This window comes from Cuculus canorus, chromosome 5 (assembly GCF_017976375.1).
Source record: "Cuculus canorus isolate bCucCan1 chromosome 5, bCucCan1.pri, whole genome shotgun sequence".
NCBI classification, from domain to species: Eukaryota; Metazoa; Chordata; class Aves; order Cuculiformes; family Cuculidae; genus Cuculus; species Cuculus canorus.
Window position 1 is genome coordinate 50,677,013 of NC_071405.1, and position 288,358 is coordinate 50,965,370.

A 288,358-nucleotide genomic window follows, 5' to 3' on the forward strand; every position below is an offset into this window, starting at 1 on the left:
TCCAGAAAGACACACTTAGAAGGTTCATCTCACCAGAGCAGCCTTGGAATGTGTTAACCGGATATAATCTTTTTGGATGAAACTAAATTGGCAAGCCTTATTCCAGGTGCACAGTGGTTACAGTCATAAATGGACTTCTAGTCTAAAGTATTAGACCTTGTTCAAAGCAATCACCTTCTGAAATGTGTATAAGGACCTAGCGTCCTCAGCACCAACTTTTTCACCCTGTGAACTGCACTATCTGCTACTGTGTACATAGCCCGTGTTATGTAATTTTTTATTAGGGAATGTTTTCGGTAACTGCTGAGATAGTTTCAGGAATAAAGGGCTTTCTGTGCCTAGCACAAAATAAAAAAGCTTACTATTTCCCATTATTTTGTTTCCCCCCTGAATTTGTCTATCATCCAGAATATTCTGATTTTTCAGCTAGAACGTTCTTTGAATGTTCTACAGGCATTGCAAGCACAACCTAATGCTAACTTGTTTGAGAGGTTGCACATATTTTATTTTAGGGGCTAAGGAACTTCCTGAGAAACCATGTTATGTTTGTCTGAAATTTTGAATTTTAAACATAGAAAGCTGCATTGTTTTGACCTTTACTAGAATGACTCATTTTACCTCGATGAAAGAAAAGATCGGTTACTTTTTAATCCTTTAAAATCTAGGCAGTATTTTTTTGTTGGAACTCGGGCTATAATTTACATATTAAACTCAAAACAACCATGATATGAACATCTTTCTACTCGCCATCTGACTAGAACATAAATATGGATTTCTACTATGCAATTAAAAATCTAATACAATCTAATGCTTCTAATACTATTGACGGGATTATTTGATATAAATTTTGTTATAGATGTTGTTGAGGATTTCCATTTTGGCTATGTTATTACAGTTAGTATTATACATAAAATACATAGGGTAATATCTCACACACACACAGTAGTTATGCCTATATATGCACTTATCTGTAGAAATTAGTGTGGTCAGTGAAACCTTCATTTAATTCACTGGCTTCCACTTCTGGTCTTCTGAGAAGATTGACAAGCTGGAAGCGAAGTATGCGTATATAGGCAGAACAAATTGTAAATTCTGCGATGACAGTCTCTGCCAGGAAAGGGTTGCAGCATACTTTATTTGAGAAATGATCCAGAAAATTATTTAACGCAGGGATGTGTTGTGAGAAGCAAAGGAAAGGGGTCTCTGGAGGTGTCAGCCCATGTGGAGCGAGAGAATTGCTTTGCTTGGTGTCTTTCAACAGTTTCCTATTTAAGTGAAAAACGAAAACTAGTCTTAGGGTACCACTCTACCTCTGCTCTCCAAGGAGGTTCTGAGAATTACAAAAGACAGTCCGAAACAAAAGAAACTCACTGCTTTTCATCCACTTTGCATGGAGAGAAGCTATTTCCAGCTTTTAAGCTGGAATATGTTTCCCTTTGTGGTTTCTAACTAAACAGGTCCACTGCAGTGAAGAACAATTTAGAAGATGTGCACGGCTGACAGGGGCATACTCTTCAGAGAAGAAATTGTGAAGTTTCTCCGTCAAGGAGTAAGCATCCTTTGCTCTTTTGGATTCATGCACTTGAAAATTTGTAGGTATGTTCTCCACGTAACATATTGTTATAAATACACAATCAATCGTAATTTCTGCAAAAGATTGCTTTATTATGTTTATATGGGAAAGCACAGAAGCAAACAGCGCTGAGTGCGCTGGGGAGTCTCCGCTCCACCAACAACGCACACCGAAGTCCAAGCTTTTAGTTACGTTTATATTATTCTGCAGGTCGATATTGTCCATGTGACGATTTCTCAAGAGTAGGTTTAAGCTGGTTTTAGGTTTGTTAGTTCTTTTTAAGGCGATTTCCTTTTCATCTTCCTTATCTTCACTTCTGTACTTTGAGCTCGGTTGCTTGCACAACGTATCTTTCAGATCGTTATCAAGTTAACCCGCAGTCTCCTGCTATTGTTTCATGCCTCCCTAGGAGGTCCTTCACTCAGGCTCCGAATCATCCCAGCAGGCCTTTTCCCCTATTGTCTGTAATGCTAATTTGCAGGTCGTGCACCAACAGGCATTACACTGCATTTTCTGGCACGAATTATATCTACACTTCACAGTATCAACTTAATATTTGTGGGCATAAAAGATTCCATTGCTGCGTGTATGCTAACGCAAGCGGACGATGCCTTAGCACACCTGTGGTATCGCCAGCAAGGACAGAGCCAACGGCCGAGGCCCTGAAGCTTGCTAGAAGACCTTGGAATTGCCAAAAGAATGCTCAACTTCAAGTAGAAAACCAAAACATGAAGATAAGGACCACAGCTGCAGCATAAGTCATTGCTCGGTGGAAATTCACTGGGGTAGATGTTAGCTGGATACAGAGGGACTATATATGCCTATAAGCCTTTGCCTTTTTACATTAAAGCGATTTCATTTGTCACTCCCAAACAGAAACCTTGCCTTTATCCGGTACAAATGACGCCCAACGTGTAGGAGACCCACACCCCTAAGGGGCAAACGCCTGATATTAGTCAGGGGAAGAATCGTTGAGAAGTAGCAACGGTAGCGAAGCTCGGTTGAACGTATAAAGACCCAGCGAGGAATGCTGAAGCAGTCTGTACCACAACGCCTGAGAGATGGCGAGCAACCGAGAATGGGACTGGGAAAAGGCCCGTCGATGCTCGGCTGAACGTGTAAAGCCAGTGAGAAGCACTGAAGCAGGAACACCCCTGAAAGAAAGGTGAGCCGGCGAGGAGCGCGGAAGCCTGTAAGAAGTACTGAAGTTGTGTAACGCTTGAAAGAAAGGCGAGCAGCTGAGAACGGGACTGGGATGGGGTCTTCAATGTCCGCAGAAGAGCAGTCTACGCTTAATATCCTTACATCCATATTGAAGAAACAGGGGGCTAAGTATGATGAGCAGCGACTTAGGACTTCGTTAAAATGGGTACAGAGTCACGAGCGAGGTTTAGATGTGACGCGAACATATGATACAGAAGTCTGGAATGCTGCAGGAGTTAAATTGTGGGATGCAGCTACCAGGGATGACCCTGTGGCGCTAAGCCTATTATCTACCTGGCGGTTAATGTTCGAATCGTTAAAGCACTTAAGGTCGGACAAAGACTTAAACTAACTACGAAAAGCGCAGGCGGATACAGATTTTGGCGCTTTGTTAACACCATAAGCGCCTCCTGCACCTCTAAATGACATTCCTTTCCTGGAGGACGGAGGGGCTTTGCGAGGCCGGGGCTTTGGACACCCCCCACCCCCCGCGAGACAGAAGGTTAAACATCCCAGAAAAGGGAGGCAGCGGTTCGAACGGAAGAAAGAGCAAAGGCAGAGACAGCGGAAAATGGGAAATCGGAACGCACAGATTCACTTTCTGTAATTCAGGCAGTCTCCACGTTACGGAACGGACTGTAACAGATCACAATAAGAAATGACTCGATGAAACGACGCTGGCAGCAATTCAAGAACCAGGCGACTCCCGAAGGGGAACACGCTAATGACGAACGTAGAAAAATATTGCGTGGTTTGAAAAATCCTACAATTGTTGATATGATTCAGGCATGCCAGCAGGTGGGATCATTTCCCTATCAGGCACAGGTAATGGCTGCCGCTCTGACTACAAACCGAGACAGAAAGACGTTCTGTTATAGATGTGGCAAGGAGGGACATTTTAAACGAGACTGCCACATTCCATGCCAGGATAGAGAGCCTGGAATCTGCCCTCTGTGTGGAAAGGGTGAACATTTTGCCAGTTGGTGTAGAACAAAATGGGATAAGAACGGGGGACTGTTGTCAGGAAACCAGCAGCAGAGCGCGGTTCGGAGGTGCGTGCGGGCACAAACGCCTCCGCGGCAAGCAGCGGCTCTCACCTCAGAGCAAGAACCAGCGGCAGCGCCGGGATGGACGTGGCCACCACCATTGCAGTAGTGCTACAATCGTCCGCAGTCCACATAATACCGCTGAGTACAAAAGGACCGTTGGGCGGTGGATTTAGTGCCTTGTTATTAGGACGGTCATCAATAAGTCGGATGGGAATCTTTGTTTTACCCGGGGTCATAAATGCAGACTTTACTGGAACAATTCAAGCAATGGCATGGACACCGCCCCCACCAGTGTTCATACCAAAGGATAGCTGGATAGCACAATTAGTTTTGTTCAAGGCAGCTGTGTTCCAAGCTGACTTTAGAGACCATGGATGGCTCACAAGGTTTTGGGTCCACAGGAGTCCCTGAAATACATTGGGTTCAGTCCTTACAAACTCAGCGTGCTGTGCTGAAGTGCACATTAAGTTTAAAAGGGGGAAAGCCAGAACGTATTATCTTTTAGCTTCATCTCTCCTTATCTCTCTAGGGGAATAACAATTTGTGAAGAACACTCTGCATTCCAGTGCCCCTTACCAGATCAGCAACTGCTGGGTCCTAGCACAACAACCGTAAATGGGATTTTAGCCAGATACTAATGAAAGTACAGTTTAAGAGCCAAAAAGGAGTACCCTCTGAGATTAAAAAACTGCAAAGAAAAAGAAAGGTCAATGCATTTGCAGCTCTAGGAATACCATATAAAATTAAAACAGACAATGGCCCATGCTTGAAAAACAAAAAGGAGGAATGGTAGGAGATCCCCCACAGAACAGGTTAAATAAGAAATTATATGTCCCTAACGTTTTTTCTCTTACAGATGCAAACACTTCTATAATTTTTTCAATTTTTTTTCACATTTTGCTTATGCTAACATGGACAGCAGTAATGCTGGGGATAAGTAAAGTCATCGGAGAAGGGGACGATCTTTGCATGCATTCGCCTATGACTGTAATGATGGCATGCAGTTGTGGAATCACAGGGAGACACGACATCGGACATTCTGGCACGGTTGATGGGTACATCGATTCTGCAGGACATGCAACACTGCAGGGTCGTGCAACAGTTGACTTTTTGTCACCAGCGAATGGACATCGATGTGAGGATTTTGAGGGACTGTGTTACGTGATCTTGAAGGAGTGTGTTATGTGAATTGGAAGGAGTATGTTAAGTGAATTTGGGTGACCTTTCTCGGTCAGTTTATGGGTCTGCATTGGCACTTATGGATGGGACAGAGGGTTTTGAAGATGGATGATGGGTTTTTTAGGTTGGAAAACTTGTTAAATGGATAGGGATTTTTAGGTTGGAAAACTATTTAAATGGATAGGGATTGATGGGCTGGCTAAAAACTTAATCAAAGTCTTGCTAACACAAGAGGCCGATTCCTTAGCATACCTGTGGTATCGCCAGCAAGCATAGAGCCAAACGGAGTCCTTACCTTTATTCGCTACAAATATTCACCTGTGGAATAATACTAAACCAGAAATAACTGAACTCTTGCCACCATAATTTGCTTAACGTTTGATCTCCCAGTCCCAGGAATCACTACTTTGAACCACCCTTGTTTGGCTTTGTCTGGCTTTGCTCATTGTAGCCATTCATCCATGAGCAGTAGCCACCCTTCTGTCCATGTGTGTTATGTGCCCGATCATATCGAAAATGCTGGTAAACTCTCATTTTGGACTCATTTTGGAATTTTAGAAAGCACACCCCCTTTAATCATGTCTGGGCAACACAAGGGAGCGATCTCCATCAATCATGTGCAGCAAGACAAGAGCTGGTTGCAGAATATGTTTCCCACTTACATGTATATGAACAAATGTCCCCAGAAATCTTATGCATGTTCTATTACTTTCCAAGGACTAATTTCAATGTTATTATGAACTTCATAACAGTCAAAACTCTTGTTAATTTAGAACTTTAGAACCAACTCTCTGTCTGACCTTGTATTTCAGATAGAGAAAGACTGTAAACAGAGGTGGGTCCCTCATTACAAGAAAGACATAGAGGTTCTGGAGTGTGTCCAGAGAAGAGCAACGAAAATGGTGAAGGGGCTGGAGAACAAGTCTTATGAGGAGGAGTGGCTGAGGGACCTGAGGTTGGTTACCCTAGATAAAAGGAGGCTGAGGGGAGACCTTATCACTGTCTACAACTGCCTGAAAGGAGTTTGTAGAGAGGTGGGTGTGGATTTATTCTCCCAAGTGATAGGTGATAGGATGAGAGGGAACAGCCTCAAGCTGTGCCAGAGGAGGTTCAGGTTGGACATTAGGAAAAAATCCTTCACTGAAAGGGTTATTGGGCACTCGCAGAAGCTGCCCAGGGATGTGGTTGAGTCCCCATCCCTGGAGGTATTTAAAAGATGGGTGCATGAACTGCTTAGGTATATGATTTAGTAGTGGACAGGTACGGTTGGGCTTGATGATCTCAAAGGTCTTTTCCAGCCTAGTGATTCTATGATTCTATAGAAAAACGCATATCTGCCAAGCACAGATCACACTTAACACAAGGTGTAACAGTGTCTGGAAAAACACTGTTAAAAAAAAATACCATGCTATAAAAAACACTGTCAGAGGTACGTTCTATCTAACTTTCAACAAATACAGTTATTTGGGTGATCCTAAGTGTACTTTTGCTTAAATGAAAATATTCTACATTTTTTAATAGTAATGGTGCTGTGAAAAGCCAAACCCAATAATCAATGCCAATTAAGTAGGTATTCCTTATTATGCAGCGCCGGCACTAGGGGGGGTAGTTCCATCTAATGGGTGTGCCATTATTGAGGCTGGTTACACAATTCTTTATACTGGTTAAATATACATATTAAATATATGTATAAATATTATCTATATGTATATTAAATATGCATATAGATTCTGGGAAACATGTTACATATTCATTATTCTTCCTGGAATGGGTGTGTCTATTATAGTCAGTTCTAGCATTTATTTACATAAATCTCCTCCGCTTGGTGCATGCGCTCTGCCTTCTGGGGGTCTTCTTCAGGGGTCTCTGGATGAAGGCCATAGGTCTCCCTCACAGCTGAACTTCTCAACTCCCCCGTCTTGCACATGCTTTTAGACTCCTTGGGCTGCTCTTCAAAGTTGCATCTGGTCCTAGCTGGTCCTTTTTTCTCTTATCATTGCACTAGTCCCTGTTATCTGGCTTAATTAGATACAGTCACATCCTTTTCATTCTTTCTAGCTGCAGCCTTGCTAAAAGTCCTTACTTAAGCATAAGTATCCAGGCACAGGGTAGCTAAAAGTTATTATTCAAGCTAATCCTGCATTTTAGTTCTAAAATCACAAAGTCTATACATAAATTCAAATATATAATAGGTTAGCAACTTATAACAAATCCTATTCAAATAAGCTGCAGAAGTGGGCCTGTATGAACAGGTTCAACAAGGCCAAGTGCAAGGTCCTACACCTGGGTTGGGGCAATCTGCAGTTTCAATACAGGATGGGGGATGATGTGATTAAGAGCAGCCCTGTGGAAAAGGACTCCGTGTAGCTGGTTGATGAGAAGCTCGACATGAGCTGGCAATGTGTGCTCACAGCCCAGAAGGCCAGCCACAGCCTGGGCTGCATCGAAAGAAGTGTGACCAGCAGGTCGAGGGGAGTGATTTTGCCCCTCTGTTCCTCTCTCATGAGACTTCATCTGGAGTACTGTGATAGGTAAACATATAAGATATAGGGAAAGAAACTGAGAAGAAGCTTAGTTTATTGTAAACTGCACCATATAAGGGAAAAAGCTTAGTTCATTGCAATTCACAATGCCTGTTAGTAGGGGCCTTGAAAGCTGGTAAGCGGGCTTTTGCTGATAAGAAGCTGGTATGTGGACTTCTGCTGATAAGAAGAAGCTGGAAGGTGAACATCAGCAGTCACCAGCGAAAAAATGGTTTTATCCTACCTTGTGATTTGGAAGGTAACCAGAAGGGGACTGCGCCTGCCCACAGACTGAGTTCAGGGCAAGTTCACTTGAGGAAGAGGAATTACTCCAGCCCTAAGACCCTGGCCCAAGACCACCAGGAGGTGCTGCGCAGGCACAAGACTGAAGAGATCATTCCAGAACGAATTATAATATGAAGCAGGGAATATGTAGTAGGCACTTATAAATATGCATGTCTTTACACTATAAGTAGCTGTTTGTTAAGCTATACAGTGTGTGAGTTGGGCGGAGCTTATTCCCCCTCGTACCTGCCAGCGAATAAACACATACCTGCTTTATAACTCATATAGGGTTATAGAGTTTGATTACGCAAAACAATTGTGTCCAGTTCTGGAATCCTCAACACAAGAAGGATATGGAGCTGTTGGAACAGGTCCAGAGGACGGCTGCAAGGATGAGGGCTGGAGCACCTCCCATAGGAGGACAGGCTGAGAGTTCGGTTGTTCCTCCTGGAGAAGAGAAAGCTCCAAGGAGACCTTACAGCGACCTTCCAGTACCTGAAGGGGCTACAAGGAAGCTGGGGAGGGGCTGCTCACAAAGGCTTGTGGTGATAGGATGAGGGGGAATGGGTATAAACTGGAGCGGGGTAGATTTAGGCTAAAGATTAGGAGGAATTTCTTCACCATGGGAGTGGTGAGGCCCTGGCACAGCTTGCCCAGGGAAGCTGTGGATGCCCCATCCCTGGAGGTGTTCAAGGCCAGGTTGGATGGTCCCTTGGGCAGCCTGATCTAGTGGGATGTCCCTGCCCATGGCAGGGGGGTTGGAACTGGATGATCTTTAAGGCCCCTTCCAACCCAAACCATTCTATGATAATATTCAAAGATAAGAGTAGTTTAGCATCTTATAACGTTTCTTCCTTCAGTAACTGCTTTTTAAGGTTTGAAGCGGCAGGGGAGAAAGAAGGCTCTTTATTTCTGTCTCTGAATCCCCGCCTCGGGCCGCTGACAGCTCGCCGAGCCCCAACCGCCTCATCGCCGCGCAAGTGGCCGCCCCGCGCAGCCCCAACCCTCCCCCCCAACATGGCGGCGCTGACCCCCGCGCTTCCTCTTCCGGGCGGGGTTGCCATGGCGCTGCCCCCTCCCCCGCCATTCCCTTCCCCTGCCGGTTGGTGTTTACAGCGGGCGGGAGCATCCGCAGCCCCAGCGCCGGTGGAGACGGGGACTCAGCCCACGGGCGGCGCTGCGGGGGACGCGGCATGAAGGTGATGCTTTAGTGGGGGGAAGGAAGGAGGGGGGTGTCCGCTCGGTCTCTGAACAAACCCCAACTTCCAGAAGCTTCGGGCTCTCCGTGGGCTGCGCTGCTCCTGGGAGGAAAAGAGAAAGATCCACGCACCCCGTGCAAGCCCCGGGTCCGCGCTGCCCCATGTCCCTCGTGTTCTGACCTGTCTGTTTAATTTGCAGGTGTGTGACCTTTCCAAGCGCTCCCTCTCGTTAATCGGTCTGAAATGCCAGGCGCTCCCCTTCTCTTTGTGAGAAACACTGATTCACTGGTGAAATATGACAAAGTCTTCGAAGCAGAGGCAATATATTTTTATTTTGCAGTTCAGCGCTGAATCGGATGCCCTTCTAAACAAGGCATCGCATCTTACAGAAGCAGTGGGTATATAGACTAGTTTTAGACAAAGAACCGTGTAATTCCTCAAAGAATGTTTTTATTATTTCTTTTTAGGTTATCCAACCATGTCTGGAGACTCCCGTCAGGTTATCTCCTGACCTAAACCAGCTATATCTAACAAGACAACTAAGCGTATCAATAAATTCTTGCAGCCCTAAGACAGGTTGTCTCTTGACCTAAACCAGCTACATCTTACAAGACGACTAAGCATATCAATGAATTCTCACAACTCTAAGAGAGCGTTTAGTCTTTCAGGTTATTTGTCTGTCTGGAGATTGTCTGCGTATTATCTCTTGATACAAGACAGGTTTCTATTACAAGATAATTAAACATACAAACCATTTGCAGCCAAACTTATCAATTAATTCTCACATCCTGAATTTACCTTGCAATAAAAATATGTATTGATGAGCTGGGTTGTAAGCTCTTTGTGGCAGAAACTGTACGTAGCCATGGTCTGTGCCTTTAATGATGGAGAGATTTGGCACGGGCCTTCCTCAAGCCTCTGAGACGAGTCAGTGTGTGTTATGAGTTCTGCAGCTTAGAGAGGTTTGGGTTCTGGGCAGCATGCTGGTGTCGGTCACTCAGGTTAACATCATCACTATGCACAAGGGACTCTCCGCTATCAGTGTCTGCACAGCTGACAGAGGAAATAAAAGGGTCAGTTTCCAAGTACATGAAATAAAAGTATACAAAAAGAAAGTTTCCTTCTATGCAGTGGTATTTATTTGTTTTGCTTTTGTTTGAAGCCTGATAGTAAAGAGTAATTTTTTTTTTCTTTCTCTCTGAATGCTTTGTAGTTCAAGTAGTATGGGATAACATATATCTATATGTAAAGAAGTTATTGGTAAGCAGTGCTATGTCCCTGGATGACTTTTTGACTTATACTTCAAAACAAAAACCTCAAAGAATGCTGGCTGAACTGTACATTCAGCTTACAGCCAGAAATGAAAAGATTTCCTTTAGCTTCTGTTGTCTTGCACACAGAGTAAATGGTTGATTATTCTTGCTAAGCCCATTACTTCTGCTGAATTCCTCTTTTGCCCCACTAGAGTGGGGAAAGCTCCTGGCTATTTTGGGTGGTCTGTTAAAATATAGCAAGATGTGAGTAGAGTTGTGTTATGAATGTAAGGAAAATATGTGTGTAGTTGATGGGAGAGTGTTTTTTATTTTTTTAACCAATCTAAGCGCTGTTTAGAACTTTTCATTATAAAAGGGCTCACAGATTTCTCTCTTGAGAAGGCAATTTATTTCAGTGTGTATTCCATATGTACCGCCTTTTGCTGTAGCAGTTGCCTCAGTTTCCTCTGTGTAAAATTGTTGTAGATGCATGATTTAAAATCTTAAGCTAAGGGGGGATAATTATATTTTCTATGCAACACAGTGGAATGCATCACAGTGTCTGCACACAGTTTTTTTTACCTCTTAAAATGGAGAGGAAAGGAGAAGTGGGATTGGGGAGTGTCTGTGAGGTGTGGGAATTGGATTAGGATTCCTTTTCTGGACCTGCTCACAAATAACCTGGCGTGACTTAAAAAAACCAACTTAAGTTGTTACTCATTGCAGGACTTACACCAAACCCAAGCTTTTCGAAAAGTCATCTTGCGTATTTCTCCGCTAATTCTTGTTACATCTGGGGAAATACATCTGAGTTTGTGCATTTTTAGCAGTGTTGGTTTTGAGTCTTTCTAGTTGATGCTGGTTAGCAGGTTGCTGAGAAGGCAGCGCTGTCAAAGTGAGACAAATTAATGCTAGTGTATATAAAGATGGTCTGCCTACTTACAGGAGGGAAGAAGCAGCTGAAGAGAAGTAACTGGTAACGTCGGGGGAATTCTGCTCTGGAAGTGATCCTTTCAGAATCCATCACTAACGTCTGATTGTTGCTGAGGAAACTGAAGCTTCATGTATTCTGTTTTTAAATAAATCAAATAGTATAAGTATCCTCCTAAAAAGGTAGTGTGAAATAAAGTAGCATGGCAAAGTCGTACTTAAAGCTTGCCATGTTGTAGCTGGATTGGATTCAAGATAGTCTCTTGTGTACTTTGCTTCTTTTCCCATATCTTTCAAGAAATGGCAGTGCTGAAGTTTGTGGGCTCTTTCAGGCTATGCAAAATATAAAAGCGGTTGAAGCCCCTATTTCCTGCACCACAGGACAGGAATGAGAGGCAATCAGCTCGGAAGTGGACTGTTCCTATATGTGGGAATATTTAAGTGGTATGTGATGAATACGCCAAGAGTGCTTTCCTTAAAGAGCAGATCATGTCAATGGCAAGGAAATACACCTTTTCAGGCTGTGTTAGGAGCCTGGGTAGCGAGTCTGTCAGGTGGGGAGAGCAGTTTCAGTGTTCAGGGAAGTGGAGAATTGTGGGGAGATGACCAAATCCCCACCTGTCCATCATGCTGTCAGTCACCAATTACTGCCCCACAATACAGTACATTTCTAGTATTCTGTTGTGGCTAGGCACTGGATTTCTCTGTTCTTAGGCAAGCACTGGAGAATTTGGTTGTGTTCTTGGTAACAAAACCTCTTTGTGCCTTATCTTCAACCAGTGAATGAATTGAGGGGTTAGGATAGTCCCTCGTGCCTACCTTGTATGGTTGCTGCTGCAGGCACTGCAGCTAACACTGCTCCTGTCACTGCTCTGACTTAAATACGGAGTCAGAGGAATGAAAGGCATTGAGAATGTCAGATCTTGGTGAAGATCTTGTTTGGAAAAGCAAGCAAAAGATGTGATCTCAGTTAAGTAGCTGCTTCTCTTTTTGTTGAATTGAAGTGATTTGCCAAAGCAGAATGAGAGCTCATAACGCTTTCACATGTGCTCACATTCAAGTTATGTATTTTGGGATAAGAGAGGTGTCATAAATGTGACATTTTCCTTTGAGAAATTTTATAGCTGTAAGAGGACGAATGTGAATTTACTGTCTGTAGTTGTTCTGTTCTTCTACTTGTCTGTGATATGTGATGTTGGCAGGCAAGGTAGTTTGAAGGTGAAGCATCAAGTTATGGAAAGCCTGAGTAAATATTTCTATTGCTTGTATTTATAGACTGCTCTGTACCTGAAGGGTGTCATGGATTGTCCTGTCAAGACTTGATGTATATGTAACTTTTTTTTTTTTTTACACGTCTGTGATCCTGTTTAGCAGGGCTCTCAACAATTGAACTGGAAAGTTCTTGGGAAAGGAACAGTTTATAAAAAGAAGAGAGAAAAGGTATTACTTTCTACGGACTACGTAGTAATCTTTTTTCCTGGCACGTAGTCCTAAAGTTGTTATAGGAAGCAGGAGGAGAGTGAATGTAAGCTATGTGAAGGGAACATGAATTGTATATTCTGTAGATAATTCTGACGTAAATATTTTTGTATGATTGGTCACATTCAGTTTTCTTTACCGGGGAACTATCCTACAAACTTTTTGGTGGCTTTCGTTTCCCAGTGTTTCAGCTGAATTTCAGGAAGACCGGAAGGGGTTACATGCCTTCGAAGTTTTGAGCAAGGTACATGCCTGTATTGGTGAGGGCAGTAGTAGAGCTGTTAAGCAGTTTCATCAAAAGAGGTGGTGTTGCTTGAACTTACTGGAAGTCATAAAAGTGACTTGTGTTAGCAGATCTTACAGTCTTAATGTTTCTGCAGAGCTAACTAAAGCCTGGTAGAATTGCTCTGCTTCCTTTCAAACTAAGAAATAATTTTGGAGAGAGAGTCTGGGCACCTTGCAGGTCATCGAAAGTAAAAGGCAACTGCTACCAAAAGCTATTGCTGCCAGAATGAATTTTTTCTTTTAAATTGTGTGGCTTGCGATCATAGTGATAAGTGTTTTCTCTATTCGATGTCTGTTTAGTTGATGAGTGAAGTAACTCTGGTTGGAGTCTTGTATACAGCAAGTTGTGATCTTACACTCCTTGCAGTAAGTTTGGAAGAAAATAACATCTATATGAAGCCTGAAATAAAAGGGGCATTACTGCTGGCAGTCAAGTTTAAGATGTGTGGGCTTGGTGTGATATTGGGGAGCTTGATCATATCAAAAGGTGAAGTGTTTTTTCTGTAAAGTAAGTAATTATTTTATCTGAAATGTAAAACACTAAACACTAAACATTAAAACACTACAGCAATAAATGTATAGAGCAACAAGCAATGTTGTACCAAAAGAGCCCCGAACTGAGTTCAGAACTTGTTCGTAAGGGAGAAAATAGACTTAACTACCTAGCCATCAACAAAATCAGTTTAAAATTTGTTCAATAAATACATCATTTTACAATCTCCCAGGTAATTAAGAAATGTTTCATGTTTTGCAGAATATGCATTTTAAAATTCCTGATGAAATAAGGAAACAAATAAGTTCTGGACTGCACAAAATATTTCATTTTTAACCTCAATTTCTGCTGTTTAAAATGACTTTCAGTGCTTTTGGAACAACTTTTTACCTTCAAATGGATTTGCAGCATTTTTATGTTTTTGTCTAATTTAAAAAACAAAATAAAGGTTTTGACAAGATGACTTGTTTCAGATTGTTCCAGCGATGCCTCTTGTGACTGTCTTTTGGGGAGGAGTGCTCCTGTTTTTGAAGCTGGATATGTGCTTATGCACTTCGAATTCAGGTTTTATTATAGAAATTACTATGTTCTAGGTGTAAGAGGCCTTGAAAAATAGTAGTTATGCACTTTGAAGGAAATAAATGCATGGAAATCAGGTAGTTCAACTTGGCCATGTGAAACCCCTGTTACAGAATACTGCTTAAATGCATCCTTCCATGACCATTGGGGGTTTTGCTTGTGTGGGTTTGTGTGTGTGTGTTTGTATTTTGTTTTGTTTGGGTTTATTTTTTGTGGTTTTTTTTTTTTTCTGTTTCTTTTAAATAGTGACTCTACTAAGGATAATAGGAAGGCTTTCAAGTCTTGCATGGTTAAGAAAATCTTGAAGACAATACAGGCCTCTAGTATTAAACAAAGGACATCTTTTTATTTCAGACAAATTTCACACGCTGTCTGTAGCTTTCTGGAGTGATATTTCCATACCTTGTTAGGAAAATGGAAAATATTCTTTCTGCAGTGTACATTTACTTTCGTCTGAGTAAAACTGGCATTAACCATTAAATCAACCTGTCAAGGACCAGACTGCAGAAAATATATTTATACTGCTTTTGCTAATTGTAGTTATGTAGAAAGTGTAATAAAACCACAGGTCATTAAGTCTTGTTAGTGCTTGTTTTTAACTCACCAATTCAGCTATCTGAGTGATTTTTTTTTTTTTCCCTAAAATCTTTGTGAACAGACATTAAATTACAGGATGTAGGAATGCTCAGTTATCAATATGAGTTAATTGATATTTTTCAGATGATGTTGTCGGTAATTATTTAATTGCTTTCAGATTCGTTTGCTGTGATGCAGCGTTGTGCTTTGGGTCTGCATCATTTTGTGTTTTACTGCTCACTGTTTCAGAGCCCACTAGGTGTTACTGTAATGACTTTTTTTCCCTATGCATGAGCCCGCTCCCAATTTTAAAAATTGCTAATGTTTTGAGTGACACTGTGAAATGACACTTTGTCTTCATCTAACTTCTTTTTTTCAAACAAATGCAATACAGCATGGTCAGTTTTTTAGCATAAACGTTGTTCTGGACAAAGCAATAACTTTCCTTGTTGTAGTAGTAGTTTAAACTAGAATTGGCAGCAAATTCTGCAGTCTCTTTCAGGGTAACTTTTCAGCCTTTGCACTGCTACATGATATCCTTTGATAATTGAGCTGGTTAACCTGCTTGGAGTGAGGAGTGTTTGTTTTGGGTCAGGTCAATACAGGATTGAATGTAGTGTGGCATGTTTGGTTTGTTTTCTGAAAAATGTGTTCTGTGCTTACATTGATTTAGTAGGTAAAATTCAGATGGAAAATATATGGTCGATCAAAACAAAATTCAATACAATAACTAGTTCAAAGTCCACAACCACCACTGGGCAGACTGTATTGGCTCTTGCTGTGTAAATGGTGTTAACTGCCCCATATAAAGTGCGAATCTAAAAGTGTAAGCCAGGCTATTTACTGGCTTGCTGGATGGAGAATAAGTTATGGTGTCATTTGTGCTGTTGATAAGTTATTTATGCCAAGTAAACCCTAATTAGGATTACCCTCAGTACAAAGTTGTTTTATCACTATAGAAATAGGACTCGACTCTTCTGCTGTGAATAACAGAACTCAATCCCAGTTTGGAATTTGCAGCATTAAAACTCTCTCATTGCCTCTCTCCTCCAGTCCTGTTGTCAAGACAGAATTAAGTGTTGTTAAAATTGTGGCCTCCCTAATGTGTTTGTCCAAATGCAGAAAAGGGCAAGTAATCTAAGCAACTTTTCTAATGCTTTCTTACAGCGTATTTTGAACAAAGGGCTGTAATTTTACACTGTTGTCCTCAGCATTTCTATTTCTGTACTTTCCTTTAGAGTTCATGAGGATTTATTAGTGCAACTCAAATTCTCCTTGGGCTCAAACCTGGTGCAGAAGCTCTCATTGTGAGCAAACCTTGTTTTTCAAAATTAAAAGCAAAGTATCCATCAAGAGGCTTTCTTAAAGCTATAGGAAAGAAAAAAAAAACTGTTTGTGATTGCAGATCAATTTTTTTCCTGCTGCAGCTGACTCTGGAAACCCCTAATGTATGGGTGTTCAATCACTGGTGATGGCAGATTCAGTGGAATGTTCCTATTACATTTAGAAAACTTTAATTTAAAATCTTAGTTCCCCAATGTGCTGAAAATTCATTGCTGGTGCCTGACTAACGAAGGAACAGCAAAACTTGTTTCCACTGTCTGGTTATTTCCACTGAGTGGTTGTCTAAGCATTAGTGTTTAAGGAGGTGGTTGAATAGTTATGTGCTTCAGCTGAAGTTAAGTGCTCAGATCCCTCAGTTTTTTTTTTTTTTTTTTAAAAAAAACCCTTGTTTTCTGTCAGTATTGAGTCTTCATGCAGCCCTCGAATACTGTGTTCTGTTTTGGGCGCCTCACTACAAGAAAGACATTGAGATCCTGAAGCGTGTCCAGAGAAGAGCAGCAAAACTAGTGAAGGGGCTGGAGAACAAGTCTTATGAGGAGCGGCTGAGGAACCTGGGGTTGTTTAGCCTTGAGAAGAGGAGACTGAGAGGAGACCTTATCACTGTCTACAACTGCCTAAAAGGAGGTTGTGGAGAGGTGGGTGCTGGCCTCTTCTCCCAAATGACAGGTGATAGGATGAGAGGGAATGGCCTCAATCTGAGCCAGGGGAGGTTCAGATTGGACATTAGGAAAAATTCTTCACCAAAAGGGTTATTGGGCACTGACAGAGGCTGCCCAGGCAGGTGGTTGAATCCCTGTCCCCGGAGGTATCTGAAAGGCAGGTAGATGAAGTGCTTAGGGATATGATGGGTATGGTTGGGCTTGATGATCTCAAAGGTCTTTTCCAACCTAGTGATTCTATTATTCTATGCAATTGTGTTGAAGCAGAAAGGGCATTCTGAGCCACAAGTCACTTTCAAATATTGAAAATGCAATAATTTAATTTCATTAAACATGAGATATCAAAGATAAGTTCTGAGGAACTTCATAACAGTAATTGGATAGAAAAGAGATTTCAAAGTTACTGTCCTTGACAGTAACAATGCTCTTTGGCATCTGCATACATGCAGCCCTATGACTATGCATCATCTCTCACCCAGTTGGAGGAATCTAACTTGCAATGAGAAGAACTGGGGTTTATGTGGTGTTAAGAATGGGCAAAGTATGCAAATATGCACAGGAAACTCTGTTTTTTAGTTTTACCAGCAAGCAATAAGCATTCCTTAAACATAATGCAAACCCAGTAATGCTTTCACTAAGATACTTCAAAAATATCATGGAAGTTTCCCAAAATGCTTAACAAACTGACCTGTGTTTGGGGATTACTTCACTTGTTTCTTCCTACACACCCACTGAGTCTTGCAAGACTTTAGGAGTGTGTATATCCTTTGTTTTCAGCAGTGGAGTTGTATTTGATGAAGTATAAAAGAGGTGTTGGACCTGTGCTGGGAAAGTTTATGAACGAAGTCACAGGTGTGGAGTGTGAATCCTGTGCTGCCACTGATTTTCGTCTGCTAAATTGCTTTATTGGAATTGTGCCTGTGGAGAATACCAGATTTGAAAGTCAGTGTTGAGCAGGACAGAGGACGTGTGATTTAGGCTGACGGTTGAAGATTTGCATAGAATGAAGTAAGTCTGACTTTGTGGGTTCTTGAGGGGCTTTACAAGGAATTAGGCAGTTTTGAACAGTGAAAGAAGTGAGATTCTAGGCTCAAGTCCAGAATAGAAAAAAATGCAAAGATGAATGTCAGAAAGGGAAAAACTGGAGTAAAGTGTTCAGAAGCAAGAATGGAAATATGAAGGTCTAGGTTAGGATATAAATACTGTTTGCGCTTGAGATGCACAGAGAAAGTAGTAGCTAAAGCTGCAGATTTTAGAATAATTTTCAAAGGGTGGTCTTGGAACCGAGGCACTAAACAGCTACTGAAGTCATGACTGGGCTTTACATCTGTTCCTCCAGCTTCTGTTCTGCAAGGGGGAAATGATTACTAGTAAAATTCAGCATAATGGAGAAGAGTATTCATGTTGTGGGTTTTCTTTTGGTTTGCTTTTTTGTGAGTTGTCCAGTTTGTTTTAAGAATACTGTTCTCCTAGGGGTTGAGTAGAAATGGCAAAAAGGAACAGAATTGTAAGATATGTGCTTCTCTCTCCTTGATTGGGAACAGCTGTAGAGTGTCCTTATTAGTAATTAAAAACTGAAGGAAACTTGAGGTTATTTGCCCTAAACTCATTTAATTTCAGTAATAATTTTTCAGAGGATGTAATCTTTTTTTTTGTCTTTGATTCCCCTCCTGTCCATCAGCCTTTGTTTTGTGGTTTTATTTTTTGCTATCGGTTAGCCTAATCCTGGCTCAGTGAACTGTTAATGGATAGACTCTACTTTGGTTTAAGATTATATACTGTAACTAATGTAGTGCTAAGTACGAAAGTACAGTCCTTTTAGACTAAAAGGTGTCTAAGAGCAGTGGTGGTAGTTGAAGGTAGGGATTTTTTGTTGTTTCAAGATGGTCTGTAGGGACTTTTTATAAAGTTTATCCATTTCCAGTGTTGACTTACCTGCTTGGGTATTTGCAGTGACAGTCTCATGTCGCTGTTGACTTAGGTGCAAAATGGGCTGATAATGGTCACCTGTAGTTGGTATTGCTCCTGAACTATGCAGGGTTCTTGAGTACTTAATACTCTGCTGAGACTGAGATAGTATAGGTTGTTTATGACTGACAATGCTGAAATAATTTGTTAATACAAATGTGGTGATAAATGCAGCTCTTGGTTTCAGTGTCATAAACATAATTCAGTACTATGTGGAAAATACTGACTTTCATTGGACAAGAACTTTCTGTCATGCATGGATTTATCACAGCACTTGTAAAATGTATAGTCTTCAAATTATACTGAAAATACAAGCATATAACTGAAGTTCTGGTCAGAATTATTCTCAAAAGTGTTGTATCCCATGAAAAAGGGTGAGGTGTAATCTGAAATTCTTGTAGGTGATTTGTCACACTTGTTTAATTCAGTGCTGGAAGTTCACTCCATCCGTAAATACATACTGTGTTTCATAGAAGACTGTAAAACAGTAAATGAACATATAATTTACTCGGTCATAGCAGCCCATAATTTTGAGTTAAAACTGCACTGTAAGTTCAGTACTCATACAGTGTGATCAGAGCATAGGATATGTTTCTTGTGCAGATTCTGTGAGAATCCCTGTAGGATTTTTCTCTTGATCTTTATAATTTACTGTGTTTATACAAAGATTTTCAGCTTCCTTGTAGTTCATTGAAACTGTTGGGAGGGGCAGAGCAAGCTTGAAATTGGCACATCCTTAACTTCAGTTTGGAAGGGTTAATGTTGCATCTTCTTGAGTTGACTTGTTTCTGGTCAGCTTAGATATTGTTTTAAAATATGATGTATAAAAATTGCCACTAAATCTTAATAGTGTTCATAGGCAGAAACTCATCAGTTGCTAAAAGGAATTGTATGATATGCTTGCTTGTGAGAGCAGGAACTGTCTCTGGAGAGCCAAGAGGTTCTTTTTAGATGTTCCTAGGCTCCATGCCATAACCTAACTATTCCTGTAATAATACCTCTTTAAATCTGTGCTTTCCCAATGGCTCTGGTGAGGAATGGAAACACATTCTCAATTAAAAAGGCTATATATAAACCCTAAATAATTGAAAGCATATTGTGTAGTTAATAATGTCTGAACTGTTGATACATCTTCCTGCGTTCTAGAGGGAGCCTCAGAGCAAAAGCAACATCTGTGTGTATTACTTCTGTTATGGCTGGTGCTCAAGAGGATTGTTATGGAATTGTTGGATGCTGCATGGCTGCTTATCTGCAAGCCATTAACTTCATACAGTTGTGTGCATCCTATTCTCCTGTTAGTCTGTCAGGGATCCTTTAGAATGAAAAGCCAAATGTAACTCATGCCTCATTCTTGAAATAAGTGTGAAAAAACAAACCAAACCCAATCCCCTCCCCCTTACTTCCCCGCTCCCCCCTCCCCCCCCAGAAAAAAGCAAACCCAAAATCAACCCAAAGAAAACACACAAACTCTTGAGACCAACAACTTTACGTATAGCTTAGTTATAAATCTTCTTAGAGGATGGCTTCCTGGAATTTCTGATTGCTGTAGGTCACTGTGCTGCCAGGACTGCAAATACCTTAGGTATTGATTATCAAGCTTGCAGCAGACTTGGTGAATGGAACTCAACAGATATAACTGGGGAAAAAGCAATGGACATGCTAATATAAGATACAAAGCCATTGTAAAGAGACTTTGTACTCTTGTTAATTACATCTGCCAGTTTTTGAGCCTTAAGTATTACTTCTAGATGAGTATGAGAACCTAGGATCTCATCTGCTCTTGTACATTTTAATTATTATACGTGGTGAAATTCAGTGCCAACACTGTGCACACTTATTCACTGATCTTGATGATTAAACCGACATGCTGAAGTCTGATAAACACCGAAGTCTAAGACTACTTCACCTAAGGGTTCTGTGTATTATAGGTGTTTATGTATAGTGATAAGATGTTGATGAGATGAGAACTTGGGATACTCTATAGAAAACATATATAACTTCATTGTAAGAACTAGGAAATCTCAAGGTTTCTTGCAAAGTAACTCTTGTAAAAATTAAGTTTGTGGTTTCTTGACATGCTGTGTTTCAGTCTAGATGGTGTTTCAATTTTTAGCATTCAATTTTGAAATAAAGATGTAAATATTTTTTCTGGTGTTTATTTTGGGAAGATTCTAGAGAAATACAGGAAATTTGTACAAACTATAGTTCAAAATGTCCTGTGTCTTGATTGGTTTTGAGTGGTAAAAAAAACCCTCAAAAATTCTGGCCACTTATGTTAAATATTAAGAATGTTCTATAGAAGTAGTAATTTTGGATTGTGTATTTTTCTTCAGTGGGATTCCAATAGCAAGTGTTCAGGTTTTGAACTGGAGGGAAGTAGGTGATGATAAACAGCATCAGAGCCATGGACTCGTCTCTGGTGGGCTCTGTTTTCCTCACAGCTGGATTTGTTAATGCTAGTTTAGGACTAAAGCTGACTTCCTGCTAAGATAAACCTTAATTTCAGGGTATGTATTGTCAATGGTAACCACCATAGTGGAGAACTATATTGCTAGTGAACGCTGGGGAGTAGTTCATGCATAAGGGAAAAAACTATAATGTCACTGCTCACTTTTGATAGCATTTTACATCCTTTTTGTAAAATTTACATAGATGGCAACAACTGTAAGCCAAAGGAGAATCACTCTTGTGAGTTGTTGTTGGGAGAAGCTTCTGAGCATGTTTGGTAGCAAAGTGAGACTTCTGCCTATTTTGAAGAAGGAAAGATAATGTTTTTCTTACTGGCTTTTTCTTAGTATCTGGAAGTCGGATTGTCTCTTTGGGCATCAAGTAATTAGTAAGGACTTAGCTTTGCCTTGTGCAGAGAGTGTTGTTAATTTTTAAAAATTAAAATAATTTTGGTGTTGCAGACTGGAACGTACAGGCAAAGGATCCAAGACCATTTCTAGTTTGAGTTCTTACAATTGTGGTTCAGAATGTTTGCAAGGCAAACATTGTCTCCTCGTGCCCTACCCGTCTACATCTTTTATATGAAAATAAACATTCTAATTTGGTATACTAATGTAGCCTTGTTTTCTTTCTCTCTGTAGCCTTAATGGGTGGGAAATAAATGTATGCAAATATATTGCCTGTGATTGATGTGGAAAGTTATTCAAGTCCATACCGTATATTCAATTCGTTGCTCCTATCCAGAATTCTTTACGCATTCTGGAAAGCTAATTCAGAGTGTTCTGGTGAAGTGAGGAGATGGTTTGATTTTTAATTTGACTAAGTCAGGCAGCTTATTACTTTCTCATTTGTGATAAAAATATTTTTTTCTCCTTTTTATGCTACTACAAGACATTACTTAACGTTTGAATTGTTCATTGACCAAAGCTGGATGGTATTGATACCAGGTGTTTTTAAATGAGGTGAATAGCTTAGATAAAGCTTGTATAGTCATGGATGGCAGAAATCAAGATTGCGATGGTGGCACTAACACAATGGACTTATACGCTTCGCCTGGGTTGTCTCACTTTCCCTGCTATCAGATCCTTGATAACAATGTGGCGGCACTTGTTGTTTCCATGTCCATTTTATTGAAAAAATGAGGAGTGGATGCAAAAGTAAGCTACTTGTGTGAAGGAAGGAATTTTAGAAGTATGAGTCTTTATAATGTGCAAAATGAGGGGGAAAAAAAAAGAGAGCCTTATTTCCTAATGGCTGCTAAGTGTCCAATTACAGTCTTGATTGTACTAGCATTCAGTTCCAAAGGAAGAAAACTGCTTAGTGTTTTTTTATAAGGAGCTCTGTATCTATGCCTAGTGTTTACTCTGCCATTACTTGTAAAAATGAAAAGGTAGTGCTGGGAGGAGCAGACAGTGTTGTTTTGTTTGTGGGTTTTTTTTTTTCCTTTTGTCGGTTGAAGCCGAAAAAGCAACTACACTTTATAGCTCCACAAGTCATGAAAATATTGCCTGTGCAAGGTGGGGTCAAGCAGTCTTAAATAAAAGTGAATGCTCTTCAAGTCTACAAATCTAGTAACTGCTCACATCCTTCCATCAGCAACACTGCAGGCTCTTTCCAAGACCTGTCTTTTTTTCCTCTCCTCTCTCTTTTTTCCTCCTCTGCTTTATTTTTTCTCTCCCCTTTTTATTCCCCCCCTTTTTTTTTTGCCATCCTCTGTTTTTCCTTTTTATTTTCCCCCCTTTTTGCTGCCTCTCAATTTTCCCTGCCTCTCGATTTTCCCTGCCTCTCGATTTTCTTCTTTATTTCCCTGCCTCTCTGATTTTCCCCAACTCACTTTTTCCCTCTGTATTTTCCTGCCTCTCTTTTTTCCACATCTTCTTTTTTTCCTCCCTCCTTCCTGCAAGTAATTTGACTGCAAACAAATCTCCCAGCAGCTTCCTTTATTTAATCAGCTTCTTTTCACCAGGTTCTTCGTGCCTGTACTCTCTGCCATATGATCAAGTCCTGTAATTATTTCTGTGGCTCCTCTCTGATTGTTCTCCAGTTTACACTCTTGCTGTTCTATTCTGCAGGGGCCCAGCTTAGAAACACCAATGGTGGAAGACGAAGCTGAGACAACAAGTGAAGAACTGCCGCCTCATCTGCAGGAAGAGCCTCCTGAAGGTGCAGTACTAGCAGTCAATATAAACTCTACATTAAGCTGGGGAAAACGTTCTGGCCAAGGAAGTCTGTCTTTATTTATCCATCTGTCTGTCTAACTTGAGCCTACCTCTGCATGTTTTCCGAGAGGGTTAAAGTTTTGCCGATGCCAGTCTCCCAGCTAGAAGTCCTGCCTTTTGCATTCAAAGAAAGCTGCACCCACTGAAGTGCAGGCGTTGTTCTGTGTTCCCTTTAGCAGTACGGTTTCTGATTAAAATTATCCTGCTTGATCATCCCATCTGTAGGCTTAGGAATAAAAAGTGTCCTCTACTGTGTCATTTGTGATGTTTTGAGCTTTCATCAGGGAAACTTCCTAAGTAGTCATCTGTTCTGTCCTCACCTCTCTCTGCAGCATCCTGCTATTGAATTTGCCCCCAGCAGAGACTTACCCGAGTTGGAGATTCTAGTGATTTTGTTTCTTTCTGCCATCTCTCTCGCAAGCCATTTTAGCCATCTGAGGAGGAGGCAGTGAGACACTCAGTCAGTAGGAGGCTCAAAAATGCTGATTTTAATTAAAACCTTGTTGGTAATGACATGTCCTGGATTTTTGCAGGGAATAGATTTTTCCCCACTGTGTAAATGTTGCAGGCATTGTATATATGTAACTCAAAGGATGGAGCTCTCAAACCTCCTTGCGTTCTAGCACTCCTCACAAAAGTCGGAGGCTAGGTGCAGCTGGGTAAGAATTCCAAGGTAGTGACTCAGTAACAACTGGATGGTCGTTATTAAGCAGGTACCCGTTATTTGTAGCATTGGGTGTGTGAGGGATCTCTCCTCCGAACACACATACCAAGCAAGAAAACCACGTGTCTTTTATGTTACAGATCTATCCATATTAATTTCATCTCCTGAAAATATTTTACATATTCATTCTTTTTCGAGACATCCTTAACATATCTCCATGCTTTGTTCACATGCACGGTTGGCCTTTTGAGTGGTCATGAGGACCCCTCCTTGGGGTCCAAAGATGAAGGCTCGAAGTCCTCCTTGTTGGTAAACTTTCAACCTTAGGAGGGAGTGCAGCCCAATCTTCTAAAAAAATGATCCTTTTCTGCCAGCGCAGAAATATGGCTTCCCTACTTCCTTATCTTACAGGATGTCTGTTCCTTCTACAACTGGTCCTTCTTTAGGAAGACATTTACCTTAGCTCAAAGCATATATCACTATAAGATACACAAGCTTAGACAGTTGCCATTTATCATATGCCACAAAATAGGTGTTGCTGTCTTTTGGATAGAAGCTGCTAACGTTGCTGCAAGTGATGATATGCTTTGAACGTTTTCTCCATTTCAGTGACTTTTAAAACTCAATTGCTCATAATTATTGTGGAAAGCTTAAACAACTTGACAAGATTCTCATTAGCAACTTGCTGCTAAAATACCGTGACATGTTTTTGGGAAACATAAATGTGTGTGTTATTTTTCCTTTAAGAGAACAAGATGCTGATACAGCACTTATACTGGCAGCCATTCTTAAAGGGAATATGGACCAAGTAGATGATTTCAGGAGTTTGCAGTCCATCCCTTCTTGTTCTCTCACTGAGTTGCGGTTTCTTTTTCTGACATTTCATATACACTCTGTTAGCAATTACAGTATATAAAGTGTGAAAGACAGGTTTCTTTTTGCATCTCCTATATACTCAGAAGGAAATAAATGTGGAAGATGTTGTAATTACTATATATATACACAGAGGATATAATCTTGATATTTTTTCCCTCCCTCCATAAGTAATGTCAAGTCAGCATGTAATGCCATTGTGTTGGTGAAGTAAGAATTCTGGTCAGGAGACTGAGCCGATGATATTGTGAGCCTATTTGCCATATTCTCTAAAATGTAAAACACAGGAGGTCATCTTGTCTCATCAGTTTATCATGAGTAGCCTTAGATTTTAGACTATGACTTTGAATTATGTAATTAGAAGGTTGGGTTTTTTTAATGCGCCTATGTGTTTTTACAGACTGAGTTTTTGTGATTGGAAGTGTTTGCTTCTGCCCGCAACCCTGCTGGTTTGAATGATGTTGAAAAATGCCAGTATTAATTTTCCACTTCTGTGACTTGTTTGGTGGTCTGAGAGAAATACATGCTCTAAATGTGCCGACTTTGCTAGGGTGAAGAAAAAGAATGGTAAAAGTTGAGCTATTCTGGTTAAGCAGTGGTACAGTACTGTGCTTTTTGGATTTACATTACATTTACATTTACATTAAGAGTAGCAAAATAAGAGGGGTATTGAGAACACAGCTGAAACTAGAGGCTGCTTGGGAGAAGAGGTGAGGTGGAAAAATTGATCCTAAAAGAGAACTATTATGATTATACTGAAATTACAGCTGACTCTGCCTATTAGTGAAGCTGAACAACAGGATTCTTGCTTACAAGCTGCTGTCTACCAACATAGACCAACTGGAATTGCTACTGATGACGATCACGTTGTTGCAGGAGTTATTCCAAATACCCTATGAAAGAAATAGATCTCTGAAGTTCTTTTGATATTAAAAGCCATTAAGCATTATCTTCTTATTGTTGTTCTACTGATTTCTTGTTTCTTCTGATAGCACCTTCTTAGATGAATCAAATGCTTTGTTATAAATAAACCATGTTGTCATGACTGCTGCACTCTTGTTTCCTCGGATCTATGAATTGGAGACTCTACTTACCTTCTGATAATGAGCATGTAAGGGATGGAAAGCTTTCCAGAGTCTGTGTCCTTCTAGTACAATCCATTGTTTCACCGGATTGTATCATAGTGACACTGCATATTTACACAATGAGAATTTCTTCACTATGACAGTGGTGAGGCTGGAACAGGCTGCCCAGGGAGGCTGTAGATGCCCCATCCCTGGGGGTGTTCAAGGCCAAGTTGGATGGGACCTTGGGCTGCCTGGTCTAGTGGGGTGTGTCCCTGCCCATGGCAGGGGGTTGGAACTGGATGATCTTTAAGATCGCTTCCATCCCAGACTATTCTATGATTATATGATTCTGTGATGCTATTCATCTCCTGGAAGGATGGGATCTGGAAGCATGGTGATGTATAAATATTACAGTAAAATAAAAGGTTACCCTTCAGGTACATGATTCTGAACAGTGTTGCAGTATGGCCTTTCACAAATAAAGGGACGATTTTACAAGTCTATTGGGTATGCAAGTGTCTCAAGTAAGTGTACCTGTGGGTAACAGGCAGGGTAGCACAGCGAGGGCTGCATTCTGTGTGGCAGTAGTTGAGATGGGAGGAAGTTCTGTGGGTTAAAAAGGGAATTAACCAGGAAATCCTTGCGGTCAGAGGTCAGTATTTGGGTGTAACCTGGATCCATTTTCATCATCTGGTTGATAGGAAGCTTGATGTGAGCTGGCAACGTGCGCTTGCCGCCCAGAAGGCCAATCGTATCCTGAGCTGCATCAAAAGAAGCGTGGCCAGCAGGTCCAGGGAGGTGGTTCTGCCCCTCTATTGCTCTCTTGTGAGACCCCACCTGGAGTATTGTGTCCAGTTCTGGAATCCTTAACACAAGAAGTATATGGAGCTGTTGGAACGGGTCCAGAGAAGGGCTACAAAGATTATCAGAGGGCTGGAGCACCTTCCCTACGAGGACAGGCTGAGAGAGTTGGAGTTGTTCAGCTTGGAGAAGAGAAGGCTCCGAGGAGATCTTATAGCGACCTTCCAGTACCTGAAAGGGGCTACAAGAAAGCTGGGGAGGGATTTTTTTACAAAGGCTTGTAGTAGTAGGACGAGGGCCAGTTGGAGAGGGACAGTTTTAGACTAGACATAAGGAGGAATTTCTTCATGATGAGAGTGGTGAGGCACTGGCACAGGTTGCCCAGGGAAGTTGTGGATGCCCCATCCCTGGAGGTGTTCAAGGCCAGGTTGGGTCTTGGGCAGCCTGGTCTAGTGGGAGGTGTCCCTGCCCGTGGTGGAGGGGGGTTGGAACTGGATAGGCTTCAAGGTCCTTTCCAACCCAAACTATTCTATGATCCTGTGATTCTATGCTATGATCTTCTCTCAAAGTTAACTTTTTTTGCTACTAAAACAATTCAGAGGCGTAAAATGTGTAAAAAGCGCAGCTGGCTCGAGATGCTGTAAGTGATATTGGATATCAACAAGGGCTCTTTTTATTTTATCAGTCGTGGGGATGCGTTATCATCGTTGGCCTCGGTGCCCCGCGCCCTGCAGCCGGCGGTGCCGCGGGGGCGCAGTTGCGGGCGGCGGCCGCGGGAGGGCACTGCAGGCTCGGCAGTAACCGCAGCCCGGGCTCGAGCATCACAACCCAGGGAAAGCCACGAAGCATTTAAACCTATTAACGCCTTTCCCATAAGCTACTTTGCGGTATTACAAGCGTTGCTTTCCACGCTTTCTGCCCCCAGGAAGGCTGTTTATCCCCTCGTGATGCGTCACCTCTTGACTTCACGATCCGTCTGCCCGATTCACATTTTTATTCTCTCCTTCATCTTTCCTTCCTCTTCGATCTTGTTAACATACTTTTTTTCCCCTCCTCAGTTAAAAGGCAAGTGCAGAGGAGCAGTAGGAATTAGCATTTGGAGCGCCGCTCAGGCTAGCATGCTCAAAGGCTTCCCAGGGGAGGCTGCGTGTGTGGCAGAGTTGCTGTTGCCAAACAGTGCAGGCAGCGAGCTCTGGAGAGGAGGGAGTCTCCTCTAAATGGTAAGAAGTACTTTCCTCTTTGCAAGGATTCAGCACTGAATCCATGTTGCCAATCCATGTTTGAGCACTGAGCTATTTTCAGGCTGGTTCTATGTGATCTCGAATCATAGAATAGTTTGGGCTGGAAGGGACCTTGGAGATCATCCAATTCCAACCCCGCTGCCATGGGCAGGGACACCTCCCACTAGATCAGGCTGCCCAAGGCCCCATCCAACCTGGCCTTGAACACCTCCAGGGATGGGGCATCCACAGCTTCCCTGGGCAACCTGTGCCAGCATCTCACCACTCTCATAGTGAAGAAATTCTTCCTTATGTCTAGTCTAAATCTTCCCCATTCCAGTTTATACCCATTGCCCTTAGTCCTGTCAGTATATGGCTTTATAAAAAATCCCTTCCTGGCTTTCCTGAAGGTCCCTTCAGGTATTGGATGGTCACTATAAGGTCTCCTCGGAGCCCTCTCTTCTCCAGGCTGAACAATCCCAACTCTCTCTACGAGCCTGTCCTCATAGGGAAGGTGGTCCAGCCCTCTGATTATCCCTGTAATCCTCCTCTGTACCCCTTCCAACAGCTCCATATCCTTCTTATGTTGAGGATTCCAGAACTGGACACAATACTCCAGGTGGGGAGAGCAGTAGAGAGCAGTAGAGGGGCAGAATCGCCTCCCTGTGTTTGCTGTTAAATGGCATCGTGAGAGAAAGAGATGCCGTTACCCAAGTAGAGCAACACTTTGCTATATCTATTGCTTTTTTACCTGCTATTTCAGAGTTCTGTTGCTGATCATTTAATACACTGTTAATTATTGTTATTGCCTTGCTTTTCTGTCCTTTTCCATTAAATTACCCAAGGGACGTGATGGCAATGAAATGTGATGGTGATTAAATCTTCTTTAACATAACCAATTGTGAAACAGCAGTGTCTCCTTTGTTGAACTTCTCACATCTTGATCTCTTTTATTTGATGAATCAGTGACCCAACTTTATTCCTGCTTCTCCATCCTGTTGCCACTAGATAGAGGGAAGTGATCCTTCCCTTTTATTCAGCACTGGTGTGGCTGCACTGCGAGTTATGTGTCCAGTTCTGGGCTCCACAGTGTGAGAGAGAAGTGACCATACTGAAAAGAGTCCAGCAAAAGGCAACAAAGATGATTAAGGGACTGGAGCATCTTTTCTATGAGAAAGGCTGAGAGATTTGGGACTGTTCAGCCTGGAGAAGGATCAAAGGGGAATTTATCAACATGTACAAATACCTGAAGGGAGGATGTAAAGAAGATAGAACCAGGCTCTTTTCAGTGATGCCCACTGACAACATGATGCAGTGGACACAAACTTAAACATGATTGAACATAAGGAAAAACTTCTTAATTGTGAGCCCAGAGAGGTTGTGGAGTCTTCCACCTTGGAGATACTGATTTTGGAGACGTGATTTTGTGCAACCTGTTTTAAGTGACCTTGGTTGAGCAGGGGAGTTGGAACAGATGATATCCAAAGGACACTCCTAACTTCAACCGTTCTGTGATGCTGTACCTCATATGTACTGTTTCTGTGTGTTTAATGTCCCTTTCTGAAGTTCCTGCATATATCCCTGGTCTGTTACACTAATTCTTATGGGAAAAGTACCTTTACTCTGTCAGACTGCTAGAAGTTATGCATTTCGAGCATGCATCCTTGGTAGATACTGGGGTATGACTGCAGTCCCTTTTGGCCTACATTGTTATCTAGTACTGCTTATGCTAAAGCTTAGTGCAAGGTGGTGTGGTCTGATTGAAAAGCTGTGCCATTAGTTAACACCAGTAGCTGCTTTTGGGAGTATACAGACCATTTTTTTCTTCCATGATCTTTAAATATTAAGCATTAAAATTTTATCAGCCAACCTACTATGACCAATTTGGCAATGAGTGCAAGTCTTGTGTCTGAGCCATCTGCTATCTTTTCCGCAGTTTTCAGACCTAACAGAGATGTTTCTTCTTTGTTCCAGACAGATTGGGCCTCGTGGAGTAAAGCTTTATTAAAAGCAATGGGTCTTAGCAGCTCTGCAGTATATAACAAATTGTGGGAAATTTACTTTCCAAATAACTGTGGTGTTCCTAATTCAAATTGTTTTACACTTGCTGTGGGTAAAGAGCACACACAGATAGTTACTGTAAATCAGATGATTTGCACCAATTTAGAACACAGTATCTTGTGTGAGCCTTATAATCTGTCTCCATGGAGGCATATAGCCTTTTCTGCTGTTTTATACCTTCTGGAAGATAAAAGTATATTGCATACTTCTGTGGGAAGCTTTAGGACTCCTTATCCACAGTTTGGGAATCTCTAACCCAAAGTATCTTGGAGTTTTGTGGATCACTCATTCGGGATTGTTCTTGGATGCAAGTATATTACCTAGATGTGTTATCTGTACAAATCTAACTCAGAAAAAAAATTACGGTTGTGTTTCAGTTGAGGTACTACTATGCATTCAAAATTTCTGAAATTAATTAGACTTTTAACTTCATATAGGGTTAATGTTGGGGTATTCTCTTATGAGAACACAGTGATTTCTTGAAGCCAGAAGAACACAGCTATTTAGGCATCTCATCTGAGATGTAAGTCATGGAGTTCGAGTCCGTGATAGAGGTACTTTTAAAATGTATATTCCTATAAGCAGATCCATTTTTAATGAATGTTTGGCACTTTCAATTAGTTTGCTTAAAGAGGGAATGAATTAGTTTGCTCTTTAGAGGGAATGATCTCCATCAGAGATGAAGTTTTATTGTTGTCTAAATGTTTTCTGCAGTAAGCACCATGCCAAGATTTAAATGCTGCACACTTGAGCTACACTGTGTTTTGTGTCCTCTTCTTGCAAGTAATGGTTAGTATGTTTGTCTCCAGACTGACTATATCCAAATAACCAAAAAGAAATAACCTTGGAAAATGGTGTGTTTAGTAGCAAATCTGTTTCCTCTCAGTGTTAAGCTCTGTACTGAAAACCCTTGCTATTTCTGGTATAAGTAACTGTTAAAGTTTCCTGTGGCACTGGGCATCTTCTGTTACCTACGTACCTGTGTGTGCATAGATAGTCTACCAGACTAATATCTTCAGGAAGTTCTGTGAGGCTGGCAGTGCAAAACTGTGCTGTCTGGTAAACGCTCTTCTCTTTCCCAAGTCAAATCACTCTCTTCAGTGAGGCCTTGTGAGGCCCAACAGTCAAATCCTTCCACAGATTGCTCTTTAAATGGTCTAATTTTTTTTCTTTAATGCCCAGTTCTCAGCCTGGATTCACCTCTACGGTTCTGTGGTCTTGCAGCTAAAGCAAAAGACTGGGAACCGGAACAGCTATAATCTATTCCTAGCTCTACTGTTGACCTATTCTGTGTCAATGAGTTTGGCCTTCCTTGAACTGTAATAGTCTGTGTGTATGAAAAGGAAATAACTGTTCTTATTTATAAATTAGGATGGTGAAAAAGAAAATTGTAACTTTTTAAGCTTCTCGTGTAGAAGATAATTCAAAATTGAAACAATGTGACCATAGTGTATAAATAATCCAGAACTGCCTGATGTATAACTTGTCAGGCTTTTTTTTTTTCCTTTTGAGTCCTTGAAGAGGTGATTGGATTTGTCAGATAACTTCAAATAGAAGGACAGGTTTCTTACAAAGCAGAGAAAGAAATTAGCAGTGAGGCTGTCTGTTCTTTGGAGCTGGGACTTTATGTACCTGGCATGTCCTCTCATCTGTAAAAACATTTCCTGAGCTACTTTTGTAAATGGCCTGAGGCTGAAAAGCAGCATTTCAGTATCATCTGCCTCTTTTTAAGGCATAGATTCTGTGCAGCCATACTGTTCTGTTGGCCAGGAGAGTTCTTATTTCTGCAAAAAAATCCCAAACCTGGAGTATCAGCTCACTCTTTTGTGCAAAGTCTACTGTAAGACCTCTAGTTGAGTTGTAAACCACTTTACATCTATCCAAATTCTAGTACTGTGTTTCTGTTTAATTTATAGTCATCATTGTTGTAGTAAAAGTTAAGATTCTTCTTTGTTTAAATTTTCCAGGGGATATATTGGCTTCCTCACGTTTTATTGAATTTTGTTCTCTGGGGGAGATCAGCAGTGATAAATGGGAATAATACTCAACCAGTGTCTGAATGTGTGTGCTGCTGTTTTCTCCCTTCTATTCCCCTATTCTATTCCCCCTCCTTCCCCATTTTTGTGTGGCTGCTACAGTATGCCTGCTACTGGCAACAGGCATCTTCCATTCGATAGTTATCTTACATGGTCTCCTAGAAACAGCATGAAAGGTATTTAAATTGTTTTTATTCCACTTCTCCCTCTGCCCTATTCTTTCCTCTCACTATTTTCATATGATATAATGAGATGTTACTTTGACAGCTCAGCATCTCTAGCCTACTCCAAGCCCTGCAAATCATTCTGTCACGAAGTGTTGTATGTGTGCACAGCATATGCTGTTAATGGCAGCATCAATAGCCTCCAAGTGTCTGACGAATTGCAGAAGAAAGGTTCTCATAACTTAAGTGTGGGAAACCTTTTATCAGTGGATCTTGCTAATACAATAACATTATAAAGTGCGTCAATAGCCACCTGGTTTTCTCTGAGGGCGTTTGCATATATGATGGGGCAACTATAGTTTTACCATTTTCCTTGGCACAGTAAGTAATGTGCATCATCCAAAGGTAAAGACATTTCAGGGTGAAGGAGGGCCAGTGGGAAGCCTCTGTCAGAAGATACATCTTTATCAATTGCTAGTGAATGTGTTTTAGTCTAGCAATAGGGATTTGATCTGCAGGAGTGACATAAATGTGTTTTATGAGTGAAAACAATGTATCTTATTACCAGGCTGAAATGTCAGATGTTTGTCTGCTGATTAGAGATATATGAAATTAAGAATGTAGGAGTATATTCTTTTACAATGTATTTTTCATTTTGTGGGGTTAAGATATTAATGTAGAGATGCAGCCAGTTGTTTTTCAATAAATCTTTTGGACTTGTATTTATCAGTCCTATTCTAAAGGTAAACAGGAAAGCAGTTCTTTTTGTTCCTAATGGACAAAAAAAGAGGCAAACAAGTCTCGCTTACAGCTGCCATCTGAAGTACTAAATAAGAATGAGCAATGCAGTAAATCTGAGTCAGGAGCGAAATTGAATCAGTATATCAGTGTGTTAACAATGTTGATATTTTGAACTGCTAAACTATCAGAATGTTATAGCAGGCAATTAAATCAAAAGGTCGGTACATGAGGCTGTTAATTCTGCCTCAGAACTGAGTGAAATGCCCAGTTAACATTTCATAAACATCTGTAGTCTCAACCTCGCTGCCTGTTTTGACTTAAGCTATTTGTGAACAATTTGAGCCACTACTTTTATTACCAGTATGATTTCATGATTGCACAAATCCTGGTGACTGATCATTTTGGATCACAAAGTCAATCTTACTCTGAAGAGTAGGTTATTTTCAAAGCTGTTTATGAACTTAAGGATGAGCTGTAGAAGTGAGGGGGTTTATGTCAGTTTTCTTGCCTTCTGGGGTAGTATTGTAGAAAAACAAAATCTTCGTCCACTTTGGAATTGGGTAGAACTCTGGAGTAATTTGTATAGAGAACAGTCTTGCACCACTATATACGTGTGGAATTCTCCGTGTCTCTTCTACTCACAGGGAAGACCAATGTATGTTTGTTATTAATATGGAGGATTCTCAGTCCATTCTAATACACTTCTTTGGCTTATTATGGGGGATCTGTACTCTTTTCTGTCTCACACTTGCCTGTCAGAAAGAGTTTAACTAAGGCAAAATTTTAGATGGCTTTCTATTTTTGTGTTATGAAAAATTAATACCTTTTTCCAGATCATATAAAAAAAGAACTAATGTAAATATTCCTCATGTAAAATATTAAATCCAGTTTGCAAGTAAAACTAAAACTTTGGCCATGATATTTCTGTGAATTGTGAGAGGATGTATTAGAATCCTCTTACATTAGAAAGAGCAGATTTGGAGCCTTGAACTATAAAAAAACTTATTTTGTAGCACCTGAGACCTGATCTTCCCAATAAGTGAATGGTGTTCAAGAGGTTGGCAGGAGATGAACAGTTTACAATGTAGCTGTGTGAGCTGTTAACCAAAATACCTGTTCATCCATTTAAGATTCTAAAAAAGAAACTGGTGACATTATTGACTTCTACTGTTTTTACCCTCCTGTAATGTTAATTTTGTTGTAAAGGTATAATAATAGTAGTAGTAGTAATAATAATAATTAATAATAATAATGGTTCTGCCCTGTGCAGAAGTTCAAAGTCCAAGATTGTGTTTTGTTTCCTTTCGTGCTGCCTCTCCAAAGAGATTAGTGTGTGATGGAGGTGGGATGCTCTGGTGTTTATCTTTTATTAGTTTGTTTTCCCCTGGAAAATTCACATATCTGTTGAATACTACATTGAAATAATTCTAGCTAATTATGTGAACTCAGCCTCTTTGGTTAAGCCAGCCATTTGTTTCTATTCAGTATTGGAAAGTGCGATTATATGAAGTGACCAGTACCTCTCAATCATCCCTCCAAAAGCCAAAGAACAAAACTCTAGCATTTAATACAATGTTATTGCAATATGTTAAAGTTAGGGCTTGCTCTGGGGAACACAAATTGTGGTTGCACATTTGGTTTAGTGTTTTTATAGCTTGAGAATGTTATTGTTACCATCATTGCAGTATTTTGTTCCTAGCATCTGTTTTTTGCTTGAAATATTTGACTTATTTAAGCAGAGAAGTGAGTAAATGCATCCAGTCTATGGATCTTGTATCTTTATGGTTAAAAAGAAAAACCACATTTACCGAGTCTGAATATTGCCTAAAAATCTCCTTTATATAAAGAGATCTGTTTCCTTCGAGATCTGCAGACACTTAAAAACTGATTAGCTGAACCCACCTGTAATTAAAATACAGTTTAGGTTTAACATGTGCCTGCAGAGCTACTGAGAGAGATGTCCCTATGTTCATCCCTGGCTGCCCAGTTTTACCCCAGTGCATGGCTGCGTGTTTGGTTCCTAGCAAAAAGGGAGCAGAACACCAAAAACAGAGAGTGAGGACCTCTTTCTGCAGAAAGTGTGTGTGTCGCCACAGTGAATTAACACTCACATCATTCCCATGGACCATAGACTGAAAGATGGACTGTGTAGCTGAGTAGAGCTTGTAGCATGCAAGCCTGTATGGAACTTAAGGACAGGTTTTGGGTCCAGTGTGTGCTATGGGGCTCTCCTAGCTTCCTCATTATTCCAGCGAGGAAGAGATCTGCAGCTACAGGCATCATTAAAAACCTCTTTTGTGATGGCATACAGGAGGTCATCTTTTGATGTCCGTGTTTCTAGCAGCTTCAGTGTAGCACAGTAATTAAGATAGTGAAGAAAGCAGAGGGATCTTGGCTTTCAAACTTACTCTTCCTGGCTCTGATCCAAGTATCATTAATATGACATGAGACGTTTTGTTGGTATTTGATTAACTGGGAGGCTTGTTCTTGTTTTGTGTGACACATTGTAAGTTAACCACCTGGCATGCTGACATGTGTGATTAAAAACAAACACTTAAAACTAAATTGAGAAGCCGACTGCCAAGTGCACTGCAGGGAGGAGCCCGAGCAGCTGCCCTGAGGGACCAGCTGGGATAGGCCTTACCAACTTTCGTACTGGTCTGGCCTCCACAACTTTTGTGCTCAGTACTGTATTCATGATTATTTATTTTTAAACATTTTCTTCAGCTGTCTCATGCAGTTAAAGCACAAAATCAGGGAACAGCAAATGGCAAATTAGAGTTGCACTGTTAAAGCAGACTGCTCTGTGGTGGGAGCTGCTATTCTTCGTTGGTTCTTGGCAACTTTTGGCAGCGTGGTGTTCTTGCTATCCAGAATGAAGACACTGTTCAGTCAGGAGGGTTTTCCATTCTCCTACTTCCTGGGCGCTGTGACCTGTGTGTGGTGTAGGAGCCTGGCAGAGGGTGGCTTCAGCCTGTAGTGGCAGATGGGGTTAGAGCGATAGAGCTGTCTCCATGAGTTTAATTCCAGGACATCAAGAGTGTGTCTGGACTTTCTTATTTTGTAATTCATTAGTTTGAAAAAAAACTTTGAAGAGTTAGCAAAGCTTCTTTCCTCTCTAGTTCCCTTCTTGTTCTCCTCTTTATTGTAACATTTTTAACCTTCCCTCTCTTGTTTGGAATCTTGGTGTGGAAACCGTTCCACATTTCTCAGTCAGTGGAAAGGTGTCTTTAAAGGAAGTGTTGCCCAGACAGGGAGCTAGGTTTACAGTACTAAATATCCAAAGAAGTGAAAATTGTAGCACGCACAGTAGCCATTGTTGAAGTTTTGGTAACCCTTAGCTTTGTTTTCAGACCTGAAACGTGCTTCACAGTATAATGAGAAACCTTCTGCTGATTCAGTGGGCACTTTCCATTCCACTTAAAGCAAAATGCGCTCTCTGACCTGTTTCCAGACAGATGTGCAATGCTTGTAAAAATACATAAATCCCTTTGTCCAGAACTGCTGATCTACATCATATGGTGCATCCTGGAGTTGGGTGGTTTTTGGAAGGCCCCGTTTGCCCCTCTTGGAAGGGAAAGCCATGAGAAGAGGTGCAGGACGTTGGTACTCCTCAGCCTCCTGACTGGGCCAGCTGAGGTTGCTCCAATGTACGGTGTCTGAGGCTGTGGTGGGGCTGTTCTTACCTTGGCTCCACAGCTGAATGCTTTCCTAACATTTTGCCTGCTGATTTATTCCTGAAGCAGAGTAGTTCCTTGACTGATTATTGACTTTGTGAGAATCCGTTAGAAAATATTCCGGGGAAGGGGGAAGATGGCCTTGTATAAAGCTATCTTGTTCTTGAACACCAATATTGGCTTTCTTTTCCACAGAGGCAGGTGCAGGACAAAAAAACCTCCAAAAAATCTTTAAATATATCTGCTAATTCCCAAGTTGATATGTTAGTCCTTTCATTTGAAATTGTTTTTTTCCCAGAGGAACAAATTTTATGCTTGCAGATCATGGCCTGTGACTGGAGCAGAGGGAAAACAGCAGCAGCAGCAGCCGCAAGTGAGCTGACAGGAGGGGACAAACACATTTGCCTGCTGCTGCCATGAATTACAGCCAGAAAGAGAAATCTGTAAAGACACTTAAAGTGTGGAACAAATAAGAGTGTTTCTAAATAGTTGGAGTTTCCGTGACATATCAGCACTTCTTTTAAATGACCTGTGAATTTATGGTAGCTTCTGGCTAAAAAGTGCTTTCAGACTAAAAGAACAGAGTGTTTTTTCACCTGACTTCTTTTCTTCCTGTAGCACAAAAAAAAAAAAAAGAGAAAAAATCAGGACTTCAGATAGAGATAAGGAGGGTCCTGTGAGGACAGTCTGGAAAAAAATATTCTGACAGCCTTTTCAGAAGGACCTAGTTGGAGTCCATTAGTAGTTGTAGGTTTGATTTGAGATCATAAGAAAGCTGTTACTTCAGAGAAGCAAACCAGCCACTGCCCTCAGTTTGTCCTGACCAGAATCTTGTTCTCATGTGGTCTCTGCATCTCAGATGCATCTCTCTGCCACTCTGGAAAACAGATCTGTGAGTAATGAGTTGATAGGAAAGCAATCTTCAACCCTGCTTGGAGTACCTACGATATATTTGGGTCGTTACAACTGACAAATAGAGGAAGGATAGTCTTTGAACTACGCAACAACTTTTAGCTGCAGATTTAGCTCTTGGTTTTAAAAATTGTGGTCAGATTTTTCCTTTCAGACATCCAGCCTTTCAAATGTTGGAATCAATCTCTTGTCGGAGTTTCACACTCTTTAAATGGTGGGTTGTAAGGGTGAGCCTCACACCATTTATCTTTCCATTTCTAGTGCTAAGTTTGAAATGGATCCTGTTTGAACTTAATGCTGTCTTCATTGTAACATCGCAAGATGTGCTACATTGCTAGTGAAAACAATGTGATGTTCAAAAATAAAGCAGTAAATGGTGCAAAGCTGAGTGACTTTAGGAAGAAAAAATATGAAATACAGAAAGGAAAGGGAAGGAGGGAGTAGGTAAACTGACTCTTTAAGATTTTGACAAGAATGTAATAACCTTGAAGGAGTTTTGTCCCCAACAGACACTGAAGACATCCTGACCTTTTTTAACTTTGATTTATTCATCATGGGAATGGATTTCGTACCTCATCCATTCTGTGAGTGATGGGCAGGAGTAATTTCTCTCTCAATACAGATGAGTACACTGTGGTAGACTCCATTTGCCACACTGACAGGAGCAGAGTGCTGTCAGCCACAGAGTTCGCTGAAGAAACTCTAACATGTGCATGATGTATGTGTAACAGTAGGGTGGAGGGAAGGTTACTGAGTTGTATGAAACGTGAAGCATGCATTTCCTTTATTGTCTGAAATCTCAGATCACAAGGAAAAGGAGTAACTGTAGTTCTGCTTGAAGGAATTCAAAGAAGGGGAGAGGGGAAAGCAGCGAAGAGCATTCTCTTACTCCTGCCCCCAGTCCCACTCATACTCTTTTTCCTATAACAGAATGTTATGGATCTTTTGTTTGCAGATACATTCTTTATGTCTATAGCTTCTTCAACTGTTATGATCCTTTTATGCTGGATTTTTGTATGACTGTCTTGTCACATGGATGTCCTTGAAAGTAGTAACAGCCAGTCCTTTAGAAAGCGCGATTGTATTCAGCTTTTGTTTCAAAATATTGCAGACAGATCAGTTTTCACAACTACTTTTTCCTGATGGATGGCTTTGGGGCAGGAGTGGGAAATGCAGGAAAGGAAGATAAAATAATTGAACTGATGCTAAAGAGTATAACTAATATTGTCAGCTTATTGTATTGCAAAATATGCAAACAGTGAACATCTTATGTCAATGAACATAGGAGATTTTAAAAAAGTCAGACACAAAAAGATAGAATTTTGATGATGAGTAAGAGGTGGAGAGTATCTGTAGTGAAAAATTGTAATGAAGGGGTTTATAAACCCTAGTTTTTTTTCCAGCACAAATGAGCTACTTGCTGGCTCTGGTCACTAAGCAATTGCCATATTAGCAGACTATTCCAGGGTCATCCACTAGAAGTAGTGCTGTCTGTTGGAGGAACGAAGCTGGTGAAGGGTCTGGAGCACAGGTCTTATGAGGAGCGGCTGAGGAACTGGAGTTGTTTAGTGTGAAGAAAAGGAGGCTGAAAGGAGACCTTATTGTGCTCTCCAGCTACCTGAAAGGAGGTTGTAGCAAGGCGGATGTTGGTCTCCTCTTCCAAGTAACAAGCAATAGAACAAGAGGAAACGACCTGAAGTGAAGTTGCAGCAGGGGAGGTTTAAACTGGATAATTAGGAAATATTGTTCCACCAAAGAGCTGTCAAGCATTGAAACAGGCTACACAGGGAAGTGGTTGAGTCACCATTCCTGGAAGTATTTTAAAAGATGCTTAGACGTAGCGCTTAGGGGCATGGCTTAGTGGTGGACTTGGTAGTGTTAGATGTACAATTGGACTCAATGATCTTAAAGGTCTTCTCTAACCTAAACGATTCGATGATTCTGTGATACAGGCAGGTTTCGTGTCAGGATAGATAGTAACAGTGGTTCTATTCTGCAGTTCTTTGCTACTGACCAAAACTGTTCAGGAAATAATGAAATCATGTGTTAGATATCAGGATGGCAGAGCATCCATTAATAAAATAGGAGAGAGAGGTGAGAAAGGCAAGTGTTAGGATACTGGCCCCAGTGGGGCAATGTAATTTTCTGTTCTAATCTTATCAGGTTGTGTGCTGAACTGCAGTTCCAGCACATAAATGCTTTGAAAACTGTCCCACAAAATATTTCTGCGGGTGCAGTCTTGCTGTTCAAGCATATCTTTCTGCTAGTAGAGGAAACCCACATAAAGGTGGGTAGCCACTATAGCATGCTGTAGGTTTCTTGAGAGGATCCTTTTGAGATTCAGTATAATCAATTCCCAGTGAATGAAAAGAATCTCTAAGACATGGTTTCATATGCTGGGTTAATGTTCTTGTGGGCTTTCCAGAGTTGCTCAGCTGAGGTAGACTCTGCATCTTTGTGTTGGTTTTCCTCAGCTTTATTTAGTAAAAGCTTAAACTCCACTACTAAGTCTCTTTCTCAGTCTTGGTCTGCTCTAATTGGTCGACATTAATTGATATTAGCTATTGGTACACTGGAGACCGAAGCGTGAAATGACATAGTCTGTGATGCCTATTTACTTTGAGAGGCAGGAGCCCTGCTGGGATGTCTTTCAGGTACATACCGCGGGGCAGAGATCTTCAAGAGTTGAGAGTTTTTTATGAGGCTTGCGTAGCTGGGCAGCAAGTGATTGCTTCAGTGATACATTTGGGGTTCTGTTGCTAGCAGCATTTAGGATTTGCTTGGTATCTCAGCCTCTTCATTCAGGTGTCTATAAAATGTAAGTGGAAACCTGTTACACCAAACCTGTGGTATTTGCCAAAGTTTGCCTGCTTTTTCTGAAAGGTTGATGAAGTAGAAGTGTGCTGATGGGTTCAAGAAGCCAAAATGAATGAATAATATGTTGATTTTTTTTCCTTGCCTCTTTTCCAAGGTGGCAAATGGTGATCTTGCAGGATTGTGGCCTGGTTGGTTGCAGAGGTGACCTCAATGAGCATAAGTCCTTATGGGCAAAGTGATCGAGTTCTCAGCTTGAAACAAAATCTCTTGTGTTGCCTTTCTCACGTCTAGGGGCTTTTCTCTAATGACGTATATCTTTAAGTGTAATTAGTAATTGCTTTGATAAAGGCCCATCTTATGGCTGTATTTATTTCACCAAATCAAAACTGATATTATGTTAATTTCACAGGACCTCTGAAATCTGAAATGCATCTTCTGAGACTGACTGCTCCCTGTCAACATCATCTGTGCTGTTATCAAAAATAGAAAACTTTGGCATACTAGGAAATGAATATGAGAATGACATCAAATATACTGGACGTCATATCAAGATTGATGGGGGTCCTGTATGATTTCTTTTGTAATTTGTGTTTAATTATAAGAGAGCTTCCCTTTATTTGTGTAAATGCACCATTACCAAATATGAAAATCCTACCACTGAATTTTGCACTTGCCTCTTCCATGATAAACAATGTCTTGGCATTTGGTGCATGATGATAAAGCTTTGGTATATGCAGGAGGATGCTTGGCAGAGTAGGATGGTTTGTTTCCTTAGCACCACTTGCTGCTGCTGGAATTTGAACTTCTCCCCTCCGTTTATCTTTAGTGATTCTTCCCTTCTTTCACTTTCAAAAGGTAATCTACCACTGCCTCTTTGCTTTTTGTTGCTGACCTTTAACAAGCCCTGTAAACGTAACACAAGGTTGTAGGATTTGTACATTTTTTAACAAATGAGAAAGCTACAGAGCTGGTAGGTGTTCTGATATCAGTGAAAGGTTTTTTTAATTGTGTAGAGCCACCCTTCCTGGGTTTTAAAGGGTCAAAAGGGATAACTGTTACAGAAATGTGTTTTCCTGAAGGGCTGTTGCCTTTTAAATAGAGTTTCTCTATAATACCAGTTCTACTTCTCCTTTCCCTTTTCCCCCTTAAAGCTGACATGCTTCGTGGACTAGAAGAACAACTGTGCCACTCTGAATTGTTTCCACCAGCTGTAGTCTCTAGACCAGGATTGTTTATCCAGTTCACGTTGATTGCTCTCCCCATCCTTTTGTCTTCTCACTTTTGTCTATATAGAACTCATGATAAAGCTGACGTATTGTGAGATGCTATGACGTATTGTGAGATGCTAAAGTAGTGTGGTTTTTTTTTTTTTTAGTTTAATACATTTGGGCATTTAATTTCAAGCCTGACATTAAATTTATTAAGTTCAATAATTCTTTAAAAAATGGTCCTTAATTAAACAGTTTCATGCTGCTATTCAAACAAAGCTTTCCAGTCTCTCTCTGAAATGTAGCAATGCTGCTGCTTCGTTAGCATGTTAAAACTGTTATGGCCTGTGTGACAGTGTTCAACATGTTGTGATGTTCCCAAAGCTTAAAATTCATTTCGGTTTGGAGGGTGAAAATCTGTCTGTAATCATGTGAGTGATTCTGATATTAACAAGATGCCAAGTGCTGTAGTATGTCCAGCTGATGGTGGTTAATAACTGCATTGTTAATGGAATTCTGACGCCCGTTCCATGCTTTTACTTCTCAGAGGGTTTAAATAATCTTTTGAAATCACCTTGGGAATTTTAATCCTTACTAAACACAGCATTTTTACTTTGTTTTGCCTCTTTCTGCTAACCCTACAGTATTTCTTTGGCGTTGCTACATCAGAGATCAGGACATCTAGGTGCCCGAAAGTAATAAGCTCATGTTGTTTCTCATTAAAAGAGAAAAGAAAATCCTGGTTGTGGGGTTCTACCCAAAAACCCACTAAGCACTGGCATGGCACTGCCTAAGCGTACATAGGGCTTCCAGCTCCCAAGATTTTTCTTTTCTTTTTTTTTTTCTTACAGTGCATGTGCATAATCTGCTGTCTTCTGTAGCCTAAATGCTTTGAGAGTCACTTCTGTCACAATGGCTAAAAGTTTAGCCTTTTAAGAACTGCTTTTCTATGTAGTATTGTTTTCCAACATACCTCCTATGTAGCATTGAAAGAAATGCCAAACATATTTTATTGTGAAACACCTATATGTTTTATAGGATTGCTGAAGAGCAATCTCAGTGAATTGAAGGCTTCCCTTTTGCAGTTGATCAGTTAGTATTTTTAACTAGGATATAAACAGCTGGGTCACAGTTGCAATTTTTAGTGTGAGCGTGTTTGTGTCACTGGGCAGACAGCTTAATTTCAAGTTCTGCCATTCATTCTTACTGAGCCAAGCTTCCTCTCTAGGTCTGAATGACCAACTCCTTACAGTCCTGGGCCTGATGTTCTCGAACTGGAGCACCTCCCATAGGACAGGGTGAGAGAGTTGGGCTTGTTCAGCCTGGAGAAGAGAAGGCTCCGAGGAGACCTTATAGCAACCTTCCAGTACCTGAAGGGGCTACAAGAAAGCTGGGAAGGACTGTTCACAAAGGCTTGTAGTGATAGGACGAGGCAGAATGGGTATAAACTGGAGAGGGGCAGATTTAGGCTAGACATTAGGAGGAATTTCTTCACGATGAGAGTGGTGAGGCACTGGAGCAGATTGCCCAGGGAAGTTGTGGCTGCCCCATCCCTGGAGATGTTCAAGGCCAGGCTGGATGGGACCTTGGGCAGCGTGATCCAGTGGGAGGTGTCTCTGCCCATGGCAGGGAGTTTGGAACTAGATGATCTTTAAAGTCCCTTCCAACCCAAACTATTCTATGAAACTGCCATATGCTACAAAAGAATTATCTAGTCTAATTTGTAACTTGTCAAAGAAATAATTTGGGTTTGGTTTTTTTTTTTTTTTTTTCCTTTTGTTGTTGTTTTAAATGTCTCATTTGTTCCCATCAAGCTGTTAGGATTAAAGGAGGGGTATATTTGTGTAGACTGTTATCTAAAAAATCATGTCTAACATGGGTATCTTCTAACATGTACAGCCCACCCAGTCCTAGAGGTAGCAATGGGATAGTTTATGATTTAAAAACTAAACAAGCCCCCTATAATTTCTTCTTTTTTTTTTTAGTAGTCACTATGCAGTGCAAGTATGTCATAAATTTTGTATCTTGTATTATAAAATTTTATAGAAGGCAAAACTAGTCTGAGAATGCATTAGTCAATAATGAACTCAAAAAGATAGATCTAGATAAGGAAATTTGGACCTTCCTACTAATGTGTCTGGGCACAGTGTCTGCGACAGGTATTTAACTGCTGTTCATGAACTTCTGTTGCACTTGTAACTTAAGGGGACTATTTTAATGCAATCTTTTCATTTTACCATAAATCATGAGAGGTGGAAAAGTGACTTGACAAGTTTTGCTGAGCATATGGTCTCTGCTGCTGCATTCATACAGCCTTTCTGATCCCCTTCAAGAACTCTTGGTATTTCTTCTTGGTTTTGAAAGACAATGTGGATTCTTATTCTTTGGTGGCAATAAGCAGATTTAAATGCAAACTGGTCTCATTTCTCCTATGACAGTTGTGAAATTGTCCTGAGAGGGTTTTACAACTGATGTTGGAAAGAGGAGGGAATTTCTACTTGAGCAATGCTGTTTTTCTGGTGGAATGCAGGAAATGTGAATTCTATAGTCAAGCTTGTACGTACAGTTAGAAGGTAGTGAATTGGAAGCTTAAGATGCCTGACTGCTATCTGATCTGAATTTGATACTTGGATTTGATCCATGTTCTACTGTTTATGCTCTTTCAGTGTCTGCAACTTTTGATTTAGCAAAGGTAACCTAGTGCATATAAAAAAACCCCAAACCACAAACCAAACAACTGCGTTGCTACTGACTTATATTTTAATTGGACTATTGTATAGCTCAGAGGATGGACCACAAGGGAACAACCAATTACTCCGTGTATCTGTCTAAAAGCCTTTTCGTTATAGAATACTGATTAAGATTGTATAGCTTCATATTGTTTCATGTTATTGATTTCCATCAGCCCGAAGTCGATGGTCTCATTAATTGACAATTACATTTTTCCCCATGTTTCAGAAAATTGACATGAGCAACCTGAGATGTTAAGTTCAATTTGAACTAGATATCAGTGTGCCTGTTTAATCTTTAACAAGACCCATTATGCTCCCTGTTTTAATTTTACACAGGCCATAACGGCATCTCCACAGGGGAGTTCTGACCCTCTTGGTATAAGGAAAGCAAATACAGTCTTTACAGAAATAATAGGGAATATCTGTGATAGGGCTTTTTGCCCATCTGTTCTGACAGGAGGAAATCGATACTTTACCTGCCACAGATGCCACAGTAAGGTCTGGGGCCATCGACATATACCAGCTTACTTGAGTTGTACCTTTAATTTGTTTCATTCTATGTGTCTTGCTGGAGTTGGATACAAGAAGTGAAATCTTTTGTCTTCTGTGAGAGATGGGAATATTAGAAACCTCAAGTGGAAAACAAAGGGAGGAACCTCGTGTATAAAACATAAAGCAGGGGGTTTGTTTTGTTAGATAAAGATTGCCTTTGTTCAAGACTCTAACTTCCCCCAAATACTTGCTCATGTATCTTATGTAAAGCAGTCAGCCTTTGATCAATGGTACATTTCATCTACCCTTCTGGCAGCTTCCTCTGATATTGCTGTGGCCCCATTTCTTTGTGAACTTCCCCAACAGTCCTCAACCCCAATGAGCAATAAGGTGCTTTATATATTCAGAAGAGATGCTTGAAGGCAAAGAAACAAATGGTGCAACAACCCTTTGTGTTTAATCAGACAGGCAAAAAAGGAGCTACTCCAGAGCAAACCTACCTAGCCAAGCTAAGCTATGTTAGTAGGGCTTTATTATAATCAGTAACATCAAAGGTTTTCTTATTGTGCATACTGTTTGTTCAAGTAAAGAACAAAAATTAACAATGCTATGGTGCTTGATTTTAGTTGATGTTTCTTGGTCTCATGCAGTGTCTCAGTGCTATGAAGTTAATTATATGCAAGGCTTATAAATTTGCAGATCCTCAAAAGAATTGTTGTTTTTCACTACCGCTGTCCTCTTGTGCTCCTCTGTGTCCAACTGTACTGCACTTGCATGCTCTCCAGGGAAGCATAATGAATTGCATTTGTCTTTGAAAGGTTTGTCTTCTGGCTGTTGTCTGGCACTGCTGCTCCCGTGACTGACATACGCTGGTGAAAGTAAGTGGGTCCTGCAACTGCTCGTCACTGTCAGGGGAAAGGAAACTATGTATGAATGGACTCTTGTTTGGAGCATGCAGTGCCGTATGCCTGCCAGTGCTTTGAAACCTCTTACTTGTTACTGGACTAATTCAGAAGGCAAAGAGTAACTTACACTTACTTTTGCAAGGCCAAAAGTCAGGTACTTGATTCCAACTGTAGAAAGAGGTGAAAATTTTCATATTATTATTTTCAAAGATTTAGTTCAGTTTCTTTGAAACGATTGGTTAGAGACAGTCTGCCAGGGCCTACCTACCCTGACCATTACTGCTGTGTATTGTTTCACAGAACTCATCTTTCTGTCTTCTCATTGTAGTTCTGTTTCACTGGGTAACCTCTGTGACTCAAAATTACATGATCTTGAGAGGGTTTCTTAGGAAGCTTGTGTTAATTTAGATTAAAGCACTCTTCCGAATGTCTTGGATACTTTCCAAGTAGGGACTATAATCCCTCTTTCCCAAAGGTTATTAATTCATTGATTATTAATTGCATCTATGTCATCCTTAAGAAGTTGTGACTGGGACCCAAGGGCTTCTAACTTTTAGAGCCGTTCCTCTTTGTGTTCCCCGTACTTTCTCTCTGGTTTTGTCCTGATGTGGATTTTAATGCAAGATCATTATAATTTGACTTTGAAATCATAATTTGTTTTGCTACTGCTAACTATATCACTGTAAATATCTACTTTTTTTTTAATTTAGTCAGTCTCTCTAAAAACAAAGCAGATTTATGGTTCAATTACAGATACTTCGATCTTTAATGAGTTGTGATAGAAGAGATGGTAGCAATCTTCAGTGAGCCAGAATTTGTTACCACAGTTTTCCAGAGAAACAGATACAATGTTTATTATGCTGATCAGTTTAAATATTCATTGTATCTTTTCTTCAGGTTAAATAGCAGATCTATTTGAAGTTGATTTCAAAACTTCTGGTGACTTGAAAAGCATGAAAATTTTACCCTCTGTTTTCTCTTTTCCCATCTTATAAAAGCATTACTTTCCTTTTAGTTATTGCATCAGGCAAATGTATGTTTTTTAAAGACATTACTGTACATCCATTACATACATGCAGCAATATACCCACATTCGTTTCTCACAGCCTCACTTTTATTTCTTGTCTTGATTTGTTTTAGAGTTGAATCACTCAAATGTTTCATTTCAGATAATAATAATAAGGAAAAGGTGGCTGTTCTCTTCGGGATTTTTTTGTTTGAGAGTTCTAGGTTTTTTTTTTTTCTTTTCAGGGGAGAAGGATCTCTTTTTAATACCCTCCTCTGCTTTATTTGGGCTCAGCTTTCTTAGTGAGTTTAGAGGGGTAAAAGGTGCAATAAACTTGAAGCTTTTTTTGAGATTTTCACTGAAAGTATTTGAAGCTTGGTAGGTTTACTTTTTTTTTTTTCTTTAAGCCATTGACACAAGCTGAATTGATGTGAAGCCTCAGGCTTTCCACTGCAGAATTTGTCTAGAGCATGAAGAATCTCATTATTACAGAGTGCACTTGAAGCTTGAAGTCTAGAGAGCACGATGACTACATTGATGGTTAACTTCTGCACCCTATGAGTCAGTGTCATCAGTGCATTTAATGTGTAGATTTGTGCCAGCATTCGCTTTCGTGTGCCTGAGTGATGGCAGATGATAATGACTCATGCTTCATTTACTGGTGTCCTATCACTTTTTCTCTGGCTTCATGGACTTTTTGTTGAATCTCAAAGAGCAATTACTGGGAAAGAATGAAGTCTCTATGCGTGAATAAAGGTCAGAGAATTCAAAGGGACTGTGAACATATTTTACCAGAGAAAACAGGATGTTTTTCTTTCTTTGGTTTTCCTGAAATACTGGTTTATGTCATGTCTTCTGCTTTTATCAGTGTAGTTTAAGATCCTCTGTTGCAGGTTTAGCCACAGAAATTCATAAGTTAAGGTGGCTGTGCTCATCTTTCCATTTCTTGGTTGATGAATAAACTAAACGTGGTTGCTCTGGTTTAAAAATTGAAATAAATAGAAGCTGTGATGTTTAAATACATCGCACCAAAAGTAGTCCCACAATTTCCATCTATATTAAGAAAATACAATATTTTGCTAGTACAGATCTGGAGTGTTTTTAAGCTCATTACTAGTTAAATAAATAGTGCTTTAATAAATTAAATTTATCTTAGGAATTATTTATTATTTAAATTCAGCACCTAAAAAATACTAGACAAAATACATCTGTCAGGTGTCTGGAACTCACCGTCTTACTTTCTCTCTCTTCCTTTTTGTCTTCCCTGGCAGAAACAATGCAGAAAGTTGTGGTTGGTGGCATAACCACGTGAATCTTTTGGGCCCAAAGAGTTGTGGTAAATGGAGTTAAATCCAGTTGGAGGCTGGTCACAAGTGGTGTCCCCCAGGGCTCAGTGCTGGGTCCAGCCCTGCTCAGCATCTTTATCAGTTACCTGGATGAGGGGACCAAATGCACCCTTAGTAAGATTGTGGATGACACTAAGCTGGGAGGAAGAGTTGATGTGCTGGAGGATAGGGAGGCTCTTCAAAGGGAATGGCCTGAAGCTCCACCAGGGGAGGTTCAGGTTGGATATCAGAAAAAAATTCTTCACAGAAAGAGTCATTGGGCACTGGAACAGGCTGCCCAGGGAGGTGGTTGAGTCACCTTCCCTGGAGGTGTTTAAGGAACGGGTGGATGAAGTGCTTGGGGACATGGTTTAGGGAGTGTTAGGAATGGTTGGACTCGATGATCCAGTGGGTCCTTTCCAACCTGGTGATTCTGTGATTCTGTGATCTGAACAGGCTGGGTCGATGGGCTGAGGCCAATGGGCTGAGGTTTAACAAGGCCAAGTGCAGAGTCCTGCACTTCAGACACAACAGCCCTATGCGGCACTACAGGCTTGGGGAAGAGTGTCTAGAAACCTACCTGGCAGAGAAGGACCTGGGGTCTTGGTTGACAGCTGACTGAACATGAGCCAACAGTGTGCCCAGGTGGCCAAAAAGACCAATGGCATCTTGGCTTGTATTAGAAACAACATGGCCAGACAGACTAGGGAAGTGATTCTGCCCTTGTAATTAGCACTGGTGAGGCCACACCTTGAATACTGTGTTTAGTTTTGGGCCCCTCAGTACAAGAAAGACATTGAGGTCCTGGAGCGTGTCCAGAGAAGAGCAATGAAACTGGTGAAGGGGCTGGAGAAAAGTTCTTACGAGGAACAGCAGGGAAGTGAGGGAACTGGGGTTGTTCAGCCCAGATAAAAGAAGGCTGAGGGGAGACCTTATCACTGTCTGCAACTGCCTGAAAGAGAGTGGGTGTAGGCCTCTTCTCCCAAATGATAGGTGGTAGGACGAGAGGGAATGGCCTCCGGTTGCATCAGGGGAGGTTCAGATTGGACATTAGGAAAAACTACTTCACTGAAAGCATCATTGGGCACTGGCAGAGGCTGCCCAAGGAGGTGGTTGAGTCACCATCCCTGGGGGTATTTAAAAGACAGGTAGATGAAGTGCTTAGGAGCATGATTTAGTAGTGGACAGGTACGATTGGTCTCCATGATCTCAAAGGTCTTTTCCAACCTAAGATTTCTATGATTCTATGAAAGTAAAGCAACAGAACCAGAGACCGTTCTAAAGCTGCTTCTTGCAACATCACATGGTTGGAAAGTCCTAAAAAAGTAGACTACCTTGATGTATTTCTCAAAGAGATGTAAGGTGGGAGGGATTCAGAGCAGTTGAATATGGCAGATGGCAAAAAAATGAAGATTTAGATCAGATCCAGAGATCAGAAATTTTTTTCTGGCATGACCAGTTAAACATCTATGAGAGATCAGGGATTTTTGTTTTACTTAAGTCAGATGAGCAGTGTTTTGCAAATTCTGTTGTGTGTATGAACAACTGAAATTGTTTTCCCATTTGTGAGACTGAGAACTATAAACACAGTTATCTGCACGTGGAAGTAAAAAGACATATGAGAAAGCATTATGTCAGCAGCAGATTTTCAAGGCAGCCTAGAGATGTTTGTGTTGCATGCAGGTCTCTTTCTTCCTTGAGCTGAGAAAGAAACAAGAGACCAAAGCAACTTAGAAGGTCTAATGCATTCACTGTAAGGCAGCCTTGCGTGTAGTCTCAAAAGGCTTGCAGAGTGATTTCTGTGGTTCTTTAAAAATAAGGAAGTTGTATAAATACTGGTTGTCAAACAGCTCTTTGGTCTGCAGAGGTACTGAAAATGAAAGCTTTGGAAACAGCTCACTGCCACAGCAGCTGAGAACTCTTGGTCTTACTTAGGGAACAAGAATGAAGCCATTATGAGGTGGTTGGATGGCATTCTGACCATGAAACTGTTGATATTCGTCATCTGAGGGGCTGAAATCTGTTCTGGATGTTGTGCCATATGCTATATACATTTGCAGAACTCCTGGGGGAATTGTGTGTGTTTATCACTGATGCAAAAATCCTGAATAAGTACATATGTGCATTAGCTGGCATCTCCTGCTCAAGGCAGTTTGCTGATATGGACTGGTGCTTCTAAGGTGGTGCAGCATTTGAGGCATCAGCAGTCCTCTGACAACTGATAATATACTAGTGGCTTCTGTACCTTGTTGCATTTTAGGGGGCAGTAGTTCGAAATCTGTCCTTTTTAAAATGCAATTTTGGATCAGACCTTAATTTTAACCTAGCAGGTAACAATAGGCAACTGGTACTGGAAGACAGTAGCATGCATTTACACAAGCCTTGGAGATAAAATTACGTATTTCCTGAAGAAGAGAAACAGATAACTAAACCCTAAGCTGAGTATGCAGTCTTAAATCTGCAACAAAATCATTTTGTGTTTTTCAGTATCTAGGGTACTCATCTGCGCTGGGAAGTTAGGAGCTCTGCTCACCACCATTACAGTTGTGTCCTGGCTGAATGCACACAGGTGTGCTGGGCTCTTTGAGGCAGTATTTCCAATTGTGTGTGTTGCTTTTGGAACAAGATAGACTTTTTTTTTCTGACTTTGTTCCTTTTAGTCATCAATCTTTTTTTCGACTGATTGGAAAAATTAAAAGCAATTATAAAGTTATATTAAATGAATGAACATCAGATAAATTTGCTATCCATTAAAAAACTCACCAGAAGACGGTGCTTCCTATAGGGAGTTTTAGTTAGAGGGGATGCAAAGAGCAGGTTTGGAGTTTCTTCTCTGAGTTATCGTTATGCTGTGTAACGAAGCAGAAGCTTACACAGCCATGAACTAATTTGTTATGGCTCCTCATGAGGTCTGCAGTCCAGCTGGAGCGAGGTAAAGAGATGACAGTAGTTAGGAAAGGGAAAGGAAGACGCTTTCTTTAATAACTTATTTGAAATTTTGGATTTTCTAATGCCATCTTTGTTCAAAAACCATTTGAATTAAATTAGTTGTGTCTGGTGTATAAATTGCTGGTGCTTCCCTCCTCTTTTTTTTTTTTTTTCTTTCTCTCTTTTTTTTTGAACATCATGAGTGCAAAAGAGAAGGTGTCTAAATACCGACAAGTGATGCTGTTCACACATGGTAGCAATCTGTTGCCAGCTTTAATGGTGGGATGCTGCTTCAGATCTGTTTAAATGAGAAATACGTTTATCACAAGGGTGCTGAGCTGTGCTTCCTTTTTGATTCCTTAATATTTAATGTGTAGTGATTCTGTTGAAAGCACTTCTCTTCCCATTTTTCTTAAGGCACTGCAATGTTCATTAATAAGAGCAGCACTGTTGCAAGGTGCATTGTGTTGTTGCTGTATTAAATAATATATATTTGAAAACTGCATTTAAAATGATGTTTTGAAGGTACATTTCCCATGAGCAAAACGGAGGAACTGCTACTTTGTCCCTAATTTGCCTTACTGTATTACAGATTGCAAGAAATAGGAGAATAGAAACATTTGGAGGAAACTGTTTCCTGATTGTGTTTTTTATCAGGGACCTGCTGCTTTTAACATAGTTGTAGAGAATTTCCTAGCGTTTTTTTTTATTAATTATTTTGCAATGAGAAACCTGACAATACATGTTTAGAGAAGAATTTCATTCCATAGCTCAGACACTCCTATGGCTTTTTTCAGCAAATGTGAGTGTTTTGTCTTTGAAACTAACAGCCTGGGTGTGAAATACAGGTCTTTTAAACCCTCTACACAAGCTTAATGCACCAGGTACTTGCAGTTAGGATTCTTATTTCATGGCTTGCCATTCTGATGGATGATGTCTGTGTATGTATCCCTTTAACAAATGTGGTGTTTAGCTTTTTCAGATGAAAAGGGTATCTTCATTTTATTGTTTGTGTTACTCTTTCTTTTAGAGTTCCTTTTTTAGGATTATGGAGTCCTTGACTGAGATTTCAAGACCAAAACAAGCATATGAGCTAGCATGAATCACAGTTGCTACCAGCTTTGTTTGCAAGTGGTCCCAGAGTGCAGCTCTGTCTCTTACAATCTGGCTTTTCTGGCATGGAGCTCATCTGCTTTCCCTTGGTATGGAACAGGGATTTTTTCTGAAGGCCTTCATCACTCAACACCTTTCCCTCCCCTGCAGGAAGAGTAGCAAATCCAAGAGCACAGAGCCAAAGTCTGTCATTTTTCCTTAGCTTCCCAAGGACTTTTTGGTTGACAAAAGTACCCAATCCCTGTGTCGCAGCAAAGAGGACAATACCAGCTTGTCACTGCCAACCATTCTAGCTCTTTTTGCTGGCTCTTTTATAGTGCTGGTGGTACTTAAAACCAGCACTGGATTACTCCCAACCTTTAGGCATTTTTTACATACCTGGAGAGTGCCAACAAGTTCCTCTGGTTGTTTTTAGACAACCAGTGTCCTCTTGCTGGAAGTAAATATGCAGAACATCTGTACTTCCATTTTGATTTTGAATTTGTCAGGATGAGCTAGGACAAATTGGCAGCTAGGGGATATTTAAAAAGTGGAGCTCTCAACAGCACACACTTGTGAGAAACCATATTATGTTTGTATTATTTGAATTTGCTGGTGTTGCTTTCCTGTTGCTTTTGTATGGGAAATGATGATGAAGAGCTCTTCTATTTATCGGTGTTTATGAGGTGTATTTGCCTGCCTGGCTCCAGCAACTTTGTCTATTGAAGTTCAAGACAAATTATCAGTAACTGGTCATCAGGTTCCTAATTTATTCTGTGCAGACTGCTTAACTCCCTGATTGCTGAAGTCTACAAAAATCAGTAGAAGGGAAAAATTAGAGCAGATATTCCCTAGTGAATAAAATGCCTCAGCAAAGGTATTGAGTGTTGCCTTGCAGCTGAGTTCTGATACTGTCTGGCAGGTGTTCATTACTTTGAGTATGCTAACCAGAGGTACAAAAAAAAAAAAAAAAAAAGAAAGTTTGGGTCATGACCAAAAAAGAAGCATTCATGTCTCTTCAAGTAGAAAGACAGTCTCCTGACTGCTGAAGCTGGACACTGACAGGAAGAGTCTGAATTGATAATTAAAAGAGAAATGTAACTAACTTGTGAGGTCTGTCCTTGTGGTGGGTATCCCTTCTTGATTTTTATGAATTTGGTTGTTCTGAAAGATTGTATTGAGGACTAGCAGGAAAGAAATGTAATTTGTGAATAAATGTCTACTGAGAATTGCCTTTCTGCTTTGCTGGTCCTGGATAAGTGTGTAGACCTTGTACAAGAACAATCTGTATGCACTTCTAACTACAAATATATGTATTTAAAAAAAGTGCACGTACAGAGTGGTGGAAAGAAAAGCTTTGTTAGACTGAAGGAAAAAATGATTTCATAAGCAAACACGTTTTACTGAATGTACACACAAATAAAGGGTAATGACCGTTGCACAGGCAAAAGGAAGTGATCTATTTCATTGCATAAAACTATAATATATCTGGCTGGCAACAAGGAGAAGGGAAAACCTTTTCATTCTCTTGCGCAATAGCAGTCCAGAACAATGATTCTTTTCTGTGATTAACTCTGTGAATGTTGATGCCAAATTCCAAAAGTGAATCCACATGATTCCAAGTTGGTAGATACTGCACCTACTTGTGGTGCTGCTTAAATGAAACTACCCCTGGGAGAACTTGCTTGATAGCTGCTTCAATCATTCCATATAACAAGAGGATTCATCTCACAATGTCTGTTTGGTGTTAACATAACATTTTGATTTTAGAATACTAAAACAATATGCTACTGCAATAGGTCAAGCGTTGCTGGACCATTAATGTGTATGTTGGACATGTGAGGAAGTATCTTTCCTTAATTTAAAACTATAACTTCTTCTTAATTTAAAAGTGTAACTTCACTTCAGATGTGTTGTGGTTCGGATGTGTTGTAGGGTAACTGAAGCAGGGAATGTTTTAGTGGTGTGCTTCTGAAGATCATCTTGAGTTATTTTGTTTACTGTGTATAAAGTACAGCTTAAATATATAACTTCGATTTCCTCCCTTCCCATCAGCCTTCCCAATGGGCCTTATAGAGCAACTCCCTTTAAAATCTACATAGGCAGCTCTTAAACTGCCTATTTTAGGGCTTGTGTTTAAACAACAACAAGAGGTTAAGATCTGATGCGTTTAAGAACAACAGCTTAAGGTGTTACCAGCTACAGCCATCTGTTTTGCTGTAAGCAACTATTCCTATACTAGATGATAGTGGGAAGTGCGTCCTTGGCTTAGCTGCTTCAGACCAGTCTGCTTTGCCATCGTAACCTGCTGGAAAAGGTGCATTTGAGCTGGACTGTGAATTAAAGTACAGGCACAAACACACTGGCTGTAATAGAGTTTTTGACCTCTAAAAGTGATAACATTCCTACATCTATTTTCCTGGAGATTTTTTTTTTGAGGTACAGCATTGCTTTCATAGGTCACCTCACTTGTAGTGTGTCTTTGGGTCATAGTGTGCAGAGGTCAGTTTTAGTGGCCTGAAGACAAAGGGATATTGGCACTCTAACGTGTTCTCTAAATAATACTCTTGAAGGTATATAGCTGAATGAACGTGGTATACCAAAATCCTTGCTTTTCGTCACTGTTTTGCTAACACATTTGAAACCTAGATTGGAGCCGTTCAGATGATGATGCTCTTTCTTTAGTGTTAAGGCTTCTATTTATGTAGATGAGCAGGCTCATTGCTTGGCCTCAATAAGCTGCCACATGTATGTATGTGGGTTGTTCTGTACACCCAGAGAATGTTCATCTTTGCAATCCTCAAAACATTACAGTGTAGTAACAGAGTTGTATGTTACACTTCAGTTTGGCACCTTTCTCTTTCATAAGATTTCTTTCTTGAAAGCAAACGATAACAAATTAATTACTTCAAAATTTTGTTTCTTTATATAAATGATATAGTCAGATTCCCTTGCTTCAGTTTTGTTTGCAGCTTGTCCCTGGCCAGCGGTCATGCTAGGACTCTGCTATTTTGACTGCTGTACTAACTTTTAAACTTTAAATAACATGAAAATAACTACAGCCTGCTGACCCTACATTTAAAGCCCACCATGCAAACAAGAAACACTTGTTATATGGGAGCGTGAGCCTGAGTGATTTTCTTGTTTTCTACGTTTTTTCCTAATGTCTGTCACTTGGCAGTTTCTGTAAATTTAAAGTTTTCCTAAGTTGAAGCTAATACTGTAAGACTTTGTTATAATGAATTTTGTTTGACTTTAAATAGGCTGAAGTAGTGCCTCTTTTCACTGTGCCCTGTTGCTTTTTCCTCAGAAGACTATGGATAATACAGTCTTGCCCCACTGTGAAAGCAGGAGCAGGGGCTTTGACTCCTTTTCTGCATTAGAAGGCAGCTAAGCTGAAATTCCTGCTCTGATAGAGTACTTTATCCTAACTCATGCCAGTTCAGCAGTGCAGATGCTGAAGCTGTGCTCCCTGCTTTGTGGGCCGACATTCTAATTGTTTTCTTTCTCTAGCCTCAATCCCCTTTCCAATTTTGAGAAATTCTGAGAGAGCAGGAACAGCACTTTTCTTCACAGTTCTTGATTGTCTTTAACGCTGATGACATGGGTACACCCTAGATCTACCTAGCAGAAAGGCAGATCATGCTGTATGGTACGCTATGGCCATGAAATGAATCATAGAGTAGCAGGTTGGAAGGGACATTGAGAATCATCTGGTCCAACCTTTCCTGGCAAAAAGAATGATATAGGCAAAATGACCCAGTGCCCTGTCCAGCTGAATCTTAAAAGTCTCCAGTGTTGGGGAATGAATCCACCACTTCTCTGGGGAGATTATTCCAATGAGTATTCTCAAACTGACTTTCTAGATGAAAAGCCTCCAAAGGGGTAGCAGTTTTTGCTGTTGCTTGCACCACAGCAAGAAGCATGGGTCGTTTGGTTTGGGTCTTCTTTCCAGAGACCATTTGTCATGCTAGTGAACCTGTATGACTGTCTGCAAGATATATCATCTTGGAGTTCAATAGCTCTAAACAACCCTGTTCTCTACTAATTTTCCTCTAGGCTGTGTTGTTAGATACCATAGGCAGCATGTAATTTTACAAAGTTGCTTGTTTTCATTTCCATTATTGAGCCAATTAATACCTGAACTCTTTCATGCTGATTTTCAAGATCTGGGGACCACCTCAGATTCTTTATATATAAAAACAGTGTGTCTGTGATGTTAAGCCATTCGCTTGTAGGCAACTATACAGCTGTAGTTGAAGAATTTAGGAGTTATGTTACTTTTCTACTTCTTTTACAAGTTGCCTATGTCTCTGGAGAAGGATACTATTGACCACACTTCAAGGAACATAGCAGCACAGATAGAATAATTAAGATTAGTACTGTTTAAATGGAAGCTAAAAGTGAGGAGTAAAGTGGGATACTTTATGCGAGAACAACTGAAAATAATCTTAGGAGAGGAAAAGTTTGATCAGTAACGGAAGCTGATTGTACTTTTATTCATTCAGGTTATCATGAGGTCAAGTTCTAGGAGAATTCTGGGGCAGGAAGGCAGTGGCTGTAGTCTGTACTAGGAAGTGGGGATTCTTTCTGTTTTACTCTCATTAATTTTCCTGCACTCCACAGAATTTGAGTTATCTGTGAACCTGAAACTCTCTTGGGGGAATTTAACCCTAGGCTGGAAGCTGCCGAACAAAGTGGTGGTGGGACTCCTTCCTTCCTTCTTTTTCAAGACAGGGAAGCCCGTTACATTGGTACGATTCTCTCATGCATTTTTCAGTACAGAAAACAGATGCATATTATGAGAGTGTACTAGTATTGACTCCTAATGTTTTGGATATCGTTTGGTCGTGTGTATATGCAGAGTGGCAATATGCTTGTTGGCTGTCTCTGGTTAGTCAAAAGGTTGAAATGGTGCAACTCCAGTCTTGCATGGAGTGAAATCGTGGCTGCCTGGTGGTAATTCACTGTACATCTTCCAGTCCTGAATCTTAAATGTCCCAGTGTCTTTTTGATAAAGACTGGTTGGACCAGTTCTCAGGTTTATGTGTTTCCCATATTGCTTTGTGAGAAATACTTTTATTTTGAGGGGCCAGACATGACATTTCAGGAAATTTAGGATGAGGTCAAATTTGACTTAAACAGAGTTGCACCAAGGATGTGGTGGTATGATTTGATGAGCTCTGCTCATTGTATTTTAATTTTGTGAAAGAAATTTTTAAATCTGATTATACAATAGTGAAGCATAACCAATGTATTTTACTTCCCACCTCACCCCATGACATCTTTTCTCTCTGTGACTGTTTCTGACCATTTGTCTCTGTGACCGTGACTCAGTATATGCTTTGTAAGGCAAACTGTTCCCATGTTAAGGGAATATAAATCTCTCAGACAGGTTCAATGCAAGCGGTAACCTCACAGAGTTAGTTTGCAAGTCCAAGGCTACTGCAACTTTAATAAAAGAGGGTTAAAGGTGGAAAAGACCTAGAAGTCATGCTGTCCATCCCTCAGCTGATGCTTGAGTCATGAAGCATTAGACCCCTGTAGCATTCGTCAATGCTGCAGCATGAAATTGTCCAGACTGATTTGTTCATCCACCTATCATCATCTTGGCTTGGAAAACAGTGTCAGATATGATCCTCATTTTTGTGCTTTGTGTTTGCAGATTATTGTTGCTGGTTTCAGCTACTATTGCATCAGGCAAAGAAAACAGACCTTTTCCTCCCCCCTCAAATTCAATTACAGCTTTGGTTGTTGATACCAAATACATTCGTGATACTTCATAGCATCAAAGAACAAAAATAGTCTAAAGATGTTTGTCATAGCCATAGGCTGCAATATTATACTGACTCATTTCTGTGTGCAGTAAAGTATTAGGGAGAGATTAAAAAGGGGAGATGAAGCAGTGTGCAGATGCTGCGCAAGGCTGTCTATGCGTAGAAATAGATGAGTAATTTCTGTGGGGCCAGGCTTTTGCTCATAGGAAACCTTGAATTTACAGATTTGTTCGAAGTGATTTGATCTGTACCATTTCCTGTCACACAATGTGCTGTGTTCAGATATTGCAATGCATCTGTTATGACAGATATGGTAGATTTGGGGAGTCATATGAATAGAGAAGTGGGGAAGCTTGAGCTATTCATAATTCTCTTTCAGGATGGCTACCAGAACACAGCCACTTAATTTTAGGCTTGATGTTTATTCACTCAGTTTATCTCTTAAGGAGAAAAAAAAATTGTACTCTGGCACTCTGTATATTAACCTTTGCTGAAAACTTGCTTAGTATTGTTGCTGCTGCTCTCTTTCTGTCTGCGTCCTTATTGCTTTTTTCTTGTATCATATCTGTAAATGTTTTCTCTGTTCCTTGAGATAGGAAACATGGCTGTCTATTTTGCTCAACTTTTAGCAACTTTTTGAGTGGTTCTTCAGGGAGAAAAGGCGAAATAAAAATGTGCCTACCGACTAGCAGAGAGGTTGCTTCCTCCCTGTTCAGAGCTTCCCTGTTTGGTGATACCCTGTACAAACAGGAATGGATCTGGGGAGAACTCTACCAAATTGTTCCTCGCCATACCTCCTTTGTTTTGTGTTTCTGCTGTATAGACCTTGTTAGAGTAAGCCATTACTGAATTAGCATTTCAGAGATGGTGCAGCGCCTCAGATGTTTCTGGCTTTTTATTTTGTACGTAGGTTTTTTTTCCCTCCTACTTTTCCCCTATTAATTAGTGCTGTGTAGAAAATCTGATCTGCTTGCTGATCATTGTCTTCATTATTGAGGTGTAGCACTGAAGCAGTGTGATTATCCTATGAACCTACTTTTATGTCTTTATTAAATTCATTCTTACTACTTTACACAGGATGTTAGATGGATGGATGGAAGAAGCTCAAGATGAGAGACATTTCCTTACTGTGTTGTGGTAATGTTCTGTCTCCTTTGAGCTGCTGGTCCTTGAGCCATAGGTGTAAGGAGCACAATCATTTATGTTGATGCTTTTCAGTGAAGAATGGGAGTGTGTTACAGTGGGTACCACCATTGTAAAGTGGAATGAATGTGTTCATTTGAATCATAAAACTTGATGAATACACAGATGGATGTGTTCCCAGGATCAGAAATAAAATGGGAGAGTTCCTTGCCCAAAGACAGGCTGGCTTTTCTCTTTCTCTTTAGTTTCCAGTTGTCATACAATCTGATTATACATTTGTGCATTGAATGACTTCTGCCACTAGGAGAAAATAAATAAAGGCCTTGGAAGACTTTCTTTAATAGTCTAGAAAGTTGAAGCTGAAGTCCTGTATATTAATTCTCTCTTTTTTTCTTTAACCTTGTTTCTCAGCACAGGCTTAAACTGAATTGCAGCTTGTCCGATACAGCAAGATTAGTGAGTGAGATGAGACTTCTTTCCAGTTCTCCAGACTGCGCATAGTAGTAATTTATTCCCTGAGTAGCTGGGCTCTAAGGCAAATCTTCTGTACGTGCTCACAGTAGGAATGACCACTCAATCTAGAATGACAGAGCAGCAAAGCTAGCGGGAAGCGTGTAAGGTTGTGGTATCAGAAGAAAGAGCTGTGTGCCTGTTCTGACAGAACAGGGATATGGGGAATGTATTAATTTTACCCATGTGCTGAACATTAAACCTGTGTAACTCCGGGTACATCAGAGCTCACTGATATTATATGATAGAGTTCAGGGCCCCATCTTCATGTTTATCATTATTTCAGCATGGACATAAGCAGAACAATGGCAGACGATCTGGCATAGTTGTATTAAATTCTCTTAGAGCATTGCATTGTTTATTGGGATTAGCAGACTGTTTTCTTTTGTAGCTGTACTGTTCTATTACCTCTCTCCTTCTTGAGACCATTTCCTCCTCAGTGAAAGATGGCTATATTTTTCTAAGTAACACTGATAAATGGTTATTACTCACATCGAGGATGAACTTGTGTGAGAGAAACTTGTAAAATCCTTTGCTCAGATGAAATTATTGTGATTCTTCCTTGTGTCAAGTACCTTCATCTTTTCAAGTATGCAATGCCTAAGAAAGGGCATTCCCTTCAAAGTCTACCTTTCTTCTCCTTTTCAAACCAGAATTAATTTCTGGCATGTCAGTCACCTCCATGGATTGAGTCATTGTCACTAACAGAATTACACTGGATTATTCATTTATTAATCTTTCTAAAGTAACATTTGGAAATATATCCAGAATTGATATAGCTTTAGAAATCTGGAGTAGAAAAGTAGTTGCATGTAGGTAGAAGCAGCTGCCTTATTTTGCTTAAAGCTGTTTGGAACAGCAAAATCTCTAGTGACATAAGCAAAGTGAAGACATGAACAAGTTGGTTGACTACTTCTTATGCAATTGTCTAATTTCCTTCCTTTGGCATCCGCTCTGAACTTTCCAGACTGCATGGAGATCTTATGATACAAAGGAAGTGTTTGCATTATAAAGAAGAACCTGTGTCAGCGATAAGGTACCCTGCAGATTGTCTTATCAGCCACAGCAGATTGGAAAGGAAGTTGCCTTGGCATTTGCATATTAATTGTTTGTTTTTAATAAACTCTCAATTTATGGACTCTTAAGGGTAGAGTTAAATTTGTTCTCTGTCCTGGTAATAAAATTCTGGAAACACTCTGGGTATAGTTATCCTGGCAAATCGGATGAAAAGAAGCCAAGGCGTTAGCTTCTCCCTGTGTGCAGTAGAGCTACGCAGGATATGGCTGTCACAATGCTTTTTGTCCCACCTCCGCTTTCTTCCTTCTTAGTCTAAAGCACACAAACTGAAGGAGGAAGTTTCTTTAGAAGAAGAAGGATATTACCGTTTCTGTATGTGCTTTACTAAAGCATTATTTGCAAGTCTTTACTTAGTGTTGATTCTCATGACTTTCAAGAAGGGAAGTGCAGTTAATCTTACTTCATGGGTGAGGAAAATGAATGAAAAAGCAGCTTATTGAGTTTTCCAAAACTACACAGCAAGAGAGTGATGAAGGCAGGGAATCCCTAAAATACTCTGCTCCCCTTCTCTGACAGCTTACTCTCTCACTGGCCATAGCAGCACTTATAACCTTTAAATTGTGACACAGTCTGATATGTTCCAGAAGCATGCATTCTGCTCTTGCATGAGGCATGGCTTCACTCAGCTCCCTAGGTTAGGCTAAGTAAAGGTTGTAGCCCTTTTTTTTGGTAATGGCCTTGTTTATTGCCCAGTGCCCTGTCAGCTGCCTAAAAGCAGCTGAGGTGCTTCCAGTACACACTCAAGAGTCCTGTTGGATGCTTATGCTGCATGGTACCACTCTGCCTCCTGCAGAGAGTAGCCTTTCTGTAGCAGTGAAATTCTGAAGGAGAAGGTGTGGGATTGTGGGGTAAGGCAGCACTTTAAAAGCAGCACAGTGCAGTTGTGGTGGGATCTGTATTCTTGGGTTTATCATAGTTGCTCTTAGCTGCATCTTCCCACTGTTTTTCAGAATAAACAGTAGTTCTGCTTTACTGTTGAAAATAGGTTTTGTTTTGGAGATTGTTCCCGTGCAAAGCTCTCTTTAATGGTTTTTTGTACACAGGAGTAGCTCTTCTGTCTAATGAAAGAGAACTCTTTATTGAATGGTAAATTAATGCAGGATGTTCAAAGCTCTGAAGTGACTCTGGCTGTGGTGAAAGTACTTTTTTTCTTAGGACTTTACTGTGGGCATTGCACCTTTTCTCTAAACTTTAGTAATGATCCTTGCAAGCCAAGTTGTTCATCCCATCCCAGGTGTTGCTTTTTCAAGAAAGCTGAGCCTTGTATAGTTTCACATACATCCTGAATGTAACTTACTGTGTCTTCTCTTTACAGTCTTCATAGAAGACTTTGTCTGAAGATGGTAGTATCAACCAGCAGGACTGCTACGTAGTACTTTCAGCTCAGCCTTTTCATTAGAGGTCTCCCCTGTGAGTGGCTTATCCTCTAGCTCAGATGTTTGAAGTGCTTTCAAGCTGAAACTAAATGCATGAGTTATCTGCCTAGAAGCAATCCCCACCCTAATATTCCCTTAAAAGCAAGTTAGCTGCAGAGAGTGTAATGTAATCCTGTATGCTTTCAGCATTTTCCAACTGGAAGTGTTTAAACACTTTCCAAACATTAAATTAATACTTGCAGCACTTCTGTCACATCAGTGGCATGATGCTAAGTTTAAGTAGATCAATTTTACACATATGAAAACAGAAGCAAAGAGCAGAGTGGTGTACAGATGATCACAATTGCAGACCTAGGAATACAGGAGACCAGTGTTATGGATACAAGCCTGTTTTAAGAATGTGAGTCCTTTAAACAATTTGATGAGTTGTTTAGTTTTTGTATTTCTTCCAAAGCAAGTTTCTTGCTTTAGTTTCTGCCCTTTCCCCCCTTTCTCTGTTTTAGTTCTGGGAGATATGAAAATGGAAAAGTATTAATTTAATTTGGTCCTTGGATGTCATATGAGTTGTGTCTGTCTTCTTAGTGCACATGCCCTCATGACATGTCTTAGCCTCGGTGATTTCCCCAGGCTGTTGTTCTTATTCACTTGCCTCTGGACAGTTGTTGCCTCTTCCTCATTTGAATGCTCTTCCAAAAATGTCTTCCTGTAAGCAACTGGTCATTACATGTCTGTCTAGCTATTTCCCAGTCTAATGATCTAGTCAAAAACTAGCAACTGTGAAGTCAGCTGATTGGCATGGATATTTGGAGAACTGTAGGAGGCTTGGGTATACAGAAGCCTTGGCAGATGCTAGAGGCCATCAGTTTGCTTGTCTAACCTGAAATCTCTCCCCTGGGAAAGGAGATCTATTACAACATGAAACAAACAATTTTCAAAAGTGTTTAAATGAATAACAGAAGAAAATGGTGAATTTAGACTTCCACGGAGTGTTTGACTCAGCATCTTCTGTCTACCAGTTAAACAAGTCTTCACTATGCAGCAACACAAATAACTGAGTTTCTCTGCTGTCATCGCTTTAGGACCAAATGGCAGCATTTATATATTTGTGTTTAATAATATAGAATTGAGTGCAGGTCTTTAGTTCCCTGCAGAGACAGCAGTTGAAACCTGTGAAGTCTACACAAATAAATCAAGAATTTGAAGATTGACTTACTTTATGAATTCCAATAGGTCTCTGTTTGCTATTGCATGCTAATAGGAAGATGAAGGAGGAAAGCGATAAAGACACAGCGTGTGTGAAAACAGAGATTCCATTAATCTGAGATCCTGTGGCTCAGCTTGAGCATCACTTAGGATGCATCTGCTCTTGAGACCTAGTTACTTCAGGACACAACTTTATGTATACTGACTGAGGAATAGAAGGGTAATTTTCCAGGTTTGTGTAGGGATGAATGATTGCAGTGACTTGAACAATTCCTAGGCTTGTTGCTGTGACTTAAATAGGGACATTACCAGAAGCTGAAGGACATCTGAAATAAAAAGGTTAAAGGATACAGTATAGTTGAAGATGGTACTTCCGACAACTGGGGAGAGTGCAGAGAGGGAGAAAGAAAAAAGGTCCAACAACAACCGTTTCAAGTTTAAAATGCACTGGGAAAAGTAACCAATAGGATTTTGACTTCATATGCTGTATTTTAATTTTTCTTCCTCCACGAACAGGCAAATTATGGACAGCTTTCATAGGAAAGTGTGCTATTTTTTCTCCTCTGATCTGTAGTTCTTTTTCTCTTGTAGAATTATCTGCATTCGTGTGGCATCCAGATTGTTGCTGTTAGCTGTAGAAACTCACATTAAAAAAATCAATATACTGGATGCAGCACTCTTCTTCACACCTGTTTGTAGCAGTGATTACCAGTTGTGACCCGAACTGGACTGTCCAGAGGTCTCCAGGTTTAGTTTAAGACATATCATTTCCGTTGCACAAGTCATCTCTTATATTACCCAGAAGCAAAGGCAGCACACAGGTGACGCTGTGCTCTGTTGCTCTGGCTTGCCCATGAAGTACTCGAGAGCTTCAGGTGATACTTGGGTCCTATGGAACATACACTGCAACCAAACCTGCTGCATTTGCTGTGTTGCAGTTTTTCAGTCAGTAGAATGAACTCAAACAACCTTTCCTCCACCCCCTCCTTTTTTTTTTAACTTCTGTAAAGATAAATGCTGCTCCTCAAAGTAAAAAATATGTGATTTTGATGATTTTGCTGAACAGCCTTGTTGGGTCTCTCAAAGTCTCTGGCTCATATTGGGGCATATAACGATCAGCACGCATAAATTTTAATTTGCATCCTTTTAAAAAAAATCCCTTGACATAGAATGTCCTGTGAGCTGATCTAGAGCAAGTGAGCTTCCCGTGCCCCAGCTCTCTGTGGGGTCAAGGCTGCAGCCGCCTGGCAGGCATCTATTAAAATGAGATCGTGTGCATGTGAGTACCTACGGCAAGGCTTCCTGCAGTTGTCTTGAAGAGTAGAGAGTTATAGCAATATCTAGCAGAATAGGTGGCACTGGCTTTTGTACTGTGTATGGGCTTACAGATCTGCTTCAGTGAATTGCTAGAAGAACTTGCAGAAGTTCTTCAACTTCAGCAATAGTTAAAGTTCCTGGTCGTATTTGTAACGGGTTTTTTGTAAACTGAAATGAGTTCTTTTCTTATGTATCTTTCTTGTTTCCCTTACTGATATTGATGATAACAGCTTTAGCAAATATTCATGATTCTGCCTCTGTCTTTGCTTCCTATCATGATGTGCATCCTCCTTTGCTTATCCAGCTGTACTCATATGACCACTGAAATTTTTTTTTTTTTGAGTAGCTGGACTTAAACACATCATGCTACCATTTTAAAGAGATACTGTAGTTTTGAGAGAGCTGTGAACAGGGGCAAGGAAAATGTATTATAATCAGTCATTTGATGATATTCATTCTGACTTTTATGCAGAGAATTGCTCATTAATTTTTCAAATTATCCCCCAAAAGAGTTAGCCTCCAATTACGATACTGAGCACTGGTTCACGAGTCAGATTCAAGTTACTGCTTCTGGCAGCCAGACCACAAAAAGGGGTAGTATGTTTGCAGTCAAGTATGAAGGACCTTTCACACAAGAGGTGGTCCAAGCTCCCCCCATAGGAGAAAAATCAGATGCAATGGTAAACTTTAATTCTGAAAATCACAGCAAATTACCGAACCCTGAGAACACAGCCAAGTACACGATGACTTTTCACAGCTGCTATATGCTCCTATGTGTCATGCTGTTCTCTGGGGACTTGTGACAGCATGGTCTCTGGCTGCCAAAATATAAGGGTATCATTCCTGCCAAGGAAAGTCTGCGTGTTCTGAGCACCTGTGATGCAAATAAAACCTAAAAAAATTAATCAGAGATGGGAAAACAAAAGTTTATTTTATCTTAGTTTTACCCAGCTCCTCTGGCTATGGACACCTCTATGTGTGCTGCCACACAGGTGCAGGTCTCTCTTAAATGCTACCAGTGTATGGCTGTCCTGATGTTTTGGAGTTCGACAAGAAAGAGATTTTAAGATAACTTTATTGTCTTAAGTAACAAATTAATTTTCTGGTATTTGCGCTGCTTTATTTCCCTTGACACTGTACAATCAGTGGAAGGAAAGTGGAAGGTTTTCCTCGGGGAGACAATAAAGCAAGAGCCTAATGTGACTCTTCTGGACTGTCTCCTGGAAGACTTTTAGAATCATCAAATCATAGAATAGTTTGGGTTGGAAGGGACCTTAAAAATCATCTAGTTCCAACCCCCCGGCAATGGGCAGGGACACATCCCACTAGATCAGACTGCCCACTCTTCATCTCCTTGTGTTGGCTGCGTACGAATGTTGTACAGCTGCAGATCGATGACCTGCAATTATGCATTAGAAGCAGTCCCTGGTATTTTTAACCAGTCTTCTTGGTTTGATTTAGAAACACAGAATGCTGGTTTCATAATGATAGCGCTTTTAAACTAAATGCTCTCATTAAGGGTTAACTGTTGATGATTACATCAGAAGCAGATTTGATCTTGTCTTCCTTTGCTCAAAGGCCACACTCCACACTTGTGAGGTTTTGGTCTTCTATTAGACTGAAGTTCGTAAGAACTATTTTGCCATCTTCTTTTCTGGAATGCATTTTCCCCCCATTCTGTCACTATTGCATAGGACCTCTTGATGTTCAATTATACATAGATTCTAAACTCCTTCAATTTATGTCTTATCTGAAAATCAACCTTACCAACAATGGTACTACACTATCAAAGTTAAGTCTTGCAGAAGCAGTGATTAAATTACCTAATTTAAAATAAAAGCAGTGGTTTTGAGGGCAACGAATCTTTCTTACCTTTTCTGAGAGTTCAACTGCATGCAAGTGTTGAGTGACAACCTCATCTTTGGTCACATAATGCTGTTTCTGTAATGATGAGTAGCAATACAAAGCAAGAATGTGATTATATTGTCACTCTACAGGTAGGTTATAAATAGAGTCTTAACAGATTCCATATCAGTTGCAAGGCTCCTGCTGCTCACTGGTGGTGGTGATGCCTTGCGATGTTCGTTAAAATGACTTGAAGTGTTGTTTAAGCAGTGTGTCTCGCACAGTCAGCTAAGTTGGCTGCTGTTTTCAATTCAGTGTATCAATCAAGACTTCAAGTCTCTACATTTTAATTTCTTTTGCGTCAGAGTCAACTTTGTTGGCTCGTTTGTGCACCGCAGTTGCATAAATTGCCACCTCAGCTGTCAAAAGTAGGTAATGGACCGCTTTGTAAAGAGCCCATACGCTGAGGACTCTGGGAAGCTTTTTCAGAGCCTGAACTTATGAAAAACAGTTTTAGCTTTCCCTTCTGAAGTTTGTATATTACAACTTAGGCACTACATAGTATTTTTAATAGCCGATGGTAAAGGGACAGACATAGATCCACAAAGAAGCAGAGAACTGAAGAGCTGAAGGGGGTTTTGTTTGTTTGTTTTATTAAACTTGAAAAGGTGAAAATCTAGGCTTTCACTTTCCAGATTAATTCTCTCTTTGCCTTAAGAAAGCAATAGGAAAGAGAATGTTGAAAGCAATGGTGCTGGCCTACTGTCCCTATTAACTTTCACTTCAGTTGTTCTAGTGTTTGATACAGACACTTTGATTTAACTCATCTGTAATATTCCCATTATAATATCATAAATTTGATAAATGACTTGGTATTTTTATGATCTGAAACCTGTGAACAGCCTTCAGAAGAAGCCTGGCTTCTACTATCTCTTCCTAAAAATTAATATGCATTATTTTTCTTCCTGTATCTTCATCCTGTGTCATAAAGTGGAGGTCTGGTACCTTGTTTGTATCAGGCCAGGCCATATAAACTTCTGTGTAAATAATGAGAGGGCCTCTTGAGGCTGTTTAAATTATTGGTCCTCGGAGTAAGTATTTCCTCTTGCAGTTAGAAATCTCTTAACCCCTTGTCTGAAAGGGCAATAGAATAGGTCAGCAGTTTTAATCCCTGAGGCTGTAAAAAGATTAGTCACAACTTTCTTCTCAAGCTTCAGGACTGACAGGTTTTTTTTTTTCAAATGCAGTCTCTGGCTTATGTGCCAGAAATTAAAACATTGTATGTTTTGTTTGCATATGCTCCTTCTCCTTTTCCTCCATGACTAGTGCATTTCTACAGCAATCAAAATCCTACTGCTCTTCTCTTCCTCAGTAGTGATTGCACCAAGCACGGAGTATATTTTGTGATTTCAATATTCAGTTTTCTTCTTAGGAAATACTCTGGTTCTGTCATTTCTGCCACAACCTTTATAAAGGCAAATTGTCAGGATAACTTTTTGAGGACAGTTAGTTCTGTATCTGCTTTCCTTTAAGATGAGACTGCAGTGAGCTTGGCAGTGTTTGGAATTTGACTTTCTAATGACTGTCAGAAGAAAAAGGTCTCCGCATTAATGACTATTCATGATACTTTTAAAATACCCATAAACATTCAGTGGCTATATCCAAGCTTAAAGGGTAACATTTGTGGACAGTGACACACTAATAGTAGGTGATAATTTGAAATTTGTTTGCAGAAAACCTTTTTTTTAGTATTTTAGATGATGATGATGATGATGATAATAGTAGATAGTAGATAATAATCTTTAAATAGTTGAAATATGTGCTAATATGAGGCCAGGTAGATTGATGTTGTGTGGAAGCCAGTGGTGATACCTTTTCTGACATTTGATCCTGCAGAAGTGCGACTGGAATAGCTCATTGTATTTAATTATCTTATTTCATTGTATTCAACTGTCCATCCAGCTTATTTGGAGCAGCAAATGGTGTAGTGTTATAGAAAGAATGCTTTACCCAAACCCTGCAGGATCTGTTGCGTGTAAGGAAAAGGGCCACAGATTTCACAAGATCAGTGCAGTTGACCATGAGTTTACAGAACAAGGAAGTTCACACCTGTGCTATTACTTTGCAGTTTTCCTGAAATCCCATTCCTCTAGTAACAGCAGAAATGCAAACCCCAAACTATGAATTTAGGTTCAGTTTATGCATGCTTCCACCCACACCCTGAAATTTTCACTTTGTCGAAGGCGTTTTCTTGGTAATGTGTTGGAAGTGCAGCATCCAATATCAAATGCTGTTTTTGCAACTGAAATTAGTTTGGTGATTCTAGATGAGATCTTAATTGCTTTTGGTTCACAACATACTCTGTGTTGCTAGGTAGTACACAGCTCAGCGCTACATCAGTCTGCTGAAATGAGTCTCAGGAGAGGAATAACAGAATTGGGGAGCTTGCAAATTAGGTGTGATGTACAGTGTCAAAGAAGTGGTGGAGGAGTGAACTAGAATTGGCCTTCAACAGCTCTTTTTAGTCCAAGAATAAGAGAAATTGGCACAGAGATCAGTTCAACCCATGGTGTCAGAACTGCAGTAGCTGTCTGGGCTGCAGGTCAGAGCTGAAGTATGCCGTCAGACCTCTGTCTGAAGGGTCTAATGGCATCTGCCTTCTCTCTGCTTGACATGTAATGTATTAGCTTGCTTTCATCAGTGCTAAAATATGCTTGTATGAAAATATCCATCATATACTATGTGTAAAGGCTGTCTATAGATTACTCGATAAGAAATGAGGAGGATATAGACTCTTCTTGCTGTGTTTATTTGGAGATGGCAAGTCAGCTTTGTCAGCTCTGGTATTTCCTTGAAAGGGCATTCTCTAAAGGCACAATGAAGAGCAAAGCACTGGTAAGAGAAGGTTATAAAAATGGCACATACTAGATGAATTACTTGCTGACAGCCCCATTGTATTCCTAATAATCCATCTCACAAGAAGAAAAACTTCTAGTGCACAGCCTTGAATTTATTTTACATCTGTCATGTTTTGCAGTCCTGGCACTGTCTCAGATTCAGATTTTTTCATACTCTTCATCTCTAAGGTAAATTAAATACTATTGAAACAGCTGTGTGTTGCCTCTGAGAGTATTGCTTCTATCTGAAAGACAGCAGTTTTCCATAGGACAGAAATTAGACAGGCTCCTCTGGGGAGTAATATTTGTAAGTCTAAATGCCAGCCAGTTGAGTGCAGCACCCATAGTCTTCTGTGTCTTTCAGCGTTAATCTCTACTATTATTCCTGAAAAGTTGTGTCTGACACAAGGTAGGCAAATGAGAATGAAATATCTGCTAAGTATAAGAGACAAAAAGTTGTACTTCAGATGTTGCTAATTGAGAGTATTGCATGCATTGATCCACAGCTGTTGAAAAGGGCATCTGTTGGACCACTTTCATTCTCTTACAGCAGTAATTGTACCAAAAGAAGGTAGGCAATGCTTTTTGACAGTCCCTATGAAAAACATGTTGCTTTTTGCTCAGTTTTATCCTCTAGCTATTTAAATGTTCATTTGATGAATATTCTTCTACTAAAGTCTCTATACAATAAAGAATGAAGAGATTGGTTTGTGTAGGACCCGTGCTATCTCCTCAACTTTCTTCTCCCTTTTCTTATTCTTTCCTTTCTCTACAGCACTCAAAGAAAAAAAATTGTCATGCACTTAACTGTGCCAGCCAATATTTTGACGTTTTAAGATGAGTATTATTTTGTCCCACTGGTATTTGTTTTAAATTCTGCATATACATAGACTACATTGAAACAATCTGAAGTGATGCACTCATTTTTTTAAAAAATGCTTTAAGACAACCTTTAGCCAATTGTCTTTTCTTGTATGTTATGATACCATTTAGTGACATGTTCACATAATACTGCAATGTCCCACAGAGCATCTGCTTTATTGCATTTTTTTTTTATCATTCTTGCTGTGACCATGTCTTAAGAACTACATACAATGCAAGTCTTACGGTAAGGTCAGAAATAATTTCTTCTCGTAAGTAGTTCTGTAATATTACTGTGATATCAGCATTTGCCAAGTATGTACATAGTTGCATTGTGGCACTGAAATGAAGTATTTTCACCCTGATAGAAACTGAAGTACAGAATCTTTGACTCAGTTGTGCCCTGGGTTTAGCATTACGGCATGTGGTTGGGGCACCTTTTCATGTTTGCAGAAAGGTGGGGTAGAAGCAGAGTTATTCCTGCTGCTGCTTCAGTACCTTGAACTTAAACCTTGTGCTATTCCTGATGAGATATGCAAAACGGAGTTTTTCAAAAGCTTGTGAACAAATTAAAACTCGGTGTTTGGGGTTTCTTAGAGTGAGAAGATCAGGGTTCACAAATGTTATATGATTGTCACATTTTGTCTCCCCCTCACTGATAATCTTTAGAAGTTAACGAGTGGTGGTTTATACTGCGCTTTGATTGTATCTTGATTTAAAGTAACTCATATGTTGACAGCCCTTGATAACTAATTGGTAACAGACCAAATGTTTCTGTGTGAATCATTCTCAATTGTATTTTCTAATTCCACCTCCCACCCAAAACCTTTAGTTTCAGTAAGTCACAATACAAAAGCATCTGGATAATCAAATTACAGCAGTTTTCAACATCTCTGGTAACATGTGTGGGTACTATTGTTTGCTCATATGAGTGTGCTTCTGTTAGGGGACTACACAGACACTGTGTCAATGACACTGCTACGGCTGCCTCTGAGCCTATAGAAATGTATGCAAACATTTCTTCATAAAATGGATATTCTGTGGCAGAACACAGGAAGGTAATGATAAACCCCTTGTGCAGGGTTTCTTTTCTCATTTCTATTGACCAGTATAACAGATAATGAGGTAGTTCCTATGTACTCCAGATTTGTTCTTGGTTTTGTTCTTCTTCTGTAAAGGGAGTCTCTCCTGGTTATTGCATTGATAGTTTTGGTAGCACATAATGAGTAGCAATTGTAATGTAGAAGTCTGAAATGCTTTGTTTAGTTATCCTCAGGTTAAATTAATTTTCTTTGAAGTAATAGAAAAGCTTTGTCTTTACATCTTGGATAAAATTGTTAGAAGGAGTTAGATTTTATGTTCTGATGTGTTAAGAGTATCTTTTCTACCAAATAGAATTGTTACTCTGGACTGTGTCTGCAAACAAATATAAACCTCCTTTTTTTTCTATGGTTAACCCCCCTTGTGTCACTAGCTCCCAATGGAGTTTATTCAAACACTTGACATTGTAAAAGACATAATCAAATGGGTACTCAAGTGTTGCAGGCAGGCAACTGTAACTTTAAAAATTCATGAGGTGTCAAAAAAAAAGGCAGAGGAACAAGCGTAGAAGAAGCTTTGGCATCAAAATGCTCTGTCCAAGATTAAATGAGGGCTGCATAAACAAATGGGACTTGACAGTCCTCACTTCCCATTCAGCAGGAGCCAGAAAAGAAGGTGAAGTCGGCTGGGAGTTGTGTAGTTGACTTTATGGTGTGATCTATAAGGCCGAGACCTAAACGCGTGGAGCCAATCTTGCATGCTTTTAACAAGAGAATTAGCTTATAAGTCTGCATCTGCTGTGTGCTGAAGCACAAGATGTGTGAGTTTACTTGCCAAGCTTTAAATTTATAGCTGGGGGCTTACCTGAACTGGGAAATCAAGGTCTTATGGAAAAACAGCCTGATTGGCAAGAACAGACATGAAAAGTATTGAGTTGGAACAGTCCCATCTACACAGCTGAACGCTACTGATAAGAGAGCTTTGGGTTAACTGATTATGACCAGTATATAACATTGTGAAATGCATTAGGAGCCCTTTTGCCCTAGGTATCCACAGTGTTTTAAAGGTGCCTTGTCTCCACCGACACAAAGTTTACAATACTGCGTTCAGCAGTGCATGCGGCCTCTCGGTAACCTTGGTGAAATGTACCTTTGCCAACTTAAAGCTGAGGTGAATCACTGAGAAACTGTTCTCAATTCTTCTCAATTTTCTTATGTTTCATTAGAGCTCAAAGCTCCTTATAGATACCATGTATAATCCTCTCTAGAAGAAAGGCAGTGCCACCAAGGAACAGACTATAGCTACAGACAGTTGCTTCTGTAGTGCCTGTTTTAATGTAATAAGTTGATGCTAGCTAAGAATTTCCAGAGAGATGCCCAGACTCTTGGTGTTGGGGTCAGGGAGATGTGGGTTGTGAAGGAATATGAAAGGGAGGGTGTGAAAGACTCTTCATGGTAGGATGAAAGAAAAGCTAAGTCATAACCTATGAAGAGAGGCTGAGAGAGTTGGCGTTGTTCAACTTGGAGAAGTTCCAAGGAGACCTTGCTGTGGCCTTTCAGTACTTAAAGAGGGCTTATATAAAAAGATAGGGAAATTTTTTTTAGCAGGGCCTGTAGCAATAGAACAAGGAGTAATGGTTTTAAACTAAAAAAGAAGTTTAGATTAGATAGTAGGAATAAATTTTTTTAGATTAAGGGTGGTGAAACACTGGAACAGGTTGCCCAGAGAGGTGGTAGACGCCCCATCCCTGGAAACATTCAGGGTCAGGTTGGATGGGGCTCTGAGCAATCTGATCTAGTTGAAGATGTCCCTGCTCACTGCAGGAGGTTGGACTAAATGGTCCCTTCCACTCCAAACCATTCTATGATAACCTAAATGTTAAACAAATGGACAAGTTCGTAATCGGATTAATTGAGTATCTGGGACACTGGATGCTGTTTACATTGACGAGATAACATTTGATTTGTCCAATGTCTCTTGGGAAATGTGGAGAGCAAGGTCTGCAATAGAAGGTTTTTGTGCTCCTGAGAGTGACATCCTCTGAACCAGCCTTTCCCAGATCTCATTACCAGAGTCACACAGCATTAGTCATCCAGCTTGTTAACTGTGCCGCCTGCAGCAGGGCTTTGTGAGAAAGTGAGCTGAATTTCTAGTCCTGAAGTACTGTTCTTTGTCCACAAGCTAAGGTTTGCATAGCCCATGTCCATATTGCATCTCTTCTGTAGATAAAAGGAAGGCATGTTTTAGACCATCCAGCCTGCAAATCAGCTGCAATGACCTCTTACTGCTCCAAGAAGGTTTCTTTTGTGTTGCTGCTGGAATAATTCCATAGATGTCCCTACTCCAGCCCTTGCTAGATTTTCAGACTAAGTTAGTGCCAGATAGAAGAGGTAGTAAAGAGACGACCACCCATGAACTCTTACCCGAGTCCTTGTGGTGTGTGAGATTGTCCCTACTGAATATTTATGAAGGCATATCTGTTTGGGTTTTTTTTCCTGAATATATATACGAGAGTAGAGGCTTGCACTCTTGCCTTGAAGAGATACCGTATTCTCATTCTCATATTTTACTGCTTCTCCAAAGGCATTTTGACAGTATTGGTGGGCTATTGTCTTGGCATCTAGTATCTTTTACCTTCAAAACTAAATATTTTTCTGCCTATGTCTGCTTCTGTGTGGTTTTTATGTTATTTGTGGCTGCCTCTTTTCATTTTGCTTCCTTTTGTCTGAAGGCTCATGACTTTGGGGAAAGGATTCTTTAGACCACTGCATATGGAGCCAGCAAATACTTTAATGGAACAGGTTGAGGAGCCTGTATGCCTGCAGCACTGATTTTACCCTCTTGCTCCCCTTCAGCAGACTAAATTGATTTCCACCTGGTGAGGTCTCCAAAGTATCATTTAAACCCTGAGCAAATTGATTAAATTCAGACACATTTTGGTGTGGTTGTGTTTTTGTTGTTGGTTTCTTTCTTGTTTGTTCATTTATTTGTTTGGTTTTTCTTAAGTTTTCATGCTAACCAAGCACTGCCATGCAAGTGGCCAGCACCGAGCCTCTGTACCTTTTCATTGTGCAGGCCACACATATTGTAGAGACAGTGGATTTGATGATAGAGTACAAGCAAGAGTATAGAAATGTTCGTGTCTCCAGTGGGGTGGTTGTGATTTGAGCACCCGAGTGAGGTCTGGGGACTTGTTCTCAAAACCCCTCTCTGTCCTTAGGTTTTGTACAAGTTATGTCCATGCGTATTCCTTATCTCTGCTGTTCCACCTTGCAATCTAAAGAAAACCAAAGCAAACAAAAAACTCTCCACCAACACAACCCCCCCCCCAGTTGTGTAATCCTCACAAGACATTGCAGTTGTCCCGTGCCTTAATAAATGTTAGTAAGTTGCACCAAATTTGAAAATGCTGTACATTATTAGTTGTAGCTTCAGAGCATGTGCTTTCCTTTTCCTGACAAAGGATTGGCTTTGACTATTCAATGGGTCTGTTTTCTCTAAGGTCTTTGAAAAGATGTACCAGCAAGTACAGCTTCTATCCTAGAGAGGTATTTGCGTGCTTTCCTTGCATGAGTGCTGTTTTTCAAAGAAACCCAGGCTTTCTCCTAAATTACTGATCTTGGCCACAGACTTTGCCTGCTGTTCATGTGGAAGGATGGAGATGTCTTCTAGCTACCTACAGAAAGAGTTGATCCCAGTGGTTCCCAGGCAGCAGTACCAACCACATAGTTCAGTTCTCAGAAGAGTGTAAGACTCACTCAGGCAATGCTTTTGTAAAGCAGAGCTGGAAGAAGAGGAAAGAGGAGGAGTGATCCAGAAGTCTTCCTCAGAAGTGTGCTGTGCAGTGTAATGACCCATGGTCCATTAAAGCCAGGCTGTCCCTGTTGTGTAAGTCAGAAATGGCTGGTTGGAAACACCATGTTTAAGTGAAAGCTGAGAAGAGAAGTGAATACGAAATTAAATGTCTTTTCTGTAGCTTATTTCTTAACTTAATTCTCCAGTGCTTCCTGTAAAATTGTTCCAATTTCAGTTATTGTAGTGGATATTCAGTTCCCATTTGGACAACACAGGGACATGGTCAGCTGCCATCTGCTAACAGAAGTACCAGCCCTCCCTGCAGTGTACACAGATGTGGCTGGAAGATCCCACTAAACAGCCAGATAGTGTGAACTTGAAATAAAATTGGCGAGTGCTCTGGGAGCGTTGCTTTCTGGGAGTCATGCCCATCACAAAGCTGATTGCATCCATGTGTTTCATTGCTGTACAGCCTTTAAAAGAAACCTGAAGAATTGCTTTTGAATATCTCTAACAGAGGAAGGTGTGATTTGAAAGGCACTTCTAAAACTATCTGGGTAAAAATAAGTGAGATATGCTAGATAATGAAAAGCCTTTGAACTGCAGTGATGCCTCTAGAGTGGTAATGTTCACTGCTTGTTTTTATCTTATTAAATGTATAGTAGCACTTAAATTACTTTGCTTTAACACCTCCACATAGCACACACTGTTAAAAAGGAGAGTTTACTTCGTAGTAACTGTTAGCAAGGGACTCTCGAGTCACACAGCATTATCGCGGTTCTTCTATATTCTTACGAGTACGTGGATAGGAGGTGCTGTTGGGTCATTGAGTGTGCTTCTCTATAACAGCGACAACTGTGTTATGCCTAGTAGTATTCACAGAATATAAACTCCATGCATTATGGGTGATAGTGTGCTTCTTAACAATTTAGTATGAATTGATAACCTGTAATAAAAGATCAGATGTTGCAGCTGTAATGTGCCATTAAGCAAAGCAGGCGAGTTTGAGGATATTGCTGGAGTTTTAGGCCAATGCATTTACACAGTATTTATTAGATAAAATTTTTAGATTAACCTAGGAATGAGACTGTATACCTCGTTATAGAGGATGGCAAAAACAAAAGCAAAAAAAACCTCCTAGCATTTTGACGGGGCTGTGAGGCAGTGGCCCAGTGTAGAGTTTCCTTCCACTCCAAATTTTTGTAAATGCTTTAACATCAAACAGTCCGTTTAACTGCACTAAGAACAGCAACACATCCTACCAAACTTTCTGCCCAACTAGGGCAACTCTCTAGGGCTTTGAAAAAGAGGAAAGCATGGACTGGGAGGGGGAAGATTTCTGTTTTGAATCCTTCAAATGACTCATGAATATCTGAATCTGGTATTTGTAGAAAATAAAAACAGTGGAAACAAAATGATCCTATCCTGTTTAAAGCCTTCTTCAGAGAGCCAGTCTCTTCTGCATCAGCTTCTCACGATGTCTTCAAACATCATGAGTGTTTCTTGATCCCTCTTTACCTCTTAAATACGGGAAAAGCATTGTAGAGCTTCATTCTAGATTCTTCATTCATTTTGACTTCCAGTCTGAACTTGGATGCAACCATTTTATAACTACTTGGCCCGTAGCTGAAACATTGTCCATTGACTGAATAGTTTGTAGTTCTTCTTTGTGCCTCCTTCTCCCATCTACCTTCCCATATTTGAAAAGGATAATTGTGATTTCTTGTCATTTCTGTCTTTTGAAGAGACTTCATTACTCCAATCATTCTTGCAACCTTTCTTTGCAACTTTCCCACTTTAAGCTCCTCTTCTTTGAATATAAGTGACCAGAGTGATAGTACAGTATTTCACATGAGACTTTACGAGTGCCTGGAACAATATTCAGAAATTATTTACTGTAATATATAAAGCATTTGAGAGCTAGGACGTGAGAAGCTAGTAGTTCCCCTAGACCACTTGCCTAAGCTCATGCTCAAACTCTTGCCCTCCCTCCTGTGGGGGGGAAAACGTGGAGGCCAGAGGGTTAAGCAGAATTTTATCTTGCTCACAACAGGTTTACTTTCAAAAACAAGAGAGGAGATTTGGAAAAATGTGTGGCAATGGTCATTCCTCAGCCCCAGGTTTGACAGGATCAACAAGGTTAGACTGGACTCCTCTGTCCTCTCTCCTCCCACAGTTTCTGAACTCTTACAGCTGGCCAGTTTCTGTCTCTGCAGCTTTTCGAGTAAGCTTTCCTAACTAATTTGCTCATACCTTTTTGCTGGTTTCGTACTGTATATCTGTCCTGAAAACAGGCTGATGTCTCCCCATCTCCTTGCTTGAGCAATCAGCACGTAATCTCTAGTGAGGAGAGAATGAGAATCTGGAGTGGGAGGCTTGTGATGACAGCAAATCAAGTCCTCTCACACACAGGAGTAAATACAGAGTAGTTTTTGCTTGGGCTCTGCATAGGTGCTACCAAGGTCAAAACACTGTTCATTTTCAAATCTGTCCTCAAGCACACACCGATGCCTACTGAGCACCCAAATCATATGGAGATGAAATGGAAACAAATCTGCTTCATAGCTTCTCAAACTTAAAGTTGGCAGATGTGTGTTTGTTTCTTCTCATGCTGCAAAATCCCTTATGTCAGTGCTTGGGCAGAGTTACAGATATTTGCTGCCTATTGAAATCGTTCTTTGTTTTCTCCTTGCTTTTGAAACTTTCTGTATTGGTATTTTTCAACTACTGGATGAGAAAGTGACAAGAAAAGATATTTTCCTCATCTTTGCCTTAGAAGCGTGACAGATGGAGCTCTTTGAACCTATATACCAGCTGCACCATTGCTAAATTATGATACATTAGTGGCTTCCATTTCTTTGCTTTCTCATTCTGCCACCAGAAGGATATGGGGGTTAGGAGAAAACAAAGGAGCAGGCTGCTTTCAGAGGTGGGAAACCTGAGGAAAGAAGACCATCACAACCAGCAGTAAGAAAAAGGACACATTGCTCAGTAAAAGGAAAAGGTACTTAGCAGAGGTTGGGTGTGGGGGTCTGCAGCAGCAGTTGAAGCAGTGGAAATAAAAACACTGAAGCAGTGCAGGAAGGAAGGTTGGTATATGTTTGGAGCTTATCATGGAGGCACAGACAAGTCTGCAAATCCTGTTGAACTGGGCGTGCAACAGAGACGAATTTAACTGTGGCATATACTGAAGCATTTTCTTAAAGCATTCAGATTACAAATTGTGTCCATTTACTGCATAGAAGACTGCGTGTGTACAATAAATATTTTCTAAGATAGAAAGCTAACATGCAAATATTTTGTTCTTTTCCTTTTGGTGGGATGGAGGCATTTGTCATGACTTCCATAAAACTGTGACCTAGTTATTGGTGCCCCCATGTGGAGCTTCTCAGCACCAGGTACCCATGGAAGCTGGGCAGTTGTGCTGCACTCCCCCAGCTCAAGGTCTTGGGCATGACTGAAACAATTGTTTGGATGTCTTGCTAATACACATGCTCCTTCTGGGCTCTGAAATTTAAATGAAATTAATGGTAAAGCCTTAGTATGACAGAGAAATAAATAACAAGTGATAAGCTTGTGTGTGTGTATACACAAGTTTTAAAAAGTCTTCTTTTATGTATGGATTTAGAGAAAGAGAAAAAGAGAAAGAAGAGAAAGAGAAAGAGAAAGAGAAAGGTTTGTCTTCATGCACAGCTGGAGGAAGGAAAGTATGAAAGAACACATTGAAGAACTAGAGGATGTGGAGGAGAGGCAGTCAAAATGTACTTCTTTTTTTTCCTGCTGGAAATTAAGCTAAGAATTTTGCTGTAACTTTTTTGAGCAAGAGCAGCAGTTGATTGATTGTTTTTCTAATTAGGCACAGTAACACGCACATGCTGTGGATGCACGTCTCTGAATATTTTGCCCTAAATGAACTCGGTAGTAGAAAGACTTATTTTTAGTGCAGTTAACAATACAAACAAAACCCCGAACAGAAAAATGCCCGTAATCCTCATTCATCTGCGGACGATTTAATTCTTAATTTAGCAATGTTAGTTGAATTCCAATCTCATCTTCTGGTGTGGTATATGAGCACCTTTTAATTGTTGGGTCACTTCAGTGATGATTTAAGAAAGAACGCCTGCTAAGTGCATGCTTCAAACAACATATAAATCCGTTTAAAGGTGGGGTGTGTTGTGTACATGTTGGTTGTAAAACATGAATTTGACTGCTTTGCTGAATAAGAGTTGAGCATGGGCTTTCCAAGCTCCTATGTTTTAGAGTACCCATTATTCCCATATTAGAGAAACAACAAAGGCAACAAAACACACTTTAGTTGAATAGGGTATTAAATTGTTTACTGAACTTTTGGGAAAACATTTTTACCCTCTTCGACACTGGAAAAAAAAATGAGACTACATATTTTCGGTTTCGAGGGATTTATAGTTTTAATAATGCAGCAGTCCCCAATAATGCTGCCATCCTATATTGTTCCCTTTAAAGGTGATTTGGAAATTAAAACATAAATATCTATATTTTTTAAAATAAATCTGATCATACTAAATTGAATGTCAGTAGTTTTAACAGGAGCTGTAGTCTAGTGCGTTAAAGCAGACATGAAGAGGTTTTTCGAGTTTTCTTTCTTTCTGTATCTAGAAATCATTTAAGACATGAAGAAGTTAAAACTTGTCAAGCTGTGAAATTCCTGTCTGAATTTTAAGAAGTAGGCTAAAATTTTGAGGATGTTCTGTGAAAGAAATTTTAAATGTAAATAATTATTTCAAGATTTTACATCAAAATTACACTGAAGAACAGAAGCTTTGAGCTCTTGGCACAGCCATAGCTATGCTCAGGCTGTCAACTCATATATTCCTTGCCTTTCTTCTGGTAATAAGTGGCTGTTGAGGTAGGGATGATCTCTTCTGGTAATAAGTGGCTGTTGAGGTAGGGATGATCTTGCAGGATGGCAGGTAAGTTTCTGATTTGAACCTGTCTAGCCAGCCAGCCTGGAAGCTTGCATGGGGTTTGTCAAATGGTGTGTTAGTATTGGTAATGTTTTGCTTGTGATGAATCAACTTCAAATTTAGACAGTCCTAAAATATAGTCCTTGATACGTGTATTCCGTGTGTGTTGTGTGTAAACAGTGGAGCAAGGGATGAGTTGGTCATGGAGAGAGAACAGCTTTCAGTGACTCCTCAGTGGTATGAGAACATGATATCTGCTTACCCCTGGGGTGTTTAATGGTGGTATGGAAGGACTCTTCCAGAATTTGTGTATTTCTTTAGTTAGGAAAACAATAAACCAGTTTGTTTTCTAATCTCTGCTTCTATGACATATGAGTAAAATGGAAAGGTAAAGTCCTGCTCCCTTCTCCTGACCCTGCCCTCTGACAGAAAGGCTGATGTATGTTTGTGATCTGCTATGTCGTTTGTGATCTGCTATGTCATTTGTATCTAAATTCAGCTGGCATGCTCCATTGACTTGTCAATTTGTAATGCATCACAAGTTCATAAATAACAACAGCAACATAACAAGGGGCAGAGATCTAAATGCAAAGGGATTTTGCAGTGTCAGCTTTATTGCCACGTAAGCTTCTTTGTTATATTTGTGGTAGCTTATATTGCATCTCTTCCCAAATTTTTGATTCTCATTGACAGGAAATGTAGCTTGTGACTTTTGTCTTGAGTATTTGACTATAAATAATGAAGCAATTTCTAGTGGGTGTTACAGGAGGAAGTCATGTTTCCAGTATATTGGCCCTTGAAAGCGAAGGCTTCCTTAAGGATTCCAGTTCCATTAGCCAGTTAAAAACAAGCTTTTACAGTAGAAAATTCTCCTCTAGAAAAGTTATTATTCACCCAAATGTAGCTTGTGGAGGTAGACAGGTGGCTTTGAGATGGAGGATGAAAGATTGTTTAGAGACCTTACTAGATGTATTCTAACATTCTGAGATGTAAAACTCTTTCAAGGATAGAAAATAAAGACTTTTCAGAGATTGGATGGGAACTAATTCCATATGTTGCTCTGGGTGGTAAGCATTGATTTCCTCTTTGATTCAAGAAGCTTAGAATTTGTGAAATCCTCTTTAAGGTGAAGACCTCCCAGTGCATCAGTAGGGCCAGTTTCTACTGCACTTGCTGCAGTTTACTGCGCTGCTTACACTGTTGTGAATTTAGCAAGGACTTTCTTTTAGCTTTTCTCAGTACATAAATTTGCAGAGGTTAAATTGCGAAGCCAAAAGGTCTTTTTTGTGATACCCTTTTGGAGGGTGTTCTGCATGTGGCTCTCTTCCAGTTTTATTCTTAATTTTAAAATCAATAGAAGCTTATGGCTGTAAGCCTCTCTTGTAGAAAGATTAATTCATGGTCAGTTATTGAGAGCAAATTACAGCAATACCGTATTGGGTTTCTAAGGGAGACAGATAGGTGTCTGTCTGACATTTTTATTGCCATTCTGTTTTAGTAGATCTCTTTTCTTTGTCTGTACGTCACCATACTGGAAAATATATGAGGTTAGTAATTCTAATGAGCTAGATGCATTCCTGACTTTTTTTTTTTAAAAAAAAGTTAAGATAAATTTTGGGATGCCATGACAAATAGAATGACTTTTTTGTAACAGTGTGATCTAAATTCTTACCTTTAACAGCAGTTGGTATTCCAAGTTCTGTGCCTGGTTCTGCCTTAGGTGGTCACCAAGCATTTATTTTAGCAGACTTTACCAAGAAATTGTCTCAGTAAAGCACTATGATTAGTTAATTTACTTCATCATATCCTGAAGAAGTGACATTTTTTTCCTCGATTTCTTTAAATTCAGGTTATATCAAAACAAGAGCTGTAGTAATGCATATATAATATTTGTCTGACATCTCCTTGATGAAGGCTGTCAAAATACTTAATTTCTGTGGACATAATCAAATGCCTGGACTCACTTGAGGTATAGTAAAACCAAAGCCAAGCCTGTCCTCATCTTTCTGAAGGAATAGAAAAGTTAATGTACAATGAACATAGTGCGATTGTATTTGTAATCCCTGGTTTTGCAGGTTATAGAAAGATTAAAGCACTGGATTTTTTTGGTGCCTGTCAAAATATTCAACAATTCTATTTGTTACCAGTGTTTTTAACTTGCCGGCCTTGCATTTGAGCATACATCTGCCCATATGTAAACATACATTCTCAAGATGAAGCCAGAGACAGAGGTCTTCTGGTGAGGAGCTGGAAAATTGCTCCGTTTGTCTCTGCAAATGTAAATTTCAATAACATGTTTAATAATATCTGAGTATTACTTTGGGAGCTGTTTGAGTGTCTGTTATAGATCTCTTTGGGGGGAAAAAAAGTGGAAGATTCCTATCATAGCATTTATATGTGTAAAAGAGCTGAGTCTCCAGTATGAAGAGTGCAAAAGCAGTCTGCTTGCTGTAGCTGTTGATTCACTCTCAGGTGGGAGGAGATAGCAACGCGCAGGGGCAGTTTTGGACCAGTAATGGTGCTTTCATTAGTGCTCTCCATTTTCTCATCTGGTATATAATTACAAAATTTGTAAATGATATGAAACTTGGAGGTACTGAAGACATGTTGAAGGACACAGTGAGAATTGAGTATGAACTTCATAGGCTGGAGAAGTATTTTGGGAGGAGGCTGGAATGACACTGTGTAAGGAAGTGTGCAGTTTCCTAGACTTCAGAATAATGAAGTGCATAAAATGTGTGAAAACAGTGTGGAGAATAATTGGGTAGTGAGTAGTTTTGTAGAAAAGAGATCTGACATTAACATTTAGTCTGTGATCCAACTAAACTGAAGTGTTAGACTTGCAAAAGAAAAAAAAGGATGTCAGAGGAGCCTGTATAGAAGGCTCATAAAATAATCCCTAAGACCTCAACTGGAGTGTGGTGTTTGGTTCTAGGCATGCTCCAGGGAAGAAGTGAAGCAGTGGAAAAGAGCGCAGAGGACAGCAATAAGGATAATCTGTACTAGATAACTTGGTGTTTGAAGGAGAACTGAAAGATATGTCCTGGTTAATCTGAGGAGGAGATGGGAGGGAGGATCTCAAGAACAATGTTTAAACATTTAAAAGGCTTGCTGAAGAAAGGAAAAGAACTCTAAACACGGAGTGCCTAGAAGAAGTGGTAAAGCTCTAAACTGCTCTAGTAAGGTAGATTCAAGTTGGGAAACTACTTCTAACAGGAAGAAATCTGTCAGGTTGTGGAGCTGGTTGGGATATCATGGAGTCTTGCTCAACGCATGTCTTTTTTCAAGAAAACCATAACCTTTGATTCTTCTGTGGACAATGGGTGAACTAGATGACTTCTTAAGATTCCTTGTAGCCCTATACTGGTTTTGGGCTTTTTTTAACTCTTTCTGCAATTTGTATTGAACTACAGATCTGTCTCAAGTGCTTTTAAGGATGAGAAATATTGTACACAACGTATGTCTTTTTGAGTATAGAGTACCCTGCTGGTTCCAGATTTCTGTTTAAAATTCTGTACAAGATCTAGTAGCAAAAGTACTCTTATAAAGAATACCAACTTTTAAAGACTATTAATTTTCACGTGTAGAAGGGTGACTTCTGAATTACGGCTTGGGTCACGTCAAATACTGCAAGCAAATTTGAAAGTAAAATTATTTCATTGTCCCTCATCCTTTCGCTTTTATCAAATTGACAATAGTGGAGAGATGTTTTAATTTTTCATATTTCACTTCTTAATTTGATCTGTTATATGAATTTTAAATATAAACTAGCTTCTTGCACTTACTTAAGACCCTTTTACAATCTGAATATGTTGACACATTTAATGTAAGTGGAAAATTGTATAGAAATTACCTTAACATCTATTCTGTATTGCTTTTACTGCCGACCTAATCATTCAAATACACATGCCCAACTGGTATAACTTAATTATGTTCGATTTATGTAACTTAATTATTTAAGATCAGTTTTTAGAAAGCTGATTTCTGTGCTTCATCCAGCATTGTTGCTGGCTTAAAGGAGCAGCTGTATAGAAAACACATTTTCAAGAAGACATGCTTTAGAAATTACATGTCTGTTTTTACTTTCTTTTCCTCCCTTTTCTTTCTGGGATCCTTTTCCAGTTTCAATTTGATCCCTAAACCACTACTTTAACACAGAACAGTCTAATTTATGCAGTAAATAATAGAAGATGATGGTGTTGTTTGTCTAAAACTAATTTAAAATAGTCTCAGAAATTAGACCTTGAAGTGGTTAGGAAATCTGACAGTATAATAGCAGGACAAACTTTTTTCCCCTGCTTCTCAGCAGAAACTATGTTCAATGGTTGTCTAAAAACAGCGCTGCGAGTATCGGGCTGCAAAGTTTGCTGCTAGCACTGGAAGATCACAGATCACCTGTTGCATGTCTGAATATGCAAGAAGTTTTGTAGGATGGAATTAGATTGCCTGGGAAGAGAAAGGAAACTGGAGAGCTGAGTGGTGTTTACATCTAGACATCAGTCTCATACAAATGTACATCACTCTGATTGTTCTGCAGCGGATAAGGCACTTCACAAGGGTGATTGAGAACTTCAGGTGAATCATCTTCTGGAGGTCTTGTTTCTGTAGGAAGATTAGGAAAATTTGGCGTTTCATTTAGGGCTTCGATCAACTGCATAAAACTAGGCTGGTTAGATCCAAGCCAAGGTAAAAATTTTAAGAACAAATAAGATGTCATGGCGTGCGTGTCATGGCCAAGTTGCAGGCTTTAGATGGGAATACCGAGTTTGCACATGAGAACCTAAAATGGTTTGTGGGATCAGAAGTCTCAAGTGGAAAATCAATTCACAATTACCTTTACTATAATAAAATAAATAAATATGTGCACACACACTCCCTGCCCCGCCATTTCTGTAATTTTTACTGGGGAGAAGAGAATGGTTCTCCTGCGCATGGAGCAGGAGAACAGTTCTGGTCACCACTGTGAAGGTGTTATGAGCCCATTGGTTTTGCACCATGTTGACAGACTTGCTTTGGACCAAATAAATATCCCTAAAACTCTTATGGTGTGAGCCTCTTTGAGTTCACTGAACTCCTTAATGTAGACAGTAGTACTGTACATATATTAATACATATATTATACATATATATATAATACATATATAGTACATATATTAAATTCAGTGATTGAGCTGGAAGAAAATAGAATTAACCATTTCATTTGGCATAGAAAATGCTTTTGAACCAGTATTTTGAATATTAATTTCTGGAACGTGTGCTATTTTAAATCAAAAAGTCCATAGTGAAAATTTTGATATTTTTTATTAATAGGTTTTGCTTAAGAGTTGGTTTTGTTCTAGAAGGAAAGATCGTTTTAGGTGTTTCGCTTCTTCACTGTTTTTTTTTTTTTTCCTATCTGTTTGCTAACTACAGCAAAAATATTTGCCCTGCTCTGTTAGGTGTGTCCTTTTGGACAGCATCTTACAGGCTGTGTATGGACTAAATATAGAGGGAGCTTCACCATTCATTGCAGCCCTCTAATTATAACTGCAATAGCCACAAAATTGATCCAAACTAAATTAAAAACCAAATTAGTGCTGCTGATCGCACTGTTCAGATCAGCTGAATATTTATTCAACTAGCAATACTTCTGAAATTGGAGAAACGTTTGGTTTTGAAGGAGGAGAAAAATAGCCCAGCTGAGCTTTGACATTAGAAACCAGTCTTGGTCCACATGGCAAAGTGCAGTAGCCCTACTGGTGAGAAGACGTCAGTAATTCAGATCATATTATGCTGGCAATTCAATCAAATACAAAGTTACCTGTGTTTCAGAAGCATTTAAAATTCCTAATTATATAGGAAGTTAATTTGAAAGAGCAGCTGAATGCCTCCTGGAAATGCTGAGAGTTTCTCTTTAGTACCCATACTGCTTGCTTGCTCTTATCGTATATTTTCTGCATTTCTCTAACCTTGTTCTTGATGACAAAAGGCATTTGCATGAAAACAGGATCTTTGTTTCTTAAGTGTTCATCTGTTCCTGCTGTTTATTTCCCACCTAAAGTCATAATCCTCTGTTTGTGGCATCACAATTGGTTGCAGTGGAAATTATTATGTCGTCACAAATGGAGGATTATGACTTCAGGTGGGGGGATAAGCAGCAGGAACAGATGAACTCTTAAAAGCAAAAATGCTGTTTCATATAAATGTCCCTGATAATAAAGAAGAAAGGGAGGCAAAATACTGAGAAACAGACAATCGGTATGAGCAGACTTGTGCTTGAACAGTAGGCAATAGATTTACCTTCAGGCGGGAGCAGCTATTTTAAATTAGGGATACATCTATGTAGAATTTATTCTTTTAAATATTTTTCCCTCAGTTGAAAAAACATATAAATACTGATGTTGCTACTCAAATACGGAAATGACTGTTTGGTTTGGGGAGGGATTTTTCATCTTTGTCAAGTATTTTTTTATTCCTTTGTGTTTGTCAAGCCACTTTTAATCTTAAGGGAGTTTCCCCTTCTGGTGCCTGCTGATAGGTTTTTCGAGCCCAAACCCCACCATTTGGAATGGAGCATCTGCCCTGTGTGAAGCAGGATGACCATGCTGGAAGCTCATCTAAACCACACTGCTGAGCCAATCAGCCAAATGCTTTTCACGGACTGCTTCCATTTAAAACCACAAGCAGCAAGCTGACATTTCTCTTCAGCATCACAAGATGGAAAGCTCTGAAATACCCAGTAGCAATCTCAGCTTGTGCCTTATTTGGGATTTATCCGAGCTTCCCCACACCACCACCTCCACGTGGCAGCTGCTCTGTTCTTTAGTAACAGGAGGTTAAAAAAATTATTGGTGCAAACTGAAGGGTTTATAAGGACAGAAACTAAAATACCAAATAGAAATGAGGGTAGGGAAAGATTAATAGCAAAGCCTATTGTGTGCCTCCTGTGGTAGCAGCCAATTTGACTCGCTTTCATTAAAATTCTCCTTGTTAGCTTGGATGATATGTTGGGGTGATGGACTATTTGATGTCTGAGAAGTGGTGAGAAGATAGCTGTCTAATGATGGACTAATTAGAAAGCCCATCCTAGCAGGATCCATGGAAATTGATTTGCGCAGTGCCATTTTTGCTAATGAGAATCATGAATACATGTTTGCAGTCCTTTACTTTTCCTACCCACAGCTAATGAAAGAGAAGCAATCATTAACAGCTCAGCTACAATCTACCCAGAGTTTCCTTTGCCTTGTAGGAATACCCATATTTTTGAGAACTGCAGTTCTAAATAATATTCTTCATAGAGAAGCAAGCTCCACGTGTCTTCTCCTACAAAATGAGTGTGTTTTCTAATGCATCTCTTCTCAAGAGTTATCTTCATTGAACAGGGAGTAAATATTTTCTCCGTGCAATTTACAGAAAATTACCATTACAGCATAGGACTGGAAGAAACCATAAATATGTAATCTGAGTAAAATTAATTTAGATTATTTTTCCTTCAAAAGCATAACGTGCCCATCCCCAACTAGGTCAAACATTATTAATATTTATATGTCTAAGGCAAATAAAAAAACTATTACTTTTAGTATTTCAACCTATAATTTTATTTTAATTCACATTTAACTAGTTGCTTTCAGATGCATTTAATCTGTCCTGAGGGAATATGCGCAGCCAGGCCCATGTGGCCCAGAGCAAAATATCCACAAAATAGATTTTTTTGCAAAAAGGTCTCCTGAATAAAAAATGGTGTTAATCCATGCAGTGTGGCTACCCGTGAGCACATTTGTTGTCCATAATACTCCAGCCTCCTACCGCCTTCCAGGCTTCTTGAGGCCTTCTTTGACCAATATCAACTGGCATTGCATTGCTTTCTCCTTTCATCTGCGTATGTTCTTGTAAAGTCTACCATAATAGGTTTATAGTTTTTAGATTTTAGGTTTATAGCTATTTTAGATGCTTTTTGACTGATGTTAAACAATAGCTGGCGATACAGCATGGAGTTCACTAGCTGGAGTGAAGTATTAATATATTTTCAGTGAAATGGACGTTCCATAAATGCTGTTGGGCAAAGGTGGAGTTGAAGACATAGAGGCTAAAAGAGTAAGCTGACAAGCAGCTTGGGGTTGAAAGTAAGAGGGCAATCAAGGAAATGGTGAAATGTCTTTGTAGGCAGCATCGAAAGATTCTGAGCTTGAGGTTGCATATTGAAGACTAGAAACAAGGGGAATGGGTAGATGGAAGCTATTGCTGCCTGGATGGGTCAGAAGAAGGGATCACAGGAAAATCAGAGTGAGTTATCAAAAGGGAAAATAAGAATGGGAAAGGAGGAGGAAGGTTCAAGTGACTATATCTGAATTTCTTGGATTACTTCTTAGTTAAAAGAGAAAAGAAAAAGGAATTCTTAAGGAGCCATAGACAGCAAGTAGATGGGGAAACTTGCAAACCTTCTTGAGAGATTCTAGTAAGAGGACAGTAATTTGGTCTGGAGCAGGGAGATTATGTGCAGACAGTACCACAAAACAACATGATATTGGTGTCTGATATTGGTCAATGTCTTAATCTTGCACCTGCATTCACTGTTGTACTTTAAGGAGATTCCTATGCATTAGTTCCCTGAAGCAAAAGCCTTATCTGATTTTAGCAGTGAAAACAACTGTAAGTGTATTCATCTAATGCTTTGCTTTTTCCCCTGAAAGAAGGAATTTTGTCATTTAAAAATTTACTTGTATCTCCTCCATTCATATTTTGTGATGTAGCATCTGTAAAACATACATGCATGTGTATATTCTGTGTATACATATGTATATAAAAAGCCTGTAGATATGGTAGGTGTCAGATTTTTAATTTCTTTGCTTGTTCTGTGTTATCTCCCAGCATTAGCTATTCATTAGTTTTATAATATTAAATTATTAAAAAAAATAATATTTATTCCTTTTTGTTCCTGTAGTGGAACCTATGTAAGAGATTAAGAAGAAGTGCCCTTATGTGTTTTCAGCACTGTTATTTGAGTGGCTTTTCAGTCGTCTTATAATGCATACTATTCAACATCTAAATGTGCTAGTACATAAAAAGAAATAAAAAAACTTAACACTTTCTTTAAATTAGCCTTTTTGGACGTTTTTGTGTGCAAATCTTGTTTAAAATGGAAAACAAACCTGCAGAAGCAATTGGATGGATACATAGCTCAGTCAGAGATTTTCTAAAATGGCAATCAAGGAAATTTATCCAGTATAGCAGACTAGAGATGATTTATTTGTAGACTATGTTAGGACTTTCAGAACTAATATTCCTTTATATGAAAGGTGTGGGTATACAATAATGTGATCCAATAGCACATGGAAGTGTTGCTATTTACAGGCTGAAACATTTGGCTTTAATTTAAAGTTCAGGTCATACAGCTGTTTACTTCTAAAGAAATAGTCAAGGTGAATGACTTGCTGGTCTGCTTGAAACAAAAAAAAAAAGATGTTGATACGGGCAACTGCTTTGTAGTGTCATTTACTCTTGTACAATCCTCATAAACATGTTAGTTAAATGTAGCATATGGTATAAAGCAAATATCAAAACATATTGAGTGATAGGATTTTGCAAAGATGTTATTAATGTTAGTATCTATGCACTGCACTGAGGTTTGCTGTGTTCCTTCTGTATAGATAACATCCATGCATCTGAAGAGCTGCTGTTTTCTAGAGGAGTTGATAGCTGTTAAAAATAAATGTGATGGGGAGTAGACAGCCACTGGACAGTGAATTTGCTGTAATAACGTTTTTGAATGCTCTGTGAACAAAACTCTTATCCTTAGAGCTTCCAGTCATATGCATAGTCTTCATAGGCACAGAACTACTTGTCTGCAACGAACCAAAACAGTGAAGGAAAGGCCACTTTATTGAAAAAGCAATGAGTGATGTTAGAAACCTAAGACACTCTGTAAGAAAAACAGTAGTGGTCTACTTAGCTGGTATCTAGTGCCCTGCCATGTAAAAAGAAATCACCTACATAGTTCTGTTCTCACCTAAATGCAACCTTTGTTCTACTTTACAGTTGCTCCCCTTCATGATGCTTCTCATCTTTCTTCCGTTAACGTGCTCTTTCCATTTTGTTTTCCCAGTAGAGCTGCACTACCTCCTATGCAGGCTCCTTTTCCCACTGCTGAGAACCTTGAATCCTCTCTTCTCTTTCTTCCTCGATATATTGTATTCACTTACCACTAAAATTTCCTTTTATGAACTGTGGTGTGTTCTTGCTTTTCCTCAATTGTATCTTAAGATAGGAAGAATTTGATTTTGTTTTATTGTGGTCAGACTTTTAAAGTGGTTCTGTACTGTGGGACTTGTGTAGTTCTCCAGTGGGAGTTTTCTTGAAGCAGAGCCAGTGGCCTTGTGAAGTGCAATGGTTAGATGCTCACTGTCACTTCTTTTTGCTTTAATTGGAGGTCAGTGCAGTAGGTCTGCTGTAATATCTAAAGATAACTAGATTTTTGTATCAAGCTTTACTGGGCAACTGTTTTTAATAAGGTGTTTGAATTTACATTTAAAAATGCAAAAATATTTTTGTTGTCTATGCAGGGGGATTGGAACTGGATGATCTTTAAGGTCCTTTCCAACTCAAACCATTCTATGATTTTATGATTCTGTTCACTGGAGTTTACAGCAGTAGAGAGTAATGGCAAAACCCAGACAATAAGCTAGCTTTGTGTAATATTAATACCAGAGATCTCCCTAGGATGCCATAGCTTACACTAATGAATCTTTTCCTACTTTTTACTCCAGGGTTTACTTTCCTTTTTATGATGGTGTTAAAATGTAGCCCTTTACAACCAGGGAATTCACCTACTTGAGCAGTTGGTAAAGTAGCCATTCATATTTTGGAGAGTCTGTCCTGGATTTCATCATTTAGTTAAGGTTGGTGAAGTACTGGAATTGTGTTCATCATTTGCTGAAGTGTAATGGGAGGAAGCAGTTACAGAAAGCCTTTTGTGCATTTTCAGTGGGTTGGTTAGGAGTCCTAGTCAAGGGACAGAGATAGTCTTTGGAATTCAGGTGATGAATCAATGTTAAAGTTCAGCAGCAATGATTATTAGAATAATTTTTGAGGAACTCATTGACTGAAATATGTTTTTAATAGTCATACCTAATGTTACACACTTAAAAAATGGAAACCTTCAGGATTTTTTTTAATGTCAGGGTGTATATTATATAAATAATAGATACATTATCTTGGTTTATGGACTGTAGTCACCTATTTAGAAGACAGATATGTAGAATAGTCTTGATTTACCTGCTCATCAGTCATGTAAATTTGCTGTACTCAGAATCGGAGAGAAGTTTGTTTATACCTGGGGAATCGGAACAATGAGCTTGTGAATCATCCGGCACTTGGGTAGCCCTCCTAATCTACCCTCTCCCAACAACCTGTCCTAGCAAACCAAAAAAACTAATCTGCTTCGCACTTCCCACTGCCCATGTACCCTTGACTAAGTGAAGTCCATTGTCTCTGGGGTTTAATAAAACAGGTGAAGTAAGGAAGAGGAGGACCCCACTGGATTTTGTTGCTTGCCATTTTGGGGACCAGCTTACCTTATATGCACTGCCTACCCATGGCTGTGGTTTGAGTTTTCACTTTTATTCCCTTTACAGTTGGGTACCATCATTTAAAAGAACACCACCAACAAAATCCTCACAACTTCAAAAATCTGCAGTGAAGAACAGGATCCACAGACAGGATCCATAGCTTTATGCAATACTTCAGAAGGATTTAAAAAAGCATGTTTATAGTTTTTTCTACGGACATCTTTCGGTCCATGCTAAAAAGAAATGAAGACACCAGCGTAGGGTAACATCTACAGGAGAAAACAGTTAGAAATAAATAGTTTAATTAACTAAATAATTGATTTGTTTCTTAGTTTCTGTATCTACCTTACAGCCTGAAGTTGCCCATAATATTCTGTTTACCTAGAATAGGTCACAGGTCATAGAACACGATTTTTTTTAGTGTATTTTTGATAGGATTAAGTCTCAAGAACTCTTGAGAAGTTCAATACCACACAAGTTCAGTGTATGAAAGCCAAAGAACAGATACAATAATGTGTTGACTAGTGAAACCATCCTTGAGAATAACACTTCACTCCTGTAGCGTCACTTGCTTTGTCCAAACAGCTCAACAAGTCAAGAACAGGAATTTTGAAAACTGTAGCTCAGATATGAAACATCTGTTAACACCAAGGAATTAATTATCTCAGTAACAATTGTGGTTGGTTTCCATAGTGAATGTGCATTACATATACAAGCATTGTATGCATTGTGTCTCTGCAGTGCAAGCATTTAAAGTTGGGCATGATTCCATTTAATTTTGACGTGTACATTTTCATCCAAATCCAGTTGCACAGAGTAGCTCCTTAATTAAAAGGAATTTAATTTTGAAAGTCTTAGCCCTGCCAGAGAGACTCTGGACCCAGACTGACCAGAGGTATTTTTCCCCAGGAGCTCACCTGTCTAGAGTTCCTGTACGCAAATTCCAGGGCAGTGGCCCAGCAGACATGACAGCACTGTAGCCTTTGCTTACTCTCCAAAGAAGCAGACTTATCACCTTGCAAACACTGGCTGTTATTGACACACTTTGTGAGCACTCAGGCAATTTTCTTGTTTCTGAGTGAAGGAACTGATGCTTGTACCCTGTCCCAGCAGCTCCTGCACCTGCCAGTAACAACGGGATTCCATTTTACCATGTGACTTAAAAATGTTCCCAAATATACCGGCTTTCATAAAAGCCAGCTTTCATTCCCATATGTCTGAAAACTGGGATACCCTTCTAAAGCTATAGAACATCTCTGGGCTACAATGAATAGTGACAAAACAAAGACTTCTTTGCCGTTGCTGGGAGGAGTGCACAGTAATAGTTACTGAACGAGGCACCCAGCTTGCTATGACAGGCAAAAATTTGACTTAGCACAGCTATGTTTTACATTATATTATGGATGCAAAGAAAGATATGGATGTAGAGAGTACAGTACAAATACATTATTGTATTTCACATCTGCTTGATATACTTAGAAATTGTGAGTAATGAGTAGTGTGCTTGGGGAAATTGTGTGGTTTATCCAATATTAAAGGAACCAGCACGTTCAAACTAAGTCAATGCATCTCTCTAAAGAAACTTTAAATATGAGGGTATTTTACCCTGCCATTATCTATTTCTAATGTGTAGGGTGTATTTTCTTGGTTCAGTGCTTCATTCTCTCTTCTCTGCAGGTCACTTTCTCCTAGAGTGAGACCATTTTCTGTCACTGGAAGGAGAGAGTAACAGATTTATATTGACTGACTAATGGCCTATCCAATGATTAAAGATGCTGCTTCTTCTGAAATTACTGGCTGATACTACTGCAAAAATATGCTTTAATTTATATTAGTTTTTTATTATATTACTTTATATTTGTGTAAGCAAGTAGAATGTGGATGTTCTGCTTTACTGACTTGGAGCTCTATACTGCAACATTAATTTCATCAGTCTGCTGTGTTAGACAGCAGGCCAAGTGTGAGACAATCAGGAATGTACCATGAAATATTTTTATTAGACAGCTTTAATCACAGGTGAATGTTAGAATGTTAGACTAGACATAAGGAAGAATTTCTTCAAAATAAGAGTGGTGAGACACTGGAACATGTTGCCCAGGGAAGTTGCAGCTGCCCCATCCCTGGTCGGATGGGGCTTGGGTAGCCTGATCTAGTGGGAAGTCCCTGCCCATGGCGGGAGGGTTGGAACTAGATGATCTTTAAGGTCCCTTCCAACCCAAATTATTCTATGGCTCTATGTAGCATCTTTGTGCAGTGTTGTTGATTTTAGAATATTTGGGTGCATGAGATGCTGCTTTAAATCTGTGTGAGGGAAGGACAGATGAATGTTTGTCTTTCCTCCAAGTTTCTCTAACAAGATTCTTAGTTGTATTTTTGTATTGAGGGATTTTGGAATTACACATAGATGTGTCCACAATGAAGGCTCATGTACCTGAGTTCAACAAACTGACTTTGTTGCAGAAGTGTTAATGCTAATCTTGTGACAGGAGGTGCCTTCATAAGATTTGAGGTCTGTCTCTGCGAGCCTAGAGAACTGTGAAAGAGACTAGAAAAAAGATAGAGACTTATATGGGCTAGATCTCCAAATATTTGAGTTTTTCACAGGTAGAAATCGAAGGAACAATAATGTGAGAATTCGGAGCGTGATTCTTTACTGCTGTGTTGTGAGTCAGAGGGATATGAGAAATGCTTATGCTTTCCAGCATTTAGAGTAGGTGAAGTACTTAGGTGAAATAGCAAGGTGTGCTTAATGGCAGGCATTGTCACACAGTCTCAGTCTAAAAGTATTGGGGTAGAAAAACAAGATAACATTAAATACTTCACAATGTTTCTTCCATTGGATCTGTGTGGAGGCAGATAGATAGCTGTGGAACCACTGTGAAGAAGTATCAGATGAACTGAAGAGCTGTAAACCAGTGTCTTCAGCTGACAGTGGTGAGAACAGTGATTACTGAACACATGAGCTGAGCTGAGCTGTCTAATAGCTCTGCTGCTAAGGACTAAGGACTTCTTATGAAGACACGCTGTAGAAAGTGCCATGGTTTTAGCAGACTGAGCCTGGGATGTCCTAGCTGTGTAACACTGGCTAATTCATAAGCAGGACTTGGTATGCAGCCTAATCAGTGTAGACAGCTTTGGAGAGTAGGTGTCTCTTCCTTTTTGGGTGTGCCTCCAAAGGTTACATGTAGCCTGTGGAAACGCTTACTTCTGTCAAGTGACTTAATTACCATCGTTTGACAGCCCAGGATGTCACGCCTAGAATGTCTGTCAGGTGCTGGAGAGGATATAGGCAGGCAAATTGATAGCCAGGTTCGCCTCCCCATCCTCTCCCCCAAGAAACTTTAGGACAAGATTTTTTGAAGTAGAAAAAGGATAAATACTAACAAATTGCTCTTAGGTATTACCTTTGAATGTAAGGTAACAAGTTAGACTCACTGGTGAAATGAAAAAAATCTTCCTGAACTTAATGGTCATCAAAATTGATAGAAAGAAGATAGAAAGAAGTTTGCTGAGATTAAGGGCATTGCAATAAGATTTGAGACAAGGCTTTCTGGTTTTATGAATATAAATGGAATTCAAAATTACCACTAAATAGGCTTCAAAACCCAAATTTTGTGTTAGGAATGTTAGCGACTTAGAAGAGGAACAAAGAATAAAACTGAAAATATCACTATAGCACTGAATAAATTCATGGAACATCCAAATCTCCAAATCTTTGTGTAGTTTAGGTTACTTTGTCCTTTCTATCATCATTCCCTCCACCTCACTAGAAAAATAAAGAAAGATAGAGAGACTAGAAAAGATGCAGAGAAAGGTTGTAAATATAATTCAAAGTTCACCACAATATCTGTGACTGTAGACTGAGTCTCTGCACTGCGGAAAAGAAACCACATGGAGGAAGCCTGGAATACAGGCTTCTTAAATCATGGCTATCAAAAGAGGGAACAGTTGTTCACTATTCCTCCTTGTACGAGAACTGGATATCATTAATGAAGTTATTAGCTGGTAGGCTCAAAACAAATGAAAAGCAGTATTTCTTTTCACAGTATCTGTAAATTGGGATGTTAGTGCTGTGGGGGTTTTGATGCAAAAGTTTATATGGGTTTAAAAAGTGAGAAGAATTTGAGGAAGAGAAGTCGATCAGGACTTACTAAACACAAGGTTACTAAATGTAGCTGCATTCAAAAGCCTTCGCTGCAAATAGCTGGTAACAAGGAGACCATGCAGAGGAAGTATCATTAATTATAAACTTGCCTTGTTCTTCCCTTCATTCGTGCCTAGATGTTGTTATTGGGTGAGACAGATACTGGGCAAGGTGGGGTTTTGATCTGATCCAGTTTTCAGTCATTCTCACTTAAAAAAAAAAAATCCAGGGTTCTTGCTTTAAGACATAATTGATATTTCCTTTAGGCTGGTTAATTCCTGTATATGCTTTTCAGAATCTGCCTATAGAACATCTGATAATGATTGCTGTGGGAAATGGTCATGCTGAATCATACCTGTTGTCTGTTTCATCCAGCCTATTGTATCTCACTATGCCTTATGCATTCCAATATATCTCTCTTTTTAATACAGAATACTTTCATAGCTCTGGTGTTCAGTGCAATTGTGGAAGATGATGGAAATACTAATACTGTGAACATTGAAATAATACAGGTGCACAGAGACATTGGTGGTATGGTAATTAGGAGTACTTTATTGCCAGTGTTTAAATTCCTCTTCCTTTTCTTTACTGACACCTTTAATTGTTATCTGGACGTACGAATGTAATGTAGTGTTATGTAATGCCTTATGTTCACCACAGAAGTTCATATCCTCATCTCACGATTGTTTCTTTGTACTACTCAGGAGAAACAAATAAAGTACTGAATATACCCAAACATGGGAACACCTCAGAGGGCATGTACTGGCACACTTGTATTGTGGTCATAAAAGCAGCAGCAGTATATTGTACATGCAGCAACTAACAACATACGCAAGCTTTGAACTCCAGCTGCTCTGGACATTCTACACTCTAGCTAGTTTGAGGATGAACCTTCAGATGGCTGAAGCAGATCTGCAGACTTCTCTGTCTATCATTTTCGCCACCCCTGACTGGTAGGTAGCTTGTTGGAGAGCACTGCCAGCCTGCTGATTTACATCGTCCTCAGGTTGTTTCAAGTTACTGTAGGATATGCTTAGAATAAGCTGTAAAAGGAAATAATAAGCTTTTTTTTGTCAAGTCATACAAACATTTTATGGTCTCTTTTTATTCAGTGTGAAGCATGTATAAAATTGTAGTTAAGCAGATACTCAGCTAGAGGAGATCGTTCCGCTTCCCCCTGCTGTCTCTGCTTCCGTGCATCTCCTTAGTGTTTGGGTTGGATGGGGTAAGCAATCTCCTGCTGTAGTTCTCCTCTACTTCCTAGTGTCTGGCTGCATGGAATAGAGTAGCTAAGCTCTTGCCGTAGACAGGTTAGTGGGAGGTATGCAGAACTGGTCACATACTAAGTTAGTGAACAAATGTTGGTTGATTCAAGGTTGTAGAAGGCAACACATACAAATGTTAATTCATAACATCGATACAAATGCTCTCCTTTTTAAAGAAGCCTTGGGATGCCCTTAGCCATGTGGTTGTCAGGTAACAACACATGACCCTTTTTATCTTCTTGATTTGTGTTATGGTTAATTTGCAGAGTTAGAGAACATTTTGCTTGTGTTTCAGATGTGTCCTCCTTTCCTCACTTTTTCATTGAAATAGTTTCTGTCTGTCTCACTGGGGCCATCCTGAATAATGCAGTTCTCCTTGCTTTTGTGACTTTTCATCCCTTTTGTAGAAATTACCACAGTGAGACTTTTGTTCTGTCATTGGAGAATTTCTTATTGTCATAGTAACTAAATTTGAATAATGCAGCTATTAGTATTTTCAAATACAGAAAGGTAACTTACAGAATTGAAAGAAAACTGATGCTTTTCACATTTTGATGGACAACTTATTTGGTAAGATTGACTTTTCATCTGTCTGGGAAGGGAATGGAGGGTATGTTTTTTCAAAACTGAGAAGATTTGGTTGAGTCTTAGCCTCATCCACAGCATATTCTGCCAGGTGATGAGACCTAGAGTTTTTGCATACAGAGAAGAAGATATGAGATCAGCAGCATCTAGGACAACACTGAGTATCTACTGTAACTGGAGGGCAGATAGCATTGCAAACAAGGACCAGTGCAGAGCAGCGTGGTGGATGGCCCAAGCCAGCTCAAGGATATTGAGGTTGTTGCTTGGTAGGGATGGAGGAGCGTTGGCATGCTGGGCTGTATTTACCTTGGATCAGTCTTACTGCCTTCTTAATTTGAGCTCCGATTTAGCTCTATATTTGCCTAGATTTAAAATCAAAGCCCAGAACTGCCTGGCTGATTTTTCATTTAATGCAGCTATCATTGTTGCTTTTCTTTTCTGAAAGTGAACAAAACAGGTGTGGTTAAAATGGAATTTCTAGCTCACTTATTTGGGATTGTTCTTTTCATTGCCAGCTCAGGGGGGGAAAAAGGTACGGCTGGAAACTGTTCTGAGCTGTCAGCTCAGATCGAATATGGTCTGTGCAGCTTAGTGCAGCATGCAGTGTTTACCGCAGACAAAAGAGAAGGAAGTATTGTTAATTCTTGCTGCACCATTTTCTGTGAAACCTGAAGAGAATGCTGAGAGGATTTAGATTTTGTTTCTGTTTTTGTAAAAGACATTTCATGTTTCCCAGGGTGTTGTTCACAATAAGCCAGATGTCAGCAGAACCCAGACCAGAACTCAGCCCTGCTCTCCCCAACACCTTGTGGTGCACTAAGAGCCTGGCAGGAAAAATCTCTGTCATCCATCCTTATCTCATCCTATTTTGCCATCGTTTCCCCTAAACACTAACCCAGCAAAGTCCTGCCCCATGCTGGTCTCCGCTGCAGGCTTTTCAGTCAGTGCTGATAATGAGACTTTGAGATAAGCCATCTGCTTGCTGGCCCCCCATGGTCTGTGGGCTTGGCATCGAGCTGCGGAGGCCAGTGACAGGTCTGCTGCAGGAAAGGCCTGGCAGTGACACAGCAGCTGCTCACTGAGATACCAAGCGCTCTTGCAATTGAGCACCTACGTGCTGCGGGTTTTAAAATGACACTGGCCAGGAGGAGCAAACAGCGCTCCTGTAAACAGCATTTTCTGTCTCTCTGAAGCACTGGAAAGTAAAGGGAAAAGAACAGTCTGCGCTAATGAATGGAAGTCAGGGTAGGAGGGCAGAGAGGACTCAATTGGTAATGAATTCATGATTTCATCATGCTTTTGAGCATCCAAGCAGGGAAGGGAAGGCATGTTTTGCCCAAGTTAATTCTGGCTGATTATAAATGGAGGAGGGCAGGCAAAACCCTCCCTCTTAGGCTTTGTTTGTTCTGTGTTTTTGGCAGCCTTGTCCTCATCATACAGATCAGCAATAAGTCAATTTGTATTTTCAATGGGATAGATAGCTCAAATTAATACCTTATTAGAGAATCAAAAGTACTATGCATCTATATCGGGCTCAATACTGTGAAGGAGAGACCTGCTTACCCTTAAGAGTTGCTGCCAATTCTTCCTTTTGTTTCTTCCCTCACCCCATCATTTGGCTAGAAATCCCTTCCTTATTGTGGGCTTCTTTCTGCTATGACTCCTAAAATGGAGTGCAAAAGCTTCACCATTATTATTAGTTTTCATTAATACTAAAGACCAAATCTAGTCCAGTTCTTATTGGTGAACACATAGGCTGTTTTTCGCTTCTTTCTTCTATTGTGTAGTGAGCATTTTGTACAAATAGAGAGGGATACGTGTTTGGTTTCTTTTCTTTTCAGAAGTGAGTAGAAGCTTAGGTCAAATCAGTCTCTATCTGCCTGGCTAGATTAACAGCAGGATAGCTGCAATTTTTATTTTATTAGGCAGGAAACTTCTTACTTATAAGGGTAATATTACAAATTCCAGCTCTGTGGGTCGGCTGGACTCAAGGACATCCCAGAGGGTGTAATGGCCTCATTCTGGACCTAGGAAGATATGGAATTCTTTCTGATTGCTTAATCCTAATATTTAGGGATTAATTCCATTTACTTTTCTAGTGATGAGGTGAAATTGTCAACAATTGCAAAGAGTGGGCTAGATGCCCACCGCTCCCTTCAATAAAAGGATACGGCAATGTTGGTATTATACTATATATATAATTATATATATAATTATATATATAATTATATATATAATTATATTATAATTACTTTGGAGGTACCTCCAATTCTGCAGTGATGAAAGCTGTGAAAACACCGGTGTTCAAAAGTAGACACAGCAGTAGCTGCCATGTGCAGTGCAGAGGCAGTGTGGCATGAGCATATGCCAGTCCATCGATTTAATTACAGCTGGATCTGATACCCCAAGCAGCAGTTTGCCTTTCTGCCTTCCCTGCTGGACGAGATGACACTGGTAAGAAGAGAGGAGAGGGATTTGGGAATAAGCAAAGGATAATAGGGCAAAGGAAAAAATGAAGGGCTATCAGTGGAAACCACATCAGATTAACAAACTTTAATTACATTTAATTTTAATCCTTAACATTTATCTAAAAGGTGATTGAGGGAAGGTTTATTAGGATTCTGTGTCCCTGTAGCCCCTCTTTGAAAGAACACTGAACAAGATGATTGCTTGTGTCTCTAATTAGAAGTTTTTCCCCTCTTGATCACCTAAAGTCAAATTCATTTACTCTGTTTGAAACAAGGATTTAATTTGAGGTTTGTTTTTTTTTTTTTTGTTGCATCAAGAGATGTCTCTCAAGCTTGATACAGAACCATAGCCTGCTAATCAGGACAGAACCCATTACTTGCCCAGTTTTATGAATATTCACATCAGAGGGCAGCACCAACCTCATTAGGAAGGGTGTTGCAATCATTATTAAACTGTTGGAGTCCATTATGATTCAGAGTGCTGTGATGATGACTGATACCCACTGAGGGCAGCTGAGAAGAATACCAGAGCATGATGACCTCACCTTTTTTCATAAGCCTGTAGGGCTTTTAAAGGCTTTCAGCGTATGTATTTTTTTCATCAAGTGCATGAAAGAGGTCTTAATATCCCTGATTCTTTTGCACAAGTGGTGTGAAGTGAAACACAAGAGCAATTAGGGAGCCTGGTGGTTATGTTTGGGTGATGTGATGGGTTAGTAGTAGTACGAATTCTTTCAGATCTTAGGTCTCCATTAATGAGCTGTTTCTTGTCAGTTAGGCTAAAAGCTCAGAATTTATAAGCTGGATCAAACCCCTTCTGTTCCTTCCTTGTGAAGTGAAAAGATGGTACTGCATTAAACCTGAGTTTGATCATTCAGGCAGCAGAACTGCTGTAGTTAATGGACCGTTAGCCCTGTAAGCATAAGCCCTTTCTCCACTCTCCTTTGCTTTCCTACTCTGAGAATAAAATCCACTTGAGGTTAAATGTTACTACAAACAATTTGCTATCCCTATCTTTCTTTGGATCCCTGCTATATTCAAGCCTACTGAAAGGAGGTTAGCTTGAACTCTCCAACTTGTAGTCCAAATCCTGCCTTGGTTATATTTAAATAGATTAAGTTTTTGCAAATTAGCGTAATATTGATGGTGGGGTTTTTGGCATTTAGAATTATCTGTAAGATGTGTGTAGCTGTTAGTATACTTTCTGAGCTCAATAAGAGGTTTCTGATCTCAGCCTTCTTGTATTGATGAAGTAACTGCACCTAATCAGAGACCTAGATCCTAGAAATCATCTTTCAACCCAGAAAAAAAAAGCTGTTTGGAATCCTTTGGGATCTCTTTTTGCTTTGCCCCAAAGGGCGCTGAAGAAGTTGTGGAGGCTGCATGTGCCACCTCTTTCTCCTGCAGGTTGGGACGGGAACCTTGCTATCTCTCATAACACTGCATTCTCAGTGCATCTGTTTTAACTGGTTTTAATCTACATTTCTTGTTACAATGTTCTTTTTATAAACTTGCAAGAGACTGTTAATGCAACTGGTGAGTCTGACTGTAAATTATTCTGTGATAATGATGCTATGAAAAGGAGGCATCATGGGAAACTAATTGTAAATTTCAAACAGGACAGCTATGTGCTACCAAAGAGCATTTCTTTCTTTGTTCTTCTTCAAGCTTGGCTTCCACACTAACTCATGTGACATCTCTCTGACGTGAGAGCTCACACGCTACCATCTTGTGAAAAATGAGGGAACATGTCCTAGTTGATTGAAGCATAGTATTATAGTTACAGCTGTGCACAGCAAAAGTAACATCCGTCTTTGTAGAATAGAAGAGGAAGGAGCTTCAACCAGCTACAGCGTTAATTAAATCTAGTGAGGGGAGTGGAAATGTAAGGGGTCTTGTGATAAGTGGGGCTGAATCTGTCTTTGATTAATGGTAATGCCAAGTGGATTAATTAGAAGATTAACTCAAGTACTACCTAGAGGGGTCTGTGGCAAAGAACGTCTAGCATTTCAACAAGAGAAACTGCAGTAGGCACATCTTAACAAAGATTGGGACACATCTCCTTTACAGTGATTTGGCAGAAGTAGCAAGCTGTGAAGCAGCCTGCCTCTGGCAGTAGAGAACATCTCCTAATTAGACTGTTTGCACAACACTTGTTGGCAGGAGAACATATCTTATTTAGGATCTTTGGGGATGCCTCTCAAGTAAACCTTTCCAAGAAGAGTATTTAGACTAAGCCATTAGTTTTCATCATGTCCTGATTCACCTCAGTTTCTAGATTTTATTGCTCATAAGCACCTACCATTTATCCACTAATGCTTGTGTTCAGCAAAGATGGTCTCTGTTCTGAGGTAGATTTGGACCTTGTGGGAGGCAGTTTTGGGCAAACCATCACTGGATGACAAAATAATTGTCATCACTTCCTGTATGAAACATCATATTTTGCTGAATGATGGAAGGTCACCTTCTCAGGTTGATTTATTCCTTTGTTATATATGGCAATAAGCAACAAGTGGAAAAGCTGTAGTTCAGGCCTTCCATTTCTTTTAGAATTATAATTTACTTCTAAAACAAGTGTAGAAAGCTTATCAGAACTTGGTTTGATAAACAACCATTTCTTCAAACAGGGAATTTCCCTTGTCCTGGATTACACTGCATGTGTCCTTTTAAACAGCTTTACTTCAAGTAAGTCTATCTTAATTGATCCCCTGAGAGCAGCTGAGAGATTCCCTGCTGCACCAGCTCTTGCTCATTAATGCATTTTACTATTAATGAAGATATGTAAATACCAAGTTGTTTAAAAAAGGGCTTCACCTCCATTATTGCACACTAGGCCTGCCATTCCTACAGATATTTGCTGATGTTAGTTAACAACAATGCCTGTTCCTAATGATCTTCTTGCCCTGCAAAATAACTTGCCATGCATTGCATGGAACTGAATGAGAGGCTGTGGTGGTGATATCCAGTCCATTGAGGGAAAACAGAGTTTGCTATTCCTTCAAGGCTTAAATTTTCAAGAGACACAAAAGACATTAGCTTCCCACCTGCATTGATTTTTGATAGTATTTGAGTACTTGACTCTTATTTTCCTTTAAAAATCTCCACTTTGGTGATTTGTCTCGAAATTGTTAGAGAAATTTTGTCTTTATACACCTCTGAAATGTGAATTGCTGACACTCTTTTTGTCACTCTGAATGCACCAACCATTTATAGCAACTCATTGTTTGTTCATTGATAGACCCATGTAAACCCCTAGCCAGAGAGTCACGAAAAGTAGAAAAAATGTGCCCACCTTCCGAGAGATGATAATTGCATGCAAGACAAATTATAGAAGAGTCTTTCAAAGCAGGTGGAATTAAAGCACCAGCAGTAAGTATAAAGTCTGAAACAGTTTTGTTAACATCCCTTTCGTATCCATCACAATTGGTCCATCTGCAGTTTGTTTGGTTTTCTCTTCGTTAGGCATCAGAGGATGACTAGAATGCTGCTATTCAGAAAAATAGGGCTTTTATTGGCAGTAGTCATCTTATGCGGTGGTAATGCTATTGTTAAATTCTAACGTGCATTTTGCACTTTAAACTGTGCTGATTTCACTGTACCTTTTTGATTATTTTCTACAGAAAGCACAGTAGCCAATTCCTCCTCTGCTGGATAGTTTAAAGTTACTGATGCTCCACTGATATATATAACCTGATGTTTTCAGAAGCACAAGACATCTATTTCTCATATTGGTTTTAGTGGAATCTGTTCTGTGCTTATGATAAAAGGGTCACTTAGGGTGTCCTAATGTATATATTGCAGTTCAACTGTCGGCACCTAGCTTTGGCATTTGTTAAGATCTCCTGAAACTTAGCATTGAGAAGTTTGTCCCCACTTAAACAAATGAATACTTGGACAAGATTTGCAAAGGGGTTTGTTATTTCCAAAAACTGCAGGGCGATGGGAGTTCAGCTGTGCCTGCCCCCTTCAACAGATTGCAGGGATTAAGTGACACTTGGAATTTGGGGCCATGTACCCCTGAAGCACTCAAAAAACAATCCAGTGTGTTGCCCATCTCCTGTTTCCCCTACTAAAGAAGTGAATCTTCTTTGGGATTTCACAAGCAAGAGGTGTTCAGAAAGTAGACTCTAGAAATGGGCTAAGATTTCATTTATTTATCTCTGTGAAGTCACCACGCTCTTTTGGCTCATCTGTAAACCCGGTTGAGTAGGAGGAGGCTGGTGCGTGGTATACTGTCATATTTATGGACTCTTCAAGTGATTTGTCAGTGGACAATTAATTTTGGACAAGTATCGGCTTTTCAGTGTTGCTTTAGATTGAAACAATGTTTTTTACATGTGCAACTTCAATATAACTGTTGGAAAATCTGTTGCTGACATGTTCTTTTTGATAAACTCCTTAATACTGATTGTCTTCAGCGATAGGACATGATCCCCACATATAATTAGCCCGTCTCAATTCAGACTTCACATGGAAAAAAAATGAGTACTTCTCCATCACATTGAAGTCGTCCTCTTGCTTCCAACCCACGCTCCAATTTTGTATGTCAGGCTTCCTCTGTGAAGCCGAAGCTCTGTTCCCAAAGAATAGAAAGGAAGTGCATCATGAATCAAGAATAGGTTAATTTTATAATGTCTTATGTTCAAATGCACAGCTGGGTATGTTGTTTCAGTACTTGTGCGTATACGTTTAATGATTGTGTTATGTGTAACAGCCTCCCCTCTGTTGAGCAGTGCCTGAATCCTTTACCAGAGTGAAGATCTCTAAGGCGTGGTTCAGAGAAAACATCAGCTAGCTGAAAATTAAGTGGATTTATACCTGTGAAAAGGGGGAATGGCACAGATTTTTGCCTACCTGTTATAAGGATCTTTGCGTGTGTGTATTTGACGTACATATGTGGTGTCAGTTCCTTCAGGATCTACAGTTACCTAGGTGTTATCCATTTACTAACCTGCTTCCAGTCACTTAATTTTGCTTATACTGTCAGCCTCAGCATTAAATTCTTGGGCTTCCTCTTCACCAAAGGTAAATACTTCTGAGAAATCTCAAGGGGACCTCTCCGAGTACAAGAGGAGTGAATAAAATGTCTGAAGACAGTGTGTAGGAATTTTCAGAGCTATGTAGTATCAGTAGGATTGCACAAGTAAGAAGCTGAAATTTATCATGGAAGTTCTTCCGTGACACGAAGTGATTTTGCATCCTGCAATGAAGGCTTGGTGCTTACAATATGACTCCTTGAAGACCTTTTACCTGATTTATTGTATGCCCTCTGCAAGAAAAGGTGTCCAGCTCTGAAAAAACATGCAAGACAAATACTTCTGATTTGTAGTCTTTATAGTAGAGTAGAAAAAAGGCCCTCTGGACCTTGGTGTTATATATGGAGTTTTCTTTCTAGCACTTCTTTCTGCGTCCTGAGCATGCAATGTAGAAAAAAAAGCCTGAGAATGCTTTTCTGCACAGATATTTATGCTCAAAAATCAGTCAATATCAGCGTTAGTGCTGAGTACACAGCCTTGTTTCTTTTTCTTTATGTGTGTTTGTGCCTACTGTAATCTAAATGCCTTGTTGCATAGTGCTCTCAGACGTGCATTTTTCGTACAAGCGTTAGATCCCTTTGATAGTACCTTTTACACTCATTTAATCTTGTCTATTTTCTGCTCCTCTCACTATTGTTATGGTTAGAATCTTTATGGATTTTTTTTCCTGTGACTCTGATCTTGGCATCAAATTCATTACATGCAGAAAGGGTGACATGTAGAGAGTAGTAATGAAGTGAATGTCATTCCTCAGAAGCACAAGTATTGGCCCAAGTGGTTATAACTGTGTAGGGTTGGGGCTACAGACTATAAGCAAGAGTCACACACTTCTTTTTTAAATAGTAACCTTGCCTGCGCTAGGCAGAATTACAAGTGCTACAAAAAGGCACTTTTATTGGAAAAACAATGTTGTCAGAAAACACATATTTGCTTCTAATGCTGGAAAGTGCCAACTTATCTGGAATTTTAATAAAACACCATTTTTATATGTTTAAGAACTATTTTAGGGATGTTACAGGTTTTAATATATAGCAGTTACAATTTCCCTTTGCTTCCAGGGCAGGTACACTTGGACTTAAGAGTATTAAAGGTGACCTGGTTTTATAGGCCATATGGAAAATAGTACCAATAAAATGTCTGAGAACTCTTTAAAATAGCCTAAAATAAAAGAGCAGCATGGTGGACGGTATAAAAATTCTATTTCTGTTCTGTTTAAGATGGCCAGTATAATTCATTTGCCACCTATTTGAGTATTTGCATCACACCACACTACCTGATATTTGTTTGGTTCAAAACCTGTAGAAATTCCTGGCTTGAATGCCAACACTGGATAGTAAAGAGAGATTATGAGTGATGAATGGATTTCAAGCAGCCCTGTGGAGAAATGCTTGGGAATGTTGGTAGATAAAAATTAAATATGAGCCAGCAATGTGCACTCACAGCCCAGAAGGCCAACCATACCCTGGGCTGCGTAAAAAGAAGTGTGGCCAGCAGGTCAAGGGAGGTGGTTCTCTACCTCTACTCTGCTGTTGTAAGACTCCACCTGGAGTTACTGTGTCCAGCTCTAGAGTCCCCAGCACAAGACCTGGACCTGTTAGAGCAAGTCCAGAAGAGGGCCATGGAAATAATCAGAGGGATGGAGCACCTTTCCTGTGAAGAAAGGCTGAATGAGTTGGGATTGTTCAGCCTGGAGAAGAAAAGTCTCCAGGGAGACCTTATTGTGGCCTTTCACTACTTTAAAGGGGCTCATAAGAAAGATAGGAACAGACTTTTTACCAAGGCCTGTAATGACAGGACAAGGGCTAATGGTTTTAAACTAAAAGAGGGTAGATTTCTGTTAGATGTAAGGAAGAACCTCTTTACACTGAGAGTAGTGAGACATTGAACAGGTTGCCCAGAAAAGTTGTGGATGCCCCATCCCTGGAAGTATTCAAGGTCAAGTTGCACAGGGCTTTGAACAACCTGATCTAGTTGAAGATGCCCCTGCCCGTGGCAGGAGGGGTAGACTAGATGATCTTCGAAGGTCCCTTCCAGCCTCAACATTCTGTGATTACACCCAGGACTCCATCATGTGATTAATTAAACATCTTCTGCATTCCCTGAAGGCAGAGGAGTGGCATCTGGACAATTAGGACTTCTGTTCTTGGAAGGTGTGCTCTTTGAGAGGAAAAGCTTTCAGAGACATTGCATGTTGGTGAGATATCTACCTTTAGGGATTGTCTCATGACTTATTTAGTTGAGTTGAACTAAACGAACGAAGTAATGCTTGAGTTGGAATAATGCAAGCAGTGGTGACACAGTTCTCTCTTGCAGTAGTGTGACGTGACAGGAGAACAGCCAGCTATTTAATAGATGTTTCTAACTTGACATGTACCACAGTAACTAAAACTTCTCAGTCACATCAGTGAAGGGTACGTGCCGATGATCAGCTCATGTATTTTGTTTGTGAAGACGGGAACATCTGAAAACAATTCAAATTAGGTTTAATATTAGTGGTGAAGGAAAGCCATGTCAGCTCCAAACATGACCTGAAATTCAGCCAATCTAAAAAATAAAGCTATCATTTCCTCATGTGTATTTTTTAATTCCTGTCTTTAGCAGAGAATATAGATGGCAGGTTTTAGCTGACACAGTGGCATAATCTTATAGGCTCAGCTGCAGTGAGAGAAAAGTCGAGCTGACCATTACTCTTTTGCTTCAGTAAACGTGCACAGATGTGCAGATGGGAGGTTATGGCTCTTCTGTCAGCAAAGCTCCAACAGTCAGGTTTGCTTCTCACGGTACAGGCACTGAACTGATTTCCAGTAGTAGTGGGATTTCAAATTAGAATATGAGCTTGTGAAAGTCACTAGGTTTTTACATAATTAAATATTTCAACTTCGCTTGTAGAGCAGTTCTTCTGGGGCAGTCTGTCTGGTAGAGGTGCACCAGCAGAAGTGTCCTGTGTATGTTTAGAAAAGCATGTGTGAGACTGGTAAGGACACATCTGGTTTTGTTCTCTTTAATTCAAGTGTTGTGTGGATGGTTTAGTCAGCTGGAGAAGATAAATCTAAAGGGACTGCATGCCTTGCCTCAGTAAGAGCAGATATCTCAGGAACAGAGATTTCATATGAAAACCTGATATTTACTGTGCATGTTTGCTTGAAAATAAGGAGATATAGAGGCAACTTTTGCTACACATCTTGAAGTCCCAGTATTTTAGTCTGACTATAATGGACTGCATTAGCAAACATGGCTGCTCATACATTAACTAAAGTAAGGGCATATGAAGGGTGACAAATTGGATTAAAATGCAAAAATTTTTAAGTATAACTGATAACCTTATTGGTACATATGCCCTAGCTCTTCATGCAGATAACAGGAGAAACCTAATTGTCATTCAGAGTGGGAATTTGCATGGGGAGAGAAAAGCTGGTGGTTTGGGATTTTTTAAAGGAATACACAAGAGGATGTGTCTAGCACTGCCCATCTGTTTCTAGGGGATTTCACAGAAACCTCAAGCACTACTTCAAAGACAGCTGGAGGAGTGGCTGGGAAAGATTGTCTACCTGGTAATGCTGGCTTTTTATGACATTTAACTACAGCAGAAAACAGATCACAGACCAGAGAGGAAACAGCTTAATGAGAGTATTCAGAGGTGTTGAAATAAAGATAATATTGTCTAGGTGATGACATAAAAGACAACTTTGTGTCTGGAATGGTAATGAGGATCCTCCCACCTTTTAGGCTCCTGACAGACTGTGAAGTAAACAGGGGAACAAATAGAGAGGAAAGGGAAGTGTCGGTGGTGACTAGAAAACAGGGCTGGAGAGATCATAAAATGCTGGCAGAGAGCTACCAGGAAGTACTGGAAATGCACCCATTCTGTGCCTTGCCGTATATTGTAAAAAATAAATAGTAAAGGCATGGTTTTGCCACCTGCAAACCGGCTCATAGTTAGCCCTAAATGAGTGTGGTTTAAATAAAGAAATCAGGCTGCAGAAAAGCCTTTTATCCACACCCCCGGCAGTCCTTTCCCAGCACTGTTGCAGTGGATCTGTGAGCTCTGTGGCATGCAATGTGATGTTTGTAGCTGTCTGCAGGCGCTTCCACGCTTGGTCCCAGTGCCTGCTGAGAATTCTCTCAGCAGCAGGGCAGGATTTGTCTTTCCATGAGATCCTGACTATCTGAGCACTGCTGCCTTGAAGCTCCTGCATACCTTAGCTTATTGTCTTGCAGAGCTTCACCTGCGGCTATCTTTTGAACATGCCTTTCTATATGGTAAGTTTTGTAAAAGCTGTGGTTGATTCATAGCACACGATTGCTTGGAAGCTGTGCTAAACCCTTTCTTTTGGTTAGCAGGATGAAACTTCATAGCTTGACCTAGAAATTGAAAGAAAAGAGGCAGAAGAAAAAGGGTTAAAAAAATAAGTTAATGGATTAACTCCACAGAGTGGCTGAGATAAAGGCTCGAAGTTTCATTCTGCTGCTGTTTCAACAGAAAGAGGGTTTTCTTTAAGTGTCTGCTTTAACCCACGTGGATGGGTCTCTGCTAGTTGGTGACCCAGGAGAGCAAAGAGTTTTTGTCTGTACCAAAGGTGCACAGAGGTCTTTTTTCTTCCCTTACAAACACATTTGAAAAATACAATTCTGTTTTATTTACTCAGAATAATGAAATGCAGAAAGTGAGAGGTTAAGACAGAGGTAAACAACAGAGGTTAGGCTAATGGGGAACATACTTAGAAAAGATGTTGCACATGGCAGGAGCTGCAGGTGGAGGTGCCTCTGTGCAGTAGACAAAACTGATGCCAGATGAGCAGAAGGAGCAGTTTGATGACCGAATCTTTTAGAAAGCTTTTTAAAATAAAATGAACAATTATCTCTTGGATTCTGGAAGTACTCAAGACTTCTGTGTCTTTTGTGGGAGACTTGTGGTTGGGTCAGTAGTGGTCTAATCTCCATATTATTCTGAAGGATTCTTAAAAAAAAAAATAAAATCAATATTTATTTTCTGCCTTGCAGGTGGCAAAGGTCTGCAAATTTCCTCCAGACAAGCCTGTTTCCTATTAAGAAGATGCTGATCATTGACATTTAACATCTGTGCCCAATAGAGAGCACATAGTTCTCTGAGGGAACTTGGATTTGGGAAGGAGGCAGGGACCTAAAATTGTTTGTGCTTCACTGAGACATTCATATTTACTGTTATCTGAGAGATGCTTGAAGGAGTTGCCTGATAAATTATTCTACTCTCTTGCTTGACTCTGTGGCTGAATATTGGAAGGATACTGTTTTGCCATTAAATGAAAAATAGAGGGACAAGAAGATGTCTGTCTCCCTGGTGTGCCTGTGCTTTGCTGGCACCATGCATCTTGCAAAGTGCTACGCTTGTTTGTGACCTAAGAGGTAAACCTTGTGTCACAGATTGTACCCTGCTCCTGTCCAGCTGTAAAACGATCATTAAAAGAGCTCTAACCTTTCAGTTTCTTTCTTTATGTAGTTTCTGGTGTAATCTAACGATAGTAAAGTAACAGCCATGGAGTCAGTAGTTCCCCAGATTATTTTCTTCCCTTTGTTGAGAAGCACCGTTCCCCCACCAGGAAACTCAAAGCGCTGTTTATAATATAGTCTTTACATACAAGTCTGTATATCTTAAAAATTCAGCAGCTTCACATTGCTCATGTTTTGACACATTCAGATCCACAGGATATGTTTATTTTTAATCTTTTTTTTTTTTCCTTCCATAACTTTAAAACTGTAATTGAATTCTTTGTAACTTACAAACTTGGAAAGTATTTTTTTGCTTTTGAGAACCTTTTTGTTCTACCCATATAATTTTAATCTATTCAACTCAACGGGCAGTTCAGGTACCTGCTCTTTCTTTGCATTTAGACAGTGTTTGAGGTGCAGATCTGCGATTTATCAGAGAACTGAGATGTGACAACCCAGCTGCTTGGCCGTACAAGTTCCACCCAAGAATATTAAAGGAGCTGGCGGATGTCCTTTCCAAACCCCTTTCCATCATGTTCCAGTGGTCCTGGCTGACTGGGGAAGTTCCACTTAACTGAAAGCTGGCTGATGTTATACACATCTTCAAGAAGGGTTGGAGGGAGGACCCAGGAAACTAAAGGCCTGTCAGTCTGACCTCAGTGCCGGGGAAAGTCATGGAACAGGTGATCTTGAGTGCTGTCGTGAAGCACATGCAAGAGAACCGGGTGATCAGGCCCAGTCAACACAGGTTCACAAAAGGCAGGTCTTGCCAAACTAACCTGATCGCCTTCAATGACAAAGTGACCCATGTACTGGATGAGGGAAAGGCTATGGATGTATTCTTCTGGGACTTAGTAAAGCCTTTGACACAGCTTCTCACAGCATTCTGCTTCAGAAACTGTCAGCCTCTGGCCTGGACAGGCGCACACTCTCCTGGGTTGAAAACTGGTTGGATGGCCGGGCCCAGAGAGTGGTGGTAGATGGAGTTAACTCCAGCTGGAGGCCAGTTACAAGTGGGGTTCCCCCAGGGCTCGGTACTGGGTCCAGCCCTGTTCAATGTCTTTATCAGTGACCTGGATGAAGGCATTGAGTGCACTCTTAGCAAGTTTGCAGATGACACTAAGCTGGGTGGAAGTATAGTTCTCCTGGAGGGTAGGGAGGCTCTGCAAAGGGATCTGAACAGGCTGGACTGCTGGGCTGAGACCAATGGCATGAGGTTTAACAAGGCCAAACGCCGGGTCCTGCACTTGGGCATAACAACCCTGTGCAGTGCTGCAGACTAGGAGAAGTCTGGATAGACAGCCGACGAAACATGAGCCAGCAGTGTGCCCAGGTGGCCAAGAAGGCCAATGGCATCTTGGCTTGTATCAGAAACAGTGTGACCAGCAGGTCCAGGGAGGTTATTCTCCCTGTGTACTCAGCACTGGTGAAACAGCACCTTGAGTACTGTGTTCAGTTCTGGGCCACTCTGGTCATCTTTGTAGCCCTCCTCTGGACCCATTCCAACAGCTCCATATCCCTCTTAGGTTGAGGATTCCAGAACTGGACACAATACTTCAGATGAGGTCTCACAAGAGAGGAATAGAGGGGCAGAATCCCCTCCCTCGACCTGCTGGCCACACTTCTTCTGATGCAGCTCAGGATGTGGTTGGCTTTCTGGGCTGTGAGCATACATTGCTGGCTCATGTCGAGCTTCTCATCAACCAGCACCTCCAAGTCTTCTCAGGTTAGCTCTCAAACACATCATCCCCCATCCTGTATTGAAACCGCAGATTGCCCCGACGCAGGTGTAGCTTAAACTGGGATTTTTAGGTTTTTTTTCTGCCATGATGCATTGCCCTGCACTTGTCAAGCAGAATATAAAAACTCAGGATTTTAGAGTACACGCATGGAGAAATTAAATAATACGTTTACAGTTATCCCATGTCATAATACTCAGTGTTCATATTGCACACTTTGAGATAGGCTTATGAGTGAAGAATAAATTTTGTACTTCAGTTGGCTGATGATGCATGCTTCTTGATCCTGAAGTAAGAGTGAAAGCTAGAGGCAAAAGATGTCTGTTTTTTACCAGTAATTAAAATATAGATACACCTAATAGAATTACAGTCACACATTCAAGACCTTCACTTGTGGTCTGTGGACAAGACAGAGTCTCACCTGAAAAGAGATTCAGGAACACCAGACCCCAGACGTGGGTGGGCATGAAATCAATTTGTAGCCTTTGCACCCAAATTCTGAGTTTGCCATTATAATTAGATGATACAACTCCAAATCTTATATGTATAAAAAAATAAGAATGCATATAATTTATGGTTTTGTTCTTAATATCATACACTCAAGCTTTTTTTTTCATTTATACTCCAGATGAAATTCTTCTCATCCCATAACTCTGGGAGCTTAAGCTTTACACATAATGCTAATATTGCAAGCTTTGTGACAAAATCCAAAATACTGGCAGCATTATAGGTGGAAGATTAAGTTGCTTCAGATTATAAAGTAATGAATTTGCAAGAGCTGTTGATGGCTTTCAAGTAATCTTTTGTTGTTCTGGTTTTTTTTGAAGGAGGTGTATGAAAATGAACTGAGAGCAAACAGCATGTGGAATGGCACAGGAGGGGGTTTTTCATTACCGTTGTATTTATCATTTAGCACAACCCTGAGCTCTGTCAGACTTAAATGGCAAGCTCATTGTTAATTTCAAAGTTCAAAGTGTTCTTTAATCTTTCCCGTATTTTGCTTACTCATAAATAGCATTATGGTTTTCAGCACCCAATTCCAGTGTTCTCACCAGTATTATCAGGTTGTCCTTGATAGGTGGGAAAACCCATCTTGCTAAAGGAGCTGTGATTCAAGAGGTCAGAGCATTGTCTCTCTCTGGAAACAAGGCCCATAAAATACTGCTTAACAAAGGGGTCTGTTTGCAATGTGGAGCCTCAACATCTATTTGGTAAGTGCCTGGATGTCAGAGCTGAAGAATAAAAACAAAGAAAATAAAAACCCATCACTACTAAACACTTGCCAGTACACTGAAGAGAAGAAAGAAATCCATAAAAGGAGCCACTTTTTCTTCTTGTTAAGGAGTTTTCTTAACAAGGATTATTTCTTACGTTTTGAAATATACTCATGGTGTTTTCACTTTCTAGCTAAATGGGAAGAAGAACATTTTGTAAGAGGCTCTTTCATTCATCCCTTCTTCCCCTGCAGCTTTCATGCTAATAAGCTGCACAGATTCCAGAAGCAGTTTCCTCTGTAGCTGTGGCAGGTCTGTTAGTAGCTTAAATGGTCAAGGTGGATTTATAAAGGGATTTATATGTTTGGAGCTTGTGAGAGATTTTGAGTTTAAAATCCACTAAGGTTGATTATTCCCAGAAGAGATAAAGGTCTGGCAAAAATGAGGGAAATTTCCCTTTCTAAACCACCTGTCTTGATCCCTCAAAATCTTAGTATCGGTGAAAGAGAAAGGTAATAATGACCTTTTCAATCTTGAAAATGCAGTCAGGTTGGCTAGCTTTGGCAATAATTCAGTAATTCTATCTAGGAAGTTGGTCTAGAAACCAAACTCCACATAGACTTACGAATGTTTGGCTGGATTCCATTCTAAATTGTACTCAGATTGATAAACTAGAATTTCCATTGCTAATATGCTGAGCTGGCCAGCTCTGTTTATTATATTATTTGATGACATGCTGCCCTATTGAGCAAGTTCACGTCAAACTTGAATGAGAGCTCACAAAAGATGTTACATTGCCCCATTCTTGAAGCCAATGGAGTTTTGTGATGCCTGTCTGTCTTTCAGCTGATATTCTTGCTCTTCCACGCAGACATTCACAAGTGTATAATCTCTTTGCCATTGTACTAAAAATGTTTTGGAATAGTTTTAATGATTTTCTGCTTCATGTTGTCCGTATTAGACATGCGTTTTCTCTATGGGGACCGTGGGACTATTGTTGACGCTGTTTTGCGCATGCATTTTTTGTGAGCTTTAGTTTATTTTTTGTTAATACCAAAAGGCAAAGGTAGCTGCTTAGCAATAGATAGTTCTCCTGACTTTTAAGGGCACAGGGAGGACAATACGGAGCACAGTCAATGTGGCACTCTGGCTGATGCCGTAACTTTCAATGCCTCCTGAAGGTAGGAAGACCAAATAAACACACATTTTCTGGACCACTGGGGCAGAAAGTCAGCCTTAGAAGACCAGTGATCAAATGACTAGTTTAATTCAATACTAGAAATACTTTTTGATTCCTGTCAAAGTTTGCCTGTTTTGCCTTTGTGTGAGCAACCACAATCATCAGCATAAAAGCTTGTTTAAACAAGACAATGATAGAAAAGTGAAACTCTCCTCATGATGCCCCTGTAGCAGGGTCACATGTACTGGAAGGCATGACGAGGGCTGAAGACATCTTCTCAACTTTCTGAAAGATGCAAAGGCATTAATTTAGTCTGTTGTTATGTATGATGTACTACTCTGTGCGGGCAGATGCAGGTAGAGTCACTGCTGAAAATAGTAACTGATATAGCACTCAAAATTTCTGTGTGTGTTAAAATTATATTTGTGAACGGCCTTAATATCCTCTGTCTGCGTGACCTAGCCAGTATTGCATGGTCTCAGCTCACAGGGCCATTTAAGACCACTTCCTCAAAGCCTTTGTGTTTTAAGAGTCCCAGGAAATGGGAGCTGTTTTAGCCGTTTAACTTTCTGCTGTCTCAGTGGCTGTTCACCTCACTTGTACCCCAGCTCCCTTACCTGGTTTGTGCTGCCCACCTGCATGGGGCAGCACAGGGGGAATGCAAGGGGGAACCAAAGGGGAAGGGAGCAAGCAAAAATGTTCCATCAGGAGACCGCAAGAGACAAAAGATGGAGCAAGACACTACTTCACACAAAGAATTGCTAAATTCTAGATCTTTTTGTTAGCAGGTCTTTTTATTAAGTGGTTGACAGTGAAAGAGCCTTTGAGACCATGAGTAGTTCTCAAGGATACTGTTTAGTCTCTGCAGAAGGTTGGACTTGGGAAAGGTTAGACTCTTTTGCTGCTTTTAGGCTGTCTTTGTGTTGATAAGGCTTTTATATTTGCTTCCTAATCCTGAGGTTCTATGGAAGATCGTTCATCTTATTTACGTATAGACCTGCTTTCAGCTTTGGTTAGTTGAACACTAAAGAGAGGACTGAACCGTTAACCTCCAGAGGTCCCTTCCAACCTGAACTATTCTTTGGTCCCGTGGTTCCATGTTGCAGGCTGCCAATTAGCTCCAGTCTTGCCTCTCTCTGCAATCAGCAGCTTTTCCCACAGTCTTAACTTGCTTGTGATTTCTGGGGGCACCAGCTAGAGTCATTTGGAAGTGCTACCTTTATGAGATAAGTCATGAGGTGTTTTGTTTCTTATCATACATTTAGTTTTAAGGGCAGTGACCATTTCCAAAATGATGTGAATTTGGTTTTCATGCAAAAGTTCTCCTTTTCCTCAGACTTCATAAGCTTTTTCATGTTTTTTTTTTCTTTCTAGTTTTGGAAGTTACAGGCCAACTAGATTTGCTCTAGATTTGTAAATTTTGTGGTGATTTTTGTCAGTTTGTTTGATTGAAAGACGATTTCTGGAATTTTCGGACTTCCACTTAGTGATGAAATATAATTGTTCTCAATAGCACAGATTATAATGTGGAAAAGAGAGAATGCCTTTGCTTGTAAGTAAATTCATACTCCTGCATGTAATCTTGTCTCAATTTTCGTAAGGTCTCTGTTCTGTCAGTAGATGATGCAGTGCCTTGTCACAAACTCAGGATATGATTTAGTTTATATGAAACGAACCAGGATTTATTTGTTGTTGTTGTTGCTGGGTTTGGAGCTTTTGCATTTTTGTTTGTGGCTTTGTTTGTTTTAAGTAAACACATTACACAGATGACAAACTGAGTTTACAGTGTTTTCTTATTAAGGATATCTATACTGCCGTCTGTTCTCGGCTTTTATGTTAAATACACTGACATCTGTGAAGTAGATTCAGTTTCCAGGATGTGAAGCTCAGCTATGGTCTGTACTAGAACCGTCCTGGTTAGGTCTGCCATGTAGGTATGTAATTGTATGTGTACGGTCATGTATGTGCATTGGCTGTTTGTAAGCAGGACAGTTCTTATATAAGCAAAGATTTGCTGATGCAGCTGCTTTCAGAAGGAGCCTAAACAATTTGTGCTTTCTGTGATAATGCAATTCCTAAGCTTCACTGAGTATTTTAGCTGTGAATTGGCTCTGGTAAGACAATGTCTTCAGTCAGCTTTGCCGCTGACAGGAGTCATTTCATGTGGAGTTTTATGGCAAATCAGATTGGGGAGCTGATATGGGGGTGTGGGCCAGGGCAGCCCTAGGGTGATAAGAAGAGGCTTCAGTAGGGAAGGTAGGACTGCTTTTAGCATCAGTGTCAGCTTCTGCTGGCTTTACCCATTAGTGATACTGCACTCGGAGCTCTGGGAATTTTCAGAAAGTCATTTTCTGAAAGTGAGTATAGACTCAGTGAGGTGTGTGTTGGATAAAAAAAACTTATCCAAATCCAAGGAACCAGTTTTCATTCAATAATACTCTGGATGGATTAAGTGCGTGTTTGATGTTTTACATTGTCATGTGCATGTTAGCTTTTGGTGTGTGCGCGCGCCTGCTTCAACAGCAAGAGATTATGAACTTAGCTTGTTTCAGGCTTCTTAGTTCTGCTCTGAGTCATGTCATCCATGGGCATGACACAGCGGTAATTCAGTCGGTGGGCCAAGAATATCGAGCTGTTTGCTCAGGGAGAGTCTCCAGATTCACTAGTCAGCTCTTAGGTAAACAGTCTGGGAGGAACTGAGGAACCATGTTCTGGAAATTGCTTGTTACGAGGATAATGATTATGTTCAGAAGGATAGAACATACATAAAATGACAGAGAGAGAACTCTCTCCACTTTACTTGTAAAGATGTTGGGTTGCAAGCTGGAAGTAAGTGATAAGGGACATAGCAGAGCTGGAAATGAGCAGTGACCATCTTGCCTTCTTTCAAGTATGTTGTGCCCTCTTGGGACATCAGGGAGCTTTCTGCTTTGTAAAGACCAGTAAATGGCTGATTAGTGAAGAGAAAGGAGCTGTAAATCCTTCCAGAAACATACTTTGCATTTTTATTAAGTAAAAAGTCCCCTTGAATGATGTATGATCAAATGTTTTTATATTTCCTATCAACTAAGCTAATTGATAAAACTACTCACTGTAAAGAAAAGCTTCTCTCCTGCATTTCATTGCTTTGTCTTAGCCTGTATTAGCTAGAAACAGATCATTCCTATAGACTGGCAGTGACCTTCAGGGCCAATAAATGAGATCAATTTTTAAGCAGAAATAAGTGTGTCATTTCATTGTCCCCAGCCCTTTTTCCACAGCAAATCTAATGCCCTCTGAAGTTGCCCACCAATATGGCATAGAGCATTTGCTCGTTTGGTGCTTCTGAACTGAGGAAAGTCTTTGAAAGCCAGATAAATTTCATTCATTGTGGGCTGTCAATAGTGTCATGTACATGGTCACCAAAAATAGTGAGTATAGCAGAAATAGGTAGCAGCCATAGATGACTATCAGTGCTTCACAACAGCTCTTCCTGCTATCAACTTAGTTTGAGGTGAGGAAATAAAGTGGACTGGAACTTCATTCACTGCTGCCACAGGAACCTGAAGCAAAATCCATGGAGAAATGGCCTTGACTGACTCTAGGACTGTGCTGTGAATGACTCCGAAAAACTTCCCCATTTCCAAGGGAAATAACATAACCAACTAGAGAGCAATCAGTCCAGATCCAGGCTTTTCTTATATAGTTGTTTTAACAAAATGTATGTCTTCATTAATCAAATTACAAGTGTAGTAATTTTATTGAACTACTTTAGTTGGAATGAAGAGAGTCCCGTGGAGAAAATACATGGAACTAATGAACTTGGGGTTTTTTAAGCATCTGGAGTTGAGGTAATCATTAGTTTCAGTGCACAGAAGAAAAATCATTTGAGTTCAACTAATTCTCTGTTTTCTAGACTGTACCTTTAACATTTTTAGCAGTTGGTAAAAGAGAAAAATACTTCATTGCCTTATCTTTCGTTCTGCTTTTTCTGCTTTAGCTGAATTCGGGAGGGTGAAGGTTGCTGCAGTGGCAAGTGATTAGCTTGTCTCTGTGCTTTTTTTTTATCATTATTTGCCTGTCATTTTCAATCCTTTTCCCTAATTTTTTCTATATAGCATCTCATATGCATTTCTTCTATCATCTGGGCATCCTCTGTCTCTCCTCTTCTTTGCTTATCAATTCCTTTGCTTTTCTTTCAAGTGTGTTTATTATTAGCCTGTGCTGACTGGAGTCAGAAGTATGCATGTGGCTTAGTTTTCCAGGGCTTAGAGAAACTTGTGACTATTCCTTGCTGACGGACTACGTGCTAACTTTCAGAAAAGGTCTCTATGCTCAACTAGTACAATCATCATCACTAGACTGAAGGAATCTGCATTGTTACATGTCAGCTTGGCTTCTTAGATTATTTTGTATTAACTGAGTAGTTTTATCTGCTTTCTGTGCTGACATGCTAAAAATGTCTCTCCTGTCTCTGATTTTTTTTCTTCTTCTATCTGGGTATGTTAGGATACAGCAGAGATTGTGTGCAGTAGGGTTATGTTAGTGCTTGGGTGCTCTAATTACCTGCATAAAACTGAGCTGCTCTAAGAACTGAATCAGTGCCCTCAAATGTCATAAAATCATAGAATGGTTTGGATTGGAAGGGATCTTAAAGATTATCCAGTTCCAAGCCCCCTACCATGGGCAGGGACACCTCCCGCTAGACAAGGCTGCCCAAGGCCTCATCCAGGCTGGCCGTAAACACCTCGAGGGATGGGGAATCCACAGCTTCCCTGGGCAACCTGTGCCAGTGCCTCACCACCCTCATTGTGAAGAAATTCCTCCTTATTTCTCATCTAAATTTGCCGCTCTCTGATTTATAGCCATTCCTCCTAATGTCACTTTTTAGTGTGCCAAAAAGCTGTGTATCTGGGCCTGCTTCCCCCCTGACTCCCCTTTTTTTCAATCCGTGGCACAACAGATAGGAGAGCCTATTTGCTTTACTCTCTTAATACAGAAACGTGCAATCAAGTCCCTGAGACAAGATGCTAGGTCCTGTGTTGCTTTGAAGCAATCCTGATTTTCACTTTCAGTTCTGTCTACACAACTTTAAGTTTTAGTGTACTGAGAGCTGGAGAGCTCCAAATCTAATAATGATCACTGTTCTGTTTTCCCACCAGCCATGCTCTTCCCAAAAAGAAAGGAGAATATAGAGGAGGCAAGGGAAGGGAAGCCATGGATCTTTCCAGCAATAAAGTGATACTGTTGATCTTATGTTTAATACTGTGTTAAGGAAAGAAGCTGATGATAGTGCTGGTTTTGGAGATTTTAATCTGGTAGTCCCTAGAACAGTTCCTAGTCCCATGGCAGCATGTTTTGGATGTGACCCAGTGAGAAAAGAAGTAGGTGTGACTTTGGATTGCCTGTTGAGACAGCTGCAAAATATGTGATTGCAAATGTTTTTTCATGGACTTTTTTCTCTTTGCATGAAAAAATGTTACTTCCATTTGTTTTCATTGATATAAAACCAGAAGAACTAACTTAAAACTTCGTTTCTTCCTTCCTCCTCTCCTTTTCTTTTGTGTTTGTTTTCTTATGCTGCAACCCTTTATTTCCTGTTCTTACAGTAACTAGATGTAGATCCAAAGTGCCACTTTTAAGTGCACAATGCTTACCACTAGGATTGAAAGAAGGAAAACTGAGGATTCGCAGAACAAAGCCCAACACTGGCAACATCAGTATATGATGGTTTGCCTTGCTTCTCCCTTTCCTACTTCTACACTGTGTCTTAGTTAAAAAGCTGTCTTTGGTTAAGTCATCATCTATAGCATTAATAAAATAAGGGGTGGACACTCGGGGCCACCCGGAAGGAGGAGTAGGTCTGTTGGGAGAAGTGCTGTTGAAAGAGATTGTTGCCTCTTTCCTCTGTGCTTGGAAGTAGCCTATGCAGAATATCCTCTGGTGAAAGCCAGCATGGTCTGTGGCCCATTCATGAATGTAATTGCCTGTGATCGCCTTATCCAGATGCAATGCAATAGGAAATGTGACTTTAAGGTAGAGGAGAAAGCTTTGCGTGAGACCAGAGAGACTGCTGCCTAGTGTGGTAGGTTGTTCTTCATCACCATGTGTGATGAGGTGTGATGAGGTGCATCTAGTTTCAGTAGCATATATTGTGTCAGTGATGATGACATTCATCTGCTTCTTTGATAAGGAGACTAGAATAATCACTGGAAAGAGAATAACAAGATGGAAAATGTTATTGGAATGGGAAAGATAAAAGGTAAAGGAGAGGACCACGATTTAAAATCCTTCGTGATTCAGTAGTAATACAGCATTAAGCAATGTATCTATGTAGTCAGACAGGATCTTCACTGGGTACTAAGGTTATGTAACACTTCTACTTTGCTGTGTTGGCTGGAGGTTGACCAGAGCTTAAAAAAACTCCTTTACTTAAGAGACTTGATCTAGCATTTCAGTGTGGTTGGTACCATGTGATACTCTCTTTTCAGTCCTGGAAAATCCCCAGAAGGTTATAAGACACAAGATGGTATTTTACTTAACTGAACTTTTCACTAGCCTGGGATTATAGGAACTCCTGCAGTGGGCTGCTGAGGCAGTAGAGAGTCTCAGTTTCCTCAGTACAGGTAAGGCATCACCCCCATCTCCTTCCTTCTGCTAAGATTTGAAAGAAAATTATGAGCTACAGTGACGGCTGTTGCATTCACAAGGTTTATCCTTAAAATATGTTGTGCTATATCTGTTTAGGAGTCTGCAAAAAGCTTGGTTAAAGCTTCTCTGTGTGTTTTGCATACCGTCACTGCAGGGAAGGAGAGATCTGGTACCTGACCCATAGGTAATGGGCCTCAAGTGTAGTATCAACCCTGAAAATTTGTCCTGTCAAAGTGGTGTGGCTGGAGTTGTTTGAGCTGGGGAGAACTAATACACGTGAGGCTGAGAGTGGGAATTAGTCTGGACTGGGTACAAATCAAAAGTCTGAAAGTCAAACCACAGGTTCTTGATAAGATCTATGAACTGTTTTTCTCTAGTAATAATTTTTATAGACTGTCCGTGCAGCTGAGTGGAAAATTGGAGCACGAGTGCCTGGCATTAGTTTTGGAGGATTTTGTTACATGAGAGAAACAGGATGGTTCAGGTGGTGTCTCATCTCTTTCTTCTGCTGGTGAAGAAGGAAATGGTTCAGAGATGGATCCTTTCAGTTGTTCTCTAAATATTTTAAAGTTTTTCTTAGACTCTTGCTGTCAGCAAAATCCATCAGGGAGAGCTATTTGTAATATATAGAGTCAGAATGACAATGCCTTGCAAGGGTTTGCTTAATAATAAAAAAAAAAATGTAATATATCAGAATTCCTTAAATACCGTAGTGTTATCTCTTTGTTAGATGTGCATACATGTCCAATTATAAGAAGAAATAAACGAGGGAGATACATTTTTGGCATCCTTCTGATTATCCGTATTTGCTTGATGTAATTCAGACTTCATTTAGGAAGAGGAGTGAAACAGTTTGATCCCATGTCTGTTCCAATTTTGGTCTTTTTGCTGACACAGCTAAGAGGAGAGTAGTTGTGAGTTGTTGCTGAAGCTTCATAAATTGTAAGTCAAAGATACGCTATGAAAAAGTGATGTTACAGTGTCCTAATACGTATTGAACAGGTGGTCTTGCTGTACGTTGCTTTCTCTTTTAGTGCGCTGCCTGTGTTGCATGCAAGAACCTGTAATCTCCTGCAGTCAATTCTTTGTCTTAAAGATTGTGAGGTGCAATGCAACCAAAATATGACGAGTGAACGGAGTGCAGGGCTGCTGGTCGAGCGAACTAATCCTATTGCCAGCTCTGCTACTGGTTCTTTGTAAACTTTGGCACATCACTTAATTTCAGTTCCAATATCTTTAAATGCCATTAATCCCTAGAAGCAACTTTGGAATAAAAACATTAACTGCTTTCTCAGGAGGGGACCTCAGGGTCACAGCTTATGAGACCCATTTTTTATGACTGCCACACATTTCCATGAGAGCCCTGCATTAGCAGAAACTAAATTGAACAGCTTCTGAGTGCTCCTTTGAAAGTCATCCTGTCTTAAGTATTCACTGTGTTCTGTTGCATTTTATGTCTGTCAAGAAATCTCCTGACTCCTATTGCTCTGTAACCAGCATTTTGAAAACTGGAGGGACTCTTTAGAAGTGCTCTGGTCCCTGTGCTGCCGTCTCTGTCCACTTCAGGCTCCTGTCTGTCTTGCTCTTGGTCTGTGCTTCTGGTATTGCTGTCTGAATCTTGCACAACCTTCTCTTCATCCCTCCTAACTCTTATTAAATGCAGTTTATCTCACTGCTGTTAAGTAGTCTATGGATTCACTTTAGAGTTTATTAGATTATTGCTGTCTGGCTTTTGAATTTTTTTTTTCAGGTGGGTATATGTGCACATATGAAAGTAAATCAATGAGCAGGGACAATGTACAATTATTTACACAGCTACAGCTGCCACTCTAATGTAATATTATCATTTAAATGCTTGCTGAGTATTCAAACAGTGAAGGTCTGTACTGCGTGCTCTCCAGTGCTAGAGCCCTAGGGTAACCTTTTTCATAGCCGTTTATTCCTAAATACTTTTGATGGAAATACAAATGCCACCAAAGCTCCACATGTGGTTTCAAGTACTGGGAAAAGGGGGAAATGGAGGGGACTGCACTGTTTAAAAAATGGCACTAAAACTTTAAAATGTGTTTAAAAAATAAACTGAGATGCAATGGGTCTGTTTGAGAGAAGAGAGTGATAAAACCAAGTAGAAAACTGATCTGCAAAGCCTGCAAGTTTATTTGTAAAATTCCCCTCCAGCAGAAGCTTAGAAACTGGAATGAAAATACGCTGCCAGTGTTGAGGTTAACCCTTAGCAACTCAGTAGTTTTCATCACCTATGCCTTCCTAGGGAGACCTTTACTATTGTCTTTGCATGTTTTTGCAGACCGGGGAAGGGAAACACAATTTATCTTAGTAGTGTCTTACTGTTGTGTCTGAGATGATTCATATTTGTTTAAATTTACAAGTGCACTGCATTGTTTTGTATTATGGTGGAGCTGTGTCATGCCCAACGGTGTTACATTTTTCATTGTGCTGGCGGGGATCAGACTTCCTCTGCTGGATCGCTTTCAGTTTCACCAGCTGGTGGGAATAGGGACAGGAATTTGGGGATTACAGATGTTCATGCAGCCAAAAAGGAAACAAGCCAAGTTTAGAGGAACATTGTTAAATTCTGTCCCAGGGGCCTGGCTTTTATTTTCCTGAAGATATGAAGACCTCAAAAGACTTTTTAGTGTCATAGTCATCACTCCCCCTCTTCTTGGTAATCTATCCTCCATTAGGAAAGTGTTCTTCTAAAATTCTTTAGCTCACCAAAATGAGTGGGAGGTGATGATCTTGGAACTAGATGATCTTTAAGGTCCCTTCCAAACCAAACTATTCTATGATTCTGTGAGTCTATGATTCGATGATATAGTTACCCCAGAAAAGACTCCATCTTTTTGTGTAAAACCTCCAGGTTGCTGCAGATGTGTTTGTACAAGCACAAGCCTGAAGTTACCAGAACTCTTAAATGCATACCAACACCCTGCTAATGCTAATTGAACATTTGCCAGCATGCTTTGCACCTGGGGCCACACACTTTGTGTGGAGAAAAATATCTAAGTATACACAGATGCATATACCTCAAAGGAAGAGATTTCATTTCCACTGTTAAAACTGACCCAGAGCCATTGATGCAGGCTCACAGTTCATTTGTAGGGTAAAGTCTCTTTCAGGAGCATTTTGTCACCTTATTTTTTAACTGATTTTTCTTTCTTTGCTGAGCTATTCCTTTTTCAGTCCCCATTTCAGCAGTCTTTTATTTCTGTAGCATAGACATTGGTGTGGTACAGTCAGAGCTCCTCGGTTCCATTCTTCTGCTAAAGGCTTCCTCCAGCCTGGCTTTATTTTGCCCTCAAGCCTACTGAAAAGAAACTCCGTTGCTTTCCTGCTTACTTTAGAAAAGCTTCACTGTAAGGTTAGCATTAGTTCAGTTGGGAGAAAAAGCATCTAGTCCTATAGCATACCAGATTTTCTCTACTGCCATATGTACTGGTGTGTATTGTTTTATTCTAGTAGGGTTCTGCAGCTAGTGGTCTCCCATGCAGCCTCAAGTTTTCTTTAATTGTTGCTTACTTGTGGTTTTGTTGATATAAAACCAAGGTCAAATTGTTACTAGTATCCAAAATAGATTGCATTGCCAGTGGTTAGTTTTGGGTGTTAAGAATTACTATTCCATGCACCACATATCTCTCTGCTGCTCCCCTTTTCTGCACCTGCTTTACTGGAGCAGTTTCCATAGCAACAACCTCTTCAAGTTTTCCAGAAGCATTACAAGAATGATTTTCTATCTCCTCCTCCTCAACAATTCAGGAAAATGGAGCCTATTAGAGATACGTTTTTGTCCTCTGTGCCTTGATAGGAGCCTAGCAGGGGCACTCTGCAATCCCAGGTAAAGCTCTCTGCACCACAGAATTGCTCTTTCGTGATGAAAAGCCCAGCCAGGCTGCCCATTGCTTCAATTTGCTTGACCTAATATAGGTTGTCTTCCTTTCTTTCTTGACTTGGGCCACAGTATTTTTATGTTGTTCCAACTTCTAAGAATAATGTGCAGGACAAATGTAAAAAAAAAAAAAATGTATTCTGAAAATGAGCAAAAAATATTATATATCCCAAAGACGTGAGAGTCAATAATTCAAGTCTCCATCATGTTTCTTTCTTCTGCCAGGTGTGTGAGGTGCTACACAACAGTTCAACTTGCAGCTCAGTAGCATATGGAAAAACATAAATCCCTGGAGAATGAAAGCATTAAGCAGCTGCCTGGAAACCCTCAGGAGTCTGACAAAATGGGGAGGTCAATGTTAACATGGGACGAACAGTGATTATCTTAAAAAGTAATACATTCAGGACCAGATACAAGGTTGTGGTTTGAAAGTGAACTGTGGGTGATAGAATCCGTGGCAATGTGTCAATTCCTTGCTTTGTGACCTATAAGGCCAGAGCAGGATGGCCTGATGAACATGGGTATCCATGCTAATAACATCCGAGGAGCAATCCTGAGGTACAGCCTTGACCTACTGCATTAGGACTGGGCATTAGGATACTGCCATTCCTAAACTGATGAACAAGCTATTCTGCTAAAATAGCTATTATTGTGTAGAAATATGTTGAAAGCAGTTTATAGACAGAGCTGTGAAGTCTTCTAGGATGACACATACAAAAATAGCTCCCAAGCATGACAGGGCTAAGTTCATTTTAAACTAGGCTTGCCTAACGGGGACCTTGGATACTGCTGACTTTGAAGCACTGTCCGAGACACAAATCTGTGTGGCTTATGCTTAACATTCACACTTGAAATTGAAGTAGTAGTACCTAAGTTAGCTTTATTTTTGCATTGTGACTAGACAACAGCAAAGTTGTGAAGTTCATGGGAGAAGCCTCTGAACACAGGAGATGAGCCACATTCCAGTGCCAAGATCCTTTATGATCTCCATGTGCCCTTGGGATTTTATTCCATATCTAAAGTCTGCCAGACCCCTCACTGTGTAGGCTTTCGATTTCACCATTTGTTTCAGCCTCAAAAAGACATTTTGAATATTTTTAAATAACTGTGTTGTCATTCCTTAGTTAAAAAGGAACTTTTCTTCCCTCTGTTCCCCCCGCCTTCCCGCTTCAACCTCAATTGTTCAGACTTCTAAATAATTCATATCCCTTTTGACTTCATACACCTGCTTGTGCTACCTGTGGTGCTCAGTGAGAAATGTGCTCTTTGCAGAGCTCCAAAAGATCAACAGTGAGATTAGTTAAAACCAAGTAGGTGGAGAGTTATGTTTCACCTACTAATTGAAGTACTAAACCTATGGGTGTTAGGGGTCCTACAGCAGCCTGGCCAAAATGCCATTGCTAAATTTATTGATGGTTGATTTCTCCAGTAAGCATGGGTGCTGGCTTTGTGGAAGCAAGTTGTTGCTGAAGAAACTTTTAATTGGAAATTCTGTGTCTCTATGTGTATTGCGTCTCAGCTGTACCATCGTACTATTGTGTTTTGCACACAGTTACATGCACAGACTAGTAGAAGGAAGGTTGGAGAACTTCACTGGTCTTTCATCCTTTTTGCAGTTTCTTTAAGTTTCCTTTACTTGGAAATCCCAGGTGCTGCACTCTAACAGACTTAAAAAATATCATTTTGACAACCTAATCTTGCAAAAAGACAAAGTTGGAGTATTTCTTCAGGAAAGTGTCATAGCCACATACATACAAGATTTGGGTTTTAATTATTGCTACACCCTCTAGCTATAATAAAAGACCTGTCAGTGTATTCATGCTGTCCCTATTCATATTCAGAGGGTTGGAAAGCAGAGATTTAGATTCATTCTGGATTGAGGTTAGGCAAGCAAGGTCTTTTCTTCAGCATAATGACTTTCAACTCAGTTTGGTGACTGATCAGTTCAGCTGTCTGAATTGTGTATGCGCAAAGAGAAGCAGAGTTGTGCTTTTGCATACATCCAATTTCCATATTTATAAATCAGAATCTGCCTCCATTTAAAAAATGAAGTGTCATTGCCTTCAGCTTATAAAGAGCAGCTGCCACCACCATTAAAACTTTGAAATGTTCCCTCGAGAACTCTGAGAGTGCATCTGTCTGAGCCTTGTAGTGGTCTGAGCTTACAAGTGGGAGTAAAGTGTCCCTTATTACTCAAGAGTTTAGACAGTAGATCAAAGACTTGAGGTTTAAGCAGCTATCTTTCTTGGATAAGCCTGTTTGCATGAGTAGGTGCAAAGTTCCAGCTGAAAAGGAGAGTCTTGCTGCTGCCAAACTTAGTCAGAGTATTGCTGTTTACTTCTTAGAAGCATCACTGGGTCCTAAGCTAGCAAATCATTTCACTAGCATGAGAAAGACCTCTGGTAGCTTTTGGCTGCAAGCTTTTTCTCATTGTCCCAGTGGCTTAACTACAGAAGCAGAAGTGATGTTCTGGAGCTCTGCAGATCAGTAAAAAAAGATTTTACTTTACTTTCAGAGACGGTCTGTAGAGTAAGGCTCTCCTGAATATTTCAAAGAGGATACCCACACCTTGTGATACAAGAACTCATGATGTAGCTGTGGATGGGTTTGCTCCAAACTGAGAGCGATCAGGCTATGTTGTTATAGTGTGGGTGAGACAGAGGGCTGAGGAGCTTGGGCACATTCCCTCAGTGACTGCTCCTGTCAGAACTTACGCTCCTATTTCCATATGGCATCATACTACACAGACTGGGATTTATGAAGGGATGGAGGAAATTAAAGAGGTTATTGCGCTGTTCATTGGGCTTAGCATCCTCCTGCAGGACTCTGGCACCACAGGCAGGACTATGCTATGGCTGTGATGGTACTAGCAGTGGGGGGGAGGTGGCAAGGGCTAAGGTCTTTTCCCAGGGTCTGTGGTCTCTTGGGAGTGTGTATCTCTAAAGCTGTCTGCCCATTGCAGAATACAGATGGCTCCTCATGACTGGCTAAGCTCTACCGTGGCCATGCTGCAGTGCAGAGGCTGCTTTCTGAACATTTTTTCCCACCAGGTCTCAGCTTCTGGCAGTTGACCATGCCTCTGCTGTGCACATCACACAAGGAGGACACGCAGATGTTGTTTGTCACGTCTGTGCTGTAAGGACACAACCACACACTTGGAACTAGCTTGGACACATTACTTTTATGCTTAAGTATTTAGCACTTCAGTAAGAGAGGTAGTTGTGTACTGTAATATCACTGCCTTAGTATTTGCAGCTATGAAATGGTGTCTGCACATCAGGGATCTTTAAGAAGTAATTTGTAACTTTGTCCTCCTCATCTTTGCTACATCTTTCTGTTGCTTATACCTCTTGTATTGCAGGTCCCAATCACAAACACCCTCTTGTTCTCTGTGTTTGAGTTAATAATCAAATCACAGTACTTCTGAAGACTTTTTCCTCTAGATTTTGTCCACAGAAAATAGAAGGACTATTATTTTATAGACCTAAAGCTGTCTGATTGTGTAATTTCATGTTGTCTTTGGCTTTCTGAATTTCACATCTAATTAATGAACTCCCCTGGCATCTCTGTAGGTTGTACAGCTCTGAGCTCATTATTGGCACCTTACAAACACTGACTGTAAAATGCTCTGAAGGAAGCGGTAGTGATTGGGTGTTTGGGTTGTTTTTTTTACAAGCAAGGATGTCTCCCTGTCTCCATTCTTACATCTTTTCCTGATTCTTTTGTTTCTTTCCTTCCTTTTTTTTTAAGGTCTTCTCAAAAAGTAGCATGTGACAAAGAAACATCATTAGCGTGAGTGTTTCCTCTGCACTGGGTGTAAGGCAAGCAGATTTGTGGTGTTCCCTCATGGATCGTTAGAGGCCTCGTATTGAGCTGTTGTGCAGTTGGACTTCCAGTGCCAGCGAATTGATCGATGACACTTGCTTGAGCCCACACTCTCATTTCATCTCTGGATCATGCCAGTTATAAGGTGGGATTGTGTTGTAAGTGGGTGGATTTTGGCCTTCCATACAACAGCTAGTCTTGTGAGGATGGTGGCTTCGTATACAGTAAACAGCTCAAATTAAAACTGTGTGTTTGCTCAGATAAGTAGGATATAAAATAAGCGTAAGCTCAGAGAGTTTGGGCTGAAATGAACATCAGTTCATTTCACCTTGTGGACTCATAAGTGGTTTCTGGAGCTTGGCAGCCAAGGTGAAGCAGTGCTGTCTGTGTGTGAGCTCCAAGCTCCTTGTGCAGCAGTGTCCTTCTGGAGGCTGAGGGAGGACAGAGCAGCCTGCAGAGCAGGCGCGAAGGTGTCTCGACTCAGGGGATCAATGGAGCCACAGACTGGTGAGTGTCAAGCCTACAGAACTTCCAAGTTCAAGTATTTGACTGCACTTGAATTTTCTTCCCCTGGGGAAGAAGAAAAAGCTTTAATTTATGAAGTGTCACAACACATTACAGCACATCACATCCCAACACGCCGCTGCATGGAGCTGACATTTGTTTGCTTTAATTCCTCAAAATAGCTTTTATTTAGAGCAAATGTTCCCTGTTAATTCAAACAGTTCTCATTTTCCTGTGCTCTGTACTTGCCAGTTCCCATGGGGACAGTTGTTCCTGCAGTGCTTTGCCCTGTGTTGGTGAGCTGTCAGGCCTTGTCAGAGGTTTCAGTTATTTTTCTTATGAGTAAAAGAGGATTTCTTTGTTGCCTCTCAGCCCAAATACTCACTAGGCAAGGTTCAGTGATGTTTATACTTTTAATTTTAGTGTTCTGACATACCAAGTGCTTTGCAATCCTGCAAGGAGTGGGGAAGAGTTTTGGCAGAGGAGCAGGCTCCAGGTGTTTGGTAGTCACCGTACTGGTTGAGGCAGTGGAAGCCAACGTGGGCCCCAAACACTCTTCCAGATGAACTTGCTGTAAGGACTGGCTGTGGTAGAAGCCACCTACAGAAAGTCAATCTGTCTGCAGACTCGTGGTGCTGCAGAAGCTGCCTTGCTTGCCAGGCAGCAGCTGCCTCCCTGAGGAAGGATACAGCCTCCCTGAGGTCAGCCAGCGTGTCAGGCTGAGTGGCACTCCTGTCATACAGGGCAGCCTCCTGCCGAGCTCCTTGGGATGAACGGGCAGTTCACTCTCCTGAAGTTGTCCTCTGACAGCACTATGACAAGCTGAAGTTTGTCAGCAAATAGCTGAGGCTCAGGCCTAATTAGGATCGATATCCTGTCATGGTGGGGGCTCTGCAGGCACACAAGAGGCACCTTCACTTGTAGTGAAAAACTGCAGAAGATTGCAACCATGCATATTCAGCAAGGAGTTTTCATCTGATTTGTGTACGTGTTTTGTGGGAGGACGAGGATCTGTTCTCCTGAGAACAGCAAGTACTGCATGTCATGTGCAGGGCTAAAAAGAAATGAGAAGGAAAGTTTAGCCACCTATCTCCTAGTGTGCAGTACATCTTTTGCCTCCTGTGTGAGCAACATCTATATAGGTACAATACTGCAAATCTCTGGGATTTGTCATTTAATGAATTCTAGAATAGCCAAATTAACACTTGCTTCATCTAACTTTACCTAGAGAGTCAATGTGACTTTCCATGTGATAACCTAAAGATGGGCAATACCCATTTTGGGTATGTTTATCTTCTTGAGGAAGATGCATATCTTGTCTATTTGGCAATTAGTTGCTGGACCATTCTCATAGGTGTATGTGGATTCTTCCTGCTTTTTTAACAACTTTATGGTGCTTGGGAAAGACCTTGGAGCAGGTATGTTCTTCCATCTTTTCTTCAGTTGGAATAAACAGACAGATCAGGTGATTGTCAATGGTATTGCTGTTCGTTTTCCTGGAGAATTTTTCCTTTTCACCCAGTCTCCTTCACTGTCCTTCATTTTGCTGTGTTTCCTGTGAAAGAGAGACAGAGCTGCCTGCACACAAAAAGGATTTCTGCTTCTCACTTCTCTGGGTGATTCAATGCATTAGCAAGTCCCAGGTCTATGTTGCATCAAGCCCAATGTCACACTACTACTACTGGAAACTGCTGCTGTCAGAGAGTGTAACTACAAGCAAGGTGAGAAGGACACTGAACAAGCAATGGAAAGCACTAAAATTCTTGGTCCTTCCTACTCTATATGTATTCCTGGAAAGATTCCTGCTGTTTACCTTCTCGATCCTCTACTTGAAGCCGTACTCTTCCCTAGCTAGGTACTGCAGAAACAAAATGGAAAAATTGCGCTATGACGATAAAGCTTGCAAGGGCTAAGCATAATATGTAAAAGAGTCTCTGGTGCCTCCTTAGATTACTGTCTCCTGGGTTTTGGGAATCACAAATAAATTAGACCTTCTGTAAACCACACATCAGGCAAGCAAATCTGCCTTGACTTCTGAGCATATTAAAATACTTTCCTTGAGATGGAGCAGGCTGTTGAGGAAAGCAAAAACTGAAGATCTCAGAACATCAGAACTGTTTTATTTTCAGAACATTTTCCCTTTATAACTGAAAAAGCTAAATGAGTAAGGGAGGCAGTTTTGGAAGAGAGAGTCAGTGGGGGAACAGTGTGAAACAGGAGGGGATAAGTGAGCAAGAAGTCACTCTGTTGATATGGGAGTCTCAGCACAATCAAAAGCAGTGTTTATGTAATTTAATAGAAGAACATGCCTTTTGCTTTCCTTTTCCTTGCTTCAAAACTATTTTATTCTGTTATGTTGTAAAGTAACCTGCATACACTTAATCCTAGGTGGCTGTGGTTTTTGTTTCCTATAGTGCCTCCAGATATCTGTGTAGGACTTGGCTTCTCTCCTGAAGACCAAGGCTACAAGGAGACTCTGAAATGTGATGGCCAAGCTTTGTGCATTTGGAGCGGTCCTTTCTGTAGAGGAGGGGTCAGCTAGAGTACTGTGACTCTAAAGTTATCAAAATGGCAATGAATAGTCACTATGGGTAGAAGGCCTAGTTGCATCAGGTGCCTTCCACAGTACAATAATAGGCTGCCTTTTAGCAGAGGCTAAGGGATTGTACATATACAAATGCCTATAAAACTTATGTATGGTATTTTTGCCCCTTCAGAACAGCACATTATTTCTACTGTCTGTCAGCATTTCTGTGAAGTTGATTTGTTCAACTAAAGAACGTCCTCCTTCTCTGGGCAGAAACCCAACTCACTTTCCTCCTTCTCCTTGCTGTCATTTCTCTTCCTCATTATGCTCCATATCCAATGGTAAATAAATAATAACTCCAATAGAAACCACAGCCACTTAGATTCCATGCTGCTTTGCACTTTCTTCTCTGCTTACTGTGGTGGGGTCTTTTTCAGGATTATTATTTATGAGTTAAAATTCAGAGCAGAACTGCAATGAATGACAGGGTTTTCCTTGCTTTGGGCATGAAGCTTTGAAAAAGTTTTGACAGTTTTCTTTTAGTACACAAAAACCCCATCTCAATTTGTGAAGAACAGCTACTATTTTGTATTTGGGAGACCACTGTGTTACCCATTGATTCTTCCAAACCCAAAAGCCATGGGACAAACCTCAAATAGTGTTGATTTTCTGTCTGCAAGGTTTATGTGTGAAACTGCCTTTGACTGTGTTGTTACTTGTCTGAGATACATATCTCTCCAGGGAGCATATGACACTTCTGTCCCATGCCTGTCTTGCATTCCTCATGTAGTTTAAGGTGTTGGCTTTAACCTTTAAAGCTTGAAACAGGATGAATGGTGTGTGGTATCACTCAGGCACATCTGTTGATTTCTCATCCTGCTAACAGCTGATTGGTTTAAGGAGGAACAGTTTAACTTGAGGCCTTTGGTTCTGTGATACCTTTCACATATTGTCTTGCCAGTGTCTGAATGTGCCATCCTTCAAGATAAACAATGGATTCTCCTTTGTATTCGTTGTGGAAGACAAAGAAATGTTGGCTGAGTCACACGTGGACCAACTGTAGGCATTATGTCTGCATCTCCTGATGTTATACAAGCATGAAATAGGCAAGATCATAAAAGCTGTGAAAGACATTACTAAAATTGACAATGAAAGGAAACAAGTATGGAATCTTTTCCTCTGACAGGTCAAATGAACGAACCAGGGGCATGGTGAAGTACATGATCCTTTGTGTAGCTGCTTCTCTCTCCTATTTTCACTTTCCTTGGAAAGGGTAGAAGGCAGACAGCAGATTCCTTTAGCTACTGTGCTTAACCTTACTTGGGCAGAGCCCATAGATTCACTTAATTTTGTGTCTTCTGACCTGTTCCACGATGTGTACTTCCTTCTCACCTACTCCTTGTTGCTTTTTGCAAGGAATCGTGAACTTCTGGGGAAGTTTTCTCTTTAAGTGACATTTATTTGTATTGCCTAGTACCGTAAAGCATTGCTTTGCCTTCAGCGAAATAAAAAAGGTACTTCAATGAAAAGAAAGGGGTAATAGCAGTGAAAGAAGAGGGTTATTATGTATCATAATGTTAGCATTCTTTGGAGAGATGCTACTGTAGTTGGAGGAACTAATCTTTGCTTGCATAAGTAGACAGAAAAGCTGGCAATTTACAGCATCCGCTCGTACCCAGATGTCAACTCACATTTCCAAAGAGAATCATCAAGTCAGGAGATAAACAGCTGGTACAGGCGAAAGGAAAATAAGCTTGTAAGTGTTTAAGGAAAAAAAAAGTGTTAATTTTTATGAAGTGTAGTGTGCTGGCATCTAAACAAATGAAAGTTAACAGCCAAGAGCAGGGAAGTAAAAAGAATTCTCTTTGGTTTTAACATCTAAGAATTTAAGTCTTGCTTCCTTTCATAACAGCTTCAGAGCACCCCTGTATTTTTATGGAGTTCTTTCTACCACAGCTTTGTGTATGCTAGCAACAAAACGAGAGCTAACATTGATGGATTTTGGACAGTCCCACAGCCCTATCTTTGTGTGCTTTAAACTGGACCAAGTATCAGAGTATGACCACACGTACTTCTATTTTTAGAGTTTAACCAGACGTGCACGTCTCACAATCAGAGAGAATCTCAGTAGCTGCGTCAGTGGCTTCAGGGATGCTGATGGCAAAGAGACAAGGTAGGTTTTGGAGACAAAGTCTGGATGCCACATATAGGATGCTAAAAATTAGTCTTCCTGAGGAGTGAGGCATTTGCCTAAACTTGTAAGTATTGGTCACTAGATAATTATTAAGCAGTTATATGTAAAAGCAGAGTGTTTCTATGGTCAACAGGCATAGAACTGTAGCTGCAGAAAAAGTCAGTGGTTATTGCTGAAAGAGCAAGTAACAGAGTGCTGACTTGCAGCATCCTTTGCAGGGCATGAGAAACAGCAGGTCTGCTGTCTGGCTCGTGGATGTCTTTCTGTACAGAGAGGAGGTAGGCCTGCATCCTAGTTGGGCTGACAACAAAGCAGAGTAAACAAATCTTAAAAAAAACCTAAAAAACAGATTATAAATTCTCTACTCCTTGAAGGAAAATAAAGTGCAGTGTATTTACTGTCTTTCTCCCTCCTTCCCTCCCGTTCTTTCTCACTCCAGTCTTCTAATGCTCACAGGGCCTAGCAGGGTTTTACGTGGAAATCGTTGGGATTATCTCCCAATTTTTTCTCAGATAATTCAGTTGAGAGGTTGTACAGAACTGAATGGTTTGTAGACTGGGAGTCACTAAGCTAGAGGCTTTAAGATGCTCCTATCTGGACAGAACAGTTCGATATTTATTGGATGTGCTATTAATTGGTTGAAAAATCCACCTTTCCTGTGTTTTTTTATTTTTGCTCAAGGTCGTTTTCTGAGGTTTGGGAAGGGCAGAAGGGTAAGTAAGTGAGATATCAGCCAGGCAGAGTGTACTGAAAATTGCTATGGTGACTTGTGATTTATACTACATGTTTCCATGTGTTTCTTCCCAAGTGAACAGGGGATTGCTGACAGTCTGCATACTGTCCTGGGGTAGGAATCCTGCCTAGCCCAGCCCACACAGTACCGAGTCAGAGGTAGTGTATTTCAGAGTAGGTAACAGTGCATGTACGAAAGCCAGACAGCACTGCTTGGAGAGCAGACCTGGAGACATTTGTGTGTGTGTTGTTCAGAGAAGGTCTCCTGGTTAGCAGGGACAAAAGGTGCAAGTATAGATTCCCTGCCATGGCTCAACCTCAACAGCCATGCCTAAAGCAGCAGTCCCCAGCAATAGTTCTGTCCCGCATCTCTTCCAGAAATAGAACCTGCAGCTGCCAGCCCTCCTCTACAGCAGTGTTTCAAACAAATAAATTGTAATGAGATGAGCCGTCTTAGCTGTTACAGTATTTACAGGATAGTTTCCACTTCACAGCCATCAATACCTCAGCCCTTTAAATCCATTAACTTCTGAACTGCTATACACTGCCTTCGTAATGGGCTGACACTGATTTAAGGCTAGAAAAACCCTGTTTAGAGCTCTGCATTAGGGAGAGTGAATTTAAATTGTAACCACACCATTTGGCCTGGGACTAAAAACGTCTGCAGAAGTGACACATTTCAAACCATGTATTGGATTGCAACAGCAATGACGCAGAATGTTCTTCTAGTCTTAGTTGCTGGATTAGCAGGAAACCTGGAGATTAGCATTACCAGCTTTCCTAAGGGGCTGTAATCTTAAAACTAGAGACACATGGCTGCTATGGTCTGCTATGTAGCCTTATCTAAAACCGAGCTGTGCCCTGGATCACCCTGTTTGCAGATGTTGGTGACGTGGACTCCCTGCATCAGAAAAGGTCTTCCAGAAAGATAAATACTTTATTTGAGCTCTGTTCAGTTCCTCTCTCAGACCTGTCACGGTAGCATCAAATGGTTTCTATTTTTAATCTTTTGTAGCTGATTGTTTTAGAGGAATTGAAGCAGACTTCACTTATTTATTGATGGCTGGAAATGAATACCCTGCAGCCTCCCTCTTGCATTCCTAGTGCAACGGAGAGGAGAGGTGTAGAATCGGAATAGAAGATCTATCACAGTCAGCCTGCAAGGCTGTTATTTGAGCTGTCTCAGAAATGTTTAAGTTTTTTGCTGTTGTGTTAAAGCATTGACAGTTGGATTTTGTTAAAGATGACACAAGCAGAGAGGTTTTATTTGAATCCCACCCACATGATCTTTAGAGATTTATGTACAACAGAATATGAAGCTCATTCTCATTTTTACATATCACCGATTGGCCTTCTTATCTTGTGACGCAGGGAGCGTGTGTATTTTGGAGCCTGGGAGGGAGGAGAGGGGAAGAAGGGGGTGGGGGGAAGAAGAGGTGCACCCTTTTTCTCTTCCACTGGTATATTTTGTGTGTATTGGTTAAAGCCTCTACAGTCAGATGCAGCTGGACACTAAGCGATGTAGGCTATGCAAGGACGGTTTAGCCACGTCCAGTCTAGTGATGGGATGCCATTTCAAACTCTTGCTGGCCTCTCCACATTGAGAGACTGTATCTGTCGTGCTGTATCTGTGGGCAGCAATTTTACAGATGAAAGCATATGACCCCAAGCAGCTAACACAATGGCAGCTATACTCTATATTGGCTTTGTCCTGCATGAGCAATCAGCAGTGAACCCACGTTCTCCAAAGGCACAAACCTCATATAATTTTGCCGCTGGTGTCTTTCTCATGAACCTTTCCTTTCCTGCTCAGATTGTTTTAGCCAAGGACTTAGGACAGGCATTGAGAATATGATTCCTGACACTGTATCCACAGTGAAGATCAGTCTGACAGTTTCTACTTGTTTCCTTCCCATTGTTATAGTACTGATAGCTAATTGCCAGTCTTTACCAGAAATAAGCCTCCTGATGCCATTTGAGGAAGGACCATATAGAGAAAATGTATGGCAAGAACTTGAGAGATGCAGCCTGTCACTTCCAGGAGGTGAGAAATAAAGGGCAGGTTGCTCTGCAATCTGCCACCAAGTTCACTTGTGTGTGCTTTTGGAGTGAACGAGGGTGGGACGTTTCCTACGGGGCTGTTCATGCATAAAGCAGCCAAGCAACGTTGAGCATCTGTTTCATTATTAAACCATTATCATTAGCTAATTTCTCAAAGTCAGTCAGTGGAAGAAGGGAAGCATCGTGCGTTTCACTGTGTGTGTACCTGCAGGTTACTTAATTTTCTTTTTGGATATGATTAGTCTATTTGATGGTCGTTAGTTGAAAAACAGTGAAGTCATTAAAGGGCCATAGGTGCCCTCTGGAGCCACTTGCTGTATGTTGATAAAGGGAAATGGCAGTGTTATACAAAATATAATCTGATCACCACATCTAATTACAGACAAGAGTAAGCTGCTAAAGAATGGTTCTGTAAGAATATAATATTTGTGTTCGTACTGCATTTCCAACTTGAAAGCTGTGAGCAAATATCGACTAATCCTCCCAACAGCCCCTGAGGGTGGGAAGGTAAATCTATTACTATTTATTAGGAGCTTGTTTCAATTAACTTTAACCACTGTTTAAATAACTATGAAATGCTGAAAAAATTAACGCTGTTTGCCTTGCAATGATTGCAACAATTTTCAACATTTTGGATGTGCTAGTACTGAGTAGCGTTTCTGGTATCTCATATAGGAGGGCATCATTTGACTGGAGGAAGACTGTTTAGAAGACTCAGAAAAATTACTTTTTATTTCCATTAATCTTTAGTGTCTTATTAAATACTAAATATTCTTGTTTGGTAAATGTTTAACAAGCTCTCTAGGGCTTTGTAGGATGTATTGTTTTCAATAAAATTGCACAGCACCATACTGCTATTATTACTACTATTCTAATTTGAGGAAATATTTTTCTGTGCAGCATAAAACTGTAGATGTTAGTAGTAAAGTCTCTTTTTACAGCATAGAACCACTGTATTTTTGCTCTTTTAATTGATAACATGCTCTCTCAGCCCTAGGCTAGGGGATGGGGTGGAAATTATGGATAAAATCATTAAGCATACCCTAGGCATCTGCAAGGCACAAAATGGACAAAATATTGTTTTGGCTGCTTCTGGGGCTCTAAATGGTAGTGTTTGATGTTGGTCATCTGGCTGACAGCTTCTACAGAGTTCCACTGATGTTAGGCTGTCCTATGGAGGCTCAAACCATCTAGTACAGGAGTGGTATTTCTTATGAAAGGCTGCTCTTGGAAATACAATAGTTTTAAAATCTTTCTTCACGTTAGAGGCTAGAGAGTTCTTGTTTGGGTTTATAATGTGTGTGTCACAATGGCAGGTCAAAGATGGGGAGTGATTCCATAACCTTTGCTTCAGTTTTTGTTGGCTTCATTTGCCAATGGTTGATGCTTTATTCCAGATTTACACCTAACGCATTGGCTAAAAAATTGAGTATTCTGTGCCTAGAGGAGAAAATGGAACATTTTTATTAGTTGCATGAGAACTTGGCTTAGCTTAAGCCTGTTCAGGTTGCTGGGGATTTGTGCCCTGGGCAATCTTTCTCTCATTTCTCTCAAAACCCATGTTTTCAGTTTTTTTATTATTTATGTTTATTATCATGCATATTTATCATCTTTTTTGAACTATCCCCTCCATGCAGAAACGTGCTGCAAAGCTGTAGAATGTGTACTATATTCCATAGCTTTCTCATGGAATGTTTTGTATGTAATTTTGTTACATAAAACTCCTGGATTTGACTCAAGGCTTAAATAGTTGTCAGGTGCTAGCAATAGATGACTGAGTGTCTTGTGCCCCTTTTTTGCTCATGTATGCTGAATGAAAAGCTGTTTATCACTTGTTTGGCAGACTCTCAGTATCCATACGCAGCTTGCATTAATGCTAATGAGAACTGCATACACACTGAAGAGCCAAAAGAGCCAAGTTCCTCCTTAATCTACACTATCAGATAGTGACTACCTTGTCATAGTACTCAAGGTGGCTTTTCACTGCTTAGAAATTCAGTTTACCGTGCCCTTATAGCTTAAACTGCATGTAGAAGCTAATTGGATTCCTCCCCCATTCTGACAGGTGAAATATGGGGCAGTGTATGAAAGGAGCTTGATCAAGAGGCAACAATTGGGTAAGCAAATGGTGCATGCAGAAAATCACTGTACATCTCTTACATTGGCGCTGGAAATCACTGGGTTCAGGTAGGTGCTAGGAAACATCAGCATGGTGTAGCTGAAGGTTTCGGGTAGCATTCCTTTGGGTAGCATACCCTTCTGCTTTTGTCTGTAGCTGACATCTGGTTACCTGGTGCCTGCAGCAAATGTTCTGTCTGGGAAGGGTTAATGAGAGAAGATCAAAGGTGTGCAAGCAGCTGATTTTTCAGCAGTGCTGGGCTCTCCTGAATGTCTCTCACTTTGCCTCTTCTTGATCTTTTCTTCTTCTAAAATAGTCTCTTACGGTATATCTGATAGTTAAGAATTGCTTTTTCTTCTTCCTTGTCTCAATAAAGTGCCAAAGGATCTGGGACCGGGTAGACATTCTATCAGAAGCTGCTTGGAAGCAGAGTCAGCACATCTTGCCTAAGCTGTTCTCTTCCAATTGTATTTCTCCTACTGACCTCTCTCTGAAATATGTCAGCCCCTCCTCCATACAATGCAGTGTTTAGAAGTTTGGACACATGTGTGCTTCCTGGATTTCATTTTTATGACAATTGCAGGTCTTAAGAGCAAATTAAAGTGATTGGGGTTTTTTGGTGGCTTTTATTTTTTATTATTTTGTCTTTGGAGGCACTGATTGACACTCCCACCTGAGACTCTAGGCATGCTTTGTCTGCTGCCTGCTCCTAGTCTTTTCTGGTCCTCATGTGTTCCCGTTGCTCTTGAATGCCTGAGACGTCCTAGAGTTGTTGTTTTTCCTTAGTCAGAGTTGATTACAGAGATTTTGAGACAGGAGAGTCTATTTTATTATACCTCAGCCAGCCTGAGCAAGCGTAGTCCTCCCGGTGGAGCTCCTGACCTGTTTTATATGGACTGGATGGCAGAGACAGCAACTGTGGGTCTTCATTGGTTGTTGTGCACCTTTCATGGATTAACCTTGCTCTGTTCTTATGACATTATTTTGTAGGCATGTTGACAAGCTGCTTTGATAATAAGGAGTGGGTGTGTATTAACTGAGAAAAGGCTTTGGCTCACCTTCACTTATTGTATGAGCCAATTAGGCAGCTGTCTCCCCGTTGTTGTAACTAGAATCTGGGTGAATAGAGCTGGTGGTTAACTATAGGTGGCAGCAGCTTTCTAATGCTGTTATTACGTGTGCGTGTTGTTCAGTTTTTCCAAAGCAGAGGTGATGCTTCATTCAGACCTCAGCTCCTATTCTTCTTTGTTAAGCTGAAGCATTCTTAGCATAAACTTCTGTAGGAGAAAACCTAGATGGTGCAACAAGTCATTACTACTCTGAGAATTTTCTGTCTGCAGAACAGGATGTGCTTTGATTGTCACACTCTTTTGTATTTATTAAATTGTAACTTATGCCTATTTCCAGCACTACAACGTTTAAGAAGATTTCTGGCTCAGCCTGATTTCTGGCTGCCTTCTGTGCTGTACTTTTACAGGTTTTCTTGAATTCTGTAGTGATGTATAGCTTCCTATGCTGGCATCATACTAGTGCTGCATTCTCTGTAATCATCCCTTGAACTGCCTTGCTCTGACAGAGCAGCAGCCTCCAAGCTACAATCAGCAGGCCCTCGGTGACCCATGTGCTACTTTGAGGTGGGAGGAGTGGGTATTAGGAGGTGTCTGTTTAAAAGCAACTAAGAAAAATCAATTGTCTGTGGACTTAATCTTGCTTTAAGGTTCTGCACTTTTCCTGGAAAAAGCCTTCAGGGGTAAAAGCAAATCTGTGCACTAGGAATCACCATTACATCTGTCAGTATTAATACTATAAATAGGAATGTTTTGGCCAGTGAATCAAAAGAACTTCTAACTCTGCTGTAATACACTGGTTTGTGGGGGTTGTGGCAAATGTATCACAGAATCACAGAATCACAGAATCACACACAAGGTTGGAAAGGACCCATTGGATCATCGAGTCCAACCGTTCCTAACACTCCCTAAACCATGTCCCTAAGTACTTCATCCACCCGTTCCTTAAACACCTCCAGGGAAGGCGACTCGACCACCTCCCTGGGCAGCCTGTTCCAGTACCCAATGACTCTTACTGTGAAGAATTTTTTTCTGATATCCAACCTGAACCTCCCCTGACGGAGCTTCAGGCCATTCCCTCTTGTCCTGTCCCCTGTCACTTGGGAGAAGAGGCCAGCTCCCTCCTCTCCACAACCTCCTTTCAGGTAGTTGTAGAGAGTAATAAGGTCTCCCCTCAGCCTCCTCTTCTCAAGGCTAAACAACCCCAGCTCTCTCAGCCGCTCCTCATAAGACTTGTTCTCCAGCCCCCTCACCAGCTTTGTTGCTCTTCTAAATGTAGTGATAGATGTTCCTCAGAAACAGGAGAAACATGCACCTCTCTTAAATTGAAAACTGAATTAACTTCCAGTTTCATTTGCTGGATAAGAACTTTGCATTTGTCTCATACCTGATCATTCTTAAGCTTGATGTAGGCTGCTCTCAGTCTGAAGCTGATAGTGAAACATCAGGCACTGACAGTGAAACACACCGAACAGTGTGGCACTGGTAGTGAAACAAGGACTGCAGCAGGACATTTTAAAGGTCTCATACCTGCAGCTACCTGAAGGCATTTTGAGAGAACCAAATACCTAGGAAATGCCAGTTTGTTGAAAGAGAGTGAATTGCAGTATGGAAGCTTTCATGGGAAGAGTATCCTGTTTCCAGGAAGTAAAATTCGAGAAGCTTCCTTCCGTATTCAGTACTATCACTTGACATGTAAGAGATAAGGCTGCAGCTTCCTCCTCTCCCTGGATAAAACCAGGACTCAGACTTAATTTTTCCCATTCTAGGTGGGAGATCTAGCTGATGAGTTGCTGGCAGCTCTTCAATGGGTACTCTCTTGCTTGGTTACTCTTGGAGCAAAAAGCCTCTTGGTTTCCTTCAGGGAGGAAACAGGAAAGCGTATGAAATCCTGGAGTAGCATGGGATGAATAAACCATTGTCACTCACCTGTAGACATGATGTGTTGCCACTCGGATGTGTGCAGATTACTGTAGGTTTTTCTTCAGTATGCTGGCAGGTGAGCATGTGCTTTTTCTGCACAGTGCATAGGTGAATTTCCCCCCAAGAACCTTGGTGTTAAATGAAGCTGCACAGCTCTTGGTATGCAGGATAATAGGTTAAAGCTAGTTAAGCTGTCATCTCTGCCTAGTAACAATTAGCGTACTGAGAAATTAAATCAAATGGTTCCTGTACAAATAAGAGGGTTATGCTTCCCATTCCAAGCGACTGGCTCTTTGCTTGGGTCCCTAGTGATACTTTACTACCCCTTTACTTCTCACATTGCTCCTTTCACTTCTGGTGTTACCTATCATAACTTCATCCTACAGTCAATTAAAGAAAAGAAAAGTACTTGGTTTTCCAGTTCAGTGTGTTCTTGCAAAAGCCCCTTAGCATTAGTCCATGAGTCAAACTGTCAGGTGGTATGTGTGTGTCTCTCCCCCTTATGCGTGTACACACTGCAGTTTTCCACCAGCCAGGAAAAAGCAGCAGCGTGTCTGACCCATGATACTTCCGGTTTCTGCTGTTGCCTAATGAAATCCTTCAAAGCTAGAGGGATAATGCTTTGGTTTGTGTTTGAGGCTCAGAAGGTGGTGGTTGTGAATAATTCTGAGTTCATAGGCAAATACTTTTTGTCTACTGGTAGAAAGCACAGAGCCCCACCACTGCTCACTTTTTTTGCAGTCATCATTCCCTCTTTTTACTTGTTTCCCTTTTTTACATTTGAGTGGAAACTAGTGGGACAGCAAATAAATGCAACCATTAAATTATGCTGGAAATGATGAAATGAAAGTGCATATTATATTTATACCTGATGCATCATTCTCCTGCCTCTACCTTCCGGCCCATCACATTCCAGTCTATTTCAGAGATTTAGGTGCATTTATGTCAGATCTACTATCCCAGAATACAACCTACATGCAATTATCAACCCTTAGGGATATATTAGATGTAACTATTATATCTTCTTATGTCAATAAAATTATAATCATGGAATGCACAAATGTCCTACTTTGGTTTCTAAAAGCATCACAGAAAAGAATGAGATTAAATGAAAGGGCTGTTGTGCTGCATCTTACACATGCTTATATGCAGAATGTTGCCAAAATCTTGAGCTGAGGCATGCATCTCCTCTTTCTGTCTGTTGCTGACAAATACTCAGCCCTGAACAACTAAGTGCCTGCATAAGAGCTGACAAAATTAGATTGAAAGATTAATTAGGCTTTCCTCCATTTCTCCATGTGCCATGTCGAGGAGAATCACGAAGGTCTGAGTGGCTGGTACAGCTTTGGTCAGGAGTGTCACATACAGATTTTACAGGCCTGTCTACACAGAAATACTTAGTTAAGTGAAACCAAGTTAATGAAAGAGCTGGATTTCAGATCACTAGACCCCTTCAATGCTCTCCTCAAGAAATAAATTGTTCTGAGTTCTCATTACGTTGCTCAGACCCTTTTTAGTTCTGATTGAAAACGTCTGTATGGAGGTTCCTTAGGTAATTCACCTTAAACTTACACCTGTACTTAATTTGGTTTAACTAGCTTAAGTTTCCCTTAATTGCAGATACACCCTGCGTGAAACAAGCTGTATTTAATTAGCTCAGCAGAGCCTGGAGGGCAGGAGCTTTGTCAAACTGAAGTTCTATTCTCCCTTTCAGGCAGGTATGGTTACTTACCTGTGCTCATGAAACAAACATCTCTGACTGTGAAAAAAGAGCTTCATCTCCTTAAGAAAACTGTACAGCCCTTGGAATTAAAGGAGTAAAGGGAAAGGGAGATTTTATTCTGTGAGCATATTATTCTGTTATAGTCTGGTCTAGTATGTTTTTGCATCTTCATTTAAACTTTCTGGTATTGACTACTGTCACAGACAGAAAAGAAGTCTAGACAATGTCTCGCTGATTCAGGAATACAGGAATTTCCATACTCTGAGCTAAGCCTCTGTGGCAGGGCTGCAGGCAGGGCTAACAGCACCTCTTTCAACCAGTGTGTAAAACAGAATTAAATTTTCTAATACTTCTAACCCAAACAGTTCAACAGCCAAAAATATTCATTCAAAAAATACTGGTATCTGGCAATTGCTATTATAATTCTCAGTTTTTAAGCTGGGGCTCATCTAAATGCCAAGGAAATGGGAAGAGGAGGCTGTCCTAAACTGCAGAAATACACGAATCACTATGACTTGGTTAAGGATTTGGTGATCAGTACCTGTAAAGGGAAAACACATGGGCTGGGTTTTTTAAATAAACTGAACACAAAGTTCTGTTTCCCTGGAAAGTACGTAAGATTTGGGGACACACTGTCTTGCAAGAGGACAGCTTTCTTCTCGGTTTATCAACTTAGCACCTCATGCCTTGCCACAACTAAGAGGAGGTGTTAACAGTTGCTCAGCTGTGTAATATCCAGAAGTGTTTACCTAGATGTAAAAGCATACTGGGCTGTTGGTGGGATCTGTGCAGTAGCTTGTACATAGGTTGAATGGAAGAGATTTTTTTTTTTAAGAGGGATCAGGAGCATAAATCCTGTAGTTAATGTTTTAGGAGCATAGAGTTCTAGTGGTAGTGAGATTTCAATCAATTTTCAGTTGTATTCACCAGAAATTTTATTGAGAGATACCACGGTGAGCACCTGTAAAACTCAAGACATCTATTTGATACAATCAACAAGCTTGCAAGGACTGAACAGTACTAAATTTTATCCCTGTCTGTTTCCCTTAAAGGGTTTGTTATCAGTAGGACAGGTACAGGCTGGTGCTGGACAAGGGAAGTTTTAAAATCAGGAGACTTATATCTTTGGTTTTTTCCCAAATTGCCCTGTTCCTGTGCGGCATTGCCGTATTGAGGTGGAAGACCTATCCCTATCAAAAACCGTGTGCATGTCATTCCGGTTATCACCGTTACACCCTTTCAAGGTACTGCTATTTCTAAAATCACCAGCATTTCTGTAAGATGAAGAGTAGTTTTGTGTTTACTTAAAACTTCCTTGCAGAAATCGCTTTCCCTGGTCTCTATGCATGCACGTGCATGTATGCCTGCACGCTGGTGTGTTATATAAAATAACTGGCTGCTTTGGAAGGGTACTCTTTTTTACCCTTTTTCCTTTCTGTGACTCTAATTTACAGTGTCCTGTGGGCTATCTCTGCTTGAGTAGATGACTGCAATATTATTTCAGGAAGAAAACAAATGAGACTTAGGAGCGGCAAAACAGATCTGGTTGCAGGAGGATTGGGTAACGAAGGAAATGTGCTGAAAAAATGCTTTCCTGCTTTCTGCCTTTAGAAGGCTATATAATTTATAACTGTTCTCTGCAAAGTATCTGAGGCAGTGCCAGGTGGTGGGGAGTTAAATTAACCCCTGTGGCACGTAGTTATCGGCAGAGGCCAGACCTGTGGATCAATACCTCAGTGCAGTGAGTCACCATATCAACTGGAGAAAGTGAATCTGTAAGCTCCTTATTTCTCCATTCTTTTAATCGCAGGGATGAGTCTGGCAGTGATGAAGATGGAGCAAACACAAATGTCTGATGCTTGAAGCCTTTTGATTTCTGAGTTGATGGGGTGAAGCCAATGAAAAGCTGTGAGACTCAGTGCACTGAGTCTGATAGTGTATTGCCTTTTTCCAAGTCTCCTCAGTCACCTTTTTCTTCCCCACAAATCTGGTTACACTCAGTAGCTACATGGTCTGTGCTTTGCTTGACCAACCCAGGTAATTTCTAGCATCACTAGTTAAACCTATCTTTTATTATTATTAATAATAAAGGCTGGTTTAGTCTCACTTAAATGGATTAGCCTTGCTCCTGCCTGCTTTTTGATTGTTTTTGCTGCTGGGAGTTCGAACTTCTAATGAGAGTTCTTGCAGATAGAGTTATTGCCCAGCTTGTCCATCACTGTAGCATACCTAACACGGATCAGACTGGGGTCCGGTTTAATTTCAGAGAGCTATCAAACCAGAAGTACGTGTCTCACTGGAAGACTGAAAATTTTCATTGTAGCTATGGAAGATACTTGCATAGCTGCTGAGTCAGCCACCTCCTTTCACATGCCCACAGAGCTTGTGGGTGCACCCATTTTCTGCATGCAGCCCCCTGAATTCGTGCCTATTGACAGCTGAGTCTTCATGCTTCCCTGAAGACTATCTTCCAAATCTATTACCATCCTCTCCACCTCCTCCTTTAAAAAAAACTTAGAATAAATCAGCTGCATTCTTCCCTGTTAATTTTTTCTAAACTTAGAGTTATCCATTAATTGCTGATTTAGAGTAGCACGTTGTTCTTTTCTAGCTGCATCCACTCTCTAGAGGATTGGAATATTGGCAACTGTAGCCATCATTGAACAGAAAAATAAACAGGACCAAACAACCACAAGGAGTTTCTTATAAAGCCAAGTGTAACATGTCCATCAAAACCACTCCTCTTCCTCCTTTCACAATAAGTGGATTATTTTTGCCTTTTGAACAATGACAGGGAGTCACTGGCCTTAAAACTAGTTGTCCATCAGCTGAAACTTGAAGCAGTTACAAGATAAGCTAGTCTTTTAGCTGAACAGTGGTGGATGTGGGTGGGCACCTTGGGTGACTGGCTTCCATCATAAATGAAGGCTGCATTTACAGTGGCTCTTTAGCTTAACAGACGAGTTTCTGACTATTGTTCTAAATCTTCTGTCCTTCACCTTATGTTGTGACTTCTAACATTGCTTTCTTGTTCAGTTCCTGTCCTTATTCTGCATGCATTTGCAGATCCTAAGCACTGGGCTTGACTGACTGTTCACTGTTCTCTTTCTCTTAAAAATTCATCTGAGCCAGGACTGAGTTTTCTGGGTTTCCTACTGCTTTGTTCTCAACCCATTGTCATCATCTCCCAGTCATGGCAAGCATATGTGCAGCCTTCTGCATCACTGTTCCTAGCATATCTGGGGACATTCCTGCATAACAGTGGGAGGTATTTATCTCAGTCTGCTGACTGTGTTGTCCAAATTGATTGTCCCCATCTGTCTTCTCCCCAGCTTCTTGCATATGGTCAGTTCTTTATCCATCATCTCTCTTCCTTTTTATTCACATTTGAAGGCACATTTTGATATCTTAAGTACCTTTTAATACTTAAGTCAGGTCAAGTAAAAAAATTACTCTTACGGTGAGATAAGTATGTCTACGGAGTGATTCTTCACCCCCTAATTTTATTGGGAAAAACATTAGATAAGGCTTTCACTAGACAAGTATGTGTTGGTTTTAGATATTTTGATTGAAAGATGTCTTTATGAGCTCAAACAGAAACAACCCAGTTTTAATTCTTACATCTTCAGTGCAGGTTTGTTTATGGTCCTGAGACACTGGGTGAGGCTCATGTGAAAGGCTTTGAGGGTAAGTTTGTGGGTCTTTGGGCTGTGATGAAAACACCATGCTTCATCTCAGCCATAACAGAGAAGTAACTGTGATCATAAGAATTATGTCAGCCACAGGCAAAGGGCTAATGTTGCAGCAGAACAGCATTAAAGATGTTTTCTTTGGCTCACTGGCACTTGAGGAAGGGCTGTAAACAAGCCACTGCAAGGAAGCCAGTGCACAAACAGGTAGACAGAGGCCGATATTGTCTGGATCCTGCAGATCGGAAGTTAGTGGCTTTACTACTGTACTTCTGACTTGGCATTCATTATGCTTTGTGCATCACCACAAAGATTCTTGCAGAGGAAGAGCAACTGAGATTGAAAAAGTATTAATATGAAATAACAGGGAGCAGAATCAGGTGCAGAAAAGGGGGAGGAAGGATCAGAGTTCCCTTTCTTCATCCCAGCATGATTTGTGTCTGGAGGACTGTCAGGAGAGTTGTGGATGAGTTTTCCACAGACCGACTCCAACTGGCTAGGTGAGGTCACTGGGCTTTTGAAATGTTTGAGGTACTGGTTTTAAACAAGTGACTGCCTCAAGACAAACAGGAATAAAGCAATCTTGTATAGTGTCTTTCATACAGTGGCCACTTTGTTCTGCCTTCACTGCTCACAGGGAAATGACTTGGCTTGTTAAATTGGAGACTTTGCATCCCTTCATGGTCATGTACCCCTCTCTGAAGTCTGCCTGAGTCTGCATTGCAGATGCTCCGTTTTTCTAGTCTTCCAGAACGAAATTTATATTTCCCATTCTTAGAGTGAAAATATTGAAGCTGTGATGAAAACAAATAGCTGGAATCTGAAAAATCAAATTTAACCCTGATCCTGCCAGCATGTGATGAAATACAAGTAAATGAGGGGAGATGCCCTGCATCCCAGTTGATGCAGAAGGAGCCAGCAGCTGGGAAGCTTGCTGAAGCCTTGTGATAGCAGTGCCATGGTTACGATTGTATCCTGAAAGGTGTTTTAATTGGGATGTATTTTTTCCCTTCTGAGAGAAGGTGACTAGCCAGAGACAGATTACACATAGATTTAGTTGTTATGTTCTCTATTTCTCTGTAATTGTTGTTTGGCTTTTTTCTTTATAAGTATTTAATATGAAGTCACTGGGTTTGGGTTAAGGCTGAATTATGTATTTCTTCATAGTTCTGGTTTTCATTATTGACCAGAGAACTTAAAAAGATACATTGCCAACCTCTGTGAGGATCCCTCAGAAGTACATCCTTTGTAAATTGGGCATGGTGTGTGTATATATATATATATATATATATATATATACACACACACACACACTTTTATACTGGATTTAGCATCATCTTTTGTTTGTGCGCATTGTACCAAAGCTGAAGTGCTGGAGGGTTGGAAACAGACATTGAATGGGTCAATTGTACGAGCTGGCAAACTCAAGATTTCCTCCTTCACACACTATGCTTCTCTGTTCTGCTATAACAAAGAAAGATGAAATGTTTGGTCTATGTGGTGTATGAAGGCTTTGTCAGAGGCTAAGCATTTCAAATAAGTAAATAAAGCAGAAGTTTCAAGTACAGACCTTACTTATGAAGCAGAATGACACTACACACACACTTAACATAGGCCCACAAAAGAAAGGTAATGAAGAGCTGAGTCCTGGTTAGGTAGTTAAATAGTAGCTTTCCAATAGAGGCTCAGAGCCCTTTGCTGTCACTATGCTTCTCGTACATTATACTGGAGGTGGGGTACAGTCACTGAATCCAACTGATTCAAAAGGGTTTGGGGTTTTTTCTTTGTAACAGGAGCAAAAAGGAGAAAACCTCATCTTTTACCAACTCTTTCATGGAAAGAACTGCCTGAAAATTTCAAATATTGCTCTCATTTTCCCTTCTTTCCTCTCTCTGCCTTCCTGCTTCATATCTGAATTGCAGAGAGACAGACCCATCTTTTCCACACGATAAATATTGGTATCTTTCTGTAGGGCAGAGGTGAGCCACTTATGCAAATGGCCCCAGCTCTGCGTGCCTGTTTCTGTCTGTCAGCAGGCTCCAAGAGAAGGAAATTTGTCATACTGCTGCCAGAAATTCATGCTTTTTCCCTTGGCAGCCTTGCCCTGAATCACCATAGCAGCTCCATATTGCCCTAGACCTGCTTCAGGAAGGCACCACCACACTTTGGAGTAAGACCACAATCCTGCTGACTATGTGGGAGCTGAGTTCCTAAAGTATAGCCATGTCTTAACAGAATATACCAGCTGGTTTATGACAACACTATTCAATAAACTACTTTTGCTGATGGTGAAGGGTTGCATTTCAGCACAGTATTAGTATTTCTTCTTAAACATGAAATGTAAGTGGCAGACTATTTATCTCCTGGGTACTGATGAGAGAATAACTCGCATGGACTAACTTTCTGCACTGAAGAACACTGGCAATGGGCTGTGAAATAAAGCAGTTTTGGAGTTGTGCAGCTGAAAGTAATGTATTCCATAGTAGTATGCGTAGTGTCTCTAGGAGTTGCACAGCATTGCATGAACTGAAGTTATATTCATGGACATGTTGTGGGAAACATCATACCTCCCGCATCATGCACTGTTCTGTCTTCACACCTGTAATTAAGCTTTTTTAGCCTTCATGGCTTTGAATTTCTGGTAGTTTGACATGACTTATCTGCAGTTGGCGTTGTTTTGTTGGCAGCCTGCATCAGGCATCTTGTCAGAGCGCAGCTGTCTTTCTCTCCCCTCCCCATCCTATCCCAACCCACCTGCATGTCAGCTGCAGTGTTGTCTTATCAGTCATCTTGGAGAAAGAGTGGTTTGAATTATTTTTGCCAGAAGCCTTGTGCCTGCTACAGTTTTCAGTGAGAAAAATGTTCATAATTCCCTCTTAGATGAAAAAAGGTACTGTCTTCTCCCTTCTGATGTCCAGGAGCAGCAAGACACTTCAGGCTATATTTTCTTACCCTTCCACCTCAGAGGCTGCCTGTCTGACCGCTGAGTTGTGTAAAAAGACAAGGTGATCACCATGTGCCTGCATTGTTCTCTGATTGTTTCTGTTCCTTGTGTTCTTCTAAGGACTGAATTTCCGCATAGCTCAGTGTGGATGTTATTTCCTGCTTCCTGCAGATGTGAGCCCAGCAGAATAATACATGTGACCCAGGTGTCTGTATACCCTGGGAACTGAACGTAGATGGGTGAGTTGTACACTGGATGTCCCAAAATCTAACATTTTCAAGTAGCTGATCAGGTAATTTGTGAAATGCCTATGACTCCGGAGTCTGAGATGTGACCTTTATGAGGTGATAGTGTTCACCAGAGAATAGCTTACAAAAGGATGAGAGCTTTCTCTGAGAGAAAACATTGGAAAAAGAACATGTGCAGTGTATTATCATGCTCAGTAGGAACACAGATTTTCTGGAAATTTGAACCAAGTAGAGCTAGAAGTCAGTTGTGTTAAGTCATCCAAACAGAGTTATGCCACCTGGTTGGGTACCTTGTGACAAACTGAGTCACATGGAGTTTTTTAACTCATCACAAGAATCCAGACTTACACTTTAACTTATGGTTAACTTGCTTATGGTTTGATTTTGATTAAAGGTGTTTCTTCTGCCATCTTTAAGGTCAGCAAGGGCTAGGAAGAAAAAGATGTAAAATGGAGGGACTTGGAGCACTACTTTGAGTTAAATATAACATAGATAGGTAGCAAGCTACATTTAGAAATCAGACTATGCTTAAGTTGCAGATTGCAGCAGTCCCTCTGTTGCCGGTGCTAGGCTTCTCATGATCATACTGCCAGATAATCAGTTAATGCCAGCAGAGAGCTCAGAGCCTGACTTGAGAGGTGAACATTGTGATGAGGCTGACATGCATCATGTTATCTGCTGGTATGAAGACATTCAGGTCTTGAGTAGTGATCCCAATTACTCCTCCTCTCTTGCTGCTTAATTTCTGAAATAAAAAGCTGCTGCTCTAACCCACGGTTCACTCTGGTTCTTCTCCATGTGGATTTCAGCGCATTCACATATAATTGTAGCCTAAGTTTTTATCTCATGCCTGCCACCTGCATTATCCTGCTCTTGTGAGCATCACCAGTGAAAATCGCCAGTTGGACCATGATCTACACAAAACCTCAACAGGCAGTGGCACTCCTGCCACTCTGTTCAGACAAGCCGAAGCAGCACACAAGCCAGAATGTCATCTGCCATCAGCATTTTCACTCGTTTCTTGTGATGCTGTTGATCGTGGGGCTACACAGCAACAATTAATACCTCAGGGTTTTGGACATCTTTTCAGCAGAATAATAGAGCTTTGACTCAGCTGGTGTTCAAATGTCATGTCCCACCTCCATGTCAAGAGTTTCGTTGCTTTGTAACATGAGACAGCTGAGCTTGAAGTTAATCCCAGGGTTTGCGGCTTTAAGGGCTTTTTTTCCCCTGGCAAACTTGTGAGGAAGGCTTCATCAGAAATATTACATTGGCTGTCACTTGGTAGAAACTATAACAGTTGGAGATAGTAATAGCATTGTTTGAAACTAGGAGGGAAATGCAGGTCTAGCATATGGACATCTAAAATCTATGGCGTAACGGAGCTGAGGAACATGAGATGTTCAACTAGCTTTTGAATTGAGAGCTCAGAAGTCAGGTTTTATGGCATCAAGCTGTCTTGGAATTCGGCTGCAGTAAACAGTTAGTGCTTCAAGAGAGAAATTCCCAGCTAATCTTTTTTCCTGTATTTGTCGGGCAGACTGCGCTAAATCAGCTCAGCCTGATCCCCACTGTGCAGTGGCTGCAGCCAGTCTCACTCCATCACTTTTAATGAAACTGAGTCTCTGTGGTTTCCACTAATTTACTCATACGCAAGAGAAATGAGGAAATATTTTCCTGTCTCTCTCTGATAATGAATGAGATATGAAAGAGCTTCATGGCCAGTAAGCACCCTGGAGGGACCTGATTTTGTCAAAACATGCAAGGCATCTTCATCAAAGTAACAAAATTATTTTCTTTCCACTTACTCTATGAAGTGAAAATTCACATGACAACAACCAGAAACGTGCCCAGTTTTGCTTAGGCAATGGAATTGACATAGAAAAAATGAACATGTGGCAAAACAGATAACATCTTTCACATCAGTATTTTCAGAGGTGTATCATGTAATAACAAATGGTTGCCTGGGGCAGACTACAGTGTGGGGCTTTTGCTGTAGTCTGGTTTGGTGTCTGCACTGTGAACCCCCACTTGCACAATATAGTGTGTTGCTCTCAGAGTACAATGTGGGTAATAAATGTTTCCTTCAAGGGATGTGTCATATTTTGTTTACCAAGAATTCACATTTCTGTTTGCTGCCCTACTCAAATGTATTTTGTATACATCAGTAGGACAGAGATAAGAGTTTACAGAAGATTAAACAGGCGCAAACTCATTAAGAGAGACAGTAAGGGATGCAAATTGTTAAACAAAAATATTAAAGTCCACTTTAGATGTCTTCAGGGCTTTTCAGTACCCAGGCTTAATAAAATTAACCAGCTACTGCAGCTTAGCTCCTGTGCTTAGCGTTGCTATCAGAAGCAATCAATAGGATATCTAGCCTTATATGGTATGGTTTTGGGGTACAAATTGTCGGTTTTGCTCTAAAGTAGAGAACAACTCCCCAGGAATATTGTTAGCCATGTAATTTCAACAAGGTAACTTGTCACAATGCTCCTTAGTGCACTCCTGTACTTCAGCAACCCCTTTTTAAATGCAGTCCCCTATGAAAGGAAGAGTAAATAATTTGAACTATTACCCCAGTTTCATATGTGAAACAGGCAGTGCTTCTAGGAAATACAGACCATGAAAAGTGAGCTGAACACTTCGTAGTCCAAGGACTAAATTAGCTCGCCAAGGGAAAATTATCACCCGACAAGCCTCTCATTGAAATCTGAAGGGGTGCAAATATTTTTTGCTGTTTCATTTGAACATGTGGTTATTCAGTGGTGACAAATATTCACTGAATCTACTATTTAAACAATATTGTATATTAATTTAATATTGTGTCTGTGGAATGCAATTTGAGCATCACTCAGTAGTCCCCAGTCTTGTACTCACTCCTTCACTTTCATTTTGGCATTTTCTGGACTCTTAAGCATTTGTCATGTATCGATTCCCATCGAGTTCCCAACTTTTCATCCCCCCAGGGAGTCTGTGCATCTTTGACTGTGTTGGAACAGGGGAATGTCTTGGTGGTGATTTCTTTTTGTTCTGGATATATGCTAGATACTGACTGGGTGTGACTTGCCTAATTTTTGTGATTTTATTGCTTGTATCAGGTAGAACTGGAAGGCTCCAAGAGCCAGTCCTGTCTGACCAACTTGGTAGCTTTCTGTGGTGGGGTAACCGCAGCAGTGGACATGGGTAAACCAATGGATGTGATCTATCTAGACTTCTGTAAAGCCTTTGACACAGTCCTCCACAACATCCTTCTCTCTAAATTGGAGATATATGGATTTGATGGGTGGATAAGAAACTGGTTGGATGGTGGTATTCAGAGAGTATTGGTGAATGGCTCAAAGTCCAGGTGGAGATCTGTGACAAGTGGTGTCCCTCAGGGGTCTGTACTGGGAATGGTGCTGTTTAATATCTTTATCAGTGATATTGACAGTGAGATTGAGTGCACCCTCAGCAAGTTTGTGGATGACACCAAGCTGAGTGGTGTAGTTGCCACACTGGAAGGACGGGATGCCATCCAGAAGGACCTGGACAGGCTGGAGAAGTGGGCCTGTGAGAACCTCATGCGGTTCAACAAGGCCAAGTGCAAGGTCCTGCACCTGGGTTAGGGCAATCCCCATTTTCAGTACACGATGAGAAGGACTTGGGGGTGCTGGTCAATGAGAAGCTCGACATGAGCTGGCAATGTGCACTCACAGCCCAGAAGGCCAACCGTATCCTGGGCTGCATCAACTGTGATATGATACTGTGATACTGTGATACTGTGATACTATGATACTGTGATACGATTCAGGAGCCAGCTGTAGTGAGTGCCTTGTTCACTCATGACAAGACACAAGATCTTGTCTGTGTTCTAAGATGAAACCTGTCAAGTGAATGGAACAAGGAAGCAGAGAAGAAGAGATAATCATGACAGAAAAACCTCAATATATGGATTGTCTTCCAATATATAATCCATATACTGAGGTGTTTCTGTCATGATTATCTTAATTTTTCTCCTCTGCTTCCTTTTTCCATGTTTCACCAGTTCAAAATACATTTTTTATAAGACTAAACTATTAATAACATTCAACCCTGTTAGCAAAGAGGAGAGTGCCTCCGGTGCCTTCTTCTGCATGTGCAACAATTAGTGTCACAGCAATTAGTGTCCTGCAGTCTGTGGCTTGTCCCTCTAGAATGGAGCATACAGCACAAGCTCTGCTGAGGAGAGCTGAGTAACGTCAGGCAACATGAAGGAAGCTCCATTGTTCCTGCAATTTACTAGCTTTCATCTTAACCTCACTTCATCCTAAAACAGCAGATCTGAGACAGCAGCTCCTTCAAGGCCGTTTGGGCTCTTGTGTGCTGAATTGTGGTTGTGCCAACCCATATCCCAGGCCCCTGCCTTCTGTGAAGGATGGCTGAACAGCAGGGGGATCTACTTGGAACACCTCATCACCAGCATAGGGCGATCCCTGCCATTGCTGAAGGCAATTCTAAAGCACTGTAAGGAAACACATGGACTGGCACATATATATGATATGACCTTATAGAAGGAGCCAAGTGTGGGAGAGGCATTTGGCTAGCACTGGCAGCCTGGTGCTCCCTGGACACCTGTGCCGTATCAGTATATATCAGCAAACTGAACAGACTTGCTGCTAGTGACCTTTAAGAAGTGATTTCTGAGGTGGTATTTCCCTCACAGCCAGATCCTCAGCAATGGACTTGGCACCTGTGATACCTGTTGCAAAGCTGCATCAGTATAAGTTTGAATTTCAGGCGTTCCAGTGCTCTACGCAACATGTCAAATTCATCGCTCCCTGTGAGGAAAAGTTTGCGTAGTTCCTATGCATAGTGAAGTTGTATGTTAATCAGGAGCATGAAATATATCTCACCTATAGAGAGAATTCCTCCAGTTAAATATTCGGGTCATTAAGAATGCATTACATGGACCAGAAGCTCCAAACACAGTTTCCACTGCTGTGGGTCCTTTACCAAAAGAAAGAATGATTCTAAAAATCTATTTAAAATTAACAAAAAGAATCATTAAGCAGAGTAAGATTTTTAAAAATGCACTTTCAAGCTGGGAAACCACCTCATTTAGTATAATGAGTGAGCAGATCCTTGGGCCCTGAAGAGAAGCAAATTGAAACAAAATGGCTCCAGCACTGACTTGCATAATGATGGGCCGAGCACGTGTCCTGGCATGTAATGATCCCATGTTTCCCACGAGGCTGCAGAAAACAGCATTTATTGTGACAGAAGGCTCTGGCTGGGACACTGTATCCATGAGGATAAAGAAAAGGGCTGGTAACAGTGTGAATATGAGTGGAAGAAGAGGAGGAGAAAAGTTAGGGAAGTTTAAGGTCAGAAGCATTGGAGAGGAGAATAGTGATAATGCTCACAGAAGCAGAGTGGGAGGCAGGAAAAGGGGAGGGGGTTAAGGGACCACACATTTGGAAGGAAGGATGAGTTGAGGTGGTTGAGAGATGGCTAGTTAACTGGCCTAAGAATGAATGAGCAGTCCATTATGGGATAACGGACTTTCACAGGATCCCTTGCCAGCCCTTAAAGCTTCTTTCCATCTCATATTTCCAAAGCAGCACGAGGTGTTTTGAGAGGGAAGGAATGAACCTGCCAAAAATGTGGTGGTGTCACGCTGATAGCAGCAGTGCATCCAGCAGGCGCACGTACTTGTACCAGCTCCACGCTCTTCTGGTTTTCCTGCATGATGAAGAGTGGGAGGAAGAGTGGGCCAGTTGCATGCTCGGCCCACTTGCTTGCTGCCCAGTTGCTTGCTGAACTGTCAGCTTCTGGTAAGAGAATGTTGAATGACCACATGAGATAGAGTGATGAGATGTGGATGCCATCTTCTGAGAACTGGACTGGATCTCTCAAATGCTATTTCATATTTTCTGTGCTATGTCGTAGAAGTTACTGGGCAGCTGTGGAACATAAATGGAGCAGTGGATCTCAACTGGTAGATGTTAGATTTTTTCTTTGCCACTCCCAAAGTCCTTGGAGGTCTTGCTCCATTTTTAAGTTCCAACTGCTACATAGTCTGTTGTGGCTAAGTAGGTTTAGTGGGTCACCATGCTGAATACTGGCCCGCAGCAAAATCACTTGCCCACTTTGCAGGTACAGTCTGGAGAGTGGAAGATTCTTAATTAATGACCTACTTTGTGAGGGAGGTAGTGAGAATGCTGTCTTCAGAACATCAGTCAGATGACCTAAATGAAGTAACCAGTGTAGGTAGTTTAAAGCTAGATACCGTTTACAGTAATATCAGAAAAAGCACATCTGTCCTCCTCCATGCTAGACAGGAACTCAGGAAAAGCACAGACTGATGTAGCAGCTGCATGCATACTCATCAAAACTTGGTGGTCTCAGTGGAACAAGGCTGTGCACGGTCTGTTCTGCATGCAGCCTGCCTGCTGCCTGATCTGTCATCCATTCCCTTTCATCTATCATTGTGCATGGGAAGCAGGGAGGCTCTTCTCTCCTCTGTCTGTGGCTTCTGTCATTTTTTTATTATTGCACACTGTCAAAATGTTGTCTCTCCCCACATCTCCCTTTTGCCTGTTTCCCTTTGGAATTTGTGATGAAAGATGAAAGCAAAACATCTTTTCTGGCTACTAAGAAGGTAGAAGTTTCATTCTGACACTTACATGGCCTGTGGAGACAACAGAGATTGCACTGGGGATAAAGAGGAGAATATTTGGGTGGAGAGAGGCCATCTGTAGGCATGGCCTACCTTCTCATGGGCTCTGAGAGGTTTACTTACTGAAAGAGCACCTATTGTCTTATTTACCTAAGCCTTCATTCATCCACTTGAATGCATCTGTGATCCAGACCAGCACACTATTACCAGGCAACACATCAACTTCATATGTAGATAAGGACACACAGATCTGTGTTTTGTACTTCTGCAAATCTCCACTGACCACAAGGCTGTCCTACCCCCAGCGAAAGCCTTTCCTGGGAAGGCAGGCAGGAGTGTCTGTCCCTGTATTTTCACTGAATGCAACATTTAAAGCCAGCTTTTTATTTCCAGAGTCTTGTTTCCAAGGCAGAGACTCCTTCAAAATCACTTATAGAGGACAAGAGGCAGGGTGACATTGGCATTGAGTGTGAGGGCCCCTAGAAGACCTGACAGGCTCTTTGACTGTCTGAGGGGGGTACTGGGAACTGTGGGGGAAACTGGTCTTTCTGGCAACTTTGCAAATTAAGAAGATTTTGAGTGGGGAATTGTCTTCACCACTGATCCAAAATGAGATTTGTGTGTTCCCTCACATGTGTCCCCATCCCTGCTACCCTGAGCAATAGTTGTGTTGACGAAGAATTTGCTAAGAAATAAAATCTCTAATGTGACCTTTGAAATCTAGACATCCTCCTTTGCTCTGTTTCTTTTCTTTTTTTTTTTTTTTTTTTTTTTTTTCTCGCTGCCTTGTGTATATTTTCAGTAATTGTTAGAAAACTTACGTCCCTCCATCTTTAAATACATTAAACCTGGGCTGTGGTGGAAGGAACTGAAATACCATTAGTGCCACATTGATGTTACAAAGCACGTGTTACAGTTCTAGGTTTTCAGCACTCTGGTGTTAGGTTTTTCAGAACCGTAGCTTCAGATTTAAGGATACTGCCAGAGCTCCAGTGTTACTATTCGGGGTTCCTCTTGACTCTCCATCCAAACCACCATCTTAAATCTGGTTGGATCCTGAGGTCCTCTCAGACATTCATGTCTATTGTCAGAAAAGCTGAGCTGTCAAAACCTGGTACTCTGGTTGGGTTTCAGCATGTTCAATTCTCACAGTGATGCATCTCTCTGCAGTTTCAGCTGCATTCTCTGATCCTTGCTTCCTTTCTTAAATGTCTGTGTAATGGTGTTATGTCTGCTCTCTCACACATCCCAGACCACTAGGATTTAGGATTTATAAATTGCCTTCTTTTTTTTCAAATACTTTTGTATCCAGCACTGTGCAGATTTTGTCATTGGAATGTCTTTAGAAGACCGTTACATTTGTGGTTGTTTGTCTGGGGTTTTTTTTGTGTGGGTTCTTAGTTACCCCAGTACTGGTAGCATAAGTCACAGAAAGTATTGATGTCCCAGAGATCTGCTGTGGCCTTAGGAAGAGAAAAATAACCCTGTTACATACCATTCCACCGTATGTGTCCTAGCAGTTCAGCTGTAGTGCAAACTGTTGGCACCTAACAGTGTGATCCCAGGCCAGCCCCAACACTGATCTGCAAAAAGGATTGCTGGCAGCCAGCATAGTAGGGCAGGATTAGAAGAGGAGTGGATTATATGAGTACGGGCTAAAGGTAGTTGATAAGCAGTGAGAAAACTGAGCCTGCCTGAGCTTGGGGGAATGAGTTTTTCATGTTTTCTTAGCAGGTATGGGACTTCAGTTATTCTGCAATCACAGTCCCAGCTCCCATTTAAAGACAGTGAGATATTCTGTTTAATATCCTTGCTATTTGGTAAATCAAAGATTTATCACTGTCTTTGAAAATAAGAATTAATGCAGTTCCTTCTATAGTGCCAATTAAATCCTCTGTTTAATTCTGGGAGCCAGCTGGAGATGTTTCTGACTAAGAATCATACAATCATAGAATCACAGAATAGTTAGGGTTAGAAGGAACCTTAAAGATCATCTAGTTTCAACCCCTTGCCATGGGAAGGGACATCTCACTAGACCAGGCTGCCCAAGGCCCCATCCAACCTGGCCTTGAACACCTCCAGGGATGGGGCAGCCACAACTTTCCTGGGCAACCTGTGCCAGTGTGTTACCACTCTCACGGTGAAGAAATTCTTCCTAATGTCTAGTCTAAATCTCCCCTCCACAGACTTTAGATGTACTCATCTTAATGCATCTGTCTTAGGGATCTGCCCTTTACCTGCATTGGTAGCCTTGTCAAATTTTTAGGAAAGCCAGTCATAGGATGAGGAGAGCTTCAGATGTTTGGGTTTCTTCATTTAATGCAAATTCTGTTCTTTTTCCTGCTGCAGGAGCACGTTTCCTGCTTTTTGCCACAGCTACTGGCCAGGTATAGGCAAGTGAAGGCTACTATCCAGGGACCAATGCTAGATTCAAACCAAGGGCTTGGATTCCTGATCAAGCTTCTCTGTGTCCCCCAAACTGATATAGCTTCTTGTATCTGTATTCTTATCCAACATGAGATAATTTGATTGATTTAACTTTCCAGTGAAAGAGGATTACTATATTTGTGTTACCTTACTTTGCTTTTCCCACTAATAACCACCACCCACAAAGCAAAACTCAATAGTTGCTGAATAGCTGCCCACAGCACAGTACCTTGTGAGTCTGTAACATTGTATGTAACTTCATAACATGGCAAATAAAGGTGTTTTTTGTTTATTCTTTTTGTGGTGGGTTGACCTTGGCTGGACACCAGGTGCCCATCGAGCTGCTCTATTGTTCCTCTCCTCAACTGGACAGGGGAGAGAAAATACAACAAAAGGCTCATGGGCCAAGATAAGGACAGACAGAGATTATTTACCAATTACCATCACAGGCAAAGCAGACTCAACTTGGGGAAAATTAATTTAATATCAACCAAGTCAGAGTAGGGTAATGAGAAAATAAAACTGAATCTTAAAACACCTGCACCCCAGCCCTCCCTTCTAACTGGACTCAACTTTACTCCTGATTTTTCTACCTCCTCCCCCAGCACAACACAAGGGTATGAGGAATGGGGGTTGCAGTCAGTTCATCTCATGGTGTCTCTGATGCTCCTTCCTCCTCAAGCTCTTCTCATGCTTCAGCATGGGGTCCCTTCCACAGGAGACAGTCCTCCACAAACTTCTCTAATATAGGTCCTTCCCGCAGGCTGCAGTTCTTCACTAACTGCTCCAGCACGGTTCCTTTCCATGGATTGGGGTCCTTCAGGAACAGACTGCTCCACCATAGGTCTCCTGTGGGGCCACGAGTTCCGCAAGCAAACCTGCTTTAGTGTGGGTCCTCTCTCCACGGGTTCATATGTCCTGCCAGTAGCCTGCTCCTGCATGGGCTCTTTGTGGTGTCAGAGCCTCCTTCAGGCACATCCACCTGCTCCTGCACAGGGTCCTCCAAGGGCTGCAGGTGGGTATCTGTTGGCCTGCAGGTGGGTATCTGCACCATGGATCTCCATGGGCTGCAGGGGAACAGCCTCATGGACAGAAGGGTGGAGGCTGGGATGGGATACATGAGGAAGACCTCACCATGATCTTCACCACAGGCTCAGCGGAGTGTGCTCTGACGCCAGTAGCACCCCCTCCTTTTCCTCTTTTACTGACCTTGGTGTCTGCAGAGTTGTTTCTCTCACATATTCTCACTCTTCTCCCTAGATCCTCTTACCCAGCAGTTTTTTCCCCTTCCTCAATATGGTACCACAGAGGTGCTACCACCGTCACTGGTGGGCTCAGCCTTGGACAGCAGCCGGTCCATCTTGGAGCCAGCTGGCATTGGCTCTGTCGGACATGGGGGAAGCTTCTAGCAGCTTCTCACAGACCACCCCTGTAGCCACTCCCCACTTGTGAAACCTTCCCACACAAACCCAATACACCTTTATTTCTAAGTTAATCTCTGTTTAAAACTTAGCGAGCCTTTTCTGACTATAGCTTTGAAAAGCTTCGCAGACTTAGCCAATTGTTACTATATTGAGGTATTGTTATGATGAAAGCTAATTCCTTGAGCAATGTGATTTTCATCTGGCTGCTTGCTCTCCTTGCAGAGCTCCAAGGTGATCCATGGCTGTGAGTGCAGAAGCCTGATCAGTCACGCTTTCCAAAGGACCCATTCAAGACTGTCTGGCCAGAACCAAACATCCTTTATTTAGCACTTTGTGTAGCAGTAGGAAAAATGAATAAAAAGAAAGCTAGTCTCGGCATGTTCTCTGGCAGTCAGTGAAGTCAGAGTAGCCTGCTCTGATCAACACATATCATGGAGCAGAGAGAAGTTAGCTCTCTCTGATCACTTTGCTAGCATTCATGCTTCCACTTTTCACTTGGGCTTGACTCATTTGAGTGCTTGTCAGCTGGCCTAGCTAGCTTGTCATGTTGTCTGTTGCATCTCTTCAACCATTCTGTCTCCCTGGCATGAATGACAACTCTTCTATTAAGATATTATGGGAGGATGGACCTGGCTCCAGGTCTCTGTTAGAAGCATCACCTCACCAACCGTTTTTGAGATGAACAGCTACATTACCTTATTTTCCAAGAGCTCATGTAACAGGAGCTAACTTTTCCAATGAGATTTTTATTTTTTAATGAAGAAAACAATCTTTTCCTTTCTTTTTTTTATTTTTTTTTTCCCTGTAGGGAGATCTGGTATTAAAATATTCATCTATCTGTCTCATTTCTTAACATGCAATTTGTTAGGAAGTGAGTTTCCATTAAATTCTTGATACTTCGCATACTTGGACTTTGATAGACACTTTTCTTTTTTGCAACAATATTTTTTTTCTTAGCTATTATCTGCATGCAAGATCAGTCAGCTACATTCTGTCTATCAGACCTCTCTATTTTGGCTCATTTTTTAACCAATTTGAGGTCCCTAAGTATTGCAACGAATTACTCTACTGGATATCAGATTTTACATGGGTCATAGGTGAAATGAGTTGGGAAGACTTTGCCTAGAACATGCTAAATTCTTTCTCCTTCCATGCTCCCCATTTTGAAATTATACCTTTCCCTGTTTTCTATGCTTAAAAGAGGAGCACGAATTCAGGCCAGGTCAGCAGTGGGGTGGTACCTAGAAAGTCCTAATCCTTTAAAACAAGGTGTTTAGTATTCAGTCTCCCCTTTGATAGGGACTGGCAGGACTTAGGGCAGCCTCTCTATGTACGTTATGCTTAGTTCTAGCTAGGCTTATTGAGCTCATCACTATCACAGGCACCGGATTCAACTAATTTTTTATTATTCATCACAATGTGTTCTTTGACTAAATTGAGTTTTCCATTGCTGTTGCAGCTGCTTTCGCAGAAGAGCTGGTTATAAATGCACAGCCTTTTTCTGAACATAGTGCTTAAAAAGCACATGGACATGGCTGTATTAACATAAAAATCTCTTCTTGCTTAGTTACTCATCCACTGGCCTTTTCTTCTGTGGGTGGCTGTTGTTAAAGAGCTCTTCAAAGTGCAAACATTGCTGCAAGTTCTCATCTAGTTCTGTCCAACAGCTTGTCAAGATGTCAGAGGAGAAGACAGCTGTGGCAAAAATCCAAGCCCTTACCCCAGATGACCTCCAGCAACATCCGGTTAGTTTTGCCCCAGAGTAATGCTAAAGTAAATTATATATGAAAAATCAGGTGGGAAAGTAGTGAAGATGTAGTTAATCCCACTAAGCCGTGGGATGGAGTAAGCTTTCAGCCATGAGCTGGGAGTGAGTCTCTCACAGCTGGCTGCAATGGGCCATCTGGTCACAGTAACTTCAAAGGGGTTCTCAGCAGCTATGGGTTTTCTCAGGCATTCTAATACTGTCCAGGAGCAGAGTGAGGAGGAAAGGATGCTCAAAAGGGGCAAACTGGGTTGACCAGTTGACAGTGGAGGGAGATTGAGGGAGAAGTGGGAATTTTCACGGTTCTGCATAAATACATTCTTGCGTGAAGGAGTGTGGAGATTCTTGGGGGGCTCTCACAGAAAGGCAGGAAACATGAACAGCACATGACATGAGCAGTTCTTCTAAAATTCTTTTTCTACTCAGTCCTCACTGTGTATATGTGCTGTGGTCCCAGTGCTTGGTGTCAGGTACTGTGTAACTCTCACCTTGAACCCAAGGCTGACAGGTAGATGGCATAGCCCCAACCCACCTTGACTGGCAGCTAAACGTGAGCAGTTCTGGTCCCAGTTCCTTTCCCCGCCCTCCCCAGGGAAAGTAGAAAGGGAAATGAGACAAAAAGACTTGTAGATTGGAAACTAAATCTAAAACAGCTTTAATGAAACAACAACAACAACAATAATAATAATACTGATAAGAAAACAAACAAATATATACAAATATACAAAATTACCCACCCCTCGCCTCCACCATAGATGAGTACATCACCACAGACACAAGGAAAAGGGCTAGACTCAGAGCAGGAGGGAGCTGGACTCAGGAACTGGATTCAGGAATGCATGGATCCAGGATCAGGGCAAAAAGATAGACGAAGTCCTCGCTAGATGGTGGCCATCAAAGAAGAGAGATTGACCCCTGTGATCCCTCAGTTTTGTACTGAGTATGATGTATATGGGATGGAATACTCTGTCGGTCAGTTTTGGGTCACCTGTCCTGTCCGCTTCTCCCTGCAGGTGTGACACTTTTTCACCCCTTTCACTTACAGCGTTCCACCAGCTTGAGGATGGCCTTGGTTTCTATAGGAATGAGTATAAGGAATGGCCTTTCTGCATGCCAGTGCCCCATGTTATCACTTCTAGAGAGAAACACTGTCTGAAAAACATGCAGTCAACTTTCAGAAAATGAAGTTACTTAGACAAAGCTTAGCTGAATAGTTAGAAAACTAATTCTACTTTCGCTCAAACCAGAACAGTGAGACAGGCTCAGCATGGCCTGCTTTACAACCCTTTGGTCTGGAGTGCAGATGGAAGCATGAGCCAGCTCTTTGGACTTTCCTGGCCTCAAGCAGCATGGCTGTTGATAGGCCTCAGGTCCTCTATTTGCAACTGATTTTAATCTTGTGCACTTCAAAGGTACTGACTGCAAAAGATAATCCCTTATTCTGCATCAGCCAGTGGCTCCTGGCAGTCTGACTTTAAAAGAGGTAAAGCAAACTTTGAAATAATACTGGCAGATTTGGGTTCCTATCCCTCTTTCCTATATCCAAGAGTTTGTGAGAGAAAGAAAGCATATGGAAATCAATCTAGAACTTGAATGTAAACTAAAGATTGAAGACTCAAATCACGATCTGACCATAATTCCAGGACCCACCCTTGTTTGGGAGCACTTATTCTTCTGTATGGGCTACTTGGACAACAGGATGTGGAGAAGAACGTAGGTCAACATGGTTTGAGTGTTTACTGTTGTATTATTCTATTCAGATACAAATATGAGTGTGTTACGATGGCTGATGCTATTGGACTTCTGGTTCAGGTGGGTGAGTCACTGAAAAGCTATGTGGCTGAAAGTTTAGCCAAGGATAACAGCAAGCTGCTTTCTCCACTGAGGTGGCTGCAAGTCACCACACACAGGCGTAGGGTTGCCTGCAACTTGTGAGTGTGCTGCTGAGAGAGCTGGCTCACAGCTGCTAGCTAATCAAAGTCAACATTCTTCCCTTCTCTCCTTCAGAAGGGGACCCTGTCCTCATTTCTAAGCTGCTGCAAGCCGAGTGGCTGCTTTTAATAGAGTATGCACAGAAGATGGTTGTAGGCAATTGAATTAGGGTTGCGTTATTAGTCCATCTGTGCAATATGCTCTGTTTATTGACAATCTGGTTAGAGTGGCTGGAGCTTGTAAAAGGTAAAGTGTTTCCTACTGTTGAATTTTGGGAGTTGTCCACCTGTTAAAAGGAAGCAGTGCTGAAGGAAGGGATCTTTCCACACTGAAAAGGGACTCAGTGTGAACTGTCAGCACTGTTTTCCTTGCTTTCTGGAAGGGGTAGAGGTTGCAAGGAATAACATCTTCAGATAGCAGGATTTCATTGTGCAGTTCATTGTGATGTGCATGCTCCCACTTCATCTGCTTGCGGCAAGGGGCAGCTGGTGGCATGTGGGATTCTATGCAGGACCCCAGGGAGAGCTCTCTTTTGTTTACATTTCTAAACGTTGCCCAGCAGAATCTGATCTCCGGCAACCATAAGCCAAATTCAGTCCCTTAATGTCTCTGGGTCTGCGAGGTATCTTTGTGAATGAAACGTGTACATCAGAGGGAAGAAGCCTGTACTGCACTTTTGGTTCAGGAAGGTGTGAAATGACTTTTGCAGCAGGTTTTATGTGCATGTGTCAAGCTCTTGTCTCTAACAGTAGCCCTACTGTAGCATTTGAGATGGAAAGTTTCTTTAAGGATGATCACTAAGAGAGTATGGAAAAAATACAGCAATTGCTTATGCAACAAGTACATTGCTTTTTGAAGACAGCAGGTGCATACTGCTGCCTGGGGAATAGAAAAATGGACAGAATTATAACTCCTTACCAAAACCACGATGCTCATTTGAGCTTATGGCTTCCCTGGAATCCCCTATTCCAGAGCTCAGCTGTCAGTGTACTCCCTCTCTGCGCACCAGCATCACATATTTATTCCTGTACAGGAGACCTATCCATAGTGGTTCAGTCACATGTCTTGTAAATAATCTTGATGGGTCGTTTTCAGTATTGGGTCTCAGTAAGTGAGCTTTATTGTTGCACATTACGAGAGAACACAAAATGTCTTTGGTATCTGTATCTGTTTATAGGTTCATAGTGAAAACCCCATACAGAGAGGTAGCAGTAATGACTAAAGAGGGTGTGGGAGTTACTTAGGTGAACAGACATTGAAAAGCTGAAAAGGTGTAACGACTACAAAGCAGCTTATAAGGCATGCAGTAGCTGTGTTTGAAAGTTACAGAAAGGGGAATTGTTTAGGGTGATGTAATGGGTATTCAGTTTAAGCAAAGGCTCAAGTATCAGAATTCTTTGTGACATGGATATATAAAATCTTCACTCTGAATAAAAAGAGCCTCTATTACTTTCTGTGTACAAAACAGAAAGTAGTCATAATACGTGGAACAACACTTCATAACGTGAGAGATGTGTTTAGCCCTTATAAGATGTATATTGTTCTTGAAATTGAATTGCAAAGTAACTTCCATTTCTAGAAGTCTAAGCTCCAAAGGACATCTCTTGAGCACCCCAAGGGTTCTTACTGTGGCTAATTATTTTCAAAAGAAGCAGAAGGAGCTAAACAGCAAACTTTTACTGAAACTTCTTCCACACCTGGAGAATTTTAAGTGGTGTCATTTGTACTGGCATGAAGGTTGGCATGAACCTGGGAATGCTTATCTTCAGTTACCTGACAGCGGCCTGAAGCAACACAATATAAAAAGTGGAGAACAGTAAGGGTGCATAAAAATTTGGTGTTCTTAAAATGATATGCATTACCATAGTGTGCCAATCCTGTGCGGGAGCATCTCTCTTCATAGAGAGCTGTGAGACTGCAAAAGTGAGTCCATATGAAAATGAGCAACACAGTTTAGAGATAGTTGACATTTCTAGAGAGCATACCTTGAAAAGCCAAGGATTACATAAAATGTCTGCATCGTGTATTCCTTTGCTTTATCTGGAATAAGGAAAAGTTTAATAACTGAGGGGTAGACTAGGGAATCCAATCCATCCAGTTACTACAGAGAGAGAAGACTGGAATATCAGTGCACTTTGAAATCTGTATCCTGGTAGACCCTGGTGTATTTGTGATGATTTGCAAGTAACCTGACAGTGCATGAAATAATTGTCTTTGTAGATGTGAAACAACATTGACATCGACTTTGAAATTTAAATGAAAGAAACACAGTAGAGCTCTTTTAGATTCATAACCTTAGTGTATTGATTTATTTTTTCTTTATAATAGGTTAATTACTTGAACAGGTATTATTTAAAGAGGTTTCTATGTTATTATAAAGTAGACAAAACCATGTAAGAATCTGTGTTGTTGAACAGTTGCAGTATATTGTTTTCCACTCTGTGTATAAATATGACCTAAACCAAAGTGATTTAATTGTCTGCCAGTAAATAATTGTTATTCAGGAAATGCTTTGTTTGACCTGTCCTATTGCCACTGTGAGATGCAAATAGCAATATAGGCTCATTTCTTTGTGTGCTGTGTTTCAGTATACACAGCAAATGCACAAGCAGCAGCTTTGATAGCGGGTTAGAAAGCTCCATTGGTGTCCAGTGTCGTTAGTGCAATTTCTTAGCAACAAATGGTTGTCTTTGAGCAGAAGCTTTGATTACATAGTTTTGACCTTTTCGACATCACGGATTTCCTATTGTGTGTCATCTACGGATAAGTAGGGAGTTACTTAATATTAATAGGTTTATTTTATCAGGTAAAGTGTTTATTAAAGAGAGCTTGCTAGTATATGATAAAATCTTTATTTGAAGCTATGAAGTAGCGATAGAATTTGATGATCCTCCTAATGCATTTGGTATAAATCCCTTTTACATTTCCAACAAAGACCATTGCTGCCCTAATTACAAACTGTTACACTCTAAATAGTAGAATTTAATCTTGTCTAGTCTCAGTATCAGCATTTACTTTATCAGTCTTGTCAGGTGGCATTTCAGGGGGGCATTGAATTTCATGCCATTTTAAGCCATTTCATTGGCAAAGCACATAGATTTGCAATGTGTTTAGATGAAAAATGGAAAATTCTCAGTGCAAACTTGTTAAAAATCTCATTTGAGTTAGCATATGACTCTGTAGGACATGAGTCTATATAATCCCAGCCCTTTCTGTAGCAGCATCTTTCAACAGTCTCCTCCACACTGCTTTGTGGGAGAACATCAGGTTTAGTTTTACATTCAGCACCTGATTTCCTAATTCAATAATAGAAGTAAATTCATGGTGTCAATACATAGAACTGAGAATGTCAAGGCAAACCCAGCTACCCAGTGAGCTGTAGCTGTTAGCCAGAGCTAATGAGCTATGTATTATGTTGTAGGTAGTTTAAAATCTGTTATTTTCCAGAAATCCAACACAACAGTGCCATAGTCTGTCATTTTTGATGGAAGGGGAGGACCAGTTGCATTGCTTTGCTTGGGTCAGGATGTGTGCAGAATCCAAGTGCACTTGGGGGAAAACATTTTCAAGTCCTGACAGCAGTATATGTGTGAGCACATGTGCAATGAAATAAATTGGCTCTTCTGCTATAAAATGTGATAGGTTCCCACTGGAGGAATATGTTCTTGTAGGAGACAGAGCAGTATAAAGAGGCTTTTCAAACATGACCCCAAATTTCTAAGTGATCTGCATGCTCTTCTTTTGTTCTTAAAACTGCTTGACCGCAGCTGTGGCAAACGTCTGCACTACTAGTATTGTCCGTGATGCAGATGTGAGGAGTGGTTTTGAGCTGTGGAGGAATATTTGCTTACCAGGGTTTCTTACTTTCCTTCACTTCCTTCTTTTTCTTTCCCCACCTGCAGCACAAGGCACTGAATCGGTGGGTAATAAGTGAGAAAATACTGCTTGGGTTTATTGTTTAATTCCCTCAGAGCTTGATTTCTGGAGAACATAGGTTTAGTTTAAAGCCTTCCCTAGGCAACAATCTGGCTATAATTCATGCTTCCTGTTCTTACTGAGGTGTAGGCAGCCCTAGGTATTCGTGGAGATGAGTATGAGACTGAATATATATTGTTGCTCTTAAGTGTGCTTGGGATATTTCACCATCCTGGACAATAGTCATCTCTTGGTATTGGATACCCAACTTCCAGAAGAATCACATTTGGCCTAAAGTTGGTCTTTTTCACTATTTTTTTTTTCCTAGAAGCTGTTAACATGAGGGCAGTATCCAGCTCCCACTGAGAATCTGGCTATTTCTTGTTAGTGCCTCCATGGGAAATAAAATATTTTGAAAATCTGGCTTCAGACTGCGCTTGATGAGCAGGCAGAACATACTTCTGAGATTGCTGTTCAGACATCCCATTCTGTGCCTTAGTGCAGAAATCACTGAAATCAGGAGAGGCAGGAATGCAGCTGGTAATTTGTGCTTGCCAGTCTTTTTAGCTCCCTGGACTTGATGAAAGCACCATCTCAATTTGGTAATACTAACAGCTAAGCCCGGTTTCATTACTGCTTGCTCAGACTTTTGTGTAAAAAAGATCAGAAAAAAACTGGAATCGTAACTAAGAACCAGAAAAGGAAGACAGAGCAGGAAATGGGCATGTCATGTCCCATAATTTGCCAGTGCATCTTAGTCCTCCATTGCTGTAATCTTCATGTTCTGTTTCTGTTTATCCATCCTTTTCTCTGAGGCTGCAAACTCAGAATAGCTTTGTTTGCAATATCCCTATCTGTCCCAACTGTGTGCTATTTCTGAGCAGATGATACCATTTGCAGCATGTTGCCATACTGTGTAACTTTTGTAACAGGCACATATCTACCAAAGGCTGTGTGGGCAACACCAAAGCTCGGCTTTCTGGGGGCCGCACTAATTTATGGTATCAGTCTCCCTTATGCCATGGTACTATCTGTTTCAAAATACCTTCTGCATTTCAGGGAATGTCTTGAATTCAGTACATTCAAATAATTTTTCTATGATTTCCAGTTCAATAAGGTAAATTTGTTGTGAATGTAAAATGTTGTCAAGTATTTCAGGAAGAAGGGTTTGTTTGAGCTAGTGTTCATTATGGGAAGATTAATGGGGCCACTGATCCCATTAATTTGTTATTGACCCTTAACTTCCTATAATGGGTCAGGCATCCCTATTTTAGCTTCAGTAAAAGTTTACCCAGTGAATAAATTCTCATCTTGTATAATATCTTTTTTTTCATGAAAGTTCTGTACTCTTTAGCATATAGTTTTAATGGAGTCTCTGTTTTATATCCAGTCCAACATCTATGTAACTTGAGCTACAGAGGCAGGAACGTGGGCAGGGTCCTCTGACACATCCTGGTGTCTCCCCTGGTGTCTCTGTATTATAACTGTAAAGAGATCTGTGCTTGTGGAGTCATAGATAACATCCTTTTCGAACTGAATCTGGCTTGGGTCATGGCTTTTCTAGTTCATCTCTATATCTAGAGCCATATAGTCCAGCCTGCCTCCAGGAAAGGCAGACCCAAAGAGAGTTGTGCTTGTGTCATGGAAATACCAAAACTCAAAGTCAGTGTCATGCACAGAAGTGCAACTTACTTCAGCCAATGGTGAAAATGGGCTACGCTCTTTTTGTTGCAGTTAAAGCTGCTGTGCTGACGCTGGTGTCTCTTTAAACTGCAGTGACAGAATTGGGAATATAAACCCTTAAATGTGTGGCTCTGGCTGGAGCCTTATTGTCGAAGGAGGTGTTTCTGTTCAGGTGCTATCACAATAAAATAATTGCTTGTTTTTCAGTAATGCATTTCTTCACCTTTCTGATGTCTCTGTCCTCCTGTGACAAAGAAAGCCTGCCTGTCTTCCCTTCCAAAAGAAGCTTTTCGGGAAGGACCTCTTCTGACAGCTGAGGAGAGTGCTGGGTGCTACAACAGTGCCATGTTATTAATCAGGGTGTCTTTTTGTCAGGTGTCCACTTCTCTGCAGGCAGTTTTTCGGTCTATTTGGCCTCCCTGGTCATCAGCATGGCAGCCAGAGCTGTGGTGAGAGGGATGGTCCAGCTATGTTTCTCTATGTCTGGTTATAACATTCCTAACCCAGGGTATGGTGTCTTGTCTCTGCCACATTGGAGAGTATCAAACTTGGAGGGAAAGGAGGAAGTGAGTGAGGAAATAAATAGACTTTTTGTCTTCTTAAAGCTTTATGGTAATTTGTCTTTAATCTCCAGACAAACCATGCCCTTCCTTGACAATTTGTGCATCTTCCACTGGTGGGCATGAGGTGGTAAGCCTGGTTCAGGGTTGAAATCTCAGCTGTCCCCTCTCCCACCTCCCTGAATCATAGAATCATAGAATCGCTTGGTTGGAAAAGACCTTTGAGATCATCAAGTCCAACCATACCTGTCCACTACTAAACCATATCCCTGAACACTTCACCTACCCATCTTTTAAATACCTCCAGGGATGGTGACTCAACTACTTCCCTGGACAGCCTGTTCCAGTGCCTGATAACCCTTTTGGTGAAGAATTTTTTTCTAAAGTCTAATTTAAACCTCCCCTGTTGCAACTTGAAGCCATTTCCTCTTGTCCTATTGACTGTCACTTGAGAGAAGAGACCAACACCCACCTCACTACAGCCTCCTTTCAGGCAGTTGTAGACAGTGATAAGGTCTCCCCTCAGCCTCCTTTTCTCCAGGCTAAACAATTCCAGTTCCCTCAGCCACCTCTCATAAGGCTTGTTCTCCAGCCCATTCACCAGCTTCGTTGCTCTTCTCTGGACACACTCCAGCACCTCAGTGTCTTTGCAGTAGGTTTCCTACACTCTCCTGCCCAAGGCTGTGGTCCCATGAAAGCAGGTGCTGTATGACAACCAAGGTACAACACACTGCCTCACGGCCCACTTCCTTGGTTTTGTATATAAAAGGAAAGGGTTTCTTCATTCGCATTTCCCCATATATTTGTAACCTCTTTACCGAACATTTTGTGTGTGCCCTCTGTGCACCCTACCAGCGTGCTGTGTCCCCTGATGCTCTCTTGTCTGCATACCCTGAAGGCAGGCAGCACTGTGCTTGTGTTCAACAGCTCATGCTGTCTACTGTGCTCCATGCTTTTTTGAATTGCTGCTGTCCCATCGCACAAGGTGCCTTCTGTCTTGACTCTCTTCCTGTAAGACTGCAACATTATCTGCTATGTGAGAAACATTGTGATCCTCATCTGGCTGTTGGGGACGGTCTTTTGCCATGCTATTTACACTTCTAAAGACACAACTTTTTTATAAGCTCTTTTTCTAATAAATTAATCTCTAAGTTCATGTTTTCTGTGGGCACTTTTTAATAGGGATTTTTATTTATATATAAACATACTATAAAAATGTAGGAAATATGTACCTTGCTGAAAGCATTCTGACTGGAACTTAAAAGGCTTCTTTAAGCCTCTATTTTAGTCTCTGAATGTTTTTTATCTTTTGCACTACAGAGAACAATTTCCTCTGATGCCCTTCTGCTTTGAGGAAGTTCTGTAATTTAACTTCTGGTTTCCAACATCCTCCTGTGTCTTTTATCTCATGTCTCATAATTTTAAAGAATTTTGCTAGCCGCTTTAAGGACATTGCTTAAGCTAGAATATACCTCACTCTTTAAAGCCCTTTAAAAATCTTTTAAAACCTAGTATTTCTTAGGCTGGCTCTTGAACCGAAAATTTTAGACTTTCTAAAGTCTGCATCTTCCCTAAAACTCTTTGAATGAAAACTGTTTGCAGGGTTTCCAGGTTCCATCCAGGTCTCTTTCCTGAGCACCTTCACAGCTCCTTCACTCATACCCACAGGTCTGGACCGCCCTCTCTTGCTTGCGCTCTCCAGGAAGTTCTTGCCATGCACCCTGGTGACTTTGGAGTCTGAGCAAAAAGGAGAACATGGTCCCAGCTGAGGGCTTTGTTCTTCACGGTGTCTGGGTTTCTGCTGCCTTTTAGCTGGAATTCACAGAATCGCAGAATCATTTTGGTTGGAAAAGATCTTTAAGATATCAAGTCCAACCATAAACCAAACACTGTGAAGTCTACCACTAAACCATGTCTTTAAGTGCCACGTTACAGGATCAAATTTTGCAGCTGTCTTTGTTCTAAATTAAGATTTTATGTTCCTGTGTAACTTCTTGGAAGAGTTTGTCTTCTCCAGAAGCTGTGCTTTTGCTAATACTGCTTAACTGCAGATTAATAATGATCTTCTAGCTACCATGCTTCTTATTAAATATTTATATTGTGGTAGCACATAAAGGCTGTAATTGCCGTCTAATTGTGCTGATTTATTCAAACCAGTTCTGAGACCTTTGCTACCACAACTTCTGCAGCTAGTAACCCTCCTGCATGTCCTTGTCCTTCATTGTCATTTTCCTTGGTCAGGTCAGGACATGAAACTGATCCCTGATTCCCTGGTGTGGATACTGAACAGCCAAAAACTGCAGTGTGCTGACAGCTCTCTGTGCTTGTTCTCTCTTTATCCCTTCTTCGATTTATTCTTAGATAAAAAGAAGGGAAAAGGCAGCCTCTCCTCTGAATTTCTCTGCAAATTTTTGCTCTCGTCAGTGTATCTTTTATATGTCTGTCGATTATGAAGATCGTGAGGCAGCCCAGGTGAGCAACTGCTTTCTTCCCTCATGCACATAATGCAGATTGCTTCGTAGCTCAAGCTACATAGCTCAGCTGCTGCCAATGCCTTATACATGTTGAAGAATCTTAATATCTTTCCCATTTCTTAAAAATTAATCTCCTTTAATCCTGGCAGCACTGTAAGGTTCAAAGATGTTTTACGTTATGTACAGGTAGGATTATGGCTTCGTTAGTAGAAGGGAAAGACTGATTTTTTCATTGCATTCCTGGTAGGTTTTTTTTTTTTGCTGTAATCCTAGTTGATGCTTTTTTTTCTCTGCTCAGCCTGACTCTGCAGAAGGTGAAGATACAACCCTCAATATGAAAAGTAAATGTCACAAGTCCTGTTGACAGCCGCAAACTAGCATCTCTCTTCCTGTGACAGAGATGTAGAATTATGAAGTTTAGCAAGGTGATCTGCCCCTACACCCTCCACTCACCAGTTAGCCACAGTGTTATAATCTTCTTTTTTCATTATTTTAATGGTTGCTTTGCTCTGGAATGAAGAGACTTTTGGACCCACAACAAGACACAAGCTTGTCAATAAATATTCTCTTCCTGCTTTAGGATTTCCTTAAACTCCTAGGTCCAGTTGTCAACGCAAATCTGTAATATCTTAGGCAGCAAATCACTCGAAGGCAAAGCAGAAGAAATTCTCATCTTCAAGTGCCCCCAAACCCTTCTTATAGAGATAGGGACACTGCAAGATGTGTTTTGCCTGGTCTCCCTGGATGATTGAAAATGGAGCTTTGTTGACAAGGCGCAGACCAGTTGTTTATTTTCAGAAAGTGGGACAGAATGCATTGGTGTGTTACAGAGCAAAGTCATCTAGCAGAAGTAATGAAGGCAATTCTGAAATAACACAGTTGTGTTTAACTTACCTTTTTTTTTTTTCTTTTTTTTATCTTCATCATAGCTGGAAGTCTTTATTAGGACTGTGCTGAAGGCTGGAATCTTTTGTTCGTGTCCTCATGTCTTGTAAGCACCAGACAGCACAAAAGACAAGTGAGCTTTGAAGTAACAGGTCCTTGTAGGTCCAGTGATTTCTTTTGTGCAAACACATAATCTGTTGTACTATTCTACTTCTGTATATTAAAGAAGTCTTTAGGGCTAAGAAATATTAGACTCCCAGTCACAACTTAACTCCTGTTTATCGAATATGATATTAAGATCTGGGATGGTTACAAGAGTTTGAAGAATTGAGTGGGTTCTGTCTAGACTCTAAAGTGAGTTGGTGTAAGGAGAAAACAGAGCAGAATTGGGATGCTTCAAAATTTGGAAAAGGCACAAATAGGCACCTTGGTGTGACACTGAAGATCTCTAGAATTTATGTCATTAGTGTTGTAAATGGGGAATTACCATCACGAGAAAAGAGTGAAGCAGTACAAAAATAAATCTTGCAGCAGTTCAGTAATAAAAGATCCAGAGAGAGAAGGGAAATCTGAAAAAAAATCCCCAAACCAAAAAAGCGACCCCCCAGCAGACAAACAGCAAATAAATTAAATAAATTAGGAAAACTATGATAGGCTCAGATGCCTGTGGTAAGGCTGCTCCATCTAGAATGAGGATTTAATGAACTCTGTGATGTAGTCAGAAACTGAGTTTAAAATGGAGTGTACTAAGATTACAACGTGGTCATAGAGGTCTCAGCTATTCTGAGTCTCGCTTCGTGCAGCACCTGGAGTTCACAAAAACAGCCTGTGTAGCACAAAAGCATCTGCAGAATGAGTGGAGGTTGTGTCTGGGCTGAGCAGGAGTATTTGTGGGTTTTGTGTGGATGCCTCCAAACAACTTTGCCTAGTGCTGTGGGTGATCCAAATATTGGAAAACTTAGTTCCTGGTGTCCTGTTTTTAGCTTGGCTCTGCTAGGATGCCCCACAAAGGCAGTTTTGACACCAATGCCAGCCCAACAGTGAAGTTTACAAGAAGGAGCAGAAGGAACAGAGGCCAGTTACCAAGGCTATAGCCACAAATATGAAAGGTGGAGATTTCAGACTCTTAAAGGAAACTGGAGGAACATTATTTTTCTTCCTGAAGAATTCCCATCAGTCAGGTATGAGGTAAGCTTCTGTTCTGGCCATTATCAGGTTCATGCCTTCAATGTCTTATTCCTAAAGACTTTTATGCTGGCTTTGTAAAGTTAAACAGTTCTGTTTTGTAACTGTTCTGCTTTGTAACTGTGAACAAATGCATTGTTCATCAAACAAACCAGCCTAAAATGCAGCGTGCTTTTCCTGCCAATGGGTTTTACTCCTGTTGTGCAGGAATCAAAGACTGAGATGATCGTTCTGTCCTTCTATGTGTCTCTGTTGAGACTGCCAAGAATGAAGCACCCAATTAGCACCTGCAGTATTTAGACTTTTTTTGTGGAAAGTCTTACCTAAGTAGGAACTGGTCTGAATAAAGCCAATCCCAGGTAAAGCTGTGAAGTTTTATATCTTCCTCCCATTTTACTGAGCCATTCTGGTTCCCTTTACACATCATTTGAAATAAAGAACCTGTTAAGTTGGAAATGTACAGTGAGCCAGAGGGACCCACACAGCAATGGTCTGCAGGGGTGAGACAGCCGTGCCACTTCAAAAAGGGGGAACAGAAAGTGTTGCTTCCCACTCTCCCCCAATCTTTTCTAGGCTGCCACCTTCTTTCCCTTGTGTACAGCATCTGCCGTCTGTGTGAGTGTAATTTAGTGCTAATCAAGAAGTGAGCGGGAGCCATAAGCTCATTTCATTTAGAACCTGAAAATGGCCTCCTGGGAGCCTGGAGAGGGTACCAGCTGCTCTCTCACCACAAAATCTTCTCCACCCCACTGCTGTAATTCTAACCACCAAGCTCCAGATCTCAAAATTCAACATCAGCTCAGATTTACAGAGCATTAAGTGACTGAATTAAATCCTCAGCATTCACTCGGCGTCAGCCTGACTGAGTAAAGGATTTCACGGGCTGGGGTGCTCTACAAGGCCATAATTTATAACATTATGCAGAAGCTGCTCCTCCGAGTTTTATTTTGGCTTGCCGCAATGTCTTTTTATTAAGGTCCCAATAGTATTTGCTGTTTTTCTGTTTGCTTTGATGTGGGAGGTTTAGATTAAATCTAAATAAATAAATGAGATTTAAAATTAAATTAGGTTTCATTTGCATGAGTGAGGAGTGAAGTGCATCTTTCTTTCGCCATATAAAACCTAACGGACCCATTACACATCACAGAGCCCTCAGTTGCTCCTGAAGAAAAACGACATTTCCCTCTGCGTAGAAAATACTTAAAAGTCCCAAGAATAGATTTATAGGAATATTTTAACCTTTTCTTTGATCCTTGAAATGTCATTGTTCTGTAGGCTACATTGCAAAACGTGACCTTTTATAGGAACCATGGGATGGATTTGATCTTTGGAAGACGTTTTAGAGATAATGCACTACAGGGTGCAAGGAACATTCACTCTTGAAGAGGAGCTGAAAATGTTTTTGTCTGCAGATATTTGTGTTTGTGGTATACCATAAGGACAAAAGAATTGTTTATGGCGAGGCTTGTACTCCAGAGACAACAATGAAGTGCATAATAAGAAAACATGGCACCTTCTTCTGTTTTAATGCACAACAGTTTTATTTTCATTGCATTTAAAAGAAAATTTAAGTAGCAGAAATTGTGCACATGGGAAATGCTTGAAAACGAACATATTTGAAACGGGTTTTTGTAAGCACTAGCTGTTTGCTTTACAGAGTGCAAACTTCTTGACTGGCAAAACACAAAGCTGAGCATCTCAGGAAGGAAAAGAGCTGACCCTTCGCTTCAGGTTTGTGTTTGCTCTGGTAGTGTCCCCTTTTACAGATCTGCAGCCAGTCTGTCTCAAGTCCTTCCTCTAGCTGTCTTACACCCAGCGTTGTCTATGCCGCCCACAGTGTGAATTCCCCAGCAAGAGATCTGGGCGTGAAAATACCTGAGCTGTTTTGACATTTTCATGATGACTGTGAAAGATTTGTGAGCCAAGGCAGATGTGAGTCCATGGGTTCACACTGTGTGAGTGCTGTCTCTTTTCTTTGCCAGTTGCTGTTCCAAACCAGATATTTCTGAAAGATGCTACAGCTCTTATCAGCGATCATTGTAAGGTTGTACCTAATTCTGTAGATCTTGCATGTGCATAATTTTCACTGAAAGCTATTGTTGGCAAAATGTATTAGTTTTTCCCCAGAATAGAAAAGATGCTATTTCTGTCCCAGTGGAGTTTGCAGTCCTCAGTAGAGGGGAAACCTTTTCAGTGAGAATGCACTAAGGGAGGAAGTGAGTGAGAACAAATATCATAGATTGACTCCTACTTGTTGGTTATCCAAGTTTAGGATGAAGTAGTGGGCAAAAGCATCTAATGAATTCTGAACCACATCAACATCCAAGGGGTCCCTGGCACTGGCTTTTCAGGCTTCTGGCTGCTGAACTGTCTGCCCCCGTGGTGAGACTGTGCTGGATCACAGTGACTCTGAAGCTTGGGGTGCCAACATAAAGAATTTACAAATACCCTAAGAATGCAGAAGACTGAAGAGTAAGAGGCAGATACTGGCCTGGAGGAGATTAAATTCTAGATGGCATTGACCCTGCATTGCAGAGAATGGGAACCGTGATGTGGCACAGACAGTCCTAAGGGCCTTGCGGGGAAGCCATGGAGACCTGAACAACGTTGCCTTCATAGACACTGGCCTGAAAGTTTTTTATAAATACCTAATGTGCCGGAAAAAAAATTAGTGTCTGGAAGTCACTGGCCTTTTTCAGTGTGACATGACTATGGGGAAGTGATGGCCAGTGACATTTTGAACACAGGAATTGAAATGAGCAAAATAAGGATATCTCGATGGCAAGTTGCAGCAAGAAATGATGCACACTGTACCTTAACTACAAATATAGCAGATAAGCCCCAATCTCCTTGCTTTGCTCAAATAACAGAGCTTTTACTCTGATGCTTTATACAGATGACTTTTTATGGGATTGTCTGTCCACTGGAGAGTCAGGGCTTAAACAAGTTCTGCACAGGACAGACACCCTGTTTTTTAAATTATCTTTTGTCTTGTCTACATATCATGTTTGATCTCTGTGTGCAACCAGAGACAGCTGAAAATGAGAAGTGTGGTAAGATGTCATGTGAACTTTTCTCTGAATCTGAAATAGTAATGGTGAAACACTTAAGTGTAACATAGTCAACCTCAAAATGCTTCTAACAGCTGAGAAGAGCTTTTGAATGAGTGTGGTATGTTTCACTTGTATCGCAGGAAAAAAAGTGATTAAGTATAAACCTTCTGTTGTCACATGAGTCATAAGCAATATTGATGTGATGTGTAGCACCTAGTTGCATCTTGTGCCCTGCTAGAGGTCATAAGATTATCAGAAAATTATTAAAGGATGTGTATGTTTTATGCTGTGTAATTTATACAATGTTGTGAAATCAAAAAGAGGATTTTTATTATCTAGAGAAGCAACCAAATCTATAGTAATCCAAGCATGTAGTAAGTCATAAGAGCTCTCTGATAACCAAAGGTAAACTTGTCCCCAGATGAATTTAGGGTTGTTTCCTTTGCCTTCCTCCTGTATGTCTTCTAACTCTAATTGCAGGGTGGTACATTTAGCCATATTAAAGAGTGTGTGAGGAGTAGAGGAGACAACTTCAGATGTCTTTGATATCATCAGATGTCCGTGTGCAGAGAGAAAACAACTTCGTCTTTAGGTATTTAGTGAGACTATACTTTTAAGTCATGATTTGAATAAATGGGACACCATATTGAATTGTGAATTCAAGCCCACTGCCCCAGTGCCTAGCGCATATCAGCAACTTAGTTCTCTGAAAATAATACTCAGTAATGAAGCATTACTGGATTTGTCCTCTACATTTTAATGTACCAGGAAGCATTGGACTGAATCTAGAACGGAAACTCAGAATTAAGTTTCAAGTAGATATTAATTCATGTTGTTATTTTCCTCATTTCCCCAAAGATGGAGAATCATCACACAAAACAGACACTCCTCAGATTCGAGGAGGCAATGGAAGTCTACAGCAGAGCTCCTTCAGAAATACTGTACCAGTTTTTCTTCTCAATTGTATAATCCAAATAGTTGCCTTTGTTCTGTAATACAGTAAAGTTGATTGATCCTCTCCTTAAATCTTTTTTAGTTGACAGTCCCAAGGTGATCTGCGCTATGAGGCGTGCCGTCCCACAGGCCATGTTGTATCTGCCTGGGGTGGTGGCCAGACTTCCCTTTGGAGTGAGATGTTTTTGAGTGTTAATGGGTGTTCCGCACTCTACTACTAGAGGATGTTTGGGGTAAATTTTCCCCAGTAACTTGGTCTAGCTTCTAGCAATCTGTGTTTTTGGCATTTCCTGAGCCAAAGACTACACCTACCCGTCATGGGTGATGTTCATTGATAGACCTGTTCTCTTAAGAATTTATATAATTACATTTGGACCCATTTATACTTTTGACCTCCACAGAAATCCATGGCAGCTTAATTCCACAATTCAAGTGTGTGTTGTCTGAAAAAAATAATTTCTTTCATTGGTTTTAAACCTGCTGCTTGATCATTTCACTGGCTGCCTGCTAGTTCCTCTGATATAAAAAATAATGAATAATCATCCCTTATTCAAATTCTTTATGCCATTCATGAGTTTAAAGCTTTTTATCATATTCATCCTCAGTGCTATCTTTTCCCAGCTGCAGACATCTAAACTGTTTATTTATTTCTCATCTGGAAGCTGCATTATACCTCTCAATCAACAGCATTGCGACATTGTTGTCATTTTATCTAGTTCTAGTATGTCCTTTTCAAGGTGGAAAAGCCATAATTGTGCATAGTATTTTAGTCATACACTATCCATTGATCTATACAGTAGTGTATTTAGGACTTCTTAATTCCCTCTTGTTCATAGTTTCTTCATGGTTTGCATCCCTGATTTAATTTCACAGCAGAATACAGAGGAATGCAATTGGAAAGCTGTGGTCTAACACAATCTAGTGGAGCCATAAGAAGCTGTGTTCCCCAGAACTGAAGATCTATAGCTCAGATCATGGTTTGTCATTTTCTTTGCTACATTCTCCATCCATTGCCCTTCATTTCACATTCTAATGCTCTCATTTCTTAGCGTCATGAATTGCTCATCTAGAAAACGTACTAATGGAAGATGTCAGAAATGTAGGTGAATTCTGCTTCTCTGTTACTTAAAGAAATTAATTTTTTGATGTCCTGCATTTCTGAGCTGTTTGTTTTCACTTAGGATGCTGTGCTTTCAAAGAGTTATTGCTTAATAATACCAAGTTGCTCTAAGACAGAAGGCCAAGCACCTAGAATTTGCTTTATCATATGAATTTAATGCAACTGCCATCTCTCAGTAAAGGAGGAGACCACTGTCTTCCCTTTTTAAAAGGTACCAAGCAGGGAGTAGGAGAGAAATTATGTTCCTAAGTTATTTTGTGGCATGAGCCACATTGCATGAGCATGCATACTAATTCAACAGTGTTGTTCCAATTGGCATTTAGGGGACTTCAGAGCACTCAAGCTCTACTAGCCCTCCTACCCACAAAAGGTAATGCTAGGGTTGAGTGTTCAAGGAACATGAGTTTTGAATTGTTTATTAAATTGCTGCGTTCAGAATATTATTTGTTTGCCTATTAGACATTGCATCTACGTCCAAATGCTTTTCTTTCATCTGCCACTTTCTCCCCTCCCCCATCTCCACACCTTACTGAACTGTTTGATAATCACTTGCGCCACTGTTCTTGACTTGGGAAAACATGATGTTGGGGAATGTCTTCTAAAGAAGACATTGTTGGGGATCTGCTGTAGAAGCACAGCTGGAGAGACATGAGGGGCAGCTCAAGAACTGCACAGTTGCATCTGTCTAAGAAAACTCCAGCTAACAGAAAATCATATCTCTCTCCCCTGCCCTCCCCACCTTCCTCCTGCAGCCCTTTTCACGGCAGCTCCTTTTCTCCATTCCTGTTCCCAAAACAGGCCCCTCTCTCCACCACATCCCTCTTCTTCTGCCAATGGCTTTGGAGATGCACAGTCACAAGATGAATGACCCATCCCTCTGCAGGGATGCAGTTTGAAACCCACTGCACTGGCACAGTACTTGCACATAGAACAAGAACAGGCTGTGGAAAGCTTTCACAACTACTCTAAAGTAGATTGAGATTTTTGCAGCCAGCCTCCTGACAAAAAGGAGGAAAACCAGATGTATCAAATTTTGGGCTGGAAGTTCTTTTCAGAGGTTTGCTTAAGATGTGCTGTTTCTTAGTGCAGACTTGATGCCTGCCCAGGGATCACAAGAGTGGGTCTGCAGGATGTTTTTAGTCCCTGGTGGTATAATGCCATTTGCAGTGCTGAAGGAAAACTGTCTGTGTAAAGACACCTGAACTTTTTGTCACCTTGAATACTATGCTTATACTTTACTTTCTTTTCTACTCTGAGTCCTCATCTGTGCTGAGGTTCTTGGAGCAACACTTTTCCCAGGTGCTGGAAAAGTGTTTTGACCCAAGGACCCATAGGTGCTATTGTATAGTGTGGCTCTGTGATGCATGTGTTAGAATACCTCCGCCTTCTTCACCTCACGAAGCCTAAATGCATAAGTTTTTGCACTTATTTCCTCCTCTTCCCCTCCCCATGCTGACTGCAATGCACAAATGATGCATTAGAAATGCATCTGAACTCCTGAGTCGTGCCTGTCTGAAATTTCAGCCTGTATGAAAGAACGGATCATGGAAGCCGCAGTTTTTATTGTGCCCTAAGGTTGTTTCGAGTGAATCATCAAAACAGTATGATTCAGTTGCAGCCGTAACATTGTTTTTTCTCTGGTGCCACAAGCGTGGAAATGCAGGATTGATATGCTTCAACTTCTGGTCGCAGGTGCTGCCTGGTCTGTTTAATGCACAGACTGTAATGTTTCTTATTTCTAGTGAATGTGATCCCAAGTACACAACTCTTCTTCTCAGGCTAGGCTTAATTTGAGGACAAATGGTAACACAAAGATTTCACTCATCTGTCTGGGTCTGTCTCTTATTCAGATGCTCCTTTTTCCCTCACTTCCATCCTTTTTTAGATCTTTCACATCAGAGCACATAGGGAACCTCATGCTGAAGCGCTGGGAAATATGTATTGACATGTCACATAAGCATCTCTGACACAGATAGCAACCAAATCTGTTCAGACAGCCCATACCACAGGATTTTTGCTTGTCTTGTTTCAAAATTGCTATCACCTGTACTTTCCCAATGTGGGCCCTAAGACCGTAACTGCATAAACAATCTGTGTCAGGGCAGAAGAGGTGCCTGACACAGGCACTGATTAAGATGAAGGACTAGTTTGTTGTAAAAACTTGATTTCTTGGTGTAGCTCAGGTTAGGTCTGTCAGATTGTCAATCTGTATGGTGTGATTCAATCATGAGTTGTTAATTCTGTCTGGCTTGTGGGATAATAGTGTACTCACCTCAATTCTTACCATGATGACAAACTATCTTCCCTTCCAGTTCCAACTTATAAAATGTGTCATACTTGTCAAACTGTGGGATTAAACCCTCCATTTCAAACCAAATGGTAGCTGCAAAAATCCTTACGAATTGTCTATGGAAGTGTTTTTTTTCCCCCTTCTGGATTTTCTTTACATGGTTTCTTTTTTGTTTCTTCCCTGCTCCCTTCACCTTTGAAACTTCTGAGAGCAAGACAATACTACTGTGGACATGTTTCAGACCAGTGAATAGGGTTTGTCTCAAGGCTCCTCCTGTGCTTTTCACGCACAGTTCTCCATTCTTGTCTTCAGACCTGGGCTTACGTAGTAATTGTATGAGTCTTCTGCTCTGCATCTCCTGCCATGGATCAGCTTTAGTAGCATTCATTATTTCTATGACTGTCAGGAACCTAGATGGAATTTGCCTCTTTAGATCTTCTCTTTCTGTCTCTCAGTATTGGATGTGACAAATAAATGAAGATCTCTTCTGCAGAAAGTTTACAGATGTCCAGAGGAAGAGAAATGCTGTGCAAGGCAATGATTTGCATGGTTGCATTGGTTAGAGGGCTCATTGTTTGCCTCCCTTTAGGTGGTGGTGTATTGAGCAGGATTTGCTCACAGTGCTCGTGGGAGCAGGTCTTTGTGGAGACCTGTTATGGAGCAGGGGTAGATGAAGTGAAGTAAGAGGTAGAGAACGGGGAGAGAAAATGTCCAGAGTAAATACTGGAAAGAGCTGAGGATAGTAATGGCAATAGCAAGTCTTCAGCATATGGGTTTGTTTAGCTAGCTCTTGCTTACCAGGTACCCTTTGCTTCCTTGAAGTTGCATCGCTAGAGAGCAAGGGTAGGACCATGCAGACCCTGGCAGCCTTGTATCTGATGAGAGTTATATTGCTTCTTCAGGAACTGGTTTGGGAGTTTTTTCACATCTCAGTCTGGATGTAATTGGTGCATGCCGCAGATTTATTCCTCCAACAGGTCAAACAACCAGAATATTTTATTGCTAAGCTGAGCAGGGCTTTTATTTTCTCCAATTATATTTCTATCAAATATTCATTTGTCTGTTTTGTGTTCCACAGAGGATTTGGACTGTTTGGTGCTTGCAGCAAGTGGATTTTCCTAGTGGGTTTGCTCCTGCTCCAACTTCTCCTTTGGCAACAGTTGTGCTAGTGGAGGAGTGGTTTGAGTGTGGGCATCAGTGTTTCATAGATCTAGCCATGGCTTTTCCCCTCAGGAATGAAAATGTGTTAGTAACCATCTCAGCAGACAGCTTGGAAGCTCTCAGTGTTGCAGCAGTCTGTGGCCTAAGAGCAGTTCCTTTATTTGCTGTGTTTTCAAAGAATTGTAGGCTTCTGGTGTGAGCAGTTTATTATAAACTTGAACTTGATAGGCTGTGTCCTACCATGAATCGATCAAGAGTATAAGACTGTACACAGCTGAAGAGAAGGTATCCACTAGGGGAACATTAAGGATGCAAGGGGAAGTATGCAAAAAGAAGGAAGTATGTATCATCAGTTTTCACGGAGAAATTTTTCTCTCTGCTTTTTGCTGCATTTGCATTACAATATTGTACTTAATAATACAATAGCAATAGTCCTCGAATAATACATTGTAATGGAACATGATAATTTGTATTTAAGTTTAGAAATATTTGTAGGATTTTAATTTTCTTGCTCTATGTTTCCCTGTTTTCATTATCACAATGTCTCTGAATTAGACCTCTTATAGACTTTGTCAGTAAATCATTTACACCAATAATTTTGCAAGTAACCTTATTAGACATGTTCTTTCCTAGCTGTAAGGCAGCTAATGATGAACTTGATTTGACCATTTGTACATATGCCCGGTGCAGTTCTTCTTAGCTTCTAATTTAGGAAATAAGGGAAATAAATAGGGATCTCAATTATCTGCAGTCTTGCATTTACCCTATGTGTGATCCTGCTCACCTCATTCTCCTAGGGAAATAAAGTAGGTCTGCAGTGTATTAAGGTCAATTTGCTTATACTAAAATTTAAATTATGTTCTTTAACTGCAGTTACTTCTTACACATAGTCAAGCTTGTCAATATTTTTATAACATATGTTTGGGGAGAGGGATGGGGGGTAGTTTCTTAATCATTTGCTCATTTAAACCAAAGTTTTCTAGTAATGTCCACTGAGGAAGTGGGGGCAGGGAGGGATAAATATGAAAAAATATATATAACAAGAAATTACCATCTTGTTCACATCCTATCTGTGGAAGACCCTAGCTTAAGCACTCACAGAGAAAAAAGGAGAAATGGATGCAAGTCCATCCTCACAAGTCAGGAGGCTTTCCATCCCTTTTCCAACAAACTAGAGAGTGTTTTGAGGCCAATGCCTATAGTTGTGCTTCTCACGGTCTCATGAAGGGGTACCGATGGAAATCCTGAGCCTGATGGTGGGGATGCTCAGCTGGCAGAGGGAGTACTTTAATTCCACTTGTCACTCCACTGCATGGTTAATTGTTTTTTCATAGAAGAAAACACAAAAAGAAGTCTGTCCCGAAATACAGAATAGCCTAAGTGTATAATACTCTGCAAGCAATTTGAAGATAAAAATTTGAATCGTTGGGGCCATTAAGCCTAGTTTTCTTCTATCCTTGGTGAATGCTCTCACCTCTGAGCCATTACATAAAAACTAAATGCACCACCAGTTTTGTGAATCAAACCATTCCTTTCCATAACTTTTTTTTTTTCTTCCACAAGCACTTAGAGCGTGTGTTTTACTCTGGATAAACTAGAATGTTTCCTGTTGAGCAAACAATGGTTTTCAGTTGCCTCTTCTCTGTGCTGGAGAATTATAGATTGAACTTGATTTGAAGCAGATCTTTATCTCAGTTTAATATTTTTTCATAAAACGTCCATTTCAACACAGTTAGGGGTGGTAGTATTATTACTGTTGTTGTTGTTGTTGCGCTGTTGTTAAGGATTTGATTGAATAGCTTGGACCAGTTCTGTTGCATGTCCTGACCCATTGCTTTACAGTCTGTGAACAGTTGGGAGGCTCTGGGTCACTTTAAATGGGTCTGCAAAGTTGGTTAAGAGAACTATACTAGGATCAAGATCTCTGTTAGAAAACCACAGATTTAATTAATAGAAAACCACAGATCAAGTCTGATCCAGCAAAGCACATAGACAGACACCTGCTTAATTTTAAGGAATATGCAATGTCCCATGGACTTTTATAGGTCTCATGGTATCATGAAGCATTTTTCGGCACTGAGGTAGAGCACTCAGTGCAGGACAAAATCAACTCCTTAATGAGCTTAACAGAAAACCCCACAGGCATACTCAGCATGTGCTTTTTAAACATGTCTAATTGGGTCAAATGAAAACTAATTCCCATTGGAGTCAGGCCATGCCCAAGAAACCCTTCTGGGGTTATTCTTTGAAATCCTTCAGGCAGAAATATTTCGATGCCAATTTCAATTTCAAAACCTTTTGACTGTGGAGCTGTTCAAGAATAGGCTAACAAGAATTCTTGTTCTATGAGAATTTTTTCTGTTCTCCACTTCACTCCCCTCCCATCCTTCTCCCTCTTACTTTCCTCACCACCTCTCAGCATACCAGAAAAGGTCAGAAGCAATTTGATTGGGTGTCCCAAGAAACAAGTGCCTTTGAAGAGAGTGCAGGCCTATGGAATTTTAATATGAAGCTATTATCTCGAGAATTGTTAGGTCCTGGATATAGAGCTTTATAATGAAAATCACCTTTGAACCTTACATCTAGCTATTTTAGGTTAAAGCAAAAGAAGTCTTTTCATTAAGTTAAAAAAAAAAAAAAAGCTTCCTACTGAAGGCATCTTCTTCCCTCTTTGCTGGCTGGGTAATATATTTGGGCTGTTTTTCCTTCCCTTGATACATATTCTACAGACACCATGAAATCTAGGGAAGAAACAAATGAATTAACAGCCCTGGAGGGCTATCAAAATGCAAACAGTTATAAATTGGAGACAGACTTAGCCTATATTGGTGTGTTGGAATTTGTGAATGGATAGATACATGGCTGTGCTTGTGTCGAGAGCTGCTGAATCACTGCAGCTACTGACTTTACCCTCCCTCACCAGAACTGCCTGGTCTTTTCTTTGGTTGATCATGCATAACAGATACTGTATCGCTGTTGAAGTGTACATCATTCTTATCTGCTGGTAAGACTTGCAGAGCTGTTTGTCTGTTTATTTATCAACATAATCTGAGACTTCGCTAGTTCCCTTGCATCTGTTAGCTTATGATTTTTCGTTGATATCCCAGTTGGATTTGTCTTTGTTAGAGACTGAGCATCTTTGCTTTTGCTGTGGCTCATTTAAAAATGTGCAGGAAGTCAAGCTGCAAAGGAGCTAGTTAGCTTTATAAGTGGAGGGGGAAGCTTATACATCCCAATGCTGTACCTTAAATCTGGAAGTGAGCCATTCTGATTTGGCTTACACATTTCACTGTCAGGTGTTGGCCTTTTCAGTACCAGCAGCATTCTTCCTCTCCACTGAGAGATGCAAGCTGAGAAACCCTCTAGCATTTAGAGACAGGCTTTAACTCTAAGTGTTGGTGCATTTCATTTTGATCTTGGCTTTCTGATTTCCAAAAGTTCCACTTAGTAGGTTGAGAGCTGACACACGATGTGATACTTCCCATAGAAAATTAGAGAGCACTTGCTAGAGGCCAATGTTAGCTCTCTCTGGTATGAGTCCTTTAATGTGCAGTCCCTGCTAAATGGATGCTCTGATCTTCTCTGGAATATTTTTCATTCTTCACAGTGAAAACAGACTTAATCTATTGGCAACAAAGGGGAATTATTTCTCACTTTTTGGAAGGAAGGTCTCTCTTCAGTTTAAGACTGCATCACAGACTGGCTGAACTCCTGTCTTCAGATTCCTGTAGGAATACCTACAGGCAAGGAGGATTTAACTTCCAACCACTGACAGGAGAGAAGCTAATGTTGTAGACCTTCTCTAGCTGTAGCTTCTATATTTTCCCATCCTTGCATAATATATATTTGTCTCTTTGTCTATGCTGGACTGTGCCAGCAGGGGACTGATGATGTCCAGCAAAAGGTACAAAAATGATGAAGCCTTTTTCATTTTAAACTGAGTAGTTTAGGCTTTTTGACTTGCCAGTCTTTTTTTTTTTTTCACAGAATATTTTAGTGCTTCTTTGAGGAAAAACAAGATGGCAAGCTGCAAGGTGCAGTCGCCCTGCTCCAAGCAACCCCTTGAAGCTGAATTCTGCTGTAGGGGCAGGCTCTTGGTCATGCAGGGTTCATTAAAAGGGAGAGGAGGGCTCTTAGGTTTGCATAGCCAAGGGCAGGGTTTGGCCTACAGCATACAAACGGGCTGCTGGGGTGTGCAGGTCTTGGGAATTTCTCATCAGGCAGCAGCCCGATGCTTGGTGAATTTGTAGATGAGGTAGACTGCAGTTTAGCCTAATGCACACTGGTGCTTTGGGAGGGCCCAAAGCTTTGGCGGTTTGCTCCATTTAAACAAATATAGTCATGGTACAAAATGACTGGGATTTTTCCTAAGGATGACCAAAATGTGGACCTGCCCTCAGAAATTTCACAATGCTGCTTCCCTAAATGGGGCCAGAGAGGGCTTTTCTTACTCAAACTGGCCTCAGTTCAGATGCTGCTGAAAGGTCAGTCCTCTGATCCTTTTTTTAGATTTTTTTCTTGTCACAGTGAACAAGTCTTATCCCAGACAACCAGTAACACCTAAGAATGATGGTTTTTCTGCTTCTTTTCCGGCACAGCTAAACTGGAAGTCAGCCCTGAGAGATCTGTATGTATCTGGTGTAGCATTCGTGGAGTTCATCAGAACAAAGCAGAATTGATGACATCTTTAGGGAGGGAAAAAAAGAAAAAAGGAAATCAATTGGTCCTAGTGTCAGAGCTGATCAAATGTACAAAGAAGGAAAGCATTGCCAGACAGTATCTGAGGCTGGATAATCTGCATCAAAATACTCTCTGTGTCAGAATCAAATAGTCACTGTGATAAGTAAGTAATTTTCCCCCAGTTCAGAGAATATTGAGTACCAAGATTTTACATCCTCTTAGAAATTTGAAAACAGCCCTTTTGTCCCTTTCTTTGCTGGTTGTTTTTATTTTCCACTGGACAAACATTGATTTTTCTTGCTGCCAAATTCTGCATTTCTAATGGAGCTTGAAATTAACATGATTTTTTTGTAGTTGTTTACCTCCTTGTTTGCACACCAACAACCTAAATGATGTTGGCACAGCTTGAGGAAGAGGTTTCTTGAAGTTTTAGTTGAATGCAGTAGGGAAGGCACAATGTATCTTTTTCTGCAGACACTACACAATTGAGGGCCAGCACATGGAATCAAAGGGGTGGTTTTATGTATCTTTGACACTGATTGAAAGACTTGGGAAAGCTTGCATTTGTTTAAGATATTTGGAATCCAGAGGGCATTCTTTATCATGCTCTGCTGGGATGATGATTTCAGTGTGCTGCACGTACAGCCTTGAGGTAGCAGCAGCTGCAGTGTCCTGTAATCCTGTTCTAGAGGTGGAGAACCTGTTCCCCCATTTTGGAGATACCTTTTGTGAGGTCTGCAGATTTATTGAAGATATCTTGATTCAGCGAGAGTAGCAATTAAGCTGAGAGAAGAATGGTGTTGCTAAAACCTTCTTACATGTCAGAATTCACTGTCCCTCCTGACCTTATAAATTGGGATGCTGAATTGGGGTGCCACCCTTGTGCAAAGCCTTAGTTGATACAATAATCCATCCTTGTCTGGCTAACTTTAGCAGTTTCAACTGGCTAAAAATTACAGTGTGAACCTCGTACAGTAATTTGAAAATCTAAATGTCTGAGTATTCTTTTGAAACTTTGCAGTTATCCTTTGGTCCCTGTGCCAATTCCCCTTAATCCTATCAAATACACTTTGAAAAATCCTTGTGGTCAAAGATAATGGTCTTATGACATGGCTGAGTTTCCCTGCTGTATGTATGAATAGATAATAATAGCAACAGATTTATCTTCTCCATTGATGTTCACGCAACAGGTTAAAAAAAAAAAAACAAAACAAACAAAAAAAACCCAGGAAATTTAGGAAATTATAAAGCCCTGTAATTAGAAATTGCTAAAGATGAGATACTCCTGAGTCCTTGCAATCAGGACCTTTTGGTAATACGGGTGATTTAAAAGAACTTTTCACCTCTGCACGACAAGAAAAGCTATGATTAAATCCCAGTTCTGTTTCCAGCAGTTTGGATCCGTATGGGCCTGGTCTCATTTTCTTAACCATCTGCCAAGAATTAGATGTGATCTTTGGCAAGAGTCCATGCTGCCATGTATTGTAAGCAGGAGATATACACCACAGAACCATTTTGTATTAAACCTGACTGGCAACATCTCCTGAATATTAGGTCAGCAGTTTTCCATCAAATTGCTACCAGTTATTGTTGATACAGAATGAAGGTCATTAATTAAGCAGAAAGAATTTGTGCGATTCAGGATCAAGACTTGAGCAGCTCTTCTTCAGTAAGAGCCTGCTATCAATGTCTTGTTAGCTACTGCAGCTGGAAATTCTTTTAAAATTAGTGTGTTAATGTACTGTTCTACTTAGGAGAATGGCTGAGTGGAAATGTGACACTATACGTTTTGTATTTATTTTCACTTGCTGACTTAGAAACTAAAATCTGTCCTCTTTCCAGCTCCAGCAATGATTTTTCTTTCTGCCAGAGGCACAGACTTCACCTGGGATCTGGAAAAATCAGTCTGTGGTGTCTTTATCAAAGGTGATGAAGTATGGAATGGACATAAGGCAGGACTCAAGGCTTGTGTTCCAGAAGTGCAGAGCATCCTTGTTGGTGCTGCACTCCAGCCTCCAGGCTCATTCTCCTTTCTTGGCACTGTGAGACTCAGAGAGGAAAATTCATGCATGTTGGTCAGGTCAATAGTTCAAAAAGTAAGGAGGGGCAGGGAACAGGGATAGTGAAAAAGAAGGTCACCACATCACAGTGCTGCTCTCTGTTGCTAATTCCACTCAGTTTTGTCTGTGCAGAGCCCTCAGGATGAGATTGTACAGCAGGGTAGCATCACTGTCATGTGGGAGAAAGCCATGAGATTTGTATATTAGGACAGAGAGCTTGCAGTTTGGAGGAACTCGTTTGGGGGTAAGTCATCAGTCTTCCATCACTGAGGTAAAGGTGTTAATGAACCAGTACCTTTGTTCTGTCAGATTTATGTCAAGCCAGAATAGAAACTTTTTTCAAGTCTTTTGCATCTCTTGGCTGTGATGCTGTGGGGCTTGACTCAGCAGCATTCAGTAGCATTCCCTGCCCTGTGTTTTACTCCTATTCATTTCTGCTCCTAAGATTGAAATGTCGTATTAGATTAAGAGCTCTACAGATGTCAACAGTGTGAAAGGCATCCCTTTCTTTTTAGCAGGAGTGGGAACTGAGGCACTGCATCGCTGAGGGTATCTGATGGAGTTTTGCTAATAAGATCTGATTTCATGTGTCTTGCATCCTATTAAGGCAAGTAGGAATCAGGCCTGCGAGCATGATAGAAAAGTGCAAACACAATAGAAAGGCTCTTATGAATATTAATAGGCCATGAAACAATACAAGGCGAAAATGGTGATGGGGGTGGTGGTAAATGACTGCTATCTGGTGTAGCACAACAGCCTCCCTTTCGCCTTGTTTCCCCCACCATCTGCCTGTAGCCTGTCACTCACAAACCCTGATAGATTCGGGGATGCAGCTTGGGAATCTGATAGCTTCCCTGAACCAGACTCATGCCTTCGCTGTAGGCACAAGTGTAACTGAAGTATCTACGCCCTCTGCACCCTAGCAGTTGTCAATCTTCCCTAACAGCTCTGCCAAGGTGCAAGCCAAGATCAGCTCTCCAACTATCCAAAGAGTTGTTTCGAAAAGTAGCCTGGCTTATTCTTAATAATCCCCTTCATGGATATCATCCATGTCAATGATCTGTATGCATCTCTAACCTCAGTATGAAATATCAGCTGGTAAAGTTCCTATATTTCCCTGTGGTTCTGGGACTGGCTGACAGCCACAGCTCCAGCTCTTTCCTCGTGGATTGCTTCCTCTGCTGTAGCTCAGGAAATTGCTGGTTGTGTTTTGCACGATGTGACCTATGATGCACCAGCTTTGGTGTTTTCCTGCAGTACTTTTATAGAGGGCTCAATTCACTCCAGCATATAGTTTGCTTTTCTTATCTCCCTAGCAAAGAATTCCCCTCCTTTGTGCATTTTGAGCTTTTGAAATTATATGCAAACATGAATGATCCCAGCATCCTGCACCAGACCTGCCCTTAGCCCCGTTTAATGGACAAAGAAATGGAAACAAAGGAAATTACCAACAGACGGGTTGCCCAAGTTGAGATTAAATCTTCTGTTTCTATAAGAGGACTCCCATGAGTGGCCCTTGTGCACTCCCCTGCCCAACCACCACTGCCAAGGCAGGCAGTCCTGTTTCTTCGTGCAGCGCATGCAAGTTGCTAGACCTCTGGGCTGCAGGAATTCATGGCATGTACTGGCCTTCCAATTTGTTCACCTTTCATTTCTTACAACGCTGATCTCTCTACAGAAGTGTTTGAAAATCCCCAAGACATTGATTATCTTTCTTTACACACATTTCTTTATCAATTGAATTATTTAGTAAAGAAGTATGTTCATATTTTATTGATATCATTTGAGGTATAATCTTACTCATTTTCCCTTAGCACTTGTTTAAAGAAAACAACATTTCCTTCTGTGTTGTTTTGGTTTGTTTTCCTTTCATTCATCCCTGAACCTTTAAGCATTTTATTGCTTTTTTTTGTGGAAGAAAACTGAGTCGTGGAGGTTAAGTGATTTGCTACTATTCATAGAATGGAACAGCAATCACCAAGAAGCAACATCTTGGTATCGTGCCTGCTTTTATGGTCCTGGCCACTCTGAAATGGTATCAGGCAACACGTGGACCAGTAGTGCTGTCCTTCTGTTTGTTAGCAAACTGCCCATGGTGGAACATTTTTTAAGCAGGCCCTACCAAAAGTGGTGGTTTTGATTTTGCAGTCATGGTTTTGTGGCTTTGATTAATTTCCTTGTTTCATTGCTTTTTTCCTGTCATCTTTCCCATTACTTCTAGTTGCTTTCTGCCTCAGTTTCCTGTCTGTTGACTGGCCCTAGCCACATCATCCCATTTCACAGCAAAGGGGGATATGTCAGAGCCATAAAGGTTCTGATATCATGAAAACTGTAGAAGCAGGTAAACCCACGTAGCCATCTTCAGGAGGATGGCTTTGTTTTAGTAGTCTGAAGGTGAGCCGTCTAGGAGAATGGGGCCCAAGAAGGTTTGATGGAAGCACCTAAAACTTGTTAACAAATTAAGTAATGGTCACTTAATTAAACTGCCCTCCTCTTTGTATTTCTGTTCTTTGGTAGAGAAGTGAGAGGCCAAGCCTCAGCACTGTGTGGTTGTCCCTGGCTGGTGAGGGAGGTGTTTATGCTTGGCCTCTTCAGGGAAAGGCTGCTTGTGTGCATTGTATTTGTGGCATAATTACTAATGGTAGAGATCATTTTTATTAACCAAGCTGTCTGCATTAAAATGATAGATTTTTTTGTATTATTAAGATCATCCAAGGGAGTCTCTGCAGCGGCAGGAGAATGATGATAATTTTTCGTTTAGTGTAAGAGCAGATGGTTACAGAAACATTCTATGTAAATAAATTAAGGAAAAGCCACCCTCGCTAATAGTTAAGTAAACAGGTTTAGAAACAGCCAGCTTAGGACCAGGCTTTTCTGTTTTCTTCCTTTCCTGCAAGAGCTTTGTTCTGCTCGTCGGCTTATAGCCCCATATGGATAGGGCATTAATTAAACCAATTTTGTTTTGGCCCTTCTAAGTCTTCTAAAACAGTGTGAGTCTTGCTAGAGGAAGACTCACTCAAAGGCAGCCTTCGTGAGCACTCCGGAATACTTAACTAGCCTAAGAACCTGGGCTGTAATCAATGTTATAGATAAGCATTTCCAAATGTCTTTTGCCATGGTAGTGAGACAGTGAGCAATCTGAGAGAGGTATTACTAATGTTGTATTTTTTATAGATGCATTCTTCCATCACCAGTAAGTGCTGTAGTCACAATGCCATGCTGCCCTCAAAAATTTCTACTCGACAGAACAAGTAAATTAGAAGTGGAGAAATTAGAGGTAATTAGAAGAGGGAAGTCAGATTCTGTAGCACAAGGGCTGCAAACGCCTCAGGTGCAGTAGTTGGAGAAGAAAGTAGTGCTTCTTATCCCAACCTCCAAAAGTGGGCGAGAGGTGTCAGAAAGATGAAATTGTGAAAAGCCTACTCCTCAATGGGTTCACAAAATTAAAGGCTGCAAGAGCCTTGAGAACAGAGAAAGTTATGCTTTTTCTTCTTTGAGTGGTTCTCTCCTGCCTACCTGACTTAGAACTGGAAGGCAGGTACACGGAAAACACTGTTGCACAGGACAGTCCCCTCTTCTGTCATCGTAAACAGACCAATGCAAAAACATCACCTGGATAAAAGGCTTCTTCCCAAGGTCTCCAATTGCACAACCAGGATTCAGCATGCTTGCAAGAGGGTTTGAAGTCTCAGGCAGTAAAAGAATGGAATTTGTGCCCCGTATCAGGAGGAATCACTTGCAGATGAAGTGGTGGTTTTCTCAGCTACTAGAAGCTGGAGATGAAGTAGAACCACTCCTCTTCCTGGTCTGGAACAGGTACTTGCCTGAGATGACTTGAGCAGTTTCTAGATTCTAGTGTAGATTTTCTGTTCAGTGTGGACATTTGAAAAGGCATGATACAAACCAGATATTACTATTACTGATAGCAATGGTTGGATATCATACGGAAAAAAAACCTGACCAAATGATAGAAATGTATCAATTTTTAACAGTACCAAAAGAAGACTATACACTTAAGGGCTGATAACAAGAATGTCTGGTGTGAGCTGAGAGCTCATTAGTGGGTTAAGGGACGAGAGGGGTTAGAGTGTGTTAATTGATGAAAAGCATTACTGTGCCCTATCAATATACTGAAAACCAAAAGCAATCCTAGGTTGTATAAGGCAAACTGTCCCCTTAAGGAAAAGCTAATATACATGGCTTTGTCAATTATCTGCATACTACCAACATGTGCAAAAAAAATGACATGAGGCTGGCATGCAGGTAGAGAGAAAGGCTTCTGAGTTAGTGGGGGCAGTGGAGAATCCATTGTAAACTTGAGAACTAGAAGTGTGATGCTTGCTTAATCCAGCAAAAAAAAGAGGCTGAGGGAGGTATGAATGCATCAGAGGAGTAAACGCTAGGGAGGGAGAAGAGCAATTTAAACTAAAAGACAACATTGGCAGAAGAGGAAATGAGTACAAATGACCCATGAATAAATTTAGGCTGCAAATTAAGATTGTACATATCCAAGTAAGACTACTAGGGCAGATAACCTAACTGTTTCTAAGATGGCATTTGGTTACCTATATGAGAATTAAATAATGTGCTTAGCTGTGGCAAGCTGTGGCATTTCCACTACCTTAGCTCACAGTGGAGGACGGAATATGGTTATCCTGTGGTTTTATATGCCTATATGGGAGAAGATCAGCCTGAATAAAAGCAATTTCCATATTTGATATCTCCAGAGTCAGGGACATCATATGTGTATCCTATGTGCTTCACAATTATTTCTGCTACGTAATTCTTCATAATTTAAAAGAGTTCCTAAGTAAATGGCCAGCCCCTCAAAATTATGAACTTAAAGTAAAACTTATTTACCTAATCAACTGTGATAGGGTTCTAATTTATGAAAGCAGGCTGTTTACTCAAAGCCTGGGACTGCGTAAAAGTTTGGAAATACTCAGATGCAGGTGTTAACAACTCTACCGCCAAGTCTAAAATTGCCATGTGTGCACAGTGAAAATTTCTCTGCCAGCCTTAACTGCTGCTGATGTTTCACCACCCAAAGCCAGTGACAAGCCTGTTCTCCAGCAACATATATCTTCACCGCATCAGTGACTCTGGAAATTGAGAAGTGATCTGTGTGTGGTCTACCTTTCTCTTGTTTGATAGACTGATTTTTTTCCTCCTGTACTGTAGCATTTAAACTGAAGTCTGTGTGTCTCAAAGCAGCCAGCTACATTAAAAGATGTACTTTGCAGTGAAGAAAATTCTGTTGCTCACTAGAAGTAATCGCACCATGAACTGCATTGGCCAGAATAAAATATGTAAAGTTTTGATACGTGCCATACACCTCAGTGGATGACAGGTATGGATCGAGGTAATGTTTATGCTAACAAAAGATCTTTGTCTACAGAAACAACATTCACTTACTACAGATTTAAGATTTTAGCAGCTGCAGGCTGGTAATGCCTTGCATTCTTCTCTGAACCTCCTTGTTAAGAAATCTTTATCCATATGTAGGCTAGGAATGAAGGTATAAGGTTATAAGGAGCTAGAGGGGAGTAAAATTTCAAAGCTTTTCAAAACTTCCTTATTTTTGGATTTCTAGTTTGTAGTACAGTTGAGGGTTAAGTCACTGAGCTGTGAATTTGCAGCCTTTTGCTGGCTGGATTTGCAAAACTGAAGGATCTTTGCTTTGATTAACAGGATAATTAGAGCTGTATTGTGAGTATAAGCTTCACTGGGCTTGCAAGTACTCATTTCTTAGCTTGACCTCAGAGACTTGCCGCGATCCTTAATGCTGTGCAGAGAGACCCAGGGTGTCTGTTTAAAGACCTCCTGTGCACTTAGCCACTGCGTCTTTCCTGCCCTGTGTTAGGCTCCTGTTTGGCAATGGTGCAATTTCATAACTCCTGAGGGGTTTTTTTTTCCAAGTTGCTGTCAGTCAGCTTAAAAAAACTTCTCACTGAGGTCATTAATTCGGTAAAGTCGTGTGAGCTGTCAGGGCCAGGGTCAGGAAGCCGTGAGCCTCCATGGCACTAGGGGACAGAGTAGAGACCAGCAGCATTACAATGGAGCTGCTTGGATGCAGCTCCTGCATGCTGACCCAGTGCTGGTCCCATATCTTTTTCCTCTTGTTCCCTCTACTTCTAATTTCACAGTGGAAATCAGTCCCACCAAGCGAGTCTAAGTTGCAATAAAGTCTGCATAGTTAACTTGCTGACTCCAGAGAAAAACTGAGATCCTCGTCAATTTTTTTTCCTATACAATATCTCTCAGTAGGCAAATTTTCTGTTGGCAGCATCTGTTGTGACTCTTGAATCTTTATGCAAAGTGCCCATTTGGTAGCTCAAACCTATACACTATATTTGAGAGAATTCAGAGTCTCGCATCAGGCACCTCTGCCATTCTGAATTTCCTGACTAAATCAAGTTACTTATGAAGTAATTCCTTTAAAGTCACAGACTGATCAACCACAGTCCTTGAGAAGGAAAGATCGGGGGCAGGAGGTATTGGACTTTGCTAGCTAAGCAGGCTCAGACATGAACTGGGGGATCTCCCAGAAAATTAAATAGGTGATACAACACAGCTTGTTTATCCTAAATCAACATTAAATCAATGAACATTAAATCAATGCTGATTCTGCTTTTTCAGGTCCTGCATTGTAATTAATCATGAACTTAAAATGCTGAACCTGAAAGTCTGCAACCCATATTGAGATGTTGAAGTAGTAGACACCTTTGGAAGTTTGTCAGGATATGTGCCATTTCATCCAAGTGGTTACTGCCAACTGACCACTCAGAAAGAACTGAGTATCTTGAAAACTTACGATGTTTTCTGAGATCAGGCTCAGTCTTTCTAGACAAATTTTAGTATTTCCAGACCTAACCACTGCTTTTCCATTTCCCACTGCTTGAGGATGGAAAGTTTGGTGTTCCAGAATCTATCATCTCAATGGAAATTAATTCCCAGGCAAGCTTCATTTTCCTTGGAGACCGTTGACAGGTTGAGGAGGCAGGTGAAGGTAGAAGTGAGTGGACCCCAGCACTGCCTATGTCTGTGCAGTGGTTCAGTTGCTTCCGTGGCAATCAAGACCAGCTGGACTGAATACCTAGAAGTGCTCTTACAGACACGCCAGCTCTGTCTCAGTGCACCGTCTCTTGGAAAGCCTTGGTATGTAGAATCCAACCGTCATCAGGGCTTCGCATAAGGATAAATTTGCAAGCAGACCATTTTTGGCTCTTGCTGTAGCAGTCTCTGAAAAGAGCCCTTCTTTCAGTCTTTCCTCCACCTCCTTTTCAGAGACGTGACCAATGTTTTCCACAAATGGAGAAGTTTACAGTTCCTCACACACTGCAGTTCCTGCCAGAAATTTTGGTTTAGTTGCCACAGCAACAACTTAACAAATTTTTAAAGCCCCTGCCGCTGCTTGTGTCTCTCTCTGCCCTGTTTGTTCTTCATGTGCATTTCCCCAGCACCACACAAGGCTGCACAGGCAGTGACTGAGAGCTCTAATAACCCCAGTAATGGATCCAATTATGGCCGTTAGTGCTTCTGTTGAGAATACATGAATAAGTAAATCTGTGCATAAGGATGAAAGAGTGTGTTTTTAAAGCTGCCTGAGCAGTCTCTCGGAGTGGTGGCCACATTGCTCTTGCCAAATCCTGGTGGAGAATGGCGGCTGAGGATTCAGCAGCCACTCAGCTCCGCTCTGGACCACACAGGCCCCCAAGCTCCCTGCTCGTTGTTATGTTGTCACTAGCTGGCGACCATTGACTTAGAGGCATGGCCTAACACCTCAAGCATTTGTTTGTGCTTGTTGCAGTTGCACTCCAGGTGGCTCTGTGCGGCAGCTGGGTGCTGGGGTGTCTGCTGACAGAGCCTCCTTCTTAATGGCAGCCATACGCACAACAAATAGTGTTCCGCTTTCATTAGAAAATGTTACCATATTCTCATGGTTATGGGAGTTGTGAGTGAGAATGGACTGGGCAGGACAGAAAAAGCAGTAGCAAACTTTTGCAGATATGTTCCACTCTGAGTCCTGTTCCATCAGTGCAGGATTATCCGCGCATCCTCTTCATATCACCAGAAAATCTGTTACTTCCTTTAACTATCAACGACTGCTCCTTCACTATATACTGGTAGCACAGAGGCATCCATCCTCACCCAGCTCTCAACCATGGTGACATCTATCATACAGCGGTTGATCAGATGTGGTCATCTATCAAACAGCAGTTGATCAGATGGGGAAGGGTGCTCTCTTTTGTTCCCCATGATTTCCATCCTTGTCTGCCTTTTCCTAGCAGGTGCATGGAGTAATAGGAAAGTAAATATATTTTGGATAGCATATGGCAGATTTAGAGGAGAGGGTCCTAAATGACCGCTGTCCCAATGCTGGCTCCTCATATGTCAGAAGGGAGCTGGTGGAGCAGACATCTGAGCAGGAGGAGTTGGCTGCAGAAGACCTTTCAGCAAACAGTGCTGTGTTCCTTCCCTGTTCTATGCATATCTATGGTGGCAAGAGGAAATGGTCATGCTCCAAGATTCAGGCACCCAAAGTCATTTGTGGGCACCAACTGCTAATGTTGTGCATAACCAACCAGGAATCCTTACACTTGTTCTAGCCACTCTCCCCTTTCCTGTGTCATTGCCCATTTGTCCCAGAGCTGTGTTTGCACAGCTGCACTGCCTAGGTTTATTTTTCTGGTGTTATCAGAGTGTCTCTGGATGGACTGGGACAAACTGGCTGCCGAAGACCGTGGTGGTAATTCCCCAAAATCAGACTCACTGTGCTTTCTGGAGTAGGGGTTGGTGAATCTCTTGAGAAAATTATTCCTTTGTGAGAGCCTTTGAGCATAAGGCTGATGGTCTCCTGCTAGAGTTCAGAAGACAAGAAAGAGCTATGAAAGGGAAGCAGAGTTCGCTTTTTCTGAATTAAAACTATTGTCTTCTGATGAGTTGTTGGATGGCTGCTTTACAAATCAGCCTGTGAGGAGTAGGTTGGGAAAGGCTGACAATACATCTGTTATTGGATGTAGATGTCCCTTTGAAACCTGAGATTCATTTCTACACACTACATGCTAGTTCTGTATAGCCTTTTTTTCTGAAGTGAGGTCTCATTTTCCTGCCCTACAGGGGTTTGCAATATTAGCCTGCTCTTGTTAACTGCTGGAAATCTGAAATAGTAGGGCAGGAATTACAGTCTGGAAGAGGTCCCTGAAAGTAGTTTCTGGACAGTAAACCCATTTTACATATAGATCTGCCCACATGATCCAAGTCCCAAGAAAAGTTTAAAGAACTCTGCAAAGTAAGATGTTCTTTGTCATCTCCCAGACATCAGGGAGACTGAGAAGAGAGTTAAAGGAGGGCTCATTGCCCCCCTGCTCAGCTGATACCTCCAGGAAAAAGGATTGATTCTTTTCCCCTCACTTGCCCTCACCTAGCTGTGTCACAGGAGAGTTCATTTCTGTTATGCATCATTAATCTGGGTTTCTAATAGCAGCAAAAGACTCTGAACCTAGTCGACAGAGAAGTTAACAACCAGTTTGCTGGAGTCCTAACAGTTGATCACTTAGCCTTGGTTATTAACTGCAGGCAAGGGCCAGTTTCTGGAAAATAATTGGGGTCATAAACAATAGCTCTGTAACGGAGACTGTGCCTTAGGAGAAGAACTAAACATATTCAGCTGCAAGAAACTTACTGCCTTTGGATGGCATCCAGGTGCTGCTATCAGCCAGCTAGAGTTCAGACAGCCAAGTTATTGCTGTAGGGGAAGAGAGGCCTTTAGTTCTCCACAGACAGCATCTATCTGTGCTCAGGATGGCCCCTAGCTGGAAAGATGCTTGAATGCAGCCACAGGAGGCTTGATAAAACTTCTTAAGCAGAAATATGGAAGGTGGAGATTGGAGGCCGTGTGTCTTTTAGTCCATTTCAGAAAGAGGGCTCGGCATTTAGGAATGGTAAGATCCGCAGCCTGGGCTACGTGGGTTAGTGGTGTCAGCTGGATTTCCCAAGTTGAACACATCTGATGATTGAAGTGCCCTCTTAGGTTGTTCTGGCTGAATGGTGAACAGGACTGCAAATATCCTACTGCCACAGCTTTCACATGTGTGCAGCAGACGTGAAAGGGGGGGAGGGAGGTCTTCTAGGCCATTTGGGCTTTGCTTTAGCATTGTCAGAGAATTAAGGTTTCTTTGCCTGAAATTCCAGAGTTGGTTTGTTGCTAGGAAAGAAGCCCAGAAAAGCACCATTAAGAGCTAGGAGGGTATTTAAATTAAAAGGATTTTTGTTTGTACTTTCTAAAATAAAACTCTATTTCTGACTAGTGAGCCCATTAAGAATCCCCGCTGAGGACACAATGTACACAGGGGTTCTCCAGGCCATGACAAGATGTTTTCTTTCAGTGGAGGGCTTGTTGGGACTGGAAGATAGCTTGATGGGATTTCTGATGTGGCGTCAGCCTCTTATTAGATTCATGTCACGCCAGCCGTTCCCTGTATGCATCTGATTGGAAAGAAAGGGAGGAAAATAAAGGTGGAAATGAGTTTCTGTAGTGATTGCAGTAGCCAAGCTGGAGCATGGTGTGTTGGGATCTGGAGTTTCTGCAGGCCTTACCCTGTTGAGAATGAGGGTGGCATGTGCATGCATGTGGACCACAAGCTGCTGGCAAGGTACCTGACATACAGATCCCACAGCTCTGTACCATGGTACTTTAAAGCATCCTTGGATACTCCCTTATTTTAAAAGGAATCAATCATTCTGCCCTGTTGCTTCCCACGTGCACAGAATTGCAGGAGAAAATTTAAGGGGAATCTGTGGAGAAAGGTAATGTTGCTCTTCATTTCCAGATGGCAAAAGCATAACAACATTGCCAGGCTAAGCTACATTACAGAATCAGGACAGTAAACATTCTCTTTACGTGGAGACCTGAAAGGCTGCTGTAGGTGCGCAGCTGGATTTTTCCACTGAGCCCTTTGCTCTCAGAGCAAAGTCTGGCTCTGCTTGGCTTTGATTCAAAACAGGCAGGTCCCAGAGAACGGCAGTGATCCTGAAGGGGTTTCTCCAGGCTTTCAGCCAGCATCACTATCCCAATCAGGCATATGGGAGGATTTTCAGCAGTTGGTAAAATGAAAGCAGAAGTATTAGCAGTATTTCTGATACTGGTCTCACATGAAATCTCTACTGGGAACTGGGTTCACCAGGCTGAAGGGACACCTTTGAGTTAAGGGAGGTCCTGATGGAACTGTTGGGAGATCAGTTGGAGTCACTGAGATGCACTGCATACTAGAAACCCCTCAGAAAAACTAGAAACGGAGCAAGCTTAGATAGGCCTCCCAAGAAAGGCTGAGAGTGTAAGTCTGAGCTGTTGGGTGTGCTGAGAAAGTGGGCAGAAGTCTCTCTTATTCCAGATATTCCTCCAACTATATGATAAACTAATCTCAAAAGGAGGCCTAGATATACCAATGTCTTTGAGAGTCAAAGTAGACCACAGCTCCATGCCAGTCCTGCTGTGGTGTCAAAGAAGAAATCCAATTTATCTGCAGCACCAGGCACAACCCTTCAGGAAGCCAAATGCACATGGGATCCCTGCAGTGCTGTGTTGAAATCTGCCTGGGAAAGAGCAAGAACATGAATATGTATGGAAGTGACGGGAACTGTCACATTCACAACTTCACAGCCCTGAACAGCAGCTCTGTGTGCAGCACAAAGGAGAAGGTTTGATGTCTCCTTGGACAGTGTTTCTGCTACCTCTAATTTATGGATTCAGGGCTGAGATTTCCAGGTGGCAGGCTCACCAGGAACACAACAGGTAGGACTGGCTGACTCACTTCAAAGTGGCAGAGGTGATGGGACGTGTGAGAGGTTTGAGCCTAGACCTGGGGTGTGATTTTTGCACTGGAATAGATCTAACCAGCTGGGGCACCAATGAATCCTGTCGTTCCCTGGTCAGCCTGACTGTGGGGGAGGGATCCTTTGCCTGTTCATCTGCTCCCAGATGCAATGTACCTGCCCACTCATGACTGTAGCACTTTCCCCTTGACAGCTGGAATGGGGAACAAGTTTCTGAGATGATATCATCAAACACCTACCACCAGCAAAATAACAAAAGCCCCATCCTGCCTGTTGCTGGCATGCTGAAGGGTGAGCAAGCAAACATATTCATGCCTTCCCAGCACGAAACAAGCTCAGCTGCTTCTGTAGCACACAGCTTTTAGCTTAACTGCCTTGTTATCCTTTGGATGAACAGAAAGACTCCTGGATGGCCACTGGGATGAATGGGTCATTTCTCTGAGTCAAAAAAACTTCACTCAGAACTTAGGTCAGTTAAAATTCATAGCTTTGCTTTTTGAGCTGCCATCCATTTTCTGTTCAGTTCTCCATATGACTTCGCGGGGATGGAAAGTACATAATCACAGTAAATGGGGAATTTCTGGGTTTCTCTGGTGCCAGCCATCCTGCTGGAAAGCATCAGCATCCATTTTCCAGCTGCTCCAGGAGTGGGAAGAGGAAACGCCTGAACTGGGTCCTATCCTACTAGCAAGGCAGAATATCTTCCCAACTTTACTGGGAGTATTTTTTGACAGATTTCCAGATACCTCAGCAGTAAAACACTTGAGTGACAGTCCCCTGTTTCCATAAGTTAGAGAGATTAAGCCTTTAATAATAAGGTGGCAGAGAACACAAAATATTCACGCAGTTGATGAACGAGCAGAGCAGGCTTTTAATGTCTGATCTTGGCAGCTTGGAACATCTTCCTGCTGGTTAGACATAACTGTCTTTCACTCTCATGCCCCTTTCCAAATTGCTGCTGACACCAAACTTCGGTCATCTTTTGAGAAATTGCGAGTTAGCAATGGTGTTGTGTGAAGGACTTTTAACCTCACTGGACAGCAGAGGCTTAGCTGAGTTGCCTTTGTTTAAAATCCACTGGATAGCACTAGGGCACGGAAGAAAAGTAATTTCTTACATAAGCCTGGATTATGTTATTTACTTTCCATTGTTTGTAAGGGCCTCATAGAACCGTGAAAATGACCTTTATTTCTCTATGGATTTTGTCCTTTTTCATTTTACAAATATTGATTATTTTTTTCTTTCGTGTCTTTATCAGAGCTGAATTAACAAGGCTGTTTAACAAGAGCCTCTGATTCATTTGGGGTGGGGTTGTGCCAGGTACTATCACAAGCAGCTGAAAGCAGTTCAGTGAAGAATGTGCAATCACTGTTAGAGAATTGACAGAGTGGGTGATGTACCCTGACAAGTGCTGAGCTAGCATGGGTCAAAGAGCAGGCTTAAAAAGATGGTCTCCTCAGCCTAGGCAGAAATGCTAGGAAATGTTGTTTGTAGGGAATAAAACCTGTCTGAAACTTCTTCTCCTCAAACCATTAGAGTTTGGGATTATTGAAAATCATGGAGTCCACTGGATTATTCCCGTTCCACTCACAGATCCCCAATGAGATCAGGATTCACAACACGAAGTGATTCCTGCCCTCTTGATCCAAAGCCTCAGTGTTGTGGTGATGAGACTGCAGTAGGAAAATGAGTAGCTTTATATGTCCTTTCTTGCTAGGCTTTTAAGCAAGCCTCTTGACTGATTCAAGAGCTTGTAGGTGGAGCAGAGAGTGGAAATTGAAGGCAGAGAGTGATATAAAGTTCAAACAAAGTGTGATGGCCGCTTTTGATGCTTTTAACAGAATCCATAATCCAGGAGGAAGCAGTTAATGACCTGTACGCAACCTGGACATTCGCAGGTCTGTGGGGCTGGATGGGATCCACCCGAGAGTACTGAGGGAGCTGGTAGAGGAGCTTACCAAGCCACCCTCTATCATTTATCAGTAGTCCTGGTTAACATGGGATGTCCCAGACAATTGTAAGCTTGCCAATGTGACATCCATCTACAAGAAGGATCAGAAGTAGGATCCAGAGAACTACAGTACTGTCAGCCTGACCTCAGTACCGGGAAGATTGTGGAGGGTTCATCTTGAGTGCACTCACCAGACATGTGCAGGATAACTAGGTGATTAGATCTAGCCAGCATAAATCCATGAAAGATGGGTCCTGCTTAACTAACATGATCTCCCTCTATGACCAGGTGACCCGCTTAGCAGATGAGGGAAAACCTGTGGATGTTGTCTATCTAGACTTAAGTAAAGATTTTGACTCCATTTCCCACAGCATTCTCCTGGAGAAACTCATGGCTTAGAGAGGTGTACTCTTCACTAGGTAAAAAACTGGCTGGATGGCCGGGCCTAAAGAGTTGTGGTGAATGGAGTTAAATCCAGTTGGCAGCTGGTCACAAGTGGTGTTCTCAGGGCTCAGTGTTGGGTCTGGTTCTGGTTAATAACTTTATCAATGATCTGGACAAGGGGATGGAGTGCACCCTCAGTAAGTTTGTAGATGACCCCAAATTGGGTGGGAACATTGATCTGCTTGAGAGTTTAAAGGTTCTACAAGAGGCATCTGGACAGGCTGGATCAATGGGCCAAAGCCAGCTGCAGGAGTCTCAACAACGCTAAGTGTGGGGTCATTGTGAAGAAATTCCTCATGCCTGGTCTAAGTCTGCCCCTCTCCAGTTTACAGCCATTGCCCCTACTCCTATCACTACAAGCCTCTGTAAAAAGTCCCTCCCCAGCTCTCTTGTGGCCGCCTTCAGGTACTGGAAGGTCACTATAAGGTCTCCTCAGAGCCTTCTCTTTTCCAGGCTGAACAACCCCAACTCTCTCAGCCTGTCCTCGTATGGGAGGTGCTCCAGCCCTCTGATTATCCTTGTAGCCCTCCTCTGGACCTGTTCCAATAGCTGCATATCCTTCTTATGTTGGGAATTCCGGAACTAGACACAATACTCCAGATGAGGCTAATCAGTTAGTGCTTATCAGTCTCCTCTCTGCAAAGGGTGGACTCTGGTGTTTAGCTGCTTGCTGTGCTCGGCAGAGCTGAGAATAGCTGCTGCCTGCCAGCCTGCTCTGCTGCAGACCGTGTGGGACCCCCAGCATATTGTCTGGGCAATCACACCACCCATTGCTGAAACAGACCAGTAAAGTGGGAGAGGCAGCAGCAGAGAGGTACCTGTTACCCAACAGGTCAGCAACAATGCTGAGAACAGAGCTGGGTCTCTCAGCTCCTACTGATCCACAACTTTTCTAGTAGATGATACTGTCTGTCCTGTAACTGAACTCACATTTTTCCTGGAGCAGAAGGAGCATTGTCTCTGGGCTGTGGGTCATACTGGTCTTTAGCATCATTAGAGACCACGTCTATGCCACCAGAGTAGCTGAAGTCTCGTAAACCTAGAGGGGAAACGAGGAAGTAAGAATCAAAAAGAGTCCAACAGAGTCCTGGTTGAAGAGCTGTTCCTTGCAGGCCAGTACAGCTGTATAAAAGATTTTCTGGATCAAGAAAGCAGTCATCTTCTGCAGAAGGACAAAGCAAAAGAATTGCCGATTTTTGTCAAAAATGAGAAGGAGCCTCATCTCAGGGCAGATTTTGGCTACTGTATTGAAACCACTCGGGAAGTGAGAGGACAAGTTTATATTCCTTCTTCCATTAATAAGTTTTACAAAGTGCAACAGCTGAACAAGAGAAGGGGAAATGGGATTCAGCTGATGCTTGAGCCATTTAACAAGGTGTGTGAGGCTGGTCATATGTTTTAACCACGGGGTTATTAGCTGCTCTGAGGCTGATCTCCCCAAATTCTTTTTAATGGAAATTTCAACAGTACCACGATGTCTTTACAAGCTATTTCTGCATTAGTGACATGATGCTTCCCAAGCAGAAGAGCCAGAAAACTTCCAACAAACTCTAAGCCTAGCACTTCCAGAGTCAGAGCTTCATCTGCTTCTCCCTGAAGGCTCAACCAGGGAAAGCAAGCCACTCTGTGTCACTGTTCGTTTACCCTCCTGAACCCTGTCTCTCAGTGCTTCAAGGTAGATGCTTCAGCAGTTAATACTGCACCTGGGGCATGTGCGAGGAACAATTAAAGCTCGTTGTGCCAGTGAAGAGCCCTGAGGTGAGCCAGGCTCTGGAGACAGCTGCCCTATTTTGCTGTGTGCAGCAGCTTCCCAGACATTCCTGTTGCAGAGAGGCGACTATGTCTTACTGATTGCTGAGTCGAAGTTTAAAACTCAAGGGCTAAACACAATGTGGCATTTCTAGGCTTTTTGCTGGTGGCAACCATCTTGGTTTGTAGCATTCTATGGCCTGGTAGCGCAGAGCTGGAAAGCACAGCTGCTGAGCCTGGGAAGCCATTCCCAACCAGCTGCAGAATGGGGCTAATGGCAGGAGTGAAGCACAAGTGTTTAAAGAACAAACACTTTTTAGTGCTCCGTTTAACACTTTGCTTGTGACACTGCAGGATCTAGATCTTTGATCCTAAAATACCAGAAGAGGCATAAATGGCAGTTCCCTCATCTCAGGCATAAATGCTCACTAGAGCTGTGCCCTGCAAGGGTCAGCTAAGCCATCTGCAGCTGCAAGCAAGCTTGGAACAAAGCCATGCTGGCCATTCCCTGGAGAAAGGCCCTGCTAGAAGGTGTACAGCGAGATTTCATTTGTGCCCAGCAGTCTCAGCAGTCTCTGCCTGTTTCAGCTGCTTGTGTTAGAAGAAGAATGTATTGCCCAAATGGAGTCTTAGCTACAGGATAAACGTGTGGCTCCACAACAGCAGGCCGGTGTGCCTGGGGAGGGGGCAAGCTTTCCTCTTGCCTTTGTTACTTGTCTAGAAACTGGAAACCTCTTCAGAGATAAATTGGAAGTTGTCATTGGCATCACTACTGAGAATGTCAACAGGAATCTGTCAGTGCCAGTGACGATGATACAAACACAATTTCCCTGTTCCTAATTAACCTTCGTGACAGCACGGCAATACAAGGAAATGGGGATCATTTACTTCAGCTTCACTTTACAGGAGGGGAAGAGAAGCAGCGCTGCCAGCCCTATGTGTTCCAAATTGAGGTAGGCTCGGAAAAATCGCAAGGTTAAAAATAGCATTTGGGGTTCTCAGAGCCTTAAGAGTGCACTTGAATCAAACTTTCAGGTTTCTCTCCAAGAAACATCAGGCTTGGAAACTTCTCTCCTCTACATGTTTTTTGTGACTTGACAACCATGGCTTTTAGAAAATCATGCATTCTCAATCACAGAGGTACAGAGGCAATGAAGGTCAGAGCAATTTACTCAGTGCTGCTTAAAACTCAGCTGAGCAAAGCTGGGACTAGGCTGTGTGTGTAGCTGACCCTCCACCCCTTGCTTGTTCCTGCAGACCAAACATTTTTCTAGGTAGGGGAAACTGCCTAAATCTACTAGTCATCACTTAATAGCTGCCAGAGGTGTAAGTCAGGCTTGAACTAGTGACCTCATCTCTTCCTTTCACGTCTGCTGAGGGACAGACTGATGACATTGACTGTTTACATTTTGGTCTCTGAGCCAGCCCAGCTCCTTTGCCTGGGGCCCAGCAGGGATGGAAGTGTCCTAAAGATGCAAAACCATACGTGCTGCTCCCTGACGCTGCTTTCCTGGCTTGGGGCTGCTTTTATAGGAGCAACTCGTAACAGTCCTTCTTAAAGTAAAGAGTTCTCACTGCCTGTTGTATCACCTGCTGGCAGGGGCCAAGGGGAAGAATAGCACCTGTGCCATTTGTACTGGATACCAACGCAGGCTATTGTTTTGTCTCATCAAATAAATGCAATGCAAAGCCCTGACGAGTCACCATGTTAGCTTTGAAACTTGCGTTTGTTATTACCGACAACTTGATCTTAATTCTGCCCTGAGTCCCAGATGCGGTCAGGGTCAGAAGAGAAAACTCAGTTTTCTCTGGAGCCCAAGCAGGCAGGAACCCTGCTCTGGGGAGGAGCCACTGTCGTTTGGGGAGGGCTGTGGCTATGCAAGAGAGCCTGTTGTGTGGGATGCTGACCCCCGCCTAGAGAGCCAGCATCCCTGCAAAAGTGTGTTGTATTCATCTCTTTTTCTCCTTCTTCATCTGTTCAAAGATGACATGGGGTGAAGTGAAGCTGAAGGGACACTTGAAAAGGCCAGGTCATTGATGGAAAGAAATCAGGGCTTGGCAGCTGGTGAAGAGCTTCCATGAGCAACATGGGCTGCAGCAGGCTCCAGGGAACAGAATTGTTCCCCTTCTCAGGCTGTGTGTCTATCTCTCTGATTATTTTGTGGTTTTCATCTCTGTTGTCTGTCTTGCCCTTAATCTGAGCTCCTCTGAGCCAACAAAATGCTTAGCTCACTCCATTGTCTGAGAGACTAATTTGCACTGTAAATCTGATGCTTATCTTACATGACAGTTTACTGTGGGGTTTATTGCAGTCCTGAAGACAAACTAACTGGAGATGGTTAGAAAGCATTCGACACATCATCTGGAGTATAGAATGAATACGACCTATTTCAGCTGGCTGCCAGGTTAGGATGTGGCCTTTTGTGGTTGAGGTCAAAAGAGATTTCTCTTTGCACATCTATTCAAACCTGCGTTTGTTGGATTGTGGGGTTTTTTTTATGGTACAGCTTCCATTCTGTGTTCTCTGTTGGAGCTGTTGGGATGCTTCTGGAACAATCTTCCACCCTCTTAAGGCCAGGTCCTCCATCCCTCCTCCCTGCTACCTGTGGAGTTTTAAGAACCACAAGAGTGACTTGCTGCAGACCAGGTGCAGGCAGCTTGCGAGCACTGGTGCTGCAGGGTGCTGCAGCTTCATTATCTCTGCCTAGCTTGATCAGTAAGAACCTTTGTCCTTGTCTTTCTTCATTAGTATTTCCTGACACTTTCTCCAATATGTTTTAGCTCTTTGCTGGCAAAGTAACATCCCCACTCAATCTCATCTGCAGTTGCCTCCTTCCCTCTGGTCCCTGGGCAATCCACCTGCAGGCATACACATATCATCTAAGACGTTTTCACACTAGTGTTGTTCAGATAGCTGGGCAGCTCTAGTAGCCCCAGGTCAATCAAAATGTATGTGCAGGCCTATATCTTCCTACAGAGGGGTTCCAGGTAGCCTCCGATACAGGTTTACCTGGGGAGAGCCAGGAGGTTTACTGCTGCATTGATATAGCTCTTGGTTCTGCAGCTGAGCACGCCACTGGGTGTTTAATGCCCAAAGCTTCTGCATTGCAGTCCTCTGATGGGACGCAAAGGATTCTGCTTCCCTGAATGTGGATGTGGGAACAGACAACCTGCTGTCCTCTGAGGATGGTGTTTGTTTGGAGGACAAGTCTGATTTTTGCTGAGTAGAGTCCAGCTTTAAAGTCTTGTGGATTTCTGGATCCCCCTGTTCTTCTCACTCTTGGTCTAGAGACAAAACACAAAAATGGCTGTACTGGATAAGCTGTGTGCAGCAGCTGGGGAGCTGGCAGCTGAACTCGAAGCAGAACAAAATAAACCCAACCAGAGAAACTGTTGTGGAATAGGCAAGCAATATGTTGTATATCAGGTAGAACTGTAACTGCTTAGGCTACCCCAGAAACTCTGCACTGGCACCTCTCAAACTCCATTTTGCTGCCCAGCTTATCAGAACGGTGGGTAGCTTAAGGCTTATTCCAAGTCATCAGAGCTGGTTAACACCATACTCCTCACAGACACTGCCCTGAGACCTACTCAAAAGGTAGAGCTCTCTACAGCCTGACTCAAGCTCGGGGACAAACCTATGACTTCAGGAAGACTCCAAAATCTGCAGAATGTTAGAAGAAACCAGCACAAAATTACACAGGAAAGAGCCATCACAGCTCCTAACTCTGGGTAGTGCCTAGCCTACTTTAGGCTACTGTGTACATCCTCCTCCTCCATCGTCTTCCCTTCATAGAAATGAAGCCAGAGGAACTGAATCTCCTGACTTAAACCCTTGTGTTAAGTGCCTAAAAGTTAGCAATTTGAATCTGAAGACATCTTAATTTGTTTCCTAAGAGGTCTGGAAAATTTGCCTTTCCCACAGATGACATGGTGCGAGCTCAGAGTTCTCGATGTGAGTAGCTGGCCTCCCATCAACTCCAGTGCTTGTAGTACAGGCAGCAGCTCAGATCAGTTTGGCAAGGTCGGGTTGTCCCTTCAGCCGTGTGCATCCAGCACCCTGGGGCAGCTGGTGCTTCCAAGGATAAAATCTGTGCCCTGCTGCTGAGTGTTTCTGTCAGACTTCTGGTTGGTTTGTTTAAAAAAAAAAAGAAAAAAGATGAAAAAGCTTGTTTTCGAGCAGCACTTAGAGACCCTACTGTGTTGCGTGAAACACAGACAACAGGAAAATAATCTCTGCTCCAAAGGATTCACAGGACAGCTTGGCAGAAGTACACTGAATAGCAGATTTGGTGAAGACACGGCATGAGACAAGTTAGAAGCAGTAAGAGGAAGATGTTTGCTTAGACTGACTAGGTCTGACATCTCCATCAACCAGGGTGTGCAGCGTGTGAAGGCTGTGCAACTTGATGAGTAGTTGGGCCAGCCTCCCTGCAACCCCAAGGTCTTCGCTTGCTGGCAAAGGAAATCCACTGCCTGTATCAGTGTTTGTTGTAATCTGCATGGAAATGAAAGTGGGTGGAGACAATAAAGAAGGGTTTCCAGGAGGAGTTTTCTGCTGCCTAGAATATTGTTAACAATCAAGAAGGGAAGCTGCTGCCTCACTAGATAAACAAGGCGGGGTTTCTTCTTGGGGAGTGGGGAGCTTTAGAGAAAGGGGGTGGGAAGAGCTGAAAGTGTTGGAGAGTGCTATGGAAGGGCTGAGATCTCAAAAGAGAAAGTGCATTCAGGCAGCAGCTCTCGCCTTCCTGCCATTAGCTGTATCAAGCTTGTCCATCTGCTTAGGTTAGCGATGAGTCCATTTCTGCAGCCTAGTCTGGGCAGGCGGCTGCACTGGGATGCCACAGCCAGAGACTCTTTCGTCCCAGGGACAGATGCCAGGCCTGTTCCTGTGCCCATGCTGGGGGAACAGTTGTGCACAGGGCTGTGCAGTGCAATCTGGCTCCTTTCTTGGGGTGCTGGTGGAACTTCTGTGGTGCTCTGCTCTGAGACAGTGTCTGGTACTGACACAACCCCTGTCCTGTGGGCTCTATGCAGAGGCATGACTGTATCATGTTTTTATGCAGGCTTTCATAAAGCCAATTTCATCACTGTCACTTCCTTTCTTCTCAGGAAAGGGAGGGCACATTTAGCAGGGGGCTAAAGCCCTCCTGCTGCATAAACACTGTGCAACCTCTTTTGGGCATATGTAACGGGTTAGAAGGGCTGCTGCTAGTCCAGGGGTTCTGTATTCCCTGCTGGCACTTGCTTTTTTTCCTGCCAGGACTGCTTTATTGTATTTTTGCAATTATTAGTAACTCATCTTGTGTACGGAACTGGCAGTGAATCAGAAATCACAGTATCCAAAATATCTCACCCCACAAAAAGAGCAGCTCCTCCTTTGCAGCATTGTTACCGGATGCAAAGGGAGAGGATTATGTGGAGGCCAGCAGGAAAGCTGTCAGATTTGAATCCCGTGAGTAGCAGTTCAGAGTCCACCCTTTCCCAAGAAGTGATGCGCTGTGAATCTCATGCCTGCAGTGTTGTGGGCAGGTGTGATGGCAGCTTGGGTGGGTATACCATGCTGGCCTTGATCCAGTTGGCACAGGTAAACCAGCAGTGATATAGTGTAGCAACTTAAGCACTGTCTTAACACTATTAAATACATAGCTGAGATCTCCAGAGGGCTTGTACAACCTGAGGTGACATTTGTGTCACTGTATCTTTGCTGCAGTTTGCAATCTGTGCTAGCTCAGACCTGGCAGATAAGTCTGTGCTGTGCCTTGGTTCCTCATCTGAGGACCTGCAGGCAATGCAAACATCAGCTTTTGCCATCTGCAGTTCATGCCCCCTGTGCTGGCATTAGTCTTTGTGATTTAGTGGTGTTAGCCAACGTGCAGGGAGGGGAATTATATCTCGTTAGTGGGATTTGGTTTGCATTTCAGCACTGAGTCTTGAGAGTTTGGGGCTGCCCCACTGAGCACCCGTCATCACTTCTCTGTTCTGTGCACAATTCTGCTCCCTCTCTCTGCCCTCCTGAAGTCCTCTCCTGCTGTGCTGTAGGCCTGGGGTTTCCCTGGTTCCTCCTTCAGGCACCAAGACGTCTAGGGATGCATGGCACTGCACTTATGAGAGCGTGTGCCACAGTGGGCAACTCTCCTGGGCTGGAAGGGGTACCCAGGGAGAAGGTCTTTGGCGTGGACACGTCTGACTTTCCCTTTCTCTCTCTCTCTCCACAGATGCCAGCAAGGACCATCCACAGCAGCAGGCAGGGGTGATCTGGAGAGTGACGGGTGGCCTGTTCAGCATCACCCGAGGAGCCATGGGGGCCACGTTGGGAGGAGTTGCCTGGGTGGGCAGCAAGAGCCTGGAGCTCACCAAAACAGCTGTGACCAGCGTCCCTGCTGCTGGCGTTGGACTGGTGAAGGGCAGTGTCTCAGCAGTGACCGGTGGCGTTGGAGCTGTGGGCAGCGTGGTTGCCAGCAAAGTCCCTTTCACCACAAAGAAGAAGGACAAGGCTGACTAATCCCTATTGCAGCTCCCTTCCAAAAGATCAGCCTGCCCATGCTCTCCCCCTCCAGTGCACCTCTTTGAGTTGGAACCAGCTGCTTCAGGGAGGGTCAAGTACCCAAACAGACTCTGGCTGCAGCCAGCTTAGCACCGCCTGCCTGGCTCAGAGCTCACAGAGCCACTGTCAATGCCTTTGACTCTCTTCACCTACTGGGAACCATCTCTAATCCGAGGACTTTAAAGGCGTCGTTGTCTCTGTCTTGCAGTTTCCTTCCTCCCTTCTGCTCTTGTAAGCATGAAAGGTGGGAGAAGGTGTCAGGCTCCATCTGCCTGGAGGTGGGGCGAGTAACCGGGAAGGGGGAGGAATTATGCCTGGCCTGAAGTGTGGGTTGTGTAGTCCAAGTTAACTTCAGCTGGGAAGATAGCCTCTGAAACAGCCCTTCCTTTGGCTGTTTCATTTCTAAGTCCCATTTACACAAAGGAGAGATACTGTGAAGAAGGGGAAGCCTCCCTCCTGCCCTGCATCTCTTACCTTTTCTTTGCAGGGCCCATCCCACAAGCTGCTCCCAATCACTTGCTTCTTGGCTTAATTGCACCCTTCAGAGAAGGAATCTTCAAGTTCAGCAGAGCAGCTCCAGGGATGATGCCACACAAGACTATCATGTATCCTAGGCCATCAACTCCTGCACAGAATTTCTTAACAACGGGCAGGAGGATGAAAGCTGCTGTATGTTCTTACTCCAAGCTGCCAGTGGCATCTGCCAGGCCTCTGTGATATTGTAGTACAGGTGGTGATGCTCCACAGAGACAAACTGAGCCCTTGGGTTTGACCCTTGAGTCCTGGCACTATCCCCATCTGCAACAGGGACATTTTGGTTCTAGGCCACACTTTCACTGCACAGACATCACTAGTAACCATGAGCAAGCGTGTCCCCAAATGCCATCTGAGTTCTGCTGCATGATGGGCAGGGAGGCTGACTCTGTGATGCTAGGAGCAGCGGCCTGGCTGTGAGCGGGTTGTGCTGCATTGGAGAACACTTCCCCGCAGGGTTGAGCATGCTCCAGCAACAGCCAGCCGGCATAGGGCACCAGCAACTCTTCCTCCACACACTGCTCCTGGTGCTCCGGCCTGGCTCCTCTAAATGACCGCGTTGCACTAAATTGCTCACCCACAGTTGTTGTGCCGCAGATACTGAGGCATCTGCGTTTATTTGGGAGTCACAGCCATCTTCAGCCTGGTCCATGATGCTCAAGGGGCCGTGTGGCATCATACACACACACACACACATACACACATTCTCACTCCCTCTCTTCAAGGTCCCCTGTAATTCTTGGGATGAGGAAAGCAACAGGTTCCACCATGAACTTGCTCCTGGCTTTGGCGCATGATTAGCCTAGGTTTTTAGGTGTTGGATGCATAGGCAAGTGAAGCAGTGCTTGTGCTGTATTTTATAAATATGCATCTGTTAGTGTGTGTGTATGTATCTGTCCACAGGAATGTCTTCAGCCTGGTAAACAGAACTGTGCCACTGCCGTGGAGGAGTTTACGTAGTCATCTTCAGCATGTACATTTTATATTGGGTCCTGGTCCAAGTAAAAATCGTGGTTTAGAGGATTTTTTTCCCCTCTGTTGCCCAAGAGCGTAGTTTATTGAAACCAAAGGAATGTTAAAAAATCCCCTTTCTCCTGTCTATGTGGTTTGTTTGCTTTCTGTCCTGTCTTTTGGACACTGACCCCAACTTCCTTGGTCTTCATTTCCTGTGAGAAGTCATTGTACTTCCTGGCTGCTCTGCTTAGGACTCAGACATCAGGGAATATTTAAGTACAATCCCCCTGACACTGTTTTTGCTCAATGGTCTTGGACTTGTGAAACAGTTTTGATTCTGACTTTTATTAAATCTGCACTTTGTCCGTGATCTAAGTCACTGCGTCCCTGATCTAAATCACTGTGTCCCTATTCTTGTCATGCTGGTGTTAGTCTTTTTCCATATCCTTCTCTGGGTAGTCCCTGCTGTTTGCAGTGGCAAGAAGTTGCTGATCTCTACAATGTGTTCCTCTTGATGGCACAAGAGTGGTTTAACCTACATCTTTTTTTCTGAAGAGCAAACAGCATTTGGTATGTATGTGCATTTCCTCACTTTGTCTCTTTTGTTCTGGTGAAGGCCAAGTTGACCCAGATGTGTCAATTTTGTCTCTGAAGGCAACAGCTTCACAGGAAGATGAGGCCTTGATGTTGCCCACACTTCGCTGGGATACTCATGGCAGTTGGCAAGGCCGGAAGAAGTCTTGTCTGTTTGTTCTTCCTTTGTCTCAAATGCCCTGCAAAGCAGAAGGGCAGTTTGCACTGTGTGGATCTCTGCTCACTGCTCTCCCTGAGCACATCTCATTTCCTATTCCAGATCACAGACTGCTCCTGGAGGCAGCTTTAACCCCAAAGCTAAAAGCTGCTTGTGCATAACTAGCTGTGCTGTCACCAGCCCTCTTAGAAAGATAGTTTCTTACCAATTGGGACAGAAGACAGTCTTCTTCCGAACTGCCTCTCTCAGGCCTTGGACGGGAGAAGATGGTATCTAAGGGGCTTTACTTCATCGGCCACCCCTGGGCAGGAGATGGGAAGCTCATCATGCTTTTGGCTAACCAGTATCCCACACAGGCTCTTGCCGAGGGAAGCAACATATCCTTCCCAAGTTGTTTGCAGGCACTGTGTGTGCAGAGCAGACATGGAAAGTGGGATAAAGGTGTATTAAGGAAGGCCATAGGGGTCCTAAGAGTTTCCCGTATTTTTCTTTCTGCTCTTCTGCGCGTCCTTGCAGTAAATGGAGTAAGGTTCTCCATTTGCCTGGAATTGCCATTTTCTTGCAGGACAACCTGGAGAAGAGGAGAAGAAATATGAGGGGAACTCGCAGCCTAAATCACTGTTCGCACAGCCCAGCTAATGGAGAACTCATGCACTGTAAATAGCAGACGAGATCAGATTAACAGGCAGGGATAGAAGATTAAATATACTCCAAAACCAGGGCCTTACACCACTTAATGGGCATTCAGGAATACATAACTATGCAGGACTCAAAAGCCTGCGGAAAGTATGTCTTTGTTAGCACGCTAGGCCTGCTCAATTCATCCAGGTGACTCAGCCCCAGGCTGCTTTTCAGGGCACTGCCGATGCCACAGCAGAAGGAAAATGGGGTTGATGTTGTCAGTCTAAGAGCAAAGATGCCCCCTGGTAGCCTTGGCTGCAGGATGGTAGGATCTGGATTGGATGGGGAAGCGGTTGGCCCCTGATGGATGCCCCATCTTTCCTCCTTCACTGCTACAGAGACTCCATACAGCTCAAAGTCCATCTAGGCCACTGGTGCAACCCTTCTTCTACTGCCCCTTCATGATAAGATGGGGAAAAATACCTACATTGTGTGTAAATCCCATTGCGACTCAATGGGGGGGGGGGATATGTACAAAATAGGAGGGACAGTACCAAGGTGGAGGGAATGGTTAAGAGTTGAAGAGAGTTAGTGCAAGGAATATCACCAGTTTTCAGGTGACAGCAAGAAGATGAGGAGGGACTAGTGATAGGAGGAGGCAAGGAGTGAGGAGCAAGAAAAGGAGAAGTGCAGAGGGAAATTGTTTCTTAGGACAGATTCCATATCAGAGGATGAACAAAATGGAGTTTGTCCTAGTGAAGAACACGGAAAGGGAAGTGGATGAATGTGGGGTTTGGTGTGTGGTGGTGCTACATGCCAGCCTGGTACCCTGCTTCCATAGTGGTGATAATTGCTAGGGAGTTCCATTTAGCTACACCTACTGTGCCCAACAGATGATCCCAGCCCTTCCTTCCTAGATTTCTCCCAGGCTTTTGTCATGATCTCCCTGTGCTGGGGCTGGGTCTCCTAGTGATGGGGATGGGATGTGGCTCTACATGTTGCCCTGTGCCCCACTACAACTGCATATTCCCCACACCCAAGGAATGAGGCCTGGCAGAGAGGAAAGCCCACAGGCACATCCTCTTCTCTCTTTCCCTTTGCTCATCTCTTTAGCCTTCACTTTCTTTTTTTTTCTTTTTTTTTCTTTTTTTTTTTTTTTTTGTCCCTCCTTTAGCTCTCTGTCTTGTTCCCGGATAGAGCTCTCCAAAGCTGTCACAGAGACCTTCACGAAACATCCGCACTCCTATTGGCTGAGAGGGCAGAGAGGGTGACTGCCTCTGCAGCTCCCCTGGCTGGGAGAGAAGTGCATGTCTTCCATCCCTCTCTATCCCCTTGTGTTTTGCCTGTGGAAAACCTTAACCTACTTCTTTTCCTCTGGGTTCCCATGTTGGCTCTTGTCTCTGTGGGTGGGTCATTTCCGTGTCTCCTTTGCAAAGTCATCCGCGTAAAATCAACAGGGTGAGTGGGAACATGGAGATGGCTGGAGAGGGACACAGAGCTGTTGGGACAAATGCCAGGGCCCAACTCTGCTTCTCTAGGGGCTGAGGAGCCCTTTGGCAACCCAAAACTGTCACTGTGGCCACACAGCACAGTGCTGGGCTTGGGAGAACATTTGTGTTCTTTATCATTTCATTGTCTGTAATTGGTTTCCTACTGAATTTGTTTGCTTGGTTTGTTTTGCAGTGTGTTTCTGGGAATATTCTGCATCTCTGTATTTTAATTACAGTAAAATTTGAGGATAAAAACCTTGGTTACACCGGTTCTTGTTTCCAGTGGGGGGGAATAAGGAGAGGAAGCACAGCTGAAGGAGGATGTTAGAGGTTCCTTGGGAAATCAGATCTCTCCCCTAAGGGCTCTACATGAGGCACCAAGCAGGGCTGAACCTCCATCCCTGCTTAAACTAGGACACAGCTTTCAACTGTAATTCAAAAGCCGTTTTGCTGCAGGCACATTTCCTGATTGGAATGGTAAAAACAGTTTGGATAAGACTTCTAAACTGAGTTTATTGTGTTGGTTTGAAGACCAGCGCATGAGAAGACTTTTGGGCTGGGGACAGCTGTCCTAGCCCTGAAAGTGGGGTCTCAGCAGCCAAAGATAGGACATTTTGCCTGTACTACTGCTGTTTCTTCACACAGGTTTGCATGGCCACTTGTCCCAGCTGAGGAAACCAGGGAAAGCCTGGTTCCCCCCACAGCAGCCTGCCCTTTCTGCAGCACAAGGCAGTTTGACATCCTTCTCCAGAGCTGCCAGGGAGCCCTACAGGCAGCCAGACCCTCTGACATCCTTCTCCAGAGCTGCCAGGGAGCCCTACAGGCAGCCAGACCTCTTGTGTTTTCTTGCCCACTGGCAGACAAGTGCTGGTGCTGGGGACGGGCACAGCCAGCCACACTGGCTACCTCACCTGCTCCACAGGCACTTAGCCAGGGCAGTTGCTCCTGGGGATGCACAGCCCTGGTGCAGGGAGGATTGCAGCCCAGCGGCTGGGCTGGATTGGGCCTCAGAGGGGGTGTCACTGTTACTGGGGTGAGAACAGGAGCCAACAGCTCAGCATTTGTTAAGTGCTGACAAAAAGGATTAATTTAGTAACTAATAACGGGGCAATTAAGCCATTTATCTGGTTGACGTTTTGCTGCAGCTGCTCAGTAAGAGCAGCACACTGATGAGGCTGTCTGCAGCCACCTCTGCCACCTGCCCCACTCCTCTGTCCTTGCCCATGGACACAGCCGGGGCAGTGCAGCATGGGAAGCACTGAACTCGTGGCAGGAGTGGGTTTGGCAGGGGAGGGGACAGAGTGAGGGCATTTGTTCCTGCCCCTGAGTGAGGGCATCTGAGGTGGGGGTTCTCCTAGGAGCTGCCCCCGTGCCTGCTGTGGAGACACAGGTGGAGGAAGTGCCTATCCTGAAGCACATGCATACTGTTGCCGTTTTCCTCCTCATGGGGCTGGAACGGGCCATGTCACCTTGCAGGCTGCACACCTGAATTACAGGTGCTCCAGCTGCAAGCGCTGGGGAGAGGCCATCAGATGCATTACCCCTGCCCACCTCTTCTGCAGTCCCACTGGAGCAGGCTTGCTATGTTAAACCAGGTTGCAAAATGCTCCTCCAGCTGTCTCTAAAGGGGGAAAAAGGATGCTGGAAAAGGACATTTAGTTATGGCTTCCCCCTGCCGCACCCAAACAACCTGTATGCAGTGTATCCCAGTTCTCTGTGTGTAATTACAGCGCCCAATGTAACCCTCTCCTAACTAAGAGCTTGGCTAGAGGCTGGTGGGCAGCAGATCTCAGAAGACACTTTCATAGAGAAGACCTGCCCAGGTAGTTGGGCAGTGAGTGGCTCAAACACATCTGTGCCAGAAGCGGGTCCCGCACTGGGAGTGTGCAGCTGTGGGTGGATGGGACCAGCAGTAGTCACATATCTCTGTGGGTCCCCATCCTGCCTGGATCCAGGAACACAAGAGATGGGAAACTGCTGGGACATGGCTGTCCTCTGGCCCCTAGGGACTGACCTGATGGCTTCCCATCTGTAGCTGCCTGTGGTCTGCCTCAGCGGCTGAGCTGTTTGAAGGACTGTCCCAGCTGGTTCGGAAGAGCTGGTTGAGTGCTCCAGCAGACAGATCAAATAGACCAACAAGGTCTCATGTCGGGCTCTTGGCCCTCTGCTGCTGTACTGTATTGCCCCCACCCTGCATGCCCAGCTTCCCCGTCCAGCTGCTTGCTGCCCTGCTCAGCCTGCAGGCCCTGCGTGACCAGGGCGCTCTCACTGCCTGCAAGGTGCCTCGCACACAAGGGCCCTGCCTCCATGGGCAGCTAGTGAAGGACAACTCTTGCATTGCCAGGACCATCTGCTTGCTCACTCATTTTTATTCTGGCAGTTTTAGAACCCGAACTCAACCACTTTTCTCTGGTCCTCCAGAGCAGAGCATGCCAGTGCTGGTATCAATAGCACCAGAGGGCGGGGGAACCAAGCAGCAGACTTATGGGCCCAGGCTCACCTTCCTGGTGCCGTGAGCACTCTGCAGCCACGCACTTTGTCAAAACCCATGCCCCCATTTAGGCCAACAAGCTCTTGGGCCTGTAAAGAACTACAGGTTCTCGCTTTTGGCTTAACTGCTTGCATTTTTACATACATGCAAACATGCATATGCCAGGAGGTGCCTGCAGTTCCTTGCCACCCCGGGGGGCTGTGGTGCAGCTCCCCCCAGCTTTGCCCCTACCTGCTCCCAGCCTCGTAGGAGCTGGGCAGATCACGAGCTGCTCTTTGCTTATTGGTACACCCACCTCAGTTTAGTCACTGAGGTCTTTAAGTTGGAAGTTCACCCCCAGATCAGTTTTATTGCACTTTTATTTACAGAAAACACAGAAATAAAGCATTAAATGTGTTGGGCTTTTACCAAAACACCCAACCACCTTTTTTTTCCCTTTTTTTTCTTTTGTGGGTTTTTGGCACAAAGAAATATCACAGGTGTTACCAAACAACCATGTAGGAGCAGCTAACTAGCTGCCCAGCCCAATAACAGGACTTAAACGGACAGACATGTCGCACCAAGATCAAAAACAAGAAGGTTGTTCCATGTCCAACTTCCAGTCCTACTCATCGGGGGCAAGGGGACTTATTCTGGAGGGGAGGTCATCATTCATAAATTATATTTACCTCTTACATTGTAAAAGTAAACAGTGCAAAAGTGCAGTACCCCAGGTACCCTTCGGTTTGGAAAGCTTGAAGGTCGCTTTATACATTTTGTGTGTTTTGTAAACATTGTTACCCATCCACAGTTCTAGCTCTTCCTTGGAGAGACCTGACTCCTCTTGGGTCCAAAACGTGTTGAGGGGCAGCAATCACTTTGCCTGGACTCTGTTGAGATTCCCGCTCAAGGTTTAGTGCAAATTTTGAAGAGAAAAAGACAAGAGAGAAAAAGAGGGGGAGGGAACAAAACAAAATAAAATAAGGCAACAGTTAGAAACAATCCATATCAAAACCAGGCCTCCCCAGGGCTGCCTTAGGAGAAGGGCAGGAAGTCTCTCTCCTCCACCAAGCTGATGGAGAGGTTCTTCAGCTCCTCCTCAGAGCTGGCAGTTTTGTAACCGAGCTGTGCCAGCACCTGCTGGCAGGCGTGCTGGGTGAACGCCACGATCTCGTAGGACAGCCGGAACCGCCACTTCTCTGCTGTCGCCGCTGAGTTACGCACCGTCCCGTACTTGTGTTTGGAGGAGGACCTGTCTCCTCTAGTGTTGTTCTGTATCCAGCGCTCGACGTTGCTGTCCATGGGGATGCCCAGGAAGTCATAGATCTCCTCAGTCTTTTTCATGGGGTTCCTGGCCAGGTCTTCGTACCGCACCAGCATGTACTTGCCCTTCAGCCACGGTGGCCGGTTGAGGCCAGTGGACACAGAGTTCCAAAAGTCCTCACACACTGTGGTGAGCTGGGTCACATCCAGGTTGTACGGCTTCCTGCCAGTGCCGTCCCAGATCCTCCACAGACGGTAGGTGTCCCGGAAAGTCTCACTCCGGGATGCCAGGATACCCCGGGGATCCCTCACCAGCTGGATAACCTTCAAGTTCAGCCGTGGGTCCTCTACCAAGGCCCGGAGGTCGTTGACCTCGGGTACCCGCACTGTTTTGATGGCCACATGCCCGTGCTCTCTGCAGGATTCGGTGGCCAGTGTCAGGTTCAAGGTACCACACTTCTTCACACAGTCTCCCTCCTCCAGGTGGAGATCGACAGCTCCCAGGGACTCGCAGACAGGCGGCGAGCACAGGGCCTTGCTGGCTCCCCTGCGGAACAGGCGGTCAGTGGTGTGGTTGACAGGCTGGGGTTTGATGTAGTTCTCCAGGAAGTAGAGGTCGCAATCGTACAGGCTCCTCAGCAGGTCTCGGCTGGCCCCCAGCATGACCCGCCTGTCCGTCATACTCTTGCTCTGGGTCAGCTTTGGGATCAGGGTGTACTGGACATGGTAGAGGGGCTCAAATAAATAGAAGACATCAAAGTGCTGGTTAAACAGCTGCCCAACAAATGAAGAGCCACTGCGGGTGGTGGCGAGGATGAGGACGTGTGTCTTCCTGGAAAGGTTATACGAGAAGGTGGGGCTCTCGTCACACAGCCTGTCACCCGCATCAGTGTCCTGGCTCAGGCTGCAGTTCACAGGGTTGGGGATGGGGCAGCTGTGGAAGGACTTGGAGGTGAAGGTGCGGATTGCTGTGTACTGGATCGCAATGGATGCCAAGGCTAGTAGGAGGACAGCCTTCCAGGAACATTGCATGGCTGGTCACCTTCATGGAGCTTCTTCACAGGTCGTCTCAGTGTCTGCAACCCAACAGAGGAGTCAAAGGCTGAGCAAGGACTGCCTGGAAAGGGACAACTTTCCACAACTAGGTTTAGAGTAAGGGTTAAGTTTAGGATTTGAGGCTCTTCATGGAAAGTTGTCCCTGTGGAGAGTTGGCTGCAGAGAGTTGTCCTAGACCCAGGACTGCCAAGGAGGACCCAAGTATCCTACTGCCGAGTATACCAGCATCCACTCTCCGACAGTGCACGTACATCAGCCTTAACCACATGGGACTCAGTGACACACTGCAGAGCTCTGTTTCAGAAGAAAGGAGGACTAGCCTGAGCCTGACAAATGTGGAGACACAATGCCAGCCAGGACTTCAACCCTAGGGACTGCTTCCTTCTGGGCTTGGGGTGTATGCAAATCCTGTGCCCCACAGCTCACCCATGCCCTGCAGCCGAGGTAGAGGGTGTTAGAGCCTGGTGGCCACACCATGCATGTGCCTCCAACCAGGTGCTTTGAACCCTCCTCCCCAGTTGCCCTGTAAGACACTCGTCACCCTATCAGCCAGTGCCTTTGTCACCTGATGCAGAGAAAGGACATGAGAAGGTGCCAAAAACTGCCTGAAGAGGCTTGTCTCCATGCTTTCTGACCAGCTGGCAGGATTAGACATGACCCATACAGGCCAACAAACTCCTGTTTGGGAGAGGGCTGATAGCTTTCCTAAAGCTGCAAACCCCTTTGCTTAGAGGTCCACCAGCCTGGCCAGCTTAGTCAGTCATCCTTGGGGGACAAGCAACAGTCTGAGCTCTGCAGGCAGAGCCAGAGCTGTGCCCCAGCTGCCGGCTCGATTTGCCCCAACACTGAGCTCATGGTGCTGGCCAGATCCTGCTTGGCTCTGGGATTCAGACACCACACCACCCCCACCCTCCCCGCTATTCTGAGCACCAGAATGGAAAAGCAATACTACAAAGGAATTACGAGAAACTGCAGCCCCTCTATCCTCTATTAGCAACAGTGCAGCAGCAGGAGTGCTGGACACCAGAGATGGGCACCGGGAAAAGCAGGGCTGTAGTTGCACAGACCATCTTTAGTCTACTAAAGGTGCCGACCCCTGACTTTAACTGCCCTCCCGTGGGCAAGGATAGGGGAAGCTGAGCAGGATGTTTGGATGCGGTGTTCATGGATGGCGAGGAGAGGAGCACCCCTGCCATGCCTGGGGAGCTATGGCATTGCTAGGAGGGAATGTAATCGTGGTGGTGCTTAAACATCTTCCCCCTATTCACTAATCAAATAACCTTCACAGACTCCATCCTGCTGTTCTCCAAAAGCACAGGACTTCACATCCATATGCTATCACTCCCCAAGGCCAGCAGGGTTCACGGCACAGAAGGTAATAGACTCGTCCCAAAAAGCCCAAACGAGCAAAAACCCCTGTGCAGGGCAGACACCCCAGTACGGCCAACAGCTTCGAAAGTCCCCTGCACCCACTTTCTCTTTCCAATCTCCCTTCCATATTTGCCCCCACCTCTCAGTGTGGTACATCTACCTGTGCACGTGCCTCTGCAGCCCCCTGCCTACCCTCCTAAGCCAAAACCAAGTGGACAGCTCTAATACCTTTGCTCTCCACCCAGCAGAGGCCATCCCACAGCATTCTTGTCATCCCTGCTTCCTCTTCTCAACTCCTCTCGTGCTCCCTGCACGTCCCCAAGCAGAGTACCAGGCTGGCTCCAAGCCAGTGGTGAGCTCCTGCTCCCCTGCTCACCCCTGGCACACCAGCCATTGCAGGTGGGACTTTTAGAGTCACTGCCCAGCTGAGATCTCCACAGGAGACTGATGGGCCAGTGATGGATTTCAGCACACAGGGCCTGTTCAAGCCCAGAGCATGCTGAAATCCCTGATGGGCTGGGGATGCTGCAGTACTCCTAATGTGCATTCCCCAGCGCAGCCGGCACAGTGTGTTGTTCCCATCGACTCAACTTGCCTAAGTCCCCAGGAGACATCCTGGCACTTTGCAAGTGATGCCAGGAACCAGAAGGACTGCTCCAGACCTGCAGGTGAGTTAAAAACTTCCTTCCTTTATTTTTTTTCATCATTATTTTTATTATTTACCAGTTCCCGTAGCTGCTTAGTGCAGGCCGGTGGCTGCAGGAGCTCTCAGGTCCCGAGACCTCTCCCTGGGAGAGGGGCTTTAGAGCAAGACCTCAGCACGGGGGCTCTCGCACAGCTGCTGCAGTCAATCCCCTGCCAGTCACTGCTGTATCTGTGCACTAAGAGCCACACTTCGGACCTGTAATGATGCTTTGAATAAGAGATGCTTTCTCTTGGGCAACAAGGGATGCCTTCCCCTGGGCTGCTGCCTGCCAGGTGTGTGGCATAGGTCCGGGGAACTGAAGGTGCAAATGCTTGGCTATTGCTCTTCCTGGTTTGGGGTTACCCACCCTACAGAGGGGAGACCTGCCCCAGTGTCCACATGTAATATTCTGTCCCTTAGATAAAGTATTTTTCCAAGCCTGCTAAGTCAGGGCAAGACTGGAGGGTCCCTGCTGGCATCGCCTGGCCCAAGAGGCTCCAGTAAGCAGTGAGAATGCTTTCTTCCTCGCTAGTGATGGTCAGTCACACTGCATTCCTCACACACAACCTCAACTTCTGCTCCTTGCGGCACTGTTGATGGATGCTGGAGCAGATGTGACTGAGATTGTCCCACAATGCGGCAGAAACCCACTGCCGGCTCCTTGCAAAAGGCAACGAGAGGCCAAGTGCCTCCTTGGTCCTAATTCCCACTGGATTGCCGTTGGTGAGTATTTCAGTTTCTCCACTCACCCGGATCCGCTGCCCTTCACAATGCACTATGCTGTGGAGGGGTAGAAACAGGGCATTGTTTCACCACCTCTGCAAAGCAGGTACAAAATTACTCTGCATCTTCTGCCTTGGCTGTCTCTCATCACCCTCTGCACGCACCCTGCTTGCCTGCTGAGACGCAGCTGGGGAGGGGCAGGTTTGGGGAGGAAGTTTCCCTCCCTGATGTCTCATCTGTGGCCTTTAAAACCAGCCAGAGCCTCCTCTCATCCCCCAGTTAGCTCTCCTGCCTCCTCCCATCCTTGTCTGTCCCCCAGGGGCTGCAGTTCCCACTCAGCTCAACCCTGGGCTGGAGAGGCAGTGGCCACTGGCACCTGGGAGCTGCCAGCATGGCTGAGTATTGCTTACACTCACGCTCCCCTTTGCTCATCTGTTGGACACAGCCAGGCTGTGAAACACCTGCCAAGGAGGAGCTGAGCGTGGCTTTGCACAGCTCGGAGCGGGCTGGTTGAGCGGCAGCTGCAGCAGACACGCTGCAGGAGAATGTCTCCTACAGACACAAGCAGCAGGACAGCCACTTGCTCACCCATCCCTGCCTTGGGAGACCTTGAACTGGCCTATTCCCCTTCAGGCACTGACATTGGGGCCAGCATTCCAGACCAGCAGCTGGTGCGAGGGCCATGCCCATGTGGGGCTGTGTGTGGGAGCCTTGCGTGAGACATAGACTTTTAGCTACTCAGCCCTAGACTATGGGATGCTGTGACCATGGAAGTGATCCACAATGCTGGCCTCACAGATGTTTCCATGCTATAAAGTGTTTCCAGCTGAAATCACCCTCTGCTTGTCTTGAGCTCAGTTCCACCAAAGACGATGAGTAAATGCAGCCCGCGGGCAGGAGCTGAGTCTGGTACGTCCCTCCAGGCAGCTGGGGGTATGAGATGGGAAAGCTGAGGGGCTGGGGGTAAGTCCCTTGTACCTTCCAGCCCCTGGTGCTGCTGGCACTGCAAGGGCCATGGAAGAAGGCACGTGGGCTCTTTCTGTGCTGGGGTCACCACTACCTCTTCTCCAACCCAAACTCCCCTCCAGTCACAGCTCCACTGCCTCGCCCAGGTCTCCGTCCAGCTCTCTGCAGTCGAATCAGGACCAGGCTGTCCACAAGGGATGCACGGCATCCAGCAACCGGCTCCAAGCAATGCAGGAGGCTGGCCAGTGCTTGGCATTGGGACAGGAGTGTTGTCTGTGGGAAGAGAAAGGTGCTGAGCCTTTCGTCTCCCCTGCCTCACTTTCCTTGATCCCAGAGGAAGGGAGAGGATGCGCAGACAGTGGAGCCTCCCCCACCCCACACACCCGAGAACAGCAGTGGGTGCATAATCACCTGCCCTCCTCCTCCCCTGACTCCCAGCGCTGCTCCAGGGAGGACGAGCAGGACAGAAGCCAGCAAGACAGCCCAGAAGCGCCGCAGAGATCTGAGGCGATGAATAAAGCTGAACGGCATCTGTGAGTCACCAGCGCAGGGAACAGCAAGTGTGGCTGGCCAGCAACAGCACAGCAGAGGCCCAGGAGGAGATGCTGAGTGGTGGACTCCTACTTCAGGGATGGTCTTCCCAGGTTTGATGGGAATGACCTGCTTTTAGAGCCACGCAGCACAACCACAGCACCAGAGGCTGCACTGGCAGCTGAGCTCAGGCACTAGGCAGGCTGGACTTGGCAGGGCTGCTGCAGGGATCGGTGCAACTCCCACATCACCTCCCCTCCAAAACCTGCCAGGTGCTGGACAAGGCAGTGTCCCGGATTTGCCAAAGCTTGTTCTCATGGGGGGCTCCCACAGTATCTCAAGGAGCACGGCTGCAAGCCTTCTGCCCCAAGCCTTCCTTGCAGGTTCCTTTGTGGTTCTCTGGAGATAGATGTGTCTGGACCCCTCCGGGGTGATGGCAGCTTTAGGCAGGGAACCTTGCAGTAACCAATAACTGACATTGTTGTGTTTCCAAGGCTCACTCACAGGGCAGTCTCAAAAAAAAGCTGCTCTTTTCAGCTGCCTTCCAGGCTTTCCATCTCCCTCGACAGCTTCCCAGAAGTTGTGCCCTTGGCCCAGCAGGGCTCATCCCAGGCTGTCTCATCACTGCCAGGGAAACCCCTCCGTGCTTCACCATGACAGGGAGGAAGGGAAAAGGGAGTTGAAGAAGGTGTGAGGGTCTGTGCCAGGGCGATGCACTGGAGAAGTCTCTGCACCCCATAAAGCCTTGCCTGGTGTGGGTCCAGCTACTGGCACCCTCTACCCCAAAAAATGATTCCCGCCAGCACAGCTGTTTCCATGGAAACAGCAGAGTGACTCAGGACTTTGGGACCAGCAGGAAAACACAACTGTGAGCAGCAAACGCCCGGGAGGTGCTGAAGTCTTTGTGCGAGGAAGGGTGTATGGGCATAGGGAGTGACCAGGCAGGACTGTCTGCCTGCACACTCAGGCATGCTTATGCTGGTGCAGAGGGGCACATAGGGGCACCCTGCATGAGGTGAAGCCTATGCTGGGAGTTGTAAGCCAAAAAGGCTCTCTCCCAACACAAGTGCAACTGCAGTACTTGGAAGGCATTGCTGCAGCACACTCATCGGAGGACGCATCCCAAAACATGCCTCATCACAAACAACTCTTCATCCTACTCTCCTCGAGATGGAGACCCAGGAATACACCCACAGGGTTCACAGCACCAACTTCAGTGGCCGCTCAGCCCTGTGCTCTGCCCCGCAAAGGAATACCCCCGAGTGCCCTGCCCAGGGCACAGCAGATTGTTGGAGGGTTGGTCACAGATGGGGAAGCTGCAGCCAGTGCCCCACGGTGTCTCCCTGCCCAGGCAGCCTGGCTCCTGCAGCTCCACTTCCCCCCATCTCACTGCCCAGGCATGGAAATTAAATCGCAGGATTGTAAAACAACTCTCAGTCAGGGACCCACTGGCATGGGCCTTTGCTGCTTCCCGGTGTCCTCCCACTGAGCAAAGAGTTTATCTTGTAAAACAACATGTTGTGACCACTGAGGCGGGGAAGATGGGCTCCTGACAGGGTTTAACAACGAGCATCCCACTTGGTGGCAGTGGCTTAGTCATGCTGGTGGCTCTGCGAAGCTGGGCAGGCACTGAGCATGCCTGTGGGCCAGCCACCCCGGGCATGGACAGGCTGTGACCCATCACTGCCCTGGGGAAAGGGGGACCGCTGAGAAGAGTAGCACTGATCCACTGCTCTTCCTCCTCACCACAGGTGCTACCCGATTCTGGGTACCACAACAACCACATGAACAGAGCTTGTCTCTGTCCCCAAGTTTTCCCCATAGCAAGGCCCAACAACATGATATCCTGATGGGGTGGGATTGAGCTTTCAGCCTCATCTCCTCTTCAGCCACACAACACTAGAGCTTTCCTACAGTCGCAGCTTTGCATGCCAGCTGGGGACTCATGCCTGCCACCTTCCTTGGGTAAGAAACACACTGTATACCAAGCGAAGGTGCTTCATCTTCATAAAGACACAAAACTTGCTCTGCTATCATGTGCATCACCTCCCAGGGCACTCTTCTAATGATAAGGCATACTCAAAGCTGCTCCTAGCATGCTCCATGCTCCCCTATCTCTACCTATCTCTTCATTTCAGACGAACAGAGAGATCCTTCGCCTCTAGAACATATCTGCCCACTTTGACCAGCACTTAAATCATCACAGAGCTTTCAACAGGGGTTTGGGGTTTTCCCTACTGGCACCCATCGTACACATTTTGAGTAAATAAATCACTCCCAAGTAATGCCAACCCCAGCCGGTCCTGAAGTTTCCTTATCACTACATCCACCTGTGCCCGTTTATCCCTCATCTGCTGAGCTGCATCTGCCTCTTTCCGATAACGCAAACACCTGGGTAAACCCACTACAAATATTTTTGCGCTCTCTGCCTTCCCCCGAGCCCTCGGGCAGCCTGTTTGTGCCCGAGCGCTCCCCTGGCAGGAGCTGGAAGGCTTATTTTGGATGAAGGTGCTCATTCACCACCTCGAACCGCTGTCTTTGCACCGTAGCCAGCGTCCGCCCGCGCCGAAGCTTTCCCGTAGGACCGTTCCATGCTATAGCGCGCTCCAGCCCCGAGCTCTCCTCTCCAGCCTGCGTCCTCTCGGCAGTTTTTTTTTTCAGATGGCTTTAAGGTCTGACGGCAAACGCCGGGGCATTCGCTCCACCGGCTGGCGCGGCTCGCACGGCCGGGCAGGGCATCTGGCCTCTACCGGGGACTTACTTGTTCCAAGCGGCAGCTCCGCACCCAACAAGAGCCCAAGTTTCGCCGCAGCTCCTTCCCCCGCGGGTCCCGAGGCTCCTTCCCCCGCTCGGGCGCTGGCGGTCCGGGACGGGGTCCCGCCGCGGGGACGAGTCCCTCCGGCCGCTGCGGGTGCCGTCTCGCCACCTCGCGCAGTTAGCGGCACGGACGGGGTTACGAGAGACCCCCCCCCGGGGGTGCGTGAGTTCGCGTCCCCCTCCCCATCGCCCTTACCTGGCGCAGCGCCGCGGGCTCCCCCCGCATCCCGGCTGGCGGAGCTCAGCTGGCCGCGCCGCGGGGACTCACCGCCGCCCTGCCCTGCCCTGCCCGCACGGGCGGCCGCTCCACGCCCCTCCGCTCCACGCCGCCGGCGAGGGGAGGGAAGGCGGGCAGGGGAGGGGGCTGCGCCCGCTTTCCCCTCCCTCCTCCGGCCCGCCCGCACGGCGCACCCGGCGCAGCCCCCGCCGCGCACAGCGCTGCTCCTGCTCCGCACAGCACTGCCGGCACAGCGCTGACCCGCACGCCGTGCTGACCCCGCCCCGCACAGCGCTGCCACCCGCGCCCTGCGCACCCTGCGCTGCCCCTGCACACCGCGCCCCCCGCATCTCGCACACTGCTGCCCGCACCCTGTGCTGCCCCTGCGCACCGCGCATCCCGCACGCTGCTGCCACCCTGCACAGTGCTACCCTCACCCCGCGCCGCCCCAGCTCCGCACAGCGCTGCCCGCACCCTACACCGCCGCGGCATCCCGCACAGGGCTGCCTCCACCCCGTGCGCCCTGCACCCAGCAGCACCCCCGCACAGCTCTGCCTGCACCCTGCGCTGCCCCTGCTCTGCCGCTGGGCTCCCCGGCTTTGCTGAGCAGTAAACTCTCCATTCCCTTCTTTGTCTCCCCAAGACGTCCTGGCGGGAGCCGGAGAGCTCTCTGCGGGACATGTGTCCCCACTGCCACCACCACTGGGTGTTGGCAGGGAGCATGGGGATCCCCGGGGTCTCGGTCAGGATACCCCACAGATGGGGCTGGATGTGGGTCAGGAGGTGCCTCCCACCCTCCCCACGCCTCAGGGCTGGGGGGTAAGCAGCCACCCCGGGTTTGGTGGTGGTGGTGGGGTGCAGTTATATCTGCTCGTTTTGTAGTGACCCTTGGTCATGAGAAAAAATATTGTCATGAGGACTGGTTCTATCGGTGCCAGGAATCCGCTCTGCCCCACCAGGGCTCACTGCCACGGGCAGGAACCAAAACCATCCTCAGTGGTGCAGGAATACTGACAGATGAGGCAGGAAGGTGCCATCCTCACTGCCTGGGAAGATGGGATGAGGCAGAGGAAAGGAAGCAACAGCTGTAGAGGAGCCATTGAGGCAGCTGCAGTCTGATGACTATATTCTTCCCTGATTCTGTTTGACCCCTTGGGATGGTTTTGTGGTGTAACAGATTTGCTAGGCCATGTGAATGGCAAAGTAAGCTTGTTTTTGGAAGAGAGCAGTTGGCAAAGGGAACAACCAACATCTAGTAAAACAGATAGATTGGGTGTGGTCTCACATTCACATAAACCAAGTGGCACCTGGGGTGAGACAGAAGCCTCTCAGCCTGGTGTTACTTCAGTTAAGAGCAGAAACAACCCCAAAAGCACTTACTGGTCTCTGTGCCTCAAAGGCGTGGTGAACAGCTGAGTCCTCACTTCTGACGATCAACACATACTAATTGGCATAGTCCCACCTCCCCAAGAGGTGCCAAGAGGTTTTCAAAAGGTATAAAATTGATTCCTGGGGAAGAAAAAAATGACTACCTTACCTGATGGACAAGTTGCTGGGCCTGGACTTCTCTTCCTCCATCAAGAAGAAATATCTTGGTAAGAATCTCCCATCTCTGACTCTGTCAGATCTTTCCCTGGGAAAATGACTACTAACTCAAGTTTTTATTGTTGCTTGTTTTATACATACATACATATATATGCACTAATTGTTATCCAGTTATAAGTGTTTAAGTGCTAACACAGCAGTGAATTTATCAAGGCAACCCCAAATCTGTTTTAATCTGTCACTTAAATTAAATTGCTTACTGCCTCTGGCACCGCGAAATTGTCTCTCTCTGATGGGCACAGCTGCAAACAGCTGCTGGCTGTCCAGTTTGGGCTGCAAACCACACTTTAATAAGTTGAGTACCAGCGTCTAAGAAGGCTCTCACGGGCAACAAGATTCTGACTTGTGACAAAAGCACATATAAGGGCACACACATAATCCCTTAGTGATAAACCATTGACCAAGTCTGAGATTTTTCAATCTCGTGACTCAGTGGGGTGTCTCCTTAGCCACTTGTCAGAATCTCACCTTTTTAATGTGACAGAGTTGGACGTGTACTTTTGGCAACTTTGAGTGTTTCCCTTTTGTCAGGCACCTGCCAACTATGCTGCATTTTTGGCACTTTAACTGCACCTCCACTGAAATGGCAGCTGACAGCAAGAGCCAGCTGATGATTCTAGAGATGCTGTAATGGATATTCACTTTTTAGATCTCCGTTTTACTTTGTCTGTGTTTGGCACTGCCTGGTCACTGTAAGGAATCACATCGGTTTTCTTCTCACATTCATGTGAGCAACACCTAGCTCCTAACAACACCCTGAACTCTGCAAGGACCTGCCTCCCCTGCTCAGGGATTTCCAAATCTTCACCTCCTACTCTAGGATTCATGAAGTGCAACTCTGGGGTTGTGGTACCAGCGTGTCAATCAGCAGCTCAGAACAACTTTCCTTGGCAGCAAACGGGCTATGAGAGAAAACACAGCCCAGGTCCCTGCGCTGCCACTGTGTTGAGAGAAGAATAAATCCCTGGGAACACTGGTCTCTCCTTCGCTGCAACAGTGAGTTCAGGGCTATGGGATTGCCTTTAAATCACCAGAAGCACGACAGCAGAGTCGTGACTTTTGATGTTTAGCATTTTGGACTTGTATTTGCTGGTTTAGGAGTACTCAGATATTATGTATTCAAAAATACCAGTATTTCTCAAGCCTTTTGCAGTATCCTGACAGCCCTAGCCCCCTTAATCTAATTTTAGAAACTTTGTAGGAATTTTATATTTATAAACAGTTGGTGTTTAAATATTATTTCCCTCACCATAGCAACAGCTCCCCATCGTAGCATTCTCTATATGGTGCTACTGCATTGGTGTATCCTTGTTTTGAGTGAGAAAGCTCTGAAGCCAGTTTCTCTCATGCTTGTTTTCCTACGCCTTTCGAAGTGCAAGGACTGAGGCTCCTGCCTGTCCCGACTTCTCAGAGCTTTGGAAGAGCTGTACTGCTGGCTGCTGCTGGAAATGCACCGGGTGGCCCTAGAGTTTTTCATCATCTGTGTTCCTCGTGTGATGTGCGTGCCCCTTCCATGGACACAATTTATCTCCTGTGGCATAGCCAGCCTCGCATCTACAGACCCATAGTACTTCTGCAATACCCCTGAGTACCACTCAAACACATCACCCACGCCTTTGGCAGATCCGGAAGGCCATGATACGCGCCTGATGTAAGCTTACACTTGGCACCCCTGGTGAGTACCGGGGAGGAGCTGGGAGCAGGCATCTAACTAGCTTGTCACCACAGCTGTACTCTGCTCCCACTCGGGGCCAAGGCTTTGGAAGTGCAAGAATGGTAGGATTTCAAGGAGTTTGGCCAAGTCCATCTGCAAAAATCCAGGGTGCCCCACATCCTGGAGCAATCCTGGAGCTACTTGGACACCAACTTCCAGGTGCTGTGGCTTGTCCCCCCCACCTGTGAGACTGGCATGGGTGCCTGTAGAAATTCCAAACACCAGTGACGGATATTGTTTGCTATGCAACACCTGTGTTTAAGATGGTGACATTGAACCTGGGACAATCAAGGTGACATGACCATAGGGGCTTTCTCCTACAAGGGAAAGAAATTCAAGCAAACAATGCAAAAAAAAAAAAGATGAGGAATAAAAACAGTGTTGAAGGATGAACAGATGCTTCCAATAATTTCAACTAGACATGACCACATTTTCTGATACTCCCAGGTATTTTAAGTGTTAATCTAGAGAGATAGTGTTGGTTTGAAAGTTTATATGTTGTAGCTTTGTGTCTCTGACTGGTGAGTGTTAAAATGCTGATTAGGCTTCATGGTGTGTGTTTGTGGTCAGTTTGCCTTTCAGAGGGAATGACTCCTGTGGCTGTACCTCATCTTCATCAAGAAAATATCCCTCTGTTTAAAAGGCATCATTTTACCCCTGCACGGCTCTAGCTGGAAGAGCAGAGAGGCTGCTGGTGACTTGGAGAGTCAAAAAAGCTCACCTTATAATATTTTCATCTGAGCCCAAATGCAGTTTGAAAGCATCCAATTTCCATGCTCTCCAGCAACAGATTTCTGTGAAGGCTCTATTTTCTCCTCTTGAATTATGGTTCAAAAAATCTACGTTAACAACATAATCTGTTTGGGAATATATGTAATAAAATACCAATGTGGCTGTTAAGGTGATATGAAGGTTACTGTTCTAATCACTCAAAATGCAGTAGGGAGCAAAGTTATGATTCTTACAGTAAACTGGCCACGTTATATCCACCGTACATCTTGCGAAATGCTGTTAACATAAAGAGCAATGTATTAAGGCAGACTAATAGAAAATACTATTTCTGTACTTAAGCATTCTGAGAACCCGTGTCAGGTTGTACTGGAACATTTCTAAACCCACCTGCATGCTACATTTTTTTCCTGCCAGAGGAGAGGAGGCTCTCCTTGGGCTGCACTGCTGGTGTGCTGCTCCAGCAAAAACTCCTGGCGGTGTTGGAGGTCCCCTCCCTGCCTGGTTGAGACTTTCAGTGCTGCAAGGAAGTGCTACTCAGGGCCAAGATGATAAAAGCTTTGTGGTTGACCCACGGGCCAAGAATGCACAGAGGATCGCAAGGTATGTTGCAGAGAAAGAGCTGTTTTTTCACTCGCTGGTGGCTGCTCAGCAGCAGCTTGGCTACAGAGGGGGCTTTGCAACAGGGTGGGAACTGCGGGAGGGCTGCGCCAAAGAGGGGTCTGCCACCACCTCTCCCCTGCCCTATGGCTCTCTTTGGAGTGTTGTGGGGTGCAAGCCTCCGCACAAGGAGTTTCTAAAGTCTAGAATGGTGCACAGTGCTGGTAAGGTTATCAAAATCATTCCTAAGCCCTGCAGGAGTGCCAGCCAAGATTTCTCCCAGAGTGATTTTTTGATACCTTGATCTTAAGGGACAGAGTCTGAAATAATCTGGGGACACTTGACTTTCAGAAAACGTCCTTTCTTGTTGGCCTTCATGTAGAAGCTTTAACAAAAGACTTCAGGCTTGATGTTCTCCTGTAGTTCAGAAGCAGTGATAAACGATTCATGTTATAATCCCTTCTCTTCAGGAGCTTATAAACTCTATATGTGCAGGACTGGTAATGTAGCCAAGGATGTGTTTATTTACCCCAGCCTTTCCCTCTCCCTTTCTTTTTGGTTTTCCTTCCGAAGAATCGTGACAAGTCAATATAATACACAACATAAAGGAAATTAATGAAGGCAAAAGTAAACACCTCAATGCTGTGTTGTTATTTTGATATACTTACAGCACAGTGGCTGCAGATCAATTTTAAGTTGCTGGTGGGGGAGGGAGATTGTCCTCCTTTATACAAAAATAAACACAGTCAACTATCCTTTTGTAAAATCCTAGATTTTAAGGGCCAAACAGTCATTGCGGCTGTTCAGCCTGTCCCTGTGGGAAACAGGCTGCTGCTTTGTACCCAATAATTCCTGCATCGGAGTCATCGGCAAGGTGCAGCACATGTTCATCTCAGGAGGGATGCCATCACTGCTGCGGGTGAGTTGTTCCAGAGCCTGATGTGCCCGATGGTGAAACGTGCCCCTTATTTCTAGTCTGGAGGCGTTGAGTTTTGGCTTCCAGCCACTGGATTGCATTATGCCTTTGCCTATTAGATTAAAGAGCTATCTGCTATCTGAACTGTTTCTCCAGTGTAGGTATTAATAGATCATGATCAAGGCACCTCTTAACCCTCTCTCTGAGAAGTTAAATAGACTAAACTTCTTTGTCTTTCATAAAGAAGCAGGGGTTTGTTTCTGAACTTTTCATCATTCTTACTGGTCTCTCCAGCCTGCCCAATGTCCATTTGGAAGCATAGACCCCACAGGTCAGAAAGCATCCCAGGACTGACCACAGGAGATCATACCTCTGCTCGGCACACCTACAAGCAATTAGCCCACCATGCCACCCTTGTCACCAGCCTGGGCTGGTGTCTTTCTTGGCATCGCATCTTACTTCTGAGAAACCCACAAGGGAAAGGTCAGTCCTTACAAGCTCCTGAGGTCTGCATTGTTCCTAGCAAAGAAAACAATGTAAATGAGACACAGTACAGTTCTCCTCTGGCCTTGCTGCTCAGCCCCCAGCCATATTCATCCTTCCCAGGCTCATCTCCACCTTTCTTGAGGTGAGATCAAGTAGGAAATCACGTGCAGGTGGAGACCAAAACAAATATCAAAAGCTGTATTGGACTTTCACATATCATGGTATTTTTGTTTTCTTCTCGAAAAGTGTACATCAGGCTTCATGGTGTTAAATGTGCCCCATAAATCAGACTGTAGCCAAGTCAACACTTTTTCGTGGCTTTTATCTTTTGTAGTATCATTTGCTCTGGAGTTCAAAATACAGTAGTAACATTAATGCTGATTCTGGTATTTTTAATAAAAATCATTCATATATTGTGAATTTACAGAGTGGTTGGGCGGGTGTTTACTGAGACAGTCCATGTTTCACAGGTGTGAAAAAACCAGAGGTTTATGAAAGTGTCAGTAACAAACCAGTCTGGTTAAATAACAGCCAGTCTTTGGGGCACCCCCTCCGAACAAGTCACGAGTCACTGCCTTCCCCACTGGTCCCAGCCAGCCACCCCAGCAGGAAAACTCTCAGGAAACTGTCTCAGGACTGCTTGGTGGCATCAGGTATGTGGTTGCTTTGATCCTGTAATGAATAACAGGGCTGTCAGAGCCAGCTGTGTGTGCCACCTCTATGCTGTGCCACGGTAAGGTGCGCTGTGCTCATACACCCACTCGTCTTAAAAGCTTCTGTAAGTGCTGAAGGGTGTGAGGGGTTTAATCACTGTGTAGCAAAGCAAAATCATGTGGAAGGGGAGGGGATTTTATTATATGCTATCTCTGAGCAAGTTGGGTTTACCCATTCATATTCCCGTATGTGCAAACATGAAGATGTGTGTCCCCAAGGGACCTCTAGGATCTCCTTCCCCTGACCTGGAGGACAGAGGGTGCTGGTCACTGAGTCGTCCCTGTGTCTCCTGCATTCCTTTTTCTGGGCAATGATGAACTAGTTTTTGGACAGATCTTGTCTGTCTGTTCTGAGTCTTCTTTTGCAACTATGCTCCTACTTGGGTTGACAAAAAGTATAACACTGTGGTGTCTTCTGCTAACATGGCATCTGTGCTGGGGCGTATCAGACCTGGGCATGGTGGTGGCTCAGCTGATTAACTGAAATTCCCCCTGCTGTCCCCCTGCTGCACACACACACAATCTTGCATTTCTCCATCATTAATACCAGTCTTAATATTTCCATTTAAAGCTTCTGCAAGGGCTAAGAAGGGGAACAGCCTGCCACCTGCTAGGGCTGAATGCCTGTTGTCCTGCTTGTAGGGGGAAATGAGAACCACTCCTTCCTAACTTCCCAGGGCTGGGATCTTGGGCACAAAGGAGCAGGCTCTGCTGCACCTTGAGAGGGACCTATCCCAGTACTCCGGGATTTTGGGTCAGATTAATTTCCTATTTTGGAAAAGGAAGGATGCAAAGTGTTAAAGGTTATTCTTACTGTCACTTGCAACATTTTTGGCTTTCTTCTGTTGCTGTGATGTTGATATGGCTGTGGCCACTGCAAATGATAGGGATGCCCTCAGAGCAGAGGGACCTTGGAAGGAACCATCCAGTCCCCAGAGAGTATGGGAAGCTGCTGGATCCTGTTTACTGTGCCTGAGACTAGGGAAAAGCCTGGGCAGAGAGCTGTAGTTCTATCTTGACATAGCTGTGCCTCTACCTCAGCTCGGGGGGTTGCATGTGGAAAGGAGCACAGCTGCCAAAGGGGCATGAGGGAGTAGGGCGCTCCGTTTGCACAGGAAGGACCTGCTTTCCTGGCCACACAGCAGCAGGAGGTGATAGGATCACTGTGCCCCCAGCCCTGACCTGAAGAGGCAAGGCCTGTTGTGGAGGGAGGGGCCCAAGGTACCAGTGCTCCTTGTATTCCATAGCTGTGCCTCTGCTGGAAAGACAGGTGTGACCCACACCACCAGTATGCACAGCATCCACTGCACTGCACCCCTCGGCCCTTTTCATGTGGGTATTACAGTCCTGCAGAGCCTCAAATTAGCCCTTATTAAGTCACTGGGGAAGTAGAGCCCATCAGTGGAGCCTCTCATTTCATCTTCAGTTGTCTGAAATTCACAAAGGCTCCATGGGAGCCCACACGCACCTAGGATCAATGTGAGTTGGTGCTGTTCACACTGTGAGCCCAGAAAATGCCCTGGGCATCTGTTTACCTTTCTAAGGACAGATGGATCCCCTGTCTATCCACAAGGACAATCTGTCTCCTCCAGTCACTGCTCAGAGGATGCAGAAAGCTGTGCCTTGAAGCTCTGCACAACAAGCCATGTTGGGTACCAATCCCACGTCCCCTGCCCAAACCACCATGGCAGCTGCTCTGAGGTGAGGAAGCGTCTGCCCCACCGGTGGGCACACATTTCTTTTTGCCCATGCTCAGGGCTGCCCTGAGAGCGAAGGGAGTGAGTCTGCTCCCTGCCAGGTCTGTGCTGGCAAAGGTGGGGAGCTGCTGCTCTGCCCTGCCCACGGCCCCTGTACACTGCTTGTGTGGTTGGCAAAGCCTTCTGGCTCCAGGGCTGGGAGAGAAAAGGTTGTTTGCCATGCAATAGGTTACACAGCCAGGTCATCGGGGCAGTAATATATCCTGTTACACATCTCTTGGGCACTGTGCGATGGGAGAGGCCAAGGAACTCTGTCTCTAGCACTCTGGAATCTCTTGCAGCTTATGTCCCAGCCTGAGGCTGCTGGCCCCATGTGGCTGCAGGTGCTGGCTACTGTCACCGGATGTCTTGGGGTCAGCTTCCTCGGGCAAGCGTCCTTCCTTCCTCTGTTTTGCGTGTTTACTGGTGGCTGCAGGAGCCTAGTGTAGAGGGCCAAGCAGAGCTGGAGTCCTGCCACTGCTCCCTCTCCAGCTGGGCTGGGTCCCGCTTAGCTTCATCCTGAGTCCCACATAGCTGTGACAGAGGGGAGCTGAGAGCACAGGGAGCATCCAGCAGCCACTTTGAAAAGCATTAGGCTGGTGGTGGATGTCCTGAGCAGAGATGCAGCGTTGCCCAGAGGTGTCAGGGACAGGCTTGTGTGAGAAAGTCCAGACCAGGGAGCCTGAAGAGATATGAGGCTGTGCTGGGGTGGTGGGACCAGGGAAGAAGGGGGTAAGAGTATAAGTGCAGAGGCCTCTCTTGTCTGGGAGCTCCAGAAGTGCATGCTGGGTGCCTCATCCTCCTGCACCTCCCGGCTGTGGGTAGCGTTACAAACCAGCCTTTTCACAGGAGCCTGGGAGCTTGGGACTGCCAGTGACTGGGCATGGGGCACGCCAGCCCCCACCGCTGGCCAGGAGTGCAGTGCACCCGGCACCCTCAATGCAGCCTGTGTCCCTGCCTCCACCACTGCAGACAATAAACCCTTTCAGGGAGCCAGGGCCAGACCAGCCGTGACAGCCCAGTCTGTAAGCAGAGGCAGCAGGGATAAGTGGGCTATAGGTAGCATGTTCAGGGTCACCTCCTACAAACCTAGGGGCATCTCCCACCCTGGCCCCCTTGCCCTGGTGTTTCATCTCCCTCTGCTCCTGGGCATGCAGGTTGCCCAGTAGCATGGATTTCCCCCTCCAAAACGGACTGGGGAGAAGGGTGGGAGGGTCAGGGCTTTGGCCAAGATGCCGATAGGGAATCCAAGATAGTCCTGTGGGGGCAAGAGGTCCATGTGAGAGCTGGTGTTGGGCACTAAGCAGCTAAAGAGCCCACAGCACTGTGGCAAGTGGCCAAGGCATGCCAGTGTAGGTGTGCTGGGGCATTTGCTGCAGGCTGCCAATGCTGACTGCCTGTGCCTACTACTGTTGGTATCTGAGCATAGAAATCCTGAATTAGATCTGTGATACAGATTCAAGAAGTGACTTCCAAGGTGACCCAGCTCCCTACACCACCTTCTGTACCCTCTAGCACTGCTCAGGACTTGCCCATACTTGTGGCTGCAGCTTTTCAGCCACCAGTGCTTGCTGCTCTGACAGCTCTTTGAGGCGGAGGTGGGGGGAAAGACACAGGGGAGCAGCTCTTGTCCCCACGGGCACCTCTTCTGCTGAGCCTGCGTGTTGGTGCTCCTTCTTCTCCAGGCGTAACTCTGGAGCTGATCCCCAAGCTGCTGACCCAGCACAGGGACAGGAGCAGGCAAGGACGCTGGCTGGGACAGGGACACTGGCTGATCTCTCCAGGGGGGAAAGAAGACGCCATGGAGCCTCTTGCATCCAAAGCAATCAGCAGGCAGGATCTCTGGGTCAGGACTCCTGTACTCTGAACAGGCACTTCACCACTGAGAAGGCCACATAAATGGTTCATGGGCTGCAAAAGTGGATGCCGAGATGAATTTGTGTTTGTGCACTACTCTCACAGCACACAGCAGCATGCCTCGGGACTGTCTCAGGGCCTGTTCCTTCCCTGTGGATTGTGGTTATGTGTCATGCAGCAGAGCCAGAAAGAAGGCAAGGTCAGGAAGGAAGAGGCATTAGCACGAGAGGCCAGCTGGGGCAAAGGGGGCCTTGATGGCTCCCCAGACTGGCTGCAGGAGGCCTGTTGAGAGAAGGGGCTTGAACTCTGCATCAGGACGCTGTGGGGACTTGCTACTTGAAGTTTTATGTCTTGAGTCCTTTTGTAGCCCCACGTGCTCTGACTCTATCCTTCTTCTTCCTTGGTGGCTTCTCCTGCTGTCTCAGGCAGCTGTCAAGCTCTTTGCTTGCACCTTCTGGTTTGATTTTGATGGGCCACTTGCTTTTTCTGCTTGTTCTTTTGTCGTGCTTGTTTTAGAGCTGTATTGATTTCTTTCTTTGCATGACTTCCACAAAAGCTGCTCTTTGCTCCCAGCCAGGGATGTTGCTTTTCACCATCCCTTTGCTTCCCTTTGAAAATGCTTGCCCCGCTAACCTCTGCAAGCAAGAAGACACCTCAAACCCCTGCATACAGGTAGATGAAAGCCTGGATGTCGTCCCCAGTGTAAACTAGAGCAGTTCTGGGCCTGCTGTAGTTTAAACATCCTCCTCTGAGCTGCCTGTGTCTCATCTACATTCCACCCTCTTACCGCTAGAGACATTCGAGAACTGGCAGCAATTTTGTGGGAGCCAAGGGGGGATATATCGGTTTTGATGAAATTGCCCTTTTCCCAAGGAGTGCACTTAGCCACCATCCCATTTAACTACTTCTTTCACCTGCTCACATGCTCTTCCAGGACCTGGAGACCCCTCCTGAGACCTCCTGGGGATGAAATCAGAGACCAGCACACTGCCTGCAGAGTCAGGTTTTCTGCTGACCTCCTGGAGCCTTCTGAGGAGGCAGAGGAGAGCTGAGCAGGGATTTCAGGCACTCACAAGGATAGACTGTAGCCACCACCTGTGCCAGACAAAGAGGTAGAACTGGGAAGCCACCCTGCTCTGCAAAGGATTGTGGCTGTGGCTCCAGGGGAAGGGACAAAACCAGACATCTGGCCAGACCTGCCTGGAGATGCCAGTGCTGTGGGAGAGCATGTGGATTGCCTGGTACCAACTGGAAACCTGTCCCCTCTTCCTCCTCCCCCAAAGCAGGAGCCCTTTGAAGACCTTATTGCTTTCTCCCTGAGATGGAGCAACCTGAGACACCGGACAGATGAGTTGCATCCAACCACCTGCCCTGGAACAACATCCCCTGTCCCTGCTGTCCCCTCCACTGTCCTCTCTCCTCCCTACACTGCCTGCTCCAGCCCTGCTCCAAGCAGAGCCAGGAAGCCAGGCATTTTAAAAACTTAGTGCAAAACTAATTTGTCAGCCATAAACAAGTGGCAAAGGCTTCGGTACATTTTCTGCCTGTTTTATTCAGTTCCCCCAGTGAAGGATGCTTGCCTCCCCTCTCTGCCAAAGAAGCTCTGAGTAATTAGCACTGTGGTTGTAGTATGGCATTGGTGGGATGAGAGGGGCTCCCCAGGGAGGCAGTAGGGAAGGAGGTCGGGGGAGTTCTGTGAAGGAGGGAGACTGTGCACACACCTTCAGAGGGCTAAGGCATGAGGGAGAAAAGCTTATATGAGTGGCTGCTTCTGGCTGTGAGAGGAGACTTTCAAAGAAGATGCTGCCACCAACCTGAGCCAACTTGGGAAAGGTCTGAGACTACCCCTAAAGTGTGTGAGGGAGTGTGTATGGGTGGGCAGAGGGTTAGAGCCACAGGAAAACTCAGTCTCAAAGAGGGACATTAGGACGTCTCAAGCCCAACCTCCTGCTCAAAGCAGGGTCAGCTGTAGGTCCAGATTGCGTTGCTCAGGGCTTTGTCCAGTCAGATCTGGCAAAAATCCAGGGAGAGAGGATGCCATTACATCTATGGAATTTTTCTCCTCAAGCAATGCCATCAGGCCCAGTTCCCAGGACTGTGAACCATGTGCGGAAACTGAGCCTGCAAGTAGAAGGGCACCGTGAGGCACAGGAAGGGACAGTTCCTGGTTGTCATGGTGGCTATGCTTCATATCTTGCTTGGTAGCAGAGGTAGAGGGATGGTCAGTCCCTACAGATGCAGGTTGAAACCAAGAGTAGGATCTGAGGTTGGGCATGTGTTTGGCATGGCTAAGGCAATTGATGGGCAATCTGGAGAACTCCACCAGTGTCCTGGGGCACCATATCCAGACTAAGGAGGTTGCCAGAGAGTGAAACAAATTGGGGCAGTTTGTAGAAGTACAGGGGAACAGTCAGGAAAGCTGTGTGAAGAGAGACCGAGAGAGCCTCACGTATGGCTTGGCTAGATGGAGACAGGATAGCAGGGTGCAAATACCCAGGGGAGGAGGGAGAAGAGGGATGAAGCTAAAGAGAAGGGGTGAAAATAGATGGGAATCTATCTGCCTGGTAATCTCAGGTCCAAGGCTGCAGAATGGTCCCTGGGAAGGAAGTGGAAAGCTTTCTTATTAGCCTGGACAAAACTCCTGAGAGACTCAAGCACCAGCAAGCTGCCAGGGAGCCGCACAGCACAGGGGGTGCGCATGTCGCGGCCTCTCCCTGGGCTGCTGCAGGCAGAGTGGCAGTGAGGACCGGTGAACATCTCTAGAGGACTCCACTGTTCACATGACGCTGGTGACTCATTGGCACTGGAGCTGAGTGAGTGGCAGGGGCTGAGAGGTCTGTCCACACGAGGGAGCTGCTCAGAGGTGTTGCGGGTGAGCCAGTCCTTCAGGAGTCGCTCCGAGGGCGGCGGAGCCCCGCTCCCACCTCTGCTCAGCCCTGGCGAGCAGATAAGAGCTTTCTGCATCGATGGATGCTGTAAAGTCACCCCAAAAGGCATCATCTGAAAACCAAGACCGTTCATCTTTTCCTGCTCTTCCAAAACAGCAGGACCCGCAAGCAGGCATCTGCAGAGCCTGACCACCACTGAGCTCTCTGGTCATCAGGTGCTTCTTCAAAGCTGACGTCAGAATATCTGCTAATATTTACACAGTCAACACGTAGATGCCTGTTTAATATTAGCATGCGTATAGAAATGCAGCAATTCAATATAAACTAAATACCTGTGCTTTATACTAAATGCATTTTAATTCAAAGTGCTTCATATTTCTGCGTAACTGTGTACTGAGTGTGTGGTAAGGTATTTAAATTTGTAGCACCTATTACTAGCAATTCACATGAAACCATATATTTATCAGGATCAGTTGTTTGGATGTATATAATATACCACAAGACACTGTGATGATTCTTGGCCTTCAAAACTCTTTTTTCCCCCCCAGCTAACATGTCTGTAATACTGGGTCAGCATGGTTCACAACTTTAGCAGGTGGTGTGCCTCAACCAAATACTTAAAGAGAAAACCATTTTATTTTTGGCATGATGTCAAATTGTCCCTCTTGATGCCGTCATCTAAAGAGCAAGGACGGATGTCACTGTGATGGGTAAGGCTCTGAAATAGCAAATACCTCCTCTTCCCCCACAGGAACATCCTTGCCATAGCACTGTTGTGGGAGGTGTTGTGGAAATCTCAGAGGTGGAAGTACTGGGATTTCCCTGCTGCCATTTTCATGCTGGATCAATCAGAGCAAAAGCTGTTGTAATTATTTCTTCATTGTGCTCACGTGGCAGAACAGAGCACGTTTGCCTGCTTCTCCCCCCAGAGCACGCATCCATCAACATGTGGGGCAGCAGGGGCTAGAGCTGCTCTGGGGGATCTGGTGGTCAGGGAAGAAGGGATTGGGGACTGGGGATTGGGGCTGCAGGCACAGAGGCTTGGGAGGGCAGCTCTGATGCTGACCTCACTGCAGGAGGGCTGTACAGCAAAGTCGTAGCCTGCCTGGCTGCCAGGCAAGGTTTGCAGGGATGCAGCACTGGGAGTGCAGGGAGCGACGAGCCCTGGCACCCCTGTGGCTTCAGGGATGCTGCAGGTGAAAGCTTCTGCCTCAAGGTCTGGAAACAGTCAAAGAGTGGGAGAGAAACTAAAGAGAAGCAGTTTCTGTGAAAAATTCCAGCATAAGAAATAGGCTTCAGCATCAGAAACTTTCTGGTCTCAGGCAAAAGCATTTAAGAGCAGAGTAAAACCCAGCCCCATCCTCTCTCACAGGCCTGTGCCCCCTTGCAGGGCTGCTGAGCACTCCAGGCCTCCCCGCTGCTTTTGGGCAAGGAGGAGGCACTGCACTCCCGCCTGGCAATTTATAACCCACACTGCAGCCCTCAGGGTGCTGGCCAGGACATGGCAATAAGGATGGATTTAGCTGTGTGTGGTCCAGCATGGTGGTATTCAAACTGTCCTTTCTGCCACAGCTTATATCCCCAAGGATTCCAAGTGGTACCCAAAACACAAGGCAGCTCCATGGACTCTGTCAGTCTTCAGAGAGTTTGAGTCAGCAAAGCTCCAGCCCCACAGCAGTCACACACAGCCAAGGTATGAGCATGTCTGGGATTCAGCAGAGTAACTGCTTTGTCCCAGGTGGCTTCCTTGACTGCTGTCTGGAGAAGTGAAGGATAGCGTGCTCAGGCAGTTAGTGATGGATGGCAGGGTGAGTCCTGAGACAAGGAGACAGATGGTACCACTTGTGGGAGGAGTGGTAGGGAGGCTGAAGGACAGGGGCAGCCTACAGTCACTGGAGCCAGGCAGAACCTCTGCCATGGGACTTACAGACCCACAGTATTGCAGCAAGGTCCTGGGAGGCTGGGATGCAGGGGAAAGGATGGCCGCGGGTTGGGGAGGAGGTGGAGAAGCAGAGTTATTTGGGTTAAGTTGCATCTTCCGCCTTGTCCCTGCCCTGAGAGGGCAGGATGGGGTGGGAGAGGAAGGAATACCATTGTCCTGTGCCCACTGCTGCCTCAGGGAAACCAGCTGCAGTGATCTCCACTCCTGGGTGAGTAATTACTACATTGTCATTACTAGGTTAGTTGAGGTGTCGGGGTCATGGGAGGCAGAGTTTGTTGTCCACCTCTGGAGAGAGATGAACTGCCAACTCCCTAGTGATGGCTCCCCTGACCACCTCCATGCTGAACCCCAAGGTGGGGCAAAGCACCACCACTGGTGGAGGCAGGAGGAAATCCCAGAGAGGAGCTCAAATAGTCTCTCTATGCAGACCCCTTGGAGTCAGCACCTCCAAAGTCCCTACAGGGACAATGGCACCTGGGTACAGCACTTACTAGGAGCAGTAGAAGTACCTGAATGGGGCTGCTTAGATCCCATTTCCAGCATCTTCTTGCTGGAGGCGTGGGAGACATGAGGGTCAGGGTCTGTCCCACAGAGCTGAGCTGCCCCATCATCTCCACCTTCAGCAGCAGAGAGTAACCTTGTGCCATGGAGGGGCCTCCTTCCCAAATTACAGGAACCATTGGCTTGGAAAGAGGAAGGAGAAAAGTGAAGACGGAAGAGATGGAGGCCTGAACCACCTTCTCAGTCAAGCAGCAGCTAAAGCCTGTCTCAGAAGGGCAGGGAGAGGTGGCACCCCTTTAATTGTGCCTAGGAATTAGTGGGGGGTTGCTTTTATTTTGATAGGCAAAAAAAGTGCAAGGGAGCAGCCTCTTTCCAAAGCATCAGGCAGCTCCTGAGCCTACCTCCTCCTTGCGAGCTTTCCCTTTTCCACAGATCTACAAACCACACAATGCTTGTTGAGTGCAGAGGGACAGCAAGTCCATTACCGTCCACAGAGCACCTGCTGTTTCTGTCATTTCTAACCAGCACTGTGAGAGAGGTGAGTGGGAGTCTCATTTCTGCAGTAATCCCTGTTTCCCAATAGCAGAGAGAAATGCAGGCTATATCCAAAAAAAAATGGAGGGGTTAAAAACCTGATGTATCCTAGCTAAGGGCTGTGCTGCATTTCAAAACAGCTCCACTCTCGGCTGTGGGGATCGGTGGATGGTCAGGGGACACTGAGAATGTTCTCAAACCTATCCAAGAGCAAATTGCTCTCCTTCTCTCTCTGGGTCAACAAGGAGGGAGGAAAGCTGTGTGCTGGGATCTGGAGTTTCCAGGAGTATCGTTCTCTACTCGACAGTCATGGCTGATGTTTTTGTCCTGTAAAGTGGGGAGAGGCGGACCCTGGATCTGCTGCAGCCAGCACGTTCTAGGGTTAAACACAAATCCACCCTAGAGGGAAAGTGGGTCAGGGCAGTGTCTACTCAGCTCACTAACAGGTTAATTTGATTCCTCCTTTAGTTGGAGCAGAAGGAAATTTTGGGCTACCATTCCCACCCTTCCCTTTAATCTGTCATGATTGCTGCAGGCTCTTGCTTCTTTTTGCAAGGACTGGATTCAGTGTCCCCAAAAGCTGCTGGTTGTTTGCAAGGTGACATGTGGAGTGGGGTGACAGGCAGTTTGGAGAAGGGCTTGGGAGAGCCCCTTCTCCCAGCAAGGCAGAGGTGGGAAAGGAGTGAGCAATCAGGTCATCCTTCTCCACCTGGCTCTTGTTCAGTCTGCCCCTCCCTCCCCAAAACGCTCATCAAGACCAAAGCACACAAGCTTGTTCTGTGCATCAGCCCTGCTAACCTCGCCTCTGGGCTGTGGCAGCAGCTCTCTGGAGCTCACCATTTCGTTAGCAAGCTGCTACACCACTTAGACACACGAAAGTCTCTGAGGCTGGATGGGATCCACCCAAGAGTCCTGAGGGGGAGATGGTGGATGTGCTCATCAAGCTACTTTCCATCATTTATCAGAAATCCTGGCTAACTGGGGAGGTCAAGTTGACTGGAGGTCAGCAAATGTGACAACTATCTTCAAGAAGGTCCAGAAGAAAATCAAGGCAACCACGCGCCTATCAGTCTGACCTCAGGAGAGGGGAAGGTTATGGAGCTGATCATCTTGAGTGCCATCACACGGCACGTACAGGACCACAGGGCGATCAGGCCCAGGCAGCATAGGTTTAGGAAAGGTAGGTGCTGTTTAACTAACTTGATCTCCCTCTATGACCAGGTGACCCGCTTAGTAGACGAGGGAAAGCCTGTGGATGTTGTCTATCTAGACTTAAGTAAAGATTTTGACTCCATTTCCCACAGCACTCTCCTGGAGAAATTGGCTGCTCAAGGCTTGCATGGGCGTACTCTTCACTAGGTAAAAAAATGGCTGGATGGCCGAGCCCAAAGAGTTGTGGTGAATGGAGTTGAATCCAGTTGGCAGCTGGTCACAAGTGGTGTTCTCAGGGCTCAGTGTTGGGTCTGGTTCTGGTTAATATCTTTATCAATGATCTGGACGAGGGGATGGAGTGCACCTTCAGTAAGTTTGTAGATGTCGCCACAATGGGTGGGAGCATTGATCTGCTTGAGAGTTTAAAGGTTCTTCAAGAGGAATCTGGACAGGTTGGATTGATGGGCCACAGCCAGCTGCAGGAGTCTCAATAAGGCTAAATGTGGAGTTCAGCACGTGGGTCACGACAACCTCATGCAGTGCTACAGGCTTGGGGAAGAGTGGCTGGAAACCTGCCTGGCAGAAAAGGACCTGACGTTGTTGGTCAACTGCCAGCTGAATATGAGGTGGCAGCATGTTCAGGTGGCCAAGAAGGCCGATAGCCTCTTAGCTTGTATTAGAAATAGTGTAGCAAGAAGGATCAGGGAAGTAGTTGTCATTCTGTACTCAGCACTGGTGAGGCTGCACCTTGAATACTGTGTTCAGTTTTAGGCCTGGTACTACAAGAAAGACTTTGAGGTGCTGGAGTACATCGATGGGAGGGCAACAATCTGGTGAAGGATCTGGAGCACAACTCTTATGAGGAGTAGCTGAGGGAACTGAGGTTTAGAAGAGGAAGTTGAGGGTAGACCTTACCACAAGTCCCTGGAAGGAGGTTGTTGCCAGGTGGGTGTCAGTCTCTTCTCCCAAGTGAGAAGTGATAGGACAACAAGAAATATCCTCAAGTTGCACCAGGGAAGATTTAGACTGAATATTAGGAAGAATTTCTTCACCAAAAGCATTATAAAGCACTGAAATAGGCTGCCTTTGGAAGTGGTTGAGTCATCATCCCTGGAGGTATTTAAAAGATGTGTAAATGTGGTGTTTAGGGACATGGTTTAGTGGTGGACTTAATAATGTTAGTTGTACAGCTGGACTTGATGAGCTTAAGGTTTTTTCCTAACCTAAATGATTCTATGATTCTGTGATGCTATGATCAAGGGCACCCAGCCGTTACTGCTTTCCCTGCAAAGTGCTGTGCTGGATCCAGGTCTCCCTCTCCCCCAAGAAGCAAAGGCACTGTGAAGGTCAGTGATAGAATATCCTGTTCCCATGTCTGCTTATAGTGAGCATTCAGGTGGGGGCTGGGGAAGGGAAAAGCCATCCTCCCTTGGGCTGATGGAAGGATGGGTCTCTCTAGCTTGCCTAGAGCCTGGGAGATGCTGGGCAAAGAGCAGCATGGTACTGGCAGGTGAAACCAGTGCCTGTGCAGCTCGGGAGCTGTGCATTTGTCCCATGTGCCACAGCTGCCCTCAACCTGGCCTGTCCCAATGTCCCTCAGCCAGGCACTGTGGCCTGGTTGCATGCTGCAGGTTGCAGCTTCATGGGAGCTGTGAGGTGCAATGCCCTAGTGCTGCGCAGCACAAGTCCATCTGTCCATCCATCCTGCTGCTGCCAGGGCCTTGCTGCTCATGCTTGCAGGGTGGGGGGTGTGCAGCCATCAAGCGTTGTTGGTTTATTTTGCAGGTGACGATGATAATTTTCTGCCTGCTGCACACTCTTTAATTAACAGCTCAGAGGATGTGGGGTGAGAGGCATAATGAGTGCTCCGTTTGCATATCAAAAGGCAGCATCATTAATATCTCTGTGCTCACAAGAGCTCTCAGAAGGCAGGCAGGTCGACGCCGGCGGCTGCAACTGAAAGTCCTGTTGGGTGTGCAAGGGGATGCTGTGCCAGAGGGCACACGGGTGTCAGAGGTGTGTGTCTGGCAGCCGAGGGGTGAACAGGGAGGGGGCAACCACAGCCCCCCATCCTGGGATGGCAAGCAGAAAGGTTTTGCCAAAGGGGGAGGGGGAGGGAGGGGGGTTAGCACGGCAGTTTCTAGACAAAAGGGGGAGCATGCTGAGGATTTTTGGCGAAGTCACCCAAATATCCCAGGCTGCTCTGCAGCAGCTTCTTTTCTTGATTTTCCTGCCGGGCTGGAGGAGTTGTCCCCAGGCGACCCCTCGCTGGCCAGTGCTGGTGGCCCTGGAAGGCTGCACTGAAGTGGCTGATTGTTCAGATAAAGCTTATCCTGTTACTCAGGCTGTTTGTCACCGTACGGCATTTGCACAGAGAAGTCCCTGTAGATCTCAATTTGGCCGTGCTCAGCCAGCAGGATTAAATGTTCCTTTGCTTCTGTCTCCTGCATGGAGGAAATCAGCTACCCGGGTGACGGTTTACTCCTACACATGCACTCATCTTTCTTTCCTTAACTCTCTTCTAATTAAATATAAAAATTTCCCAGGGGAATGAGGGAGATGACATGCCAGGATATCCTTGGCTTTCCCTGCAAGTCAGGCCACAGTGTGCTCTCTGGGAGGCCAGCTTCACTCAGGACACAGAGGATTTTTGTCAGCAAGACAGAAGTTGGGTTAGGGCTTCCACTTCCCTGTAGCCGCTGGCTGAGCTGGCAGCCCGGGTGGGACTGATCCAGCAGGTACATGTTTCCCACAGCAAAGCAGGGGGAAGTCTCTGTGGGCCCTGCAAAGCCCTGGGATAAGGATTGTGACACCCAGGATTTCTTCTGCTCTGCTTCCACTTCCCCTCAGCTCCTTCTGCTTTGGTGCAGGCTGCATTTCTGTGGGTAACTTTACTCAAGTAGCCTCTGAGTGTTGAAGATTTGCAGCTTCTGGAGGGAGGGGCTGAAAATTTCTAGAGGCTGTTTCTGTCCCTGGGCATCCTTCCAGTTAGACAGGGCATGTCAGACACTGAGAGATACAGTAAGGGGCTGTGTGCAGCAAAGCAGCAGGCAAGCTAAAAGACCAAAGGATAAAAATGAGATGATAGAGGTACACCAGATCCCTGTCTCTCTTCCTCCCTATCCAGCTGTGCTTGGAAATGCTTTTGGAGGAAGCCTGCCTGGGTCCCCTGAGGCTGCCTGGCTTGGCAGCAGGAATCTCTGTCTGAGGCCCATGGCCAGAGGAAGGATGGGGCAATCTTTGTGAGGGACAGGAGCTCTGGCTTAGGAGCACATTACCAAAGAGACTTCTGTCCTCCAGTTTCATCATCTGTGCTACAAGTCAAAAGAATAAATTGGTTCTGTAACTCTGCCTCACAAATCTTGTACGAAGGCCAACCAAGCAAATGTACATTTAAGCGGAACACAATGCAGGGCAAATTTGCTACCAGATTCCTCTAAGCCTGTTAGAGGTGGAACAACACAATGATCAAATTAAGGGCACAATTAAGATTAAATTGATAGGTCTGAATGTTCAAGTGCCAATGAACACAGTGTGTAATCATATCAAACGCTGGGGCTGGTAATAGAAAGGATGACATTGTGTTTATCTTCCTTGTACTGTGAGAGTCAAAGAAAGAGCTGCACCACTTTCAGGAGGGGGTCCACCCAGCGTCTCACAGGGATGGAGCCAGAAAAGAAGCTGTGGGACGTGCAGATCCCTAACATCAAGCACCTGCTGCTAAAGGAAACTCCTGGTACCAGTCTTCCGTCTCCTGGAAGCTGAAGCCATTCAGGGTGTGGTGGCATAGAGATGCCACCAGACCGTTTGCCTCTTAGATTTGGTTGTTGAAAGGACACAAACAGGAGAGCAAAAGTAGGATCAAATGAGTATGAGTTTGAACAGTTGTTGATTGAGGCCACCCAAAGGTTTCTTGGATTGACAGGTATTTGCAAGGGGCTGTATACTGACATTGATCACTTGAATTTTAGTATTGCCTGTCTATATAGTGAGCCAGCTATACACTCCCTGACACATTGCCTTTCTCATTTTGCTGATATCACAGCGAAAAACCCAAGTAAATAAATTTTCCTGTCATCTCAGATGACCTCATTTCCTTCTTACCTCAGTCTTTAGTAGTACGGAAAGTTGTTCCCTGTGTGTGCATGCCCAGGAGTTAGAGGAGCAGAACAAAGCTCCCATGTTCCAAGAGGAAAAAATTAGAGACTTACTTGCCCAATTAGACACTCACAAGTCTATGGGGCCAGATGGGTTCCATCCAAGAGTATTGAGGGAGCTGGCAGACGTGCCTCCCAAACCCCCTTCCGTCATCTTCCAGTGGTCCTGGCTGACTGGGGAAGTTCCTCTTAACTGGAAGCTGGCTGATGTCATACACATCTTCAAGAAGGGTTGGAGGGAGGACCCAGGAAACTAAAGGCCTGTCAGTCTGACCTCAGTGCCGGGGAAAGTCATGGAACAGGTGATCTTGAGTGCTGTCGTGAAGCACATGCAACAGAACCAGGTGATCAGGCCCAGTCAACACAGGTTCATGAAAGGCAGGTCTTGCCAAACTAACCTAATCGCCTTCTATGACAAAGTGACCTGCGTACTGGATGAGGGAAAGGCTATGGATGTAGTCTTCTGGGACTTCAGTAAAGCCTTTGACACAGCTTCTCACAGCATTCTGCTTCAGAAACTGTCAGCCTCTGGCCTGGACAGGCGCACACTCTCCTGGGTTGAAAACTGGTTGGATGGCCGGGCCCAGAGAGTGGTGGTAAATGGAGTTAACTCCAGCTGGAGGCCGGTCACAAGTGGTGTCCCCCAGGGCTCAGTGCTGGGTCCAGCCCTGTTCAATGTCTTTATTAATAACCTGGATGAGGGCATTGAATGCACCTTAGTAAGTTTGCAGATGACACTAAGCTAGGTGGAAGTGTGGATCTGCTTGAGGGGAGGGAGGATCTTCAAAGGGATCTGAACAGGCTGGACCGCTGGGCTGAGACCAATGGTATGAGGTTTAACAAGCCCAAATTCCAGGTCCCACACTTGGGGCACAACAACCCTGTGCAGTGCTACAGACTAGGGGAAGAGTGGCTAGAAAGCTGCCTGGAGGAGAAGGACCTTGTGGTGTTGACTGACAGCCGACTGAACATGAGCCAGCAGTGTGCCCAGGTGACGAAGAAGGCCAATGGCATCTTGGCTTGTGTCAGAAACGGCATGGCCAGCAGGCCCAGGGAGGTTATTCTGCCCCTGTACTGGGCACTGGTGAGACCGCACCTCAAATACTCTGTTCAGTTCTGGGCCCCTTGCTACAAGAAGGATGTTGAGGCTCTGGAGCGTGTCCAGAGAAGAGCAACAAAGCTGGTGAAGGGAAAGAAGGAGAACAAGTCTTATGAGAAGTGGCTGAGAGACCTGGGGCTGTTTAGCCTGGAGAAGAGGAGGCTGAGGGGAGACCTTATTGCTCTCTACAACTACCTGAAAGGAGGTTGCAGAGAGGAGGGAGCTCGCCTCTTCTCCCAGGTGACAGGGAACAAGACAAGTCAGAGTGGCCTCGAGCTCCATGAGGAGCTTTTAACAGAAAGGGTCATCGGGTACTGGCAGAGGCTGCCCACAGAGGTGGTTGATTCCCCATCCCTGGAGGTATTTAAAAGATGGGTGGATGAGATGCTCAGGGACATGGTTTAGCAGCAGATAGGAATGGTTGGACTCGATTATCCTGGAGATCTTTTCCAACCTAGTGATTCTGTGTGATTCTTTAGAGGGTTTGGGGGTTATGTTGTTTCATCTTATTTTATTTCTTCCAGCAGCACTGCTCTGTGCATGGCTCTTTTCCTTGGGAAGGAAAGGAGCTGCTGCCCATAAACCACCACAGGAAGGATATGTAGCTTACACGAGGCCTGTGGTAGTTTGTGATTTGCAAACATTGCTTTGGTGAGCAGATGTCTGGGAGGAGGAGATCAGGAACTTCCTTCACTTGCACAGCAAGGTCTTGGTACACCTCCTGCTTTGGAGATCGCTTTCCTGAGGAGCATTTGGCAACTTGTTTGTGTAGTAGGAGTAAGGATTAACCATGAGCATCACCAATGGCATGTCTGACTGAAACCCAGGAACTCTCAATATTCACACTGAGAAGGAGGAGCCATTACAGTGTGTGTCCCCACACAGGTGCTGGGTGCTCCTTAGTGCTGTCTCTCATCATTATTTACTTCTGCTGCTTCAGTGCTTCAGTCCCTCTCCCATCCCCCTTTTCCACGGGCATCCAGGGCACCCAAAGGTGCCCATCAGCAGTTCTGGGACACACACACAAGGCATTAGGTGGGAGAAGAGCCTCCTTCTCCTGGCACAGGGCGCATTTCTCCATAGTGTGCCCTCAAGTGACTGCACACCCCTGCGGTCAGCACCACTGTTTGGGGAGGAATCCTGATGGTCCATGGGATTTTTGCCAGAATAGTTTAATTGAGTTTCCTTGGGGAGAAGCATTTCCATCTAATTCAGCTCTTAATTAACCCCGTGCACCCCAAAAAGGCTTTGCAACCACTTGTAAATTGAATATGCAAAGTATTATTTGTCTAGGAATAGCAGCCTAAAAGCTGCAGCTCTGACGTTTATAGTTGCTAATGATGATGGATGTGGGAGAGAGAAGTTGGAAAAGGAGTGGAGGGGAAGAGTTTCTTCTATCTTAGAAGATGCAGAGACAGATGTATAATGGCCATCTTACTGGGGCACAAGTGGACTTTTTCTTCCTTCATTTAAAAATGAACATGAAAGGAGCAAGAGGAGGCTGGAGGAGTATATTCCAAGTGTAATAACAGGCATCCTATACAGTATTTGATAAGGTGAACTGCGGGGCTGGTGTTGCTAAACTTGTCGGGAAGAAGAAAGTCAAAACTGCTTGCTGCAATAAGAAATAGTTTTGCAGCTGATAGAAGCCTAAGAGAAATACTAGAAGCCTTTTAGCCTTTCCCAAGGAAAGGGGGGAAGTGTCAACGGCTGATGCACTTGCGTCTTACCCTTACAAGCCTGTCTCTGAGCCTAGGTTTCACCCTCAGCGGGGTAACTGCAAGGTTCACTTGCTTAATGCAGAATCTATTTATTGGCATCAAAAAACTCATGTCCGTGAGCAGAGCCACCTCTCAGGGGACACAGAGGGGGACAAAAAGGAGAGAATGGCAAGTCAGGGCTGGGATGTACAGAGGCTGGCTGGGGAGCAGCTAGTACAGCTGAGGGGCCAGAGTGCCAGGGCTGTGTGCGTTGGCTGGGGCTGGAGCTGCCTCAGGAGCCTCCAGCTTGGCATTTCCTTAAAGCTTTCCACTTCCTATTTTGTCTCTGCTCAAAGGGTTTGTCCTGTTTTGTGAAGCTGCCAGCATTTTCAGCGGGTGCAAGGGCTGAAGCCAGCTGCCTGCCTTCTCATGTGGGAACGTTTCCTAACAGATGGAGGATATTCCCAGTATGGTATTCCCCTGGGATTCAGCATGTTTTGCACTGCCAGAAGTGCTGATGAGTAGACAGCCATCACTCAGACCAGGATGGAGGGGGGATAGTGTGGATAGGAAAACACACGCCAAGTTTGGGGCAATTCCCTTGCTATGGGATCCTCTGTACTGAGAAGCCTTAAGACTGTCAAAAGTTTGCAGGTGCAGGATGTCGAGGAGGGTTTCCATTCCAGAGAGCTTTCCTTGTGCCCTCCTCAAGTCAGACATTCATCATCCCATTCAGCAGAGCAAAATAATTCTCGGTCGCAAGGTCCAGACAGGGAGGAGCAGTTTCACTGCCTCTAGGTTTCCTACTCTAGGTAGTTTCCCTGGCAGTGGCTGGAGCAGGGTAAGACACAAGGCTGGCAGAGCAGGCATGGGGTGACACAGCCCCGGGGCTCTGGCAGACACAAGGTAGCCAGAACCCAAGAACAAGGCTTCCCATCACAAAAGGTCACTGGTAATAGTGATGCTCTGAGTTTCACTGACATCTGTGTGTATATCTAATCCAGTGTTGAATCTCATTGAGTTTCTGGTTTCAAATAGCTATCTCCTGGGGAAGAAACACTATCATTTAATCTCACATCTGATGAAGTAGCATTTTCCTGCCTCATCCCTGCAACTCACTGGCCAGCCTCCTGCTCTCCTGCTAGCAGATAGGGGAAACTGAGTTTTCCCACTTTCTCTCCATCACTTTTTGTTTTGTAAGCCTCTATTGTGCCTCCATTCCCCAACAGTTATGGTCCAATTATGGTCCCCATCACTCAGGCTCCCCACTCATCCTGGTGACCCCCCTGCATCCCTGCCATGCTCTTCCTGCAGCATTGTGCTCATCCCTGTGCTACTCGCCACTATTGCCCAACAAATGTCATCTTCATTGAGGCTTTGCCAGCCCCATCGAGGCTTTGCCTGCTGCTGCTGCTCGCAGGGAGCATGGACCAAGCTGTTCCCAGGGCAGTCTCAGTCTCCTCTGGGAATGGTACAGAAACCCCCCCAAGTTTACTGAAGTTGCACATTTTATGCTGCAAAGTCCATTTCTTTGCATTTATCAGCATCAATACAATTTGTCACCATGGTACCCATCCATTTAGTAACTTCAGGACTCTCCAAAGCTCTTTGCTGTCTCCTGCGCTCATGAATCACTTGCATAAGTTTACATTTGTTCCTATATCACCGGCCTCTGCCTCTCCATCCAGACCATTAATAACACCCTTGTACAGCAGGAGGCCTAGCATGCATCCCAACTTCACTGCTGCTCATCTTTTGCCATTATAAACCCCAACTATTTATCCTCTCTGCTTTGGGACTCCTTGCCAGTTTCCCACACAGGAAACGATGGTGCCTTTTTCCCCCCAACTAATTAGCTATTTTAGCATCTGACTGGACAATATTTTGTCAGAGGGGTACTAAATAAATAGCCACTTCATTGTCTTGCATCTGCTGCTGGGCTGATATGTTCAAGGAAATCTGGGAGATTAGTGAGACACGATTTTCCTCAGAGACATACACACTAGGCTGTATTATGAGATGTTCTGTTTTTAATTATCATTCCAATCAATTTGGTGCACACAGATGTGCAATTTACTGATCTGTAATTCCCCAAATTACCCCTGGAGGCTTCATTTTTATTGTTAGTGTAACATTTGCTACCAGCTATCTGTTGTTTGGTTTTGGGGGAAAGGTTTTCTTCTTGTTGTTTTTTTGTTTTACACCTTTAGACATCTGCTCTCCAGAAATCCATTTTGGCTCATTTTTTCCTTTCTTGTTACCTGCTGTAATTTCTTGTTGCCAGGCAAGGTTTTGATTACCCCATTTGGGAGTACCCCCACGTGCTGAAACCAAGCTGCAGGAACCGGGAGTCTGTTCTGAGCCCTGGCAGTGATTTACTCTACAGTCAGAACCTTTCTGCTAGAACCCTGTCTGGGTTTCCCCACCAGAGCAGGCAGACACAGATCCCACTGCAGCTCCAGGTATATGACTTTATTAATTAGTACTTGTAGAGTGCAGTCAGGAGGTGCTGGGGAAGATGAACACATCATAAGTGCCCTCTTTACAGAGACAGGTAACCACTGTTTTTGGGGAGCTGCCAGTGTGAGGTGGAGCCAGCTCACGAGGCCAGCACAGCCTAACCCTCCGCTGCATCTCCTCAAGGAGACACAATTTCCTCTCAGGAAATGGGAGACTAAAGAAACACAGCAGGACTGGGGAGTTCACATCTGGATGGAGATCCTGCTCTGCCACCTGAGACACATCCCCTGTGGGGATGGGAGCCAGCCTGGCAGACCTCTCTCCCAGCTATCCCTAGACCTATCCATGCCCCTGGCACCGGGAAAAGGCCTTTCTGCATCCCAGCTCTGCATCCGTGTCCCCAGGGCATCCCAGCCCCAAGCAGCTCACACCATGCCTCCCCTCCCCCTCCAGTGGCACAGCTCACTTGCTGCATTCTCAGCACTGGCATCCTCCAGGGCATGCTTCCTCACAAGCTCCTGGGATGCCCTGGGTCCTGTGGGGTGCTGCATGTTCCTCTGCTTTACTCTGTGAGTGTTTAATTATTAATAACAAATCCTTCCACCCCAACTCTGACGTAGGGACTTACAAACAAGCTTGTAGCCCCTTGGGTCCCTTATATGGGGCGAAGGCAAGGGATGTGGGGGAGGTTTAAATCCAGCCCTTTTGATGATGGGGATCCTGGGCTGCCAGCACTATTGGGGACTGGAGGCTGCCAAAGAGGGAGATTTAACAAGCACAGTGACTTGGCCCTGGCAGTGCGTGCTAGGCTGGAGATAATCTCCATTTAATTCTCTTCCAGATAATCCAGTCTCAGATGTGGTCCCATGCTCCCTGACCCCTTAATCCTATTGCCGTGGAGTGTGTTTAATGGGGAAGCCACTGTGGGCTCCTGTGAAATGGCTTGGGGCATTCCCCTGACTCTTTGTCTGCCCCTCTTGCTTTCCCCATTCCTGTCCAGCATGGCTCTGGCACTGAAGTTCCCTCTTTCTCCCCATGTGGCCCCTTCCTAACTCTTTTTCCACCCCTCTGGCTGATCAAGACCCTCACCTGCCCAGACATGGAGAGCAGGCATGAAAGGGGTATCTGGCTCCCAGACATGCTTAACGAGTAGCTGCAAAGTGATCTATCTGGCAACACAAGGTAGATGCTGGTTTTGAAAGCCTTGCTCTGCTTTGGAAAGGGGCAGCTGTGATGGGCACAGCAGCAGTGGGGAAAGCAAAGCATCCTCCCTCGTGCCCTGGCTATCAGATAGGAGACCGGTGCACAGAGAAGGCCTCAATCAGTGATGAGGTAAGGAGAACGCTGGGAGGAGATTAGTGTTATGAGACTTGAAGTGAGATCTGATAGAAAATGAAGTGGTTTGTTGGTATGAAATCTCTTGGCTAGTTGATCTGACATGCTCAGCCTCTCCGGCTCACAGATTCCACAAGCTCTGTCCCCAGGTGGTTCCCAGGGTCAATACTGGATGTACATGGAGGAGAGGGGACACCAGTCACTGAGCCCTTGCTGCGTGTCCGCGGTTCTTCTGTACGAGTGAATAAAATCAGTTTTCAGACAGATCTCTCAGTTAGGACCAGTTTTTTGCTTCCACCTTCCTGTAGGGCAAACAGAACGCAAACATACTGTGCTGCAACCCTGCTGCCCTCCTCCTTGCCAGTAAGCAGGGTGCCTGTCCTGAGGCCAGAGCAGAGGAAGGCCACCTTGGCTGGGTCCTCCTCACTTTTGTCAACTGGAAACGCAGCCAGTCCTCCAGCCCTTCCTCACTGTTCCTGCTGGTGCTTACACATGTGCTTGCATTTGTATTTCCAGGGGAGCGGGCATGGAATTGTTGACCCTGAGGGTGCAGGTACACATTCACGGAAATGAGGGTTGTTCCAGTGGTTTCCCTGGATGCCTGGCAAGCACTCTGCCACTTGAAACCTTCCCCTGGGGATGGATTACCTCTTTGCGAGGGATCTGCATTAGCTGGGCAGTGCTGACCACGTCTCCTGGTGACTTGCCAGGGCTTGCTGGATTGCCACTAGCCCATGAAGGACTCTGACCCTCCTTTGTGGCCAGAAAAGATTGTTCCTAGGAGGCACTCAGTCAAGCGGTGTGGTCTTTGGGAGCATGAGCCATGCCAAAATGAGAGCCTGCACTCCCTTGTTGGCTTCATACTGTCCTCCTCGAAAAGATTGATGGGGCTTGGATGCTGTCATGCCCTGTGAGTTCCCAGCAGGAGTCTTTACCCCCTGCTGAATTTGGGAGTGAGCACACAGATGTTCAGCTCCTTGGAGTCAGACAAAAGGGAAACAACCTGTTCCTGCTCCTCTTCATGCTTCCTTGGGCTGACACTATAGGCAGATTCAGTCACTTGGGACCTAGATAGGAAGCAGAAAGGTTATGTGTCCTTAATTGTCTGGGAAGGGCTATGTCTTTTCTGCATTTCCTATCACTCTTCATCCCATCCTTGGTGGCAGCAAAACCATAGAGGAGTCGGGACCACAGAGCAGTGGGTTCCATGCAGGTTTTGAGCAGCTCCTGTCAGCTTTTCCTGCAGGGCCTGCAGAGTTGGAGCCCTACTGAGCCCTACTAAAACCATCTTTTGAACCTGAAGTTTTGCAGGGAGGCAATTTCTTCCTGTTTCACTCCTGCATGCACATTCAGCCAGAGGAAGGGCTGTTCCCCTAAGGTGAAATGCTAGGATATTAATTTTCTGAAGTTCTCGATAAGCTATTGAAGATTAATTTTAGGGAAAGCCGGAGGATATGATGGATTGGAGCCCAAGCCTGCTTAAATATGCAATATTAAAAATTGATCGTTGTCTCTCCTTGTCATATACCCTGCCCTCATGTCTGGGGCAATCCCACAATCTGACAAAAAGCCAGGAAAATGCTCAATAAGCCCCACGCCCAGCTGAGTGCAGATTTTAATAACTTGTGTTACCATTGTTATTTTTAAAATCACTTTTATAAGTTTCTGTTCTGTTTAATGCCTGGCTCTGTGAATTGGCAGCTGTGAGCTGGGAAATCCTCCTCTACCTGCTGGGCTGTGAGACATCACCACCCAGCACAAGCTGCTTCCCTGACCTCCTTCCCAGCCCCTACTGTGGGAATGATGATCCTCCAGGTGAACATGTCCCAGCAGCAGCGGCAGCCTGCGGTGGGGAGGCTTGACCAGGGAGGCCAGCAAATGCAGGAGACTAGTTCAGTCTGGAAGATGTCCAGACACCATTCAACATCATTCATGCTTTAGAGGCTTGCCCAGATCTTGACTGCAGCAGGCAGCACTTGGTGCACAGAGAAGAAGCCACACCTCTTGGGTTTACTTTGCTCAGTAGGGGCTCTAGGGCAACTAAACCCTTATCATCAACAAGACATTGTAAGCATGGACTGACAAGAAAATCTTGCCAAAATTTTGGAGTTCACCAAAGCAGCAATAAACTCGTAGAGGTATTTTTGAGGTTGCTGCGAAGTTAGGGTCTCTCTGCAGTGTAAGACCCAAGATGTCTCTATCAGGGCACTGCAAGCAAGGAGAAAGCTCTGTGGGATTCTTCTTTTTTCCGTGTCTGGTTGAGAGTAGTCCAGGCAAAGTCCATCTGATCCCCTCTGACCAGAAAGTTGCTGACATTTTTTCTTCCCTGCATTTAATGACTGTAGGAGCAGGAATTTGCTGTCATTTGCACTTCACAGAGAGCTTTGAGGGAAGAAAGGGTGCAGGGAGAACAAGAAGCATGATGTCACTGGCATCAGGCTTTTATAACTAAGTTCTGCTTTCTATTAGATAAGCACCACAGTGATACTAAGATACTGCAGTGACTGATGGGACATAATGATTTTCAGGGCTATGTTGACCACTGGCCACTTATTTGCTGTCCATCAGGGGTGACTGAGTTGCAGCTGGACTGCAAAGCTATGTGTGCAGGCCTCTGAGGGGTGGCAATGTGACTCCTTTTGCTGTGCATTCTCTGCAATGGGTTAGCACAAGGAGCTACATTTGAATAGAGAGGAGTAGCACACTTGAGCAAAAACCTATTATTTGCCAAAAGTCCAATCTTCCCTGATTTGCACTTGGGCTATAGTAGCACTTGTCCTAATGATTCATGCATGCTCTTCATTGCAGCAGGCTGACAGTGAGGAATGAGTGTGTTTCTGCAACTCTCAGGGGTTTGCAGGCTGTGCTTGGACTGCTGTGCCCCTCGTTAGCAGCCCTTGCAAAGGAATGTGTCCAAAACAGCTGCCTGGCCAGTCTAAAGTTGATGTCACCTGGCCTCCTCAGCTGTGCTCAACAGTGACCGCTGTCTCCTCCTCCATGACCAGAAGATTAGGAATGGGGAGGCCCAGTAGAAAGCCATGATGAGGGGAAGAGCATGCCAGCAGCAGGTCCTAATTTGAATGGGTAAACAAAATACCGTCACAGGCAGAGATACACTGTCCTGTGTGCCAGGAAACAGTGACATGTTCCCTGCTACCAACACTGCTGGGATGTGATGGTGTGGGTGCCTTACATGGTCACCACTGTTGATTTTGCTGCACTCTAATTTGCTCCACTCTAGTGGAGTTTGGGGTATCATAGTGGTAGCCACAGGCAGAGAGATGCTCCCTGCCAGTTTTGCTAGGTCCAAGGGAGCAGGAGAGATCTGAACACTTCTCAAAACCCTTTGAGAAGGACTTGGAGCTGCTCCAAAAACACAAGGACCATTTCCAGCTTTTGCCCAGGTCTTCTCAGAGCATTTTGCAGACATGTTGTCACGCCTGCGCACCACATGTGTGGGTCACCCATCTTTATGGGACTGCTTAGTCCAATTCAAAACTGAATTTGAACCCAAAATGTACCAGCTGGCTTGAAGCAAGTACTAAAGAATAGTGCCAGGCTACGATGTTACTCAAGCAGTTGTTCCTGGTCACATTGGATGGTACTAGTTCACAACACAGCATTTTTATGACTACATTTAATGACAGACGAGTATAATGCTCTGCAGTGTGACCTCCTTGATACCCATCAAGTTGAGCAGGTGTGCTAATGATGTGCCCTTGCACAGATAAAATCACCTGCGAGTACCCTGCAGAAGCATTGACTCCATCCTCACATTAGTAGCTGTGGGACTGAGTGCAATGCTGTTTTCCATCATTGGAAAAGCCAGGGAAAGGAAGAAAGACAACAGAAGGGGGTGAGGAGTGGGGTTGGTTTTTTTTCTCCACCAAATGCAGTTTTATTTTTGCATTAAAAATTTATGAAGACCTTCATTTAATATTTATAAAGTGAATGTCTTGGTGATAAATTACTAAGGAACCCAACAAGGCAGCCTTGCTGCTCATTCAGGAATGCCCAACGAGGACTGGAATCGCCCTGTGTATCCAGTCTACCCGTGCCCTTTGTCCAGCATCCATAGGTGTAGCTGGGTTTGTGGGACTAATAGGGCTGCAGGGCTGGGAGTCAAGCTCATTTCTTGTCCCAGCCAAACTTCAGGGTGCCTGGCCCGAGCTGGTGTCTGAGCTGGGCTTCTCCAAACAGAGGAGTGAACTGGGAGCCCGTAGAGTGACACCTGAAAGGGCTGCACACCAGACAGCACTGACAAACTTGGTAGCAAGAAGAGGGTGCAGCTGAGTCTGTCACCTGGGTCCTGACTCTTGTCTTGGCACAGCACTGCTGGGCTGAAAGAAGCTTTTGGATGTCCTGTATGCAAATTAAATGCCCATAATGATCCTGCTCCTCTTAGCTGGCTGCAGCAGTCAGTGGAGTCTCTCACTAATCAGCGAAGCTGCCTTCTGTGCTTTGGCATCTCTGCAGCTGGGAATCAACCTTGGGGTCCATGCTCAGGGTCCCGTTGCTGAGACTTAGAGCTCAGCAGCGTGAGATTGTGTCACTACAGTGTGTATGGAAACGGTGCTAGGAACCAGCATCTGTCATCTCTGGCACAGCACTTGCTTTCTCCCCTCCACTCACAGCCATTAGTGAGGGGCCGACCTCTCGCTGCCCACTGGAAGCCAGGGAGAGCTGTGAGAGACCCTAGGGTGGCACAGCAAAGGGTTTCCAGGCATCCTGCAGCACCCATCAAGAAGATGGAAAATAGGGGTACAGGTGAGAACAGGGAGGATGCATGAGGGGCTCTGGCTGGAGAAAGGCTGGGCTGCTGTGGGCTAAGACAACAAGTGTCTCAAGGTGAGCATCCTTTGGAAACTGGGCCAAATCGGTGCAATCGATCCTCCTAATCGTTTCCTCTCCATCAGAGTGTTGAGCAAACCCCCTGAGCTCACAAGCAACCCCTCAGCCTCATACCACAGCATTTCAGGGGCCAGCTAGGAGCCCAGGGACCCCGACTTGGGAAAGGGGAGCCCTTTCTTGTGGATGGGGACCTGTGGGAACCCTCTAGCTTTTTGCTGGTGTGACAGAACTTGTACCCCAAGGGAAAGGGGCATGGGGCATTATGGCATGGCTGCAGCCAGTGTTGGAGAAAGCATATCCCTTCCACACTGCTTCCCCATTCCTGAGATGGGTTTCCCAGCCTGAGTTTCCTGGCAGGGAAAGGAGTGGCTGTGACATGTTACCTGGGGTCTGTGCCAGACGTTGCACATGGCAGTTGCCCATCCTCAAATTTTCCTTCTGCTACTGCAGGTGTGATGCACCCAGCGTGTACAATGGGGAAAGAACCCATGTAGGCAAAATATCAGAAACTACCTGTGTTTCAGCCACATAGTGAACGGCTTCTCTGAATGGGATTAAATGACGCTTCCCCAGGGCATTTCAGGATCATTTGGCCCCTTGCTCAAGCTCCCTAACTAGGCGAAAGGAGGCAGAGAGGAAGCGGACGAGGTGGCCGAAAGCAATTTCAGCCCTTTGAAAGAAATAACTGGCATGTAACAGTGACAGGAAATTGTGCAATTAGTACAACAGGGCAGTGTCAACAAGCTCTTAATGCCAGTTGTTATGGCAACACCAGGGAAAGTGATGTTGGTGCTGGAGAAATTGAGAGACTGAGAAATAACAACAGCAGCAGTGGCAGCCAGGACAGTTCTGGCTTTGCTTGTGGGGTCCAGGGCACGGCTGCATCCCAGCAGCACCACAGGGCCATGGCCACTACTTGAGGCCAGCTCCAGTCCTGCACTGGGGAAGGGATGGGCAGAGGTAGGGTACCTGGTCCAGTGAGCAAGAAACAGGAGCCATAAGCAGGGACTGGGAAAGGCTTTCCCATCTGCAGCCCCATGAAGCTCTTCCCTGTGGTGCTGCCCCACAGGAGGAGCAGCACGCGTCATCCCTGGACCTGAGCACAGAGCATCAAACGGCTGTGAGCTGGCAGCCCCAGCTTAGTTTGTCATGCTCATAAAGTAGCATTGAGTGAACTGCGTGAGGGAGAATATTGAGTGTTTTTCTGCTAGCAAAATTATGACACTTTGGGTCTGGCAGCACACTCGCTAATCCTGGGCAAATACACGGCTGACAAGGTGTGTCTTGTGTGGCTTTGCAGGTGTCTGGCTCCTTTGCATATGTGCTGGACATGGTCGAGTCTTTGTAACCTCGCACAAGCCTCCAGTTCAGCCAGCCACGTTACCCACTGTGTCCACAGTGCAACAGGCGCAGGGGAGAGGAGGGAGGCAGAGACTCAGGAAGCAGCTCAGCCCTCACTGCCTGCCTGATCTATGCCACAGCCATGCTTGTGCCAGCCTGCACAGCCTGACCCACTGGCTTGACTTTCCAGCTTGAGCATGGACTTGCCTGGTGATGGCTGGACTGAGGCTGTCTGTGCTTAGTGTCACCAGCCTGGCTCTGAGCCTGTGGTTGACCTTTGGTGGGTGCTCAGTCATCTGGAGGGACTGTGATTTGTGGGGTGTGCATGGAGGGGATCATCTGTAGTACCATGGGAGGGAGCCTTTGATGCTGGAGCTCCTGGTGTACGCAAGCCTCTGCATTGCTTACCAGTAGAAAGGTGGGGAGTTTCTCAACATGCACAAAATATATTTCTTGTACCCTGTCCCGAATATGTCAAAATGAAAAGGATTTTATTTCAGCTTATTGGGGTGAACAGAGGCTCCCTCCTTCCATTCCACCCTCCCTCTCTTCCTATGCTCCTGGCCTGCCAGGGCAAGTCTGTGCAGCAAGGTTCTCCCAAGAGCCATCCAGACACCTCTCTAGTTATGCCCTCTGCTTTACTCCAGCAAAAGCCAGCATATTCTCCTTTCTCAGAATCAGTATAGCGCTCTCAGTACAAATTCAGTACTTACAAAGCTGAGCAAAGGATTCAGGTTACCCCCGGCTCTCTTCTGTGTGATGTTAGATCTTTTCTGGGAAAAAAATGCCATTGCAATAGGAGCAATAGGAGAGACCATGTGATGATTTTAGAGAGATCCAGTTTCCCCACAATAACATGGAGTATCATCCCTTGCAGCTCTGCTCCGTTATCACAGGGCTACCAGTCTGCTTTAAGGCTTCAGAATCCAGTGGGGCAGTTGAGACCCTGATGGAGCAGAAGGACGCCTATACAGGGCAAGCTGCTGCAGCACCCTCATGAAAGCTAAAAGCATATGGCTTCAAAGAGAGAAACATCCTGAGCCTTTTGGAAAGAGCTGAGCGATGAGAGGATCAAAGCACTAGAGAGAATTGTGTTTTGTTTAAAACTGAGGTCTTATAGCAGCTTTTGAGTGAATCTTAAGAAAACATAGTGGCATCTCTAAGAAAACTGCAATGCAAACCTTGGAACTGGTACAAAAAAACAGAGTGAAGACCTCTGTGTGTTATTTGTGAAACATTATTGCCCTTGTAGCAATAGCTGAGTTAGTCATTCAAGAAATTTAGGATGTTGGTGACTGAGCTTTTGAATGTGAGGAGGTGCTTTTCTGCCAGCTGAGAGCTCTGTGTTGTGCTTCCATCTGGCCAGACAGTAACGCCTTTCCTTATTCCACAAAGCATCTTGTCATGGGAATGCTCTTATTGAATTTTCTGGAGCCGTTTGCAGAGCAAATGCTGCAACACGTCTGTAAAGAGGCACAACTGAATCCAGAGTGAGGAGGAAGCTTCTGTAAAGCTAATGAGCTCCTAATGAACGTGGCTGATTACCTGATGCTCTTGCCTGTAAATGCAAAAACAGCATGTGTACAATGGTAGATGACTATAACACCACTTTGGAAAACCTCTAGCATTATTCCTTCCCAAAGACAGCAGAATCATCAGTTCTCTGCACTTCTGGGCCTGGTGGGGTACAGCTTGTTCCATCAGTCCACTGTGTAAGTCAGCGTCGGATGGTGAAGCATGACAGCACAGTGCTCGTGGATGGAGAAGGAGTTGTGCTGCCTCTGTACCTCTCTGCAGATGCTACATGTGTTTCAGAAAAGACTGTTCCAGGGAGGTGACAGGCAGCTGTGATAAGTTGATTTCCCATGCTAGCTTATCTGCTAGGAAACTTTTGGAGAGCTGCAGCATGACTTTCCCTCCTGCCCGACTGGTTGGTTGCTTGCTGGGAACCACAGTGTGCATCCCACTTTGCCTGCAGCTGTTTGTTCCCTCACTGGTCCCTTGCCTGGTACCATAAGTGAGGCAGATGCTATCCTATGTCTCACTCTCAGCTCTGTCTCATCTTTGCCTTCCTCCTTTTCTTTGCCTGTTTGTGCCTCTGTTCCAAGTTAGCTGCTGCGACTATTTAGGACCGAGAAAGGAAAATATGCTCTTCCGGTGAACATGGCCACTCTCCAGCCCTTGAAGAGCGGGAGTGGACAGGAAGCACTGCAAACACTCCAGGAGAGGAGATCCAGCCTGTTAACCCGTTTGTCTCATCCTTGCCCCTAATGAAGCATTGAGGAGAGAAAGTCTCTGATGCCACAAGCAGTCCTGGGACATCTATCCTAACCCGTGAGAAACAAGTCCTATCATTTTCCTCTTGAAGACACTGGGGATGCCCTGCTTCCTTACATCTGTACCAACACTCTAGGCTGCATGAATGGATGGTGTAAAGAAACTAACTCATCTGACTTCCTGAGATGTCTACCTTGCGGATGACCGTATGCTTCTCTGATGGAAATAAGGTGAGATGAGTGGGCTGGAGAACATGCATGACAGAAATGTAGGCAGGCGGATGGCACACTAGCAGCACAGGAGGCAGAAATTCTCCAGCAGCGATCCTGAGATCACCTAGTCCCTGGCATGCTTGGGCTCACTGCAGAAAGGAAAGGAGAAAAAATGTTTATCAAGGTGGTGAATAAGAACTAATCCCAGAAATTTCTGCACTCCTGTTGCCTACACTCATTCTCTCAAAGAGAGCAACTTGGTCAGCGCTCTTGGTGTGCTGCCAAGACACATGGATACTGAAGGTGAGTATAGCACAAGGCTCTGCTCAAACATCTAATGCCTCTTTGTGCTCAACTCTAAGCCCAGAGGAAGTCAGAAGCAAGGGAACTGTTTGGGCAGAGAAGGAATGTGCAGAGAGCACCAGGAGGAAATATAGGACAGGGCCCACTGCCCTGGTTTGTTTGCAGCATGATGTTGCACCCTTCTGTGACGCTGTCCAGAAGCTGCAGTAAATCTGTGGATCGGGGGAATGATGTCCCTGAGTCACTGGGCCAGGAAACTCAAGGGCCAGGAAACACAAGATGAAAATATAAGGTGAAAAGAGTGCATCCAGTAGGACTTCTCTTTATAAGTGGTGCAAAGGAGGAGCAAGAAAGTTGTCTCATTTGCCCATCACAGTGTATTTCAGCATCCCTGCTTTTGTGCCTCTGAGGCAAGTACCTTGCCCCCCTCTCACCCTCCCTTGCTGCAGTGGTCAAGATTTCTGACATCCTGGCTTTCCCTCTTGCTCCCAGCCTAGTCATCCAAGTGCTTTGATTAGCCAAGTCTGACCTCACCTCCTCCCTCCTTTCCTTGGGCTGTTACCTGGATCATACCAGCAGGCAGCAGAGTGAAGGCATTCTTTCTCTCAGCCCTGTTCCTGGGCTGTGTAAGTTTAGCTTCCTTGGCTTCCCCTCACAGTCTTCTTGCTCCTTGGCCATACTGAATGTATGCCATTTCTGTTCTGCCTCCTCTGATTTCTACAGGGGAAGCCTTTGCCAGCAGTGGATGTGTTTGATTTTTATCACTCTGCTGTGGTAGCTTTGGAGCCGTCAAGATCCCTGGAGACTCAGCAAGTCTTCAAACACTCAGTGGAGCTGAGACCCAGTCTCCTGAGACATCTGAGCACAGCACAGCATCAGCTTTTTGATACAATGCTATCAAGACATTTCTCTGTTTTTCTTTTTTTGCAAATCAATAGAACGGAGCTGCTTTCCCTCCTGCTGTTATCAGGGGCTGTTGGAGAAGGAGGTGTTTTCATTTCAGCTCTCCAGTCAAAGAATAAAGGAGGAGGAGAAGGTGGGGGAGAGGAGGCAGGAAAGAAATATCAGAGAGGATGATAAGAGAGAGCATCCGCTCACAGCTTTTCTATAGAGCTGCCCGTCTTTGGGCTGTCAGAGGAGGCAATCAAAGGACACTTGCCCAACAAAAGGGACAGAGCTGGAAAGCAAAGGCTGAGTTGCTGGAGGTGAATAAGAGTGGGTAGAGGGGCTGGGACATGCTGGTGAGCTCACCAGGGGTCTTTGCACCAACAGCCAGCAAGACTAGGCAGGACAGGGTGCCAACTGGCGTTGCTGAACCTCTGACAAGGTTCAGAGATGCCTTAACCCTTTGACTAATAAACATTGTGGCACAAGCTGATTTCCTCCTTCCACCTGTGCAGGTGAAGCATTGGCTTTTCCCACCTATCAGCTCTGTGGAGGCACCTTGCTGTGCCTGTGATGCCATGTCAAGCCAGCTGCAGGTTTTCCCACTGGACTGCGGGCTCCTGACCCAGGTTCCCATGCTCTGCCCTGCCACCTCAATGCACTCTCCAGTGATTCCATTTCCCTTGGCAGAGGAGGCACCTCTGCCAGTACTTCTCTGGACACACTCCTTGCTCCTGCCCTGGAGCACTCTCCATCGGAGGTTGTCATGGGGATCAAGCTGTTCAGATACAGGGATGCTCCAGGTTATCTGAATGAACATCTGCATTGGCCCCAGATAGCACCTGCCAAGCAGCTGGGCCTGGAGCAGGATCTGGCCCCATGCTGCCTTGGGTTACAAGGCAAATGTATTCTTTCCAGTCCCCATTGAGCTCCTTCTTTGGGTTTGGCTTGTGGTCATTAACATAAAAAATATCCTCGGAACACAGTGCCCTCCGTAGAAGTAATCCTCCCCTATCACTGGGCTCAGCTCCAAGCCACTGCCCTGCCAGACATCCCAGAGCCTTCTGAAGGAGTTTGCTTCATCCCAGTTCTGCTTTGCCTTGATTTAACCTCTGCCCAGATAAAAGCACCTTATAATCAGAGTCTTGCTGGACCCCTCTGTGCTTTTGTCCGTAAAGGTATTGCCTATCCATTCCCTTAGCATGTGCCTCTGCAGCAGTGGGGACACAAGATCTTTAGCTAGGCTGCTGCTGAACCTGTGAGGTGTTTCAGCAGGGACCTCGTCTTCCCTTGTAGCAGGCTGCAGGCATGGTGCCACTGATAAAGGGCCCCCAAAACTCTCACTGTATGTGCAGGGAGCGTGTCAGTTGTTACTACGCTTGTTTCCCATACTGTCCACACTCTTCCAAGCTCCTTTTGTTCTACCTGCAACCTGTCCATTTTAAATTCATCTGTGATTTCCTCTTGCAGCTCAGGGCACCCAGACCCTCCTGCTCCATCTTCCCTGTGGGAGGGAAGGAAACCATGAAGGATGCTGGCAGAGTGTTTCTCCTCCTGCCTCTCCGCACTTGATCACAGCATCTTGGGAGTGGATCTCTCCCTCATCCTCCCTGCAGAGGGTCTAAGAGGCTTTTAAGCCCACCCTCACACATGCACTAATCCGTGATACCATTTAATAGCAGACCCAGCTAGGGCTGGGCAAAAGTTGTGAGTTATTAATTCAGCTGGAAGGATGAGCTAATGAGAGGAACCTTGTGAGCTTTCCTCGCCATTCCTGGTTGCTCAGTGCATATTAATCTTACTGAGTGCATGTGCTGGCGACATCCCTAGCAGCTGAGCACACTGCTGCATGTTTGCTTTATGGGCTGTTTTTGCCCATGCCCAAGACCTCTGTTTGACTTGCTATAGTTCTTCCCAGTGAATTTATTCCACATCAGATGATTTAGTGGCACACAGAAACCTGGAGATGGCAGGGGGAGGCCACACACATTAATGAAACCCTGTAAGCACTTGCATGCTGTCACCAGGGCAGGGGCACAGCCAAGTCCCCAGTTCCTCTTTGCCTGGTGGGTCTGAGTGTGGTCCCTCCGTCTGTAGGAGGTGAGGGGCTCTGGGGTATGGATTTGTGCAGCTGGGCTAGATGATGGCAATTCAGCTGTTATGGGGCAACGCTAGCATTCCTGAGGTACAATGAATTCTGTGTGCTACCTGGGGGATAGAGGAGAATTTGAATATGAAGGCTGTAAAACTCTCCTGGGTTAATGCATCCTTCTTGTATTGAGCTTTGCTAGCTTTCACAGTTCTTTATCTCCTAAAAATATTCCCATGGAACCACCAATTCCTATGTAGTAACTGTAAGGCTGCTGACTAGAGGCTCGCTTTTCTTAGTTACATTTAGAAATAGCCCACAGCACCCTTGAGATCCATTGACCCCTGGCTGTAAACCACTGACCTGCAGCTTGTAGAGAAGGGAAACAAGAGGGCAGCACTGTGATTTCCACAAAGATAAAGCCAAGCACACTGAAGGGGCAAGGGCAGCCTACTAGTTTAAAAACTGCTGCCTGCCACTATAAACCTGGCACCATGAACCCAGGGGCTGTGTATTCTCTGGGATGGCAGGAGCATCCCAAGGCGGAACAGGCATCTGTCCCAGCCCCATCAGGCTCCAGCACGGGACAAGGCTCAGCACATGATGTCCTCCGTGTGCACATTATCGACAGCACGGTTTTCAGTTTATCTTCACACCATAAATATTTGATTTCTCTTCAAAGAAAAATTTCAGAGGGGTTTGCCAGTAGGCCAGCGGCTGTTGCCCCTGGAAGGACAAATGTTGGATCGCAGCTGGAGCCGAGGGACACAAGCAAGTGTGGTTTATTGCTGACAAGCAACAACCCAGTTTTAGGTTTGAGTGTGGGAGGACTCTGCTTCTTACTCAAGCTCAGATGGCTCCTGTTGCCTAAGCCCTAGAAGCAGGATATATTTAAATATTACTGCTAATTGAGGTATTTTAAGTCTGTGTTTCTCCTAAAAATTAACTCCCTTGATTGGAAACTCTAAGTCAAGGCATAAAATTACCATAGGTTAATAAACTCCATGTAAATGTAAGTAGTCAGAAAATGCACGTTTATTGTTTAAAAGTTAACGCTAAGCCAAAAACTTGGGAGACACCCAAAACCTGGAATGAAATACAAACCCGGAATATGGTTACACCAATGGGCTCTGTGCGGTGGAAGAACTGCCTTTAGCTCAAGGATGAGCTTGGTCACATTTGAGAAGCTACAAAACCCCCAAAAACGGAAGGCTCATTTTCACCTGTCTTAGCAGTGACATCTGCAAGGCTGAAATCTATACTGTTGAAAATCCTCAAGGACCTTGGAGCCAGAAACCAAGCTGAATTCATTAACTACCTCTAATGCTGCTTTTAATAAATTGTATGGCTTTTAAACGCAAATGTATTTTGAGAGACTTTTTATTGTCCTGTATCTAGGACAGGTAAGGCAGGCTCATAAAACCAAGCGTAGATTCTGAGTTTGCACGTTTCAGTTAATTACCATCCAAAATAAGGCTTATTCAACTGATGAATTAAAAAAAAATCAGCTAGTGAATAAATGCAATACTAAGCCTTTCAACACAAAGTGAAAAAAAATCTAAATATGTGTTAATTATATAATAACTCTAATAAGCTGGTTTAACTACAATGGAAGCTGGCAAGAAACAAGTACTGGGTTTTGTTGACCAGGACCAGTCAGCTTTCTTTAGGAAAATAGAGAAGTAGCCCAAATGTGAAACAAGATTAGAGTGGATTATTTAAAGTCTTCCTGCTTACAGATTTAGATCAACTTGAATTGAAATCAATTCATCCTTCCTGCCTGGAAGGGGGTTACTCAGGAAAATTATGATGATGGCAATGGATCAGGGACCATGGCAGGTGTGATCTCCTTTATGCCATCTTCACTTCTCTCCATAGAGGGGACTTTCACATAGTTTATATTTTTTTTAAAACAAAAGAATAAAAGGCAGGCTACAAGATGCTTGCATCATCTATCAGTACTTTTGTGGAGGACAGATTATTTACCAGGGCACTTCCTTTTAATGGAGGAAGGCGTAGCAGCCGTGGAGCCACACCACTGGTGATACCCTTGCGCCAAGGATGCTGCTGGAAGGAACTCATAGAGAAGGAAGCAAGATGCTGGGTGCCTGCCACGATTCCCACTCACCCCAAAGCCATGGTAAAGTGACAAGACCCTTGCACCCTCTGCATGCCTGGCCAGGAAAAGACCCTCTCCTTACTCCCCCTCACTGCACTGATGCAGATGGGGCTGCTGTGACAGACAAATCCCCGGTGCCTCGGCTGTGCCAGATGCCTGGCACATCAGTGTTGCTAAGCAAGGAGAAGTTTTAACGTGTTGATTAATGCCCTGACTCTGGGTGAGTAATTAGAATTAATGTGGGATATCAAATCAGGAAATCAGGCATTATTAGGAGGAATTAGTGATTTATTTTCATTTTACGCCTGGCTCACCCCACTCCCCCAACACAGACGGAGGATTTGGCAAGAGACAAAGCTCCTTACTTACAGCACAAAGAGGGAGAAGTAAGTAGCGATGGGAGGAGTAGGAAGAAAGGGAAGAGCACAGTTCTGGTGTGGTTAATCATAAAGTCTCATCACAGCCTGCAAATGTTGTGAGTGAGGTGCAGAGCAGTCATGAGGGTTTATCAGCATGACTGCTTTTCAGAGTCCCAGCTAGCCATGGCTGGAGGGGCAGCACAATCCCAGCAGCTGTCTGAGCAGGAAACTACCATCCTGACACAAACCCCAGCACTTCCCTGCTCTGGTTTCTTTTTGCTCTTACAGACCATTGAAGAGAAGAACATGCCAGAGGCAAATCCATGCCCTACAGCAGGGACGTGACAGCAAGTCAAGGCAGGGGTGAACCTCACTGGTGTTAATGCTGAGGGTCTTGCTCCTCAGAGGGGTCCTGCTCTGGCACAGCAATGGGGACTGAGCAATTTCAAGCCATGCTGGGCTGCCAAGCCCTTGCCCAAGCAGACTCCCACATGGCAGCTGGTTGCTCCAAGGCAGCTGCCAGCCAGTGCATGGCTGACAAATGGTTTGCAGCAGACAGCTTCCCAAGGTGCGGTGGGAAAGGGCAGGCTGGAAATCCATAGCCTACAGGCTGCCTTTACAGGTATAAGGGAAACAAAAGGGGTAGGGGAGTGAAACAGTGAAATTCAGGACCCCTGGTGCCTGAATGACTTGAGAGCAGTTCCTCTGAAATGGGAGGAGGCCAAAGGATGGATGTAGAGGAGCTTGTTGGACCCCGAGGCCAGCCTGCCCCAGTCCACAGCACAGCAGGTAATGGGGAAACCACAGTTGCATCCCTACTGGGAGGGCAGTTACTGCACAGCGGGCCCTGGGAGGCAGGGATGGGGTGCGAGCCAAGCCCTCTCAGCTGCAGCAAGTTCTTCAATCACACAAATAAGATGATGAGTCTCCACAGCTCATTGGTTGTGTCTGAGAATTAATTTTAATTACACTGCCCAGACTCAATAAATCACAGGGGCAATTAAAATCCCTGTTTGCACTGACTAATTGCTCTGGAGCATGTATTGTGGTAAGATGTTAAGCTGCTGAGCCATGGTATAAGGCAAAGATGCCAAGGAGCAGGATAGATTTGAGAGGAAGCAGGGAAGGGAGATGTGGGCAGGGGTGGATGGAGCCCACCCATCTTTCTCAGTCCTTGTCTCATGTACTTGCCTGACCGTGCCATTTGACAGCTAGTTAGAGAAAAGCCCAAAGAAATCTCTGCAGGTTCTAAGACCTTTGATGTCTGGGCTCAGGTGCTCTGGATATGCCAATCCAGTGCCTTAGGCCATCTTCTGCCCACATCTCTCATCCCTTGTAGCTCCATCAATCATATGCCAGAGCCCATCCCTTCTCTCAGGGGTCTGGCTCAAGTTGCCCCAGCCACTGGCTGGCTGGCAGAGGTTTGTGCTCCCTCCCACCTGCCTCACTGCTCTCCCTCCGTGCCAGCACCACCACTTCGCCAGCTCTGACACAGAGAGGAGAGCATAGGCTGGGAAGGAGGAGAGGGGCAGCATCCCTAGGAAGGACAGTGAGAGCATCACCTCCTTGGGAGAGATGGCCCTCCTGAGCCACCCTCCCATGCAGGACGCAGAGCCCAAAGGTTTGCCTCCAGCCAAGGCCAGGAGGCCACAGAGGAATTCATGGGGTTGTACGGGAGTGTGAATATCTGAAGGCAACAACTTCTGCAGGACTCGGATGCCATTCAATGTTCTGCTCTGTCTGCGCTTTCAGAAGGTGAGGCTGTGCCTTGCTGCAGCCCTGCAGGGTACCTCCCTCCAAGGATCTTAAGGAGCTCTTGGCCAGGTAAGGAGGTAAAGTGGTCTTTGTTTTGCTCTGATGGGAAAACACAAGTGCCCAGATTGCCCAGGGAGTCTGTGTCATGCCTGGGACACAGTGACACACCTTCCTGGGAGCAGGACGTGGTCAGGAGCAGGACACGCTTTCTTGGTGTAACGGCAGGGACGCTGTCTCAGATGGCTTCAGCATCTCCAGATGAAGATCCCTTTCCAGTTTGTATGACCTCTGTAGTTAGATTTCATTTAACTGGGCCCTAACTGGGCTGTTCTTGTTGCATAAGCCAAGGCAAAGAGTCTTTCAGGTTTGGCACACGGTCCCTTTGCTTTTGATTCACGGGTGGGAGGCGAGGTGGATGTACTGACTCCTTTCTCGCACTTGCCTGGAAAATCTCTCCAGGAACTGTGTACCACTGTTGCACCCAGCCAGGCATCAGCATCATTTTCCATTGCCTCTCTCCTCCTAGATGACTTGTGCTGCAAAGGCACTGCTGCAACAGGTTGTGCCCTGCAATGGGCACAGAGCTAATGAAGTACATTGATGGGAGTGGCAGAGGGACCAGGAACACTTTAATTGGGATAGCAGGAGGCAAGGAGCTGTTCTCCTCCCCACGGGGCTGGGCAGAGATAAACTGGGGCGCCAGCACCCCATCAACCATCCAAGTTCTGTATTTGCAGAGAGATTTTAAATGCTAACAACCCTCATGCTGATGGTAGAGTAGGAAACCCTGCACTGCTGGTGCCCAGGCCAGTGCTGGAGGAGCCCCAGTGGGAGGAAGAGGGGAGAAACCTCAGGTGGCAGTGCCCCGAAGGACTCCCCTCCGTGATGAGACTCATTTACAAATTCATCTTCTCAGGCAGGAATTTTACCCAGATTTTTTTTTTCACTCTTTTTTTCTTTTTTCCAAGAAGGAAATTCATTTATATAGTTCACAGTACCTCCTATTGCATCTCAGCCTTATTATTTGCCTTTAATATATCTCATGTGCAGCGTGCATCCCGATAGGAGTGAAAGGAAGCTTCAAGACCAATGTTCAATATGCACAAAGGCTGTCTTTCAAGAAGTTTATCTTCACCAAAAAAGGCAGGCAACTTTTCTATTTCTAGTTACTTTGAGTCTGTATACAGGTAATAAAACCTCTCTCTCTCTCCTCTCTGCTCATTCACCAGGGAAGCAAATCAGCATAATAAGAGATTCAGAGACTGGGTGGCACAGTCAGGCTATGTAACGCAAAACTGGGTGCTGTTCTGTAGCCCCTGGGCACTGCAGGTGGAGTCGGACTGGCGTGGCTCACCCTTTACCTTGTACCTGGCTTTTTCATCCCAGCTGAAGAGGCAGTCGATGCCTTGCTCTTGCACAAGGTGAAAGTAAGGCTTTGTCAGTGGGATGCCCAGACAAACCAGTTCCTGCCCTGGCACACAGTCCTATGCAGGGAGTCAAGGAGGAAGAGCAGGGTTTGGCAGGGTGTGAAGACAGCAAGAGTGCTGACTCCCAAGCAGGAGGGCTGGGGAGGTTTCAGCCTCCGTTGAGGTGCATTGACCATGCAACCAACACTCTCCAAGGAGGAGGCATAAGCGATTGCAGAGCTGACTGTTCAAATAAGCCCGCTGTAAAGCACCACACAACTTTACATGTAGATTTTCATCAGAATTGAGATGTATTTCTTTAATTAGCTCCACTGTAACACAGGCTTGGATCGAAAAGCTCCACCAGGGAGTCAGGTTAACAGGCAACTGGATTCCAGACAGCCCAGGAAAACAGGCTGCAGCTGGAGGGCCTGCTACACTGGGGCTACTTGTTCTTTCCCTCTCAAGCAGCCAGGAGAGGCTTTCCAACGTGGCACCTAGCATGGCAATCAGCTCTTGGCTTTGACAGAAGATGCTTTAGCCTAAGGAAGAAAAGCTGGGGGCCACTGTAGCAGTCTGCAATTCCAGCCTCAGCGCAGCAGAAAATAGAGGTTTTTTTACCCAAACCAGCATATGTCACTCATTTGAGTTAAATGAACTTGGGAAAAAACAAACAAACAAAGCAAAAAAAAAAACCCAACAACAACAAAAAAAAAACCCAAAGAGAAAGAAACAACATGTCTTAAGAACAGTTTGCTCTCCTAGTGGTGCCTGCAATGGTTCCCTTCTGCCTGAAGATACCCCAACCAAACCAGGAGCAGGAGAGAAGGGATGAGCGCCTTAGTGCTAATGCATCAGCCAGCACCTGCCAACACAAATGTTGGGACGCCTTCCAGAGCAAAACGAGGAACTGCCACAGCTCCATCTGAAAGGGCAGGGTTGTCCAGCTGGTGTTCCAACACAGTCCCAGCCACTCTGCGGTGGCACCGACAGCCCTGTTACGCAGTCGCACTTGTCAGCCCAACCAACAGCAAACAGGCACTGGAGATAACATAAAGAACACTGCATCCTCGTTGGGCCGCTTGCAATGAGCAGCAGAGGGGCAGTGACTTTCCCTGGCCAGCTGGGAGGGAGGACTTTTCTGCAGGTGCTTGATTTTAGTGCTGACTCCTGCAGAGGGTGGGAGCAGGGCAGACTGGTCATCTTGCCTTGAGGGTTTTAAGTAATGAAGCAAGATACGGCCTGTGAGCTCCATGATGGATACGGAGTGGCATTAAATGGGACTCGGTGCCTGTCTTTATCTTGTCCGTAGCCATCACAGAGGGGAGTGAGCAAAACGCTGAGCACTGAGGTCTTGGAGCTGCTCCCTTTGCTGGCCTGGGGCAGGTAACACCAGCAGCAGAGTGTAGGAGGGGCTGAGGGTATCGCAGACCTCATATCCTTCTTTGTTCTGTGGTGGTCTCGCAGCTTCCTTCTGAAATGAAGTGTATTTGGAAGTCTTGTTGCACAGGCTTACTGAAGTCTAAATCGCAAGTCTTCTTATCAGTGGCCCTGATGCTTCTGAGCCATGGAAAATTCAAAACAATTTGAGGAAGCACAAGGGAAATGAAACCCTGCATTTTTTTAACTGAGGTATTCTACCTCATTACATGGGGCTAAACAAGGTGTCCCCTGCCATTAATGTTCCTGCAACCACCTCCTCCCAGTGCTATCAGCCCTGATGCCATGTGGATCGGCTTGGCTCACTCTGTCTAAGGCTGCAGCTCTTCCCAGAGCAGCCCTCTGGGAGGAACCCCAGCGTAATCCTAAATGCCAGCCCTGACACTGGGCTCTGCAGAGCTCATCTTGGGAGCCACCATCCCACCTGGCACTTAGGTTGCTATGTTGCTGGCCGCTGTGCTCCTCTGCTCCTCCTCATCCAGGCGTTGGGATGGATTTGCCCACTGTTGGTCATCAGTGCCCTTCTCCCAGCCTGGGACTTGCAGGGCACTCCTCAGCTGTCCCAAAGCAGGGGGGCTGCTGAAGCAAAGCCATAAGGAAGAGAGCAGCTAAGGGCATGTGGAGACAAGTGAGGGGCCAGCATAAGCATAGAGGTCCCTGGCTGCATGCCAATGCCTTGCATGCTCCCTCAGCCCCAGAATCGAGTCCTGCACCAGCTCCCTCCTGCCCCAGCACAGCAGGGGAGAAGGCACCGCAGTGGGCTGGCTGCAGGCAGGAGGCTGCAGGCACGCTTTGGCACCAGCAGCAGCAGGCACACAGACAAGGCTGGGCTCCACTGAGGCAGATTGATAGGTGTCTGGCAGAAAATGTCCTGCTGATAGCCCGAGAACAAAACGCAAACAGGGAGAAATGACAGCTGTTCCTGTAGCTTTTCCATCATCTGTGCCGATAGCAGCCACGGCGCCTGCAGCTCGGCAATTGATGCATCTCCAGGGACTCCAGGAGCACGGATGCCACAATCAGGAAGGATAAAAGAATTGCTGCTGGAACCCAGAGGAGACTTCGGATCTTTATCAGGAACAAAAAGGACATCAATCTGGTGCCAGCATGGGTCTGTCAGACACAACCGCACACTCAGCAGCCGGCCCAGCAAGGCTGGCAAGGCATGCCCATTGCTGCTGAGCCATCCTCCCAACCCAGGGTAGCTGCTGAACAGCAGTGGTGCTGAGAACCAGTCAGTGCTTGGCCAAGAAGTCACCAAGAATATACTTGGCAGGGAAGATGTGGGAAAACAGCAGGAGATGAGCCTCCTCGGAGTCCCAGCTCGCTCTGTTGCTGTTGGTGCTGCAGCCTCACATAGCTTAATGGCCCAGCTGGATACCTTGACTTTCTGCAGTGTGTGAGTCTCAGCATGAACCACAATGCTTTGTAGCTGGCCCCCTGCTATCTGGCCTACTGCAATCATGGTACCCAAAATGCATGGAACTTCTCTATACAGCAATGGCAACAGTGAGCATCAACGCATCAGAGACAGCTGAAGCAAACATTTCATTTTAGGTCTGGTTTCTTGACACGCAAGGGGTAGCAACAAGGCACATATAGCTGTTGGTTGGTAAGCACCCAGGTGCCTGTGTAAACTGGGGCTTCCAGCCCTGCTGCGGGAAGACTGGCTGCTGCCCCTCTGACCTCTGTGGGGGACCTAGTACTCACTTGTCATAGCAAACCGATGCAGCATCCCTTCGGCTGCCACACTCAGCAGGTGTCTAGGAGCTACCTGCCTGGGGATACAGCAGGCTGACCCCAAAAAAAACCCTGCCGCTGTCTCTCCCAATGTGACCTGCTGCCCAGAAACCCCATGGCTGGCACTGGCTCTTCTGGAGCAGAGCACACTAGCTGCTCAACAACCACACTGCTCCAAACACAGTGATGATAAAGACATCCTCACAACATGGTCTGTCCCCTGGGCACAGCCAGGTTCCAGGCTGGCACAGGTGCCTATGTCATTGGTGGCCAGGACAGTCGGACTGGTGGCAGTGGGCGCTGAGCACTAAGAGAGGCTGTCTGCACTGTCTCTGAGGCTGCTTTCTGCAGCATCCATGCCTCCAGCAGAGAGCTTCTCCACTTGCCAGCAGGCCAGGACAGAGCTAAGAGAACCATGGCTGTTTGTAGGACCACACTCAGCCCCATCACCCACTGTTCTCCATGGCAAGGGAGATACATGCCACTTGGACCACCGCTCCCATAAAGCCAAGAAGAGTTGATGAGCATTGCCATTCAAAAAGCTATTGCCTAATGGGCCTGTAACAGCTTTCTGTGACAATACAGCTATTTCCTAAAGTCCATTCCCTGACTGCTAAAGAGAGCAGACCACACATCAGCAGCCTTCTCTCAGCTGCTCCTCAGCCTGCAGTCTGGCTTGAGGACTGTGAAATGCTGCAGCACCGGGGCATCCTGGGAAGTACAGGTACTCTAAACCTCTGATTTAAAGTTCCCAGGTCATAGTGATCGGTAGCAAAATCATAGGACTTGGGTAGCTCTGCTTTTTAACAACAGAGATGTCTTGTTTGGCTCAGTTCACACAGCCCTCATGCGTGCACTGCCAAAGGGGAACCTGCTCTGATCGAGCTGAGTGTGGTGAGACCTTGCTATGGTGCAGAGCAAATTCTAATGCCATGTAAAAATCTCTAATTAGTTTAGAAGCAGAGCCCCATAACAGTTTTCAGCGTCTGGAGGGGATTGCATTGTGGCTTTTTAAATCCCTCCTACTGCTGCCCTCTGGAGAAGGCTGGTGATGTTTCTCCCTCTTCTGGAGTAATATTTGTCTCTGAGGCTCTATTTTATGTGCTACTTAGCTGACACAGGGCTACTGGAAAGCTGAGCTCCAGGCAAGGAAGAGTTTTAAGGTGGGCTTGGTGTGCCACAGCCCACACAGGTCCACACAAGGCAAGCTGCAGTGAGGAAGGAAGGTAGTAGGAGATATTTGGAATAATATGAGGATTTGGGGACCAGACTTTGAGGCTCACAGCAAGCTGGAGAGCTACAAAGGGTGGATCTGGCCAAAGCTAAAAGTCTTACATGAGTACCCTCAATGCTGTGCCTTTCCCAGATCTTGTTGTTGCTACTGCAAACCCAGCTCCCGATGGCCAGAGATGGTTGGCTTACTTTTCTCTCTCTCCCACCTCACTTTGCTTTTAAATAAGCTTCTATCCCTTACTGCTCCGAGAAACACTTTGAAAACCTGACCCCTGTGCACCCTAAAAGCTCAGAAAGCAGCAAGTAAATAAAAAGAGCGCTTTCTTTCCGAACTTAAAAAAAAAATCTCATCTAAGAAAAAAACCAGCAATCTTTTTGCCCTGATTCAGGAGAAAATGTTTTCCTATCTTCTTTTAAGATTGGTACCTCTGGGAGATTTGGGGTTGTGGTGCCAGTGCAGAAGAAGCCAGTGTGGCTTCTGTGCCCCTTTCTAAGGATGCTTTGTTGCTCCCGGTGGCTGACTAGTGCTGGTGAGTATTTTCTGGTGGAGAATATTTGGCTGATGAGTGTTTTCTGATGGAGAGCTTCACTATCAGCATGGAACACAGTTGCAGAAGCCATGCCTGTGTCAAGAGCCTTGCCATCCTTCTTTGCCCAGGGTGAGTTTGCTCCTTAGAGTCATTACCTAGGGGGTACTGCACTTGCTTTGAGCTCTCCACTGGCCAGGTACTCCTAGTTCTAGTCCCGAGTGCTTGTCCCAGGCATGCAGGTAGAAAGGACATTCAGTCCTCAAGGCATCCAAGATCCCGGCAAGGCTGAATGAAGGTACCCTCCATGTCTGCTCCCCACTTCTGCTCATCAGCTGTAAATGCTTGCAGGAGATATCCAGCTGGAAGTGGGCTGTAAGCCACTGGCAGGTAACTGCTAAAGCAAGCAGGGCTGCATTAATTGAGATGACAGCAGCCAGCAGCATGCTGTCCCTTAAGTCTTGGTTCTGCAGCAGCCAGCAGGGAAGCAGAAGACCATGTGGGACAAGGTATGGGCTCCATTTCACTACAGTGATGCTCTAGACAAAGGCCTGCAATGGGGCAGGAGGGAAAGCTGTCTTTCCCGCCCGGTTCTCTGGGTCCTCATTAGCTGCACATCTGCCATTCACTGTGGCATGGGCTGTGCCATGTCCAGCACTGGAACTGGCTTTGCTGACATGCACAGATCCCTGCCCCATGGACTATCTCACCAAAGAGATGCAAGAGCCTGACGCAGCCACAGGGTGGAGGCAGGCAGCCATCTGTGACAGGCATGTGCGTGCCTGCGGAGTGGAGGGGGAGGCGAGCTGGAGCCTCCACCTTCTCGCCCCCTCTCCTCCCACCCATGCTAGAATCGTGCCTGGAATTACTGTGGGCCCTGGGAGGATTTGCAGCACCCTGGCCCCAAATGACTCAACGCCGCAAAGGGAAGATGTTCCTTGAGAAACACGCCACAGTAGGCAAAGACAAGACTGATGCAGGCCAGCAGTGAGGGGCGTTAGCGGAGCTGAGGAGGGAGCCCAGGGCTGCCAAGGCAGAAATTTGGCCCCCCAGATCTGAGGGGTGGCTTCAGACCTGGTTAGCTGAAGGCAGAACAGGACAGAGGAGCAAAGCACAGACACATGTGGTCCAAGTGCTGCTTTCTGCCAGTCCACAACCTCCACCCTGTGACACTAGATCCTGCCTGGGGCCACTCAGCCAAGCTGCTACAGTAGAAACGACAACACTCCCTTTGTCATCTCAAACTACTGCTGGTAAGCTTGGGCTTGCCAGCTCAGAACCCCAAGTCTGCCAGGGAAGGATTCAAAGTGTAGTCCAAGGCTGTTCAGCTGTTGGGAAAGAACCAGGAACTGTGGCCATAAAATCTTCTGGCTGCAAAATAAATTGGAAACAAACTTATTAGTTGCTGTGGTTTGCCTGCAATGGCAATGAGATGAGCACTGCTGCCGTGATGTGCCCAGATAGTGGGCAACTGCCTGTGCCATCCTCCTTGCCAGGGGTCACAGGTTAGGGTGCCCTGGAGATGGATGCCTCTGGAGCAAGCATGTCCCTCCTACCTGCACCATTGTTCAGGAAGGGCTGGCACTGAGACAAGGGAAGCTGCCCTCTGCACGGACCAGAAAATAGCCCCGACTGCCCAGCATTGGGCACTGCAGAGATAAAAGCCACCCTAGTTGCAGAGTTCCATTGAGCTCAGCCACCATCGCGCATGTAGGGGAATTGTTCGGTCAAGAGCTTTAGGATAAATGGTGTAGAAAACCACACAATATCATCACCATAGGGCTTGAGGGCCAGGGGTGAGGGCAGACCCCTCTGCTGTGTATTCATGGGGCTTGCAGGCAGCAGCATGGCCCAGCAAGACTCTTCTAGTGGGCTGCCTCTTCCACACCCCACATATATAGGCATGAGGGGGGGACACCAACCACCTGCGGAAGTATAAGCATCTGCTCTGGCCCTGATCATGAGGGGCTCAGGGATGCCAAAGGCAGAACTCCACTGCATTCTGTACTGGGGCAGCCGGTGGGAAGAAGGGAGGAGTCAGATGTGGCTGTTATGGCAACAGAAGCTCTCAAGATGAAGGAAAAAGGCATTCTTTAAATATGTTTCCGTGGCAACAAGCATCTTCAAAGGCCTCTATAAAAAAAAATCAAATAAAAGGGAAAAAAAAGGAGGTTCCCATAGAGGTGGGGACTTCTCCAAGCTGAGGTGCTGCAGGTGCTTTAGGAGTTAAATGAATAGACTGGGCTTTCCTTGAAGGGTGTGGGGCCAGCCCTGCAAGGCAGAAAGAGTGGGGAGAGCAGAGTTTTGAGGCCAGCGTCTGTTTCATGCCTCCTTCACATGTTGTGGGTGTTTTTTTGCTAGTTGGGCCTCTGCTAGATAAAATGGCCAAGTCCAGCAGAGAGGGCAGAGATCAAATAGCCTTATGGAAGCCACAGGGAAAAGAAATGGCTGTGCTCTTGCTCTGGCTCTTCCAGCCTTCTTTTCTATCAAAGTGAGAACAACCCTTCAACACACCTACTGTAAGGGCTTGTTGGCTCCACATCTCGCAGGAACAGGAGGCTGTAGGCAATGAGTTCTGGGTCAATACCATAGCTGGGACCATGCAGCATGGCTGCTTGCTGGGAACAGGGATGCAGCAGCACAGCTGTGGCTGACATGACAGCAAAGGCCCAGCTGCCCGTGGGAGCAGCAGTTACAACCTGCTCTGCCTGGGGATGGGATGGGAGGGGATGGGATGGGATGGGATGGGATGGGTGGGATGGGATGGATGAGGCCAGCATAGTCGAACACCAGCTCTGTCCTGCACAATGCTGAAGCTGCTTTGGGCCACATGTGGTCTAGTGCAACAGGATCTCTGCAAGGAGGGTCAGAAAGACTTCTTGTCTCTTAGTATGTATCCCTTGACTAGAGAAGCATCGGGTGTTCCTAGAGGAACACAAGCTGCTGACAAAGGATAGTCGGCACCAGCCCCAGCTGCGTCATGTGCTGGAAGTGTACGCTAGCCAGAATGAATAGCAGAGCAAACGCTCTCAGAAGGGGGCTTCCACCTGCTTTGCCTTCTTTCTCCCCTCTTCCCGAAGATAGATTTGACTCAGTTTTCTCTGCTGTGAGATCGTAAGCCTTGGGCTTGCTTTCCTCATTCCCTTGGGTACTGCATGGTCTGCAGCAGGAGCTGGTAGGGGTGAGATACCCCACACATGGCTGGGGGCAGAAACCCAGATGGAGTCCTGAGCTCACAGACAGAAAAAAAATCCCATGTTTTGTATTCCACGTTTGCCACATTCCCCACAATGATGTGCTCAAAACCGAGAAAGTGTCCATTGAGAGCTGCTGTCTCCAAATCCACTCTTCTGCAGCCCTCACACAGACACTACCTGCAAGTTTACTCCAAGTTCACACTGTTACCTCTTCATTAGGAAAATTCAAATTGATGTGAAAAGAGGCCCAGCACACAATTTCCTATTGAAAGCAGACACTGTCCGCAACACAGCTGAGGCTCCTCATAAACCAGTGTTGCCAGAGCTGCTCCAAGACAACACGGAGGTTGCACTACAGATGTTTTTGTTTTGGAGGAAAAGGGCATTCTTATTAGGAGCTGAGAGCTATTGCCAAACCAATGTATTTTGAAACTTCATCTTCTGTTTGGAGCCACTCTCATCTTACTCTTGCATCATGTTCCCAGCACCTAGCCTGTGGCTAAGGAAAGGTGGTGTCATGTTGGGCTGACTTTAGAATCGTGAATTGCGTTAGTAAGCGCTGAGCTGCAGCCTCTTTCTCTGCTCTAATGTGGTATAGAGCTGTAACCACTGCACTCGCAATCTTATTATCAGAGACTCCAGGCACCACTATGGCTGTCCTACCCTGAAACTGAAGCCTCTCTTTGCTTGCTCAGCAATGATGAGGGCTGACTATCTTTACTTTGATTATGGGGGGGCGGAGGGGTGGTGGGTAACAGAATTGTACTGATGCCAAACGGGTCTTGGCTGGAGGAGCTTTTTGAGACTGTGGAAAACGAGGGCTTAAAATCTCTAAGGGTTGTTCAATGTAACATTAAAAGACTTGTTGCAGACAGCCTGTTCATCCTGGATATCTTGTCTGGGATGCACTTAATTTTAGCTGATATAATTTCACTTATGAGCATTCTTCACTTCAAACAAATAAAACCTCGCATTTAAAAGGAGGGATAATGCTACTTGCCAAAGCCCTGGCCCTGGGACTGTAAGTCATTTTCTGCCACTGTTGTCCCTGAGAGGTCATCATCCACCCTGAGAGGTGAACAATGACCCTACAGTGCCTGGCTCCACATCAGCAGAGGATCACTCTGCTCCCCAGCCCCTTCTCTACAGAGATCTGGACTTCCATGCTTTACTTTAAGGCTGCTGCTCAGCTTGACGACTAAAAAACTCTACGCTCAAATGATTCTACTGCAGAATAACAACCCTAATGCTGCCAGTAGCCCCTTGGGATGCTGGAGAACAAGCACTTTCCCAAACCCACAAGCTCTGTAATCACATACCTCCACTCACTGATGCCTGATGCAATAACCCTACATATGCTCTCATCTCCTGTTTCACCAATGGATTTTGAGACATAACCTTACATGAGGGATCCTTTGAGTGGCTTTTTTGTCTCATTATCTGCAACAACACTGTATTGTTGGCAAGCAGTGCAGGAGATTTGGGCCTCACACAGCGTAACTGGCTAGAGGTAAATTGAGAAGAACAATTAATAAAGCAGAAGTGCATTAAAGGGCCTCCTTCAAGTGTATGATTGAGGGAAAGATTCTGCATGAAGAAAAAGGTGCAGGTTAAAGGACTGTGTGAGCTGGCTGGTTACAGCGGGGCTGCGTGGCAGAGCATTTCCCTAGATCAGAGGCCGCAGCACAGGAGCGATCCAGAGCACAGCACTGACTGCCCGGGAATCCCATGTGCGACAGCAAATGCAGGAGGTACTACAGCTGTGCCTCAGCCACTGTTAACTCCTATCAACAGCTCCAGCTAGTAGCACCAGAGTAAGCCACAGGCTTCAATTACACTTATCAGGCAGTTAGAGTCACAGAAGCCCTGGTAGCTCAACAAAAAGCACTGGGGAACACAGAGCTCAGCTTGGGGTGTGTAATGAGGGACATGGCTGGTGATTCTAGAGGGGATTAGGTTGCTACCATTCCTGGTGCTCTGGGAAGCGTAGGCATGGGATGAGCTGGGGACAAGATGCACACCAAAGGGTTTCGCTCCTCTCTCTTCAGGCCCCCAGCCACCTGCGGTGGGACTAGTTAATGTGGGACATGGTATTGCAGAACTGTCTGTGCTCATGACATGATTTTCCTCTGGCCTTTTGTACTTGCTTGCCTGTCCACCCCTGGGGCTCAGAAAGACCGGGGTGGGGGCTCAGGGCAGACGTTATATGAGCGCTTGTGTTCAGTGAGTTCTTGGGAAGCATTTTTGTACCCGGTGAGGAATAAATAGAACTAAGGAAGGTATACCTGCTGAGGAGGTGGGGGTTTTCTTACTAGAAAGGACATGTATATGGTTTTATTTTTTTTTTTTAAAGAGAACAGTTAGTTTTGACTATATGGACTTTGTTCTAATCCACTCAGAACAGTGCAGTGGGGATGCAACACCCTAAGACGTGCCTCTACCATCGGAACACAGGCTGCTCAGAGGAGCTCTGCAGCTCCTGGGTTATGTTACAGCAGCCAACAGCTCCTCTGTGAGGCATAAACTGGCCCTTCTCTGCCTTAACCTACGGAATAATTTGCAGGGCGCAACTTGCTTCTTGCATTGGAGCACTGCCAGCTGCCCTTTCAGCCACCTGCCAGTGCTCATACTCTGTGTTGTTGATAACCACTAAAAGCTAAAAGGAATTGCTTTGGTTGTGCTGCAGCAGGAGCAGAGACACTTTCCCATGCCCGGCCTGAACCCGCTTCTTAGCCTCACACACTTCTCCTCCTCAACTGTCCCAAAGTCAAGGCTGGACATCCAGAAGCAGCTGCTGGCTTTCCCTCTGCTCCAAATGGTTTGGGAGGTCAGGGTTTCTTGCCTCAATTTCCACCCACTCGTTCATGGTTGCCAGGCTCCCATGGGTCCTGCAATCCCTTTGTTTATATTCTGGGTGCAAGAGCATTCAGCATTGCACCAACACGAGCCAGAGGTTAAAAAGTACCAATATAATTATGGTGATAATGCTCCTGTGCAGCCAGCTAGAATGGCAGGGGAGGAGATGGCTGAACAGGGCTTCACCGTCAGCCTCTACTCTGCCCTGGCTTACTCTGACCAGATATTTTTTTCCTCTTCTTGAGGTAATGCATCCTTGGTACCAAGATCCCAGGCCACAGGGAAGCTGAGGGTTTTGACCTACTTGTTTGAGAAGACACAGCTCACGAGTACTTTGTTCCCCCATGCTCTGTGGCAGCTTCTGTCCCCTCTTCCATCACTTGCAGGTTCTTCAGGTGCAACAGAGCTGGGTGCTGGCTTTAAGGCATCCGCTCTTGCATTTGCACTGTGGTCTTCAACCTAACCATATTCATTCAATAATATCCAAGGCCCTGCATATTCCCTGGCAAGCTTGACCTAAATTTGGCAGCAAGGTTTATTCTGCAGCTTGCACTGCAGTGGATGGGAGAGTCTGCAGCAACTGGAGGGGGGGGGGGGGGGGGGAGGAAAGCACGAAAAACACACCTTGAAAATGGCAATCTTGGATTGAATTAAATCTGAATCAAATCACAGCCATCTCCTCTGTGTTTCTTTAATTGAAAGTTCAAATTTAGTTTATTCTTCTGAGCTCCACCATTTTTAGTTTCCAATGTGATGCAGGATTTGCAACATCAAATGTCTGTGATTATTGTGCAGGGAAATTTTGACTGCTGTTGTTACTATAAATTGGGCAAGGGCTGTGGTGCAGTTGGGATGATAGTTTGTTAGGTTTCAGAGTTAGTCCTGAGTAGAAGGCTCCTACCTCTGCAAGGCATTATCAGCTTCTTCTTTCATCATTTGTGGAAGGTATTCACTGGCCTGATTTATTTTGTGTTATTACAGTGGCACTCAGGCATAAAGGGCATAAAGAGGTGGCTTCAGCAAACTGCATCCTTGGGGAAAAAGAAAATAGCCAGGGCTTGATAATGACGAGCTAAACAGGTCTCACACTTATGCCTTTAAACACTGCAACCTCAGGAGGGTTAGAACAATGATATGCTTAATCCTGGCTGTTTGGCCAACTCTTAACTTTGTTAGTCAGCTCCCTGGAGGAGGAACAAAGCTGCTCACGTATGTACAGCTCTAAGCCATTGGCTATGCTCCAGAAAACGGTCCTCCCTGCTGCTGGAGAAGGATCCTCACCAAAGCTCATTCAGGCATAACCCCTGAAGGGATTAATGCTCAGCAGATGCCATCTGAAACATGCAGAGAAGGGAAATGCCACTTTTCCCTGGAGAGTGACAAAAGGTACACTGTTGGCTTCAGATGTGGGCTGGAGCCAGCACTGGGAGCCTTCTGGTACTGCTTGGTGCTTCTGGGTAATCCCAGGCTCTGGCATCCTCCTCAGCAAGCTCTGAAACCCACCTCCAGTATCTGCCTGAGCAGGCAGCTCAGCAGTGCCATAGGAGACCAAGAATGGAGCTGGATAGAGGAGGCTGAGGTGGATGGCTCGTCTTGTATTGCCTGATTAGAGATTTGCCCTAGCCTTGGTGTGGATGCCTCATCACTATCCCGCTGCAAGTTTCTGGCTCAGCTTTTGGGAAATGCCTCTTCCCTGCTGGAAAGACTGCCCCGGCTCCACCACCCCTGGCTCATCTTGCCACCCTGGCCCCAGGCAGCAGCACTAGCAAGCTCTTGGCTTAAGAAACCTGAAGCCATCAATCCCCATTAAGCAGATCCCAGCTCTGCCACATCACACTAGAGGGTAAATGCTGAGCCCCACTGCACGACAAGCACCCAGGATCTGCCACCTCAGGCTGCTGGGCCACCCACTACAGCATGCGTGAGGGGAACATGCACCTCCAGCAGATCCAAGGATGGCTCCATACATCCTTTCCTCTTCT

At 43.7% G+C, this 288,358-nt stretch overlaps 2 protein-coding genes across 5 annotated transcripts; one reads left to right on the top strand and one right to left on the bottom strand.

The window, feature by feature from the left end:
• The first annotated feature begins 8,842 nt into the window (after positions 1-8,842).
• LOC104067343 (transmembrane protein 263) lies at positions 8,843-217,804 on the top strand. 4 transcript variants are annotated; one of them, XM_054068469.1, is made up of 3 exons: positions 8,843-9,010; positions 23,097-23,187; positions 212,885-217,804. In XM_054068469.1, exons 1-3 carry the CDS (start codon positions 9,005-9,007, stop codon positions 213,169-213,171), a joined length of 384 nt encoding a protein of 127 aa, XP_053924444.1. In that variant the 5' UTR covers positions 8,843-9,004; the 3' UTR covers positions 213,172-217,804. The 4 variants fall into 4 exon arrangements, with proteins under 4 accessions (XP_053924444.1, XP_053924446.1, XP_053924447.1 ...); XM_054068471.1 differs by lacking the exons at positions 8,843-9,010; positions 23,097-23,187 and adding an exon at positions 133,862-133,952; XM_054068472.1 differs by lacking the exons at positions 8,843-9,010; positions 23,097-23,187 and adding an exon at positions 150,450-150,470.
• A 2,209-nt stretch (positions 217,805-220,013) lies between these two features.
• CHST1 (carbohydrate sulfotransferase 1) lies at positions 220,014-229,928 on the bottom strand. The gene is made up of 2 exons (XM_009569998.2): positions 229,642-229,928; positions 220,014-222,372 (listed from the first exon to the last, which is right to left on the bottom strand). The coding sequence occupies exon 2, from the start codon at positions 222,326-222,328 to the stop codon at positions 221,069-221,071; it is 1,260 nt and encodes a 419-aa protein (XP_009568293.1). The 5' UTR covers positions 222,329-222,372; positions 229,642-229,928; the 3' UTR covers positions 220,014-221,068.
• Positions 229,929-288,358: the final 58,430 nt, after the last annotated feature.

Bases quoted from the DNA above. Each gene is read 5' to 3' on its own strand.
- CHST1 (XM_009569998.2), bottom strand. From the start codon at position 222,328: ATGCAATGTTCCTGGAAGGCTGTCCTCCTACTAGCCTTGGCATCCATT.
- LOC104067343 (XM_054068469.1), top strand. The intron at 23,188-212,884 runs GTGCAGTACTAG...CTCTCTCCACAG, and splicing joins GCAGGAAGAGCCTCCTGAAG to ATGCCAGCAAGGACCATCCA.